General features: G+C 47.0%; 5 protein-coding genes and 1 non-coding gene across 9 annotated transcripts; 4 read left to right on the forward strand and 2 right to left on the reverse strand.

Moving 5' to 3' along the window:
• Nucleotides 1–23,727: 23,727 nt before the first annotated feature.
• MSMB (microseminoprotein beta) lies at nt 23,728–69,856 on the forward strand. Of its 2 annotated transcripts, none has more exons than XM_058671914.1 (4): nt 23,728–23,781; nt 63,568–63,673; nt 65,266–65,371; nt 69,634–69,856. In XM_058671914.1, the coding sequence occupies exons 1-4, from the start codon at nt 23,728–23,730 to the stop codon at nt 69,761–69,763; spliced, it is 396 nt and encodes a 131-aa protein (XP_058527897.1). In that variant the 3' UTR covers nt 69,764–69,856. The 2 variants fall into 2 exon arrangements, with proteins under 2 accessions (XP_058527897.1, XP_058527896.1); XM_058671913.1 differs by lacking the exon at nt 23,728–23,781 and adding an exon at nt 59,391–59,480.
• Nucleotides 69,857–72,171: 2,315 nt separating this feature from the next.
• Nucleotides 72,172–91,545, forward strand: NCOA4 (nuclear receptor coactivator 4). Its single transcript, XM_004583532.3, has 10 exons — nt 72,172–72,311; nt 83,988–84,142; nt 85,842–85,982; nt 86,153–86,241; nt 86,782–86,890; nt 87,450–87,539; nt 88,007–88,150; nt 88,381–89,394; nt 89,744–89,884; nt 90,120–91,545. Exons 2-10 carry the CDS (start codon nt 84,002–84,004, stop codon nt 90,123–90,125), a joined length of 1,875 nt encoding a protein of 624 aa, XP_004583589.2. The 5' UTR covers nt 72,172–72,311; nt 83,988–84,001; the 3' UTR covers nt 90,126–91,545.
• Nucleotides 91,546–91,871: 326 nt separating this feature from the next.
• LOC101530280 (mitochondrial import inner membrane translocase subunit Tim23) lies at nt 91,872–112,825 on the reverse strand. Its single transcript, XM_004583315.3, has 7 exons — nt 112,694–112,825; nt 109,979–110,037; nt 105,285–105,378; nt 105,022–105,106; nt 103,125–103,183; nt 101,055–101,165; nt 91,872–92,493 (listed from the first exon to the last, which is right to left on the reverse strand). Exons 1-7 carry the CDS (start codon nt 112,797–112,799, stop codon nt 92,378–92,380), a joined length of 630 nt encoding a protein of 209 aa, XP_004583372.2. The 5' UTR covers nt 112,800–112,825; the 3' UTR covers nt 91,872–92,377.
• LOC118759486 (small nucleolar RNA SNORA74) lies at nt 103,507–103,706 on the reverse strand. The gene has a single exon (XR_004996215.2). It is a non-coding gene; the product is annotated as a small nucleolar RNA SNORA74 (small nucleolar RNA).
• An 81-nt stretch (nt 112,826–112,906) lies between the features above and the next one.
• On the forward strand, nt 112,907–228,461 carry PARG (poly(ADP-ribose) glycohydrolase). 3 transcript variants are annotated; one of them, XM_058671398.1, is made up of 18 exons: nt 112,907–113,036; nt 121,286–121,352; nt 121,895–122,860; nt 123,680–123,863; nt 126,874–126,996; nt 127,116–127,199; nt 130,967–131,041; nt 163,116–163,208; nt 165,508–165,665; nt 180,697–180,776; nt 185,226–185,286; nt 188,712–188,787; nt 192,431–192,578; nt 203,825–203,903; nt 205,330–205,438; nt 217,960–218,065; nt 227,215–227,343; nt 227,912–228,461. In XM_058671398.1, exons 2-18 carry the CDS (start codon nt 121,315–121,317, stop codon nt 228,064–228,066), a joined length of 2,664 nt encoding a protein of 887 aa, XP_058527381.1. In that variant the 5' UTR covers nt 112,907–113,036; nt 121,286–121,314; the 3' UTR covers nt 228,067–228,461. The 3 variants fall into 3 exon arrangements, 2 of the variants coding, with proteins under 2 accessions (XP_058527381.1, XP_004583590.2); XM_004583533.4 differs by having other exon boundaries at nt 113,005–113,407; nt 227,912–228,460; XR_009246482.1 differs by lacking the exons at nt 192,431–192,578; nt 227,912–228,461 and having other exon boundaries at nt 113,000–113,407; nt 227,215–227,246.
• Nucleotides 228,462–254,224: 25,763 nt separating this feature from the next.
• On the forward strand, nt 254,225–276,204 carry OGDHL (oxoglutarate dehydrogenase L). The gene is made up of 22 exons (XM_004583317.2): nt 254,225–254,486; nt 257,364–257,534; nt 263,002–263,104; nt 263,413–263,528; nt 263,635–263,789; nt 264,422–264,568; nt 265,760–265,850; nt 267,373–267,552; nt 267,675–267,803; nt 268,719–268,898; nt 269,084–269,236; nt 269,568–269,670; nt 270,071–270,199; nt 270,883–271,033; nt 271,922–272,049; nt 272,684–272,862; nt 273,473–273,544; nt 273,693–273,818; nt 273,923–273,995; nt 274,831–274,994; nt 275,179–275,333; nt 276,050–276,204. Exons 1-22 carry the CDS (start codon nt 254,283–254,285, stop codon nt 276,171–276,173), a joined length of 3,033 nt encoding a protein of 1,010 aa, XP_004583374.2. The 5' UTR covers nt 254,225–254,282; the 3' UTR covers nt 276,174–276,204.
• Nucleotides 276,205–285,756: the final 9,552 nt, after the last annotated feature.

A 285,756-nucleotide genomic window follows, 5' to 3' on the forward strand; every position in this document is an offset into this window, starting at 1 on the left:
TTCCAGGAGAATAGGGAGAGACATAAAATGCTACATTTGAATTCTCCTGGATATACAGGAATAACCAATAATGCCAAAGGTTCAGAAGGCAACATATATAAGGACATCAGGGAGTCACAATGTAAATGCAGACTGTGAAAATCATCTGTCAGATATAGTGGCAGCAGGACCAAAATCTAAAGAATGCTTCTGACATCTGACAGATACAGCTGGTCTCATCTTGAGCAGGACACAAGCATAGGGAGGGGAGGAGGGGAAGGCATGGGAACCCTCTCGATAGTGTTTCTGTTGGATAGAGTTGGGCTAGGTTACCCTGGCAGCAGAGGTAGGTGTCCACATTCACACCAGGTGACAGGTGAAGCACGTCTGAAGGAGGACTTTCCAGCTCTCACAGAAGGATGTGCATGCAAATATGCCTGATGTATACACCTGACATACCTGGAGTCACACAGCAGGTGCGGTTTTGCTGTAGTTCAGGTCACTTCACTTCCCCTCCCTGATCTCATCAGACAGTGAGGTTGGGAGACAAGGAACAGGGAGAACCAGCTTGTGATACAGCAAAGGTGACTGAATGGAAATAGATCAGACTGAACCTTTCAGACACATGGCCAAGTGCCCCAGGACCACACCCATTATGTATCTGAAAGGGGAGTGAACATGAGAAACTGGAGGTATTCACTCCAGTTTCCCTGCATCAGATCGGTGCAGCACTGGCCCGTTGCGGCTCACTTGGGGAGTGAAACATCGGATGGAAGATCTTACTCTGTCTCTCCTCCTCTCTGTATATCCGGCTTTCCATAAATAATAAATCTTTTAAAAAAAAAAAAAGAATCAGCTTTGAGATGATCTCAGATGAAGTTTCTTTGGAGATCCTCCAACTGAACTGCTGATCTCAGAACCCCAACCATGAAGAGACTATGTCAGCCAGTGGATTCTGAATACATTTTCTCATGATTGGAACAGCTAGACTGGCAGCAAATCAGAACTGCTGAACTATCAGTACTGCTTGAGCAGGACCCTCGGAGCATGCCTCACATTGGGAATCTGGGATGGGTGGGAGGCTGCATGGGGTTTTTCCCTTTGTTTCTCCCCTGAACCCCAGATACAGAAAAAAGATGAAAATATTAGTGTGGAAACAATGGTATTACCCACTTTCATCCTGTAACACTTGACTGTAGATGAGTAAAAAAAAAAGAAAATGATATTAAAGGAATCCTTACAGGAAATGAGGAATTAAAATTATCCCTATTTGCAGGTGACACAATCATCTACAGAGGAGAACCAAAAGATTCAATCAAGAGACTCATAAGAGACTTTAGCTGGGTAGCAGGATGCAAAATTAATGAACATAAATTGATGGTGCTAGTGTACACAGCAATTCCAAGGCTGAGAAAGAAAGTTAAGTACAGCCCCTTTTGAAATAGTGGTAAGTAATCTTAAATACCTAGGAATTAATCTAGCCAAATGCAGAAGAACCTCTCTGATGAAAATTGTAAAACATCAGAAAAAGAAATAGAAGAAGATAATAAAAATGTTGAAGCTTACATTTCTCTGGATCAGAAGGAACATCATCATCAAAATGACCACATTACCGAAAGTAAAATACACATTCAATACAAGTTCAATTAAAATCCCAAAAGCATTCTTCTCAGAAATAGAAAGATACAAAAGCTCATCTGGAAACACAAGAGACCATGCATAGCCAAAGTTATCCTGAAGAACAAAAATCAAGCTGGAAGAATTTCAATTCCAGAACTCAAGACATACTACAGAGCAGTGGTCATCAAAACAGTCTGGTACTGGTAAAGAAACAGAGAAGAAGATCAATGGAACAGAATAGAAACACCAGAAGGGAGACCACTAACGCAAATAGTCAACTAATCTCAGACAAGACAACTGAAAACAACCCAGAGAAAAGGTTTATTTCTTTAACAAATGCTGTTGGGACAATTGGATAGAGGTCTGCAAAAGTACAAAGCAAGACCCACACCTGTCACCTTATGCAAAAATTAGCTCTAAATGGTTCAAGGACCTAAACCTGCACCCAGAAACTATATCAATCTATCAGAAGAAAACATAGGAACCACTCTCCAAGATAAAGAAATGGAGAAAGACTTCTTGGAGAAAGACAATGAAAGCACAGGCAAAGACAAAATACACAAATGGGACTACATCAAACTAAAAATGTTCTGTACAGCAAAGGAAACTATTAACGAAGTAAAGAAGAAACCAACAGAATGCGAGAAAATCATTGCACACTACAAAAGTGGTAGGAGGTAATATCCAGGATCTACAAAGAACTTCAGAAACCCAGCCACAGTTACACAAACAAGCAAACAAACCAACCAACCTGTGAATAAATGGGCAAACAAAATGAACAGACATTTTGAAAAGAACAAATTCAAATGGCTGACAGACACATGAAAAGATGCTCAGGCTCCCTAGCTGTCAGGGAGACACAAATGAAATCCACATTGAGGTACCACCTAACTCCAGTCACACTGGCCTACATTCAGAATTCTAGTAACATTACCTGCTGGCATGCATGTGGGGAGAAAGGCACCCTCCTTTACTTCTGGTGGGAGTGTAGACTAATACAACCACTATGGAAATCAATATGGAGAGTGACTGGAGAACTCCAAATAAACTTGCCATAGGAACTAGCCATACCGCTTCTAGGAATATATCCAAAGGAAATGAAATCTGCATGAGAGAAGGGGCGCTGTAACCCTCTCTTTCCAGCAGCACAAGCTACAATAGCAAAGACATGGAAACAACCCAGATGCCCATCCAAAGAGGAGTGGGTAAAGAAATGTGGTACATCTAATCCATGGAATACTACCCAGCCATTACAAAGAATGAACTTACGCAATTTGCAGCCAAATGGTCACAACTAGAGACCATCATGCTCAGTGAAACAAGTCAACCCCAAAAGGACAAATACAATATGCTCTCTCCGATATAAGGTAACCTTCATGAATATTGTAAGATCAATAGCCCTTCAATATTGTTTGTACTGCAACCCATGGGTTTTGATATTGTGTTTATTCTCACTTCTTCAAAACAGTTTTTCTCTTATTGAAATCTTCACTGACTCATGGATCACACAGCAGCATCATCTTCTCCAAGAAGCTTTTGTGTGTTCTTTTTCATGTCATCATCGAAGCACTAGTTATTCAGTAATAAGTTAGTTAACTTTATGGTGCTGTAAACCTTTTGTTTTATCTTTATTCCTGTTGTTGGTTTTCTTTCATAGCTTCTCATTTAAGCGAATGTATAATAGAACTGTGTGATAGAGACTACCATGTCCAGTTGTGAAGATATAATGCAGGATGCATCTCTCTTTCCAAATCAAAGATGGACTCCCATTGATGCTGGTGAGTATTGTGACAAAATGAGGCTGGACCTTCTGCCAGTCTGTACTAGCAATGTCAGGATACAATTAAATAACATAATGATGGACTTATGGCTGCTTATGAAGTACTATACTATCGTAACAGTAAGGGGGAGGAAAGAAGATGGGCAACTATGGTAAGCTGAAGTAACCAAGACAAGACTATATTTAGAGGAAAACCAATCAGAATCACTGCTGACTTCTCATAAGAAAATAGAGTAACATTTTTCAAATCCGCAAACAGAACAACTGTCAACCAAGATTAATGCACCCAGCAAAGCTCCCATTTGTATTTGAGAATGAAATTAAACATTTTCATAGTAAAGAGAAACTAGAATACATCAACACTAAGCCAACTCTAGAAATACTCTTCAGAAATGTGCTAAAATCAGAAAGAAAGGCAGTAAATCATAATCAAAGATGGCAAAGGGGAAGACCTCCTCACTAAAGTCCAAAGAGGAGTGGTTAAAGAATTCATGGTACATCTACTCCATGGAATATTATTCAGCCATTAAGAAGAATGAAATTATACAATTTGCAACTAGATGGTCCCAACTAGAGAACACTGAAATAAATCCATTGCAAAAAGACAAATGCCATATGTTCTCTCTAATATAAGGAAACCATCATGCAAATTGGAATGTATACTGATGGAGTAATGGAGACTACCATATCCAGATGTGAAGACACAATGCAACAGACCTCCCAACGTCTAATTAAAAGATGGACTCCCAATGAAAAGTGTTATACATATCTAGACAATGGGATGATAAACTCTCTGATATTGTCTGTATCAGCAATGTTGAGGCACACTTAAATAGCAGACTGATGGATTTTAACTCCTTATAAAGAAATGTACTGTTGTGACAATATGGGCAAAATCAGTCGGGGGTCGAAATTGGGGGAAGGGAATCCCAGACTATACAGAATTGTATGATAAAATTCCAAAATTAAATTAAAATTTAAAAAGAAGTTAAAAAATGCTCCAAAAATAAAGTCTACTTAGCAAGAGAAACAGAGAGGAGGAGAAGGGGATGGTGGTGATGGTGGTGGTAGTAGCAGTAGTAGCAGCATTAGTAGTAGTAAATAATTGTGACAACAAATCCTCATGTCACCAATCCCATTCTAAAATGAATGACCCAAAGAGGAATAAGGCATTAGCCTATCCATGACTATAAGTTACAAATTTTGACAGTTGGCAGAGTATTACGGCATAGTTGGCATATGTGCATGAGCTGGGAATTGGGGTGTGGGCAGAGAACAGGAAGAACAGTTGGGGCCTCTAGGTGACATGGACGGAACACTGGACCTCCAGATGCAGAGTAGGAGAAAGGAAAGAGCACCACGTGGCAAGGAAGGGACTTTCCCTAGCAGGGCCTTTAACCCAGGTCTCAGGCTGACAGGGGGTGGGGTGGCACTGACTGAGTCCATCAAGGACTAAGTTTCTAAGTAGGTGGAGTCTCTCCATCCACAGAACAGCAAGGCCACTTGTTTGATTTGTTAACAGAATTAAAAATGCTACATTTACAGCAATTCCAAGAGTACCTGGCACAGAGCAGATGGTTCATGAACTCCAATCACTCTTATCATCATCGATGGAACCCCTTGAAAGTATAAAGCACTAGTTTCCACGTCAATAGACTATCATTTTAGCTGCATCCAAACTTGATCCTGGTTAACTGCAAGCTTCATGACTCTAAGCCAGTAGATTTGGTTTTACTCATGTGGTGATACCTTCATAATTTCCTCATTATCCAGTTACCAACTGTTATGATTATTAACATCACTAGTAATATAAATAACAATAGCAATAATGATAACAGCAATAATAGCGATGGCTAACACAGTCCTAGGGGCTTTACAAGTCCTATATCATGCAAACCTTGTGACAATTCTAGAAGGCAGATACTATTAGTAATGTCATTTTATTTTATTTTTTTTAAAGATTTATTCATTTTATTACAGCCAGATATACACAGAGGAGGAGAGACAGAGAGGAAGATCTTCCGTCCGATGATTCACTCCCCAAGTGAGCCACAACGGGCCGGTGCGCGCCGATCCGAAGCCGGGAACCTGGAACCTCTTCCGGGTCTCCCACGCGGGTGCAGGGTCCCAATGCATTGGGCCGTCCTCGACTGCTTTCCCAGACCACAAGCAGGGAGCTGGATGGGAAGTGGAGCTGCCGGGATTAGAACCTGCACCCATAAGGGATCCCGGGGCTTTCAAGGCGAGGACTTTAGCCGCTAGGCCATGCCGCCGGGCAATGTCATTTTATTTCTTAAAAATTATTTATTTTGGGGTCTGGCAAGGTGGCTCAATGGAAAAATCCTCACTCTGCAAGAGTCAGGATCCTATATAGGCACCAGATCATGTCCTGGCTACTCCACTTTCCATCCAGCTCCCTGCTTGTGTCCTGGGAAAGCAGTCGAGGATGGTCCAAGTCCTTGGGCCCCTGCACCCATGTGGGAGATCCAAAGCAGCTTTCAGCCCCTTGCTCCAGATCAGCTCAGCTCTAGCCACTGCAGTCATCTGGGGAGTGAACCAATATAATTTTAATTTTTCTATAATTATAATTTTTCTACCTGCAAGATTATTAAAATTACTCTAAATTATTCAAGTAAATGATTTCCATAAGGTTTCTCCTCATGTCTCCTAATAGCATCAATGAAACAAATTTAGAAAAGCATTACTACATGAGCGCATAGACTGTATACTGTATACTGTATACTTATACTTAACAATCACATTCATTTCATGATTCGCTACCTAATGGGGAAATCAGTTCTTAACCTGCTGGGAAATAAGCCCTGCATTATCACAGGGAAAGTGCAGCTTGGCTGGAATCCCCCAATAATCTATGAGTAGCAGCAGTGTTTCCCCTTACAGGACAGACAGCACTGGTGTCAGACTCTAAGAGCCAGTCAGCAACTTGAGAAAAGACAACTTGAAGGTCAAATTGCCTTGAGTCACCTATCATTCAATGTGCAGCTGGAACACAGAACATGATGCACACAACACTAGGAGGATCCACCTGGGATTATCCAGTGGATGCTTGAGAGTCCACAATGCAGCTTGTTTATTCAACAATTTATTCCATCCAGAGCCCTTCTATGAACTCCAAGCTGTGGTGGCAACACTGTGCACCCCAAAAGATCTCACTCCCCTTGATGGAAACACAGAGTCTCCCTGGGAGGATAAATTGTAGTAATCCATTGAATCCAAGTATCTAGCAAGAACCTGGACATAGCCAGCCACAAGACTCAGAAGAGACAGACACGAAGAGGAGAGATTTATGAGCTGGCAGCAGGTGTTAGAGACAGTGCAAGGTGATATACCCTTTACCAGTCTGACATCATGGAAAGTGTGTGTTTTCAGAAACAACTTTTCATTACCATAAGCCAAGCGTTAATAATTACTCTCAAACTTTATGCTGCTACATTTGTAAAAGGGACAGAAAGACAATCTTTTTACTCCCATTTTAAAGATGAGAAACTAAAAGCCAAAAAACTTCAGGACCTTCCCAAGTCCTCAGCTGCAAAGAGGAGAATCAAAGACTGAAAGATGGGTCCACCTGTCTGCAAGGTTATTTCATTTTCTATGTTACCATGCAGTCTGCAATGAAGATAAGCCTCCTCTCTGACCACCTGCAGACCTATTGCATGCCCTGCACCTACCTTCTGGAACACACAAGACCCCAAAGAATTGCTACTACTGGGATGGTCACTTGCAATGACGCTTATACTTCGAAATGGGCCAGGAGCACTACACAGCCCTCAGATTTGTAATCTGAGTGCATCCATGCCACGTTCCAGTCATCTGAACCAACCAACACTCCAAATCAGCCATCATCCAAACAAAAGGCCTTGAATGCATTTGTTAAACTTGCATATGTCATTTCTCTTAACTATGACGTGGCACTCTACGTAAGCAACATTTGTGTAGGTCAAAACTGGAAATTCCACATCACAGGAACTAATACAACAAGACAATGAAGGGCAGGAAAAGCTAGGTTCCTGACCTTAGGTGGGACTGTTTTCTTCATCAAAGTATACACTGTGCCTTAACTTTATACCAACAGTAAGAGGACTCCAGCAATACAGAGCAGCACTGGATCAGTAAGAAGGGGCCCAGAACACTGAGTCCCAGGTGTATCCTGAGCAATAATCAGCCACATGGCTTCAGGTACATTCGATCCTCTCTCACACCCAGCTTCTACCTAGCTGACATAAATGTGACAAACCAGGGTCTTGAAAAGCTCCTTCCATTTAGGACATATTATCACATTAGTACTCTTCTCTTGGTAGCAGGTCTCCAACAAGTGCAAACCACTATGGAGATGGACAGACAGAAAATAAAATAGAACAAAGCCTAGGGAAGGGAAACTAAGGGTAAAGTCAAAGTTGGTAATGTCACACTACAGGAAAGGTCAAGACCTAGGAGGCCACAGAGTTCATGTTTCCACCTTCTCACCTGGTCAACACCCAAAGCCCAAACAAGAACAGGACGGGCAGTCTGAACCACATTTCTCTCATCCTGCTCTTGCAAGAGGATCTGAGCCCTTTAACATATCCAAAAATCACACCTCAGCAGCCAGATGAATCTGGCATCATCCTTCACAGGATGTATGGCTGCTGTCCCAATTCCTTGTGTGACACTAAATATACCACTTATGACAGAAGCATCCCCAAAGCCTCTAAGGTGGCCACACATGCCTGCAAAGGGGCACAATGCCAGTAGATGATGGTACAGAGTTCAGGAATCAGATCTCCAGCATGACAGCATCTGGATGAAAACACCAAAGACATCAAAGGGGCATGGGGAGAACAAGCAATCTTAAATACAACAATAATGTGGGGGATATTGGGAACCCAACCCATCTTGTATACCCACACTGGGTACAAAAGAAACTTCACACATCCAACTCTCCCATAAGCTCATTTACGCAGGGATTCCTGGTGTCCATCCAGCACAAACATAACACACGCTTCAATAAAACCACACTTGGACTGAAGCTCAGCAACCTGCTCATCATGAAGTTAATTTTACTTCACAGGTTCCAAACCATCATAAAGCTGAAGTTGACAACACTGCAAGTAGACAATCAGAGCCCTTCAAAATAACTGATCATTATCTCATGCACCCAACCAACACATGAGGCCACACTCTGGTGGACAGAGGGTTACACCAGGTACAGATATCCTAGAAGAATGCCACCCACAGCCTGTGTGAGTGCCCTACAATGTGGTACAACTGTGGACCACCTCAAAAAGGGGTGGGGAAATGAGACAACCAGAACAACGTGTGATGACATTTCTTTTAAATGCTCTGAACAAAAAAATCAAGGTGTTACTGATCAAAAACCAGTCATTAAGCCTAAAAAGAAACTTCAACAGCAGAGAGCAGAACACATCACATCCAATCCTATTATCTCTGGCTCCCCACAAAACGGTGACTAATCAAAGCAAGTAACAGAACAACTCACATTTTCGATGAGCTGGGTGTGAGCATAAGGAAATCACTGAAGACATTGTGCAGGCGACAGTCTGTGACTCTGGTTTCCCAGATAAGCCCGTTCACCTGCTTCTTGAGTTCATGCGTCCTAGATATGGTCTATTGGAGAATTCCTGGAGAAACTGCAGGAGCTGTTTCAAAGGCAAGAACACACTGCATCAGTCATTAGACTCCTGTCTATTCCCCTCACAACAGGAAAGATGTTGGATGCTACATCTGTTGGATGCTACTCCCAAGGGCGCCAAGATCTAGCGGTACTGGACGATACCAGCATAGGGTCAGTGGATGTTGGCCACGAGTTCCTGAAGGACTCTCACAGTGTTACATGCTGGGCACGCTGCAGAACCCCTGCTACCATTTATAAATGCTCTCCATGGGACAATTTAAGTCACCAAACTCAAATTCCTGGCTCCCACCAGTCCTGTCCCCCAACCTAGCACCTGAAGCTTGCTGCCCATGCCAAATTATCCTTGGCACGCAGGGCATCAAGGTTCCTCTCCTCCCTCCAAACCTCCACAGGCCTCCATCCCATGCCTGTGTCCAGTGGCAATCACCAGAGCCAGATGCTCCTGCAGATCTCTAAAATCAACTAGAGCCACCTCACACAGCATCCGACCCCTGTGCCTGCTCTGCTCTGTGGCATGAAAGACAGAAGCGGAACTGAACCTGGTCACAACAGCAGCCTGAGCCCAGCCTGCTCAGTCCCAGAGAGCTCCCTCTGCCCTGGCACGGCACCTCCAGTCCTATCCCAGCCCTTCCAAACCACCATGGTGTCTCTCCACTTTTATCATCTGTGCCACACAGCTCTCATGCGGTTCTGAGGGGTGGCACCATACATGGGACCCAGGCAGTATAGTGCTCTAACAACTGCATCCCAGTGGCCAAGTTGTTCCTGAGGCATGATGCTGACATGCGACTCCAGCACACAGAAAACCAGGGCATTCCTGCTGCTCCATCATCGTCCTGTGCAGGGAAAGACCATGGCCACGTGGGCCAAGCATATCCAGCCCTAATGCAGTTTCTCCTGCCAGCCACAGCCCCTCCGCCCCAGCATGGCCCACCCACCTGAGCCCAGATGCTCCAGCCCCAGCACGGCCCCTCAATGTTTGCCATCCTGACCACCCAGCTCACCTGGGGTTGGGGGGTCCACGAGATTGTATAGTTAATCCAGGTCCGGGGAGTAAAGTGCTCATGAAATAGGAGTCCCTGCAGCCAAGCTGGTCCATGGACAAGACACTGGCACCCTGGTGACCCTGACACACTTCTGTTTGACAGCTGTCCTGCTCAGAGAAACCTGAGAGCACCTGGGTTCAGCCTGTCCAGCCCCAGTGCAGCCCTTCTGCCCAAGCCCAGATGCTCCACCCCAGCCAGGCCCCCTCCACTTGGATCGTCTGTGCCGGGCTCACCTGGGTTCCGTGTGTCTGCACAGTCCTTTCAGGCCTAAGGCCCTTCGGCCAAGCTCATCCTGGGGCATGTCTCTGATGCCTGGGCCTCAGTACCCAGTACCCCCACTGCATACAGAACACCTGGCATGTTCCTGATGTACAGCAGGACATCCTGTTCAAACAAAGACATGGTCATCTAAGCATTCCATGTCCAGACCCAACGAGCCCCTCCACCCAAGCCCAGGCCCTCTGGCCTAGTCAGACCATTCACCAGCCCAGGACCCTCCAGCGCTGCCTAGTCACACCACACAGGCACAGGCCCTCCACACCAGCCTGGCTTCCTCCACCTTTGCCTCCAGTCCCAAGTCACACCTGGGCTTCTGAGGGGTGTATGGTTTGTGCAGTCCCACAGAACACAGCCAGCAGTACAATGAGTTCCTGCAGCCAAGCTAGTCCACAGATGCAACTCCAGCGCCCACATGACTCCAGTGTGCTCCCATTCAATGGATGTCCTATTGGAGAAGGACCATGGCCAGCCTCAATCTGGTCCCTCCATCCCTACAGCAACTCCTCCTTCCCAGCAGGGATGCTCTGTCCCAGCATAGCCCCCTTCACTTTGACCATCCACACCATGTGCTTCACCCCGGGGTTATACAGGGAGGCATGATCCATCTGGCCCCAGGTACCACAGTATTCTGGGAACCGAGTCCTGGCAGCTAAGCTTGACTCCAGCACTCAAACGACTCCTATGCCCATGTGACCTCACTACACACCTGCCTGGTGGTTCCAATTAGAGGAAAGATCATAGCCACCTGGGGTCAACTGTCCGGTCCTTTGTGGCACCTCCAACTAGACATGAACACCCCACCCCAACCAGGCCCCTCTGCCCCAGCTCTGCCTCTGCAAACCAGCCCAAGCACCCTCCCAGTTTTGCCATCCCAGAAGCGCAGCTTATTGACGGTTCCAGAGAGCTATACAGTCGATTTGGTCCTAAGGACGTCCATGCTCCAGGAACGGAACCTGGACAGCCACGCTCATCCTAGAGCATGACACTGAGCTCAGACCCTGCACCCCAAAACAGCCCCTCAACATTTGCCATTCTGGTCATGCAGCTCCCCTGGGGCTTCCACAGGGCTGTACAGTACTTCATGTACCAAGGACCACAGAGTTCGGAACACCACATGCCAGTACCCAAGCCAGAACTGGGGCTTGACCTCAGCATCCTGATGATCCCAGGACTCTCCTGCTTGAAGGTTGTCCTGCCAGGGAAATAACATGGCCTCCTAGGTCCAGCCTGTCCAACCCCTGTGTGGCTGCTCCACCCCTTCATGCCCCAACATCTCAGCTCTGCCCCGGCTGGGCTCCTCCACTTCTATCTTCCCAACCATGCAGCTCACCTGACTCTGCAGGGTTTCACAGTCCATCAGGATCCAGGAAAAAAGTCCCAGCATCCAAGCTGGTCCTGGCCATGACCCTGCCACCCAGAGACCTCAGGCACTACAGAACCCCATTGTTGGTACTCCATCCTTTTCAGGAGAAGATCAGGGCTGCCCAGGCCTATTATTTCAGCCCCAATGCAGCCCCTTCTGTGAGCTACAGACCCTCAGCCTCAGCATGGGCTCTCTGACTGAACCTGGCTGCTCCAGCCCAAGCCCAGCCATTCCAACTCAAAGCAGCATCCCATGTCAGCCTGGACCCTATGGCTCTGCCCCTGAACTCCTCCACGTTATCCACTCCAGCCACACGGGTAACCTAGGGTTACAAGTCACTGCATGCCCTGTCAGACAGGCCACGGAACACCGCCTTTGTCAAACCACATTCCCAACAAACCCATTTGGAGACATTACCCCAGTACCCATGTGACCTGGCCTGGTCCTCTAACACAGCCCTTAAGCCCCTGACAGACCCCTCCACTTTCCCTAAACTGGCCAAGGGGCTCACCTGCAATTCCTCAGGTCTGCGTTCTGTCCCTGCCAAGGACCTCTGTGTCCCAGGGACCAAGACCCGACAGCCAAGCTGGTCCTGGGGCATGAACCAGGCACCCACATGATGCCAGTCCCTCAGCCCTGTCCCTGCCCCTCCGCTCCAGCCCAGGGCCCCTCCACTTAGGCCTTCTCAAAGGCATGCTGCAGCAAGGGTTCCCCAGGGCTACACAGTCCACACCGTGTTCTGGGAACTGATCACCAACAGTCACACTGGTACTGAGGTGTGACCCTGGTGCCCATGGAACCCCAGCACCCACATGACCCTGTCCAGCCCCACTGCTCCAGCTGGGACCCTCCACCCTAACCCAGCCACGTAGCTCACCTGGCATTCCACAGGGCTGTGCTAGCCATCAGGGCTCAAAGACTACAGCTCTTGGGAAGCAGAATTCTAGAGCCAAACTGGTTCTGAAGCGTGACTTTGGCAGACTCCTGCTGAAAGGTCCTGTTGGGGAAACAACATGGTACGTGGGTTCAGCCTGTCCAACCCCAAACTAGCTCTCCTGCCCAGCGCAACAACACCTGAGCCTCAACCCGGTTCCCCAACTTCTACCATCTAAACCAGGCTCTCACGTCCTTTCCAGGGGACTGCATTGTCTGCCCCATCCCCCAGGACCCCAGTGCTCAGGAACTAAGTTACGACTGTTGCTGGTCCTGCACAAATGTGACCAACAGCCCACATAACCAAATCCTACATATGTCCACAGTGTACACACGACACAGTGTGCCCTGCCATGAGGCCCTCCATTTGGGAAAAACCTGGGAGCAGAGCAGAGCATAGCAAAGCACTGCATACAGAATATAGCATAGCACAGCACAGCATACCATACCAGAGCATACCATACTATAGCATAGCATACCATAGTATATACCATAGCGTAACACAGCATATAATAGCATAGCATAACCATAAGCATAAACATATGGTTTGTAGCCATAACCATATCAGGGCATAAACACAGCATAGCCATAAGCATAGCCTAGCCATAAACATATTATGGCCATAAGTATAGCTATAAGCATAGCAGAACCATAAGCATAGCATAACCATTAGCATAGCATAAAATAGGCATATGCACAACATAGTCTTAAGCATAGCCATAAGCATAAACACAAGCATAATGTAGAACAGCAAAGCATAGCATACTACCACAACAGCAACAACCACCCGAAAAAAACAACAAAAAAGGAGCTGAGGCTGGGGACACGGGTGATCTGGGGTTGCCAGGTCAGCCACGCTGCACCAGCCAGGGCCGTCCTTCCCAGCCTGTCCAAGCCGGGAAGCCTCCACTCTAGGCCGATGACCTCCACCCCATCTATTGGGAGCGGGAGCCCTCTGTCCCATCTGGGAACCCTCTGCCTCAGCCTGGTGACCCTCAGTCCCAGCCAGGTGACCCGTAGTTCCAGCCGCGAGCCTTGAATCCAGCCAGGTGAGCCTTCAACCCAAGCCAGGTGACTGTTCCAGCCCAGTCACCCTCCTCCCCGGCCACAAGCCCTCCGCTCTGGCCTGGTGCCCCTCTGCCCAGGCCAGGAGACCCTCCACCCCGACCCAGTGACCCTCCACTTAGGCCCGGTGCCCCTCCACCCTAGCCCGGGCTCTCAGCACTATCTGCGCCCGGAGCCCCTCCACTTAGGCCCGGTGCCCCCCCACCCTGGCCTGGTGCCCCTCCACCCCGGCCCAGTGCCCCTCCACCCCGGCCCGGTGCCCCTCCGCCCTGGCCGCGAGCCCTCCACCCCGGCAGGGAGCCCCCCCACGCGGGCCGGGAGTCCCTCCAACCCTGCCCGGTGCTCCTCTGTCCTAGCCGTGAGCCTTCCAACCGGGCCGGGAAACCCCCACCCCGGCCCAGTGCCCCTCCACCCCGGCCAGGAGACCCTCCAACCCGGCCCGGTGACCCTCTGTCCTAGCCGCGAGCCCCTCCACCCCGGCCCGGTGCCCCTCTGTCCTAGCCGGGAGCCCTCCAACCGGGCCGGGAGACCCCCACCCCAGTCCAGTGCCCCTCCACCCCGGCCAGGAGACCCTCCACCCCGGCGAGAAGACCCTCCACCGCGGCCTGGTGCCCCTCTGTCCTAGCCGCGAGCCCCTCCACCCCGGCCCGGTGCCTCTCTGTCCTAGCCGGGAGCCCTCCACCCCGCCCGGTGCTCCTCTGTCCTAGCCGGGAACCCTCCACCGCGGCCCGGTGCCCCTCTGTCCTAGCCGCGAGGCCCTCCACCCCGGCCCGGGCCCTCACACTGACTATCCCGTCCGCGCCTTACCTGGGGTTCCACGAGTCCGCTCACCTCGGAGTCCTGGCGTCCACTGAGCCATGAGACTGACCCTGACGCTTGCGTGACCCCAGCGTGTGCGTGACCCCGTCGCCAACGTGGGAACGTCACCTACGTGACCCCAGCGTGCTCAGCAATGGCCGACAGTTCGGCCTGAAGAGATGAACTGAGGAGCCCTAAATGGTAAGTCAAAGGACAGAGGATCTTTTTCTCTGTCTATCTAAATTTCTAAGAAAAATAAAATCTTTTTTTAAAAAAAGCGCAATCGAGATGCATGGAACTGATCGGGGCTGCGCGGAAGGCCCAGCCCCCTGGAAGGGTAGGGGGAGGAGGAGCCTTTCCAGGCCCGGGCAGGTGGGGGACACTCGGGTGGGCGCCCAGGTACTTGGGCTGGTCAGGGGTCGGGGGGCGCCTTCCCTGGTGGTGATCGGGGGCCACTCGGAAGGGTAGGGTGTGGGGGCGCCTTCCCAGGCCCGTTTCAGGGGAGCCCCCAGACTCCTGGAAGGGTGGGGGGTCCGGACGCCCTGCAGATTGGATCGGGAGAGGGTGGGAGTGCGTTCCCTGGTCTGGTCCGTGTTGGCGGCGAGATTGTCTTTCCCTGCTGGGTCGGGGTGCCTTTGCCAGGCCAGGTCGGGAAGGGGGGTCTTAGGGTGGGTCTCCAGACTTCTGGCTTCCCAAGAGGCCCTGGTGGGGTGGGGGTTCTTGCATGGCCCCTGGCTATCTGGAAGGATAGGGGGTGGGGGGCACTAAATCTGATGCTTCCATGCACTGGCCTTCTACATGTGGGCATCAGTTCAAGTCCCAGCTGTTCCATTTCAGACCCAGCTCCCTGCCTGGGGCCTGGGAAAGCAGTAGAGGAAGGCCCAAAGCCTTGGGACCCTGCAGAAGAAACTCCTGCGCTTGGATGGACTCAACTGGGGCCATTCTGGCCATTTGAGGAGTGAACCAGCAAAGGTAAAACCTCTATTTCTGTCTGTCCTTGTCTCTGTAAATCTGCTTTTCCAATAAAAATAGTAAAATTGCTTTTATTGATGAAGATAACTTTTTTTCCCTAAACATGGAGTTGCATAGGGAGGGCGAGACAGAGAGACAGGATAGTGAGGAACAAGGGGAGACAGGTGGGGAAAGGCAAGAAACCCGGGCAAGTAATGAGATATTCACATATATGTGTATGTGAATGTAGGTGTCTATGTGTATATGTTTTAAAGGTATACATATATTTATGTATTTATATGTGTGAATGTAGGCATTGTGAGTTTTTACTTGTGTATTCATGTGTTTAGATATGGGCAAGGGGCATGGTTGTGTGAGGGTGCGTGGGTATAGAGGGGACATGGGGGGACAGAGAGGAGGGAGGAAGAAGGGGAAGAGAGGGAGATGGGGAAGGAGAGACAAGGGGAGACGGGGTGGGGAAAAGCAGGGAACCAGGGCAAGGAATGGGGAATTCATGTATATGTGTGTGTGAATGTAGGTATATATATGTATATATTATAAAGGTATATTTTTATGTAATTGTGTATGAATATAACATGTATGAGGTTATATTTGCATTTGTGTATTCATGTGTTTAGATATGGGGAAGGGGCGAGGGTGTGTGAGGGGGCACAGTTATAAAAGTGACATGGGGGACAGGGAGAGGAGGGAGGGTGAAGAGGGAGAGAGGGAGATGGGGAAGGGGAAGTCAAGGGGAGACAAGGGGAGACAGGGTGTGGAAAGGCAGGGAACCTGGGCAAGAAATGGGGTATTGTATATGTGTGTGTGAATGTAGGTGTGTGTGTGTGTGTATATGTTTGTACATAGTCTAAAGGTATATATATATATATATATATATATATGTATTTGTATGTGTGAAAGTAGGTGTTTATATATAGGTATATATTATAAAGGTATATATGTGTATATATGTAATGATATGTATATATATGTAATTATATGTGTATGAATTAGCCATGTATGAGTTTATCTAGGTATATATTTGTGTATTCATGTGTTTAGATAATGGAGAAGGGGTGTGGGTGTGTGAGGGGGCACGGGAAAAGAGGGAGACTTGGGGGCACAGGGAGAGGAGGGAGGAGGAAGTGGGAGAGAGAGATGGGGAAGAGAGAGTCAAGGGGAAATGGGTGTGGGGAAAGGGAACCAGGGCAAGAAATGGGGGTGTGTGTATGTGTGTGTGCTTCACTGTATATACAGGTGCTTATACAGGTGTATGTGTAATTATATATATATATACATATATGCATGTGTATGTTTATGAGTGTAAGTGTGCATCTTTTTACATAAGTATATTTGTGTATATATGTATGTGTTTAGGTATGTGTAGCCAGAACTGAACCGATCCAAAGCCAGGAGCCAGGAGTTTCTTCCCGGTCTCTCACATGCCTGTTCAGAGTCCCAAGGCTTTGGGCCATCCTTGACTGCTTTCCCAGGCCACTGGCAGGAAGCTGGATGGGAAGTAAAGCAGGCAGGACATGAACCAGTGCCCATATGGGAACGAGATACTTGCAGGGGGAACACTAGCGAGTTGAGCCATGATGCTGAATCCTGCTTTGTTTTATCTTAAACCCCGTTCTGAATGATGCTAGTAAAGCTAATCTGCTTGTCCTTTCATGACTGTTTGCATGGTAGGTATTTTTCCACTTGATTTACTCTCAACCTGTGTTATCTTTGAATCTGAAACATGTGTTTTGTAGTCTGCAGCTTGACACACTGTTTAAGAGAGTCATTCTCTCAATACTTTCTTTGGATTGGAGCATAATTCACAGTTAAGAACAGCTTATGCTACATGTGGTTACTGACAGAATTTGCCTCTTCCATTTTGGTTTTAGTTTTCCACATACCTTATGTCTTTGTGCCTCTGTTTCTCCATTCCTGCCTTGTTTTGCATTAAATAGGTATTTTCTAGTGTAATAGCTTGATTCCTTTTTTTGTTTGTTTGTGTTTTTGCTTTTTTTGTTTGTTTCTTTTTCTGAGTTTTGGTTTGTGCTTCTGATCTCAATGAGTTCGCTCACAGCTAAGCGCTGCACTGTTGTCCCTGCAGTCTTATATTCCTTACCACACCATACGAAATGGCGCCTGATGTCCCTCTACTGGAGTTCTTAATCTGCTTGCCCTCAGATCTCTGGGCTACCGGTACCTATCTTGGGTGGAACCTGTAGGATGCCACACTGTTGCAGTTTGCTGATTTGGAAATGAGTTCACTTCCAGATCACTGCATGCACATTCCTGTCCATAGCCTTTGCCTCCTTCAACAAAATGACACTCAATTGGGCTCTAGGTGGGTGAACTAGGTTGTGAAATACACCCTGTTCCCGCACTGCCCATCTGGGATCTGCTGCTCTGTCTCTGCTCCTGCTCAAATCAAACAGACTGGCAAGAAGGGCATTTGTTTGTCTGGATTCACCTCCTGAGTTCCCGGTGAATGTCCCTTTCCACCTGCTTGCTGGTGGAGTTCTGGCTGCCACCACAATTCAGATCACCATTTGCTTAATGCCACTGGGGTATAGGTCACTGCAATACCACACCATTGTGTTTGCTGCTTTCCTGTGTCTGTCAGTTTCCAGATAACCCTCTGCCTTTGTTCTGTCCTTTCCAATTTCCTGTAATGTGCCCTCTCTGCTTCACACTGGCTAATATTTCTCCAGCTGTTTAAGCATGTCCTTACCCTGTTGCGCTGTCTTGATTCTCCAGTAATCAGTAACTTTTAATTTCTTGAAAAAACTTTGCCTCAACACAAGATTTTCACCGGTGCCTCCTACCATACCGTTATTTTCATACAGATTGCATTTATGCGTTTAAAAGCCTTCAACATGGCTTTTAGAAATACTATTTGTGCAGGTGTCTTTTCACCAGATGGAAGACAGAAAAAGTAGTGTATTTTTACTTTTTATCAGCATTCTTGATTTTTATGTCAATTCAAGTTATTGTCCATTGTCCTTTGACTTCAGCTCAAAGTCCTCCTGTGAATCTCTTCCCTAAGGAAAATTTGTGAAAAACATTTCATTGTTGATCTGAGAATATTTTAGCGTATGCTTTTGTTTGTTTGTTTGTTTGTTGATTGGTTTTGCTAAATGTAGAATTCTTGATTGGCAGCCTTATTTCTTTCTTTTTTTTTTTAAAGATTCATATATTTTATTACAAAGTCAGATATACAGAGAGGAGGAGAGACAGAGAGGAAGATTTTCCGTCCGATGATTCACTCCCCAAGTGAGCTGCAACGGGCCGGAACGCCCCGATCCGAAGCCGGGAACCAGGAACCTCTTCCAGGTCTCCCACGTGGGTGCAGGGTCCCAAAGCATTGGGCCGTCCTCGACTGCTTTCCCAGGCCACAAGCAGGGAGCTGGATGGGAAGTGGAGCTGCCGGGATTAGAACCGGCGCCCATATGGGATCCCGGGGCTTTCAAGGCGAGGACTTTGGCCGCTAGGCCATGCCGCCGGGCCCCCTAACTTCTTTTTCAACCATGGAATTAGTTGTGTACACTAGTGCCATAGATTTGTGTTCATTAATTTTGTATCCTGCTGCCCCGTCAAAGTCTCTTATGAGTTCTAATAGTCTGCTGGGTCTTTTGGTTCTTACAAGTAGAGAATCTTGTCATGTGCAAATAAAGATAATTTTAATTCCTCGTTTCCAATTTGGATTCCCCCCATTACCTTTTCTCGCCTAGTTCTTTGACAAGGTCATCCATTTCTATATATTGAAGAGTAGTGGTGGCAGTGCACATCCCTGTCTAGTTCCAGATTGTATCAGAAAGCTTCCAATCTTTCCCCATTTAGTATGATGCTGACATGTGTTTTTTTTTTTCATAAATTGCTTTGATTGTGTTGTAGAATGTTCCTTCTGTGCCTATCTTGCTTAGGGTTTTCAGCATGAAATGGTGTTGGATTTTATCAAATGCCTTCTCTTCATATATTGAGATGATGATATGGGTTTTTTTTTTCAGTTTGTTGATGTGATGTACCACATTTATTGATACGTGAATGTTGAACCATCCCTGCATGCCTGGGGTGAATCCCACCTGGTCCGGGGCAATGATGTGCCTGATGTGTTGTTGGATCCTGTTGGCTAGTATTTTGTTGAGGATCTTTACATCTATGTTCCTCAAAGATATCGGTTGTAGTTCTCTTTATCGGCTGTGTCTCTGTGTGGCTTTGGTATTAACGTGTTTTTGGCTTCATAGAAAGAGTTGGGAAGGAGTCCCTCCCTTTTAATTGTTTGGAAAAAACTTGTGGAGGATTGGGGTAAGTTCTTCTTGAGACATTTGGTAGAATTCAGCAGTGAAGGCATCTGGAGCAGGACTTTTCTTGGTTGGGAGGGTTTTAATTACCAGTTCAATCTCAGTGCATGTTATAGGTCTATTTAGATTGTTAATTGCTTCTTGATTCAGTTTTGTTGGATTGTGTGTGTTCAAAAATCTATCCATTTCTCCTAGGTCTTCTGGCTTGTTTGCATGTTATTGCTTGTAATAGTTCCTAATAATTCTCTGTATGTCTGAGCTATCTGTTGTTCTCTTTCCCTTCTGGTCTCTGATGCTATTGTTGTGTATTTTCTCTCCTTTTTTTCTGATTAGTTGGACAAGTGGGGAGTCGATTTTGTTGATTTTCTCAAAGAAGGAGCTCTTTAATTCATTGATTTTATATAGAGTTCTTGTGGTCTCTGGTTGATTTTCTCTCTAATTTTGATTATTTCCTTTTTCCTAATAATCTTGTTGGATTTGCTGCACCATAGTTTTTCTCTGCTTCATCTCGTTTAATCTTTTTCATGTCAAAGTGTATATCATCTGATATAAGAATGGTTACACCTGAACAGCACTTCACTATTTGCTTGGAATATCTTTTTCCAAACTTTCACTTTGAATTTCCTCTGAATTATGTCTGCACTAAGTAGCAGCTAGATGGGTTTTGTTTTTTAATACAGCCCTCTAATCTATGGTGTTTGATTGTTGAGTTTAAGCCATTTACATTCAATGTTATTGTAAGTAGGTGGCTGTTTGGTCCTATCATTTTAGCAATGGGTTGTTCTTTGATTCTTCTGTTAGCCATTTAGTGGGATATTCTCCACATTTGCCTTTGGTTATGGTTGCTGTTATTCCTTTTCTATTTCAGGAGAACATCTTTGAGTATCATTTGTAGGACAGGTTTAGAAGAGGTGAATTCTTATAGTTTTTCTTTATTGTGAAAGAATTGTATTTCATTTTCAAAGACAAAGGAGAGCTTTGCAGGATACTTTATTCAGGGCTGAAAATTTTTCCCTTTTAGTCTGAATTATGTCACTCCATTCTCACCTGGCCTATAGTGTTTTCTCTGAGAGGTCAGCTGTGAAGGGTTCCTCTATAGGTCACTTGCTTTTTTCACATGCAGATTTAAGGGTTATTCCCTATGTTCAACTAAAGTGAGCTTGGTGATCATGTGTCATGATGAAATTTGCTTTTGCTTAACTCTTGGGAGTTCTGTGACCCTCCTGTATATTGTTTTCCAAATCTCTCCATATTAGGTAATTTTTTTATTATTTCACTGAATGCACCTTTAATCCCAACTTCTTTTTCTGTACCTTCTGCCACTTCCATAATTCTTACACTGGGTCTTTTAATCATCTTTTAATTTGTGGGTGCTTTGTTTACCTAGCTCTGTTACAAGATTTTTGTTTGTTTCCCTTTGGTGACAGGAAATATCTTGTAATTGTGAAAATCTTGCTTCTGCTTTATTCATTCTATTTGTTTTTACATTTTATTAAAATTATTATCATCTTATGATAGAATTCCATAGTTTTCTGGCATTTCCCTTATCCCCTCCCCAAATCCCTCCCCCCCCACCTAGTTCCTCTATATCATTACTAAAATATAGTTCTTCATACACCTTCATATGTCCCTCATTGCGGGCATGGACAATGGCTGAGAGTCCAGCATCCTATTGTCAAGATATAGTAAACAGTTTCATTGTAAGTCCATCTTTGTCTGGAAGTAGAAAGGCATACTACATTGTATCCTCACATCTGGATGTTAGTCTTCATTTCTCAGCTACTGTACATCCACTCAAATGAAAAGTCATAATACAAAATCAGCAACAGGAATCAAAAATACAAATTTACAGTGCCATGAAGTTAACTGACATGTTACTAGATATGACAGTCTCCATTACACAGCTACTATACATCCCCTTAAATGAAAAATCACAAAACAAAATCAACATCAGGGAGAAAAAAGAAATTAACAACACTATGAAGTTAAATAACATACTACTAAATGACTAACGTGTAGCTGAAGAAATGAAAATCAAGAACCTTCTTGCAGAAAATGATGCTACTGTATGATCTAGGAGTCAGTGAATGATTTAATCAGAAGAAAGTGTTTTGAAGAGATGAAACTAACAGGAAACAACAAAACCCATGCGATACACTTTCTGCTGATTTTTATTGGTGAAATGTGTCTCTTCTAGACAATAAATAGATGGGTTTTGTTTTTTAATCTAGTCTACTAATCTATGATGTTTGATTTAGCTTAAGCCATTTACATTCAGGGTTAATATGTATGGGTGTTATTTTGGTCCTGTCATTTTAGGAATGAGTTGTTCATTGATTTAGCCTTCTGTTGTCATTATACTGGGATGTTCTTCCCATTTGCCTTTGGTTTTATTGGGTGCTATTCCTCTTCTTTGTGAAGAGAAGATCTTGAAGTATCAACTATTCTGGTTATAACCAGAGGACTTCTGTCAGGACCCAGAGGACAGCCTACCAGAAGTGCACAGGATCATTTAGGTGCCAAATCACATTCATGCCAGGGTCATGTGTGTGCAGTGACCATGCCCCACATCAATGCACAATGCATGGGTTCCGAAAAGTTACAAGGTGGGGGTCAGCTGTACCCAGAGTGAATGTGGAGTAGGGACTGAAGCCAAGATTAGTGGCATGAAAACACCTGCATACTGGGCGTGGTCTCTGCTAGGCTGTGCCCTGCAGTAGGTTCTGTGCATTGCGGTTTGGCTGCACCTGCAGTAGGTTCTGTGCATTGCGGTTTGGCTGCACCAGGATGATGCAGCCACCAACTGCCAGGCCTCCTGTAGCCCCTTAGGCCAGACCAGCATGGAAGGACCCCAGCACTCTCTGTGGGTCTCCCTCATGCCCATTGTTAAGTCCTCTGGGGGACCCTGGAACCAGCGGCCTCATCTTACTCCCTGAGCCCTAGAGCCATGACTGTGTGGAGGAGGATCACAAATACCACCTAAGAGTGTGTGTGTCTTTCTGCACTTTCCCCTGCTTAAGGTCCAGAACTCCCACTGTTGACTTCCTTCCCTGGCCCTGTGGAGTTGGTGATTTTTGGAATATTAAGATTTTTGGGATATTAAGAAGGATCATGAAACCATAGCTCTCCTGGCCTGGAGATTTAGGGTATAAACTGAATTCTAGGGACAGAGAATTACCCTCCATCCCCAAGCCCCTGGGTTCCAGCCTGGCCTGTCTGGTAGGGCTGCAGGAGGCTGAACACACTCACAGATAGGCAGTCTGGTGAGGGGCCACTGCCAGAAGCAGGCAAGAGGAGGATCCCATGCAAGAGTGGGCCAGCATTGTGCCTCTTTCCTCAGGAACAAGATGTCCCACAGTGTCCGCTCATCACTCATCAGCAGCTTGGCTCCTTTCTCTGTTTTCTTACTGAGTCTCACGCACTTGACTAGGAGGTTGCAGGAGACTCCTTTATCTGAGTTCTACGCACCAGCTCAGCTCCCTGCATTCCGAAATGTGGGTGGTCACCATTGTTAGGGCTTTGGCTCTGAGGAGATCCCCGTGTTGGGGACCCTGGGTCAGGACTGCAGATATCCCCCCGAGTGTCCCCTGCACCTGCACCTACAGGCAGTGTGCCCAGTAACGCTGCAAGCCCTCAGTGGCTCTCCTAACCCCTTCCCCTCCCCATTCCCTGGCTGCTATCTTCCTTCTGCAGGCTTCCCTCCTCCTTGCTTATCCTGAAGCACCTGCCTGGGTGTACGCCCACAACCCTCACCCTGTGTCTTTGCTCCATTACGTAATAGAAGACTCAGGTCCCTCTGTTCAGAACACAAGTAGCTCTAGAGAGGGCTAAGGGCAAGAGGGTTCACTGATTATCAGAAACCTAATCTGGCAGATAATGTTTCCAGTCTTACATAAAAGGAGGACTTCCCAGCAGATACAACCTTCTGAACTGTGTGTTAGGAACCTGCTTAGGCCCTGTGAATGCATGGTGCAGCCATGACCCACTCTCTTCACCCCCTCAGATTCTGGTGTCTGGTGAGTACTATGGGCTGAAGCACTGTGGGGGTCTCTGCAGCCAACTCCTGCAATAGCTGGCCAGTCTAGATTAGATCAACAAATTGTCCCTTTGTATCAAAGCCAATACAGCCTGAGGGAAAGGAGTATGACTCCTTCTCAGCCTTATTTTATAAACAAGAGTAAGTCCCCAACATCCCTTCCCCTCTCACTCTCTCTGAGCATGCCTTTCCTGCACTCCTCATCCCATCTCCCTCCTCAGCAGCAGTCTCATGGTGGAGGGAGTGTTTGCACTTCTGGAGCCTTCTCCAGGTGATCATGTGCCTAAACATATATAGACACATATGGGATTGCTTATGTGCATAGATATGAGATTGTGTCACATGATTTTATACACATAGTTCTGTATCTTTTATCAAGCAAATTTTAAAACATCAAGTACAATTTGTCTTTACTTATTATCAAAAAGGAATTCCAATCACCACTTGTTATTGTAAAAAGCAAGAGAGATGCCTGACACAAATATAAAGTTGTAAGGAAACATCTTTATTGGCCAAGTTTGGCAACAGCAGCTCTACTACAGTCCAGGAGCCCCTGCACCATAAGTCAGGGGTTTTTAAGCCCTCATCCTCCAATAAGCTTGAGAGCCATGCAGTACAAAGTTTCCAGAGAAGTACAAAACGGTTCAATTAAGTGGCAGGAGGCAGGAAGGGAGTGGCTGGAGCCCAAAGTTTCCATGCAGTTAATTAACTTAAGTAGTGCACTACAGGCAGGATAAATGGAGAGCACGTGAAACTTCCACAGCCATTTCCACACTGCCAACCCAGAGAATCTGCCCACTGCTGTGGGTGCTAGCTATCATTCAGCTGCACCCTATCACAATTAGTTGAGACACAGACATGCAGATATGCTAGAGCCAGAAATGAAACTCAAGTCTTCAGATAGCTACAGGCATCTATTTCATCCACTGGGCTATGTGCTGGCCGCTGTTACTCTTTAACTTCTGCAGAGCATTCTAGAGGATGAGTCCACCAGGTGCATTTAATCACACTCCCACTGAAGAACATTCAGATGTTGGTTGATTATCTCTGCATCACAGGCGATGCTTCCAGAACCAGCTTGACTAAACCTCCTTGTACACAGTGCAGGGGTTGTGTTCTGAGTAGGCAAATTGACCTGTTCATCCGGAGGGATATGAGGGCACTTGTTTGTTCATCTTCTGACAAATGTAATACTATCAAAATCAAAAACATTTATCAATCAGATGGAGAAAAGTGGGATCTCGAGGCAAACACATTTTCCTTTCATTATCAACAGTGAGTCATCATTTTGCTTGCTTCTCAGCCATCTGTGCTAAACTGTGACCATGTCTGAAGGTAGAAATGTAAAATGACAGTCATCTTCCTGCAGCTTGTGGAACACATTGTCCCCAGAACTGCTGATGAAACTTGCAACAACAGGTGATCCTTTCATCTTGGCATTTGATAAAGACTTGCTTTCTTCCCTCTGGGAAATGGTTAGCACTGGTAAATGCTGACTTCTCCCGTTCTTTCTGTCTCGCCCTCTGGAATGCCTGCTGGTGAAAGCTGGAATGACATCATGCAGTCTTCACACTTATCAACATGTTCATCACCATTTAATGCTTCACTCTACAGACCCCCTCAGGTTAGGACCCTGCTGGATAATGCACAGTTCGGGGCTGTTTTCCAACCTTTCTGTGGAGTTTTTACTTTCAGTGATGTGTCTTCATGTGCTTTAACTTTTGAGACCTCTGTTTGGCATAGTTCTTTGTAGTTTTTGAGATTTTTCATAAGTGTTTGTTTGTTTGTTTATTGGAATAGGTAGAGACAGAGAGAGTACTTCCATCCACTGGCTCACTCCCTACATGGCTGCAGCAGCCTGTGGACTGTCCCAGGTTGAAACCAAGTGCCCAGGCTTTCGTCCCGATCTCTCATTTGCATGGCAAGGTCTGAAACACTTGGGCTATCTTCCAGTCCTTTTTCAAGCCATTAACAGGAAGCAGGATCTAAAATGAAGTCAGGACATGACCCAGCACCCATGTGGGATACCAGCCTTGTAGAAACCAGCTTTACCTACTATGCCACAACACCAGGCCCTATCTTTTTAAAATTTATTTTATTTATTTGAAAGAATAAGTGATAGAAAGTGGGAAGGTTAGAGAGAGAGAAAGAAATCTTGCATCCACAGTCTCATTCCATGAATGACTACAATAGCCAAGTCTGGGCCAGGCCAAACCCAGGAGCCAGGAACTCCATCAAGTTCTCCCATATGAGTGGCCAGGCCATCCTTCTCTGCTTTCTCAGGCACATAGCAGGCAGATGGATACGGTGTCAAGCAGCTGGGAATCAAGCCAGCATTTCCAAATGGGAGGCCATCCTTACGTGCAGTAGCTTAACCTGCAGCACCACAATGCCAGTCCAAATTCTTCAGCTTCATGTGGCTTTATACCACTGAAGCTATTACATGTTACTTGTGCTACTGGGTATATGTTTTATGTATGATCATCCATGTGTTTAATTGGTTGTTTCTCTTTACAGCAGCCACCTTGCTCAGACATCTGGCACGTCTCCACTGTACCCAATTTTTCCAAGATATAATTCTGCCCTCTTGCATCTAAGGTGCAGACTTAGGCTGTCAGGGGCCCTGATGTCTTCAGCTGTTCCCTATCAGCTGTGACGTTTAGGGCCACCACACAGCTTACATGCTCTCCAACACTCTTCTTCATGCCATCAAGTCAGATGTTAGAGTCCATAATTGAATGCCTGCGTCTGTTCTATCATTTATAAGGGTACATTACAGAGGACATCACCATCTTAAATCTCCACATCATACTTTTGAAAAAAACATCTCAGCACAGCTTTGGTTCTTTGCTTAGGAGAGCAGCGATGAGCAGACCGGGAGCGAGTACAAGCAGGTGCACTCACACGCGTGTTTCTGCATGTGTGTGCACATGACACTTAACTGTCCTGTAACAGGCCCCAGTAACTGCTTTCATTTCAGGGAACAGTTCAGTCTGGTTTATGGCAAGTCATTCCCGCATCTGACATCAAGTTCAACCTGGGTGTTCATTTAGAAAAAATGGAGGGACATGTAGTAAAATGGGGAAAAACTGTCTGAGGGTGGGAGTTTGGGGAGGGGGGGAATCCAGCCTATATGAAACCACCTAATTCAAAATTCAAAAAGAGAAGAATTTTAGAAAGTAGAGGGGCAGCCAGTCGACTCAGCAGTGACTACCTTGTGTGGCATGTCCTTATCTCATGTCAGAGTGACTGGGTTAAAATCTTAGCTCTGCTCTTGCTCCCAGCTTCTTGCCAGCACAGACCCTGGGGATGGGGGTGGGGGAAGTGGTGATGGCTCAAGTAGTTGGGTCCTTGCTGACCTCGTGGGACTCCTAGGTGGAGTCCCCAGCTCCTGGGCTTCTGTGTCATCCAGCCCTGCTGTTGCAAGCATTGAAGGAGTAAGCCAGCGGGTAGGAGATTTCTCTTCACAGTTCTCTTTTTTTCTTTTTGTCTCCCTGTCTTCAAAGAAATAAGAAAAATGAGCCTTTTAAATTTTAAAAAAGAATGTCAGTATCTCTAAGGAAGAAGCCAGTGTAGCAGTTTAGCATTGCAGCTTAACACTGCCTACAACGAGAGCACCCTTTACAGAGGCTGGCTCATGTCCCAGTCTATACTTTCAATCCAGCTCCCTGATAGTAAGCCTGGGAAAACAGCAAAACTTGGTTCAATTGTGTGACCTCTCACACCCAAGTAGGAGGTGTGAATAAAGCTCCTGTCTAGGCCTGGCTCAGTCCTGGCCATCTGGAGAGTGAACCAACAGATAGAAGATCTCCCTCTCTCTGTGTCTCTGTCTCGAGATATCTCTCTATATATGTATCTTTCTCCCCTCTTTCTCTCTCCCTTCTTTACTTCTCCCCTCCCTCCCTTCCTCTCCCATTAGGAATGGCTGAACCAGCCTTGTGGTAATAGTGATGTGAATGCTGCTCAGTCTAGCCTCAGATGAAAATCAAGTCCATTCCTGCATCTCCTGGGAACTCTCCTTACGTGGTGCATGTCAGGAATGGGGACCCTCACAACTAAGCCTAAGTTTAACCTTCAGACTCTGGGAGAGACACCGACAGGAGCCACATCCCTAGCCTTGGCTGCTGATCTTAAGAGCCCTGTGTCCAATACTCTAAAAGGCCACAAGATGGAAACCAGATGCTACCGAGAAGGGAACTTCCCTGCGTCTACTAGGGCTGACCCATAAGTTTCCTTAACAGATGTTCTTTATGGAACCTGAGAAATGGAATTCAGAGTCTCCTGGCTTAGTACAGAAGACAGATCATTTCACAAACACTGTGCTTCTGAGCTCTGGCGAGGGGTTGGGTAATCCTGCCTGCTGGTGTTACCACACCTCCATGTGCGGTCTCTCCTGGCGCCCCAGCTTGCTTAGCTCTCTGCCTGATTCTGCGCCTACTGTGCCACCTTCATCTCTCCATTCTCAGCATTGTCTCTGCCACCAGGGCCCAACTTTTCACCTCTTTGGAGTTTGTCTTTTTTGGGCATTTTTCTGGCCAGATATAAATCAGAAAATCTTATTTTAAAAAATGACTTGCTGAATTCTAACTCTAACCCTAACCCTAACCCTAATGCTTATCCTTGTTTTTATTGTGAATTCTAATGAAGATGAACTTTTGCCAGGGTTGGCATTCTGGTGCAACCTGACATACTGACATATAAGCACTGGTTCGTGGGAATCCCGGCTTCTCCGCTTCCCATCTGGCTATCTGGTCATGCACCTGAGAAGACAGCAGCAGATGGCCCAAGGGATCAGGTCTCTGCCAGTCACATGGGAGACCCAGATGGAGTTTCTGTCTCCTGCTGCTGGCCTGGCCCACCCAGGCCTGACCATCACAGCTGTGTGTGGAGTGAACCAGCAGATCCTACACTGTAAAATCACAGAAACAACACCCAACAGAAACTCCACCCAAGCTAACAGAAATATGTTGCTGAAGTCATTTATCTGTTTGTTTATTTGAGAGGTAGTGTGACAGAGAAGGAGGGAGAGGGACAGACTTTTCATTTCCTGGCACAGCCTCTCAATATCGACAGCAGCCGAGGCTGGGCCAGACCAAAGCCAGGAGCCTGGAGCTCCATCCCTGTCACCCATGGGAGTGGCAGAGACTCACATACCTGAACCATCACCCGCTGCCTTCCACTAGCATCAGCAGAACAGGAAACAAAGGAAGCAGGACTCAATCCCAGGTGCTCACTGCAATACAGGAAATGGGTCTCCCACTAGCCAACTTAATGCACTGCCCATAGTGCCTACGCCCAACAGAATTCTCTTTCTCTCTCTTCTAATTATTTGGAAGGCATATTTACAGAGAGAACAAAATTCTTAAAGACTTTTCATTGGCTTATGCCAACACAAGCATACACCTGCTACAACTATACAGCTTGAAAAACTTTTGTGGCTGGAATACGACTTACACCCAGTACTCAGACCAAGAATCAGGTCATTGCCAGCATCCCAGGAGGTCCCCTCACTCAAGGAGCACACATTTATTTTATTTCTGTGCCTCAGACAGTATAGAAGAAATTGTTCTAGTTTTGTCTCCCCTGGGAGCAGACCTGAGACAAGGGTTTTCAACCAGTGAGTTGGCCTTGGAGGCACAGGAAACAGTGTAAGGGGCATGAGAAAGTCAGTTGGGCAAAGAAGGCAGCAGCCAACACAGGGTGCCAGGAGCTCACACACAGGGCACACTTGTACCTCCTGCCAAGAACACTTGCTGGGGCAGCAGGGAGCTGAGCTGTTTGTAGACCAAGTCATGAATTGTCCCTTTAAAATATATGTATGTGTTTGTTTTTAAATATTTGTTTACTTTTACGTGAAAAGAAGATTTACAGGGAGAGAAGGAGAGGCAGAGAAAGAGGTCTTCTAGCCACTGGTTCATTTCCTAAATGGCCACAAAGACTGGAGCTGCGTAGTTTCAAAATCAGGAACCAGGAGCCTCATGGGGCACGCCCATGTGACTGTGAGGGCATGAGTACTTGCACCACCCTGTACTGATTTCCCAGGCCATTAACAGGGAGCTGGATCAGGGTGGAGGAAGACAGGAGCACATATGGAATGTTGACTTAATCTATTACTACACTTTACTAGTCCCTTGAGTCATTCCTTAATGTCCTTTTTCCTGCTGGTGCAGCCCACAAGATCCCTCAATGCGCTTGGCTACCAAGTCTCCAGAGCCCTTTTCATCCAGGATGATTCTTCAGTCTTAACTGTGTATTCTTTGTGTTTGTTTGTTTAACTTTTACCAATTTCATTTGAGAGGCAAAGAGAGAGTGAATAGAAAAGCCCCACTGCTGATTCATTTCCCTCAATTCTCTGTAGTAGCCAGGCCTCAGTCAGACCTAAGCCAGGAACTGGGAGCCAGGAACACTCTCACCTGTTCTTCCACATAAGTGACAGACACTTGACTCCCTAGCCCATCCTCTGTGGCTTCCTCTGTGCTTTAGCAGGAAGCAGGATTGGAAGCAGAGCAGCTAGGACTTGGTCCAGGCACTTGACTAGATGAGGATGTCCCAGGCAGCCACTCAACCTGTTGTGCCACAACACTGGTCCCTAACCCACCTTCTTTACCCCCAAAGAGCTGAAGGAACCAGGGAAACTCCAAATTTATCCCATCAAACTGTTACCCATGGCAACCATCAGTCTCTGTGAACAACAGATCCATGAGAGAAATCTCAGAAATGTTGGATTTATTTTTTAACTTTAATTTTTTTTCTAATGACTTATTTATTTTTATTGCAAAGGCAGGTTTACAGAGACAAGTAAAGACAGAGAGAAAGAACTTCTAAAAATTCTATCCAGTGAGTCACTTCCCAAGTGGTCGCAATGGCCAGAGCTGAGTTGATCCAAAGCCAGAAGCCAGGAGCTTCCTCTGGGTATCCCACATGGATAAAGGGCCCCAAGGCATTGGACAATACAACTCTGCTTTCCCAGGCCACAAACTGGGAACTGGGTGGGAAGTGGAGCAGCCGGGACACAAACCAGTGCCATATAGGATCCTGGTGTGTGCAAGGCAAGGACTCATCCACTGAGCCATCATGCCAGGGACTTTCCTCTTTTGATTTTAGTTTCTTTTTTGAAAGATTTTCATTGGAAGGGCAGATTTGTAAAAAGGAGAGGCAGAAAGATCTTCCATCTTCTGATTCACCCCTCAAGTGGCCACAATGGCTGCAGTTGAGTTCATCTGAAGTCAGAGGCCAGGAGCTTCTTTTGGGTCTGCCACAGGAGTACAGAGTCCCAAGGCTTTGGGCCATCCTCTGCTGCTTTCCCCAGGTCACAAGCAGGAAGCAAGATGGGAAGTACAGCAGCTGGGACACAAACTGGTGCCCATAAGGAATCCCGGCACTTGCAAGTTGTGGATTGAGCCATTGTACCCAGCCCTAGCTTCATTTTTAAAAAAGATTTATCTATTTTTATTGAAAAGCCTACAGAGAAAAGGAGATGCAGAAAGATCCTCCACTCTCTGGTTCACTTTCCAAGTGGCTGCAATAGCCAGAGCTGAGCCAATCCGAAGCCAGGAGAACACAAGGAAGGACAATTTGCACCCCCTGAAAGCTTGGCCGGCTCACAGGCTCTTGTTTCTCCTACACCAGGTCCTTGGCTCAGTCACATTCTGAGCTAGAAGGTGCTACTGGTCTCCACTGATGTCAGGTAGAGACTCAGCTGTCAGCTCAGATTGGCACCCTTGGTCGTAGACCAGGCCTCTCAGTGCACCAGCCACTCAAACAAAGAGATTAGAAGCTAACCCTCCTAGAAATCCCCCAAGTCTAGGCTGAAGGTGTGTGACAATGCATTTGAAGACCTGTCACTGCAGAAGACCCTCTCATAGAAACCTGGTGCTTGCTGTCCAAGCAGGGCCTCTCTCAAGAGCTGGGCTCCTCTCCAGTGGCTGACAGGAGCCAAGCTTCAACCTGAGGATAGGCCTGATATTGTCTGGGAGGCACACAGCATGGTCCTGCTCCTTGGGGCTTCACTGTATAAAATAGGAGTGAGCTGCCAGAATGTTCAAGCAGGTGGTGCCTTTTACTCTTCTATCCATATGCCCAGTGTAGTCTATGTATGTCCCTGGACGAATCTGCCTGACCATGTTGATCTCATTGCTTGCTTGTGGACAGTAGAACTCAGTGACCGTCTGTCCCTCACCCACAACAGAGCCTTCAACCAGTTATTTAATCTCATTGAGAGTTTGTGGGAGCCAGAACAGTGGCACTGCAGCCCAAGCCTCTACCTGTGGCACCAGCATCCCATATGGGTGCCAGTTTGAATCTCAGCAGTTTCCACGTCCAAGTCAACTCCCTCCTATGGCCTTGGAAAGCAGAGGAGGATGACCCAAGTGCTGGGGGCCGCTGCCCCCAAGTGGGATACCCAGAAGAAACTCCTAACTCCTGCCTGCAACCTGGCCAAGCCCCAGCCATAGCAGCCATTTGTGAGTGAACCAGCAGATAGAACACCTCTCTGTTTCTCTGTCTCTGACTTTTCCATAAAAATTAAGAGACAGAGAATTTGTGTCTCCATCCCTAGCAAGGGAAATAGGATGCTTGACCTACAGGCCCATGCCAAGGATGCTATGATAACGTAGTTGGATGCCTGGAGTAGATGCTCACACATACAACACTCCCCACCAAGAATGGCCCTGATGACACTGGTCCTTCCTGCTCACAGGACACCTGCTTGGCAACCACTGCCTTAGAGTCTGGGTGGCAAAGAAGGAACAGTAAGTTCTCACAGTCTTGGGGAACGCCCCTGGCCTCCTGATGCCCACGGCTTCCTGGTAATGCAGGGTTGAATGCTCAGAAAGGTTCTCAGGAGAATGTGTCCTCCCTCATCTTCATATCATGCCCACAATTCCCTTGGCCAAGCTCCTTACAACTTCACCACCCAGTTAAGCAGCTAAGACTAATACAAAGAGAGTATAAGTAAGTAGATTATGTGGTATTTTCTTCCTGACACTTCTCTCCATTTGTGGGTACTTGCTATTTCCTGCTCTCTGGCACTTTCCTGTTAGCTCTAAATCATTTGCTCAGGGGCTCTGAATGTTGGAACCTTTAAGTAAACACTTTATTTGCCATGTCACTTATGGGGCTAGTACTGTGGCACAAAGGATGAAGCTGCAGTTTGCAGTGCCAGCATCCTAAACGGGCACTAGTTTGAATCCCAGCTGCTCCATTTGTGATCCAGCTTCCTGCTAAGACACTGGGGCATACCGTAGAGGATGACCCAAGTGCTTGAGCTGCTGCAACCACATGGGAGACCAGGATTAGGCTCCTGGCTTTGGTCTAGCCCAGCTGTCACAGCAAATAGTCAATCAGCAAATAGAAGATTCTCTCTCTCTCTTTCTCTTTCTTTTTCTCTCTCTTTCTTTCAAATAGATAAATACACAAAAATGTCATTTAAATCCACATGCCTTTTCTTAGATGATGACTACAAGCAAAACAGGTATCCTGAATGAACAAGGTAGGAAGCCACAGCTGTGGTTATTTAACTGAGCTCTGAACCAAAGAGCATGCTCTGAGGTCCCAGCACACAAGGCAGTGTGGAAAAGGTACGAGAATGCAGTGAAGGAGCTTTGTGGGTTTAAACTCTAGGGAGGACCAAGTGCCAAGAATCAACAAACAGGTGGTTTATTGACGTTTCCCACCATAAACATGATATGCCCGCTGAAAACTAAAGCTCAGACAAATACAGGACAGTGAATGCCTGCAGCTTGTATCAGCTCCACTTCAGCATTGACAGTTGTGTTTTTTTTTTAAAGATTTATTCTTAAGTTTTTATTTGGAAAGCAGCTCGAGAGCAATAGAGAGAAGAAATTTTCCATCCATTGGTTCACCCCCCCAAATGGTCACAATGGCTGGAGCTGGGCTGATCAAAGCCAGGAGCCAGGAGCTTCCACAGGGTCCCCTACATGGGAGAAGAGGACCCAAGGACGTGGGTCATCCTCTGCTGCTTTCCCAGGTGTGTTAGTAGGAAGCAGCATCAGAAGTGGAGCAACCTGAACTCAAACCGGCATCCACATGGGATGCTGGTGCCAAAGTTGGAGGCTTACTTAACCTGCCGTGCATCAGCATCTATGTTTTAAAACATGCTCTCCAGTGATCGGGGACCTAACTCTTCCTGTCTGGGTTTTTGCTAAATGTCCTCCCTCTGGCAAACTAGTAGGAAATCCAACTGACCAAATGGATACCAGTACTTGTTTTGCCTCCCAAGTTTTGTTTTTAATTTTGAAAGTATAAAATATATAAGGATACGTCAAGCGGTTCACATAAAATGCATGCATGTATTTTCAAAAAGTTTGGCAGTAGACGTATTTGTGAAAAAAGGAGTGTTATAAAGTGTGTTTTGTAGCATCTTTGAACAATACGTTGTACATGCTCCTTATCCTCTGGTACTCCTTGATGAAAGAATCTTGTTGCTGCTGCCGCTACTCTGTAGTCACAGCTGCCTCCCAAGGTCCACATTAGCTGGGAGAAGCCAGAGTCAAAAGCTGGAGCTGGGTCTCTGTATGTCTCCCTCCCTCTCTGTAACTGCCTTTCAACTAAATAAACCTTTTATTTAAAAGAACTGAGATCAAGTATTAACCCAGGCACCCTGACAAAGGACATGGTGTCTTTTAAAAAAAAAATTCATTTTTCTTAAAGGTTCATTTTATTTTTATTGAAAAGTCAGATATACAGAGAGGAGGAGAGACAGAAAGGAAGATCTTCATCTGATGATTCATTCCCCAAGTGGCTGCTGTGGCTGGAGCTGCGCTGATCTGAACCCAGGAGCCGGGAGCCTCTTCCAGGTCTCCTATGCAGGTGCAGGGTCCCAAGGCTTTGGGCTCTCCTCGACTGCTTTTCCAGGCCACAAGCAAGGAGCTGGATGGGAAACGGGGCTGCCAGGGTTAAAAGTGGTGCCCCTATGGGATCCTGGCACTTGCAAGGTGAGGAATTTAGCTGTTAGGCTACCATGCTGGGCCCCAGATCTCATTGTTTATTTGAAACAGACTAAGAGAGAGAAACAGAGAGAGATCCTCTATCAGCTGTTTCATTCCCCAAATGGTCACAACAGCTGGAGCTGGGCTGGTCTGAGGCCAGGAGCTTCTTCTAGGTCTCCCACATGGGTATAGGGGCTCAAACACTTGGAACATTCTCTGCTGCTTTCCCAGGCAGTTTAGCAGGTGGCTGGGTTGGAAGTGGAGTTGCTAGGACTCTAACCAGTGCTGAGTACGGGATGCAGGCGTGGCTTTACTGGTTACACCACAATACTGGCCCCAGACACAGGAGTCTTAACCAGTATCTTAACCACTAACGCTAACACTAGCTCCTGGTAGCATAATTTTGATTGTTTTGTTTTGTTTTGTTCTCTTCCTTGCTAAATAATATTCCACTGTGTGGATTTGTCACATCTTGGTTAGCCATGAAATAATTGATGAATGTTGGGGTTGTTTCTGCTTTTTGGCTGTTATGAACAATGGTACTACAAACACTCCTTCTCTTTTTTTAAAGAATATTTGTTTTACTGGAAAAACAGATTTATAGAAAGAAGGAGAGAAAGATCTCCCATCCATTAGTTCACTCCTGTAATGGCTGCAGTGACCAACACTGACCTGATCTGAAGTCAGGAGTCTGGAGCTTCTTCCAGGTCTCCCACATGGGTACAGGGTATCAAGGTTTGGGCCATCCTTGACTGCTTTCTCAGGCCACAGGCAGGGATTTGGATGCAGAGTAGAGCAGCTGGGACATAACCAGTGCCCAAGAAATGGTGGCACTTGCAGAGAGAGGATTAGCCAATTGAGCCATTGTGCCAATTCCAGGAATATTTTTTTTAAGGTTTATTTATTCTTATTGGAAAATCAGATCTACAGAGAGAGGGAGAAATAGAAAGATCCTCTGTCCACTGGTTCATTCTCTAAGTGGTCACAACAGCCAGAGGAGAGACAATCTGAAGCCAAGAGCCAGAAGGTTCTTCCAGGTCTCCCACGCTGGTGCAGGGTGCCAAGGCCTTGGGCCTTCCTCTATTGCTTTCCCAGACCACAGGCAGGGAGCTAGATGGGAAGTTGAGACTGCCAGGACATGAACCAGTGCCCACATGGAATCCCGATGCATGCAAGTTGAGGATTTAGGTACTAGGTTATCACACTAGGCCCACCAGGAACAATCTTAAAAAGACCTCAGTCCTTATTTCCAGCTTATCGGGTTGTACAATGACTCTCAATTATTTATTTTTTGAGAAGCTGCCAAACTGCTATCCAAAGGTACTCACCTTTGCATGTGGCCTGCAAGCAAAGTGTATGAGGACTGCAATCACATTGTGTCCCTGCCAACTACCCCAACTGTCCCATCATGCTTTAGGCTTGTGTTTCCCTAGTGATTCATGATGTGGCAGCAGCAGCAGAAATGGAGGGAGGCAAGGGAGGGTGTTGGGCGGTTGCTGCTCTGTGTGTTCAACCTGTTGCAGTGCCCCTGCTGGCCTGGAGCGCAGGTGAAGACAGGAGTTGGCAGTTGGGAGCCCAGCTGGGAGGCTTCTGGTCTCATTTCCAGGGCACACTGCTCATCTGTTGCTTCCACCCACCAGTGGCACCACTGGAAAGGGAGGCCCAGGCTCCCCTTTGCTCTGAAAGCCCCAGATTTCTCCCCCATCTGCTGCAGGCTCTCAGTCCTCCTCCTTTTGAGTTGTTCTTTGTCTTCCCTTGAGCGATCTTCTCCCTTCTCTCTTTTGACGTTTTCAGGAAAACCTTCCACTTCTCCTTGGGAATGGTGAAGCCTGGCAGGCTGACTCCACTTCCTGCCCCATGGGGAGCCGCCTCTGGGGATGAAGCACCTCGCCCGGGTTAACTGGCAGGAAGGGAAAAATATCCCTTCCTCTCTGGACATGTAGCCTGGCCACCCATCTCTTCCCAGCCGGCCTCCACGTGCTGAAGTCTGAAGGCTAAGAATCTGACCACTCTTCCCCCAAAATCTGCAGCTCTGCCGTCTCCGCCGTTCCTTCTCTCACATCATGAATGGTCAGGTTTCAATTCCCACTACTCACTGACTGAACCCACCACACATCAGAACCCTCCTCTGAGCTTGGATTTTGACATCAGAGGGGTTAGCATGGTTCTTTCTCCTTCCTGACTTGTAGAGTAAGACCGTACAGTCCATGCCACTAGTGCCATGCCTGGGATAAGGGTGGTACAGCAAGGAATGGTTGCTTCTCGCTTGAACTGTCAGCTCCTTATTGTCCCTGACCTGGCTGGGAGGAGAGTCTCCAGGAGAAGGAAATTGACAAGAACTTTCCAAAACAATTCTGCTCCCAACTACCTCCATTAGCCTGTGGGGCTTTGGAGGGAGAACGGGGAGGTGGGGAACCCTGCTTGGCCTCTGCCTCCCATTGGAACAGCTGGGTCCCTCACACAGATGCTGTGAGGTTGAAGAGGAGCTGTTGTGTGAGGCCCTCAGAGGGCAGCAGCCGTCACTCCTGTCATGGTCATCGAGGCTGCTAGTCCCCAGCTCAGCGCTGCTCTTGTCTCAGCTCTTTGCTCCTCCAGAGGTCTGTGTGTCCACCTCTCCTGAGAGGGACTCCCCCGACCTCCTAACCCATGCTCCCTCCATCACAAGAGCAAAGACTCGATAATCCCACCTGCTTGATTTTGAATCCAGCATCACACTCAGCAGCTACCATTTGTTGTAATGACTGGAAATATGTTGGAGAACAAAAGAGTGCTTTTTGAGGAAATGCTTTAAAAAAAGATTCATTTATGTTTATTTGAAAGGAAGAGCTACAGAGAAGGAGAGGAGAGAGAGAGAGAGGTCTTCCACCTGCTGTTTCACTCCCCTGAATAGCTACCATGGCCAGAGCACTACCAGCCAAAGCCAAGAGCCAGGAGCTTCAGTAAGGCTTCCCACATGGGTGCAGGGGCTCAAGGACTTGGGCCATTCTCTACTTCTTTCCCAGGAAGATTAGCAGAGACCTGAATCAGAAGTGAAGCAGCCAGGACTCGAACCAGTGCCCATATGGGATGCCAGAACCATAGATGAAGGCTTAGCCTGCTATACCAGGACACTGACCCTGAGTAACTGCTTTGTGAAGATAGAATTCACACACCAGACAGTTCGCTGACCTAAAGTGTGCAATTCATTGACTTTATATATACCCACAGTTGTCCCATCTCTACTGTGACACATTTTAGGATGCTCTCATCAGCTCCATCCATGACTAATGATCCAGTAGTTGGCTTCACTTCCAAGCCCTAGGACCCACTGTCTTTCTTCCTGGCTTTAAACCCTTTGCTGTTCTGGACATTGCCTTCTGATGGAATCACAATGTGTTGTCCTCACAGTGTGTTCAGGTCATAGCGTGCCTCAATACGTGTTATCGTGACTGGTTGGCATAGCATATGTACGTGCTACATTTTCCCAGTCCATTCACAGACACCTGGCTGGCTTCTACCTTTGGCTTATTATGAACAGTGTCACTATATTGGTACTATGGTGGTTGATAGGTATGTGTCTGAGACCTGGTTTCGGTTCCCTGAGGTATACATTTAGGAGTGGAACTGCTGCTATAGATGGTAACATCATGCTTGACCATTTTAAGAAATGGCTACTCAAGTCCAGTTTTTCCACAGCCACATCGATAGGTGCTGTCTGAGTTTGCAGGGTGGCCTTCCTGCAGGTATGAACAGGTCTTTCCTATGATTTGTATTTCCCAAAGCCTCACGCATTGGTCCTCTCTTCACGTGGCTGTGGCTAGTAAGAGGTCTCCTTAAGATCTTCAGATTTTAATTTGATGTTGCACTTAAAACTTCTGGAACATCTCCTGTATTTCTGTCATGCAGCACTCACCAGACATGTGCCCTGTATGAGTTGTGTGCCCATTCATATTCTCTTCCTCCACTGTCATTCGGTCTTGGTCGCTGTCTACACACACACAACATCTTTTTTTTTTAAAAGATTTATTCATTTTATTACAGCCAGATACACACAGAGGAGGAGAGACAGAGAGGAAGATCTTCCATCCGATGATTCACTCCCCAAGTGAGTCGCAATGGGCCGATGCGTGCCGATCAGATGCCAGGAACCTGGAACCTCTTCCGGGTCTCCCACGCGGGTGCAGTGTCCCAATGCATTGGGCCGTCCTCAACTGCTTTCCCAGGCCACTAGCAGGGAGCTGGATGGGAAGTGGAGCTGCCGGGATTAGAACCGGCGCCCATATGGGATCCCGGGGCTTTCAAGGCAAGGACTTTAGCCGCTAGGCCACGCCGCCAGGCCCCACAACATCTTTTAATTAATGATCTGACTCATCATGTTCCTTTGTCCGTGAATACTTTGGCATAGAGTTCCTGAGAACAAGGATTCACTTCGTGTAACTTCAGTCCATTTCTCAAAATCAGAAAACTCAACCTTGATAGCTGGAGTCTCGTGTCTTCATTCAGCTTTTCCCCATCGTCCTGAGATGCTAGGCTCGAGTTCAGAATCAGACTGCATTTCTTCAGAAGCTTTCCTTAACTGTTACTATTATTATTTAAACTTTTATTTATTTTTATTTGAGAGGCAGGTGCAGAGAGAGAAGGAGTGGTGGAGAAAGAGATTTTTTCATCCATTGGTTTACTCCCCAAGTGGCCACAATGGGCAGTCCAAAGACAAGAGCCAAAAGCTGCTTCTGGGTTCCCAGTTGGGCACACTGTCACAAGGACTTGGGTCAGACTCTGCTGCTTTCATGCATCATTTTTTTATTAATTACATTGTATTATGTGACACCGTTTTATAGGCACTGGGATTCTCCCCCACCCCTCCCCAAACCCCCCCCCACATGGTGGATTCCTCCACCTTGTTGCATTACCACAGTTCAAGTTCAGTTGAGATTCTTTCATTGCAAGCATATGCCAGGCATAGAGTCCAGCATCTTATTGTCCAGATAAGTTCAACGGCTTCTTGGGGAGACCATTTCTGGTCTGAAGGTAGAGCCGGCAGAGTATCATCCTGATCAATTAAAAACCCCAACATAACATCAGCAACAATTTATGTTATGGAATTAATTGACATAGTATTGAGTAACCAAAATGTTAAAAAAATGCAGGTTCTTAACCACATCCTGTGACTTCTTCATTGACATTTCAATTTTAGTTTATATACAACCAGGTTCTATACACCTTAAAATGGCTGTGGATTACTATTCAGCTGTCTCGTGTCTATTTTCATTATAGTATTTAGCATTTTATAGCATTGAAGCATAATTTTGCTGAACCTGGCTGGTTTTTGGGTAGTCTAGACTGGCTTATAACTCTAACAAGACATATGTCAACAGTTTAGGTGCAGAAAAGTTTTAGGAGGGGTGTGCAGAGAAATCTTCAGTACCCTAGTGAGGAGTAACTAATCTTTGTGTCCCACCTAGTAAGGTATAAGTGAATCCATGCTGACCGTTTCCTGTCTGATTCTAAACTTTCCTTGTTGTTCTCTATCTATTCTAGATTTTATTTGTTTGTTTGTTTGTTTGTTTTGAGGGGTTTCTGGAGCGATCCTGATGATCATTGCCAGAGAGGGTGGGGACCCAAAGTTGAAACCAAGCGAGGACCATAGAGAACTCCCCTCCCTATTCCCAAAGGAAGTTTACTGTTCTGTTTCTGCGGGCCGCTCAGGGCTCTTGGCTGTTGTTCTGATGCCCTTGGATCCTGCGAGGAAGGATTTGGACTTCTTCCATTCCATGTGGTAGATCCAAGCGGGAGTGGATGACCTCAGAGTTCTTGGTCTCCGAAGGCACTCCAGTTCCCCATGGTCTCCTTGGTAGTTGGGATGTAGTCTTTGGTGCTCGTACTGGTAGTCCTTGGTGAGGATCTGGGAGTCTCCAGGGTTGGGATACAAGCCTCCTCCTGTCCCCCTGCTCCACTCTGGGGTCCCCCCTTGCTCTGTGCATATGACCTCCTGTTAAGAGGTTGTCAGGATCACTATTGATTCCCCCTATATGTCTTTGTAGTTTAACTGTTGTCTAATGCTGATTCGAGTCTATTGTCTATGAGTTACCAGTTATGATCCTGGTAGGTTGTATTTCACATCTTCCTCACACATTCTAGGGAGATGGAAGATTTCTCTGCTCTCCCACTCCATTATGGAATAACATAGGGTCTTCAAAGTATATTAGGTTTTACAGTTCTTTGATGTAGATCATAAGCAGTCTGACTCACATTGATTGTTGGTTCATTGGTTACTTCACAATATATTATTGCATTTCATGCATCATTAAAAAGGGAGCTGGATCAGAAGCGAGGCAGCCTGGACTCAAACCAGCACCCATACAGATTGCTGGTGCCATAAGCGGAGGCCCAACTGGCTGTGCCACAGTGTCAGCCCCATCTTTATTATTTTTAAAAAACATATATTTATTTGAGAGATCAAAAGGCAGAAAATGGGGCAGAGATGGGGCTCTTAACCATAGGTTGATTCCTCCAATGCCCCAGCTGAAGCCAGCAGCTGGGAGCAAACTTCAGGTCCCCATGCAGGTGGCAGGCGCCCACTTTGAGCCATCATTGCTGCCTCTCAGTCAATGCAGAAATCCACGGTCAGAGGCAGAGGCCAGGGACCTTTGATGTGGAACAGCTCCTCAGCAGCTCTGTTTTCATCACTTGGTCACTGACTTTCATCTGCTTAAAAGGCCAAGTGACACAGAGAAAGAGACACACAAAAGTGTGATCCTCTATTCAGTGGTTTACTTCCCACATGCCCACAGTAGCTGGGGCTGGGTCAAGCCATAAGTCAGGATATCAGAACTCCTTCTGGGCCTCCCATGTAGGGGCAGGGAGTCAAGTCCTTGGGTCAGCTTCTCCTTCTTCCCCACATTGATTACTAAGGAGCTGGATTGGAAGTGCAGGAGACAGTACTCATGCTGGCTGTCTGATGTGGGTTGCAGCTGGCCCAGGTAGCAGCTTGCCTTGCTGTGTCGCACCCTGGCCCTAGTCTCAGCAGCTCCAGATCTTCCATGGCCTCTGGATAGTTTTGAGGAGGTGGGAGAAGAGCTTGGTCATCAAATCCCTGTCTCTGTTGGTCTCTAAATTAAGTAAATATTTGTTTAAATAATAAAGACGGGACCAGTGCTATGCATATCAAGCTAACCCTCTGCCAATGGTGTCATTATCTCCCATGGGCAACAGTTCAAGTGCCAGCTGCTCCAATTCCAATGCAGCTCCCTGCTTATGGACTGGGAAATCAGTGGAGGATAGCCCAAGTCCAGGATGGCCCCTGCACCCACATGGGAGACAGAAAAACCTCTTGGTTCCTGCTGTTTCCCTGTGAATTTATTAAAGTAGGCACTTTGAAACATCAAGAGCAACACAAAAGAAAAGTGCCCTTCCTGGGCATTGTGATTGGGGACCTGTTTCTGCTGCCATCATTGGTGAAGGATAAGGTATAACCATGACCACCACCTATGGGTTGAGGAACTAGGCATTCATTGCAAAATGGCTTGTTCTTCTGTATTAAGACATTTGGAGGACAGTGTTGTAGTGGGGGCGGGATGGGAGGGAAGCTGCAGTATGGGATACCACTCCAGCTATTCTGCTTCTGATCCAGCTCCTGCTAATGTGAGTGGGAAGAAGCAGATGAGTCTCTGCCATCCATATGGGAGACCAGATGAGGTTTTGGGCTCCTAAAATTCACCCATTTTAAATACCCATTTCATGAGTTTGGGCACATAACCTTCACTGACAAAATCTGAGAACATGTCTATCGCCTCCCAAAGATGGAAAAGTTTTAAATCATAAAACGGGACTTGGAATCCTGCTGTCTGAGCCAGGTCTGATTCTCACTTTGCCCGGACCTGCAGGAAAGCCTAAATGGGCAGCCATCAGCCCTTGTGCAGGTGGCTTCCCTTATCCCTGACCCCCGGGTAGATGGCAGGATGGCCACTCAATCTCAGAGGGTGTGAACATATCTACTTTCCTGTGAGCACCCTTCTCACACTGTGCTGTCCTCACTGCAAAACTCCTAGGACAAAGCCATCTTGGACAGATGGGGCACCATTGGATGTCTTCAGACACCCCTGGGAGCTCAGCTGTCAGTGCTGGCACCCCACCCCACCCCCGCTGCTGTCACCATACGCTGAGGTGTGGGAATTTCTGCCACCCCCTTGCTCTTCTGGGCACGGCAGGAAGTGAGCACCATTTCCCTACCCCTGCTCAAAGAGCCCTCTACTTCTCTAAGGGTTCTGTTGCCTGTCTCCTTTTCTGGAGGGCCCACCCTTTTAATGGGCAGGGCACACGCCCCCTCTCGGAGACCCACATCAGAACTTCCTCAGTGGTTCTCCCTTGTCCTTGCTGTGGGATGGATGGCTAGTCTGGGTGGGTGATGGCTGTTCTATTTGTCATCTTCTCTTGCCATTCCTGCCACAAGCAAGGAAAGCCTGGTTGGAAATAAAAGACTAAATATGGAGTCCCCTCCTGCTGAGGGCTGCAGAATGTACCCACCACTAAGTCCAGGATGCAGACAAGCCCAGGGTTCCCCACCTCCCTGGCTAACATGTGCCAATGCCTTTGAATTGTGGGACAGGCAATTTAGCAGGAGAAAAACCTAGAACTTGAGGTTGACTGACTTTAAATGTCATCATTATTTATCTATCTTAATCACTTTTCCAAGAAACACAAGACAGATTAAGTATGCACTGAGCCAAGGTTGGGCTATCAGGCAAGCTAAATATTTATCTTCATCCTTCTTCCTTTTGAATTTAAGTCAGACACGATAAGAGAAAATCCTTCATGATCTTTTTTGCGGAGGTTGAGGGTAGGATAGTTATTGCAGTGCAGGGGGCAAGGAGGGACAAAGCTGAGATGATTTGAGAAGACATAGAGGATAGATCGTGTGCTGGGATGTGCCTGTGGGTTTCATGCACAGGAAGGGAGGCTCCAGGTAGCATGGAAGATGGTAGAGGTGTTAACTGAGTGGTGTGATGTTAATGGGGTGGGGAAAAAAGCCAGCTCGTTAACTTTCCCCCCAGCCAAAGCTCACATATGAGGCAAGAGAGCTGGTCTCTGAATGGAGAAAGTTGCCAATGGCATTGTCACTTCTGCCAGAGCACCCAGGACAATTACTCAGTTCCCATCCTCAGTGGACAGAGTCCTTCCTAGTGACTGTGATGTCATCGCTTAGCACAGCAAAGCTGGAGACATGCCTCCAGGCAGGACGAGGGAAATGGACCCTGGGTCCTTGGATGTAATACATGTGACGAGGAACAGAATGCCGGTCGCGAGGCAGGATGTCTGCTGTTGGAGACAGCAGAACTGGATGGGGAATTCCTCTCTGGTTAGACACATTCCAAGGACCTTCAGCACGACCATCAGCAAAACAGGTTCTCATTGCCTATGGAGTTGGAACAGCGAGATGGTGTAAAGGAAATGCTGGAGGCTTCTGTGCATGTAACTCCTCACTGGTGGCCAAGTGCAGCTGAGTGTGTCTCCCCAGCTCTCTTTCTGAACTTGAGGTTTTGCCTCAGGCTGCTAGTGCTTGTGAAGGAGCATGTGATCTCGCCCGCACTGTCACCACCTCCTTGTGCACACTCCCTGCCTCGTGGTGCACCTGCTTGCTTTATGGGTGCACCTGCTGTTTGCTTTCACATCCTTCACCCTTGTTAAAGGCAATGGGTGTTGAAAGTTTCTCCAAACTGTCCACACACACAAGCTGTTGTTGGGTGAGTCAAGTTGGACACATCCAGCAGAGACACCCTTGGAGTCAAAGGGAAAGATATGTGACTTTTTAAAACTATTTCTTTACTTTAATGGGAAAGACATATTTACAAAGAGAAGGAGAGACAGAGAGAAGGATCTTCCACCCACTAGATGACTCCCCGAGTGACCGCAATGGTCAGAGCTGAGCTGGTCCAGAGCCTGGAGCCTCTTCCAGGTGTTCCTTGTGGGTTTTCATTTTAAAGGACTTATTTGCTTGAAAAGCACAGCAGTGGAGACAGAGGGAGAGGGAGAGGAACATAGATACAGAGAGATAAAGAGTGATGTTCTAACTATTATCTCACTCCCCAAATGTCTCTAACAGGCTGGGCTAACCAGGCAGAAGCCAAGAGCCAGTAGCCCCATCTAGACCTCCCAGATGAGCACTGCTAAGACCTAAGCACTTGAGCCATCTTCTGCTGCCAGGAGACTTGGCCTGAGTTCCAGGCTTCTGGCTCCAGCCTGGCCCAGCCCTGACTGTTGATAGCATTCACCAGCAGGGAAAAAATCTCTTTTGGTCATTTGTTTCCTCTCTGTCTTTCCAATTAAACAAAAATAAATAACTCTACAAAATTGGTTCAACAAGAAACCATATGCTTAGTGAAACAAGAGTCTCAAAAAGAAAAAAAAACAGCAAATATTGCATTTTTTTCTGATATATGGCAGCTAACAGAATACAAAAAAAAAGTATAGGAGCTATAATGCAATGTGCATCTCCACTTCCAAATCAAAGATGGACTCCCAGTGAAACTGTTAAATATATCTTGACGATATGATGCTGGACTTTCTGTCATTGTGTGTACCCACAACATCAGGATGCACCTAAATAGCAGAATGATGGACTTGTAACTGCTTATGAAGAATTCTGCTATTGTAATAACATAGGGGAAATCAGTTGGGGAGAGAGACTTTGGGGAAAAGGTAAGGGAAATCCCACAGCCTACGGAATTGTGTCATAAAATTAAAAATAAAATGGAAAAAAAACCATAGGAACAAAATGGTCACTTGGGGGTAGGCTTATCAGTGTTAAGCCATGTTTATATTCCAGTGAATCAGTGGTCTTCCTACATTTCACCTGTTGAATATCATGGTTAGTGTCAACTAAGCCAGCAAATACAGAGCAGGTAAGAATCATGTTTATGCAAAACTAATGAAGAGTGGGGAGCAAGGGAGAGGATTGATGGGGTGAGCAGGAGAGTGGGGGAAGTGAGGCTGTTCTCTTGGAGCTGTACCTGTACTTTTTACAGAAGTAAAAGGTCGAAACTAAATAATTGTGTAGAAACAAAACAAGTTCCTATGGAAGAATACACTAGGCAGTAAATCACTGGGGCCTGCAAGTATTTGCCCAAGGTCCCACATGAGGACTCTTTTTTTTCCAAGGGCTACAGGAAAGTGGGTAAGACTATTATTTCCACATTTTTTTTTTTTTTTGCTGTATCTGGGGTAAAGGGGGAGATAAAGGGAGAAGCCCCACCCAGCCGCCCACCCATCCCAGTTCCCTGATGTGGGACAAGCTCTGAGGGTCTTGCTCAAGTGGTTTTGATAGTTCAACAGTTGTGAACTGCTGCCAGTCTCGCCATTCCAAGCACAATGAAATCTCTCCAGGATCCACTGGCTTGACATAGTCCACCTTAGAGTCTCCGTTTGCCTAGTTGAGGACTCTCCTTTTTACATAAGCCCCCCCAGAAGCTGAGGGCTTCCTTCCTCACCCACCACCCCAGACAAGGAGCAAGTAAGCCTGACCAGGGTGATCTGTCTGAATCAGCAGCCTGCCCTCAGTCCTGTTCCTGCCCCCTGGGCGCAGTCAGGGCTGCTGTGAAACTGGCAGCCATGCCATGGCCAGTCCTAAAGTAGCCCAGCCAGGACAGTCCACAGCTGCCTGAGAAGCAGACAGAAGTACAGCAAGATCTTAGACACGGGGATGCCTCCAAGGTGTTTCCTCCCACCATGATGTTGGGGTGCTGAGGTCATCAGGGCCCAGAGCCCCGCAAGGTGGCTCTGGAAGCTGAGTCAGAACAAGGGGCTCCTCAGGTGGGTAGGGAGATTCCTCCTTGGGCTTATTTTTTTACTTACATGACTTGTAAGTGGCCACCATCTCCCTTTGTGCTTACAGAGCCTCATCCAAACGAGAGAGAGGGAGAGGGAGAGGAAGAGAGAAAGCACCCAAAGATGAGAGAGAGTCTAGTGTTTGTTGTTCTTCAATTTCAAGCAAAAGAGAGAGACAGAGGCCTCCCATCTGCTGGTGCACTTCCCGGACGCCCACAATAACCAGGGCTGGGCCTCACTGAAGCCAGGAGCCAGGAAGTTCACCCAGGATCCCAAGCATTTACAGCCATCACAGAGGGTGTGATGGCTCCTCCTTTTGCTAATATTTTTAAGGTTTATTGACTTACTTGAAAGGCAGAGGGAGAGACAGAAATCTTCCATGTGCTGATTCACACTCCAAGTGGTTGTTACCACCAGAGCTAGACTGATCTGAAGCCAGGAATTCTTCCAGGGTTCCAAGCACTTGAGCCATCCTCCACTGCTTTCCCGGGTGCATTGGAACAGGTGGGATTCAGTCAGTGCCCATATGGATTCCAGCAGTACAGGCAGTGGCATTTCCCCCTACATCACAACCCTGGGCACCAATGGCTCCTCTTTTTAGGACATTGATTCCCAGGTGGGGAACCAGATTGTGCCCAGGGCAGGGGAAAGAGGGGAGCAGATGTAAATACCATGGGTGGTTAAGAGAATGTTCCAGAAAAATGTCAAGAACTATGCAGGAAGGCAAGTGCCCCAACAAGGACCTGCTCACTGAGTGGGGACCATTAAGCCAGCCACCTGGAAAGGAACCCCTGCAAAGGCACCAGGATCTCACTCCTCTGCTTGGCATGCTGCTCACTGGCCTGCTGATACAGGACACCGTGGAGAGTCACTGCATAGAGAGCATCCAGCATGTGCCAGGAGATCCACCTAGAGCCGGACCTGCAAGTAAAGATCATCTCCAACGCAGGGAACAATTTGCCATGGGGAAGAGGCTGGGTGGGAAGCACAGCTTCAACTTTCACAGACTAGAGGCCCTGACTGAGGGCAGTAGCATCCTTGGGGCCAAGCCGACCAGATCAGGGGCCAGCAAGACAGCTCACCTGATAATCCTCTGTCTGCAAATGCTGACATCCCATATGGACACCAACTTGTGTCCCAGTTGCTCCCCTTCCCATCCAGCTCCGTGATTATAGTCTGGGAAATCAGTGGAGGATGGTTCAAAGCCTTGGGCCCTGTACCCATGTGGGAGACACAGAAGAGGCTCCTGGCTGTTGGCTCCTGGCTTCAGATCAGCTGAGCTCTGGTGATTGTGACCATTTGGGGAATGAACCAGCAGGTGTAAGATTGTTCTGTTTCTCCTCTCTGTAAAATCTGCCTTTCCTATCAAAATAAATCTTTTTTTTTTTTTAATAAGACCAGGCTAACCAGGAGCCCTGGGTTGGGCAGGAGGTGGGGAGGGAACAGGGCATCCCTAGTTGCTGCTTCAGGCAAGTAGACATTAAGGGAGGGTACGCTTAAGATCAGCCTCTCTATGGTTGACCTCTCTTTGTCCCTCTCCCTGCCTGTCTGTTGTTCTTACTCAGTGAGACATAGATACATTGTATGTTCTGAACTGCCCTAGCTCCACAGCCAGCCACACATGCAGCACCACCTCCAACACAGAAGGTTACCCTGGAGTCCAGGAAAGTTACAAGGAACCCCTTCCCCCAGCCCCCCTGTGCTTCCTTCCTCAGCATTCACAAATCACTGTATGCTGAGCTCCTGCTGCAGGTGTCAACCATGAAGTCTTTGAGAAAGGAAAAGGTACATAGCCTTCTCAAAAGCTGATCGTGTGATGGGGAGCCTGGCTTCCCCCCCTAAAATGAGTGTACGCTTCATTAGCAGCTGCAAGGCTCACCTGAAGTCCCTCAGTGTGGCCACCAGTTTCCTCCCACAAGTGAGAGCGCTGTGGAGAAGCCAGCAGTTAAATTGCAGGCCCTTGATTCCAATGTTCAAAGGATTGCTCATTGACATGATTATAAGAATGGAAACCTATTTAAAAAATGATTTAGCCCCATCCTGCTTCCCAGTAGCCCACAGGAGTATTACTGAAAGGGCTAGGTACGTGAGATGAGCGTCTGAGGGGCAGAGAAAGTGGGGAACGAACACAGGCCTCCCCACTCTGTGCTCTGGCTCTTCATCTCCAAAGGTAGCTCATGTCCATTCATGCACTTAAAAGCATTCTGGAGCAGGTCTAACAGAATAGCCTAGTGATTAAAATCCTCGTCTTTCATCCACTGGTGTCCCATATGGGGGCTGGTTCGTGTGTTGGCTGCTCCACCTCCCATCCAGCTCCCTGCACGTGGCCTGGGAAAGCAGTAGAGGATGGCCCAAGGCTTCAGTTCCCTACACCGTTGTGGGAGATCTGAAAGGAGTTCCAGGTGCCTGACTTCGGATCAGCTCTGCTCTGGCCATAAAAAAATAAAATAAATCTTTAAAAAGAAAAACTATTAAAGCGTTCTGGAGCATCTGCTCTGTGCTGGGAGCCCGTTAAGGGCTGGGGGAGTGGTGAGCAAGCCAGGCCAAGGCTGTTGGTGGTGCTCCCAAAGCAGTGCACAAGGCCAAGGGTAAACGCAGCTGACTCCCCCCAGCCTGCTCCAGTTTGGCTTTCCTTGGCTCCAGTTACCCTTGGTCAACTGAGACCTGAAACTATTGAGGTAAATTCTAGAAATGTACAGTTCAAAGTCCCAACTTGCATGCTCTTTTTCGTAGCATGGTGAAATCTCACGCTTTCCCTCCCCATGCACCTGGGACCTTCCGGAATGTGTCAGCTACCCACCCATTTGAATGTCAGATTGACTGTCTCAATATCATAGTACCTCTTCAATTAAAACAAAAAGAAAAAGATGTTCAGCTTGTTCATTCGTGAGGCAGGATGATGGAGACCATCCATCCGCTCCACTAGTGCACTCGCCCAGTGGCTGCAGCCGGCGGGCCAGGCTAAAGTCAGGACCTGGGCCTCTGGCTGGCTCTCACAGATGACTGGCAGGGTCACCAGTCTTTGTTCCCAGGCAGGCGCCTTGCAGCCCAGATGGGACCAGGCTCCCAATGCCTTGCCTCCATTTCTGTGGTCATCAAGCTCAAGACATTTGCTGTTGCCACCGGGAGCTTTATCCACTAAGCCCACTGAGAAAAAGCCAGGCCTGGGCAGTTTGCTCACAGAGAGCTTGACTTCCTCAGGGATTGTCTCACAAGGTCAGTAGATGCAGCGCAGGAGTTACATGCAGTGTGGGGTGGATTTGGGCCCGTAGGATGGAAGAGTTGGCAAGAGGCTGGCACTGTTCATATACCTCTGCCCCTCCCCTATGCCTGCCTTCTCAACACTGCACACAAGTGTTTCATAGACACTCACTCAGTAGAGGCATTTCATGGGAGATGCCAGCCTCACAGGTGGCAGAGCTGTAGCTGACTCAACATGCACTGCCCTGCCCAGCCTTCCTCCCTTTTTACCACCCCTCACTCTGGTTTCCCTGGGAATGGACCCTCAGGATAATGTGAGCATGACTTTCTGTTCTTGGATTTGTAAAGAACCAGGCGGACAGGGCCTTAGAGACTGCGAAAGAGCAAGCTCACAAAGTCACAATCCCTCAGGCAAGATTTAACCTACAAATGTATCTTACTTAACTCAGAAGCTATGAGGTTGGTAATGTGGTGTGACGGATCAAGCCGCAACCTGCAATGTGTGCAAGTTGGGCTGCTCCACTTCTGATCCAGCTCCCCTGCTTACGTACCTGCGCAGGTAGCAGGGGGTCACCCAAGTTCCGTGCTCCTGGCTTCACTGTGGCCCAGACCTGTCCACTGCAGCCATTGAGGGAGTAACCCAGTAAGTGGAGGATGTGTGTGTGTGTGTGTGTGTGTGTGTGTGTCCCTCTCAGTTTAAATAAGTAAAGCAAATCTTATTTTTTAAAAGACATTTTTGACAACTGTTACCTGACAAGGGGAAGAGTCCCAAAGAATCCAGATCTACTTTTTAGTAAGACAGCAGCCTGGAGATGATTGGCTGGAGTGCGGCTGTCCGCCAGGCCCTGCATCTTCCACACCTGGGTTCAGGGTCAGCTGCCATTTGCTTCTGCACTCAACCAGCTCTCTCCTAAAGAGGAAAGAGTTCTCAGACACACTTCTCCATCAGCACAGGGACAGAGGGAAACAGACTGGGAGTCACATGTATGTCAAGGGAATTGGGAGAAAGCTTATTTCCCGGCCCGGTGGCGTGGCCTAGCGGCTAAAGTCCTTGCCTTGAAAGCCCCGGGATCCCATATGGGCACCGGTTCTAATCCCGGCAGCTCCACTTCCCATCCAGCTCCCTGCTAGTGGCCTGGGAAAGCAGTTGAGGACGGCCCAATGCTTTGGGATGCTGCATCCGCGTGGGAGACCTGGAAGAGGTTCCTGGTTCCCGGAATCGGATTGGCGCGTACCGGCCCGTTGCGGCTCACTTGGGGAGTGAATCATCGGACGGAAGATCTTCCTCTCTGTCTCTCCTCCTCTGTGTGTATCTGGCTGTAATAAAATGAATAAATCTTTAAAAAAAAAAAAAAAAGAAAGCTTATTTCCAGGTCACATTCCCATAGGCCCTTGTCTGTTCAGGTGACAGATTCTGTGTTAAGTCCCTCGATGCGCAATGAAAGAACTGCTCGTCAAGTGCATGGCTGCGGTCCTCTGGGCTGGGTAACAGAGTTGGGATCTGACCTCTTAGGGCAGATTCCATGTGGTGGGATCACCTGGCCCTGAAGTGAGAGCAGAGCTGGGTCAGCTTGAATGGTATAAGGAGGGTCAGGTCAGGCGCTATTGCCCCAGGTTCTGCAGGCCTTCTGAGGGAGCTGACTCCATCTGGGGGGCTCACAGCAGGAATCTCCTCACCTCCCAGGCTTGCGTAAGTCGATCAGTTTCTGTCTCTGTCACTACACACACACACACACACACACACACACACACATACACACACACTTCTGTTGATGGCAGTGGTCCTGAGGGAGAGACAGAGCAAGGAGTTGGGTGGGAGCTTCCTCCACTTTGGAGGCCCTGTTTAAATGGTAGCAGCCTCCCTGTGTTTGGTTTCTTTCTCAAGTTCAGACCTCCGCAGCAGGTGTGTGGGAGGGAAGAACTGTCAACCCTAAGAAAGACACAGAGCCAACAACCCTAGGGACAAATTCTGCCTCCATCTTGTCCCCTGGAAGCCCCTAGTAAGTTCTTCCACCTTCAATAACACTATGCTTTAAGTCTGCTCTCTGCAGCTGCACCTGAAGGACCTGGATTGGGTGATTTACCCATCAACCCTCTGCTGCAGTGAGGCCCCTGGTGCACAGAAGCCCAAGGCCATGGCTGTTGGCCCCAGGGCCACAAAAGCCCAGGTCTCAACATTGCAGCCTGGGGCACCAGGTGTGCAACCCATTGCAGTGATCAGAGGACTCATTTCACCCATAGCACACCACTAGTGAAATGCAGGTACGAATACTTGCTTTGCAGTGTGGTTGGGGCATGGGGGGGTGGAGGAATCCAGGGAGGGAACAGGTGCAAGTAGTTAGGAGAGGGCTTATGTGGACCCTGCTCCCCTCCCACCCCTCCACCCTCATTCCTAAGGTGGTTCCAGAGGCCCTGCTGTTTATGAGACCATGAATGTTGCCACCTGGTCTTCTCTTGAATCTGGGTGGCCATGTATAGTTTGTAGGGCACCAGGAGGAGCAAAAAGCATGGTGGTGACATCTCTGTGTGTTGGCTCAGATGTGCAGGTGGACCTGTGACTGCTGATGCTGGTCCCCCAGGGGTCACCTGAGTGCCCAGTTTGCTCACCCCTCCAGATCTCAGCTACAGCTGGAGGGACAACACCTGGTCCAGCAGCCTCCCCCATGCGAACTGCCAGCAGCTGCCCTATTGGCTATGGTGGTTGAGCAGTTGGCATATCACTGCAAATAAGAAAAGCCTGATTGTCCTGGCATTACATTAGAAAGACAGCAGGTGTTGGCTGCACAACCGATGCATTCTGAGGCTGGCATGGGTGGTGTAGAGTGTTCAGTTGCCACTTGTGACACTGGCACCCTAGACCAGAGCCCCAGTTCCAGTTTCGGATGCTCCATTTCCAACCCAACTTCTTGCCAATGCTCCTGTGGAGGCAGTGAAGAATGGCCTCTGTCACCTGTGTGGGACCCTTAAATCGAGCTCCTGGTTTCTATCTGACCCAACACTGCTGCAATCATTTAGGGGGTGAACCAGTGTGGGGGAGATATCTCTATATACCTGTCTATCTATCCCTACCTGCCTCTCTGTTGTCTGCCAAATACATAACTGGTTTTTGTAAAGGGTGAAATCTGGGGCCACTCTCACTAAGTCAGGAGCAGGTATTTCTGGTTTTTTGTGCAGCTGCTCTAAGCTGCGAGACACATCATCCTTGACCAAATAGCCTTTAATCCACTTGACAAAAGGAACCCTCTGGGCCTCCAGGTGACTCCCTGGCTCACCTTATTCTCAGGGACAAAGGCTGGCTTTGTGGGCTTCTCTGTACTTCATCCAAGATGTATTTGCTCAGCTCTTCTGCTCCCCCCACCCACTTCTCTCTTTCTCTTTTTGGGTTGGAGTTTCTGAAAGGAGAAACATTTATCTTGGTTCATGGTTCTGGGAGTTCAGTTGGAGGGGTTGTTTGAGCAGTTGGCCTTCTTTCTGGAGCCAGCAGCTCCATCCTGGTCCCCAGTGTGGGTGGCAGGGGCACAAGGACTCTGTATAGTAGCAGGAAAATAACATTTATACCAACAAGTATGGGATTTTGATGCCAAGGAAGTTTGTATGGGTAAACATGATGAAATTATAGTTACCCTCTACCCACCTCTACGTTTAACCAACTCCCCTAGCCCCAGGCCATGTACCACCTCTAGTTTCCACAGTGGTTACTCGTGCTCCATGTCCGCATAGAGGTGTCAGCTGCAGTGGCTGCTTTATAGCTTTCCTTTCCCTGTGAGGGCTCCTGTGCCTCCCAAACCTGACGTTAACCACATTTTTCATTCCATCCTCTGCTGCTTTCCCAGGTGCGTGTGCAAGAAGCTGGAAAGGAAGTGGGGCAGCTGGGACCTGAATCAGTTCCCACGTTGGATGATGGGGTGCTGTGTTGAGCCCAACCACACCAGTACCCTGATGCTTTGGCCTGGATACACTTTACCTACTCCCCGTCTCCCCAGTTTTACATGTTGGTCCCTAACCTAACACTGTGCCGGGGTGGTGGGTCTTTAAAAGGCAGGGCCTAGTGGAAGGTGATTGGGTCACCTGGAAAGATCCTTTGGGAGGGAGATGTGCCAGGTATGGGGCGAGGTGGAGAGCACAGGGCTTCCTTAGGCACATATAATGCTGTGCTGGTCACATAGAGCACCTGCCTGAGAATGTTTTCTGTGCCTCCTCTCTTTGGAGCTGTGGCCTCTGTGTGTGTGTCAGAGGAAAAGCTGTGAGGGCTGCCAATCCCAGCTGCTATGATTAGAAGGTGGGATTCCCCTGTATCCATGTTGCAAATGGGGACAAGTGAAATCTTCCACAAGGTGGCAGGCTAGCAGCTCTGTGGAAACTCATAAACGGTCCAGACAATGAACAAGACAAGAAACCTGGCGAATAAAGTGCAGGAGCCCACACTTTTGGACTAACCACCACATAGTTTACTTCACATCTCACTGCAGGCCTCCTGGTGTGTTGGGGTATCAGTGGGAGAGGTGGGGGTGACATTCATTGCTTTCTTCACCAGCGACTCAGCTGTGGCTCCACTCCTGGACCCCGTGTTGGGCGTCGGGCTGTACAAAGCACTTGTTGGCGCTCATTCACACATGCGTTCCACAAGGACAGCCACGGGATTACATGCCTAGAGATGCATTGGTAGTCCATCTCATCTGCATGTGAACGAGCCCAGATGATGGGGGTCAGTCCCTGCACAGGAGCTCCTGGGGCCATCAGAGACGCAGAGGACCTGGCACGTGCAAGGGTGCTGGCAGCACTGCACAGAGCATTGGCTTATAGCTAACTTTCTTCTATAAGTGGAAGGAGTATACTGTAGACTAATGATGTCAGTGTAGCAGAGTAAGTGCCTAAAGCCAGGAACCCTGATATTTATTTATTTCTAAAGATTTATTTGATTTTTTTTTATTAGAAAGTCAGATATACAGAGAGGAGGAGAGACAGAGAAGAAAGATCTTCCATCTGCTGATTCACTGCCCAAAGTGGCCGCAGTGGCCAGGGTTGAGCCAATCTGAAGCCAGGAGCCAGGATCTTCTTCCAGGTCTCCCTCACAGGTGCAGGGACCCAAGGTCTTGGGCCGTCCTCTACTGCTTTCCCAGGCCACAAGCAGGGAGCTGGATGGGAAGTGGGGCTGCCGGGATTAGAACCAGCACCCATGTGGGATCCCAGCGTGTTCAAGGCAAGAACTCCAGCTGCTAGACTAACCATACTGGGCCCCCGGGTGTTTATTTTTATTATCAACTATTATGTAATGTGCATAATTGTATGTTGCGTACTCTTATGCAGCCAACAGTGCAGTAGTTGTATTTACAACAGTATCACCACACACATGTACAGAACTTGTTGTGGGATTGAATCAATCCAGAGCCCTGAGCCAGGGGCTTCTTCTGGCTCTCCATGTGGATGCAGGGGCCCAAGGACTTGGACCATCTTCTGCTTTTCCAGACCAGCTGGATCAGAAGTGAAGCAGCCGGGCTCGGCAGCGTGGCCTAGTGGCTAAGGTCCTCGCCTTGATCCCATATGGCCGCTGGTTCTAATCCCGGCAGCTCCACTTCCTCTCTGTCTCTCCTCCTCTCAGTATATCTGACTTTGTAATAAAAATAAAATAAATCTTAAAAAAAAAAAAAAAAAAAAGAAGTGAAGCAGCCAATACATAAACTGGTGCCCACCTGGGATGCTGGCACTGCAGGTGGAGGATTCACTTGCTATGCCACTGCACAAGCCCTAAAAATCAGGCGATGAATAAATAAGCAGGAAACTATACCTTTAGGGTAACAAGGCTTAATGTCTTGACACAAACCGAAGCAGGAGGGATGAGAAGCAGGGAACTGAGGGCAGATGCACAGATGAGAGGGTGCACAGGTAGGTCGTTCAGGGAAGGTCCACTGAGAAGATGGCACTGAAGTGATAACTTAGGGGAGCAAGGCAGCGAGGCTGGCACGTGCTCGGGGGAGGTCTGGTCATGCAGTGCAGATGACCTGAGTGTGACGGGCTTCCTGGGGACATCAAGGAGGCCTAGGAGAGCTGGGATGGAACACAGAGAGACAATAGCAAGTGCAGAATCGCGGGCCACTAGTTAGGGAGTGCCTTCCCAAGAGCACAAGCATTTGCATGTAGAAGAGGATCCCCAGTAGGGTTTGTAGAAGAGCTGGCACTTCACCAGTGGAGCTGACACCCATGTGGCACATCTGAGCATCCGGCTGCTGCCCCACTTCTGGCTAACACAGAACCTGAGAGTTAGAGGTGCTGGCTCCAGGGCCTGGGACCCTGCCACCCGTGTGTGAGACCCCAGTGGAGTTCCCACTTCCTGGCTAACACCTGGCCCAGTCTCCATGTTATCAACCTTTTGGGGAAGAAACCGGGATACAGAAGCTCTCTGTCTTTTTCTGTACCTCTCTACCTGTTTTCCCCATGTGAAATACTTTATTTTTTTCTAAATTTATGGGAAATGGATTTAAAATACAAGTTAGTTTGGTACAAAAAAAATCTGAAATTTATGTACAATTTTTTTTCCAAAAAGTGCATTTTCCACTAACTTCTCAGGTGCTGCATTGCATGTATAGATATCCATAGGAAGATAGACACTGGAGTGATTAGTAACTGCAGGGGTCGAGAAAGGTGATCTAAGACATTGAAAAGCAGGAAGAAAGGAGTCTCTCTCTTTAACTTTTATCATGTGTTTGCATTGCTTACTTAATAATAAAATGTCTTAAAATATGACACTCAACAGGCTAGTTAATCCCATCTGAACAAAGCCAGGAACCATGTGATAAGTACCAATGGCTTGAAATCTACCTGTCAAAAGCACATCACTGTAAAAGTGGAAACACTAGTGGGGAAAATTTCTTACTTCTTCAATACCCAAGCCAGAGACCAGTGTTATGGTACAGTGGGTTAAGCTGCCTCTTGCAACCTCAGCAACCTTTGTCAGAGCACTTGCTCACCCTCACCTGCTCCACATCGGACCGTGTTCCCTTAATGCACCTGGAAAAGCAGCAAAGGATGCTTGTGTTCTTGGGTCCCTACCCACGTGGGAGACCTGAATGGAGTTTCTGGCCCCTGGCCTCAGCCTGGCTCAGTCCCTACCTACTACAGCCATTTGGGGAGCTCTGTTTCTCTCCTTGTTTCTCTGTTTCTTTTCTGTCTCTCTCTCACACACACACACACACACACACACACACACACTCTTTGTCTTTCAAATAAATAAATATAAGAAGCTTAAAATTAACCCAAAATTCTGAAGTCAGTGTGCTGGCTATGAAAAAAATGATGAAAGCATTTTAACCTGTGTGACAGTTAAGAGCTAGTATCTTTAGGACGAATCTTGACTAATCAAGGAGAAAAAAATGTAGACAGTTCGAAACAGAAAAAAAAAAAAAAGGAACCGCCTAAACCTTGCCAATGATGAAAGGAAAGTCACTAGAACAAAAAATATTTTCCAGCTATCAGAATCATAGATGACAAATTATGTTTTCTTTTACCCAGAAATTTTCCCTCTATCGATTTGCCTTAAGGCAATGAGTGTTAAGTATGGGGAAATTTTTACCTAAAGGATATGAATTTCCATATTTCCTAACCTGGGCCAAAAATCAGCAACCCAAGTGTTCAACATGGTCTCATAGAATCATGCCATTTAAAGAAACTAAGATTTATTTCACTGACTTGAATCAGTAGATGAAAATTTTTTCTGTTTGATAATAAAATTTAAAAAATTTTAAAAACCTGGTGATCAGATTCAAATTTATTGATACTCAAGGGTAGATATATAACACTAAAGATTTATTTATTTTTATTTGAAAGGCAGATTTTACTAAGAGATAAGGAGAGGCAGAGAGAAGTCTTTCATCCGCTGATTTACTCCCCAAATGGAGACAGCTAAGAGCTTGGCTAGAGCTGAGCTTATTAAATCCAGAAGCCAGGAGCTTCCTCCACATCTCCACTTGAGTGCAGGAGCCCAGGGATTTGATCCATCCTCCACTGCTTTCCCAGGTCGTAAGCAGGGAGCTGGATCAGAAGTGGAGCAGTTGGGAGATGAACAGCACCCATATACGATTCCATTGCTGAAGGTGGAAGATTAGTAACGCCAACATGCCATCCCCAAAAGTTTAGATTTTCAGTGGATAAAGAGAGAGCAGGAGAGAAAGAGAAGGAGAGAGAGAGACCCTTGATTCTCTCCCCAGATGTGTACAACAGCCAGGGCTGGTTAGGATCCAAGATCTCAATCCAAGTCTCCCACATGAGTGGTGGAAATCTAGGCACTTGAGCCATCACTGCTGCCTCCCAGGATCTGCACTGGCAGGAAGCTGGGGTCAGGAGCAGGAGCTGGACTGGAGTTCCGACTCTCCGAAGTGGAGTGTGGTCTTCTTAACCTTCCTCTCAGCTGTGAGGTCAACGGTGCATCCCCAGGAGGCATTTCTGAGTGAGGAGAGCAGACAGCACAGCAGTGCAGGTGAGATGCCATGTGTGAAGAAGGTGCACATGAGCTTGGCCTCTCCTCCATGCAAATACACCCAGGAAACTCTTGAGAGAAATTCTGCAACATAGTAACAGCAGCTCTCTTGGACTGTCCAATCACAGTGTTGTTTTGTTTTGTTTTACCTCTTTCCGTGTTTTTTTCCTACGGTGAACCTGGATTGGTTGGGGTGGTTGCAACCAAATACATGTATGCATCACACATACATGCACATGGAAAAATTAGGCTAGTTCTGTTTATAAAGTGAACATTGAGATGCAATAAAAGTTGAGCATCGACCTTTCCTTTCTTTCCTCATCTGTCTAGCCATTCACCCATCTCCTCTCATCTGTCAATGTACCATGCACGGGGAGGCAGCTGGCTCTGCCTACATCCCTTATGGGCACCAGTTTGAGTTCCAGCTTCCCCCCTGTGACCCCACTCCTTGCTAATGCACCTGGGAAAGTGCTTGGGCCTTGCCACACAGGTGGGAGACTCCGATGGAGTTTTAAGCTCCTGGCTTCACTTGGACCCAGACCCATCAGGTAACTGTATGGGGAGTGAACCAGCAGCTGGACACTCTCTCTCTCTCTCTCTCTCTCTCTCTCTCTCTCTGCTTTTCAATAATGAATCTTAGAAGAAGAGGAAGGAGAAAGAGAAGTCAGCTAACGATTCAGCAAGAGCTTTAGAAAATTCCAGTGGGTGGAGTCGTGCCTTGCCCAGAGAAACCTGTGCAGTCAGCAGAGAGCAGAGGTCTCCCACACCGTGGCGGATGACTTAGTACACTTCTGCTGTCACAACAGACTCTCCGGGCAGTGCCAGTGGAGCCACAGCTGCAGGCCTGGTGTGCCTGCTGGGTTGGTCCCTGGGGCTCCTTCACAACTCCCAGCTTCATGGTCTGGCATCCCTGAACCTCCATCTCTATGTTGTAACACCGAGTCGGAACGTGTCATGTGCTTAGCTGTCTACCAGGCAGAGGGAAGGCTCCATGCAGAGGAGCTCTCCTCTGCTCTGACCTGCTCTCTCAGGTCAAGGGGAAATGTGATTGGGGTAGAGAAAAGGGTAAACACTTGGGGTGGAGGCTTGATTTATGAATCAGTCATAAACCGTCTGAGAACATTGGTAGCCCTCTGTAAACACTTGAGGTGTGTTGCTTTTCCGAATCATGTTGCACAGAGGATTATCCTGTCCCATATAAAAGCTGGATCTGACTTTTGCTGGGTGTACCTGTCTGTACAGACACTGCACACCACAATGGTAGGTGACTGCGTCCATTCAGAGAGGCCGGGAAGGGGGGAAATGTTCTATTTATTTGCACTTGCACCAGCAACCACTAAATGCATTTACTGATGACCGGACCTGGTTATGACCCTTGCTGCATGACTTGACATTGAAGATGTGGGTTGTGAAAAGGGTCTCAGAACTCTGGGAAATCTTGGTGAATTCATGCTTTCTGTTGCCTAAGATGTGAGTTGCTTTTCTTCGTAGTAACTCAGGTTCAACAAGGTTTCACATGCCTCTCTGGTTCTTAGGGTCTGTGAGAATGGCTGATGCTATTCAGACCTGCCATTGCACTGTTTTTTAGAGAAGCTGAGCCAGAGTAGGGGTGGGGGAGAGGCTACAAGCTGCTTGGGATACCAGGCGTGGCTCTCTGTCTAGTAGAGGCTCCGCACCAAGCTCTAAGCAGGATCCCCATGGGGGCAAGTTTATAAACCACACTCTGATGTAATTGGTCTGCAGTGAGAACAGGAGTGTGTGTGCTGTGTGTATGGTTTATGTACCTATTTAAAAGGCAGAGTTGGAGAGAGAGAGAATCTTCTATCCATTGCTCCACTCCCAAAGCTCCTGGGCCAGTCTGAAGCTAGAAGCCTGGAATTCCATCCAACTCTCCCTCATGGGGAACAAGGGCCCAACCAGTTGAGCCATCTTTGTGCTTTCTCGGGCATATTAGCAAACAGCTGGATGGAAAGTGGAGCAACTGGTACTCGAACTGGTGCCCTCGTGTGATGCTGGTATTTCAAGTGGAGGCTTGACCCTCTGCACTACAACATCAACTCCTATTTCTTTGAAAAGACAGAGTGACAGAGAAAAGGGGAGAGACAGAAAGATATCTTCCATCCACTGCTTTGCTCCCCCTAGATATCCGCAACAGTCATGCCTGGGCCAGGCAGCAGCCAGAAGCCTAAAACTTCTATCTGGGCTTCCCATGTGGGTGTGAGGAACCCTGGAGAGTTTAGCAGGGTTTTAGGTCAGAAGCAGAGTGGCTGGGCCTTGAACCAGCACCCTGATAAGGGATGCCAGTGTGTCAATAGTGAGCAGCTTAACCCACTGCACCTCGATGGCAGCCTCTAGACCCACCCTTAAGATAACCTAGTAGTCTGTGAACTCATGAATGCTTATGCCAACTGGACCTCGTTGTCCATCAGAGGTCCCACCTGCTAATACCTTTCCATGGGGAATGAATCGTAGCGGGAGTTTCAATGGGTGTCACTCAAGTCATCCTGGCACCCACACAGGACAACCTCCAGGCCACCTTTTAAATGGAATGGGGGAGCAGAGCTTTTTCTGAGACATTGTCACCTGGATCATATGAACTCCCATCAGACACAGTGTTTGCTGCCCCTGCATCCCCCGCTCCCCAGGGGAGTCACACCCCTCAAACTGTTTGCAGCCACCACCGACTTCCTCTCGCTCCTCCCCAGCTTGCCAGGTGCTTTTCTCAGGCCTGCGTTCTTAACCATTTGTTTCCTTTTCCCACTGCTGCATGAAGGAGCTTGTTAAGATGAAATCTTGAAAACGCAAAATGAAGGCTGCTGGTGTCCTGAAGGCTTTGAAGGCTGTTGGTGCAGGCTTTCAAGTTGCATCTCACCCTTAACTTTTGTTCCAACACGACTCTTGTAGCCGTCACTTCCAACACGTGCCTGTTTCCCTCTGAGTGTTCTAAATTATTGCACTATTCTCGTCATTCCATTATGATTCTTTATTATATGCATCTGACATTTGTTTTGTTCTCAGTCAGCTGAACTTTTTCATGTGTTTGTTCATTGCTTCCGTGGGCACAGGTGTGAAATGACACATCTATACTGAGATGCATTGCTTTTTCCATGGGAATATATATATATGACAGACTTGAAATGATCCTGTTCTCCATATATATTTTTTTTAATTTTTATTGATGCTTTGGCAACTTTTCCATGCTCAAACCTGCTTTTCCTCTTTTTTTATGCTGAGAGTAAGATAAATATCTGCCTATATTTTCTGTGAAGACTTTATAATCTTATGATAAACATTTGAACTTCGGGCCATCATCTTCTGCTTTCCCAAGGCCATTTGCAAGGAGCTGGATCAGAAGTGGAGCAGCTGGGATTCGAACCACTGCCCATATGGGATTCCAGCTGTCAAGGGCAGTGGCATTTCCCGCTACACTGTAGCACTGACTTCCTGATTCTTTTCGATCACTGTCGTGTATAGCTTATCTTTCAAAAGAAAGTCTAACACACTGTAAGGGCCACAGGTTTTAAGGCTTCTTTAGAGGCAAAAACCAAAAAAATTCTGTGGCTTAGAACCCACACAAGTTTGTGGTATCTTGGTAAGCGTATCTTTTATTGCCTGGCATAAACTAAGTTATTGCTACATAAATGTCTAACATATCCCATCTGTACTTTTTGCATGTGTGAAGATGTTGGTTTGGGGTTCCGGTGGGCAGGTTAAACACATTTTTATAAATCTTCTTTTGCATGTCAATACCTTCTTTTTGAATTCCTTACATTTTTAACTGGAGAAAAGCACTTAAATTTTGTGTGTGCGTGATAATTACATATAAAACTGTTAAAGTACGTAATTCCAGTGCAAGGAGAAAAAATATGGGACAGGATTAAGCTGTGGATTACTATGCCAGCACCCAATATGGAGTGATGGTTTGAGTCCTGGTTGATTTGTTTCTTACCCAGCTCCCTGGTAATGCTTTAAGAAGGCAATAGGAGATGGCTCAAGTACTTGGGCTTCTGTCACCTACATGGGAGACCTGGATGGAGTCCCAGCCCCAGATGTTGTGGCCACTGGAGGAGTGACCCAACAGATGGAGGATCTTTGTTTCTCCTTCTGTCTCTCCCTGTCATTCTGCATTTCAGATAAATATTAAAATACTTTCAGAGTCTGGCGCAGTAGTCTAGTAGCTAAATCCTTGTCTTGCATATGCCATAATCCTATATGGACACTGGTTCATGTCCCAGTTGCTCCACTTCCCATCCAGAGCCCTGTTTGTGGCCTGGGAAGGCAGTCGAGGACGACTCAAAGCTTTGGGACCCTGCACCCACATGTGAGACCTGGAAGAAGCTCCTGGTTCCTGGGTACGGCTCAGCACCAGCCATTGTGACCTATTGGGAAGTGAACCAGCAGATGGAAGATCTTTCTGTTTCTCTGTAAATCTGACTTTCTAATAAAAATAATAACTAAATAAATCTTTCAAAAAATTATTTTCATTGGAAAGTCAGATTTACAGAGAGAGAAAGATCTTCCATCCACTAGTTCACTCCATAATTGACTGCAACAGTCAGAGCTGAGCCAATCAGAAGCCAGGAGCCAGGAGTTTCTTCTGAATCTCCCACATGGGTGCAGGGTCCCAAGGCTTTGGGCTGTCCTTGACAGTTTTCCCAGGGCACAAGCAGGGAGCTGGATGGGAAGTGGAGCAGCTGGGACACGAATGAGTGCCTGTGTGGGGTAGGATCCCAGTACTTGCAGATAGAGGATTAGTCAGTTGAGCCACCGTGACAACTCCCAAATTTAAAAAAAAAACAAAAAAACTTAAGTACTCCCACTCCATCTTCCTTTTTATGAGATTGCTGGAAATTACCACTTTAATATTCATTTGTTTGTGTGGCTCATCTCAAAAGGATGACAAGAATAGCTTGATCCTTGTCCTAGATCGATTTGTGCATAATCACCAAAGATACCTTTGCCTGCTAGAAAACAAAAACAAAATAAAACGCAACAAGCAAAAACTGCATCTGATTTCTTGCTCACAGCCTGGGCTGCATCTGTCCTTGCTGTGGTCTCCCAGCTGACCCAATGGGTCCTAGAAAGCCAGAAATTCCATTTCTCCATCATTCTTGCAAAGCTCAAAGAAAAAGGAAAAGGCCCTTTTCATAAAAGCTTCCCCAGTTCTGTGATAAATAGCCACCGGGCGTTATTACTTCAGGTGCCATTGACCTCCTGTGTCACTTTCCATAGCTTACACTCCTGACTTGTGCTGGTCTCATTTGCGTGCGAGGTAAGCTGAGTTAAGCTTCTCCCCTGTGCCTCTGGGTTCACCCACTCTCCATCCTCACCCCTCTTTCTGTTCCAGGACACTCTGCTGCGCAGCCTCGTGGTCTTCGCCAGCCTCATGACACTGTGCAATGCACAGTGCTATTTATTCTCCTATGACAGGAGAGTGGAGGATTCCCCCGATGGTGAGTCCCAGTTCTCCAGTGTGAACTAGGTCAGCTGCAGCCTGGGACATGCAACCTGTGGGCAGGGCTTGGACAGCTTTGAATCTACAGAAGAAGGAGGGTTGGGGTGAAGACAAATGGAGCCAAAGGAAGGATTCTAACTCACCATTGTCCTTAAACCCAGTTAGGTGAGAGTTGTCTTCCTTTTCCTTTGGAAACTTGCCAGTGCTCAGATTTCATCCCATCCAAGATCAGCTAAATTAGAATCACTGGGGTCTGGGCTCCTTTTTGGGGGGTGAGTTATCTTGTGGCTTGGGACCCCTGCAATCCCATATCGAAGTGCCTGGGTTTGAGTCCCAGCTCTGCTCCCAGTTCCGGCTTGCTGCAGATACACAGCCTGTGAGCAGCAGATGAGGCTCAATTAGTTGGTTCCCTGCCACCCATGTGGGGGAACTGGATTGAATTCTTGGCCTCCAACTTTGGCACTGGACCAGATGAGGGCTGTTGTGAGCAGGTGGGCAGCAGATGGGAGCTCTGACTGTCTCAAGATCAAATCAAAACTCCTTGATTGAACATTGAGCGCAGAGTAGGGCTGACTCAGTGGGTCTGGAGGCAGGTGTGGGAGTAGGCACATCTTCTGCCATCCCAGTTGATGCTGCTGGTGGTCCTTCGGTACCCTGCAGCACTTGGTACAAAGCAGTGGTTCACCTACTTGGTCAAACACTGGAATTCTCAGGAAGCTTCTCAACCATGGAATGACCTGGGCTCCAGACCCACAGTCTCGGATTTCCTTGTTCTGAGGTGGGTCCCAGGTGTAAGTAGTTTTGTTTTATTTTGAGTTTTTATTTATTTAACCACTAGGCCAATTGCCTACCTGCAGTTGTTAGAGGCTTTTCTTTTTGTTTTAAGATTTATCTTCTTTATTTGAAAAGCAGAGTTAGAGAGAGAGAGAGAAAATATCTTCCATCTGCTAGTTTGTTTTTCAAATGGCTGTAAAGTCCATGACTGGGACAAGCTGGAGCCAAGAACCCAGAATTCTGAGTTCCCCTTTTTGGGTATGATGGGCCTAAGTATTTGGATCATTTTCACAGCTTCTCCAGGCACATGAACAGAGGGTGGATGAGAAGTTGAGCAACTAGGACTCAAAGCAGTGCCTATATGGATGCCAAGTAGGTGAGGTAGTTTAGCTGGCTTTGCCACAGCCTGTGCCTGAGGATGGTTTTGAAGTACCCAGTATATTTCACCTGGTTCACCTAGCAACCACTCATGCAAAACAAAGGGGGGTTGTGATGCTGTGACCTTTTTATCTAGAGAGAAGCCAGTAGGAGAAAATCTGGGCCCACCATGGCCCCATGCTTGTGGTAGAAATCTGATTAAAAGAGGAGGGCCTTATCTCTCACACTATCTGTTCTGAAACAAAATCAGAACAGGTTTAAGCTCTGTAACAAAACAGAATCAGTGGCCGCTACTGCACAGTGGCCATGGGAAGGACAGAAGTACCTCTTCTGTACATCATTGTCAAATTGCAGGGGGCTGGCCTCCCTCTCCTTGTGTGCCCTGCTCCTGCCAGTGATTTGGGGACTCCCCTGAGGATGCTGTGTGTGATGTTTTAGAATGCAGGGATAGCGATGGAGCCACACACCAGCTGAACGTGGAGTGGAAGACAGAAAACTGTGACAGGTGCATCTGTGACGAAAGCAAAGTTCAGTGCTGCAGCACGTGAGTCTCACATGGGTGGTGGAGAGGGATGTGACAGCTCCTTCTTTGAAAGCCCCATCACTGGGAGGGGAGTGTTTTTGTTTGCTTTAAATAGGTTTTATGTTTAAAGCTGTCTTAGATTCCGGAAGAACTAAGCCAAGGCATAGAGATTTCCCATACACCTCTGCCCCCACACAGGCACAGTCTCCCCATTATCAATGTCTTCCAACAGCAGTGCAGTTGTTACAACCAATGACCTCACATTGTCATATAATTATCATCCAATGGCCACAATGCACATTCGAATTTACTCTTGATGTGGGGGGAGTGAGAGGAGAGGGAAGGATGGAAATTAGTTTTCAGTCCTATGTATTCTTCTCTTGATGTATTTACAAACTTCAGAGAGAGAGATTGAGAATCTTCCATCCTTGGTTCACTCCTAAAATGACTGCAACAGCCAGGGTTGGGTAAGGGCAAAGCCAGGAGCCTGGTTCTCCATCTGGGTTTCCCACAATGGCTGCAGAAGCCCAACTGCTCGGACCAGCTTTCACTGCTTTCCCAGGTACAATGGAAATAAAGTAGCCAGGACTTCAACCAGCACTCCCATAGGATGTAAGTTTTGCAACTAATAGCTTGATTTGCTATACCAACACTAGCCCTAGTATCTTTTTCCTTAAATCTCTGTATCCCTCTGGGTTCCTGGAGACAGGAAAGCACATCCAATGGTCTAGAAGTTGACCCAGTCATCAGCTCAGCCTTGGCCACTTGGAGAAGGAAGAGTGGCTCTAAGCAGAAGCAGGGAAGATAGATATGAGATGCAAGGGTTAATGGTGCAGTGTCTGTCATGTGCTATCAACCCTAAGTTGGTTTGCTGTGAGTTCACATCAAACTCCAAGGTCTTGCAAATGCTTCCTGCTGTGGTAGTGGAGGGGAGCACAAAATCCCTACAGCCATCTTGACTCCTAACCCTCCCAGCCCCACCTGATGCCCACCTCACTCTCCACAAGAATGTGAGTGGCATTGACAGAAGCACTTGTGTACAGCAGCGTGTCTCACACCTGCAGATCACAGACTCATCTGAGAGGCTGGGTAGAGTGCAGATTCCTGGGCCCCACCCCAGAGCCTCTGATCAGAATCTGTGAGGGAAGGGACCGAGAAATCTGTATTGTAACCAGGGACTCTGAGAGTCTGAAAGCAACTCCGGTGAGTGGAGGAATGAGTTTTTAACCTCAACCTGACCATCTGAGTCTCCCTAAGGTTTATACAACTGCAAAGTTTGGCACATTTATCAAGTAGGTGCTGGTGCTAAGTATAGAACAGAACAAGAGGAATGCTGGCAGGTTTCCTGCCTGCCCACAGCAGCTGGATCACTGTGTATCATGGCTGAATCTGGATTTTTGTGGCTCCATATCTGGGTCAAGCTTGGAGAAAGCCTGTGCCTGGCTACAGGTAGTACTGGTAAACCATCCCTGGCAGATAATTGGAGATCCCCTGAGAACCAGCATCCCTGCTCTCTGGCCACAGTGAGAATGAGCTGTGTGGGCTAATATCCAAGGTCAGCCAGCCTGCAGTGCTGGGAAGGAGCACCCCTTATGGTCCTGATCTCCCTTCTCATTTGCTCTGAGCTATTTCATCTAGGTCTGCTTTAAAGCAAAAAATAAATCCAGGAATACGCCCTCTGCCATGCACCTTGTCCCTGCTCAGACAGCACAACCACACAATCTCATTTCCTCCTAAACACTTACTTTAAAAAAAATTAGCCTCTAGGGGCTAGTGTTGTGGTTCAGCAGGTGACAGACACTGTCGCTGTGACCCTCAGATTTCCCATGGGAGGGAGTGCCAGCTGCTCCGCCTCCAGTGCTCTTGGGAGGCAGCCAATAACAGACCTGGAACTTGGGTTCCTGTGGGAGACACCCAGATGGAATGGTGGGCCCCTGGCCTTGGCCTGGCCCAGATCTGGCTGTGTGGGCATCTGGGGAGTAAATAGGCAGATGGAACATCTCTGTCTTTCTCTCTGTGCCACTTTGCCTTTCAAGTAGATGAGGAGAAATAAACTTTTGAAAATGATAAAAATCAGCATCTCCTGGACAACAAATCATTATTTTTTAAACGTTTAAAGAAATGTTAGTGGCAAAGATACATTTCAAAATACTGGCTATTTTTACCATTTTAAGTGTGTATAATGCAGGACTATGAAATTCACTCATAGATCTATGTAACCGTAGTCACCATGTCCGAAACCTTTCAGTGACTCCTTCTGCTTGTACTACTTCCATTGGGCAGTATCACACCTTCTTCCTCCCCTGGCCCGTGACAACTGCCAATCTGCTATCTGTAACTTTGCCTCTTGTAGATTTTTCACAGAAATGGAATTATACAATCTGCATCTTTCTGAGAGTGGCTTAGTGTTCCCTGCGTGTTTTGTGGGGGTCATCCAGGCTGCAGCCTGCATCAGGAGTTGCTTCCTTTTGATACTTGGAAACCAACCTGGATGATCGGAGTAGCTAGCATACATTTCTCACGCTCCTGTGCTGATCAGCTGAGGGATGCTGCAGCTCTTGGCTGTGGTGGGCGATGCTGCTCTACCAGTCCGGCTGAGTGCCTGCTTTCAGTCCTCTGGGGTGCATGCCTGTGGGTAGAAATGCTGGGACATGTCGTATGATGTTTTTTGTTTTTTAACTTTTGCAGAAATTGTCCATCTGTTTTCCGTGGCAACCACAACGTTTATATTCCATCCATTAAACAACCTTTTTTTTTTTTTTTTACTTAAAAAAATTTTATCTGATTCAATTTTGGTTATCAGTAAACATTCTTTGAAAAAAATGACTGATTTGTTTATTTGGAAGGTAGCATTACACAGAGAGAGAAGATGAGAGAGAGAGAGAGTCCTTCATCTGCTTGTCCATCCTTCAAATGGCTGCAAAAGCCTGGCCAGGCCAGAGCCAAAGCCAAGAGCCTGGAGCTTCTTGTTTGGCTCTCACACAGGTGCAGGAACCCATGCCCTTGGGCCATCCTCTGCTGCTTTCCCGGGCACATTAGCAGGGAGCTGGATCAGAAGCAGAGCAGTGGGTATTTCAATGGACACCCACCTGGGATGCTGGCATTGCAGATGGCAGCTTATGCCTGTATGCCACAACATGGGCCCCCAAATGACCACTTTTAATATTAAAAATTTTCGTGATAATTTCCGAAGTTTTCAATTTAAAACGTGTTAATTACGAACTGTAGGAATCAGAGGAATAAAATTAGAATCTTATTGCCTGAAGGCAATAATGATGACCATCTTATCATCATTTCCTTCCTCTTTTCTACCCATTATTTTTTTCTTTTAGAATTTTGCTGTCTGGGCTTTTCACTCTACATGTTAGCAGGAGTACTCTCCAGCTCCTCAGACTCTTCCAAGGAGTCATGTAGATGCCAACTCTGGAAGATGGAACCAGAACCTCAGTGCTGGTGCTTGCTTCCCCTCTCAGGACAAGCCTGCAGGACCTCGGGTGCTGAACGCCCCAACCTCACCGGTTCTGAGCCCCACGTTTAGGTGGCTTGGAGAGCAGGCAGTTGGGATAGAAGAGTGACAATAACCCTTTAACACAGGAGTCAGGGGTCACTTCTTGGGAGGCAGCATTGTCATAAAGGAACCGGGCATAGCTGTTTCCGTGCACACTCCAGGCAGAGGCAGGTGAAATGCAGGGTTGAGGCATGGGCTTCAGGGGGCAAATGAGGCATAGCTATTTACCACCCAGAATGCGTGGGTGAATTTTCCTAGCGAGGTGGTCCCCAGTTTTCCTAAGCTTTTGCCTGGGTCCCAGGACCCTGGCCCAGAGTGGCTCTTTGCTCCTGTGGCTTCAGATGGTTCATTTCCTAACTTCCTGCTGCCAGGCCTGGGATGGCGCTACCCCCTCCCCCACTGCTGACCACTTCCTGAATGGGGACTTTAGGGGAGCTGGGTTGGAGCCACCTGCCTGGCCCTGGCTGGGTCTCTCAGGGCTCCTGGCTGTCCTGTGCCTGTAGGACACAACATGTATGACTAGCAGCAGGGATGGTCTGAGTGACTCCATGGAACAAGCAGATGCAGGTGCTCTGGGGCCACACCTGGGGTGGTGGAGGGGAAGGAAGAAGCAGTTACAGCGGGCCTGCTTCCTTCGCAGAGTTGGTCCTGGTCCAAGTGCAGTGGTGGTGGTGGTGGTGATGTTTGTGTGTATATGTGAGTGTGGGTGTGTTTGGTGGTGGTGGGGGGGTGGATCTTTTAGCTTCTAACTGGCTTTGGTTTGTCTCCATGACAGCGTTGCAGTCCCTACGGGCTTTGACACCACAAAGTGCAAGAAGATCTTCCACAAGGAGAACTGCAGCTACTCTGTGGTGGAGGTAGAGAACCCAGAAAATGAGTGTCCTGTCACCTCCTGGATCATGTGACGCGCTTCTGGAGGGGGTGGGGGTCCAGCGAGGCGCATGCGGACTGCCTTGTTGTGTAGCTCTAGTTAGCAGTAAAGGACTATTTGGAAGCATCATTTGGCTCTGTGTATGAACTGTGGGTGTGCCTTGATGCAACGCACAAGTGCAAAGGGAGAGGGAAAAATGGGTGTGAATCCAAGTTACATGTGTTCTCCTGCCTCCTGTGGGTTGTCCTGTGTCCCTGGCTCCCAGGGCCAGCGCCACTGCCGTGGCTGTGCCCAGCAACCTGCTATTCAACGAGCAATGACCAACACATGCACCTTTGTGGTGAAAGGTGATCCTCTTTTATCATTTTTTTTTGAGGTGTTCATGTTTATCCTCCCTTCCTCTTCATGGAGGGGTGTCCTCTGTTGTGCCTCCCCACCCCCAACCCCTGTCCAGCTGTGTCCACATGTGTCCTCCAGAAGATAGGACAGATCAGAGCAGGACAGCCTGAAGCAGTGTCCCTGGTGCAGCCCAGGAGGGAAGGAGAAGGCCAGGACTTGCAGGGGAGCCCCCACAATCAGTGATCTATAGCGGTTGGCAGACCACTTGATGACATGACCAGTGTCAACATACACACTCTTTGGGGATTCTGTGTTGGGGAACTTTTGCTCACCCAATGGGTCTGGGATGGTGCCCAGGCCTGGTAGTTAAAGCTTCTTTCTCTCTTTCTCTTACCAGAGTCACTGCCTGGAGGGATGTGACAGGTCATCAGGTCATCTGTCCAGCAGCTGATAAAGAGCTTTCTATCCCACTGTCCCCACCCCCAGGGCCTGGCCTTATCTTGTTTAAGCATGCTGTAGGGACCTGTTGAGCCATCCAGCTGAGCCCCTCAGTGTCTTTGATCATTCACAGATAATCAAAGGCTCTCTGGTCACCTTGGGTTACGCACAAGTCCCCTTCCACATCCTACCCTGGAGGCAAGGGGCATCAGGCCAGAGCGCAGGCTGTGGACACACTGGTCCAGGGATGGTGGACTTCCTTGAAGGAATTTTGAGTGCTGCTCAGACACCTCCCCACTGCTCCCCAATCCCCACTGCACCCACATTTGCCAGTCCACCCTCAGATTTCTCGGCTCCCTCATCCCTGTATCCCCACTTCTGCCTCCTGCCGCTTTCTACTAAGACTGCCTGACCCGTTTGTAGGAGTCACTCTTGGGTGGGACCCATAAGACACCTTTGTAGTAGTCGGCATTTTGGTGTGCTGCTACACTTCTGACCCAGCTCCTTGTTAATGTGCCTGGGAAAGCAGAGGAGGAAGATGGCTTAAGTGCTTGGACCTGTGAACCCATGTGGGAGAGCCAAATGGCATTCCTGGCCCAGGTTCTGGGGAGTGAACCAGTGGGTGGAAGATCTCTTTTGTCTTTCTGTCTCTCTCTGTAATCCTGCCTTTCCAATGAATAAATACACCTGTTTCTCCTTTTTAAAGACCCTATTATGATTTTTTCCTGAGCTGGGAAAGGGGCAAGCAGTCAGCAGTGAGCATGACCACGTCTGTCTCACTGAGACAAAAGGAGCCCCTCTTAACATCTGGGTGCACACACACCACAACATTTCAACATGGGGGTCTGTGCTGTGGCACAGAGGGCAAAGCCACACCTTGTGGCACCACTATCCTACATGGGTGCCAGTTCAAGACCAGCTGCACCATTTCGAACCAGCTGCCTTAGTGCAGTGAGGATGGCTCAGATCCTTAAGCCCCTACACCCACATGGGAGACCCGGACAAAATTCCTGGCTGCTGGGTTTGGACAGACCTATCTCCTGGCCATTGCAGCCATTTGGGGAGGAAACAAGCAGATGGAAAATTTCTCTCTCCCTGTCTCTCTCAGCAATTCTGCCTTTCCAATATATAAATATCTTTGAAGACAGTTTAAAAGTTTTTGGAAAAAAATAAAAAACTCCCATCGTGGTGCAGTCACACTGTAAGCTGGAGAGAGGGGGCAGGGTGTGGGTAACACCTGTTAGGGAGCGAGAATCCTAGAGGCTGCTTCCCGCGGGGTGGAATCTGCATTTGTTACTCACTTTCCACCTCTTGCACAACTACTTATGCACAACTTTCTCCGGGCAACGGCAAACTCCACCCTATCCTCTGGCTGTAGGAATTCAACACAGGCAAGTGAATTACACAATAACCGCCCTCCTCCCGTGTCTTCCCACATTGATTTTGTATCCGGACACGAAAGCCTGTGAGGACATTCCAGGACCACTTGAGATCGTGGCTTAGAGCAGCATCTGTTTTCAGAAGCAAACCCCAAAACTTCCTGATGTTTATATTCACGGAGGATTCGTAGGACGTTCAGGACAGACGAAGAGCGTGCGCTTGCGCCCCGGACCCTCTAGGGGGCGGTCGAGGGCGTTTGGCGGAGAGCTCTCGCGAGAGTGTCAGAAAAGTGGCGAGCGGCGAGGGAGGAAGGTGGTGTTCTCGCGAGAAGCGTATCTGCGGCCTGGGCTTGTGTGTGTGAAGCCGCCCGGTCTCCGTCAAGCCGAGTTCCTGGGTCGGATCTGCGGGAGAGGCCGTCGGACCAGGTAGGACCCGGAGTGGCCGGCGCGGGAGGCGCGGGGGCCGCGGGCAGGCCGGCCGGGGCTGACCCCGGCCCTCAGCCCACTTCCCCGCCGGCCCAGGCCTGTCCTGCCTCCCCGGCCCCGCTCGCCCCGTATCCGGGCCGCCCTCCCTCTCCCAGGCCCTCCGTCCACCCCGATCCGGGGCTGTCCTCCGTCCCCTGCCGGCCGGGGCAGCCCTCCGTCCCCGGCCCGGGGCTATCCTGCCTCCCCGGCCCGGGCATCCCTCTGTCTCCGGCTCCGCTCGCCCCTGCCCGGCCCTGTCCTCCGTCCTCGGCCCTGGCATCCTTCCGTCCCCGGCTCGTCCTCTGTCCCCTGCCCAGCCCTGTCCTGCCTCCCCGGCCCTGTCCTGCCTCCCCGGCCCTCAGCCCACCTCCCCGCCGGCCCGGGCCTTCGGGGTCTCTGGGGCCCGGCCTCCTTGCAAACCACCTGGCCCTGGGGCCCGGCCTTTCCCGGCTGTGCACGCGCAAGCTTGTGTGTTCACGCCCAAGCTTGTGAGGTGGCGGAAAGCAGGGCGAGCGAGCTCACTCCCTGAATGCTTTCTCCAGGGCCCGAGGGCGCTGAGGGCGCCGAGGAGGTAGCGCGCCTTGCCGCCCCCGAGGCAGCAGCCAGCCGAGTTACATAAACAGCTCTGGGTCCCGGGAGTGTGGCGCGGGGGCCCGGAGCGGCTCCAAGGACAGGGCTGGGGTGCCCCTGGTCACGGCCTGCTGCGCGGGGCTCCCGGCGGGGCCTGTCCACCTGCCGGGCTCGAACGGAACTTCCCTTTTCTGCCTTAGGGCGCCAGGCAGGCTGCTGGCATTGCTCTTTTCAAGACTGCTAGCTTGCACATTTGTTGGAAGTCAGAGAGAACCAGAGTCTAGCACAGTGGCTGTTCTGACCCTGACCGTCTCCTGCTCCTTCCCCCATCACTCCTCTTTGTCCTTGGGTCGCTGGGGAGGAAAAAAAAATGTCAGCACTCAACATTTTATGACCATGTATGGCTAAATCTGCAGTGCATCCCCTTGGGGCAGACAGGTGGCTCTCCTGTGGAATGACACAGGAGTTGTGTGCGACTCCTGGCCCCTTCCCCCTGTGTGGGTGCCTCTTAGCATTTCCCAGTGCCTTCCTTCACGGGGTGCCTGTTAACACTTTGTGGGGGGGTCTTTGAGCCACGTGGGAGGGTGATGGGTAACTCTCAGTCGCTTCCTCCATGTCATCGGTTACTGTCCACTCTGTCCTTGGTGAGTCATTGAGATCGTAGCCCCTCTGGCTGCCAAGGTCGCCATTGAGTGGTCAGGGACTGTCAGTGTGCTGAGCTTAGACACCCCGCAACTTGCTGGATGAGGACATGAAGCCTTGAACCGCGAGTAAGTCTTGACACACATTGTGTGGCCCCGAGCTTCTGACTCTGAGTGTGATTAAGTCTTGACTTTTCAGCTTGGAAACATGTGACTAGTTAATCTATTTCATCTCTTCAAGCCTGAGCTGGATTTTTTTTTTTTTCTTAAACTGTTGTTGACAATACCTTTAACATTTACGAAGACTAAAAAAAGAACCTCACGTCTTAGGCACTTAGTCAGCTGGCGGTAGAGTTTATCGAGTGGTGTGTTTTCTGGAAGGAGCCATCAGTGGTTTCTACGCATCACACTGTCATAAGTACCACAGAGTACTAAACCCTCCAAATGACCAAGAACTGTGGAGCTCTCACTGCATGCTACAGCTATTCCAAGTGTTTTGTGGGCATGAGTCACCAACAACTGAGCAGTGCCACTCAGCTTTTTGCTACTTGAACCTAAATACTTCTAGAAGCCACTCAGAAGGGCAGAAGATCTCTATCAGCTTACAGTTTGGGGGTTCACAGTCCAGGATTCCATTAGAGGGGTGCCTGAGGAAAGCTGGCCCTGGGGGAACGACCAAGGCCAGCCAGGAAGCTGAGAGATGAGGAAGCGCCCTCTTGATGCACCCGGGTGCGGTCGGCCCCTAATGGTACCATCCTGACTTGAGGGTGGGGCTACAGCCCAGCAACTTTCATCCAGTCCCCTCCCTACCCAGAGGCCTTCAGTTCCACCTTTAACCTACTGACATTTCATCCAGATACCCATGACATGAAACTTGGGTTCTTAAATGGGCTTCGGAGTTTGGGCAGCCAAATCCTGTGAAGACCCTAACAGGCATACCCCCACCTGGGGACGCATGGGGAGCATGTTGGCCAAACTTGCTGAAGCACCGCTGAGCCCTGGGAATTGAATGCCTCCGTTCACTCCTCACAGCTGCGAGAGGCAAGCCTCCAGAGAGTGCTCGAGAGCCCACTGGCCGAATGCACTGGGCTCAGTGAGTGAACTGTAGGTGTCCGAGGCATTTTTATTGCTCTTCCTGTCGCTTCTTAGACTGTTTAACATGGTTGGCCAAGGCTTTGATTTTGCATGGTTTTCAGTGTGTGTCTAACTTTGTTGCTTCAACATAGAGTATGGACACAAGTAGGACATCCTGCATGCTTAGCCGTTTTTAGGCTAACTTGTCCTCCTGGAGTTGGCTTGCCTTGCCTTGCCTTGCCTTGCCTTGATTCTGCAACAGGCTGAAACTGCTGCTCATTAGGGCAAGGCGTATGCACAGGAAGAGCCCCTGCAGGCCTAGGGCTGAGTCGGGAGTGCTCTAGGAACACGATGCTCAATTGTGCCGTTCCATGGGGGAACGCACAGCTGACAGAAGTAAAGGTTTCTGTCTTTGGGAACCTGCACCCGCCTGAGACCATGAAGAAGCTCTTGACTCCTGGCTTCGGATCGGCTCAGAGCTGGCTGTTGCAGCTATTTGGGGGAGTGAACCAGCTGATGGAAGGTCTTTCTCTTTGTCTCTCCTTCTCTGTAAATCTGTCCAATAAAAAATAAATTTTATAAAAACTAAAATGTATGGAAAGAGATGGGGTCGGCATTGCAGGCAGAGAACACTGGGAGTCAGACTGGACAAGCTGGATCTGATTGGACTGTGCACAGAGCAGCCCGCCCCCAGGTCCGGGAGGGGCGCTCTGGGAGATGGCAGCTGAGGCAGGCTGCAGTCAGGAAATGGAAACTCTTAGTAAGAGCTGGACTCTGTCCTGTGGGCGAGCAGGGTGCGCTGGAGGGCCCTTTAGGTGAGCATGTGTCTTGTTTTGAGAGAGCATAGCAACTCTTGAAACAGAAGAGAGCAACAGTGCTTTATACATTTTTCCCCTTTAACCTATTTTATAATGACACAAGGAGAAATAATGAAGCTTAAGGGCGTAAAAGACGCGTGACCACTGGCCTTGTGCACAGATTTTTTTGTTTGTTTGTTTTTTTGGAAAGGCAGATGTACAGAGAGGAGGAGAGACAGAGAGGAAGATCTTCTGTCCAATGAAGCACTCCCCAAGTGGCCGGTTCTGCACTGATCCGAAGCCAGGAGCCAGGAACTTCTTCCAGGTCTCCCACACGGGTGCAGGGTCCCAAGGCTTTGGACCATCCTCTCCTGCTTTCCCAGGCCACAAGCAGGGAGCTGGATGGGAAGTGGAGCTGCGGGGACTAGAACCAGCACCCACATGGGATCCCGGCGCGTTCAAGGTGAGGACCTTAACCATTACGCTATCGCGCTGGGCCCATGCATAGATTTTTGTGAAGGTTTTTCCTCGAATCTTTTCATGTTTGATTAGTTACATCGTTAAGATAAGTAATGCTGGCATAAGTCACTTGAGAACAAACACAGGCGACTCAGAAACTGACTCAGTGGCGCTGAAGTGGAAACGTAACTGGGGCCTTTGGTGTGCTGGGGCATAGGGCAGCACCCCAGAGAGAGGGTAGAGACCATGGGCCAAGGAAATGCTGGCCAGCAAGTTTCTGTTGTATTTACATTGTGGCCCTTTGAAAGGATGTAGAGATTAGATGAAAGCTCTATGTCAGTTATACAACAGACTGAGAATTCTCTCCTTCTAGCGATTGATAAAGTACAAAGGACCATGACATTTTTGTTTTCATCACTCATGCTGTGTGGGCTATTTTTTACACTTGATCTTAGCCAAAAGGCCAAGAAGCAATGTGTGTGGGCTATTTTTTTTAATTCATTTATCTGAAAGGGTTTTAGAAAGAAGGAATGAGAAAGAATCTTCCGTCTGCGAGTTTACTCTCTAAATGACTGCAGTGGTCAGGAATGAAGCCAGGAGCCTGGGACTCCATCTTTATCTCCCACGTGGATGACAGACGCCCGGGTCCCGGAGCCATCCTCCACTGCTTTTGTTTGTGCTTTAGAATGAGCTGGTTCAGAGGTGGAACAGCTGGCACTTAACAGACAGCTGTTTAGCCCACTGTGCCACAATGCTGGTGCGCTGTTGGATTCAGTTGGTCATTTCTATCTTCACACGAGTAATCCAAGGAGGGATTTGGCATCAGGGAACCTGTGCTCTCGTTATTTGGATAGTGAATGCCTGAATTGGGATCCCAGGAAACTGTTCCCCCCAAATCTAAGGGGTGCTCAACTGAGAGTGATAGCTCATTGTATTCCCTTCTGCTGCTTCTCTTGCGGCTTTTCTTTACTCTTGCTGTTTGCAAAAAGCAAGACAGGTTTTTTTTTTTAACCTTTAAAATTGAGGGGTGGGTGTTGTGGTACAGTGTGTTAAACTGCTGCTTGGGGCACTCCCATGTCCTACCTCCATTTCTCATCCATCTTCTGGTACTGTAGTGCTGATGGCTCTGGTATTTAGGTCCTTGCCACCCATGCGGGAGACTCATGTTGAGTTCCCAGCTCCTGGTTTCAGCCTGGCGCAGGCCTGAGTATTGGTTGGCCGTTGTGGGAGTCAGCCAGCACACGGAAGAGGTCTTTTGCTGTCTCTCCCTCCTTTCCCCGTCCCAACTCCTGCCGTGTAACCTTCACCATCAAGCCTGAAAAGATACGTAGGCAATGAGGACTGTCGCGGAAAACCAGAAGAGCCATGAGGGCAGTGGGCAACAGAGGGTGTCCTGTATGCTAATCAGTTTGTATCATTGTTACTGAGTTGGGTTCTTTATCACCTGCTTTCTACAGGTAGGAAACTAAGGCACGTATTGGTGAAGGTCTCTTTCTGTGGTTACACAACTCTCGGCCCATCCTCCTGGTACATGTTGCATGTTACATCCTCCTGTGAAGCTTAGGCGTAATGTCCGCAGATGTATTCCCAGGGCCTAGAATTGTGTGGCCTCTGGGGGGGCTCAGTCCTCGTGTGTTGCATGAAAAGCATCCCCAGGGTGTGGGACAGAGGACCCCCCCCCATGGTTGTGTGTGAGATTGACACACTGTTGTTGGGTGCAGGGAGAGCTGTGTCACAAAGGAGAGGGGACGTCAGAACTTCTAGAAGAAGCCCAGGGCTAAGCCCCAGTCTCTGACAGCGGTACTCTAGAGCTAGGCACATTCAGTAACAACACAGGCCTTGTGACTGCTTCTTCTCCTTGCTCTTCAGTGACTAGCAGGGGAATCCTAAAGCGAGGATCAAAGTGCCTGTTGGGAGCGCAGCAAGTGGGCGTGCCCAGTGGCCCTGGGGGCGGAGCCTCGTGCGTGCTCCCGTGGCCTTCCATCAGCCTCAGCTTAAAGCCGCCTGCGGATGCCTGGGCGCCAGTACTGGGTGCCGAGGTGCCGGGTGCGGACGTGAGTGCTGTTGCTGTGCTGTGCTGGGCGGCGCAGGGAGGGACCGCCGGGGAAGCTGGGCCGCTGCGCTGGGTGTGCTTAGAACTGGGAAGGCTTGGCCGCGTTTGTCCCTAAGAGGTAGGATTCTGCGGTAGGTTGTCAGTCACCAGGGAAAGGCGTTGCTCGCAACTCCGGGGGCCCCATCGGATGTTGTGACATTACGTTTATTTTTGGCTTTTAAAGCGTTACAGAAGTAGATTCTGAATCTGGTAAACTGCTTGTCTTGAAAACGAATTTCAAGTTGCCGGGGTCAGGGGAAGACCTATTAATCCTTGAGTTAATGAATTAGAATTTCAGAAACAGACTTGCTTTTTTTTTTCAAAGTGTCAAAAAAAAAAAAAAAAAAACCCACCATTTGAAATAAAAGGATTACGGTAAAATTGCAGCTTACTATAATTTATGACCTCTTTTATAACAGTTTGTATAAACATCTAATGGGGGTTAGCTCATCAAAGAAAACCAAACTGCCAGTTACTATTTTGAATTTAGTGTGTAGAGCTTTTATATATCCTGTGGACCAATTGTACCAGCCCTGGTCTTTGACCAGTAATTTGGATACCATGTAAATAAGTACAAATTGGAGGTCTGTGGGGTAGGAGGGTCAGGAAGCAGAGACTGGGAGACTAGAAGGTGAGGTTACAAGTGATGAGACAGCGCCAGGCTTCTTTCTGTAACACCAATGCTAGACCCGTGCTCCGGGTCTCTACTCTGCCCTGACTGCTTGGCATTGCTAAGGGGCAGTATTGTGTTACTGGGAACCTAGCCTAAGACCCAGTGTTTGTTTTTCTTGGAGTTAGCCTAGGCCAAGGCTCTGATACATTGTAGCTGTAAGTACCAACATGGAGTGCAGCAGCTGAGGGAAGTTGTTCTATTAGAACCTTCATTTTAAACTCTAGTGTTGACAGTTAACAGTTTATTACTACACAAAAGGAAGATCAAGCTTGTCTTGGGTGGAGAACCTAGGACTGGACCCTGGGAGACTTATTCTTGACCCCAGCACCCTTTACAGCCCTGGCCCTTCAGAAGCTTCGGTTAGACTGTGGGGACCTTTGTGGTTTCATTTATGCACTTGAGACATGTCTGGGGTTGTTTCCAACCTCAAATTACAGTTTGTGTGGGTCACAGAGGGTCACAGCTCTTTGGAAATTTTTTGGTTAAACCCTATGATAATGACTTAGCTTCATTTGGGGTTAATTGCTCAGTTCTTGTTACATGATCTTGGACCTTGGGAACTGGATCTGCAAGCTGTAGTGTGTAATTGTCTACAGTGGCTATTGTTTATGGAACTCTTCTTCAAGGAGCCTGGGATGCCTGTCTCAGGGTTGTGTGTTTCTCTCCCTTCTTTAAACCCCCACCCCCACCCAGATCAGGGATCTTAGAGGCAGCCAAACTTCATAAAGCACTTTTTAAAAAAGATGTATTTATTTATTTTTATATTTTTATTTTTATTTATTTTATTTATATTTTTATTTATATTTTTTATTTTTATTTATATTTTTATTTATTTTATTGGAAAGGCAGATCTACAGAGAGAAGAGGAGACAGTAAGATTTCCCATTTCCTCTGGTTCACTTCCCCAAGTGGCTGCCATGACTGGAGCTGAGGTGATCTAAAGCCAGGAGCCAGAAGCTTTTTTGGTCTCCCAGGCAGGTACAGGGTCCCAATACCTTGCACCATCCTCAACTGCTTTCCCAGGTTACAAGCAGGGAGCTGGATGGGAAGTGGAACAGCCGGGACACAAATCAGTACCCATATGGGATTCTGGTGCATGCAAGGAGAGGACTTTAGCCACCAGGCTACCACACATTGTTAACTTTGCTTCTAAAAGCAAACATTTAGCGCAACCCTTTATGGGAAGGTGGTAAGCAGTAGTTTGGATTACACATGTGAAGTCAAAAGGACACTTTAGGTTTTTTTTTTTTTAATTATTGATTAGAAATTTTTAGTTAGGTTCTCTCTGATATAAGGCAACCTTCCTGAAAACACAAGGTCAGTAGATACAGAGATAAACATGCATGTTCATGTGCTCATCTAGAGGAGCTGTATAGTAGAGACGGTCATTCCGAGATACTTCATCGTCTGCGTCTCTGCTTCCAAATCAAATATCTCTGCTCCCAGTGAGACTGTTAAAGAGATCTGAACTCTCTCACTGTCTATACCTGCAATGTCAGAATACACTCATAGCAGGGTGATGACCTTGTGACTGTTGTTGAGGGACTATACTGTTGTAATAATATGGGTGGAATCAGTGGGTCAAGGGGAAATAGGAGGAGAGGAGGGAAAACCCCTAAGCCTATGGAACTGTATCATAAAAAACTAAAAGTGAAAAAAAAATCCATTACAGAAAAAATTTAAAAGTATTTTTCAGTTAGAACCTGATTCAGCCTTCTTACAGATAGGAAAACTGGCAAAAGTGTGTGTTCCAGGTTTATGTAAATGTTTAGGCTCTTGAGTTTTTGCCATTAAAGATGGTTTGATTTTGGTTATGTTTTATAGTGAGAGACTAGAGAAATGTTTATCAAAGCACCACCTCTTAGTCCTAACTCCGTGAACTGGTGTTAATATCCTCAGGTGTGAATTGGAAAGACTCTCAGTCCAGGCCTTTTCGGCTCAAAACCCCCTTTCCCTAGCTTTTGTGCTGTTTTTCTTACCCCCTAGTAGTTACTAGAGGTCATTGTTTTAGACCAGTGTCCCGCACCAGGCCACAACAGACCAGGCCACATCAAATTGGAGCCACCCTTGCGTATTAAGGTGAAAAGACGTCATTTGACCGGCCAAGAAATCAGAATTAGGAGCATCCAAATAGACTGGTTTCTTTAGCTCCCTGATTTATTTATTTATTTATTATTTCTTCATTCGGAAGAGTGTTACACAGAGGAAGAGAAAGATCTTCCATCTGCTGACTGGTTCACACCACAAATGGGTACAGCAGCCAAGGGCTGGGCCACAGTGAAGTCAGGAACCAGGAGCTTCTTCCAGATGATTGAGCTGGGTGCAGGAACCCAAGCACTTGATCCATCTGCTACTGTTTTCCCAGACACATTAGCAGAGAGCTAGGTTAGAAGTGGAGCAGTTGGGGCTTGAAGCAGCACCCACATGGGTTGCTGGCGCTGCTCAAACCATTATGCCACAGAGCTGGCCTCTGTCCCCTCTGTTTTAATCCTTATCCAAAGGATATAACGGTGTTAGCTTATAATTGTTTTCTTGCTGCTGTAGCTCCCTTTTCCTATCTTACAAGGAAAGTAACTTTGGCATGACCAATCTTCTTTTTGTTTCTTTGGTTGTTTTTTGTTTTGTTTTGTTTTGCTTTCTTCAGCCTTTCCCAGCTCACAAAATCAATATCAGAATATTTAAATTTTAGTGAAGTGGTGCCTGAGTCCAACATTAAGGTCTGTAAATTGTGATGCTTTTCTCCCTTGGCCCCACAGTTATCTGTATTCTTCAGAGGAAGTCGAAGTCTAGAGGGGTTCATTTACCAGCTCAGGGGTCTCCAGCTCGCAGAAGCCAGATTTTTTAGACTCCATCAGGCCTGCCCTGCTGACTGTGAACCTGACGCAAACAGTGGTTGAACCAGTTACTTGATACACAGCGCTTGGCTTCGTAGGGCAGCTTGGGTATCAGCCCATTGTGATTTGAGTTGACTCCATGGCGGGGGCGGGAGGGCTGTTGACTTGGACAGAGAGGGCCTGGACACACAGCCCCAGGCTCAGGAGCTGGGCTGTGGAAGCTGATGCCCCCGTGCCCCACAAAGGAGGAGTAGACAGCAAAAGGCCCAAGTGGTGGGACTGGCCACAACAAAACAACAGTAGATTTCAGGGACCCTTATTCTCACAATACCAGTGTTTTGCAGATAGTACTCATCCCAACTGAAGAAGTTTGCGAACTCTGGAAAAATCAGTTTGGTAGCTTTAATCTTGTCCTGCCTTCTGGGCACAGCTGATGAAGGGGCAGTCCCCTGTGGGTGCCATGTTCTTCCCTAAACAGTGTGGAGTTGTTGGGATTGGATGGTGAAGGCTGCTTTGGGGATCTGGAAATGCTTGTGAGTTTGTCTCTCACACGCTCTGGGTTTCTTGATGTTTTGAAGCAGCATTTCCATTTTGTCGATTAAATTTTGAACTGCAGGCATTGTTGCATTGCACACAGATGCTGACAGCCTGAGAATGATTTTCTTAGGATTCGCGGCAGCTCCGGCTGCAGTTCAAAAGTCCTTCCTTCTGATAGTCCTTCTGAGGGCACAGAGCTAACCAGGGGAAATTGCAGTTTCCTGAGTCTGCCACTGTCTTGTAGCAGCTTGTCGGTTCCTGAATTTGGCTCTTTTGCTGAGATGGTGAAAAGAAAGCCTGTTGAGTTGCTTCCTGTTTTGTTTCTGCTGTAGAACGCACCCTGTGCCGGTCCAGCTTTCACCTGGGCACATGCTGCTCCTCCTGAAGTTGTGACCAGGGTCAGAGTCCGCTCTGTCCCCAGAGGCCTTCAGCCCTATTCAGCCAACAGCTGGCTCTTCTGTGGTCATTGTCTTCAGGGCTATTAAGACATTTTTCTGCATTGCCTAAGACGCTTACTGCAAATCCTTTTCTGAGCAAATCTGAATTCTGTTTGACAGCTGGCTGGGTATTTGAGAAGAGTAATCTTGTTCACCTGAAAGTGTCTCTTATCTCAACTCAGCAGACTTTCATCCTGGGGAGGATTAGCGTGGTTTTGAGGCCTTTTTCCCCCTTCTGAGTCCCCTCTTACCCAGCCTGCAACTCAGAAATAAGTTTGAAAAGTAATAAACAGATTGGGCCCTTGGCCAAGGAGACCCTCTGGTTAGAGCACTCAAATTAGCAGGTGCATTGTTTTGCCCTCAGGCCTCACACGCTGCTAGCTCCCTACTCTTGAATTAAGGATTTCCATCCTTTAAAAACATTTCATTCTCTTATGTAAAACATTTACATTTTATAAACATTGACAGCTTATGTAGAAATTGTTTTGTGATCCCTTTCTGTCACTGTGCCATGTTACCTCCAAATTTAATGTTTGACTTCTATGTTTTCCTTCGTGGAAAATGAGTAGTTGGGAAGAACTGGACACACCTCTACAAACTTTACCATGTAAGAAATATTTTTACTCAATTGCGTTGTGTTTCGATTTTCCCTTTGTCCACAAAGATAACATGCTGTCTTGCCCTCTTACTGTCCAGAGATACTGTGTGTATTACTGTCCAGAAGGAAGTCACTTTGGCATAAGGGCGTGGTGACTCTGTGCAGGGCTGCAATGGTCACTGCTTCTTCAAAGTAAACATGAAACTCCGCATCCAGCTGCTCTTGTCAAGCTTTCCTTCATTGCTTTGCCGACATCTTCCTGGAACACATACTGCCTTTCCTACTTTCTCACCTCGGATATACTTGAGAGAATGCTCTGCATTTGCCCAGACCAGTTCTCTAAGTGCCCCCTTTGTATCAGAATCGTGTGAGCGTTCTCTAGCTGTGAAAGTCATACCTGTGTTCTTCCAACTTATACAAAAACAAAAATTCCTAAAAGAGAAAATCAGAAGTTTCATCTTTCCTATGAACTGAGGCAATGGCAGTTATCAGTGGTGTTGTAAACTCTGTGTATTCTGTTAGTTCACAGCCTGTTTTCAAAGTAACTGGTCTCTTAGCTGTTGGTCTCCATCTCTCAACCTTCCAGGGAACACATGCCTCATAGGCCTGGGTGGTTTTAGAAACTTAGGTTCCACAGTCTTCACTTTTCAGAGTCTGTGTCCCTGTTAAGGTGCCTAATGTACTCTTTCAGAAATACTTGTTTACATGTAAAGTGTCATTGGCAGCAACACTGAATGGGGAGAGAAGGGAGGGAACAGTATTACTGAGTGCCCTGTATGTCGGGCCTTGTGTTGGGTATAGCCTTTGCAGTTGGTAATGTTCACTGCTTGGGATGATTACTTAGGAGCGTTTGCAAGGTGATTTTAGATAATAAGAATTCCAAGTAGTACAATAGTTATAATTATCCATTTTCTTTCTTTTAAAGGAACTGTGAGCAGAATGAATACTGCACAGGACCAGAGTGGCTGCTCGAGTAATCGAGAACCTCTTGTGAGGTGTAGTGATGCGCGGAGGGACTTGGAGCTTGCCATTGGAGAAGTTCTCCGGGCTGAACAGCAGATCAAAGAGAACCTGCGTGAGGTGTGACACGGGCTTGTCTCTTCTTTTGTCTGGGCTCCTAGTGCAAGGCTGGTGAGAGCATTGTCAAGGACTCAGCTGCCACATGCCAACCAAGAAGTTGCACCCCATGTCTTGCATGGTCTACTCAGTCCTGGTCAACTACCTGGCACCTAGGGGCCTTTGATCCCAAGGGATAATAAGGAAGACCTAGAAGAGTTGAAAACCCTACTCTATAGAATTCTTTTCAACGTGCACTTTTAAAAATCATTTATTTTAGAGTTAAGAGAGGCAGATACATAGAGCTCAGCTCTGATGCTTAAACTCCTCACATGCTTCCAACAGCTGAGGCTGAACCAAACCAAAACTGGAATCAGGGAACTCGGACCAGGTGTCCCTAGCAGTGGCAGGAACCCAATTTTTTGAACCATTTTATGGTCTGTGTTAGCAGGAGGTTTGAGCCAGGAACTGGAGCTAGATATCAGACTTGGCTTTCTGCTGTGGCTGTGTGGATGTTGTAACCACTGGGTTTTTGATGGCTCTCCCATGTGGCCCCTGTGCCAGGCATGGTCATCAGCACAGAATGATGGAGGGAGTGAGCAGTGCGCATGCACCTCCTCCTGACGGCTGCCCTCATCATCTTCTAACTCGCTGGTGGCATTGCTGTCCTATATGGCTGTTGCAACAGGCCACAGTGAAACCTGGTAATCCCATTAGTATTCTTCAGTAAGTATGCAAACCAAATATAACTTGACTTTGAAACAGAACTGTATTTATTACACAGAACAAAATCTTTTTAAAGAGTTTTCAGGGCACAGTTAGGATGCTGGGTAAGAGCATAGCTGTGCTTCATGTCAGAGTGCTGGGTTCAGTGTTCGTTGTCCGTTTCTGATCCAGCTTCCCTGCTAACGCACAGCCTGGGAGGCAGCAGGATGACTCAAGGTCTTGGGTTCCAGCCTTGAGTTTCTGGTTCTCAGCTTTGGCCCTGGCCACACCGTGGGCATCTGGGGAGTGAGGCCACAGGTAGTTTGGAGCTTTCTGTCTTAACTCTGTGTCTATGTGTCTGTTTGCCTTTGAAATAAATAGAAATTTAAAAATATGTAGTTTCATATTCTCATGAAATAATTTACAGCAGTTTTGATTTTTCTCCTTGGCATTTTTTAAATTTAGCTCCCATTTGAATCATTGTTTATGCTTCCAGAAACATGCGGTTTATAATTGTATTTAAATTGTCCATTCTGTAGTCACCTCAGTTTGCTCATTCAGGTCACTCTAAATGGACTGCTCTTTGTGTGGGTTAGGAGCAGATAAGGCTGGCTATCCTTTCCCAATAAACCTGTAAAGCTTGAGGTTGTAAAATTACATGGAAAGCTGAGGGGGCTCAGTATCTCCTGGAAGACACAACCTTCTATTTTCTCTTGAAAATAAGGTGCTCAAAATTAACATTCTCTGAAGAGGAAAGGATTCTGAGGAAGGGTTTTAGGGCCTGGGATTCTTTAAAATTGAGGTCCAGTAAGACTTTGGAGGATCCTTGAATCATCTTTGGCATGTCAGATCTTGATCTCACACACACAGTTTTGAGTGTACGCATTTTTTCCCCTGGGAAGATATACTGTAGCTGCCACCAATCAAAGGCTGTGTGGTCCCAGAAGTGGAAGACCCTCACAGCTGGTTGTTAGGCTTCAGGACAGCGGAGGAGCTCACGTGCATGTCTTCCTCCTAGGTTAAGGCGCAGATCCACAGCAGTATCAGCCGCCACCTGGAATGTCTTCGCAGCCGAGAGGTGTGGCTGTGTGAGCAGGTGGACCTCATCTATCAGCTGAAGGAGGAGACGCTCCAGCAGCAGGCCCAGCAGCTCTACTGGGTAAGGGCCGCGGGACTGGGACAGGTTCGAGCCTGGTTTTAGATTTCCAGAGAATGTCTTTCTTGCCATGCAATTAGGTAACTAAGTGTAATTGCACAGTTTGCTTAGCTGGGACCTACCTGCTGGTTTTATTATCTCTGGGACTAGATAACATCCTTTTTTTCTTGCAGTTACTGGGCCAGTTCAACTGTCTCATTCATCAGCTGGAGTGCACCCAAAGCAAAGATCTAGCCAATCAAGTGTCCGTGTGTCTCGAGAGGTAAAGACCTTTTTTTCCTTTTTTTTTTTGGAAAGCTTGGTTTCAGACTCCTTAATCTTGGTATGTCAAAAGATAGCTTTGTGGCTTACTGCATGCGTTACCCTTCTCTATTCTCTGTTTGAAATCTTCAGGCTTTATGTATATTTGGTGTTGCCCAATTCCAGTCATCAGTGTCTGGATTTCTTAGAGAAATGAAGTCATTTAAAATCGTAATTGGGCTTTTGTTGTGATGTCAAACAAATGTTCCTTAAAACTTGTGTTTACTCCAGGCCAGCATGATGGCTTAGCATGCTATTCTCCTGTGGTGCCAGCATCCCATATGAGCACCAGTTCGAGTTCCTGCTAATGGCCTAGCAGGGCAGCAGAGGAGGGTCCAGGTCCTCGGGCCCCTGTGTCTACAAGGCCAGCCCAGCTGTGGCTGCGGTGGGCCTTCCGGATGATAGTCAGCAGATGGGCAATCTCCCTTTGTCTCTCCCTCTACAGTAATTCTGACTTTCAAGAACATGAATCAGTCTTTTTAAAAACACTATTTTTCCCCAGACTGGGCAGTTTGACCCTTAAGCCTGAAGACTCGACTGTCCTGCTTTTTGAGGCCGACACCAGTTCCCTGCGCCAGACCATCACCACCTTCGGGTCCCTCAAGACCATGGTGAGTGATGCTCTTCTAAGATGCATCAGGGTGCCTGTGGTCTGTGGTCTCCCACAGGCGGCCTGATTTAAAAAGATATGCATTTGGTAGCTCTCAGAAATTTCATTCCTGATCAAGTTGATAGTGTACTAGACTGCTCCCTTTGGGATGTGGGAATTGACTCATTGATGGTCTTTGTAACTCATCCTGTTTCTCTGTAAATGCTCTTGACATTTTTCTTACAAAATTATGGCTTGAGTGACCTTTAATAAAGAATCAGACATGGCCTCATTTGGGGCACATGAAAAGTAGTAATATCACCATTGCTGGCGTTATTTCTTATATAATGCATGCATGCATACATACATACATAGCTACATCTATATGTATGTAAAATATAGTAAACAGAGGACTCAGATTTCATAACTGCTTTGTAGGTCACATAGTGTAAACAGTATTGTAGTGAAGTGACAACTCTTGTAATATTGAAAATAGTACATAATATTGAAAAATAATACATGGAATTTGTGAGTGTGTGTGAAAGCATGAATAACATGACCAGATTGCCTTGCTTTGATAGCAAATTCCTGAGCACCTGATGGCTCATGCTAGTTCATCAAACACTGGACCCTCGCTGGAAAAGAGAGGCTGGATTCTATCACCAGAGCAGGTAAAGGTGATTGTTTCTGCTTGGCTTATGGTTCCTTTGGGTTTTGAGTAAATCTTTTTTGTTTTTATACGGTTTATTTGCCAAAAAAAAAAAAAAAAAAAAAAAAAAAAACTAGTGGCAATGAATTAGTGTAATTGAATACTTTCCTGAGATTGTAGAAATGTCAAGTAGAAATTAAACTATTTTATAGGTAGACGTAATCATTAATAACCAGTCAGGAAATTAAGGTCATGACTTACTAGTATTGCTCTCTCTTTGGGAGTCTCTTTGCAATCCAGTTTCTTTCCAAAGGCGATGTGACTGGAGAATCCTAGACGAGTCCTGGAGCTCTGCTCTGCTCCTTATTTTACACTAGGGAAGGCAGGTACCTGCCCGCCCCCCGGCAAGCCGAGTCTGCCGTCTCTCTGGGAGACTATACATGGCATGTGACATTTCCTTGTTAAGGCAACCTTTTCTGTGATTAGCAGAAGGCCGCATCCTGCACCCCAGCTGTTCCTCTCAGTGACTGGCTCCTTGGAAGCAAACCTGCCAATGGCCGTCAAGTTCCTTACGCACCCAGCACCAACCTGCAGGACTGGCTCAGTCAAAAGCCGACCCTGGAGAACAGTCAGGTTCGTTGCCGCTTTTTTTATGGCTGTGTTGCAGATACTTCAGTTATAGCTTGTCTCTTCCGTTTTTGTTTTCCACAAGCTACAGAGAAGTTTGTTTGTTTGTTTGTTTTTAATATAGCATATTTCTTTAGTATTTAAACAGAACACCATTGCCTCTTGGCTTTACACCTAGAAACACTGGGCACAGTAAATGCAGACCTGATTGACTGACGCTGTGTTCTTCTGTGCAGATGCCTGCCAGAGCCTGCCATTTCCTCAATAACATCTGGGGTAATCTGAAAGGCTTAGAAAACTGGCTGCTCAGGAGTCAGCAAGAAATTCCGGAAAAGCCAAGTTCCCCAAAGTGTAACAACCATCCTGCCACCAGTGCGTTCTCTGCTGAACTTGGAAAGGTGGATGACAGAGAGCTGTTTGCTGCAGATGAGATGGACCTGTCTGATTGGCTGGTGACTCCCCAGGAACCACAGACGCCACTGAAGCCTGAGAACGGCAGCTGTGAGGCCAGTGAGAAGCTGAAGCTCCTGTTCCAGGCCTTCCAGGAGCCCTACAGCGTGAGTGATTGGCTCGCCAAGCCTGACTCCTGCACCAACTGTGGGGGCAACCAGCCCAAAGGCGTGGAGATTGAAAACCTGGGCAGTCTCAAATGCCTGAATGACCACTTGGAAGCCAAGAAGCCACCATCTACTCCTAGCCTAGTTCCTGAGGATTGGCTGGTCCAGACCCGTCAGGACCCCTATAAGGTAGAAGAGGTGTGCAGAGCTAACGAGCCCTGTGCCAGCTTTGCGCAGTGTGTGTGTGAGGAGAACTGTGAGAAGGAAGCTCTGTGTAAGTGGCTTCTAAAGAAGGAAGGAAAAGACAAAAACGGAGTGCCTGTGAAACCCAAGTCTGCACCTGAGCAGCATAAAGATTCCTTGAATATGTGGCTCTGTCCTTCCAGAAAAGGAGAAACAGAACAAACTAATGCACCAAAAGCCTTGGCCCCTTCCAGAATTGCTGGTTCCTTCCAGGCCATCAGGAGCAGTCCCTTGTCAGAGTGGCTCAAGAGTCCTGTGTATAAAGAAGGAATTCCCAGGGAAGTGCCTCCTACAGAAGACAGACCTGGCAAACAAAATCTAAAAAGCCCCACAGCCACTTCTTGGTATCCCTTCAACACTGCTGACTGGGTGTTGCCCGGAAAGAAGATAGCGAAGCTCAGCCAGCCAGCCTCCGAAGAGGACAAGTGGCTACTTCGGAAGAAGGTTAAGGTGAGCCAACAGCAAAATAAGTCTGGGTTTTAGAAATAGGCCATATCCTTAAATAGGTTAAATGCTAAATTTGGCTGGGGCACTTATTTTGATGTCATGTTGGCAACTGAAAGGAAAACTTGTAAGAGTATTCAGAGCAAATGATTAGTGCACTTGCCAGGCCCCAAATCCTGCAGGAAAAGAGAAGTGCAACTTGTTTTTACTAAGAAAATGATTTGGGGAAATTCTGCTGCCTTTGGTGTCAGCTGACATTGACGATATTTCCAGACAGTAGTTGGAAGATGGGTGGAGCCGGCCTTGGGGCCTCCCAGCCGTCATGCGGCAGCACACCTGTCCTGTCTTCTTGCAGGAAGTCTTACTCACTTCACCTCTGCAGGAGGAGCGCCCCTTCACTCCTGAGTGCTATGGCCTTCCGGCAGTGTGTGACCTCTTTGCCTGTATGCAGCTTAAGGCTGATAAGGAGAAGTGGTTGTATCGAACTCCTCTACAGGTAGGTTTATGCCAAGAATGTATTAGTGTTACAGCTGGTCACAGTGGAATTGTCTTACATGTGAAATGCTTTATCCACTGCAAATATGGGGGCGCGGGAATGGCGGGCTGCTCATAAGGCTTCAGAATGACCTTTTAAGATGTCAGAATTTTCAGATCTCTTGTGGCAGTTTCAAGATGAGAACATGCTTTGCTTCCACGGAAGTGATTTGTTATTTGTGCGTTTCTTTCCTTAGATGTGAGTGGACTACCAGTCAAGAGCTCTTTCTCAGATGATCACGCATCCATGAGCTGAGTGTGGCTTGCCAAATCATTGTTTCTGGGTCTGAACTGTGAGCTTAAGTTCTTTTCCTGTCTGATTTTGAACTAGTGAAGAAAAACAAGTCCTAAAATTTCAAGTTCCCATGTAAAACAAAAAGGCTACTGGTTGATGCTGAGATGACCAAGTCCCTTCTTTCAGAAGTGTTGTTAATTGACCCCTGCGTGAGAAACGCAGCACGTTGGTGAACAGTCTTCAGAAGCCTCCTTGGCTACTTAGCCTGGGTTATCACTAGAAGTACACTAAAACGCTGTCATTGAAAAGTGAGATGTTTCTGTAATCTGTTGATGCCCCTACCCTACAGCTGGTGACTTGCCTGCCCTGTGGGTTGCCCCAAGATGTTTCTCCCGCTGTGGGATTTCTTCTGTTCATGGCCTGAGCAATGACTCTTCTCAGTACAGTGAGCCCTGCCAATACAGTAGTGTTTGCTTTACCAGAATATGTACTAATAGTCTTGCCCAAACATTTTAATCTAGATTATCAGCTCTACATGATCCTTCCTCACTTGAGAAAGTCAGCTTCTGCAGACTGGTCCTTTATTCATTTCTCCACTCGTTCTTGAAGTACCCAAGGAGCGCTTTCAGAAAGGCTCTTTGTTCAGAACCAGTTTCAGGGTAGTCTTCACTCTTTGAAAATACTCTACAGGCCTACAGGCTTAAAACCTTCCAGCACTAAGAGCAGAAAAGCAAAATATGCCGTAAATGCAGCCCTTGAACCATTCACTATCCTGCAGCTAACTGGTGCAGCCTGTGTCAGTGGAAGCTGAGTTAGGTACCTGGTGCTTTTAAACAGAGATAAAGTCAATGCCCTCTGCCCACAAGCACAGCGTTCCTGTACCTCCAAAACCACACTGCAGTGACATGGTAGTGAACAGGCCACTTCAACACTTGTGCCTTGGGGTGTTTACTGAAGCTTTATGGAAACTATTTGATATTTTCTTAACATTAAAATCATGTACATGCTTTAATGTTTCTCTGGGGCAAACATGGGATTTACAAGATTGTAAAATTCTCTGAGATAGCTTAGCCCCCTAACTTGCCTGTTATTGGAAATACTTCTAGGGGAAATTTCATGGTCCCAACAGTGTCATTGCTGTGCAGTTTCACCACACACAACTAAAAAAACTCTTGTTAATTTCCCCCAGATATTTTACAATATAGGTAGTATTGAAACAACTTGAGCCTTTGCAATACCTTAGGTTGCAGAAAAATGTGTAGTCTCTTCTTTGAAATCCAACACATTGTACTGTACCCAAATGTAATAACTTTAATCACTAAGCTAATGAGTATATAAGACATTCTTTGGCATTGATACATTTTTCTCCATTAAAAGCATAACCAACACTGTTGTCCTCACTGTGTGAATCTGTAAAACTCTTACATGTACGTGTGGGATATTCTGGTTAGGAATATGGCTAAGAAACAGCTGCAGCTCAAACAATTTTTATTTGAATCTTTTAGAAAGTTGTCCTTACTTCCCAGGCCTCTCTGAAAGGTGTCTAACTTACTCCCAACAATGAGTGAACGCACAAAGGACAAAGGCTTCAGCATGATTGTTGGACAGACTATTCTGGTCCACTACTTTAATGGTTGTCCTGAAACACCGTGCGGTTTAGTGTCAGCCCCTTTGGAGGAACATCTTACTCCACCTGTGATTATCACCAGTAGCCCTTCATTTCACCACAAGAAAGAAAGAAAAATGTTTTAGTCTGCAGAGGGAGTAAAGCCAAGAGTAACTTTCACATTACAGTCAGATACATGGTTTAAAATGGAAACACCCACTGGTGAAGCTGCTACCTTTGGTCCTGTTTTCACCCTCTATTTGGGGTCTAGGGCATTATGAAGTTTCGGCTCCCTCAAGTGAACAAACTTAGTACAGCATTACAAGCAATCAGGACCTGAATTCTGGGAGTAAGTGGTTTTCCAGGTGAAGGGGAAGAGAGGCTAGGTGCAACGTCTTCTCCAAAGGAGGAAAACACCCAACATCACTTGGCCACACCCACCGCGGGGTTTTGGCTTCAACTAAGGGCAAGGAGGCGTGTCAGTCTTGGTGAGCCATCCATGATCTTGATTGCAGCAAATCAAAATCTCCAATTTTTAAAAAATAATTGTAGGCAGAAGTCAAAACAGCTCGAGATTGATGACTGAGGTGTCCTCCTCGGAGTTGGCCGTGTCTTCAGAGCGACTGCTGGAGCAAGGAGCCTTTCATGTGCTCCCAGTTGTTATACAGTGCATAGAGACTGGTAAGGGTGAGTCCTGCCAGACCACCTCGTGCTACCCCTCGGAGACCACCTGGGAAAGAAGGGGAAACACACCATCAAACAGCGCCCTTCCTTTGGAGGAGCACAGGAAGAGTTTGGTAAAATGGACAGAAGACACGACAGAGGGACACCTTTTCACCCAAACAGGAGAGATCATGTGTAATACATCTTATATTAAAACATTTATAACCTTTTTCACTTTTAGTTTTACAATTTTATGCCTAAGGTGACTAGCATTAATCATTTTCTTAATTACTCTCAATTGAGCTTGTCTCCACAACAGTTTTCGACAAATCTGATAATTATTTTTTTTAAGATTTATTTATTTTCGTTGCAAAGTCAGATATACAGAGAGGAGGAGAGACAGAGAGGAAGATCTTCCATCCGATGATTCACTCCCCAAGTGAGCCACAACGGCTGGTGCTGCACTGATCCGAAGCCAGGAGCCAGGAACTTCCTCCAGGTCTCCCACATGGGTGCAGGGTCCCAAGGCTTTGGACCATCCTAGACTGCTTTCCCAGGCCACAAGCAGGGAGCTGGATGGGAAGTGCAGCTGCGGGGACTAGAACCAGCGCCCATATGGGATGGCGACTCTTTCAAGGTGAGAACTTTGGAAGCTAGGCCACCACGCCGGGCCTGATAATTATTATTAAAGTTCCAACTGGATGAGTAACTTCCTGCTAGTTATATAGTTTAGAACCACATTAGTGCAGTGCCATTAATAGAGTCAAGGCTGCAGACAAGGTGACATCCTGTTTGGAAGCAGTATTAACAGCCTTGAACTCCAGACAGGCCCTCTACATATCTGAAAATTCAAGAAGCATAGTTACGGGCCCGGCGCCGTGGCCTAGTGGCTTAAGTCCTCGCCTTGAACGCCCCGGGATCCCATATGGGTGCCGGTTCTAATCCCGGCAGCTCCACTTCCCATCCAGCTCCGTGCTTGTGGCCTGGGAAAGCAGCTGAGGACGGCCCAATGCATTGGGACACAAGTGAGCATTCAAAATGAACAAAAATATTTCTGCTTTCAAGCAGTTATCAAATCTAAGAAGAGGAAGCTACAAATTTCTCAGAATTAGAAAAGGCTAACTGCTTATAGCTGTAAAATGTCAGTCTTGTATGTTTTACATGGTAAAGAGGAACCACGTGAAGACATTCCACACAGGAGTGGGGATTTCCAAAGTGGCTTGGTAAAGAGATTCTCTGTTAGTCTCCCGGACAAGGCAGATGCCACAGGCAGCCTGTACTGCACTTACAGAGGCAGACAAAGCTGGAGTGCCCCATGATGGTACCAGTTACCTACAGAGACCAATTCTGAAACGGAGTGATGCTGCCAAGTTACAGCACTTCAGAACTGTCCATTTCTGCACTAGCATTCCAGCACATGGCTTCAGCTGATAGAGGAATCTTTCCAGTCTGAAGACTTCTGATAGCTGACCCGCCCCGGTTCCTATGCTTCTACTGTCAGTTCTGTCCTTATCTCTTTAGAACAGACCCAAACTACAGACATCATCTCTGAACAGTTTTCTGCTGTGTGGCACACGGACACTCAGCATAGTGCGTGAAAGTCCACATTCAGTCTCTGACAAGCAAGCCAATAAACAGGCTGTGGAAGATCAGCTGTAAACCAAGCACTGGAAGGGAAAACCACCCCAAGGCACAGTGACAGCAAATGCTAAGGATTGTGTGCAACAGCAATGCTGCGGCTCCATAAACTTGATAAAATTTACGAGGCAATGAACTGACACTTGATACTCAACTCCACCTAACCAACATAAACACGAGGTGCCTCACCACTGTGGCCGAGGGCAGGCAGCAGGAGCACAGGCCAGCCTTCCTAGGGCTCCCAAGCCTGCCTGCTGGGTTGGAAACACAGGACCAACAAGCCGGGCCTCTCCTGTCAGGGTCCAAGAACACGGCTCCCACCCGGCCCACTGAACAGGTCCTTCAGAAGGTCACAGAAAAATGCAATTAAACAATTCCTGTTAATCCAACAACAAAATTAAAACCAGGCCCTGTGTCTTCATAACTTAGCATTTTCTATAATCTCTCTGAAGAGTCCTCAGACACGTGGATCTCAAACAATAAATTTTGGTTTTTTGCTCCCAAATAAACCTACCAATAAATTCCATTTTCCAAGCCACTTCTTGGCTATGAAATAAGCTCTGGGAATCTTTTCTCAGCATCATCACAATGTACCCTATAAGACTTTGAGTTTTAGGAAACCAATAATATAATATGTGTTCCTCATGAATTATTAATCCCCAAAAAAGCTTTCTATTTAAGCAGATAAAAACTTAGTCTAGGGCCCAGTATGACAGCCTAGCAGCTAAAGTCCTTGCCGTATACACGCTGGGATCCCATATGGGTGCTGGTTCCCATCCAGCTCCTTGATTGTGCCCTGGAAAGTAGTTGAGCATGGCACAAAGCCTTAGGACCCTACACCTGCATGGGGGACCTGGAAGAGGTTCCTGGCTCCTGGCTTCAGACTGGCTCAGCACCTACAGCAACTTAGGGACTGAATCAATGGATGGAAGATCTTCCTCTCTGTCACTCCTCCTCTTTGTATATCTAACTTTCCAATAAAAATAAAATAAGTCTTAAAAAAAAAACGAAAAAACTTAATTTGAACCAATGAAATTACCTTTCTGAAGGCTAGAGAACAGTCATCGCTAGGACAACCCCAAACACAGGGGGTATGCATTTACCACATTACTCACTAATTCTGACTCGGGGCAGCCTTTTTCCATAAACCAGCCAGATTTTAACCTTTCTCATTAATTCCAGGGTTTCCTAATTTGTCCACCGAGTAAAAGACTTAAGGACCTTGGTTTGAGGCTTTCTGTAATCAAGCAACTTCTGCCCAACTAAGCACAGGAAGTTAATCAGCAAATATACTTGCTCTGAACACAGAGTAACCAAATAAGGCCAATGGTCACCCTTGATAAGCCAAACAAGCATGGGGCTTGTGTTTCCAGTGGACCTCCTCCCTCCTGGGTCCTTACACAACTCTTCAAAAAGGTAAGCCGGGGAATTAAGGCCTAGAATATTCAAGTCCCAGGTTTGTGGGATGCACAGCTAAGGTATTCAACTCATTCAAATGACAATGACGTTAGAGCAGAGAGCAGTAAATCTTTCTCCAAAGGCCTAGTCTGAGTATGTCAGGCTTAAAGGGTCAAAGATTTATGTAAGTGCTTATGTAATCATGTTAAAAATAACCATTTAAAAATGTCACACACTCTTAGCCCTTGGACAGCTGCCAGCAGGAGGTGGCATGTTCTCGCTCACCTACAAAACATCATTCTTGAAGGGACTATTGTTTTTAAAACAGTTTTTGTGTATGACGCATGTAACGTAAAGCTGCTCCTCACAGCCATTTCCACGTGCCTGGTTCAGAGGCAGTAAGCACACCTGCACGGCTGCGCGACAGACACCAGTGCCAGCACACACACGTCTCTCCATCCTGCACCTGGGACCCGTGGCCGCCACTCTACATTTCCCATTATTTTGACTAAGTACCTCCTAAAAGAGGAATCACAGTTCGCCCTTGTGTGCCTGGCTCCTTTCACTTCACACAAGGTCCTCGGGTCTGTCTGTGCAAAGCACGGGAAGGATTCCCTTCCTTTTGGGGGGAGCAATACGCTGCAGTTATGCATACCCACACTGTGCGCGTCCATCCGCCCAGTACACCCAGCTGCTAACAACTTGGGTGTACTGGACCAGTTAATTTTAAAGATTTGGAACAAAATAGCAGGGTAAGGATCAAGGTTTTTTTAAATTAATATTTTGAATTTCATAGTACAATTCCATAGGGTCTGGGATTTCCCTACCACCTCCCCAAATTCCAACCCCGCACTGACTGATTTTCCCCATATTACCACAGTATAGTCCTTCATAAGCAGTCATAAGTCCGTCAGTCCGTTATTCAAGTGTGTCCTGACATTGCTGGTACAAACAATGCCAGACAGTCCAGCATCCTATTGTCTAGATATGTCCAATAGTTTCATTGGGAGTCCATCTTTGATTTGAAAGTAGAGATACATACTGCACTGTATCTTCCACATCTGGATATGACAGTCTCTATTACGCTGTCACTATACATTCCCTTAAATGTAAGACCATGAAACAAAGCCAACAACAGGAATAAAGTTAAAACAAAAAATTTACAGCACCATGGAGGTAAACAACATGCTACTGAATAACTAATGTATTGATGAAGAAATGAAAAAGAAAACACAAAAGCTTCTTGGGTGAAATGATGCTATTGTGTGAAGAGCCAGTTCTAACAAAATAAATTACTATTCATTGAATTGCAACTACAAGAGTAAGCACTTACAAACACAACTATGCCAACTAATACATAAAGTCCAATTTTACCAACTTTTTTTCCCCAAAAGGTCATATAGCTGGTGACACGTGTTCCCTTTAAATGGCTAATCAACCACATACATTCTGTACTCATGTTGATAGAAGGTATCTTTATTCTGGCTGCATTCCTTAGCTAACATGATTAAGAGTAACTTTTTCAGAATGGAATTTGTCACAAATATCAAGTTAACATTTTTGTGCTACAGACATAGGAGGATGTCTCAAAGGATTATATCACCCAATCTTCCGAGTTATCTGTGAACAAGAGGCTTCTTCTACGCTGAAAACGGGCCGGATTTGTACCTTTAAGAGTTCTAAATCCTTGCAGGGCAAATCTGTGCCTCAGCTCACACAAACAGCTGCCAGGGAGCCCAACTACAGCCAATACCAATTTTGTTAGAAATCTAACAATGAAAGTATTTAGGGTTAGACAAATTTTAAACTTTGAAAGTACAAGGATGGCACTCAGTGAGTTTTGTTGGACAAAACTATGTTTTAAAAAGTGAATTAATCCTTAAAAATGAGACTGTACACAAAAATCGTGGATTCCCACTTGCACATAAATGGAGGGTGCCAAGCCTGCCTCACACGTGCACGGCAGCTCACACTGGAGCAGAGGGAGCACACGATGGAAGGGCATGAAGCTCCTGCTCCACCTGGCTCCACGGCCCATGCCCATGCGCTACAGCATCCCCCGAATAAAGGAAAATCTGGAACGTAACAATGTATGGAATAAGCATCTGATTTTGGACATATGCTACTTTTTCTTTGTTTAGAATTAGGAGTCCAACTTTCTGTGTCAAAGATTTGCCTATGGTCAAGACAGCCCAGGACAGCCCCAACATGAATAATGAAAGGGATAGCTCCTGGCTGAGGAGGAAAAAGTGAAACCATCCAGTGACCCACCACTGAAGGACACTTGGACTTCAGTTGCACTGCCAGAGACGGTAAACAATTCGCAGCACAGAACTGCAGCCTAGGACAGTTGCCAGCAGTCCCTGAGTCAAGGTGTTTACTGTAAGCCCATTCATGGAGGAGCACAGAAATGGGTTTTGAGTGGCAGGAATGTAAATGTCAACTTCCAGATTCAAGGAAAAGAAAAGATTTGAGAAGAACCCCCAGGCCGCTGCCAAGGGGCAGCTGCTAGCTAGGACTTCTGCAACTCCTCCTGGAGCGCCTTGGTTCAGGCCTGTTTCCAGCTTCGTGCTAAGGTAGATCCTGAGAGGCAGAGGATGGTTCTGACAGCACGCATGCATCCCTCACACAGCAGACCTGCACTGCCTCCCTGCTGCAAGCCCAGACCACGAAGCCTTCCCGACAGCTCCACCCACACCTCCCCTCCATGCCTCTATGCCTTTGAGAAACACACACTCACACACAACTAAAATACTTCCTCTTAAACAAAAGAAATAATTTTAAAAAAATATTCCTTAAAGGAAAAGGAAAAGGAAAGAGTTCAGACCCTGTAACCAGGAGATATGGAGCTTTTTAAAAAGTAGAAACAAAACTCATGAGTAAAAATATACTAGGAAGAAAGCTGTCGGAGTACAGCGAGGTGAGCTTACAGGAGGAACTCTGATGATGTGATTTTAGTTCTGATCTCATGCTTCTTTAACAAATTATGTTACTTTTTTTGTTTGTTTTTTATTTATTGGGGCCTGGCACAATGGCTCAGTGGCTCAGTGGCTGAATTCTCACCATGTAACCACCACGTGGGTGCTGGTTCATTTCCCCGCTACTCCTCTTCCTATCCAGCTCCTTGCTTGTGGCCTGGGAAAGCAGACGAGGATGGCCCAAAGCCTTGGGACCCTGCATCGGTGAGGGAGACCTGGAGGAAGCTCCTGGCTTAGGACTGGCTCAGCTCCAGCCACTGAGCCACTTGGGGAGTGAACCAGTGGACAGAGGATCTTTGTCTCTCCTTCTCTTTGTGGATATGCCTTTCCAAATTTATTTCCTTTCCAATTCATTTATTATTATTAGAAAGTCAGGAGCCAGGACTTCTTCCAGGTCTCCCACATGGGTGCAGGGTCCCAAGGCTTTAGGCTACCGTTTACTGCTTTCCCAGGCCATAAGCAGGGACTGGATGGATAGTGGAGCTGCTGGGAAATGAACTGATGCTCATACGGGATTCCAGCACTGAGTCATCGTGCCACGTACCACTATGTCACAATTTTAGGGGGTATACGAAATTTTAACTTAAATAAATTCCCTCTGGCACATGAGAACTCATTTTGCAATGGCCAACAAAACAAGAACAGCTGCAGTTTTGCCAACATCAGCCAGCTCATCAGCCTAAGAGTGGCCTGATCATGTATTTCTAGGAAGGAAGTCTCACAAATCAAGACAGAGGCTATCGCCAGAATCCCCCAAACTCCTGGCTTATACCACTAATACAGAGTTTACAAAAGCAGTCAGTAAAGAGACACAGTCAGCTCTTCAAATTGAGCCAGTTTTCATTAGGGCTACCATTAAAAGGCCCTGCCTGCCAGCATCTAAACCCAATGTCATGTCTTCAGAAGTAAACTTTCACATGCCCAAACAACCTCTTGATGACTTAACTTCCACTGCGAGCATCCGCACTTTTCCAGTAATTAAAAATCCATGTGACATACAATAGGTAAAGGGCTGATGCTCTAACAAGCCATTTTCTCCCAAAAGCATATCTGGTATAATTCTTACAGGACCACACACAGTTTTCCTGTAAAAGCCCAGCACAGAAAAGACTGACAAACACGAAGAGTTACTTCGACACGTGGCTGACGCAGCAGAGTGGGCTCGAGCCCGGCCCTGGCAGCCAGTAACTGGGTTCCCTCCACCCTGCGGGGGCCTGGACCAAGTTCCCAGCTCACGGCCAGTGCGGTGTTTGGGAGCAGATGGCAGCAGCGCTTTGTCTCTCACATAAAGAAAAACGTTCAAAAGTTCGCTTTAAAAAATAATCCGGGAAGCTGCCACCGGAAATAGGGATTCAGAGTTGAGGAGAGTCGAGCAGATCTTTTTGCATTATGAAATTCTTCTAGATTTAGGGGCCAGCATTGTGGTGTAGCAAGCTGGGTCTCCACCCACCACCACACTGGCAATGAACACAGGTTCCAGTCCCAGCTGTTCCACTTCTAATTCAGATCCCTGCCTACATGCCTGGGACCCGGAACCCAGTGTGGGAGAGCCGAATGGAATTCCAGGCTCCTGGATTTGTAGTGAACCAGCACATGGAAGATCTTTCTTTCCCTCCTCCTTTCCACCTGCCCCCCCACCACTGCCTTTCAAAAAATAAATCTTAAAATCTTTTAGACTTTAAAAAGATAGTTCATCAAACTATGTATATATAACATTAAGAAGAGTGAGCAAAGATGTATTAACATTACCAAATACATAAATTAGGCATTTTCTGGACAGGTTTACTTCTAAACTAGCAAAACTTACCCACAGAAGAGAACTGTCTAAGCCTGAGCACCAATGTGCTGGCCTCCCAAGAGTAGATATCTCACAGGAGGGGCATGCTCTAATGTGACGGGGGCAGGTGTTGGCACGTGTGTGTGTGTGTGTGTGTGTGTGTGTGTGTGTGCGCGCGTGTGTGTTGTGATAAATTATCTATGCTGATCTCACCAGTTAGATTGCTTAAGACAAAACCAGTTATTCTGTTGCTTAATCTATGCAAGATAAAGAAAGTTAACAAAAAGCATATCAAAGACACTCTCATTTTTCCAATGTACAAAACCAACTATGAGCCATAAGATCTAACAATCCTACTAGGTACGCATCCAAAAGTGGAAACAGTGTTTTCAGCAGATATTTATGTTCTCACGTTCATAGCAGCATTATTCACAAGAGTCCAATAGTGGCGGCAGCTCAAGCAGCCCTCCACAAAGCACCGACAGGCACACTATGGTGCTCACACATGGTGGACTACTCAGTCTCCGGAAGGAAATTCTGTGCCAAGCTACGACACAGAGGAACCTTGAAGACATCATGCTGAATGCAGCAGCCCGTCTCAGAAGGACAAGCACTGCACGACTGCATCTGTGCGAGATCTCCAAACAAATCAGACACTACAGCACGGCTCAGAGCTGCGAGGCAGGGCTAGTGGGGAGTTGCTGTTTCATGGGGATGAAGTGTCTTTTCCGCAAGATGAGACTTCTGAGAACTGGCTGCAAGACCATGTCAATGGATTCCACACTTGTGAACCCAGACAAAAAGCACATTTCAAGGAGGTATCTCAGCAGCCCCTACCTGTGCATTTGTACAACATGCCCGTCATGGTTCCGGCCGCTACCGTGTTGAGGTCGTCTTCTGCCCCTCGTGTTTTCTCAATGACGACACCAAACGCGCTGTAGAGCAAAGCTAAAGTGGAAACGAAGAGCTCAGTGATGAAAATATAATTTAAACTCAGTATGGCAACTATACTTACACGCATTTTATACATACAGAATGAGCACTGTAACTCTGTCTCTCTAACAGTAAGAACATGACAAATGAATGTCCATAAGCAGCACGTATGCCAGTCCCGAGCCAGTGAGGGGCTTTCCATGCCATGGAAGATGAGAAGATTATTTCAGTCAAAAGCCAGGAAGAGCTGGACTCACTGTTGCACACTCAAACTCACGTGCACCTGAGCAAGGCTCTGAGGGGCAAAGATGTCTGCAAGGATTTGGAAGTAGCAGCCATTTCTGGACAAAGTACCACTGGGGAGTTCCAGAAGTACTTTAAATTTTCACCTATTTGTCACTCATAACACGTCTACTTTGGATTTCATGCACACTCTCACATTTCTTTAAACAAAAGCAGTTTTTTAAACTGCGAGGTTTAATTTTCATACACATGAAAACTGTAGTCACTGAGCCTTCGGAGCCTTTACAGATTCTCATCAGACCTGAATACGTTGAGCCTTCTTACCCTTTCTCAAGATCAGAGCTACCCTTGGCCCTCCCGCAGCACTTCCTCAAGCTCAGCCTCGCAGCTCCTCTGCTGTGGGATTTTTATTCACCTACAGAAGCCCGTCTTTAGTTCAAGCATAACTGAGTGCCTGTGAGCAGGACATTATGACCGGTCACATCCCATGGGAACATTCATGGCGGCGAGCCATCTCTGGCTACCTCGGATGGCAGGCCCGCTGACTACTCAAGCATAGAAGCAAATAAAAGCACAAAGGAGAACGGGACTACGGGAGGGATGGGAAATCCAAGAAAACACAGGGGAGACGCTGAAGAGCAAAAAGCAAACCTGACACACCCCATGATAGGTGAGGATCCTACCTCTATCACATGGAGGGTCTCTTCTCTTTAAATTATCTGCACTTTGCCCTAGCTAATCTACCACAATGAAAAGACTTTTTGGACTTTCGACCACGTGAACAAATTATGACATCCTTAAATGTCAGGGCGTAAGTGCCCCTAGAGGTCTATTGTAAGTCATCGGTAATTAGAACAGCCAGTCATTTGCACATGATACAGAATCAAAGGCATCTGCATCTGACCAAGCACACTAAGTCACCCCTTGCCTAGAAGTACCAATGTTTTCATTATCTACAAAGAACCAATCAAAACTCAGGCAACTGGGACCTCAGAATCTACTCAAGCGAGCATTCTGCTGACAAGCTACTAGGAAAACACAGTAGAAAGGCTGGATCAACATGTCACGCCTCATGACAGAGGACCTTGAACCTTTCCTAACATACAAACCCTTGTCCTGTACCTAAATATCTGGATTCCACTCAATGAAAACACAGTTTTATTTGGTTTCCTTTCTGGGCAATAAAGCATGCAGGTTTCAGAGATGATATTAGAAAGGTCTTAGCACTTATGGATTTTGTGGTTGTCATCTAGGTCATGTATACTCCCTAAGGGGGCCTGCACTATCCATCAGGGTAGATTTGAACATAATTGTTTTGGGGCCGGCAGAGTGGCTCCACTTGGAGCGCTGGCATCCCACATGGATGCTGATGCTAGTCCTGGCTGCTCCACCTCCAATCCAGCTCCCTGCTTGTGGACTGGGAAAGCAACAGAGGCTGGCCCAAGTCCTTGTTCCCTGTACCCATGGGGAAGACCTGGTTCCTGAGCAGCCCAGCTCTGGCTATGGCAGCCATTTGGGGGGTGAAGCAGCAGATGAAGACATCTCTCTCTCTGCCTCTGCCTCTCTCTCTAAAACTGCCTATCAAATAAAAGTAAATCTTAAAAAACAAAGCAAAACCCACAATTGTTTCAAATACTGAGACTAGAGTTTTTTGGCTGATCAAACTGTTTATGACAGCTTGTGTAATCTCTTTGCAATAACAACTTGTTGTTAAAGGAGCTCTCTACTCACCCAGCGATCCCAGAGTATTAGCCCAAAGTGCTCCTTGCCTTGTCACCATATTCAGGATCCTACCATGGCAGAAGAAAGACACAGAATCGATACTTAGAATCATTATGTCTCTAATAATCTGATCTATAAATACAAAACAGTAGCTATTTAAAAGGGTTTTCTTTGGTTTTATTTTTAATACCTCCTCAGATTTCAATAAAGATGGCCATTACTTCAGTGAAGCTAGGTTGAATCTTTCAACATTGTGGGGGATGACTGAGGAAAATTCTCTTACTATTTAAAATAGGTACTGAATATGCAAAGCTTCATGTAACAGCCTGGACTTGACTTTAGAAAGTTTAGAAGACTTAAGAGAGAGGTAAGTAGAACACATGGAGAAGGTACCGTCTGCTCCCAGGCTAGAACTAAGCAGCCCAAAGGCAAATGCCAAGCTCACTCTCAAGGAAGCAGAGCTCTGCCTGGCACCAGTGCCCCCCACTCCAGAACGGTGAGGCGGCAACTGGGTGAAGAGGACAGGCCCTTCTCCCAGCAGTCTAACACCGTCGCAGGAACGTTCTGCCCAGACAGCTGCTGACTGCTGGAAATGACAGACGTGGAAGAAGTCATTCAGATGATGCTCTACAGGAACACACAAGGTGCTAGCTCTAAAACATTGTTGATTTGTGATGTTATCTAGTCACTGATAAATACTCCCTCAAGTTCCACGCATTGTTTTATAATTAGCTTTAAGCTATTTTCATTGTTGTACTGCTGGTGGTGCACAATTCTTTTGGATGTGGTTTAGTAACACACCTACATGCTTACATTTGTGAAGCCCGTACCTATTTCTCACTATGCCATCCCTCAGTTCTGAACGGTAAGGCACAGAGTACAGAAAGTTTAGCCCAAATCATGAAACGGTAAGTAATGCAACTAGGACACCAAAGCTACCTGAATGTGGCTGGCTCTAAATTCTATCTTCTTTCCATCACTCAATGTTATGTGCCCATGCAGGGAGTTAGAATAGTTAGAATAATTATCTATTACCGCCGTAAGAAATGCAGGTTATCTTTCTCAGCACATCTTCTGCTGCCAAATTCACCATGAAATGCTTAAGTATGTTTCCAAGAATTAGAAGGAGTTAGAATCTAACTGGTTATGGCTGGTGGCTGTTAACAACTGGCCATGATTCACAGGTGTTCATTATATCATCTTTTTGTCAACACTTTCAAAATGTCCCATAACACACAAAAAAATTCTTAGAGTAGGGGACACATATAAGAATAGAAACACTAGTGCTAGGCATGTACGTATAGCAATCTACAGACGCACAGAAATAAGAGCTTGACAGGTCTTCCAGAGGTTTCCCAGGTCTAATTATGAGACAACTGCTGCCATCTGGTGGTTGAACAGTATGTTTAGAATTCCAGCAACAAAATTACGAGTCATCAAATACGTGCTATGCACTCCATTTTTGGATTGATCATGTTAACTTCTCATTACAGACACTTTCCAATCCTTTTAATGTTCTTATCCCTTTCCTACAATCTATTACATTCCCAACATAAAACAGTCTTACCGTTTTGGAACTACCCCCTAAATTCTAGGAATTTTATTTCCTTTCTGTGGCACGTTTCAGAAAGAATGAGGTTAGTAAGGTGAAAGAGAGCAGACCCAGCCGCCATTCCCACATGCTTCTCATTTTTTCTGCATGCCCCATAACAACACAAAATGTTTATTAGCCTTAAGAAATTTGAAAAGCATGCTAAACAGGCTGGGGGAGGACCAGCTGCTGGGGACACTGCCTGAAGATGCGTTAATCTGATCTGATCTTTTTCTTCTCTTTTCAAACATTATCAAACCAACGAAGCAGAGACTGCTGCTACAGCATGGCTACATCAGAGACCGAGAGACTTACTGTACGTTTCTGGGCTTGGACCAGGCCATGTTCTGGGTTTCCTTCAATCCTAGCCGAAGACCGTTCAAGGCCCCAAATGCAGCCCCTGGTAAATCAAACAGTTCACCCAAGTTATACAGCTTGACATTCAGAAACAACGGCACTTCGGATTCTTTTAATAGAAATGATAAAAAAAAAAAAATCTAAAAACTCTCTGATCCACTATCTAAGGTCCATCAACTGCTTTAACTGAGGATACCAAACAAAAGAATTATCACATGTACCTGTCATGCAACATCCTCCAATGGTGAAAAAGGCCAGCTCGAATCTGCCCCGCGTCTTATTAGCTCCAGTTGGTAAAATAAACTCGTCTGTATCCTACAAGGGCAATTACAAGAACAGACCTCAGCGCTCAAGTCACCTGTTTAACCTTTTTGCAGAAAGCAAAAACTCAACTATACTTATTGAAACAAACAAAACTTCCTGCAAGAAAAGCAATGCCTACCCCAAAGGGAGATGAAATAGCACAACACATGCCCAGTTCTTACAAAATCCTCATTTACATGTTGTTTCCAGGCGGGGGGTTTGGCTCAGCTGCGAAGGGGCCTCTGGGGACGCACACACTTCCTGGCAGAACACCTGGGTTGAGCCTCCATCCCATTTCTGTGGATGTGCAAGCGCGGGGTAGCAGGTGACAGCTCCAGGGCTGGCAGGGTCCTTGCCACTCATGCGGGGCCAACACTGAGTTCTGGGCTCCTACCCTGGTGTGGTTTAGGACCAGCTGCTGCTGACATTTACAAGGTAAACCAATGAATGGGAGAATTCTCGTGTTCAAACTTCTTATGAAGAAAACATTTGACTCCTTCCCTAGCGTAAATTTGATTGGAAGAAATCTGCTTTACAAAATGGTAACGGTAAAGCAATAATATCAAAGAGAGTTTAAAAAGGACGGCTGTAAAAGCCGGTGACTGGAAACTATTAGAGGACTCAGTGAGATGGCTCAGTGGCTAAATTCTCGCCTTGCAAGTGCCAGGATCCCATATGGGCACCGTTTTCTGTCCTGGCTGATTCAGTCCCCTTTCTGCTGCCCACCTGCGGCCTGGGAAAGCAGCACAGGATGGTCCCAAGCATTGGGACCCTGCACCTGAGTGGCAGACCCGCAAGGAGCTCCTGGTGATTGGCTCAGCTCCGGCCATTGAGGGCCACTTGGGAGTGAACCAGTGGATGGACGACCACTCTTTCTCCTCTCTGCACATCTGCCTTTCCAATAAAAATATATGAATCTTTTTTTAAAAAAATTCAAAACGCCTCCCAAATTGATAAAGAAATGTATAATACATCATGGCAAGGAGTCTATTCAGAGTTTGCTTATTAATACCCGAAGATCACTTTTGTGTAATGAAGTTAGATGTGCTTATTGATGGTGCAGTGTTGGCTGAGCCTGTGGACACCCGATGGACACGAGTGTCAGGGCTGTGTCCACCAAGGCTCAAGACCTGCAGGTGTTTCTTCTCAGTGGTCTCTATACGTTAAATACAGCTTTTTAATTTTTTTTCTCCCCAAAAAATGTGCTGTCCTTTAGAATTTCTTACACTTTTGCACAGAAATCTTGACAAAGAATTGACTGTGATCTTTCTAAGGGTTTTCCTCAAGATCAATCATTTTATTGCACTCAGTCTAGGATTTTAGATGGGCTTCCAGGGTTTACGATCATATTTCTGCATGCATTTATGAAATGTATTAAAGACTCTACTGTATTATTAAAGACTCTGCTGCTTGCTAAGATTATCAAAGAAGTATTATTGAGGGCGTAGTTCTACTTTCATGGTACAAATGGTACTTCCTCCAGGTCTCCCACGCAGGTGCAGGGTCCCAAGGCTTTGGGCCGTCCTCGACTGCTTTCCCAGGCCTCAAACAGGGAGCTGGATGGGAAGTGCAGCACGGGACACAAACCGGTGCCTGTATGCAAGGCGAGGATTTAGCCAGCAGGTTATCGAACCTGCCCAGGTTTTTTGACTTTTACACGAATGATTTCATTTTAATTGGCAAAGCAGACATACAGAGAGAAAAAGGTCTTCTGTCTGCAGGTTTGCTTTCCCAGTGCCCACAGCAACCAGTGCTGGACCAGGCCATGGCTGGGTGCCCAAAACGCAATCTGAGTCTCCCACAGCGTCAAGGACCCAAGTACTTGAGCCATTTCCTGTTACCTTTCAGAGTGTACATCAGCAGGAAGCTGGACTCAACAGCAGGAGACTCAGCCCGAGGCAGTCTGATACAGAATGCAGTCACTGCAGTATTATCCTAACTGTCATAGCAAATGTCCTCGCTGGAGACTTATGTTTAATCAAATAAGGTAAATAATTATCCTTCAATCCAGAAATGGATCACAAAGTAAAAATAAAGAAGTATTTTAGATGACTATAATGAACGTTATCAAGCAAGGACAGGTACATGTCTGTAGCACATTATTGTTTAGTTGGAACCAAGCATAATGAAGTCACAGGAACTGGAAGCAGGGCCTGGCGTGGTAGCCTAGTGGCTAAACCCTCACCTTGCATGTGCTGGGATCCCACAGGGGCAATGGATCTCCCGCCTGCTCCATTTCCCATCCGGATCCCTGCCTGTGGCCTGGGAAAGCAGTTGAGGATGGCCCAAAGTCTTGGGACCCTGCACCTGCATGGTGGACCTGGAACAGGCTCCTGCATCCTGCCTTCAGATTGGCTCAGCTCTGGCCATTGCACCCACTTGGGGAATGAACCAGCAGATGGAAGATCTTTCTGTCTCTCCTCCTCTGTGTAAATCAGATTTTCCAATAAAAATAAATAAAATTTTAAAGAAGAAAAAGAAGTGGAATCAAATGTACATTACATAACACACAGATGAGGCCGACGCCTAAGGACTGCATCTAGGGAAGCCAGGTTGGTAGGTTCTCATGAAGTCAGCACTGCTGACCGCCTGGAGACCAGGGCCACCAGAATGCCCTACACGCAGTGCTGGCTAATGCCAAGGACAATGCACCCAGGCCTGCGCATCTGCAGACACGGGCCAAGAGAAGGCTGAGAGGCCATGTGCTCATGTGCTTGGTGTAGTCTGAAGTGGACAGCACAGTAAATGTTGGAAATGTCTCTATATCAAATAATCAGGAGGAAAACTACTTTACGTTCTTCTTTTTTAAAGATCTATTTCTTTTCATTGCAAAGTCAAATATACAGAGAGGAAGAAGATAGAGAGGAAGATCTTCCGTCCGATGATTCACTCCCCAAGTGACCACAACGGCCCGTGCTGCACCAATCCAAAGCCAGGAGCCAGGAACTTCCTCCAGCTCTCCCACAGGGGTGCAGGGTGCCCAGGGTTTGGGCCGTCCTCGACTGTTTTCCCAGGCCACAAGCAGGAAGCTGGACGGGAAGTGCAGCTGCGGGACTAGAACCAGCGCCCATATGGGATCCCAGTGCTGTTGCGGTCTATGCGGTGCATGTGGGGGATACAAAGGTGTGAAGAGTATTGTTCCATTGCAAGGAGTAAACCTGGTAGGGAAACTGTGGACACTCCCCTGAGAGGCCACAGCTCCCAGGGGTGGGCACAAGAGCCAAGGCTGAGGGTGGGCAGAGCTAAGCCGCAGCACCCACAGGTGTGCATGAGAGCTGAGAGGGATACGGTACAGGCTGAGCTAGGCTGCAGCACAAGCCAGTACATGCGAAAACTGGGGTTGGGCCTGGTGCGGACTATCGGGGTTTGCCCTGACTACCCTGCAACACCCATCAGTTTACGTACGAGATGATGCTGGGGGCAGAACTGACCAGGCAGTGCATCCACCAGTATGTGTTGCCGGCTAGTACAGGTGAAAAAGCAAATCTGACCCTGCTCTTACTGGTGTACACAAGAGTCCAGACTGAGGTCACCCAAGGTGAGATTTCTTGGGGACTTCTCGTCTAGATGGCCGGACTTGAACCCTGGCCACAGAGAAAAACACAAGATATGTGGTCTGACCACAGTTGGACTGGCCTCCTCAGCTGCTGATCGTCTGAGAATGTTACCATCAATCTGAAGCCCCCGTTCTGTTTTCAAGCTCCATTCGGAATTCTGTTATTCAACATCTCTGCTGCTCACTTCTGCTCAGTTGCCCGTGTAGTAGACAGCATGCCCAGATACGTACAAGGGACAGCAGCTCATCTAGGCCAGCAGAGCACACTGAGCGTTCCATCACGGGATGGGAAGCAGAACAGGCTGGACCATTCTCCAGGCCAACCTTGTAGCACACACCTGGGTGTGTGGGTGCACTGAGGTGGAACCTGATCAGCCAACAGACCTTGGAAAGATTTTTCTCAACCCTGGGGCAACAAAACGTTTCAGAATTATCAAAACCCCCCAACCACCCTTGGAATACTCTTTTCCACAATGGGGTCTCTAAGGCACCATCAAGGGAGCACTCCCCATCCTGGGGTGAAGTTGCAGTCTGACAGCAAGGAGGGGCCCCCTCCCCTTCTCCCCTGCAGGCAGAGCAAGAAAAAAATGGAAACATTTGTCTCACCCTCCTTCCCCACATGCTAAGCAGAGGTCCACATTGTTGTGTATCCTCCTCAACTATGTAAACAATAGTTAAAAATTAAGAGAAAAGCGTGTAATTTATGCCCTGTATTCTTTCCTTTATTGCTTTACAATATATTGATATGACATGGTACCTTACTTGACCTTCAAATGTTATTCACTCTTGCTTTCCTGAGGCATCCAACCAGCTGAAGCTTTGATGTAAAAAAAAAAAAACTTTATCTACTCCAACACTTTCATTTGAGTGTTTTTAATTAATTTACTGTAAAACATTTGAAGTTAACTCGTCTCAAATCGGCAAGCTAAGGTCAAAGGGTTTACAAGAGAGGAAAAAAGGCAAAACCAAAATCTGGCGCTTGAAGATCAGAGAGTTAGTGCCTCTGGACATATAAAGCACCGTTCAGGTAGCGAACTAGGAAAACGTCAACCTTACCTGTACAAGATACCGTGGATCCACGTTTAAATAAGGAGACAGAGGGTTCATACCAGTTACTAGAAAGAAAACAAAATGTCACAACAAAATAATGTTATTTTGAGTTAACTCCACTCAAGATTGTAACAGATGTCTGGCAATTGTACCAAGCTCATTGTAGGGGGAATATGTTCCTGTTTTATCTAGTCCTATCACTTTGGGTTCCCAGGGCTTGTTCTCATGGCTCAAGATCCCATACAGCAATAAAACAGATCAATCAACAAGTTAGTGGGAGACATAGCCCAGACCAATTAGAAAGATACTATTTCTCTCACTTAACTACAAGAAAGCCTTGACAAGTATACGAACTGCAAAATAAAATAAAATAAAATGAGCACTCAAATCCACGTGAAAACCAGTGGCTGCATGTGGGTTCTGACTACAAAGCTGTATATAAATATTTCAAGTCCTCTCACTCACGGCTTAAAGCTGACAGCTGACTTAATGTGGCAAGGCAGAACATTCCCAGACTATCACCACAGGAATGAGTTCAAATGCAGATGCAAACTTTCAGCGGGCCAGACTTAAATTCCACTGACTTGCAAACCAAAACCTTTCAAAGAAGATCAACTTCACCAAATTTTAAATTTAAGCTCTGGATCTTCTGCACCTCAAGTGGCTGCTCAACACCCACCATCTCTTATCAATCTGAAGCCCCCATTCTGTTTTCAAGCTCCATTCAGAATTTCGTTCTTCAAAATCTCTGCTGCTCACACCTGGCCCAACCACCCCATCTTAAAGAAGCAACCTTCTGATCCCTTCCTCACGCCCCTTCAACTCACCTTCTACGTGGCACTTTGCATGATTTCCCTAGAAGGAGATCAGCCTTAGAGGGATTTATTTTTTGCCAAGTACCACCTTGGCAGGGCCCACCAAGGCCACTTCAGCTGCCTGTGTTCTCATGCCTTGAGACTCGGCAGGCCACTGGCCAACAGCTGCTGCACAAACACCGCAGTCTGATGTGCTTCAGGTCACATCCCTGCCGGCCGCTGGTCAGGGGTTCCAGTCGGCACACTGCCCTCTCGGGCAGTCCAAGCTGTCATTACCACCTACTTCACAGCCCAACTTTCCACTCACTACTACCTGCAGGTTATTTTGTTTTGTTTTGTTTTACTGTTTATCTCACCTTCTGACTGTGCAGGCTTCAGATGAGCAAAGACAAAACAAAACAAAACAAAACAAAACAATATCCTGTTCTCCTTCTGGAGTCCTGCTTCCAGAATGCGGGTGCTGCACCATCTGGGTTCAAAGAACACTGTGCATCCTCGGGCGGCTCCGTTCACTTTCTCTATTTTGAAAGATTTATTTTCCTTTTATTTGAAAGGCACAGAGAGAAGACACAGAGGAGGATTTTGCATTTGCTGGGTCACTCCCTAAATGGTCCAAACAGCTGGAGCTGGGTTAGTCCCAACCCAGGAGCTTCCTCTGGGTCTTCCACACGCCTGGCAGAGGCCCAAGGTTTTGGACCATCTTTTGTTGCTCTTGCAGGCCGTTAGCAGGAAGCTGGATGGGAAGTGGAGCAGCCAGGACCATTGGGCTGCCAGCAGCACGGGGAGAGGCCTACCCTAGTATGTCATGGCGCCAGTCCCGCCTCCATTCACTTCCAAACCTTACACGTAAGAAGACTCTGTTATGGGAGAGACCAACATTTCTGAATAAACTCTTCTAGATAGCTTCAGGCGGACCCTAGGGCACAGCACAAGGTCGTTTTTGTTGTCCCTGATCGTAAGGGACCTATGAAAGCAGCAGCAGGACTCTGAGGAAGAAGACTGCTTTTTCTGAAAAGGCTTTTCCTTCAAGTTTCACCCAACCAGTTGTTGCAAGTAGTTCGTCTTGGCTTTCAGGCTGTTCTCTACCTCCTGGACCTGACCTTGTCCCCTGTCCTATAATCCTCTCCTGGCTTATTAAAAACCGCTGTTGGGGCTGGTGCAGTAGCCCAGTGGCTAAAGTCCTCACCCTGTACATGCTGGGATCCTATATGGGCGCCGGTTCTAACCCCGGCAGCCCCGCTTCCCATCCAGCTCCCTGCTTCTGCCCTGGGAAAGCAGTCGAGGACGGCCCAAAGCCTTGGGACCCTGCACCCGCGTGGGAGACCTGGAAGAGGCTCCTGGCTTTGGATCAGCAGAGCTCCAGCCGCTGCGGTCACGTGGGGAGTAAATCAACCGATGGAAGACCTTCCTCTCTGTATTCCTGACTTTCCGTTAAAATAAAATAAATCTTAAGAGAAAAAAATCACCGTTGCAAGTCTCGGTTTCCTCTGCAGCGCCTCCAGATAGTTTCCTGCCTCCCCCCGATTTCTTATTAACATGAATTACATATGCATTTGTTTCTGACTACTTTTTTGGGGTGCGACCTATGCGTGGCTGGCTTGGAGGCGGCAGGGGAAGAGAGGGTAAAGAAGCAGGTTAACCGCAGACCTTTTAATCCTGCATACGCGGACTCGCAGAGCCGACAGATTCCTCTGCAAACCCACGGATCGGAGCAGGAACGGGGTCTGCTAGGCGTGAAGAGTCCTCGTCAGGGTCCGGGTTCGGGTCCCTTGGCGGACAGCCCGACCGGGAAGTGGACGCTTCCCCATCCCACGGCACACGCACCCGCTCAAATCCCCCCACTCCACCCCCCAAAAAAAAAAACCCCGGGCTGGACACGACGCGCCGCTCAGGCCCCACAACTCACGCGGGACGCCGGCCAAGTCCGCGTGCGAGTACCCCGCGCCGCCCGCTCCGAAAAAGCCGGCCAGGCCCCCCGTGGTCTTGTTGCCGCTTCCTCCGCCGCCCTCCATGGCGTCCGCTCCCCGCCGAGGTCCCGGGCCGGCAGCCCCTCGTGTTCGTGAACACAGAGGACGGCGCCGCGACCCCACGGCCTCCTTCCCACGCTGACCTTCCGGGCGCCGGCTCCTGCCAAGCGCCACACTTCCGTTTTGCGGCAGTGTGGCGCTCCGGAAGTCGGCGGCGCCCGACGGCGGCTTTCCGGTGGTGGGAAAGTGAGCGGAGGCCGAGTGAGCGAGCGGCGCGTCCAGGTGGGGTGTTCGAGGACGAGCAGGGCCGGCAGGCGGGCCAGGCGGGCGGACAGGGCATGATGCGGGCAGGCGCCGGCCGCCCCTCTCCCGGTTCCTGAATGAGGCTCCCGAGCCTGGGCCGGCCCTGGGACCGTGCGCTGCGGGTCCCAGCATGAGTGCGGGCCCCGGCTGTGAGCCCTGCACCAAGCGACCCCGCTGGGACACGGCTGCAAGTTCTCCGCCGGCTGCCTCGGACGCCCGGAGCTTCCCCGGCAGGCAGAGGCGCGTCCTGGACCCCAAGGACGCTCCCGTGCGGGTCGGGGGGCCACCGTCCTCGGCCGCCTGCGTCCCGGGGCGGGCGGGACCGCGCAGAGGCGGCGCCACCTCCCTCGGTACGTGGAAGGGGGGACGTGCACAACAGCGTGTGTGTTCTCTTCTCCTGTGTGTGGGACCCCGGGGCTGCAGACCCTCCCATGCAATCCCGCGTCCCAGAACAGGACGGCCCACCTGTTTGCTTTCTTCCCTTTGAGCAATTACTTTATAATAGTTTAGGGGTTCCAGTTGGGTGTGCGCCTGAGTGTCTAGCTGAGAAAGAAGGCGGCTGTTAACAACTTTACTCATTCCGGTTCTGGACCCACCCCGCAGAGCTGTTGGTCCCTTGTCCCTGACACAGTGTTGATGGAACCAGGGAGTGAGTGTGTGGGGTGGGGTGGGGGGGGGGCGGCCTCTTTTGCCTTCCTGCCCTTAAAAAGCTGCCAGGACAGAAGGGTCCAGGTCAGTACAGTAGAAGGGTGATGGATGTTCTGACTGACAGCTGATGCTGCTTAACGTGGTGGAGAGGATTTTAAAATAATGATAATGTTCTGAGGTCCGAGGAGTGAATTGTAGCGAGCCAGGTGAAGGGAGGGAGTGAGGAAGGCAACCGAGGCTGGGTGAGTAGTGAGACACTGGATGACCTAGGGGTCATAAGAAATGATCCTGAAGCTTTTTGAGCTTGAAGGGCAGTGAGCAGCAGCTGCGAGTGGAGAATCTTACCCAGAATGCTTGGAACTGGGCAAGTTGTGGTTATGTGTTTTTGCTCATACATAAGCAAATATCTTGGGGATGGAGACCGAGTTTCCATGCAAAGTCCATTAATGTTTCATACACCCTCATGCACAGCCTGAATGTAATTTTGTGCATTTTTTTTTTTTTTACCACACCTAGCCTTTTTGACCGCAAGGCATCACTTGGGGTCAGATATGGAATTTCCCGCCTGCGGCTTCATGCTGAGTGTTCAGAGAGCTTTGGACTTTGCTGCATTTTTGAGTCTGAGTGTTTTGCCTGGGGATGCCCAGCCTGTTGGGAGTTTTCAGTAGAGAAGTGATACGATCAGAAGTTCAAAGTACCTGTTTGGGACGGCGTGGAAAACGGAGGGTGGGTTGAGAGGGAACACAACCAGAGACGCGGGACTTGGTAAGGAGTGAGTTCAGTTAGGAGATAACCAGGAGCTTAGCCTCAGACGCAGGCAGAAGGAAGGGGAGATGTGCGTGAGTTCAGAGTGCAGTGGGATCCTTGGGTTGGCACGCAAGGGTTTATGTCTGTGTGGGAGAAGCAGAGCAGGGAGTTCATGACACACACACACCGTGATACCCTCCACGGGCAGAGTTTGGATCAGGTAAGTGTGAAAAGACGGCCAAGGTGATGACAGGAACCTGAAGGAATGCCAACATCGCAGGGCGGCTTGGCTCGTGTCCTTCAGAGCAGGGGACATTCAGAGAGGAAACATTGCTCGGCGGTGACCAAAGTGTAGACATGTCAGATCAGCTTGTCGGCCAACCAGAGGGCTTGCTGGAGGGAGTCTGAGCTTTGTTCTATGATTAATGGAAGAGCTGCTTTAAAAAACAAACAACAAACTTCTTAGTGGGGGAATTCTTTCAGGAAGGATGTCTTAAGCAGTGACTTTTGGACCTCTGTCTATAATATGCATTTTAAGTTCTGTCTGGCACACCAGCTAAGTACAGGGGACTTTTGATAGCATATATGAGAGTATAATTAGCAAATATTCCCTTTTTTTTTTAAAGATTTAATTATTATTGGAAATCCGGATATACAGAGAGGAGGAGAGACAGAGAGGAAGATCTTCCATCCGATGTTTCACTCCCCAAGTGAGCCACAACAGGCCGGTACGCGCCAATCCGATGCCGGGAACCAGGAACCTCTTCCAGGTCTCCCACGTGGGTGCAGGGTCCCAAAGCTTTGGGCCGTCCTCAACTGCTTTCCGAGGCCACAAGCAGGGAGCTGGATGGGAAGTGGAGCTGCCGGGATTAGAACCGGCGCCCATATGGGATCCTGGGGCTTTCAAGGCAAGGACTTTAGCCGCTAGGCCATGCCGCCGGGCCCAAATATGCCATTTTTTTAAAAAAATTTTTTATTGTTATTTTAGGTGATGTTTACATGGTTGATCACAGTGGGAAGGATCGAGCGTCAGGGAAAAGTGGGTGTGATCATTGTTTCCAGATGTTCTATTTCTTCATGTATCTGGGGGAAGGAGGGCCATCAGGGAAGAAGCCACACCCAGCCTCCCAACCACCCCAGTACCCAGTGAGGAGGAACGGCCACCCGGTATCAGCCCAAGGTCCTTGATGTGGCACATGCTCCAAGGGTTCTGCCCAAGTGGTTTTGCTAGTTTTGAAATGCTATCGATCCTGCAGATCCAAGGGTGAGGAACCCCTTCAAATGTCCATTGGTTGACATAGTCATGCTTAGACTCTCCATTCACCCAGATATTTGCTGTTGTCGTTTGACTGGGGTAGTTGTCCAGTTTGTTCTGCCTTCTTTCCTCTGCTATGGTGCAAGATGTCCTCTGCAGGCCTCAGTGGGCTGCCATCGCTTCTGGGCCAGCCGTCCACTTCTCTGTCCTTTCCACTGAGGAGGCCCAGCTCTGACACATGACCATCAATCCTGGATGGGAGACCTCAGGCTCCTGCATGCAGCCACCTGTGCCAGACCCCTGAAAGCCCACTCATCAAATCTCCACAAGCATGTCCCTGGGTAGCCAGTGAGTCTCCCCCGGTGCCGTGCCCCAAGCTGAACCACTCAAATAGGGCCGCCACAGGACCCCTGTCCCCGGAGACTCACAGGCCATGCACCCGCTGAGCAGGTGGGCACAACTACCTGGGCCTTGTGACTCTGGCCTCACCAGACCCCTTGCCCCTGGGGCTCATGGACCCAGCACCCACCACGCAGGGGGGCACAAGGACCCCCTGCAAAATGCCATGTTTATAACTGAAACATGCTTCATGAAATAATACCTTGCCTTGCTATACATGACGATTTCTTATGTTGAATTATCTTATTAAAAAAATGATTATTTGTAGTTTATAAAAAATGGTGTTCATAAAGTGAAGGCTGTGACTGCATATCAGGTGCAGGAAACAGTTCAATAGATAATGTGTTTAAGGGATGGATTTAGGGTGTGGATTTCACACAAGGAGGCAGAGCAGAAAGGGCTCTTAGGTTCTGTATCAGACTTCTGTGATTTGGTAATTTGTGATCCTGTTAACTTTATTTTTTTTTTAAAGATTTTTATTATTATTGGAAAGCTGGATATACAGAGAAGAGGAGTGACAGAGAGGAAGATCTTCCATCCGATGTTTCACTCCCCAAGTGAGCCGCAACGGGCCGGTGCGCGCTGGTCCGAATCCGGGAACCAGGAACCTTTTCCAGGTCTCCCACGCGGGTGCAGGGTCCCAAAGCTTTGGGCCGTCCTCAACTGCTTTCCGAGGCCACAAGCAGGGAGCTGGATGGGAAGTGGAGCTGCCAGGATTAGAACCGGCGCCCATATGGGATCCTGGGGCTTTCAAGGCGAGGACTTTATCCGCTAGGCCATGCCGCCAGGCCCGATCCTGTTAACTTTATAATGGAACAGGAGTTAGTTGCAGGTTGGGATTCGCAATGTCTATTGCTTGGATATTGTGTTTTCTGCAGAAAAGCCAAATTCCTATTGGAATTTTCCTATTCCTTTCCTGCTGCAATGTCTGCCATGTACCAGGTTTCATCCAGTGTTTGAAATCTAAATTTGTATTAAAAGCCATTCCAAATTTTACAGTGTTTTTTTTAGGAACTTGCTAATTAAAATTTTAAATGCAGCATATCCTTATCTTGGGAGAAGTAAGAGAGGTAGGAAAATTGTTATTTAATAAGTATATTTTTTTAAGATTTATTTATTTATTTATTTTATTGGAAAGGCAGGTATACAGAGAGAAGAGACAGAGAGGAAGATCTTCTGTCTGATGGCTCACTCCCCAAGTGACCGCTACGGCTGGAGCTGAGTCAATCTGAAGCCAGGCGCCTCCTCTGGGTCTCCCACGCAGGTGCACGGTCCCAAAGTCTTGGGCTGTCCTCGACTGCATTCTCAGGCCACAGGCAGGAAGCTGGATGGGAAGCGGGGCCGCCGAGATTAGAACCGGCGCCCATATGGGATCCTGGTGCGTTCAAGGCAAGGACTTTAACCACTACACTATCGCACCGGGCCCAATAAGTATGTTTTTAGAAATTATTTTGGAATCACTGGGAGAAGGAGAGCTGGGGCAATGGATATTAAATACCTTTTTTGTTTGAGGCAGAGAGAAGCAGGGAGACAGAATTCTCACCTGTTGGTTGACTTCCCAAATGCCTGAAGAAGCCAGGAACCTAGAGTGCAGTCCAGGTCTTCGTGTGTGTCACAGCTACTGCTTCTCTGTTAGCAGCAAGCTAACATCCTCAGAGGTGGGACGCAGGCCGGGGACTGTCTGCGTTGCCTGGTCAGATGCCCACCCCATTCAGTATTTAATCATTTGGCATTGTCTTTTCTTCCTGTGCCCATTTCTTATGTTGATTAATGCATGCTCCTGTGCCTGTAGGCAGACCGCAGCATGCTGCTTGTATTCCGGCGGGGAGTGCTTGGTCCAGGGTGTTACTCTAGGAGGCCATTGGAGGAGGTCGGATCCTCTGCAGTGCGGGAGAATTTCACTACATTCTGTGTCTGTGCCTGCTACCTGAGTGACCTCATTGAAATGCTCAGGTTACTGATGGTAGCAGGTGTAAATAACTGAAAGTCACAGCAGAACTGCAGAACTGCTGATGTCCGGGAAGAAAGTGGATCACAGAGTGGGGAGAGTATTGTTTCTTGAGGATCTGCTTTGTGAGGCTGGGTAATACTTTTTCTCATGCACAGAGCTCCTGGAGGTACCTGTTAACTCTCCCTGTTTTCTTGATGAGACTGTAGACTCAAAGAAATTGAACACCTAGTAAGTGGCTGAGTCACGGATCTCTGTCCATGTTATTTGACTGCAGAGCTTGTATCTTTTTCATTGTTTATCACTGCCTATTTGCAGTGATTTCTTCCAGTTAAAGAAATTCCCAGGCAACTTGAGAGGTGACATTTTATGCTTACTGCAGAGTGTAGGGGATGAGAGCTCCCAGGCCGCCCTCTAGGTGTGCTGGGAAAAAGGCCTCTGGAAGGGCCCAGCATGGTAGCCTAGTGCCTTGCCTTGCATGTACTGGGATCCCAGATAGACACTGGTTCTAATCCTGGCAGTCCCACTTCCCATCCAGCTCCCTGCTTGTGGCCTGGGACAGCAGTTGAGGACAACCCAAAGCCTTGGGACCCTGCACCCACATGGGAGACCCAGAAGAAGCTCCTGGCTCCTGGCTTCGGATCGACTCAGCTCCGGCCGTTGTGACAGCTTGGGGAGTGAATCAGCAGATGGAGGAGCTTCGTCTCTGTCTCTCCTCCTCTTTGTATCTGACTTTCCAGTAAAAATAAATCTTAAAAAAAAAAAAAAAAAAAAACCTGTGGAAGCCAAAATTGCTGGTATCAGACAGACAAAAAGTGCTACCTTGGGGGACCCTCCAGAGGACCAAAGAACGTGTAATTAAGGGGAATTTGGATTCTTTCTCTCTCCCATTTCTTTCTTCATCTCTTAGGCTTCAGGAATCGGCATCTGAAGTCCGATGCTAGGGAGAAGGACATTTGCAGTGTCTGGCGGCCCCGGGAGAGGACACTCTTCCCCTCAGCTTCACTGGGACGCGGCTCACGGAGGCTGTGGTGAAGTGACCTGCGGTGGCCGCAGGTGCCGTGGGTCTACAGCAGAGTGCTGTGTTTTGTGGACCATTGCACTCAGACACAGAAGGAATGCTGGTTCAGGAAGGGGCGTTTTAGTTGCTAGGCTGTGAGTAGGGGAGCTTTCTGAACTGTCAGAACTTTCTGAGCTGTCAGACAATGGTATCCGTTATCTGAAATATTAGAAACCAGATGCTCTCCGCACTTTGGGGTTGGAAGATTTGGGAATATATTTGCATTGCCTTCGCTGATGGAGCATTCCTAATCCAAAAGTGTGCACTTTGAAATGCTTTGGAATCCGAAACTTTTTGAACACCACCATGATGTTAAACATTCTGAATCTTGGAGGATTTCAGACGAGGTCGGGCACGTTCAGGGTGGTGTGACCGCAGACTGATTTCAGATGGAACTGCAGGGAAAAGTCTCAGAACTGCGTGGCTCATCCTGCTGCTCGCTCTGACTGAGCTGTTATTTTCTTTGAAGCCTGGCTGATTTGCTGCAGAAGTAATACAGTCACTAATGTTTAAAAAAAGAAATTTGAACTATATATGACTACTTCCTAGTGATTAAAAACGACTTTAAAAACACTATTTATTATATTGCACCTGAATATTTAGATATAAAATTTCAAATTTGGAATTTTTAATTCTTATATTATATCATCAATAAACTGTTGCTTTTCATAATTTAAGCCTGCACCTGTTTTGCTCATGTGGAGCTTCAGGAGATGTGAGGTGTATGAAGTCTTTTCACAATTTACTGCAATTTACAGAGCAGTTGAGGCTGTTTAAAATTTTATTTTCTATCTACTGAAGTATTAGATGGATTTCATCCATAACCAGTAACTAGATTTAGATAGCACACTCTGCTCGGGCGCGGATTCTGATTCCGTAGGTTCGGCAGCTGGCTCTGGGGTCATCTCTTGCTGGGGGATTGGGCACTGGCAGCTTTGTTACCAGTTTCTGCCGAAAGGCTGTTATTACTCTGTCTTCCGGGTACTTTGTCATTCCTGCTTTGAGCCTCCTAGACTTGAGGTCTGGAGTCCCGTTCCGTGAACGTGCACAGCTTTTGTTGGATTGTTTAATCAGCACTCCCATCCACTGGCTCCCTCGCTAACTACTAGGGCTGGCCTGGGACCGAGGCTGAGTGCCAAGCACTCTCTAGGCGCCCATGTGGCTGGCAGCAGCCCAGCTGATTGTGCCATCACTGCTGCTCCCGGGGTCTGCACTGGCAGGAAGCTGGAAACCCAACCCGGGCACTCTGCTATTTACAGCATGGGTATCCTTGGGCTAAATGCCTGCTGAACACTTACAAAGACTTAATTCATTTAAGATGGAAAGGCAGATTTACAGAGAGAAGTAGAGAGAGAAAGATCTTCCATCTGCTGCTGGTTCACTCCCCAAATGGCCACAGTGACTGAATCTGAGTCAATCCCAAGCCAGGAGCTTCTTCCGGGTCTCCCATGTGGGTTCAGGGTCCCAAGGCTTTGGGCCATCCCCCCCTGAGTTGTAGGCAGGGAACTGGATCAGAAGTGGAGCAGCCGGAACACAAAGTGATGCCCGTGTACAATATTAAAGTGTGCTCGGCCACCTGAGATGCCCTTGGGAGAACGGGGATGTGGATCCAGGTGCTGTTGTGGCACAGCCTGGGCCCTTAGCCACTACAGGTGCCATTAGTACTAGCATTTGTGTTCTCATCTCAATTCTTTTTTTTTAAGATTCATTTATTTTTATTGGAAAGTCAGATATAGAGAGAGGAGGAGAGACAGAGTGTAAAATCTTCCATCTGCTGATTTACTCCCCAACTGGTCCCAATGGCCAGAGCTGAACCAATCCAAAGCCAGGAGCTTGGAGTCTCTTTTGGGTCTCCCGCATGGTTGCAGGGTCCCAAGGCTTTGGGCTGTCCTCAACTGCCTTCCCAGGCCACAAGCAGGGAGCTGGATGGGAAGTGGGATGCTGTGATTAGAACCAGCGCCCACGTGGGATCCTGGCACATGCAAGGTGAGGACTTTAACCGCTAGGTTGCTGTGCTGGCCCCACCCATCTTAATTCTTACTGCTAAGGTAGAAGGAGTGGTTTTTGTTTAGTCACAGAACAAAGCTCTGTGTGTGTGTGTGTGTGTGTGTGTGTGTTTCTTTGAAGGAATGGATTCATGCACATTGATTAAGAAAACAATTTTTTCACAGTTTTAAAACAGAAGCCTATTACCAGTTGGATGGACACCAAAGGAATCAAGGCTGCTGAACCAGAGAGGTATGCCGGCAGGCTTATGTGGGAAATTGTTAACAGAATACACAGGGTGTTTTATCTTACCTCCTAGTATTTTCGCGCTCTCTCGCTTCGCTCTCCTGTCATTCTGTATGTAAATTCAGTCATTCTTTCAGTTTATCAGTGATGTTTTTAGCAGTTCCTGCGTACCAGGGTGTCGGGGACCCTTCTGTATCCTCAAGGTGCAGCGATGGAGGAGCAACATGCCCTTGTTTATGTGCCGGATAGTGGGGTGCTGAGGCAGACACTGAACGTGCAGCTGCTGCCGAGTGGGAGCAGTGCAGCAGGAAAGGTCTGAGCAGGGGAGAGTGGTGGTCGCTGGGACAATCAGCGTGGGTCACGACCGGGAGGGGCCCAGCTGGGGGGAAGGGCAGCACAGAGACTTGTGCATAGACACAGAGTGGTGGGACGGTGTGCTGCTGTGTGCTCCAGCAACCACAGGGAGGCTAATTATTGCTGTGACTTGCGGGGGTGTGGTCACACGAACGGCTTCTCCCACACCACGGATCGTTTCCTTTCTCTTACAGTTTGCATAGGAAAGAAAACAACAATACACGTATAGAATCCATGATGAGCTCTGTCGAAAAAGATAACCTTTACCGACATAACTCAGAAAAATTAGGAAATGCTCCTCAGCTCAGTCGTGAGCAATCAGTCATTGGAAAAAGCACGCAGTACCTGAACCAGCAACAGACTGAGACCCTGTGTAAGTGGCGGCTTGAGGGGAGGCACGGGGAGCCGCCTCCGGAAGGCGAGCCCCCCACAGGCACCGAGGGGTCGGAGCAGTTCAGTGACGCCAACACTGACCAGTCACCCCAGACTGATGGGCCCAGTGACACGGACGAAGAAGATCATCAGCAGGTTTTGACCCCTGTGAAGCTTGCAAACGCCCGCGGGACTACACATGAGCAGGCCAGGGAAGCCGGAAGCCAGCCAAAGTGCAACACGTCTTGCCATTGTGCCGAAGGCTGTGCTCGCTGTCCACGGGAGGAAGGCAGCGTGCTGCCCGAGAGTCCGCTGTCGGACACGGGCCCCGAAGATGTTGGTACCACACTGAAGAATGACAGCAAACGAAGTGCGCGAGAGGGTGGCCTGGAAAATTCTCCTTCGTGTGAGAAGGAAACTGAGCCAGAGTCACCAATGGATGTGGACAACTCCAAAAATAGCTGTCAGAATTCGGACGCGGATGAAGAGACCAGTCCGGGTTTTGATGAGTCAGAAGATGCTAACTCCTCCCAAACAGCCAATAAACTCTCCAGGTGCCACGCTGACACGGAGTCTAGGAAGCGGGGCTCTGCTAAGGCAGGGGAAGTTCAATTACATTTCCAGTTTGAAGGAGGAGAGAGCCGCACAGGAATGAACGACCTCAGTGCCAAGCAGCCTGGAAACACTTCAAGCCTGAATGTGGAATGCAGAAATTCCAAGCCTCATGGGAAAAGGGATTCTAAGATTACAGATCACTTCATGAGAATGTCCAAAATGGAGGACCGAAGGTAATGGTTTCCCTAGAACTAGCTCTCCTGTTGTGTAGCAGCTTTCAAAACAAACATTGAGTTTAGAGCGAAGCAAAGAAATAGTCATGTTTTTTCCTACCTATTTATACTAAATGTAAACCTGTCCATCAAAGTTCAAATGCTAGACAGATCAGAAAGAGGTAAAATAAAAACCGCAAATAAGATTTGTAGTTTCATGAGCTTGTTTCTGGCATTTTGGGGAATTATTAGGACATGAAAATCATTTGATAGTGGCTGCTGTTTGCTGAAACCATTTTTCTAACCAGTCGTGTATTTCACTTTCCGTCGTGCACCAACAGGTTGGCAGGTGGTTTTATACTCTCATCACATATGAGAGAACTGATTTGGGTTACAATTACAGATCAATCAAATGTGGATGGTAAAACCGGGGGCTTGAATGCATCTCTGTCACATTTCATACCTCCTGTATTTTTTGCTATTTTCTCCTATGGAATCTTAAAGCCTACTCAGTAATCTTCGTGATGGTAAGTGCTTCGCTGAACATTGCTGTGGGGAGACAGAAGTGGCAGATTCTGCGAACCAGAACTCAGTTCTGTTTTGAGAAGACCATTGATATATATATATATATTTAGAAATTCTTTCCACAGACTATTGAAAATAATTTGTTGGTTTTAACATAAGCTTTTTTTTTTTTAATGTTTGATTATAAGCATGAAACCAATTGAAGTGAGAGGATTGGTGCACTTTAAGCAATAATGTTCTGGATAAGTTTTGTGCTTGTGTATGCCCGGGAAACAGTGAGTAACTTGTGGCTGAATACATTTGTCTTGACCTTAGAAAAGAACAATGTGAAATCAAACACCAAAGAACAGAGAGGAAGATCCCTAAATACATTCCACCTCACCTTTCTCCAGATAAGAAGTGGCTTGGAACACCAATAGAAGAAATGAGAAGGATGCCTTGGTGTGGGCTCCGGCTCCCTGCCTTGAGACCATCTGCCAATCACACAGTAACTGTTCGGGTGGGTATCAGCGCTTCCTTGTGAAGAGAGAGGCCTGGAAGTCCTGGTTCATTGTGTTTACTAAAGGGAGAAGAGGATGGAGACATAGAAGTCCACCTCTTTGCTGCATACATAAAATAAATAACAGCTTGCTCTTAACTAACAAATCAGTAAGATAAATCACTTTTTGCTAGTGATGAAATGAGGAATTTTAAGTTTGAAGACACCGCATATTTTTTGAGCTCCCAGTAGAAGTTGGGCATATTTCAGTCCCTAAAACTCAAGGTTGTGTGTGTGGTATCCTTAAGTAATTCTCTTTGGCCAACTTTCAGAGTCTTCGATTCGCCTGTTTGCTGTTGTCACTGCCTCATTGGCATCTCTGTGTGTCTGATACCAGTCTCATCTCTTTTTTTCCCTCCTTTGCTAGGGCAGTGAGAGACAGAGAATTTCTAAAGTTCACCTGGTGGCCAGTGCTGGGACAGGGACCGGAGGCAGAGGGCAGTGTGGGTTGCTCCTGTGGGGCGCAGGAGCCCGGTGACTTAAGCCATCACTGCTGCCTCCCAGGGTCTCATTAGCAAAAATCCAGAACCAGCTTGATTCCAGAACCAGAGCTAGGAATCAAGCTCAATCATTGTTTTCCATTTACAAAATAATAATAATAATAATAATAATTGTTTTCATCTATTTGAAATCGCAATAGAGAGAGAGATGTTTCCCACCTGTCATTTATTCCCCTGGTGCCTGAAGATAGATGGGGCTGAGTCAGGCTACAGCCATGACCTAGGGACTCCATCTGAATTTCCCACATGTGTGGCGGGGGGCCAGGTACTTGAGCCATCACCTGCTGCCTCCCAGAATGCTTGGTTGGAAGCTGGATCACAAGTACAGGAGCCAGGACTCCCATCTGCAGCGTGATGGGGATCACAGGTGTTCCACACAGGGGCTTAACCTGCTGTGGCATAGCACCACCTACCCAGGCACCCCTGTGGGGCAGGTGGGTATCTTAACCACAGTGCTAAATGACCACTCTGTGTGGGGGCGGGGGATGAAATTTTCCAGCGTGCATTTCAGCAACATTCAGTTCATTCAGGAGGTTGTGTATTTATTCAACAGTAATGTCTTGTTCCCATCTCTTGTGCTTTTTAAAAAAATACTCTTTCTGATATTCATAATGTTAACTCATTTTATATACCCAAGTCAGTGTACTTAATTTACTGAATTATGTAACCATTACCATAATCCAATTTTGGAAGGTTGATCATTCATTAAGTAGTTTTAATTGAAATATTACTTTAATAACAACTAATATTTCAGTTTTTAAAAAACTCAAAGACCTTTGGGTCTAAAAAAATGGTTTCCCAGATGACGTGGAGTATCTTTTGCGGCACAACATGGAGATAGAAGATCACAACATAAACATAACTTCCATCATAATGACTGACCATTAGACATCAGAACTTTCCTTCCTGACATGTTTTTCAGCCTTCAGCTTCCATAATACCATATAATCTTAGTTTTTTGTTCTCCTTTCATGTCTTACTACATTCCTTTGAGGGTCTTCTGCCGTGGGTGGCCAGTAAACTTTGTTGGAGTTCCTGGAGACTTTTTCTGAGAGCCTGCCTTTGCTGTTGCTCTGGGGGGCCTCATTCCCCCTTGGGGTTTTACTGGTCACTTGCACAGGATTGTAAAAAATAGTTCCTGTACGTGTTCGTAAAGCTCACTGACATTCTCCCTGTCCATAAACTATCCCCCTTTCCCCCTTTACCTAGTTAACTTTTTATTCTTCAGTGTTTGCTTCCTGCAGGAAGTCTTCCTGGAACCTACCAGGTGAATTAAATTTGTATAGAATAGGTTCTTGGTAACACTAAGAACCTCTCACCCATAACATAGAACAATTAAAATCTTAAACTGATTTGATTATGCATTTGTGATTCATGACAGTGAGGTGCCAATATACACCACATGGTTGAACTTTGAAAACATTGGGTGGAAGAGGTCAGGCCTAGCAAGGCACATTAGGATTCCTTGTATATGAGCAGGGAACACAGAACGTTTACAGTTTAAATTGCCTGCTTCCTTAGACGTTTATATACTGTATATTGTGGTAGTTATATGCATGGTTATGTATACGCCTATGGCAGGTTCTGTCTTAAATATCCCAACTGCAGTTATTGGATTATTTTAAAAAATTTTTTTTCAAGTTTTTCTGTTCCGAAGCCGGGACCCTGGAACTCCTGCTGGGTCTTCCACTCAGGTACTTTGCTGAGCAGGAAGTGGGACCTGAAGTGGAGAGGCTGAGCGCTGTGGTGTGGACTGCAGGTGTCCGCAGTGGCAGCCTAGCCGCTTAGCAGCTGTGCCACACACATGCCCCGTTCCTGTTCTCAAGAGATATAGCGTCAAGGGAGGGAATAGAAAGCATACGTGCTCTAGTGTGATAACGATAAAGAAAGGTTAAAGTTTTCGTACAAGTGAAGGTGAGAGTAGGGGATTAACCTAATAAAGAGTGTGGGGAGGTGGTAATTGGTAGGACTGGTATTTTAAAAGGGGGGGTGGGTGGGTGATTTATATATAAGCCTGAAAGTGAATTTTCTGTGTTTAAGGACAAAGTCTTATCTGAAACAAATAGTATTTGGATGTAAAAAGCTGAATGATATTTGGAATCAGAGTGAACGCGTTACAGGATTAGAAGACGGGGACAGCTTAGGTAATGTTATTCCAAAGCAGAGGTTGAGGTTTTTATTGGGGGGCAGGGGTGTGCAGTGAATGTGTTTGGAAGCAGTTAGAGTTAGTGAAAGGAGTAGGAAGCTGTTGAGAAGGTCAGCGAGGAATGATGGGGCTAGAAGGGCCTGAGGCAGGATAGGCATTTAGGATGTGCTGACCTGGACACTGAAGGGAACTTCCGAGCTTCCCAGCCTGCGTGCTGGTGTTTGTTCTGTAGCCTTGGCTTTGGCGCCTGCCTTTGTGGGGGTTCACGGTGGGTTCACTTAGTTTTTATGTACTTAAGAGTTTCCCTGTTTCTCCTCTATTTCAGGTAGATCTTTTGCGAGCGGGAGAAGTTCCTAAGCCGTTTCCCACACATTATAAAGATTTATGGGATAACAAGCATGTTAAAATGCCTTGTTCTGAACAAAATCTGTACCCTGTAGAGGACGAGGTGAGAACGAAACTGATGTCCTTCTAATCTGAAAGATGGTGTCGTACCCGCCTGATGGACGTGCAGTTTTGTTATGCAGACAAATTAATTACTTCACCTATTTTTCATTTTCCCAACAGAACGGTGAGCGAACAGCCGGGAGCCGATGGGAGCTCATTCAGACTGCACTTCTCAACAAGTTCTCACGACCTCAGAACCTAAAGGTGGGTTCTTGTACCATTCCTATCTCTCACATGCAGATGCCAGAGGAGACGCGGGGAACAACATTTCTTAGCTGGATTCCCAACCCCAAGAAGTGAACGTTCTTGGTTTCCAGTGTAAAAATCGAGAGCTGCAAATGAGTTGCCTGCAGCCACCTGCAATCATTTGGACAGCCAGAAATAAGACCTCTGTTTCCTCGGCTCCCCATCCAATTTCTGTCAGTTCAAGCTTCTCTTTTATTTTGTATTTAAATGAGCATGTTTCTGAAATGCCTTTAAAAAGAGTAGGTCAGGAAAGATTTACGCCTTCAGCAATTTTTGCCGAAAGGAATCTGAGTTTCCTAATGATTAAAGTATACATTACAGATTTTATTCTTTAATGCTGATAATTTATTACTGATAACATTTTGAGAGTAATTTGTTGACTTTTAAATATTTCATGTAAAACTAATGGCAAACATGGTTTTCTTATATCTAGATTATCAGTGAATATAATGTATTTATATATTTGGGAGGGGAGAGTGCTGTAGCCAAGGAAGCTTTTCATTTTTCTATAAATGTATGTAATGACAGAATATTCTATTCTATGAAAATAGGTCTCATTCTTGCTTAGATAATTTGTTTACAGCGTCGTTTTTCCTCTGATTTCTGCACATTTCATTACATTCTTGGTTTTTTCTTTATATGAAAACATTGATTTGTTATCCGTAGTGTAGTTTGAAAATATTATTCTTTAGGGATAATATTTATCAATCTTATAATGAATTATTTCAAGCAGACTCCTTTTCAACAGGAAATTTTAAGGTCTAACAGGATTTACTTATTTTAATATTAATTAAATATGTATATATATACATAAATAGCTGTCTCAGCGGATTTGGTTTTCAGTTTTAAGCATGTTGAACATTCATTTAACTTGTTACCAGTTTCCCCTTTCTTGCACAGAAATATTTGTGTTGTCACTTGGCCTTTGTTAGCAAAAACTGAGATCTAAACTCAAAACACAGAGGCAGGCTACCCCGGAGTGCTGCCCGGAGAAACACTGCGTTATGCTGCGTTATGTTCTAGGACTATTTTGATGAATTTTCCTATTTCCTCTTCATAACATCAACAGAATTGATAGTGTTTCGAATTACCTCGTCTGCTCACCTCTGTAACAGCCCTTAGTGCCCCGGGATTGCTAGGAAAGCGATCAGTTCTTTCATCTGAATTTCCCTCCTCTGTTTGTCTTAGGGTAAATTGTGCAGGGCAGAGTAATCCGTCGAGATTTTCTCTGCTGATGGCAATTGTTTCCTTTGCCAAAAGAATGCTGAGAGAGTAGAAGGGGGAAACATCAAATCCCTCTGAATAAAATGGCCTCTTTTTACTCTTTATACACCATGAAGGATTAGAGACATCAAAGCAAAAAGAAACAGTGTCCTCAAAAATTGATTTGTACAGTAATATTTCTATAAACAATGTGTGTGATAATTTTCCCAGAGGACATTTTTGTGCTTATTGTGACTCATGAACTTAAAGGAAGTCACTAAGGCTGAAAGAAGCATAACGTTTTTCTTTTAACTTGAAAGTCTTACCTATAGAGAGGGAGACACAGAAAGCCTTTCATCCACTTGTTCACTTCCCCGATGGCTGCAATGGCCAGAACTCGGCAGGTCTGAAGCCAGGAGCCAGGAGCTTCTTCTGGATCTCCCACGTGGGTGCACTTGAGCCATCCTGCACTGCTTTCCCAGTCCGTAAGCAGGGAGCTGGATCAGAAGTGGAGCAGCTGGGACTCAAACTGGTGCCCATATGGGATGCCAGTATTACAGGCGGCAGCTTAACTCACTATGCCAGAAGCTGGCCTCAGAATTTTTAAACTATTGGGAAATTTTATGGTTTGTGAGAGAATAAAAAAGCTTTTCTTTCTTTTTTTAAACTATGCTCTTATTTTATTTTAAAGATGTATTTATTTATTTAAAAGGCAAAATCCCAGTAATGATTAGGAGCAGTTCAGGGCAAAGTGAGGAGCCAGGAACTCCCACAGGAATGGCAGGGGACCTAACACGTCGGCCGTTTTCCACTGCCCTGCTGGGGGGCATTCTTAGCGGGAAGAGGGACTGACTGGAGTAGCCAAGACTTGAACCTGCACTCGTGTATGGGGTGCCGGTGTTGCACGGGTTGCACTTCTGTTATTGATTTGTTTTTTAACTTTTTGAAAGAACTTGGATATCCACTAATTTCAGATAAATATACTTGTGGATTTATTTTAAACCTGGATGTTTTGGTATTGGTATGGAGTGCAGTATTTTTCAGGAAGCTCTTTGTTAAAATATTTGTTTGTTTGTTTATTGAAAGATGGATAGAGAAGGAGAGATATAGAGAGAAGCTCTTCATCTGCTGGTTCACTCCCCAAATGGCCACAACGGCCAGAGCTGAGCCGATCCACAGACAGGAGCTTCTTTCGGGTCTCCCATGCGGGCACAGAGTCCCAAAGGCCTGAGCCATCCTCCACTGCTTTCCCAGGAAACAGAGAGCTGGATCAGTTGTACAGCAATTAGGATAAGAATGTGTAATGTTGGCACTGCAAGGTGGAGGGTTAGCCTGCTGCACCACTGTGCTGGCTCCAAAATATTGAATTTGTTAAGTCTTCCTCAGGATGTTGGGGGAGTTGTTGCAGTGCTCTAGCAGAATGGTTTTTTGGATCTGTACATGCCTTCGGTTTAAAAATTTGGATAGGTATCAATCAGTTGGTTATTAATTCCATGTATTTTATGAATTTATTATGCATGTTATAAAGCATAAAAATAGGTATTAAGGATGGGATAAAATGTAGTTATCAGTAGTTGTGGGGATATTTTTTTTGTACAACTAACGGGTTGTCTGGTGTTTACCCAACCCTGGAAACCAGAGTTATACCAAGGGCCAGCCTTGTGGTTAATAGGTAAAGCCATGCCTGCCATGCATTCACTAAGGATGCCAGTTCAGTCGAATCAATTTTCTGCTAATGGCCTGGGAAAGGCAAGCTGGAGCTGGCCCATGTGTTTGGGCTCTGCACCCATGTGGGAGGCCCAGGTGAACTTCTGGCTTTGGCCTGACCTGGTCCTAACCATTGCAGCCTTTTGGGGAATAAACCAGAAGAGAAATCTCTTAATTCTCACTCTTACTTTCGCTCACTCTCAATAACTCTGAAATAAGTCAGTCTTTAAGTACACCGATAGATGGCGCAATGCCTTTACTTTTCATTTCAGATAATTATGCGATTTATGTGAACTGCTAAAAGAAGATAAATGTATATGTAGCTTGTAAAACTAGGTAAGAGTGGAATACTTAAGGACAGCATTTCTCAATTTTATTTTTCATTATTACCTCTCACCCTTTGATTGATTTTAGACTCCTTTCCCCCCCACATCATACCCTCTGGTATTATTAACAGTGTGAATATATTGTATATCTGGTTGTGACCCTTGAAGGAATTGCAAACTGGTGTGGTATCTGAGTTTATTTTTTTACCCCCAACATCCCATTTTTGCCCGTTGGAGTATGTCACTTGTGTTTGGCATATATGCCTGAGGGTAATTGTGTTTTTCCCTATTACTTGACTTTTCTAATCTCATGTTTCTTAAATGGATGATAAATTTATGCTCAGCTACTGATAAGGAGTGTCTAATGGTAGGAGGGAGCTTGTCCTGTGTAAAGAAATGTACTGGAAGTAGTTCACGCAGTTGGGGCTGTTCACAGATAATTCATTGAGCTGTATCGTGAGGTTGGTGGTGTTTCTGCTTTTTCCATAGGATGCTATTCTGAAATACAATGTGGCATATTCTAAGAAATGGGACTTTACAGCTTTGGTTGATTTCTGGGATAAGGTAAAGTTATACTTATTTCTTTAATTATGTAATAATATAATACATGAGAAGGTTTGAGAAATACACCGAAATTCTGCTGTATTAATTTAATGTCTTAATTGTCCATTATTTTGTATGCATGTTTGAGGTATGTATGAGTTAATACTGAATTTTGCTTTAGTCTCCTCTTTGTGTTCTGGTGTTGTCGTACCGTTTTCAGCATTACATACACCTAGATGGTGTATTTAGTGACTTATAATCGGTCTCACCTTGTATTTAGTTACGGTGTGATGACGTCTCTGTGTGTGTTCTGTACTTGATAGTGTCACTTTATTTGCAGAAACTTGGTGGCTAGGTCCAGAGACACGAGACGTCGATGGTTCTGCATCTGTGTACTATCAATCGTTTTCCACAGGGAATTATAGTGATTTATTGTCCCTCTGCAAAGAAAAGAGCACAGTTCACACAGGCCCCATAGCAGAGTGGGCATCATTCGTTTTGAAAACTAGTAGCGTGTTTTTTTTTAACATTGTAGTTTGAGGTGCTTATAAGAGATTGCAAAGAAATGTGCGGGTGGGTCCAATTCACCCATCTTTAGATTTCACTAGTTATATTTGGAATCGTTTGTGTTTGAATACAATTAATTATTCCCTGCATTGGTGAGACTTCGTATAACTACCACCACTCCAACACCAAGATCAAGCTACAGAACTCTTTTTTTTTTTTTTAACTTAATTCTATTTTATCTTTAATAGTGTTTACATAGTTGAGAAGGATGCACACCTATGTGGGTCTCCAACTGAGGGCGGGAGGGTCTCAGTATGGAGGAAGGTGGGTGGGATGAACGTTTCCTTTTTTTCCCCTCCCGTGACCTGCTGTAGAACTACATCAGCATTGGGGATAGGGGACACAGTCCTTTGATAATGCCTTATAGACCCCAGTGTGGGGAAGACTGTTCTAACAGTGTTGCATGAGTGGTTTTGATAGTTCTGAGAGGTCATTGGTGTCATTGTGCCAGGATTGAGAAAATCTAAGGCCTGCTGACTGAACGAGTCTACCTTAGTGCATCCACAGACCCAGACACTTGCTGCAAAACTTGGCCAGGAGAGTTGTCCAACCTGTGCTGCTTGCCATCCACTGACGGGATACTCCATATTCTCTGCTGACCCAGATGAGCTGCCTGTAATGTCCCCTCTAGGCCTCTGGACATGCTGTCTAATGCACAGGCATCAGCAGCTGAGGAGGCCTAATCCTGATACGTACATTCCAAGGTCAGACCACATAGTTGGTGATTTTTCCTTGTGGCTGGGATTCCAGCGATCCAGCTGGGGAGTTCCCCAAAAAGTCTGGGTGACCTCAGACTTGACTCTCGTGTGCATCAGCTAGAGCAGGGTCATGTTCTGCTGTCACCTGCACCAGCCAGTGCACGTACAAGTGGATGCAGCTGCCTGGCTGATTCTGCCTCCAGCCTAGTCCAACATAACCCATCACAAACCTAGCCTTTAGGCACAACAGCAGGAACTGCAACCCAATTGCAACAAGCCCCAGTAGCCTTATAAGGCCCCCTGTAGTTCAGGTTCCTGTTGTCTGCTGGCATGTGCAGTGATCTAGTCCTGCTCAGTCTGACCCTCCCCCTCCACACACACACACCTTGGCTCTCAAGCTCACAAGGGGGAGCTACAGCCCAGCAGAAAAGTATCCACAGGTCCCCTACTAGGCTCACTGCCAGCCCAGGTTCTTGGGCTTGCCTAAGGGTGCTGAGGTCCAGCCTGACATGACTTGTACCTGGTCCCAACACTTGCCAGAAGATGCTGCAGGGAAACCTAGGTGACTCCTTTTGGCTCTTGTATGTGTCAGTGGAAGTAATACCGTAGCCTAGCCCCGCTCTCCTCCAGAACCAGCTCACATGTTGGCTGATAGATGTTGCAGCCCTACCCAGCCTGGTCTGCCCCAGTCCCAGTTTTGTTGTTTTTTTTTTTTTTTTTTTTTTTAAGATTTATTTTTTTATTGGAAAATTGGATATACAGAGAGGAAGGTCTTCCATCCTTTGATTCACTCCCCAAGTGACCCCAACAGTCAGAGCTGAGCTGATCCAATCCAAAGTCAGGAGCCAGGAGCTCCCATGCAGATGCAGGGTCCCAAGGCTTTGGCCTGTTCTTGACTGCTTTCCCAGGCCACAAGCAGGGAGCTGGATGGGAAGCAGGGTGAGCAGGATTATAACTGGCACCCATATGGGAACTCAGCGTGTGCAAGACGAGGACTTTAGCCTCCCCACCCCCCAGTCCCAATTCTCATGCTCACCAGTGGGAGCAGTGGTCTAGCAGGGAGTCCCTAAAATTCCCCTACCAACAGCCATGGGTCTTGTGCATGCTGGTGGGTGCTCAGCCCCGCCTGACATGCCCACCTCTAGCCCTGGCATTCACCAGAGGGTGCTGCAGCCTTGCCTGACCGGCCTACACTCATTCCAGCTCTCACTCGTGAATGCTAAAGCCCGGCCCGGCTTAGCCCTCCCCCCAGACCTGGCTCTTATATGGTCCAGTGGTATAATAATTATCTAAAACTTGGTTCTTTGTGCTTGTAATGTTATTTGGAGTCATCCAAATTACCCTTGCTTCATTTACTTGTAATAGTAGCAGTGTAATTTTTGAAATGGAGAATGAGGATAGTATTCAGAAAAATGCCAGTTTTTATTAATTTAACCTGTTACTTCTAGAAAATTATCTTCTGACCTTGATAACCCCAAAAAAACAGTATGTTGAAATCAAGTCCATAAACACTGACAGAGCACTTGCTGTGTGTAAGTAAGGCATGGTACCAGAGGCTCTGTGGTTGGGACATAGTTTGCTCCACGAAGGAGACGTGTCCATTCCAACTGGGAAAGCTAGGCAGACCAGCGTACTTCTCAGAAGTGTGGCATGCCGTCATTGTCTGATTTCTTTCTGCACACCTTCCCTTCACCCTGATACCCACTGTTTCCATAACAACAGACAAATATAACTCGCTTCCTTTACTGTTGAAATTTACTATTTACGGGCCGGGCACGGTGGCTTACTGGCTAAAGTCCTCACCTTGAACGCGCCGGGATTCCATTTGGATGCCCTTTCTAATCCCGGCAACCCCGCTTCCTATCCAGCTCCCTGCTTGTGGCCTGGGAAAGCAACGAGGATGGCCCAATGTCTTGGGACCCTGCACCCACGTGGGAGACCTGGAAGAGACTCCTGGCTTCAGATCGGCTCAGCTCGGGCCATTGCGGTCACTTGGGGAGTGAATCATCAGACGAAAGATGATCTTCTCTGTCTCTTCTCCTCTCTGTATATCTGCCTTTCCAATGAAAATAATGATAAAATAAATCTTTTTTAAAAATTACAAAAAAAAGAAATTTACCTTTTACCTTCATGAAAATAAAGTATCACCTTACTTCACTTTTCCATGGTCATGGTAAATTAATTTTGTAGCAACTATCCTGCTACCAGCTAAGATGGAAGAATTCTCTTTATTTAAATGACATTATTTCTCAGAATCTGCATAATTTTGAGTAATAATGCAGAGTTCATCATAATATAAATTGTACATTTAAGTTGCCTTGGAGTTTGGGGTCATCTCTCCCCTGGGTATGTCCTCTCTGTAATACTACATTTTTCACAAACCTAAAATAAAATTGTTCCAGTCATGTCTAAGGAAAATAAGAACAAGGGAAATTATATTTATTGGGAACATACATATGTATAGTACATCTGCATTTCAAAAGGAATGTTTTACTACATTTAAACCTCAATTGTGTAAAGTATAAGTAACATTTAATTTAGAAAAGAAAATACGATTAGGTTTTGAGTGGTTAAACAATGTTTTCAACATTGTATATACATTAAGTTTAGATATTAAATCTAAAGTTGAGCTCAGTTCACTTTCTGCACCAAAACAAGTAACCAATGATGATTAGCAGGTACAAAAAGGAGTAGTAGACTCCAAACTCTGTCTCCTTTTCGTTGTGTCCCTATCCAGTATGTAAGACTGTGCCACACAAAGTCCAGGATTGGTTGAAAGACTCATCCTAAGAAAGCAGGGGACACTGCCCAGGTCCACAACAGACTAATGGAGTAGATGTGCTTTAGCACAGCCAGCTGGGGCATTAGAAAAACAGATGCATATTATTTTGATCATTGAACAAATGTTCTACAGGATGTAGAACTTAGGTGGTTAGGAGTATAAAGGAGAAATAGTTAAGGGAAATTAGTTCTTTAAATAGCAATGACTGAAATTCATCATGTGGAAGGTAGAGTGACAGAAAGAGGAAGAGACAGCTTTTTGTACCACTGATTCAGTCCCCCAGATTCTTGCAGTCACCAGGGGTAGGCCGTGCTGAAATCGGGAACCAGGCACTCCATCCGGGTCTCACAGGTGCGTGACAGGAACCCAAGAACTTGAGCCACTGTCTGCTGCTTCCCATGCACATCAGCAGGAACCTGGATTGGCAGCACGGAGAGCCGAAATAGAAACTAGGGGCCTCCCCATGCAGGATGCAGGCAATCCAGGTGGTGGCTTTATCCACTGCAGCATAAAACACACCCCTAAATGACCTGTCACATGTACTTATTTATCTGAGTTAGTATAATACATGCAAGGTTTGTGTATACTGAACTATGGATCAATTCACCTTTTTAATGCTGAGTCATGATTCTCCAGTCACATGAGTGTATCCCCTCCATATTCAGTTGGTGGACTCCTGGGTGCCCTGCTGTGTGGCTGTTAGGAATGCTGCTGTGGACATTTGTAGACAGCTTTTCCTGTGAACATTGGTGTCACTATTTCTGAAATGTATACCTAGAGGTGAAATTGCTGAATTCTATAAATTCTGATAGGAGCAGTATGAAATATATATAACTACGCCTATTTTTAGTATTTTCTCCTGTTTGCCAGTTGTCTTTTCATTTCCTTATGTCCTTTTAAACAGAAAAGGTTTTCATGGATAAAATCTTAATTTCGTTTTTCCTTTGTTTTTTTCTCATTTGGCTGCCATATGTAGGAAGTTATTCCAGTTTATTTTTATATTCTAAAAGTTTTAAGAGGTTTAACTCTCAGACTCATGCATTTAACTCTTAGACTCATTTTGCATTAATTTTTGTAAATAGATTGAATGAGGAATCCAGTTTTAATCTATATGAATGTCCATTTTTAAAAGTTTAAAAAATGTTTATCTGAAAGGCTAGGAGCTCCTCCATCTGCTGCTTCATTCCTCGGATGGCTGCAACAACCAAAGCAGGGCCAAGCTGAAACCAGGAGCCAGGAACTCCCTCCTTGTCTTCCATATGGGTGGCAGGAATCCAGGTCCTTGGGCCCTGATCCTCTGGCTCCCAGGTGCATTAGCAGGAAGCTGGATAGGAAGCAGAGTCAGGACTGAAAATGGAACTCTGATATGAGATGTTGGTGTCCCAAGTGACATCTTGGCCCACCGTACCATGCCGTCTGTCTTTGAATATCGGTTTTGTGTCAACTTTGTAGTGTGGAGTAGTGATTCAGTTAATTATTTCACATGTGGCTCGCCAGTTATCCCAGTACCATTTGTTGAAAAGAATATGCTGTCTTTATTGAATTGTCTTGACACCTTTTCAAAAACTAAATTATGATAAATGTGAAGTTTATTTCTGGCCTCTGAATTCTGCTTCTTGGTCTATTTTTTTTTTCCTATGCCCTTACCAGCTAGTTTTTATTATTGTAGTTTAGTAAGTTCAAATTCAAGAAATGTGAGGCCTCCAAGAGCCTGTTCTTTCAGTAGTTTGCTTTGGCTACTTAGGAACGTTTGCATTTTGGTGTGAATTTTAGGAATCAGTAATGTCTGCAGAGATAACTGAATATGAAGGGTAACTTTTTTAAGATTTATTATTTTTTTTAATGAAAGGCAGATATACAGAGAGAATGAGATAGAAAGAGAATGATCTTCTGTCCACTGGTTTACTCCCCAAATGGCCTCAATGGCCAGAGCTCAGCCAATCTGAAGCCAGGAAGCTGCTTCTGGGTCCTCTACACATGTGCAGGGTCCCAAGGCTTTGGGCTGTCCTCCACTGCTTTCCCAGGTCACAAGCAGGGAGCTGGATGGGAAGTGGAACAGTTGGAATACGAAGTGGTGCCCAAGTGTGATTCTGGTAGATGCAAGGTGAGGATTTGGCCATTAGAGTATCACGCCAGGCCCATGAAAGGTAACTTTTACAGTTATCCTAGTACAGTTATGCATGTCAAGGTAGTATCAGTAATTTCAGGCTGATCTTTTTTAGTTTTTGACTCTCACAAGTTGAAAAAACAGCCGTGAACTACGTAATGGAAGCCTTATCTCCATGAAGGATTTGGGGTATCAGAACATCCCTGAGTCTAAATGGTCCCCATTCTTTCAGAGATGTAGTTTCTGATGCAATGAAAACTTGATGAAACTGCTTGAATCTTTTTTTACGTATGACACTTGATTTTTAAATATCCATTGGTTATGATACCTCTGTTACTGTGTATGAAGTAAAGTAGTTTTCCATGTCTTGTTACTATAAATACCCGAGCAGGGCCTTGCTTGCCTGTGCCTGGTGTGCTTGCTCAGAAGCGTGCCTGGAAGGGTAAATAGAGGGCAAGTTTGCACATGGCTAATGTAGATCATGGGCATAAAGGCGAGCTTCAAGGTGCCGATGGTGCAAAGCATCAAAGGTGTCCTGACAGCTGTAGCCAAATATTAATTTCTTGTTTTCTTCTTCAGGTCTTTGGCTATAATTCTTAGTTATAACTTGACATAATCTATAGTCTATTTTAAATGTTTTTTGCTGTATTATACAGTCTTTGTTATAGTTTTTAGCCTGAATGGTTGTATGCTGTCCCCATCTAACTGGCAAATCTTATTTGCTTAGCCCTTCTAGTGTTTTTGAGATCTGAGGAAACAATTTGTGTTAAGTATATCCAAAGATTGAAAGATGTTTTTCCCTGCGACTGTCTGCCATTCTGTTATTGTCAGTGTAGTTAACAAAAGACTGTGATGCTCAATACAGTTGCATGTTTTGTTTTTTTTAATCAGTCACATCTGCAAAAACTTTAATATGTATTGTCAAGTCATGGCCCCTATGGCCCTCATTGCTCAGGCTTGTGGTGGTTTCTGGAGCGAGTGTCACACAGGTATGGGTGGGATTGATGAAGGAAGATAACGTTTTCCATGCCAGAGAGACAGTTTGGCTAGTCTTTAAATTATAAGTGAACTCCTCCTGAGTGACCTGCTTTGCAACAGAAATACACAGTTCAAGTGGAACATCATTGTCAACATACATTTATAGTTCGCTTTTTCTTTTTTTTTTTTTTAAGATTTATTCATTTTATTACAGCCAGATATACACAGAGGAAGAGAGACAGAGAGGAAGATCTTCCGTCCGATGATTCACTCCCCAAGTGAGCCGCAACGGGCCAGTGCGCGCCGGTCCAATGCCGGGAACCTGGAACCTCTTCCAGGTCTCCCACATGGGTGCAGTGTCCCAATGCATTGGGCCGTCCTCAACTGCTTTCCCAGGCCACAAGCAGGGAGCTGGATGGGAAGTGGAGCTGCCGGGATTAGAACCAGTGCCCATATGGGATCCCGGGGCTTTCAAGGCGAGGACTTTAGCCGCTAGGCCACGCCGCCGGGCCCAAGTTTGCTTTTTCTTTAAGCAGTTGTTATTTATTTGGTCTTTGATTAATTTTTTGCATAATAGATTTTGTAACCCAGACTACCTTAGAATAATAGGATAAGTTAATATCAAGATGCAGCGTGATTCCCTGTTGTCATTCACTGAACTACTGGTACCTAGTAAAAAAGCAAGGAAGCCAGGATTCTTCGAAATCTGCTCTCTGTGTGTCCTCTGTTGGAGCAGAAGAGGGGAATGTTGCTGCCTTTGTTATTTGGTCAAAACCGTGCAGAGATCACAAGGTCAATCTGTTCATTTATAATTTATAGTCAGATACTCAGATGTTACTGAGTTGAACTAGCCATTTAATGTTTTTCTGCATCTTGAGCGCTAATATTGGTCTTACTTACTGGCAGCTGTGAGAACTGCTAGGCACAAACAATCTGTGTTTTATGGCCCTCCTGTGTAGTGTTCCACAAAATTAAATTGAAGCCCTTCAATAATTTATGTTTTAGATAAATCCATGTAGTTACTTCTGGCATTTAACTCAAGGTCCTGTGTGAGTGTTGGTAAAGGTTCTCTACTAATGCATCTTAAAGGAATTTGAAATACGTTGATTTCCTGATGCCTGTGACACTATTTTGGTTCATTTTTGGTGACTGAGGCTGCGTAGCGCCCATGGGGTGTTATGCCCAGTGCCTGAGGGAGGGCACGGAAGCGGTGTGTGGAGGGGTTCCTGCTGTCGGGGTGCTGCTGGCTTCTGCTGCTGGGCCTGGACGGTAACCGGGGGTTCCACTCCAACATCACATGTTGTCACACATGCATGTTTTACATATTTTTTAATGTAAGTTTCACACTGCAAGTAAAGTGTTAATTATTTTGACCACTAAATTATGAAACACATTTGTATAGCAAACTCTTTGGTTGTGAAAAGGAAATCTAAGGATTATAGTAATCATCATGTTGTCTGTGTTTACTTTTGTTTGTAGAATGGAAAAGATAAAATTGAATAAAAGGCTCTCATTTCTTCCTTATTTTGCTTTATCCAAGGCTGCCATTAATTATACGGTGATGGGGGTTTTGGTTTGTTTCTGGGTTTTCCATCGGTGTTTGCTAAAAGTGAGAGTAAGAATTGGGAGCATAGAAATTAGAGGATATTTAAAAACAAAAATGAAAAAAAAAGTGATCTGTAAAAAGGTTTGTTGCTGTGATGAGGCTTGGAAAATATGGTTTGGATACCACTAATATCTTAAAAAGTACAGAATGCAGTCTGTGCATCAAATCATACACGCAAAGGATTCGTCATTATTACTTGGAAATTGTGCTCCTTCTTCTGCGTTAAAATATTGTGTCCCGGTGTCCTGGCAGTTCCGAGAAAGCAGCTGTGTGGGATCTCCTTCTATAATGACTAGTGTGTACATCTGTTACTGAATTTGCATTTTTCTTTATGTGCTACTTAAAAGGTAAGTGGCAGTCATACTGACTATTGAAGGATGCATGTTATATAAAGAAAATTATTATATCCAGGCCCTCTTTTTCTTCAGAATTTTAAATTTAGAAATCAATCCAACCATAATTAATTGTCTCCAGAATTGAGACATATACTATATTACACCTGGGTTCACCTAACAACATTTTTGACTTGATGTGACATGAAAATCTTTTAAAAAATTAAGATGTAGTGACAGCACATCAGTTGAAACTCAACAACAACTTCTATTAAATTACTGAAGAAGTTATTTCACAGAGAGTAAAGGCTAGTAGAAATTTTGATTCACGTCCATATTATGTTAGAAAAAGTTAAAATGTAATAAGTTGGGAACACTAGACAAAAATCAAGGTATTAGATCAGCCATTTGTAAATAGCATACAACACAAAAACAAAAAAATTTTTTCTCTTTCTCCATGCCTCACAGCCCCCTTTCGGCCCCCTGGAATTTTAAAAACCTTTTTATGAATGTCAGTGTTCTTTAGGACAATTTGGGGAAAACTGAGCTGAAGTAGTATTAGTGTGCTGAGACTACTGTTTCGAAGTGGGATGGATTCTTTATTTAGTCACGTAAGGATTGGGACCTTCATGCCTTTTGGATTTTGCTAACGTAGAACTAAGTTCCACAATTTATGGAAGCATATTACTCCTCAGCATCTGCTTCAGAATTCTTCATAGATAATCCATTTTCTGGATCTTTCTTCCAAGCCTGAAAAATTCAAGAGTGTCCTTGTTAGACTTGACATAAAGAGCCTGTAGCAAATCCCTAATCAAATGAAAGCAGCTTCGAATGATTCACAGGATTGCGTCTAATGTCTTTATCTCTCTAGCCTTCGAACCTCTGATCGTGAGTCCAGTGGAAATTTAACCTTTCTGGACTCCTTCCCTTGGTGACTCATAGTCCCTGGAATCAGTAAAGGTCTGCCTTCCTTTACAGCTCAGCCTGGTTCATGAGTACGGTGGGAGCCAAAGGGAGCTAATGAGAGTCACTAAAATATTAAAGCCGTTGAATTGTTACTTGTAGATTTGTATGAAATATGTGAACTTCCCCCATGATTTGATTAATATGTTCTTTTGCATGTTAAGGATTCCTTTTAAATAGCGCCTTTCTGGTAGGACTGAGGGCTGCCGTGGGGAGGCTCTTTGCATAGTAAACTTGCTAAGTTAAGCCTCACTGCAGTTGAACCCTCCATGCTGGAGGTCACTGGTGAGGTAAGTTGTTTGTGTTTGTGAAACACTGCCTGGATATTTATTTATGAGAGGTCAAAGTTGTTAGAAGTCATTGAATCTGAAAAGTAGAAATCTCAGCAGAGTTCATTCATCCTATGTTCTAATAATGAAATAAAACCAGTACATTAAGTCCTGTAGTTATACCCTTCTGTTTATTCATTTGTTTCAAATATCGAGAGAAACTAGATCTTTAAAATGGTTGATTTCATTATGCAGGCATCTCTATTTGAGCAGTGGTAGTAACTCCATATTTTAATTTCCCTGCATTTACTAGCCTCAGGGTGGCTTTGAGGGCAGGGTGGATTGGGAGCAGGTATGAGGGGATGCATTTCATTTTTACATTGTGGTATGGTGCCATGGTCCAACTCCCTCTTCTGTAGGAAGAACCATGGCTGTCCAAGGACTTGGCCAGTCAGTGGAGCTTTCTCTTAGGATTGGTACTGGCAGGACACAGTACTTAACCCTGAGTTACTGCCACATTGCTCTCTGCTGACAAGTGGTGATGAAACAACTTAAGGCTGTCAGGCTGCAAGCTGGCTACATCATCATGCTTTATAGTGTGTTGTATAGAGTTTTGTCAGCTTAATGGCATTACACCTTGTTGCCATAGATGTTGTTTAGTTACATGAAAAACACCATAAAAATATACCTTCTGGATATGAACATGTCCAACAGAGAAATAAAGATTATTTTCAGGTGAACTCCATAGTGATGTGTGTGAATTGAGGTAATGCTTGCTTGGGTCTCATCTGCCTCAGCCCTGAGAAGCCCAGCTCCAGGCTAAGCAAGTGGGATCCTGTTCTGGAGGGCGGGGCCTGAAAGTGCTGACTGCCGCAGCCCATTGGGGGAAGCAGCTGTGCGCAGCCTCCCTCCTGGGGTAGGCTCCATCCTTTCCTCCACGTCTGCCGCTTAGGTGCCTAGCCACCACAGCTCTTCTGCGCGATGCTCCTTGTGGATATCTGCTCTGTTCGCTGGAACATCCTGTTTGGTTATCTGCGGCGCTGCTTATTATTGTGAGTTTTATTATGTACCGTGTACAGTGTAAGAAGCATACTTTCATTTAATTCTCAGAACCATTCCAATAGGTAGATGCTATTAATATTTCCCTGATAAAAAGGAAAAACCAAAAATCGAGGCTCACAGAGTTTAGGTAACTAAATGGCATGTCATTTTTTAATTTGTGGGTTGAGATGTGAGTTGGCACAGTTGGTCCTTGACATAGTACCCAGTGAAGAGGCTAGATCAGTTTAGATGTACTGCCCAGGCATTAGGTCGGAGGGAAATGGGTAGGAAAAGTTGAAAGCTTGCAGAGGTCTGCCAAGTTCAAAGCTTTGAATTTTAAAAGAGGAAAGAAAACGCTCTTAGGAAAATCCTCTGGGGGCTATGCACTTGGTGCCTGAGAACTGAAGCCACTAAGGCCACATTTTTTTATAGTCATTTTTTTTTTTCTTTTTATTTTCTTCTTTTTTTTTTAATAAATCTTGATTTTTTTAATATTTATTTTTATTTTTTGGAAACAGACGAAATGGAGGTCTTCTGTTCCCTGGTTCACTTTACAAATGCCTGCATCAACCACGGCTGAGGCATGTGAAGCCAGGTACTAGGAACTCAGGCTAGGTCTCCTTGGTGGTGGCAGGGACTCAGGTCTTCATGCCATCGCCAGGAGCTCCAGTCAGACCTTGCAGTAGGCAGTGGGGATACAAACAACATGGGCCATGCTCCACTGCTCTCCCAGGTGCCTTGGGAAGCTAGATTGGGAGCAGAACAACCAAGGTTATTTAAAATATAAATTCTTTAATTTCCTTCATGTGAAAAATTCCAGTGTTCTTCATTCTTGTTAACTCACGGGAAGAGATATCCTTATTTCATTCCTCAACTGTTTAAAACAAAATTGTACACTAGGATACATGTCTGTCTGTGGCCTTTCTGGCCTCAGCCCTTTGCTCTCTGAGCCTGGTTAACACCTGGTTGGCATGCAGTGTTCACCAAGCCAGTCACTTTCATAATAAGTGACTTATTTTTTGGAAGATACTATTCTTTAGAAGAGTTTTTGGTTCACAGCAAAAATAACCGAAGTTACAAACGTTTCTGCTGTGCCCTCTGTGCCCCACACACCCATAGCCACCTTCAGTATCAGTACCCCCTACCAGAATGGTATATTTGTTAAAACTGATTAACCCACATTGACACGTCATTATCCCTTGACATCCCGTAATGGACTTTTTCCATCATCCTCCATATTTCTGCCTGTATAGGTGGTGATTTTCTTTGTTATACACCGTATTACCCAAGAACTTTAAATTCCACTTACTGGTGGCGATCCTTAGGTCTTTGTCTTTAGCTGTTTCTGTCAGCTTATAAAAGCTTGATGGACTTACTGGATAGCCAGTAAATCCTTTACACTAGTGCTATGTCCATTCTTTTTAAAGGTCTTTTTGAAATTTATTTGAAAAGCGGAATTATGGAGAGAAGAGGAGAAGCCGTGAGCAGGCTTCCATCTTCCCAAATGAACACATCAATTCAGGGCTAGGCCAGGCTGAAGCCAGGTGCTTCATCTGCCTCTCCTACCGGGGCGTATGGGGCCATCATGTTGCTTGCCCAGGAGCATTGGCAGGGAGCTGGATGAGAAACGGAGCAGCCAGATCTTGAGCCAATGAGCATTCAGTATACAGCGGTTGGAGGTCTGACCCCCATGCTACAGCTGCCAGCCCCATGGGATCATTCTCACTGCGAGCTCTGTGAGTGAGTCTCATCCATTCACTCCCTCAGGCTTACCTGCCTTATTCTGCGTTAGCCTCCACTTCCTGCTAGTTGGCCCTTTGTTCCCCTTGCAGTAGAGTACTCTAAAGTTACCTCCTGACCACGTCTGACTCATGTCCCTGTTTCTGGTGCCACGGTCTCACCCATACCATCGTTATGACTCAGGCTCGTCCAGTTGACCCCTGCTGCACAGTGCTGCTCCCTTCCAGCCCATCCTTCGTAAGCTGCTCACACACGCTGCACCCTCTGGAACAGCTTAGAACCTTCTGTGACACCTCATCTGTTCTGAGATCCAGTGGGGAATATTTACGGCATTCCATGACCTTCCCCCTGCCCATCACTCCAGCATCATTTGATGCCGTGTTTATCCTCCAAACCTGGTAGTCTGATGACTCTGAATTGCTTGTGATTCTCCGTCATGTCGTTTGCTTGCTCTTAGTCCGTCCCCCTCAGCGCAGGCTTGTTTTTCCTGGGTACTCTTCTGCCTTCTCAGCCTCTGCCAGAAGCTCCTCTGTGTGCTCTCAGGGGTACCTGGGTTCATCCTTGCCCTTTCTGCACAGATGTGCTCTATCTCCTGAGTATTGTGTCTGTCAGCCTGCAGGACTTCACCCAGGCATCTCAGTGTCCCAGATATGGCTATGGTCAGTATTTCTTGAACTTGGCTAAATATAGGCAGAGATGAGTCCAGTACACAGTGTGGATCTTGAGGAATTCCTTGTACAAGCTGGCAGTTGACCACCTGTAATTGCCAACTGAAAGAAAAGGTGAGGCATGTAATCCTTTGGTTGGTATGTAGCATCCTTTTCCATAAGAAAGTGTAACTTTCTGGAAAGCAGATTCTTTGCATCATTCACCCTGGAGTTTATTCCTCACAGCTGAATCCGGTGTCCCAGACAGAATGAGTGTTCAATACTCGTGTGTTTGCACTAAGCAGCAACATAGGAGTTAAGTAGAAGAGACCTATTGAACTGTTCACCCTTGGATTCCCAAGCTTAGCAACTCCTGGCTGCAGGGGACCCACTTACCTCTTTAATTCTCAGAAAGAATGAATGTCCCAGATGATAAATTGAGCCTGAGCTTTTCATCTGTTTTATTTAGTATAGTTAAACGCCATTCCAGTCCTCACATGCCTTCAGTCCTACATGGTCTCTGAAACCAAAATTATTTCAAAAGGAAGTCTTTAAAAATGTATTTTAATATGTTGGCATTTAATACTAGTGCATTTGTATTTTTATTTTTTCCTCCACAGAACCTACTGCCAGGGATTTCCCTCGAACCCTTTGGGAAATTAGGTTTGTTTCAGCATATAAGGATGAAGCTTTCAGTTATTGTACTTATTATTAATTCATCACGGATAATTTAAGGAAAGCATTAAGAATTAAATGCTGTCATATGCGGTATGCACATTACTTGATTTGTGTGACAAATTCTTTTTACTGTTTATGTGAGCATGATAAGCTATCATTGAGCCTCTCTTTAAAATCAAAAGAACAAAATCTCAAAGTCCTTGTCATAGCTCAACAAGCCTTATTCTTTCTTTTTTTTTTTTTAAGATTTATTTTATTTTTATTACAAAGTCAGATATACTGAGAGGAGGAGAGAGAGAGGAAGTGGAGCTGCCGGGATTAGAACCAGCGGCCATATGGGATCAAGGCGAGGACCTTAGCCACTAGGCCACGCTGCCGAGCCCAAGCCTTATTATTTCAAAGTATAAACTAAGGTAAACAGTTGCAGTCCGTGCTCACCTTTGTTTCTTGGACAAATAGATCCATTTTGCTTCCAGAACTAGAAAACATATACATTACCATTAGCTGTTTCTCTGAAGTCTTGTCGTGTTGTGCTTGATGGCCTGTCTCCAAGAGATGGATACGGGTGTGACTACACGGTATTGAAAATATCTGTTGGCTTGTGTGTAATAGCACTGTGGTTTGGTGGCACTTGCAAGAGTGATTGATGGATATGGCCCTGTCGCGTTACAGTAATAGAAGTGAGAGATGGGAAAGACCCATCAGAGCATCTTGTGCCGACGTCGGATTGTTTCTTTAGGAATAATTATTTGCTTTAATGGTATTGAGACGCAAATTCTCAGACAGAGGGTAATGAAGCTGTGCTTTTATGTTTTATCCCTTCTGATGTAATAGTGTTCTGTGCGTTTTATTATTAGCATGAAAAAGATAGTGATTGTAAATACTGATGAAAGTTTCCTTGTTTCACAAACTTAGGCTGTTCTGTTCTGCATATTTAATTTAATGACATTTATGTGTGAAATAGTGTGACTGTTTTTGATTAGAAACATAGTTTGCTTCACAACTAGATGATGACATCCTCCCTAAATTGTTTTGTGTTCCCAAACGAGTTGTTAATTATTTAGAATTAGGAGTAGATGGTGGTGAAGGTTTCACCACGAGCAGCAAAGCCTGTGGCTCTCAGGCCCAGCAGCTTACCTCCTGGAGTGAGAGCTCATCTGTGGTGTCCTCCTCCACCCTTGGGATCAGCCACCGGTGGGGCGGGAACAACAGTGCTTATGGAAGACTGAGTTACTGCGCATTAAATGCCCGACTAGTACAGGACAGCTGCACATTATGTCCAGGCTAAGTTAGAGGACACGTACCTTAAAGACTGTCAGATATCTTCCTTTAGAACAGATCATTTGAAATGCTTATATGAAGTGTGAGTTTTTTAGGCATTTCCTCCATTTGAGTCATAGTACTTTGAAACTTCATGGGAAAAAGCTCTTCATAGCTGTTTGAAGAAGAACCAAAAGCAAACGGCAGAAGTGGAAAGGGACAGGGTGGCTTTGAGCCGGTCCTCTGCCCGGGTCACCGCTGCGGGCCCTGGAGCATTTGCTGCTGCACGGCTCCCTCCCCTTTGTCACCACATGCATGTCGTGCTGCCTTTGATGCCATGAAATAAAAATTTGAAACAGGCTTATTTAAGTCCACGAATTACTTTCCTGTTAATATGTGAAATATGCCTTCTTAAATACAAAAAAAAAATCCGATTGGTTATTTCCTGAAAGCCAGCTGGATGTTATTAAAATTTGAAGAACATTTCTATTGAAGTCATGATTGTCATGGGTGATACACATGAGAGATCACCCTGTGGCTGGCCTGTCAGGCTTTCATGAGCCTTCAGAAATTAAGGGGAATGAGTGAGTCTGTTTTCTTGTAAGCTGTCATATTCTGCTCTTCAGAGTGTCAACCTGACTCATGCACAGAGAAATGTTATAAACATTCATTTTCTCTAGTTGATTTTTATTCTTATGTAATTTATTGCTCGTTTTTCAACTTTTCTTTTTTTTTTCCCTCTAATTCTTTCGTACTCTAAAACATGCTTGAACAATAGGTGAAGCTGAAAGACCTTCTTAATATTATTTCTTTTGACTTTTAAAACTGAACCTATGTCTCCGACTTAGAAAACCTTAGAGGAAGCTCCAGTAAGCTTACGGTATAGCATAAAAAGCTGAGTCTACATATAGTTTAATTAACCTTTTTTAAAAATGGTGATCTTTGCTAAGCTATAGAAATTCTGGAAGACAGTGGAAAGAAGATAGGCTTTGTAAAATCAGTTACCTCTGTTAGAAAGTGCCATTCGATTTCACAAGTGTCTATGTTATACAGTTACATATGAACGTCAATATCCTAGACACGGTGTCTCAATCACAAATCTTCTAGTAAGGGCTAGAAAGCCCATCGTAATAACTACAGTGTAAAGCAGTAAGTCTTGTTTTGTGGGGAGGGGAATTGCTGATAATTTACAAGAGGAAGAGTTAACTTCCAGCTTAAGAGGACGTTTGAGTAGAAGTTAAGCCAAACTGTTCTTTGAGCAGAGTGTCGAAAGGGTAGGCTAGTGTTAGGGTTGTGGAGGGAAGATTTGTCCATTGGATAGGTTACAGTGTGGAAGCACAGGTAGGTGTCGTAGAAGAGAGGACTGTTGAGTTGGCTATCATATGACGTGCATGGAAGGTATTCTGTTAGCTTTAGCTAAGTACCCAGTGCAAGATAGCTTGCCTTTGAGTTCAAGGAGTTGGTACTGTATTGAAATGGAGCAAAAAGCCATTGAAAGCTTTCAGGTGGAGGAGGGACCCACCACCCTTGTACTTAAGCAGAAATTGGAGGTGAACTAGCAGCAGGGTGGCAGTTAGGTTATTGTAGCAATCTAGTGAGACTGGTTGGGGAGCTGAGGAAAAGTAGTTGGGTAGTGATTAAGAGGTAAGTGTGTAAGGGCCTGCTGGATCAATCCGGAGCACTTGGCAGTTAATTACCGTGGGGTGACAAAGGGGAGGCAGTGAATTACTGGCCCATTAGCTCCTAGTACTGTGCTTTTGTATATGGAGTTTTAGAATTCATAAAACACTGTTATCTGAGCTTTTGTGCCTGTAAGTTAAACAGGGTTATAGTGAATTATCCTTGTTGTGGATGAGGAAATAAAGAACATAGGGGTTTTCAGTGTGAATACAGAAAATAAGTACAAACCTGGACCTAAAACTGCAGCCTTCCAGTTTCTTCGCTGTGTCTCCTTTCAAAAATACTCTTCCTTGGGTTGACCTTTTATTAACTGTCAGGATGTCCACCTAGTTTGGATGCTTCCCTGCTTCTCCTGACCCCAGTTTCCTGCTAATGTGGACCGTGGGAGGTAACAGGGACAGCTTCGTTGAGCTCTGCCATGTAGGTGGGAAACCTAGGTGGGGGTTCCTAGCTCTCAGCCGTGGTCCCTAGGCTAAATTATTACAGATATTTGGGAACTGGGCCCATAGGTGGGTCCCTTTGTCTCATCAGTCTCACTCTCAACGTCTCTTCGAGAAGTCAATAATTTTCTTAAACAAATAGGTAAGATGACTATCCTTCAGAACCTGGCATCCAGTCCTGGTTGTCAGCCACTAAACTGATGAACGTGGGAAAGTTGCTTTCCATTCTTCAAGCTGCAATTTCTCAAGATGCCGCTACCTGTTCTACTTTGCAGCCATGTTTTCAGAATAAAATGTAATTTAAAATGTTCACCATCTCTTTACTGATCAAATAATAATGAATACAGCACTGTGCTTGGTACTAGGCACAGAAAATGTTTAAAACTCAATTCTTGCATGAACAGTGTTTCACAAATGATAGAAGAGAAACCTGTGTAATAGTGATCTTAAGGCTGTTGAAGAAGAGAGAGCTAGAGACTGTGGGAGGTGCTCCAATAAGGCCTATTCACCTGGCCGTAGAAAGGAAGGAACAATTAGTAGCGTTAAGGAAAGCTTCAAGCGAGATGTGAGCCTAGACTTGAAGCATAATTAGTGGATTAATGATAATAAAATAGAAGGCAGAGGGTGAAGATCATGCTGCAGCAGCATAGTAACAACTATTCTTTATTAAAACAGTTCTAATTTTGACCACATCAAGACAGATATTTTCATTTTATGGGTGAGAAAATAGGTTCAAAGAGGTTGTGATTTGGTCATCAGAACTCGTGAAATGAGCCTTGAAGCCAGGCTGCATTCCGCCTGAGCAGCAGACAGAGCTCCTCTGTTCACTAGCCTAAGTGGTCCTAAGAAGTGGTGTATAGGACCGAGCTGCAGGTAGTTAGACTGGCACATAAGTGACAGGTGGATAAAGCCACAACTGGGAAAGAATCCTTGTTTTGGAGATTTATCCAAGATAGTAAAAACAAGGCCTATGGACACATAAGCAGTTCAGTTGGAGGGATCTCTAAAGAAACTTCATCTGAGGTGTTCCCAGACCTGATTCTTGTGTGAGTTTGCTAGTACAGGGTCCAACACCGTCAGTTGCACCAATCAGCTTATGCACATGCTGGTCGTTGCAATTGCTGGGTCAGTTCTGTTTCCAGCCCTGTCTTCCTCGTGAACCAACAGGTGTTGTAGTCCAGCTCAATCCTACCCACTTCATACTCGGTCCTCACACATATCAGTGGGAGCTACAGCCTAGTTGGGGCAACTCCCCATAATCCCCACCAGACCTGCCCCTTACCGTGGTTCCCATGCATGCCAGTATGTACCTCAGGCTTGTTCAGTCTGTCCCACATCCCATTTAGCTCACACATGGTAAAGTAAGGGCTGAGACCTAGCCTAGTCTGTCACACATCTACCCTGGTCCACCAGAGCACAAGATGGTGCTGGAGTCTAGGCCGGTTTGGTGCTTCCAGTCCCAGTCCACACTTGTGCCAGGAGAGACTACAACCGTATCCTGATTAGAATGCAGCCCCAATTCCAGCCCATGCACTCCTTGGTGGGAAACTCAACCCAGCTAAGGTGTCCCCTTAGCTGCCCAACCGGGCCTGTTTCCAGCCTTAGATCACGTGCAGGCCAGTGGTTGCTCTGACTCAGCTTGGCAGAGCCCCTCACTTGTCCTGGTCCCTGCCTTAGATGCTGTGGCTTAGCGTCCCTGACTCACACAGATCAGTAGGTGCAAGGGCCTACTTGGCGTGACCTGTGCTCCAACCTGATTTCTGTTGTTTCTTGTGAGTTAAGGTTTGTTCGGCCCTGCCCATTCTGCCCCCTTTCAGGTGCTGCTGCCTTGACCTGCCCAGACTGTTGTGGGCTCCTTTACCCGCAATGGCAGGTGGCATGGTCACACCTAGCTTAGTCCATCGCAACCCCAGCTTTCTAGCTAACCCCGGGGACTTGTATTACCACAGGGTTGGGCCCACACAACCCCACAGAGTCTACCCCTAGACCAAGTTCTCTCGCATGCTGACTAGTGTCTTGACCCTGCCAAATGTGACTACTCCACCACCCAGTCGGACAAAGGTACCTAACCCTGCCAAACAGGCCCCCATTCATAGCTTTGGTGTGTGGCCGTCAGTGATGTTCTATTCTTCTAGCCCATCTCTGGATTCCTAATTGGGCTGGTGACTCAGTCTAACCCAAATTATCTTATGGATACTTCCCTCCAAACCATCTGGTCTCAGTCCCCTCGCATGCCTGAAACTCATGACCCTGTCACTGCGAATCATCCAAAATTCACCTCTCACCTACACTAAAACTGGCGTTAGTCATGGGTGTCCCCAGGCAGCAACTACATATCTTAAAAACTCCAGAGTTCCCTGTTGGGCAGCCAGCAGGCAAAGCCTGACACCACTTGGTGCACTTGCCACTCTAGGCCGAGGACTCGTTTACTGCCTTCCGGCAGTGTCTTTGGCTTGAGTCCCCAGCATTGGGTTCCATCCGGCAGGGGCACCCCCACAGCCACCACACTGCAGGGAGCAGCAGTTGTCCCCAACCCCAAGGCCCGAACCCCTCCCAAATTCGCCCAGCCACAAGATTTTAGCGGCAGGGCAGAGCTAGGATTTTAATCTGGTTCCCAAGTTCCCTCATGGCGTGCTTACCTGAGGGAAGAGCTCTCTTGTGTCCTGGGGAAAGCCTAGGACTCGTTCACTGCCTTCCGGCAGTGTCTTTGACTTGAGTCCGCAGCATTGGGTCCGACCCAGCAGGGGCACCCCCCACAGCTGCCACACTGCAGGGAGCAGCAGTTGCCCCCAACCCCAAGGCCCAAACCTCAAATGTTTTTTTAAAAGGTATAATACTAGTTTTACGGAAACTCTAAGATGTCATGCCATGTATGGGTATGATACCCAAGACATTTATAAAGTCATCCTGCTTGTGTTGCTGCTGTGTGATAGGCTGTTACACAACATCAGACAATGGAGCCCAGCAATATGTAGAATGGTTAATACAACATCATCAAGTAAGACTTAGCCCAGAAAGGCAAGATTGGTTTCATATTTGAAAAGTCACATGATTGCTTCAATAGGTGCAAAATAGAAGTTGCTGGAACTTGGCACCTGTTCACAATCAAGAATTGTTACCAAGCTAGCACTAGAAGGGAATTTCTCAACCTTCCAGAGGGTAGCTGTAATAAATCCCTGGCTGAAATTGTACAGGAACATAAAATATCATGTGTATCCCACAAGGACTGGAGGAGAATAAAGGCACCTGCCCTCTGCACTGCTTGTAGCAGTGTACTCAAAAGTTAAATATGAAATCTGAAAGGAAGAAGTAAACTGTGCCTGTCTGTGGTTGACATACCTGTTTATGTAGAAAAAAATTGGATGATTCCAGAAACAATTGCTAAAACGAATAAGGATATTTAGCTAGCTCAAGCTCCAGCTGCTTTGCTTCCTGCTGATGTACACAGGAGATGGCCAAGTGTTTGGGCCCTTCCCACCCATGGGAGAAACCCTCTTTGGCTGCTCTGAATCCTGACTGATGCAGGCATTTGGGGAGTAATACAGCAGATGGAAAATATTGCTCTGTTTCATTATCTCTCTGCCTTTCAAGTGAAATGAAACTAATTTTCAAAAAAGGTTTATTTTTACTTGAAAGACAGTTACAGAGACGCCTTCCATCTGATTCACTCCCCAGATGGCTGCAATGGTCACAGTTGAGGTGGTTGAAGTCAGGAGCCTGGAGCTTCTTCCAGGCCTCCCACATGGATGCAGCAGCCCAAGGACTTTGGCCATCCAACACTGCTTTCCCAGGCACTCGGGTGAGGAGCTGAATTAGAAGTGGAGCAATCACGACTCTTAACTGGCACCCATATGGGTTACAGGTGGAAACCTGACACTATGCTGCTAAAAATAAATTTTTTAAAAATGTTTTTCTGGGGGGGCCCGACACAATGGCCTAGAGGCTAAAGTCCTTGCCTTGAACACACCAGGATCCCGTATGGGCACTGGTTCTAATCCCGGCAGCTCCACTTTCCATCCAGCTCCCTGCTTGTGGCCTGGGAAAGCAGTCGAGGATGGCCCAAAGCTTTGGGACCCTGCACCCACGTGGGAGACCTTAGGAGGTTCCTGAATTCCGGCTTCAGATTGGCTCAGCTCCAGCCATTGCAGCCGCTTAAGGAGTGAACAATCGGACAGATCTTCCTCTCTGTCTCTCCTCCTCTCTGTCTATCTGCCTTTCCAGCAAAATAAATGAATATTTTTAAAGAAAAAAAAATTTTTAGACAGAATGGATGTCTTAGTATACAGAACATATAGTAACTCTATAGAAAAAAGCATAAGTACTTACATCACTACAAAAATGAATAGGCAAAATGGAAAAGGAAAATATTTGCCAAATGTTATGTGACAAAGTGGTTATGTTTGAGTACATAAAAAATACACATACAGTCATGCTGAAACTCAACGAATGATTTTAGAAATGTTCCACATAGGAAAGTTTGCAAATGGCCAGTAAGCACATTAAGGGTGATTATTATTTGTCATTAGAGAAATACCAATTAAAACTAGACTAAGATACTTTTTTAGTACAAGGCATTGAAAGGATAAAATTAAAAAGTCCACGTATAGGTAGAAAGAGCCATGGAAATTTACATACTTTTTTGAGATTTTTAAAGTGATGCTCCTGTATTGGAAAGCAATCTGGGGGCTTTTTGGATAACTAAAAATATGCTTTTTGTAATACTCATTAGTTCTGTTCCATTCTGTACCTGCCTAAAAGAAATGAAAATACGAGGCCAGTGCTCTAGTGCATCAGATTCAGGCTGTGCCCGGATCACTGGCATTCCCACTCCAGGCCAGCTCCCTGCTGATGCACCTGGAGGAGCAGCGAAGATGGCTCAAGTGCTTGTGCGTGTCAGATGGCAGAATCACTGCTACCTGTGTTGTAGAGTAAGATAGCACTTGCAGTCTACTTATATTCCATGAAAGAACTGTTAAGGAAAAACCAGCTAAATATGTGCATATGTAAAAAAAAACCCTAGTTTGGGAAGGAGACATACATTTGTTTACGTCTCAGAAGCAGTTTGAAATTAGGAGTTTATGATGAAGGAAAGTTTTAATTGTGTCTGAATTTCTGGTATTCAAGGCAAAAATGCATTCACACATTAAAAATTAATGAAAGTCAAGAAGCGTCTTAAAGAGGGACTTGTATACATGAGGATTAAAAGTTTCACAGTGTTAGTAACCAAAATAAAGAGAAATGATAAATGTCATTTTAGCCCATCAGATTGCAAAAATAACGAGATAAGGAAACATGCAGTGTGAGAGAGCTGGAGTCACAGACTTTCCTACACGGCCCCAGTAAGAATGTAAATGGACGGGGCCTTTCTGAAAGGCACTTTTACAGCCTATGTATATCAAAGCCTTATGAAAGATCCTAATTTGACAAAGAGACGAAAGAGACAGAACTCCCATCTGGCCCACAGGAGCTGGACGAGGGCCGAGACCAGAGGCAGGAATGAGAGTGAGATCTCCATCTCATGTCCATGGTAAGAAGCCAAACACGTGAATCATCACCTCCTTTCCTCCCAGCTCCCGCCTCAGTGAGACCCAGAGGAGTCCAAGCCAGGGATCTGGTCAAGCTACTCCGACGTGGAACGGGATACTCTTAACTGCTAGGGTCAGTGCCTGCCGCAAGGCATATGTACAGGGAAATGAATTGCAGAGGTAATTATAGTGGTGGAAAATTGACCATACGCTCATCATTTTAGAATTAAATAAGCTATGGCATTCTGATAAGTAGAATAATATTTATTAAAAATGGTGATAAATGGGATAGGTATTTGGCCTAGCAGTCCAAAACACCAGTTGAGGTGGCCACATCCAGTATCAGGAGTGCCTGCATTCAAATCTTAATGCTGCACCCGGTCACAGCTTACTGCTTAGGCAATACTAAGAGACAGCAGTGTGGGTTCCAGTAATGAGATTCCTGCCACTCGGTGGGAGAGCAGAGCTGAGTTCTCAGCTGTCGGCTTCATTCTGGCAGCACTGGGCACTCCTGGCATTTAGTGAGGGAACCAGGGGCTGGGAGCCTACTCTCTGTCTCTCTGCCTCTTCAATTAGCAAATAAACAGAATAGAAATGTGTTTTTAAAATAACTAAAGTGGACATTAAGTATAACACTTAAGGTTGGGACTCCCACATCTCATATCCAAGTACCTGGATTGATTCCTGGTTACTCCACGTATGTTACAGCTTCCTTTTTCTTCTTATTTTTCTCCTTCTTTTTTTTTTTTTAAGTTTATTCATTTGAAAGGCAGAAATACAGAGAGGGCAATAACGATTCACTGATGAGCTCTCCAAATGGCCATAGCCCGCTGGGGCTCAGGCAGAATGAAGCCCCATAACAGGGACCCAAGCACCGGGCTGTCTTCTGCGGTTCCCCCAAGTATTTTTTTTTTTTTAAGATTTCTTTATTTTATTGGAAAAGCAGATGTACAGAAAGGAAGAGAGACAGGGAGGAAGATCTTCCGTCCGATGATTCATTCCCCAAGTGAGCGCAATGGCCGGTGCTGTGCCTATCCGAAGCCAGGAGCCAGCAACTTCTTTCCAGGTCTCCCATGTGGGTGCAGGGTTCCAAGGCTTTGGGCTGTCCTTGACTGCTTTCCCAGGCCACAAGCAGGGAGCTGGATGGGAAGTGGAGCTGCCGGGATTAGAACCAGCGTCCATATGAGATCCGAGCACGTTCAAGGCGAGGACCTTAACCATTACACTATCGTGCCGGGCTTCCGCCCACCCCCCCAGCATATTAACAAGGAGCTGGTTTGGAAGTGGAGCAGCCAGAACCCTAAAACGACACTGATTGGGATGCCAGCATTGCAGGCAGCAGTTTATCCAGTTAGTACCTGCCCTATGGCTTCCGTCTGATTTATAGCAGATGATGGTGGCTCAAGCAGCTGGTTCCCTTCCCACCACTTGGGAGTTTGAGTTCTGGACTCCTAGCTTCAGCCTGCCCCAAGCCTGGTTGTTGGGAGGCTTTGGAGTGTGATGGGGATCAAGCTCTATCTTCAAATGAAATGAAAGTTAAACTTTTTATGTAAATAGATAGTTGGTAATACAGAGTTTACATTTGTTTTTGTGAGAATATTTGTTTATTTGGGAAAGTGTCCACTGTGCTAAGTTGAATCAAGATGGCAAGTTTATAATTGGATCGTCACCTAAAAGGATATATCCCAAAATGTTAGCAGTGAATGCTTGAGTGCATGGACTAGGGGAAGGGCTGTTGGCACTGAAAGGGAGAGAGCTCCCATCTGCTGCATTGCCCCTTACGTGCTTGCCGGGAGCTGGGATTTTAGTACAGGGCTTCCATGTGGGTGACAGCAACCCGATTTACATGAGCCGTCATGACTGCCCGCTGCGGCCCTCATTAACTAGAAAATGGACCACTCGGTAACAGTCGGGTGTCTTGCCTGCTAGGCCAAAGGTCCGGCCCTGTGGGTGTCTTTGCAGTGAGTTTACAGGTGAGTCTTACTTTCTTTTTGATTATGTTAATTTTCTGCAATGCAAGTGGATTACTTTAAATAAGAAATGATACTTGAAAGGACTAACAGCAACATAGAAACTTTGTTGTCATCGTATGTTAAAAAAATGCTCAACTGTTTGAATGACAATTTGAATTATAAACGCACCCCTGTAAGTAGAAACCAAAGCTTGGATACAAAGAGTGATTGTGTTAACATTAGCATTATAGGATGGTGAGTGTTTTTCCCTTCTCTTTAGAATGGTGTGCTTTTTATGTATTACTTCATAAAATTTGATATCCTATTAAATTTTATTTAATATTTTTCACTAAAGGAATGAGTAATTTTTCAGAATTTTTCAAGGTTTAGTCCAGTGGAGACAGTGACGTGACCTGTGGTGTTTCTTATTGTCATGACTGCGTGACTGCTGACTTGTTAATAGCTGGTTGTTATGAACTGTTTTGACGAACTGGGGGGATTTCTCTTGTTGAAATGACAATGGAGTTTTCTGATTTTACTAGCAAAAAATTTCACTTATCCATTAAAAGTTAAGTCGTCTATTCCGTTTTTGTGTTTCTTTGATATACCTTGAATCAGTATTGGAGCACAGTTACCAGATGTGACTGAGATAAAATAGTTTAAATCTCCTTTCTAGTCATGCTTGTGTAGATACTTAAATCAAGACTTGGCAGATTTGATTCCCGTGTTTCAGTAGCTTATGTTTCTGGCTACTGAAGGAGTAAGGCTTGCTTCGGTTGCTGTGGTGAGGTTGCACTTATTACTGTCCTTTAAGCTTAGAGCTGACTTACTAGGGTTGGAAAGGCAGCCTAGTATTTTTGGTTGAGCTTCATGAAGCCACTGGCTTCATGTTATCGTTATCTTCATGTTATCGTTTCCTATTCTGTCATCTTTTAGCACATGTTGAATGTAGTAGGCATCCAAATATTTGTCACCATCTAGCTGAATCAACTGCAGGCCTGTAATCTTTATTTTTTCCAAATGCAGTTTCCTGAGAATCATGCTGACTTACTTTGATCCCCTTGGCTGGGATGGTGTCAGGAACCTGCACATTTTTTTGAAGATTTGTTTGTTTGTTATGTTAAAAGTAATATCAGGAAGAAAGGGAGAGATTATCCTATGCAGCGGTTGGCTTCCCAAATGACCTCAATGGCCAGAGCTGGGCCCGATCAAAGCCAGGAGCCACGAGCTGCTTCTGGGTCTCTCGTGCAGTACAGCAACTCATACACCTCAGAGCTCTCCACTGCATTCCAAAGCACATGGGCAGGGAGCTGAATTGAAAGTAGATCAGCCAGGATTTGAACTCTTGTCCATATGGAATGCTGGCATTGCAGGCATCTGCTTGATCCACTTTGCCAAAATACCAGGTCTGACCTATAATCTTAAAAGAGTAAATAGGAACAATAACCTCATTGTGTCAATGCTGCATTAAACATATACATAAACAGTGGTGTTAGAAACGAAAGTTGATGTCCTGAGTGCGTACGCAGGCACACAGGGAGAAAAGCACTTGATGCGTGTAATTGTCTACACTATCCAGAAGGGGTCAGGCCTTTACTGGTAGGCTTCCTTTTTGCCCTGTTAATGTTTATCTTACAATCATGGTAAGCAGTCATTGTTTGTTTTTTTTTTTAATAATTGCTACAGGAATTTTTAAAGAGCACTTGCTTTTTTAAAGTGCCTAAAAGATTTACATTTTAAAATTTTCTCCCTTGCATTCCAGTTTGAACTCCACAGATTAATAAGTTGTACAGATAAACAAGTATTTATATAAAATCCAAGTACAGGTGCTTTTGTGATGGTGCTAAGATATGAGAAGGTATTAATTAGGTCATGTCATCTTTTTGGATTATGCGTCCTAACTCGTTGTAGTTGAGTTGCTTGTTTTCCAAGTGACGTTGTTGTTGTTGTTGTTGTTGTGTTGTTTTTGTTTGTTTCCAGAGCAGCATTAGACTTAGGTCTGGAGTGTTGCTAGTTGCAAGGCCATAATGCTTTATCAGAGACATAAGTGATGCTGTAAAGCTTGTCAGCAGAGGCAACAGCTGCTCATCTGTCAGGACAGCGGCCCAGAGGAGAACAAGCTGTCAGTCTGTGGAACACACTGCACGGGAAATGTCTTTTGACTTAAAGTGTCCAGATAGGGACTTTTCTCTCGCCCGAAAAGTCGCTTGGCAGTGTGGACAATACAGACACAAGACTCCTAGGGATGCTTAGCCATGTGTGAGCTGTACATGGGTATGGACGAGCCATGGCTGGGCTGAAACATCCAACAACAAGAACCAGAATAGGGTAAAAGCCAGCCATGAAAAGCCACTGTTCCTGCTAGGACAGAAGGTGAACTGAGAAGGGCTGGCTCATGGACCCCCTGGTATGCGCAAAATAAGCGCAAGAAGTATGATAGGAAACAGCCCAGAATAGGCCATGGAAAGTTTCCCACTGGCATACATTTGGCATGGATCAGGGGTGGACCAGGCTGAATCAGTTCATGTCATCCACTGGCAAACCCGGGCACCGGAGGAGAGTGTGGGTCGGGCCAGGTTCGGTCGCGACTAAAACTAGTGCATGATATGAAATTCCAGGGTGAGATTACCTGTACTGGATTAGAATGCAGCACCCAACCAACACGCGTGAGATCCAGGAAGGGAGAGGGCAGAGCAGCGGGGGGATGGAGGGGCTGGTCCCCTCGCCGGACAGCTACTCTCACTGGATAGCGTGGGCTGGGATGGGGACAGACCAGACCGGGCAGGGCTGCAACACCTGAGCGCCGCATGTGGACTAGATCAGGGAAAAGCCAGGTTGGGCTGATTATTCCTGCCGGTTCTAGCATAAATTGGAGCGGGTGAAGGTTGTTTGGGCTTAGCCGCAGACAGCTGGCGGAAGCTGGCACTGGGGGCTAATTCTGTCAAGTCAAACCACAGAACCACCCAAAGAGTGCATAAACCGAGACTGAGAGAGACCCTGGAGGGAAGTGGTGGGGTTCCCTACTCTTGGGTCACTACTCCCGCAGGAGGGCATGAAAACTAGGACAGGGGCTGGGGTGGCCAGAAGGAGAGGCACTCAGCAACATCGGTGAGGGCTGGATCGTTGAGTTGGCTGGAGGGAACTAAGCTTCAATGCCCATTGACAGGTACGGGAGCCAAATGGGAAGCGGGACAGACTGGACTACTCTGCTATGCAGGCCAGGGTGGGGGGCGGGTCTGGTGGGGGTTATTGTGGGTCACCCCGACAGGGCTGCAGCCCCCACTGGTTGATGAAAGAGTCGAGTGCGTGCTGGGCAGAACCAGGCTGGACTGCAACACCCTTGGTTCCAGTGCAAGTCGGGACTGAGAACGGAGCCAGCCCAGCAATTGCAACCACCAGCTGATCGTGGCGATGGACTGTGCCGGACCCGGTGCTTGCTGGAACATGCGGGAATCTGATCTGGGAATACCTCAGAGTTTCTTTGGTGGTTTCCCCAATCGAACTGCTGGACTCAGAGCCCTGGCCAGGAGAGGACGGAGGACGGAACAGGTCAATCAACCACCTCAGCTAAATGTTGGGCAACAAAATACTGGGCAAATGAAGACTCTATGATGGACTGTGGCAATCAGGGGATTCTTCAATGACCTAATCGAGCTGGGAGTGGTGAGACTGGCAGTGATCCATAACTGGAGGACTATTAAGACCACTTGAGCAAGTATCTCAGAGCATGCCCCACATCAGGGACTTTGGGTGGGTGGGAGACTGGGTGGGGATTCTCCCTCAATATCCCCCTTCACCTCAGATACATAAATAGTATAATAAAAATATATATTAAAAAAAGAATAAGCATTTAAAAAAAAAAAAAAAGACTCCTAGGGATGAAGCGGAGAGGAGTGATCGGCTAGGGGTTGTGGGACCCTGGGAAGGGAATGACACCAGGGGAGCATCAGCAGAGGCCTGCTGGAGGAGCTGCTCTGATTACCCCCTTCTCCACCAGGCCAGTAAAGGCTGCCTGGGCCCCCGCACTTTGACTCCTGACCGATGGTAACCATGCCCTTGCCCTGAGACCACTGTGTCCACCCCAGAGAAGGTTCAGATGCCATCTGAAATCTCAGTATGCACAAAGTAGAGAAAGTCTCTACTGAGATGAGAGGACAGGAACTCTGGGATAGCGTGCATATTAGCATTAGGTGACATTTCCAAGTAGCCACCACAAAAAGGCTTCTGTGGACAATTACAAACATGATCGAAATAAAGAAAAAGTATTAGCAAAGAAGTAGAGACTATAGATAGTGAAGAATGCTTTAGAACTAGACCTGCATGGGAGATCTGGAAGAAGCTCCTGGTTCCTGGCTTCGGATCAGCTCAGCTCTGATGCAGCCACTTGGGGAGTGAACCGTTAGACGCCTTTCTCTCCTCCACCCTGTATATCTGCCTTTCCAATAAAAATAAATAAATATTTTTGAAAAGGATGGCATAGAAAGGTGTGCTTTGTATCACTACCTATTCCCGATAGCATTCTACAGTTATATAGACTGTATTGAGAGAAATTGAGTGGAAAGGCATACTGTACCTCTTTGATTTTTGCAGTGTCCTATGAGCCTGTAATTATTTCAAAAATACGTTTTTGAAAACAAAATGATGCATTGTAAGAAAGCTTTGGATATCTTAAATATTACGTATTTTGTAAATTTTGAATTTTATGAAAGTGTCTTCAGTGTGAATCTACAAAATAGAATGCTTTATATGAATGTGATTTTTTTTAAAAAGATTTATTTATTTTTACTGGAAAGGCAGAGGCACAGAGTGAAGGAGAGACAGAAAAATCTTCCATCTGCTGGTTCACTCCCCAAGTGGCCGCAACGGCCAGAGCTAAGCTGATCTGAAGCCAGGAGCCTGGAGCCAGGAGCCTCCTCAAGGTCTCCCACACAGGTGCAGAGTTCCAAAGCTCTATTTTCCCAGGCCACAGACAGAGAGCTGGAAGGGAAGTGGAGCAGCTGGGACATGAACTGGCCCCCGTAAGTGATCCCGGGCATGCAAGGTGAGGAGTTTAGCCCCTAACACCGGACCATGATCTTTTTTTATGGAGACTCTTTATAAAGAAGAAGCTGATATTGAACCACTTATTGAATGAATTGACTTCCCACTGAGGAGATTAGAATTTAGCTCATCCCTCATCACGCTTGCGTTCCCCCCCTCACATAAACACCCCTTGATTCTGTCTTCCCAATTCCCCACCATCGTCGTCATATTTCAGTTTTGTCAGTATTGTGTTTTCGTTAGGGATATAAGCATCATATCTGGGCTGTGAGTGCTTTTCCTCCCATACAACTTTCTATTTTCCCCAGAATTAATACTCTTGCATCCTCTTTATTTTCTACATTCTTTACGTTTAGAGAAATCCCGGACTTTCTGACTGCGGGTATCTTTCTGAGTATCACTTTTCCCATTGTCTTAATTTTTATTTTTTTTTAAAGATTTATTTATTTTATTACAAAGTCAGATATACACAGAGGAGGAGAGACAGAGGGGAAGATCTTCCATCCGATGATTCACTCCCCAAGTGAGCTGCAACGGGCCGGTATACGCCGATCTGAAGCCGGGACCAGGAACCTCTTCCGGGTGCAGGGTCCCAATGCATTGGGCCGTCCTCGACTGCTTTCCCAGGCCACAAGCAGGGAGCTGGATGGGAAGTGGAGCAGCCGGGATTAGAACCAGTGCCCATATGGGAGGCGAGGACTTTGGCCACTAGGCCACGCCGCCGGGCCCTGTCTTAATTTTTAAAAGGAGGTGAGCGTAAGTTAGATTTCATACCTTGGATTTAAAGAAAACTTCACGTTCAAGTTTACCTTCAAACTGAAGCAAAAATGAGTTACCTTTGTTGCTTTCTCTGTTTACAAACATACCTGTGGAGCTACAAATAAAGGATTGATAACAGACAAAATCTGTAGCTGTTTGGTTCATTCATCACTTCCGAGCAAGGGGGTGCAGAGGGAAGTGGGGAGGCCTGGGGAGTGGCGACCAACACTTAGTGGCTAGTCGGCCTTCTTATCCCGGTGATCTGGGAATGTCCTGGCCTCCCTTTACTTTTCTCTGTGGTACTAGCAAGGTTGTACCGGGTTGTAGCTGAGACCTCTTCTGGTTACAATGTGACGAGATAACTAAATTATTCACCTGCCCCGGCCTCCTGCTGTTTTATGTTATATCTAAATCACAAGTGTTCCTAAAGATGTTTAGAGAGGAGTTGGATTCAAAGGCCGGGGTGACATGTTAAAGCCTCATCATTACGGGAAATAATAAAAGAAAAGCAGTGGACCATGAATGTCCCCTTTGTTGTGCTTCAGATTTTCAGAGTTGTGAATTTTAACTTCCCAAGGGAGCCTGGAAGGGGAAAATTGTAGCGTCCTAAAACGCGATTTCCTGTCTTATCAGGTCTGATTTGACACAGTAGACTCAGAAGCAGGTGCTCTGAAGGTGACTTTCTTAACTGCTAGGCTGTTGTTACTGGACAGGTCCTTAAAGTTTCCAAGAGGAGTAACAGAATGTATGGTACTCCCTTCCAGCAGTTTGATTTAATTGTGTTAATGTAAAAGAACCTTGCTATTTGGGTTGCCTAATTTGCTTTTAAAGAGCACTGAGGTGAATTTTAATACCTTTGGGCATGAAGTTCAAAATGTATAGATGCATCTAGTTAATGTACTTTAGACCTTGGGTAGTGCTGCCAACGAACCTGATTGTGGGGATCCAGAATAAGCAGATACATAATTGAGTTGCAAACCAAGAGTTGTTTGTTTGTCGTTATGCACATGACGTGTTTTCTCGGTTTTCAGGTACTGGAAGAAGCTGAAGCTCAGCATCTGTGTCAGTCCATTCTGCCAGACATGGTCAAAATGGCCCTGTGTCTGCCAGATATCTGCACCCAGGTCAGTGTGTGTAAGCTTCCTCTGCAGCTCACTGCAGACTCACAGTTGAATTTTCTTCCAACTCTTGTGGCCAGGGTCAGAGAGGGAGTGAGAGCAAATTTTGCCAAGTATGGTAATTTAGCTATATAATGGAAAAGGTTAGAGGCTAAAGGAAATGCTGCCAAAGAACATTAAAAATGCAACATTCAATTTCTGAGCTTCAGTTTACACTGTTGATATTTGAATGCTTAGACTTTTTTTTCCTTTTTGTGTAAACATTCTGATTCAAAAGTAATCGTTTTTTCAAAACATATTAATGGAGTTAGAATATTTTATTTTCAAAATGGCTTAGTTACCACTCACTGCTTCCTTATCTTTTGCAAAGTAATACATCTCAAATGAGTTCAACATACATTCTTTACCTTTAAGAATAAAGGCATCTAGTATTTCATTTCATGTGGAATGACTTGACTGTGTCCATATATCTAACAAATTACCTTAAAATGTGATTACTTTTTAAAGCACAAAATTGTTTTAAGATTTATTCATTTATGTGCAAGCAGAGTTAAAGAAGCAAGAGGGAGATTTTTCTTTGAATGGTTCACTCCCCAAATGGCTCCCAGAGCTTGAGTTAGACCAGGCTGGAGTTGGAAACCCATCTCCCCATGCGTAGCAGGAACCCAGACATTTGGGCCATCTTCCACTGCCTTCCCAGGCACACTACCATGAAACTGGATCAGAAGCGGAGTCTGTGGCTGGATATTGTGTGTTGCAGGCAGCTGCTGGAACTCACTCACTTTTACGATGCCCCCACAGTTTCGTAGGTCAGGAGTTTGCGAGTTGCTTGGTAATAGGTCGCATACATTGGATCACAGTTACCACTGTAATTTTCTCTAGCTCAGCGCTCTGCAGTATAGTGTACACCCTCCCTTTTCCTCAATTTTCAATTTTTTAAAAATTACTCCTTAGCGAAAGAGCAGAAAGCATTTACACTATTTAAAATTACACTGTTTATGCGGGGGACAAGAAATGTTTGCGTGTTAAAAATGAGAGTTAAGAGCTCATTCCTCACCAAAATCAAGTAATAGTTTGCTTTAAGCCATTGGCACCCTGTCATGGCTGGGTCATAAATAAATGTTTAAGATGAAAATTGGAGATCAATATGCACTATTTCCTCTTTCTTGGAATGGGTGATTGCTAAGGCCTGAAGGTGGGTGGAGGAGGGAAACTATTGGAAAAAGAAACTCTTTGCCTTTTATGTTTTTGCTTATCTTTCTTCCTGGTGAATTTTTCCTTTAGAAGTGATGTATGTTTCTTGTTACTCTGAACAAATTCATTGTTGCAGCACTGGGGCTGGACTTGTCTTTCCCAGCCTTCCCCTTGGCCATTCGGATGTTTATCCTGGCCTGAGAGCGCAGGTCTCTCTAGGCAGCCTTTCTGACATCAGTGTAGACACACAGTGCTCTTAGGTCCGGATTTTAGGGAGCGGAAAAGCATCTTCAGCATGGTATGGAGCATTTTGTAGCTTAATCCACTAATGGGTAAACTATTGGTTGATCTTTAGGTGTACCAGAAGGTCAGTAAACATATTTTAACCATTTAGAATGGAATAAAACTCACTAAAAACAATGCTTGGCTCAGTGGATTTGGGTTTAGAACATCCAGAAGACATTTGAGACATAAAAGATATGCAGGAGAAATGTCTTGTATTTCTTCCTTGATTTGTAATGTTTGATTATGTAGGAATCACCATTCTTTTAACAGCTTGTTATGGTTTTCACATATTCCATTCATTGCTATAACAAAATAAGATTTGGGTCTCATGAAGAAGTTGTGTGATTCAGAATAGAAAAGGAAAAGACTTACAGAATTATATTCTTTAGATCATTTTATTAGGGGCTAAGATAGAAAAATCGTGCTTTCCAACAATTTTTAATATAAGGAAGGATGAAATTTAGTACAAATAATAATAGCTAAACCCAGTATTGTCTTGTTTCATCTTTCGTTAGAATTTTTCATTTCATGGGTAATGTGTTTTTATTTACTTGCTAAAGCAATCTTGTCTTTCACTAATAAGTAATGTTTTATGCTCTCTTCACTATCATTGATTAGAAATCTGCAGTTTGTCAAACAAGTACATTTTTTCAATCATCCCTGATAAACAGCCCTTGACTCTAACAGCATTGCTGATTTAAGGATTCAAGAGTGGCCTGAAATTATTCCTGCCTTAATTTAGCAAATGCAATTTGGTGCCTCTGCTTTGGAAATTGCTAAACTAATTATTGCTCTTCTCGTCTGTATTTGTTGTTTCCTCTCTCAGCCAATACCACTCCTGAAGCAGAAGATGAATCATTCCATCACAATGTCACAGGAGCAGATTGCCAGTCTTTTAGCTAATGCTTTCTTCTGCACTTTTCCACGACGAAATGCTAAGATGAAATCAGAATATTCTAGCTATCCAGACATTAACTTCAATCGGTATGTCTTTAAGAGAACGCGTTTTGAACAGTGCAAGTGCAGAAGAGTAGAAAGGAGCTAGTTTTTGTTTGTTTGCTTGTTTTCTTGAGTGACTTGCCACAAACCAAGCATTTTATGTAGTTAAAATTAATATCTTTGCAGTTTGGTGAGTTAAGTGTTGTCTGTACTACTTTGCAGGTAACATAGGTAGAGTTCATATGGGTCAAAGAACTTGCTAGGGACCTAGGAGCCAGGAATTCAAGAGTGGAGACTTTCTCTCAGGTCGGCCCCACTCCGGTACCCCTGTCCTGTCCGTCCTCCCAGTCAGTGCTCTCCTCCCCTGAGGGCACCGGATTCCATCGGCCTCTTTTGCTTTATTTACAGAAATATCTGGTATGCCCCACATTCCTTATAACCTGAAATCATACTTGTAAGTGAGGTTGTCCTATGAGACTTGAAAAATGTACTGAAGATGAAAAGTGATAACTGACTTTGACTCTTTGAAGACATGACTAATTTATCAGTGTAGTATTGTTTTTGAAAGGAAGATAAAGGGACACTCGGATTGTTTGATGAGATTAACACACGTTGTGAAGGTGTTGGAGTTTCATATTTCAGCCCTTTTCCCAAATGAATACTCTCTGTGTCATCTACACACACAGCTGTAGTGTCAATGAACCTCCTTGGCCAATGTCATTTTCTCCCCTCCCTCCCACTCCCACTCTCTCCCCCCCCCCCCCCCCCGTTTACTTTTTTCTTCACTTTAGAGTGATCTTTATGGAATCCTTGAGTAGAATGTGAACTTTTTTTTTTTTGTTAGGCCAAATGTTAGGAAATGCTTAGAGTGTGTGTTCCGCTCTTCTAGTGTATTCTGTGTAATCCCCTGCTCCACTTCTTCCCCTCAGCCATCTCCGGCATCTGCAGGTGGATCAGTGAGAACCAGTTCTCAGAGTACAAGTTGGAGTCATGGAGCAACCAACCAAACAAAAGGCATTGTGTTTGACAGTGTTTTTGGCTTCACAGATTGGTGTAGCAAAATCAGTTACTTGATGGTTTGTTTTTTTTTTTTTTTAAGTAACCAATTATTTGAGAGAAATTATTCATTCAGTGATTCACTCTCCAGATTCCTGCAACAGCCAGAGCTGGGCGAAGCCAAAGCCAAGATGCAGAATTCAGCCCAAGTCTCCCATGTGGGTAGCAGGTATCCGAGTGCTTGAAGCAGTTCTTGCTTTCTCCAAGCTGGGTTTAGGAGTAAACCCAGTGCCTTGGACCCAGACAGCTCAGTGTGGGATACAACCTACCCAGCCAGTGTCTTAAGCACTGTACCAAACTCCTGCCTTCTATTTGACTTGCTACTGTTGTTTCTTTAAAACCAAAAGAAAACCTTTCTTTTTGTAGTTGTTGTTTTTTTGCTTTTCTTGCATGACTTGAGCTCTTTTGAAGATTACTTAGTTATTTTATAGAATGTTCTCAATTTGGGTTTACCAGATACACTTTTACTATTGAAATAAGTCCTACATTTTTGGCAGAGATGGCACAGACACGAGCTGTGCCTCTCAAGTGTGTCCTACCAGTGGGCTGACTGCTGGTTGGTGTATTGTCTACTGGGACTTCTGACCAACATCTTGCCATCTTTCTTGTTAAAACACTATGTAGAGATCGCCATTGGCAAGTGTTTAAGATGCTGACATTCTGGGTCCAGCACAGTAACCTAATGGCTAAAGTCCTCACCTTGGACGTGCCAGGATCTCGTATGGGCACTGGTGCTAATCCTGGCTGCTCCACTTCCCATCCAGCTCCCTGCTTGTGGCCTGGGAAAGCAGTTGAGGATGGCCAAAGCCTTGGGACCCTGCACCCGCATGGGAGACCTGGAGAAGCTCCTGGCTCCTCGCTTCGGATCGGCTCAGGTCTGGCTGTAGTGGCCACTTGAGGAGTGAACCAGCAGATGGAAGATCTTTGTCTCTGTATCTGCTCTCTCTGTGTGTCTGCCTTTCCAATAAAAATAACTAAATCTTTAGCACACACACACAGAAAAAATGCCGACATGCCCAGTGCTTGGGTTTGAACTGCAGCCCTACTTCTTCCAGCTTCCTGCTAATGCACACCTGAGAGGTGGCAGGTGATGCCTGGTGCTCCCCTCGGTGCTCCCCAAATGGGAGTCTCAGACTGAGTTCCAGTCTCCTGGCTTTGGTCCACCACAGCCCACCCAGCCTTGGGAATTGATTCTTCTCTTTCCTCCTTCTCAGTTTATTAGTTAGAACTGTCAGGAAGGACTGTCCCTCTGCTCTGATTTTCCTATTATTAAATTGAAGTCATGGATATACTTTATTATACAAGTTAAAATGTAAGATTCTGATGATTTTGCTACTACTTTGTTATAGCTTTGACCACTGGGCTCCTTTAGTCTGGCTCCCTTGTGTCTTTGGAAGCCCCACTATTTTGGAGGGACTTTTTTTCTGTGAAATCACAAAACATTCCCAACTTTTTCCTTAAGATTTACTAATTTTTATGGATACGCAGATTTACAGAGAGAAAGAGAGAAAAATATTTACGTCCACTGATTCACTCCCCAATTGGATGTAACAGCCAGAGCTGATCCAGAGCCAGGACCCAGAAGCTTTGTCCTGGGTCTCCCACCTGGATGTAGGGTCCCAAGGCTTTGGGCCATTTTCCACTGCTTTTGCAGGTCGCAGCCAGAGAGCTAGAAGGGAAGTGGAGCAACTGGGACACAAACCAATGCCTATGTGAGATCCCAGAACATGCAAGGCGAGGATTTAGTCACTGAACCGTTACGCTTGGCCCCAGGACATACTTTAATAAAGGAATTTTTCTTGACAAAATCATGTTTGAACTAAGTATGAAAGACTGTAACAGTTTCTGCCAAGGAGGAAAGGAGAAGTGATTGTGTTCTAGGCAGGACTGACACCTGCAAAGACATTGTGGTGGGTGTGAAGGACATGGCATGTCAGGGACTCAGCACCACTGTGGCCGCAGGAGGGGAGGCTGCAGACGTAGGTTAGGATCAGACTGTGCTGTACCTGTTAGGCCACCCAAAAGCACTGAAAGGGGAACTGGCCAGTGGCACACGGGATCTGATTTGACTGTAGTGTGGCTGTTGCCAGGAGAATCAGTGCTTTCGTAGTGTAGTGGTGGGGAAGGGCCAGTCGGTGCTGATTGGAGTACTTGATGCCCCGTGGGCCTTTGTTTCCTGTTTTCTTCCTGTTGCTCCACCAACCTGCTTTGTTGCAGTTGCCTATTTATTTAGGGAATCTTCTCTGTCATGTCTTTTGCTGTTTTCATGGAGTCTCTTGTGTTGTAGAACTTAAGTAAATCCTTAACGGAGGGACATAAATTTTACAAAAGTAGTGGAGTGATAAGACTATAACTTAAACTCTGTTCTGAGTCTGCTGTCTTACTTGCCAAAATACATTTTTATTCATCTTATTCTTTGGAATAAAGAGATGCTTTTTCAAAAATATGTATTTTTATTTTGATAATCTTACATAGTTGATTAGGGCACAAAGGGTCAAGGATTACAGGAAAGTGGGTAATATTTTTTTTCTGTATCTGGGATAAGGGGAGAAACAAAGGGAGAAGTCTCTCCAGCCTCCCACCCATCCCAGGTCCCCAATGTGGGGCATGCTCTGAGGGTCCTGCTTAAGTAGTTTTGATAGTTCAACAGTTCTAAATTGCTGACATAGTCTCTTCATGGTTGGGGTACTGAGTCCAGAGGTTCAGTTGGAAGAATCCCCAAAGAAACTTCATCTGATCCCAGACCTGATTCTTGTGTGTGCTTACCAGTACAGGGTCCGGCACAGTCCATCGACCCGATCAGCTTATGCACATGCTGGTAGTTGCAATTGTTGGGTCAGTTCTGTTTCCAGCCAGTCTTCCGCACGAACCAATGGTTGTTGCAGTCCAGCCTGATCCTGCCCACTTCATACTCGGCCCTCTTGCAGACCAGTGGGAGCTGCAGCCTGTTTGGAGTGACTCCCCAAAACCCCCACCAGGGCTGCCCCCTACCCTGGTTCCAATGCATGCCAGTATGTACTGCAGGCTTGTTCAGTCTGTCCCACATCCCATTCAGCTTTCATACATGTCAATGAGCATTGAAGCCTAGTTCAACCCAATGAGCCCTACTGTCCAGCCCACACACTTACTGGCAGGTGCTTTTCTGTCTAGCCATGCCTGCCCCTGTCCTGGTTTTCATGCTCTCCAGTGGGAGTGGTAACCCAAGAGGGAGGTGCCCAATATCTCTCTACTAGGCCACTCCCTTTCCACTCCCATGCACTCTCCAGGTGGTTCTGGAGTTTAACTTGATAGATTTAGCCCCCAGTGCCAGCCTCTACCAGCTGATGCTGCGGCAAACCAACCCTCACCCACTCTAATTCATGCTTACGCCAGTCAAAACAGTCAGCCGAGCCTGGCTTTTTCCTGATCATGTGAGGCCTACAGGTGTTGTAGCCCTGCCTGGTCTGATCTACCCCCATCCCAACTGACGCCCTCCAGTGGGAGTGGTTGTCCAGCAGGGGAGCCCACACCCCCCCTGCCGGCTCCGCCTCCTCCCTCTCTGGTTCTCACGTGTGCTGGTTAGGTGATGCAGCCACATATGGAATGGGTCATCTCACCTTGGCATTCTGTGCACTGGTATGTGTTGCGACCGAACCTGGCCTGATCCCTACTCTGTTCTGGTGCTTGGATTCGCCAGGGATGATGTGAACTGGTTCTGCCCCCGACCTATGCCAAATGCACGTGGGGGAAAGAGGGCATCTTTCTTTTGCTTGGTCTGGGTTTCTCCCTATCATGGTTCTTGCGCTCACCTGCAGGGACTGTGTCCTGCCAGAAGAGTTGCCCAGGCTGCTCCGTCAAAACCTCTCCCTTTGCCAGATCTTGCGCATACCGGTGGGTCCATGAGCCAGCACTACTTAGTCCACCTCCTGTCCTGGCAGTAACAGTAGCCTTTCCGTGCTGGCCTTCAATCCATTCCGGTTCTTACTATTGGATGTTTCAGCCCAGCCAAGGCTCGTCCGTACCCCAACACTGCTCATACATGGCTCAGTAGGGGCAGAGACCTAGCCTAATCCGTCCTACATATACCCAGTTTCTCCAGAGCCCCAGATGGTGCTGAAGTGTACCCCAGTTAGGTGTGCCCAGCCCTAGGGAGATTGCAGCCATATCCAGACCAGAACACAGTCCCCACTCCAGCCCCTTCACTCACCAGGGGGAACCCCAACCCAGCTAGGGTGTAATTTCACTGCTCCCCAACCGGGCCTATTCCAGCCCTAGATTACGTGCATGCCAGTGGTTGCTCTGACCCAGTTGTTGCTTAGCCTCTCCCCTGTCTCAGCCTTTGCCTTCGATGCTCTGGCCTAGTATTCCTGGCTCATGCGGACCAGTTGGTGTAAGAGCCTAGCTCTACATGACATATGCTCCATCCTGATTTCTGTTCTTGCTTGTGAGTTAAGGTTTGCTCGGCCCTGCCCAGTCCACCCCCTTCCAGTTGCAGCTTGGCCTACCCCACATCCTGTTCCAGGATGCACATTTGGGTGCTGCTGCCTTGACCTGCCCAGACTGTTGTGGGTTCCTTTACCCGTGAGTGATGGCAGGTTCCATGGTCACACCTATCCCATCACCACCCCAAATTTTGAGCTAACCAGCAGTACTTGTATTTCCACAGGGTTGGATCCACACTTCCCCCACAGAATCTACCCTCGGACCTGGTTCTTTCATGTGCTGGTTAATGCCTTGACCCTACCCAATGTGACCCGTCCCTGTTCTATCAATCAGTGTGGTACTGATACCTATCCCTGCCAGACAGGCCCCCAGCTGTAGCTTTCGTATGGACTGTTATATGGCAGTCAGTGATGCTCTACACTAACAGCCCATCTCAGGATTCCCATGTGGACTGGTGAATCAGTCTGGCCCAAATAGATCTTTTTTAGATTTATTCATTTTATTACAGCCAGATATACACAGAGGAGGAGAGACAGAGAGGAAGATCTTCCGTCCGATGATTCACTCCCCAAGTGAGCCGCAACGGGCCGGTGCTGTGCCGATCCGATGCCGGGAACCTGGAACCTCTTCCAGGTCTCCCACGCGGGTGCAGTGTCCCAATGCATTGGGCCGTCCTCAACTGCTTTCCCAGGCCACAAGCAGGGAGCTGGATGGGAAGTGGAGCTGCCGGGATTAGAACCAGTGCCCATATGGGATCCCGGGGCTTTCAAGGCGAGGACTTTAGCCGCTAGGCCACGCCGCCGGGCCCCCAAATAGATCTTATGGACTCTCCCCTCCAAACCACCAGGTCTCAGTCCACAAGCTTGCCAGAAAGTTCCGTGACTCCGTCGCTGGAAATCACCCCGGATTCATCACTCACCTACATTCACACTGGCCAGATTCATGGCTGTGCATAGGCAACAATTACATACCCTAAAGACCCCAGAGCTCGCCACTGGGTGGCCAACAGGCAGAGCCTGGTGCCAAATAGGCACACTGGGGTCCCACTTAGCAGCAGAAGGCTGCCTTCACTCCAGCCCCACAGCCAAACACCAAGATGCTTTGTTTTGAAGGGTTAACAGTTTTCATCTTTGACTTACCTAGTTCTTCGGGATTGAATTACCATTGGGTAGAGAGCATCCTTATGAAATAATTTTTTGGCTTAGTAGAAAACATTTTCTACTGTAAATAGATTCACCAGTACCCACTAGTTGAAGACTACAAAACGTGTGCACATTTAGATTTTTAATACAGAAAGAAAATGGTGAAATTTTGTATTTTTGTAGAAAAGTTAAAACTTAATTTTCTAAAAATACAATCATCAGGGATGACCTAATAGCTAGATTCTCACCTTGCAAGTGCCCGGATTCCATGTGGACACTGGTTCATGTCTCAGCTGCTCCACTTCCCATCCAGATCCCTGCTTGTGTCCTGAGAAATTAGTGCAGCATAGCCCAAAACCTTGGGACCCTTTGCCTGTGTGAGAGATCCAGAGGAAGTTCCTGGCTCCTAGCTTCAGATGGTTCAGCTCCAGCCATTGAGACTGCTTGGGGGATGAACTGGCGGATGGAGAATCTTTCTTTCTCTCCTATCTGTAAATCTACTTACCAATGAAAGTCAATTTAAATTATATATATATATATATATATATATATATATATATAATTGCCTATTTACATGAAGCTGTGTGGGCAGTGGGATTCTCCAAACAATAATTAGTCTTTCTGTATATTTGGAATAAAATTTTGATCATTCTAGAAGCTGTCAGAATGGTATGGTTTATAACACTCCTAAAACCAAAAATCTGAAGACAGTCCCAGTAGGTGGCTGATCTTGGTAAGCAGCAGCTCTAATTGATGCTTCAGAGTTCAGTGTCTCAAGGACCACGTACAGGTTTGTTTCTTTGGCATAAGTGATTGGCTAGTGCCTCTATCATGATGATCCTTAAAATAGACCTCTGATGTAATGCCTACCAGTTTCCTCGGAAAACTGGCTTTGTGGCATTAAGTGAAGAATTTGACAGATAGGGTTTTTTTCCATTAACAGCAGTGTATCATCTTTGTTAAGATTATATCAGTTTTCTAAAAATTATTTTTCTTACAACATGTTTTAATACATACAAATCAGCAGTGTGGTGACCATTGTTTTAATCCTCAACTTTAGTCCTTGCCAACGTTTTATTGTTACTGTATTGTTTTGCCTGCATAACTAACCACCCTGCCTGTTTTAGGAGTAGCTGCAATTTTTAAAAAATTTTTTATTTATTTGAAAGACAAAATAACAGGGAGAGGCAGAATTTAAATCTGCTGGTTTATTCCCCAAATGGCCACAATGGCCAGGGCTGGGCCAGGCCAAAGCCAGAAGTCCAGCTGCATCTCCCTCTCCCAGGGGGATAGCAGAAGCCCCCAAGTATCTGGGCCGTCTTTCACTGCCTTCCCAGATGTGGGTGCAAGGAACTGGACTAATAGCAGTTGGAACTTGATCAAGCACTCCAGCATGCAATTCTGGTGTCACAAGCAGCACCTCAATGTTGTGCCCGGCTAGAATATTTGAAAGCAAATGCCAGACATATGCTCTTACCCATGAAGAGTTCATTATTGGGGGCCGGTGTTGTGACATAGAGGCTAAAACCACTGTCCGCAATGTTGGCATCCTTTATGTACACTAGTTCGAGTTCCAGCTGCTCTACTTCCAGTCTGTCTCCCTGCTAGTGTGCCTGAAAAGCAGCAGCAGATGATCCAAGTGGCTGGGCTCCTGTCACCCACATGGGAGACTGTGATAAAGCTCTGGGCTCTTGGCTTCAGTCTCGCCCAGCCCTGGCCATTGGGACCATTTAGGGAATGAGCCAGTGAAAGGAGGGTCTCTCTGTGGCTCCACCTTTCAAACACATGAATAAATCTTAAAAAAAAAAAAAAGGAGGGGGGGGTCAGCGGGAGAAATCTTCCTTCCATTCCCTGACTCACTCCCCAGGTACAGGGAGCAGCTGGGTCTGAGCACAGGTGAAGCCAGGGACCCAGAACTTTATGGATCTCCCCAGTAGGGGCAGGCACCCAAACACTTGGACCACCATCTGCTGCCTTGTACCTTTGTTAGCTGGAAACTGGATCAGAAGCACAGAGTTGGTATAACAAATGGCAGCTTAACAACATTAGCCCCTGAATTCAGGCCCTGAAATTGTTTTCACATAAGAGCATATCTCCTAAACAGTGGCCAGTAATTATTAAGCACTTGCCATTTGCAAGTCACTACTAAATTTTTCATATTTTTTCATTTGTTTATTTTTATTTGAAAGCAAAAATAGACATTGACAGACAGGGATCTCCAACTCACTGCTTAATTCCCCAAAGACCCACAACAGCCAGGATGGGCCAGGTTGAAACTAGGATCTTGGCACTCAGTCTGGCCCTAACTCTTTCAAATGAATACTTTGTTTTTTAAATAAAGGGAATAAAGAAAAGTATAATTCTTGATTTACTTAAGTGAACCAAAGTTGTATGTAAGTCCAGAGAAACCAATGAAGGATTTAAACTTGCCATTCTCACCAGATAAATAGTTGGTGTTGATCCGCTGGATTTGAAAGTGGCCTCTGGGTTGGTGGATATTCTTTTTGAAAAGGAGCACATTAAAATGAAGTAAAGCAGGTAAGCCTTTGATAGCCTCCATTTTTGATAGGGAGTCCTCACAGGATGCCTGCAGTTGTCTCTCTCATGATGTGATTATGGGTTTATGAGGAAATTTCACAAAGGTTAGGAAAACTGGGATTAAAAATAAGTTCATGGGCCCAGCACAGTAGTCTAACAGCTAAGGTCATCGCCTTGCACACGCTGGGATCCCATATGGGCACCGGTTCTAACCCGGCATCCCTACTTCCCATCCAGCTCCCTGTTTGTGGCCTGGGAAAGCAGTTAAGGACGGCCCCAAAAGCCTCGGGATCCTGCACCTGCGTGGGAGACCTGGAAGAAGCTCCAGGCTCCTGACTCCTGGCTCCTGGCTTCGGCTGAGCTCCAGCCATTGCAGCCACTTGGAGAGTGAATCATTGGATAGAAGCTCTTCCTCTCTGTCTCTCCTCCTCTCTGTATATCTGACTTTCCAATAACATAATAAAATAAATCTTAAAAAAAAAAAAAAGGATAATTCATCTGTCCCAGCATGATAGCCTAGTGGCTAAAATCCTCACCTTGCATCTGCCGGGATCCGATATGGGCACCAATTCATGTCCCAGCTGCTTCACTTCCCATCCAGCTCCCTACTTGCGGCCTGGGAAGACAGTCAAGGATGGCCCAAAGTCTTGCAATCCTGCACCTGCATGGGAGACCCAAAAGAAGCTCAGCTTCAGCCGTAGCGGCCACATGGAGAGGGAACCAGCAGATGGAAGATTTTTCTCTCTATATCTGACTTTCCAAGAAAAATAAATAATTTAATTGTTTAAAAAAATAAAAAAGATAAAGTTCATTTGCACTGCTTTTCCCAAGCCTTTAGCAGGGAGCTGAATCAGAAGTGGAGCAGCTGGGATGTGAACCAGTGCTTATATGAGATGCTGGCGTTGCAGATGGAGGTTTTATGAGCTACACCACAATGCCAGCTCATGGTGATAAAAATTTTGAAATCTTTTTTTAATTTGTATTGGTTTTTTGTTATGCACATTTTCCATGAGCTCTATAATGCATTTGTCCATTTTTAAAGTGCCTGAGACACACAAGCAGTACTGAGGACAGCACTGACTGGGTGATGTCCACTCGCTGTGATTGTCCCCGGATGCTTCTAAATAGAGACCCTTGTGTGCCAAAGAGGGTTAGGAGGGTCCCTGACTCTCACCCCACTGGGACTTGAGCAGTGCCTTTTGCTCAAACCCAGAAAGAAATGGAGAACAGCTCAGAGTCCTCTTCCTTGTGGCTCCTCAGAGCTCAGGTACCTAATGGAATGAGCCCTTTGATAAGCCGACTTTGTAGCATTTGTTGTGTTTCCTTTTTTGCATAGCTTTGTTTATGATTATAATATCTGGCAGTTGGGAGCTGTGTATGTGAGTGTACTTAATTTCAAATGAGATATGGCGAGCTAGTTGATTGAATAAAAAAATGCTGAGAGTATGTGGTGGGAGGCTGACGTCAATAAATTGAATAAGTCTTCCTTTTTTATTTATTATTCTGTTCTTCCAGACCTGTTTAGTTATGTTAAATACCCCTGACCTTTTCCCCTGCTTGCCTTTCTTGGCCTAAGCATCCATATAAAGGCTCCAATGTGATTAGCATTGATGCTTCTGAGATTGCATGGAAACTAGATGGTCAGAGATAAATTGTGGGTCTCAGCAGTGGTCAGCCCAGGAGGCTTTTACATCTGCCTCTTCCCTAGATTGAAAATGCTGCTGAGGCCATATGGCTGAGTGCCTTGCAGAAGAGCCAGCAACAACTTTTGGCTGGGTTCTGCATTATTTCTTGCTTCTGTTTAGAGGTTGTAGCGTTTGGGGCCTGCTTCACTATATACTAATGGGATGAATACTTAACTTGAAATTGCATGAGAGAGAAAGGGAGGGAGGGAATGTATCTGTATGTGTGTAGAATCCAGTTCCAGGAATGTTATCAGTATTCCATTCACAGAAAGATTTTATTAAACTAGGCTTCTCTTTATAACTATGGGAAGAAAAGCATCAGTTAATAGATATCTGACCCTTGATTGACTTTTTCCTTTGAAGATGCAAACTGTTTTGTTTAGATCAAAGTAAAGTTGCCTGACTGGCATTTTCTGTTTGACTTCTTTAGTATCTATAGGTGTATTCATGTAAATCCAAATTATCTTCCTTACCTGTAAAGGGGTTGTAGTTAATTTATGCACAAATTCACATGCTAACTGAAAATAGGTTTTCAAATATACCTACTCAGAACCTGAAAAATCTAAATTTGACAAGTGTTAAAAATGAAAAGTTTAAAAAATGCTTGGCTATTGTAAAGTGTCACTGTTAAGTCTCTATCCCCATATGTTTGTCTTATTCCCTCCCTCTGTCTTGAACCCTGTTCCTTTTTTTTTTTAATTGTCATTTATTTTTGTCACTTATTTGAAAGGCAAACAGAATACCCGTTCGGTGTTTACTAACCAGAAGAGCCCACACATGCAACAACTGGAGCCCAGGGCGGGACCAAGGCTGTGGCAGAGAGTGCAGGCCGGGTGTCCTACAGCCCTCGGTACTCCCCCAGGCTGTGTATTAGCCAGAAGCTGGAATCCAGGCAGAGCTGAAATTCAGCCTGTCATGCAGCAGCTTGACCACTGAGCCAAAGCCTTGCCCCACCCCACCTACCCCTTCTTTATTAGCACTCAGAGGAGCTTTGAGGCCGTGGAGCCTGGCCCTTAGCCCTGGGACTTTGAGAGTCCAAGGATAGCGAAGGTGGTGGCCTCCTCTCGCGCCTGGGGTCCTGTCCTCTGCCAGCCTCTCTTCCTCTGCCTCCTGTCCATTCCGCAGTCCCTTGATCTTCCTTCTGCGCCCCAAAACTCTGTCCTACAGGTTGTCTCTCTTCTGATGATTAGTCCTTGCTATGCATCTGTGTTTCTGCTGTTTTCATTCTTCTATACCGAGAGAATTCATTCTATTTAGATGGCTATTCATATCATTTAAAACTTCACAACAGCCAGGTCTAACCAATGTCATAAGGTTTGTTTTGGTTTTGGTTTTGGTTTTGGTTTGTTTGTTTGTTTGTTCGTTTTAATTTGCTTCGTCTGCCTAGACTGTGTCCCTCCTCCTGTCTGCATACAGGAAGAGGAAGTATATTTAGTTACACAGTGGTGTGAGGTTAGGCTTGGAGCATTGACATGCTGCTTCATTTCGTCCTTTGATTTGGGGCCTAAAAAATAAAGCCTGGTTGGTGCTCATTTGTAGTGAGCGATCCTGACTCTTCCCAGGAACGTCTGTAGGAGTGCCAGGGTAATAAATCTGCAGGCGCATGAGGTTCCCAGAGTAAACACCTGTCATCAGGGCTATGAAATAGGTGAGCTTTTATGCAACCGTATAAGCCGCTGACCACATCCAGAAGCTGGTGATGCTGTTTCTGTACTGTTTTTTTGCTGTGGGGATTTAGTCTGTAAGAACGGCAGCCGTTTCATCCTCACTGCGCACTAGTACAGTTGAAGTGCGTAGTGTATCAGTTTATCTCCAGAAGAAAGTGATGCTGGCTTGTACATGCCGCTGCTTCCCTTGACTGAGTAGTACACCTGAAAGGGAGTTTTGTAACAGAGCCTGTGGTATTCATTTAGTAAATCATGTTTATTGGTTTTGACCTCAACTACCATTGGATTTAAATAGATCATTCTGGTTGGTATATTGCAGAAGAAACTAAGCCAAGTTGTGCACCTTCATGGAGCCCTGGATTTTAACAATGTATATGTTAAATATATTTTTATTAGTACTAAGTATCTGTTAGATATTTCAGAAGGGCCGGCATCCAGGGCATCCAGACATAACAGGTAAAGCTGCCACCTGTGATGACAGCATCCCATGTGGGCACTGTTTTGTGCCCCAGCTTGCTGCTCTTTCGGTCCAGCTACCTGTTAATGTACGAGGGAAAGCAACAGAGCATCACCCAAATGCCTGGGCTCCTGTCACCCACATGGGAAACCTTAATGAAGCTCCTGGCTCCTTGCTTCAACCTGGCCTAGCTGAGGCTGTTTGCTGCCATTCAGGGAGTGAGCCATCCCTGGGGGATCTCTTTGTCTCTCCCTTTCTCTCTCTCGCTCTGTTACTCTGTCTTTGAAATAAATAAAATAAATCTTTGGGGGAAAAAACCTAAATATTTTTAGAAGCATACTATGTAATTGAATAAAAATTTTACGCATCTATTTTTCAACTGTTTTTTAAAGATAGATTAGATTAGGTTAAAATAATATCCAGCATTATTGGTCTTTTTAGAAAATAAATATTCATATAAATTGTTTTTTTCCAAAGTTGACTCTGAGTACAGATTTCAGATCATTGAAAACAGAGTCATTTGAAAATCCGCATTTCCTCTCTTTTTTCTAATTCATTTCCGTGACTCAATAGGCTCTTCGCATGGAATTAGCTTTCCTACATAGTTTCAAAGGCCTGTTCTTCTAATAGTGAAAAATGTTACCCAATTTGGTACTTATTAAAGTAGACCGTTACTTGGAGGGTTTCTGGTTTTAAAGTCAACGAACATGACTAGAGGCAGATGAACGAATACTCTTCCATTTGTAGCCCCTGAGTCTTTGTATGACTGCTAAAGAAAGCATGCTTTTGTGTTAGAAATCTTTCAGTGTGTTACTCGGGTCACAGGTTTCCAAAGCCCTGCTTTTTCTTCCCTTAGGATAAATTGAATTATTTGTTCCCAATAACAATACACCATCATTTCAAAGTAAGTAGTGCAAGTCTACATTGCTGGAAACTAGATGACATGAGCTATACTGTTTAGTTTACCACCCAAAGGATCTGTGTTAGTGTGGGTGGCTTAAACAACAGAAATGTGTTTTCACATAGCTCTACATGCTGGAGGTCACAGTCATGATGCTGGCCCATTTGGTTCCAGCTGAGCGTCCTCTTCCTGTCTTAGTAGTGTATCCTGTCAAAGCACAGAGGGACCTCTGGTGTGTCTTCCTCTTCCTGGTTGGTCTACTTCTAATCCAGTTTTCTGCTCATATGCCTGAAAAAGTACTGAAAGACGTACCAAATGCCTGGACTCCTGGCAGCTGTGTGGGGAGACTGGGTGCAGCTTCCTAGCCTAGTCTGGTCATTGTGGCCATTCAAGGAAGGAAGCCGTGAGTGGAAACTCTCATTCCCATTCTTTCTGTGAAACGCCCCTTAAAATGAATAAATCTTAAAAACAAACAGGCTAACTAATCTTGTACCGTTAGGGCCCCACCTTATCCAAGACCTCTTTTTCTTCTAGGTCCTCTTCCTAATTCAGAAAAGTGGAGGATTCAGCATAGGAATTTTGAGAAGGCAAATGGATTTGCCCAATTTGCAAGGATTGCTTGGTCCCACTGTCTTGTCAAAGCTTTGCCTGGGGCATGTCCCCACCCGCACTCTACCACAGACACACAGTGTGGATTTTTTTTTTTCTGAGAGTCCAGTTTTGTTGGTTACGTAACTGCCTAGTAATGTTATAAATTATGAATAGTATCTGCCACTGCGAACGTGGCTGTGCATTAACTGACTGACCCTACTTGACTTGGGGGTACTAATGTTACCTTCTTCCTGGAGGGTGAGGAGTGCTGAAGCACAGTGAATGGGTGGGTGGGCGAGTGTGTGTAGAGAGGGTCCCCTCTGACTGAGTGTCTACCTTCCCCCTGGAGGGAGATGGGTGCCGAAGCACAATGCATGAGTGGGTATGGAGAGGGTGCCCCCTGACTGATCGGCTCCAGGAAACCTGGTGGAGTTGGTTTTAGTCCTTGCCCAGAGGCCAGTTGAATCCAATACAGTTTCCCAGTTCTCTGTACAGAATTTAACTCTGGAAAAATTACTCCTTTATGTTACTTGATAGCAGTCTAGATTTAGTGTTTTGTAAGTCATTTAAGCCATTTGAATTGTCCCCCACCCTCTTGTGGTTTTGGTCTCTTTCAGGTTGTTTGAAGGACGCTCACCAAGGAAGCCAGAGAAGCTTAAAACACTCTTCTGCTACTTTAGAAGAGTCACAGAGAAAAGTAAATTCCTTTCTTTCTTGCTATAATTTTTATGCTGATATGGCTATTTCAAATCAAGGGAAAGGCTTTTTGTGTTTGAAGTACAACTTCTGGCAAGTCGACGTTGAATGAAATAGTGCTGATGTGTTGTGAATGCATATAGAGGTTTATTAGATTCTCATCCTTTGCAATCTTCTTTTGTTTTTAGGATTTATTATTATTTTTTAATTGGAAAGTCAGATATACATGGAAGAGGAGAGACAGAGAGGAAGATCCTCCATCTGATGGCCCCAAGCGGCCGCAACGGCTGGAGCTGAGCCAATCCAAAGCCAGGAGCTTCCTCTGGGTCTCCCACGTGGGTGCAGGGTTCCAAAACCTTGGGCCGTCCTCGACTGCTTTCCCAGGCCATAAGCAGGGAGCTGGATGGACAGCAGAGCTGCCGGCATTAGAACACCAGTGCCCATATGGGATCCTGGTGTGTTCAAGGCGAGGACTTTAACCACTAGGCTGTCACGCTGGGCCCAAAATCTGTAGTGTATATATTCAAACATTTCCATGAGTAAAACCAATACTTAAAAAAAAATATGTGAACCAGGAAATACATTGTAGGTGCTCTTTATTTGAAGAACTAGTTGAAGTGTTTTTGCTTAGGTAAACTAATTCGTGATTTTTCTATTTATTCCTCCTTCCCAAAGCCCTCTGTAGAGTTCTTAGAGAGCTATACAGTGCTACTGTTGACACTACTTTGGGATAATCTGTTATGCTTCTCCATAATGTAGCCTCCCTTGCCCTGAGTCGGCACTAATGATTACCTGACATGCTGGTGATGACCTGAAAATGGATGGCTGTAACTGTTGCTGTCTTAGGAGCTGGATGGCCATGGTCAAGCTGCTGCTTATTCTTTTTTTTTTTTTTTTTTTAATATTTATTTATTTTTAATTGTAAAGGCAGATTGACAAAGAGAAAGATCCTCCATCTGCTGGCTCCCTCCCCAACTGGCTGTGATAGCTGGAGCTGAGCCGATCTAAATCTTGGGGTTTCTTTCAGGTCTCCCACACAGGTGCAGGGTCCACTGCTTTCCCAGGCCATAACAGGGAGCTGGGTGGGAGGTGGAGCAGCTGCAACATGAACCAGTGCCCGTATGGGATCCTGGCACGTGCAAGGCAAGGGTTTAGCCACTGGGCCATCAGACCAGTGCACACAGTCAAGCCTCTCTTAATACCTACCTATAAGCTTCAGTTTTCTCACCTGCTAGATAAAGTGATAATGACAGTTACCTCACAGGGCATTTATAGATAAGAAACAGGCATACACCGAGTAATGTCAGCTGGTACCATTGGTTCGTCTTATCCAGAATTGAGTGTAAAGAAACGTGAGCACTTCAGTTGTTTCCTTCCACTATGATTAGGTCAGGTCCAAGAAGTGGGTTCTTTCCAGTCGATTTCATCCCGCTTTTGGGATTGTACTTAAAACATGCCTCCGTATCATTTTAAGGTCATTTTTCAGATTTCCTTCTTTCAATCTTGCATTACATTGTCCTTCGTATTTTGTATTGTTGGACATTGTTGAAAATTGTGGAATGAAATCATTTGTCAGTATTTTAGTATTTGTGGGAAAGGGCATATACTTCTTTGATAGAGGATTATTTATCTCTCAGCCTTTTCAGTTTCAGTTTTGTGACACTGTATACTGAATGAGATATAAAGGAGAATGATACAGCACCACTCAGGATAGCAAAATGAGTAGTTTATCTACACCTGAAGAGAATTTAGTTATAACGAAATAATTCAGAGTTTATTCTTTTAATCCTGGGAATCAAGTTATGTATGTCTTCTCTGAAAGCTAACTTGATGTTCACTAAGTTTTAGGATTTCAAATACTCTGAGGAAAAAATACTAAAAGTTTTCTTTCAACTAGAAATATAAAAGCTGTCCTAAGCATTTTAAAAAGATTAAAGAAATGATAGTTAAATGCTTGACTTCCTGGCTTGTTTTGCTGTGCATGGTAACTTTGTTCTTTGTAGATGCACGGTGAAACATTGCTCTACCTTTTCAGGATGTACAGCTAATGACTTAAGGAGGAAATAGAAAGGTGGAATAAAAAGATTTATAGTAATCTATTTAAATCTCTTCCATCAATTCTGAGACATCAGAGGTAGTTAGAAGTGCCAGCACACGGCACACCTCCAAGAAAGATAAAACACACAAAAGGACCCAGAAATCAGTACTGAGAGGCTAAGCATAAAGAAAAATTTAACCTGGCTTTGCAAGACAAGGACAATAAAGAGCCTTGTCAGCCTCCACCTTGACACTGAGTGGGGCGAGGACGTGGGTGGGCACTGAGAATTCGAGGCACCAGCCCAAGTGTGAAGTCTGGAGCCAGACCATGCGGCCTCCAGAGGCCTGCAGCAGGGCTGGTAACTCAGACCGTGGAGGGCAGAAGCAGGTGCACGTCTTCTCTGGGAAAACTGGACTTGACACTAGATCGGACAGGACAACTCCATTACATGTATAGAAGATGTTGTGCAGTTTCAGAAGCTTAATATGTGACAGACCTGCTGTGTGGAACTGGTAGGATGTAATTCCATCAGGACATCTGCATTTCATGCTTGTGGCTGTAATGAGCTTGCTGAGACTGCCAGGCTTTGAAGAACCCTCTGAATTAAATCAGATAAAGCCTCTTAGATTAGATGTTTAAACATTGACCCACTCTTCAAACAGGGAAAAAAAAAATGATTGGCTCTGTGGGGTATATATTATGCCTTTGTAAAGGGAAGTATTTGGTTGCCAAAATAGTCTGACGTGAAAGTTGCCTTTTTCTAGAAGAAGCTAACAGGCAGGCTCTTGAAGCATCGCCAATAATTCTGTCTAAAAAACTGTGTTCCTCAGTGTTTTCCTTGACTGCGCACCATGGGTATGAATTTCTCTCGCCATCTTTTTAATATATGAGTGATATGTGATGTTCTTACTTGTCTGCTAAGTTGTGAAATGATGACAGACAACAGACACTGACTTCCTGTTAAGAGTTGCACCTCTGGTGTTTGAAATGTTTGAGTTCTTTCTTGTGAAATTTGAATGTGATTTCCATTTATCTTAAAGGTGGATATCTAACAATATTTTCAACTCATACTGGCAAAATATTCCATTCCTAAAGCAACAACTCATGATCCTTGAGTTGCCACTGACTTATGACTGAGCGCAAATGAGATGCAGAGTTGTCTGTAGGGGTGAGGTGATTGCTGAGCTGACACTGGGCTGTAGAACACCATCACTAACAGTCCCTGACAGCTCTTTCTGTGCCTAAGAGCCTTTCTTTGTCACCACTGAAGAAAACAGAAATGGTGTGGCCCTTTCAGTTTGTGCTTTGACTTGAATCGGGCAGATTACTTCTGGCCAGCTGACTTGTTTGTTGCTTTTGCCACTGACGTTAAACAAAGAGAGAGAAAGAAAAATGAAAACTAAGTCTAACCAAAGAACATGTCCTACCCTGTAACATTATTTTATTAATAATACTTCATCTTAATCCTTTAAATTCTGTTACTTCTTTAAAAGGATGTCTTTCTAAACTCTTAAGAATCCCTGTTTCTTCCTTCACCTAAGATGCTATTTATAAATAGAACAATTGCTTATTGTCTGAGCCAGAGATTTAGCTGTTCTAACTCCAGAAGACATGCTTTCGATTCCCTTTTTAAATCTTAGGCATTTTGCTTTTCCTTAAGGTGTGTTATTTATGTCCGTTTCCCAGTCTTTAAATGTGGAAAGCTTTTCTTTGAAAAGGAGTTTACAAGTTGGAATTCCATTTTGTCTTTATTGCTTTATTGCGTTTAAATTATATCAATTATACATCTAATTAATGCTTTTTTTAAATAAAGTATATTCAGTTTAAAAAACTGTATCAAAAAGTACCAGCACTCAAATCCTACTATTATTTATATAGTTTATTTACTGTGGGCAAAAGAGCTTTTAATGTAATGCTAGTATTAGTTAAAACCAGTGTCTGTCAAATATTCAGCCCTCTGCGTTCATGGGTTAATGCATATGTGGACTGAACCAATTTTAGATCAAAAAATATTGGGGGAAAAAATTCTCTAAGGAATACAGTACTACAAGTACGTAGATAGCATTTACATTGTATCAAGTATAAGTTATCTAGAGCTGACTTAACCTATGCAGGAATACTGAGAGTATCTTACATGCAAACACTGTATCATTTTATGTGACAAATGTGAGCATTTCAGATTTTGATACTGGTAGAGGGGCCACCTGTAGATATTGAAGGACAAATCTGTTTCAACATGGTACATGGACTTTACAGTTTTACAGCAAGTTGGACTCCCTCTTTTACTCTGTGTGTGTGTGTGTGTGTCTGTGTGTGTATGTGTGTGTGTGTGTGTGTGTATGTGTCCCTACATGGATACATAATCCCTTCCAAATTGAAACTTGGGTGTGATTTTCTTCTTTTGCTTTGTAGAACCTACTGGGTTGGTAACCTTCACAAGACAGAGTCTTGAAGATTTTCCAGACTGGGAAAGGTAATGATATGAGAAGACTTTCTAGACCCTTGGACTTAGGGCTCTATCTGGGAATGAGGGTTTCCAAGGTCTCATTGCCTCCGTGCCAACAGGTTTCTTCTCAGGAAAGATGCAGTTATAAAATTAAATCTGCCCTCAGCCCTGACTTTTACCATTTTGCTTAAGATTTTTTGTCTAAGCAAAGTCCTATTTAGAATTATTTTATTTATTCAGACACTAGTATTAAATAAACCCTAAAATTTGAATGTGCTTCCTTATTCCCATTAATATTTGTATTTTATGGCTTTTCTTTCTAGAAGAAAAGAGAGAAAGGAGTTTTTTCGTTTGGTTTTGTTTGTTTTGTATTTAACTGAAATACCAGGAGATGTTGTCTAAAAAGGAAGAGAACATGTATAATGTTTTGAAATCATGACGCATTAGAGATGACAGGGACCCAGGAAGTCATATATCCATCACTGTTATAGTACCTGTGACAGAGGGAGACTGGGAAGCTTCAGTGATGAAAGACTCACTTTCATTTGCTTAAATATGTTGTCTTCTAAAGAATCCCTTCTCCTTCTCATTCCTGGTTCGTCCTTCCAGTTTCCAATCTTTCACATTCAACCTTCCTTCCTATATCTTAAAAAGGCTTGTTTGACCTGTCCGTTCCAACACTGCACAAGTCCTTATGAGAGTTAACCGTTTCCCAGCGTGTAAACCTGCTCTTGACACACTTCCATTTGTTAGTCTCTCTTCACATAGAATGCCCAGCCCTAAGGGTTGTCTGGCCAGCTCTGCCCTCTTCTGTAATTGTATAGATTCTTTAGAGGAGTTGAGTTCAACTCAGCCTCTGGATTTCTACTCCACATCTGATGCTAGTTTGGCTCCTGTGTAAAAGGCGGCTGTCTGTGTACCACCACATGGAGGAAAGAGTCAGGCTTATTTGCACAGACCAGCAAAGCTGCTGTGTCAGTAACTACCCCCAGGAAATGCTAACTTTGTCCTCTTAACTTTGATAAGTAGCATTTAACTTGATGTCTTCTCTAGCGTATTTCATTGTTCTCTTTTTTTGTTTCGGCTGCTTTCTGAGTTTGAATCCATTAAAATATGCTCTCCCAGACTCTACAGAACCACCAACATGCCTGTATTTAACGGCCGGTGCAGAAATGAATAGTGTTGGTGTGAAAGACTGCATGGGCACGAGGGTGTTAGAGGCTTTCCTCAACTCCCAAGTTTCTGACATCTTGCCATTAGTCCTGTGAGTACCAGCAAATCCATTACCCTGGCCAGCAAATACCCAGGCAGGGATTTGCTGGGAGCAGAAGGGAAGACCTACTAAGAAGTTGCATGTGTAAAACACACCAAAAAAAAAAAAAAAAAAAAAAAAAACAGTTTCTAACAATTTGATAATGATACCAGTTTCAGTCATGGAGAATAGTTGACAAAAGATGAAATTTCTGGTTTGATTTCTTGACTATAATTAGCCCAAAGAATCATAATTCTTTAATCTTTTCATTGTGTTCTCTGAATAAAATGATTAGGAAAGGAGGATTTCAAGAAATGGACCCTCTTTCTATAGGAAAATAATTATTAGAAAATAACTTTTCTAATAATTGTAGCATCCTGGTTGAGAATTTAGGATGTTGAATTAGTGCATTTGAGCTCAAATCTTGATTGCTTTGTCTTCTGATCTTGGTTAGGTTACTTGAATGTTTCTGTGCTCTTCTTCCTATAAAAGGAGATAACAGTAAGGCTATTCTGAGGGTTAAATGAACTAATGTAAATAAAGCTCTCAGAACAAAATGTATTATTATTTTCTAAGTTCCTGAGCTTTCGGACTGCAATTTTTCTGGAAATGTGTATGGACTCCGTGAAACAAGGAAGTAAACAACCAGTGCTTTCCCAGCTTACTCTTATCATTTTTAAAAAAAAAAAATGTATTTATTTATTTGAAAAGCAAAGTTACTTAGAGAGAGGTCTTCCATCTGCTGGTTCACTCCCCAAGTGGCCCCAGTAGCCGGGGCTGGGCTAGACCAAAACCAGGAGCTAGTCTTCCAAGTCTCCCACATACTACAGAGAGGCTCAGATACTTGACTATCTCCCGCTACTTCCTCAGGCACATTGGTGAGGAGCAGGATTGGAAATAGCGTAGCTGAAATTTGATCGAGTGCCTGTGTGGAGTGCTGGCATCAAAGGCAGTGGCTTGACAGGCTATGCCTTGGACCTCATTGCCAGCCCCTTAAATTACTTTTAAAAAATAATCTTTCCCGCTCAAATTGTTAGCATTCTTTAACAGTTGCAAGTTTAGATTGCTTATATTTTACTATAATTTGATTTTCTTGCTGTGCATGATGAAGGCACTATAGTAAGGAAAAAGTGTCATCATTAAGTCTCACTATTAATAAATGAAATTGATTTTTAATGTAACATGTAGGCCAAGTAAATACCTCAATGAGCTTTTTTTTTTTTTTGAAAGATTTATTTTATTTTTATCGGAAAGTCAGATATACAGAGAAGAGGAAAGACAGAGAGGAAGATCTTCCATCCAATAATTCACTCCCCAAGTGAGCGCAATGGCCGGTACTGCGCCAATCTGAAGCCAGGATCCAGGAACTTCTTCCAGGTCTCCCACACGGGTGCAGAGTCCCAAGGCTTTGGGCTGTCCTCCACTGCTTTCCCAGGCCACAAGCAGGGAGCTGGATGGGCAGCAAGGCTGCTAGGATTAGAGCTGCTGCCCATGTGGGATCCCGGCAGGTTCAAGGCGAGGACTTAGCTGCTAGGCCGCGCCGCCGGGCCCCTTGATGAGCATTGTTTAGGAAAGGTAAAAATTGTGTGTTTTGATTGACTTACAGGTACTAGGTTCATCACTATTAATGTAAATAGTGCATGGAGCAGGTGATCACACACACACACTTACCAAACCAGTGGAAATAAAAGTCCATCTATAAGGCCAGCCTTTAGCATAGCGGCTAAAAAAACCTACAAGGCTAGCATCACACACGGGCACCAGTTTGTCTCCCAGCTGCTCCACTTCCAGTCTAGCCTCCTGCTAATGGCCTGGAGAAGCAGCAGCAGATGGCCCAAGTGCTAGGGTCCCTGCGATCCACCTGGGAGGCCCAGATGAAGCTCCTGGCTCCCAGCTTCAACCTGACCTACCTGTGGCTGTTGCAGCCTCCTGGGGAGTGAACCAGTGGGTGGAAGATCGATCTCCCTCTCTTTAATTCTAACTTTCAAGCAAAGAGCCCATCTGAGAATCAGGATTTCTTGCTGTCTATATGTATTTTGTTGGGTTACCAACTCTGGCACAATAATAAAACTAGCAGATCTTAATTTTTATTATTTTAGGGTGACTTCAGTTTTGTTTTACTTACTGATCTATATTTTCAGATTTATCCAAAGTGAATTGTCCATCATTTAAAAAGTGTGTCCATGTGTTTACATCATAGATGCGAGAAACCCCTGACACGACTGCATGTCACTCACGAGGGCACCATCGAAGGGAACGGTCAGGGCATGCTACAGGTAGGCGGGCCGCTGCACGTGACTTGCTAGTCTGGCTCCTGACAGCAAAGGGAAGTTGAGAAGCTGTTTGTTTGTCTCCTGAAACTGATTGAATGCAAAGAAGCATGGTAGCAGAATGGAGAGAAACACCAAACAGGTCACTTTGACAGCCTGGGTAATGTCATTATTTGGCAGCCTCCTCTCTGTTTCTTCTGTGCGCCTCTTTAAAAAGCCTTTGACAGGAAATCATCACATCCGGGCCCCCTCGGTCCTCTCAGTTCAGACACTGATCGCACGTTGACAGGGGAAGAGGTTACCAGGGTATGGTCTTGACAGGCTGTCACCAGACAGTTTCATTCCTGTCTGTCGAGGTTCTTGCTCAGCCCAAGCAAGGACCAGCTTGAGACGTCCCTTTGCCACCAGCAGCCTTGTTTGGATTTAGGAAGCAGATGTCTCAGATGTATTGACCCTAACAGCCTCTTTGCCATTTGTGGCAGTTGTGGGCACAGAAACTAGCAGTGGTTGCTAATGTCGGTCTCTTGAAAAGCAGGTGAGCCTGTCCATCATGGGTCTTTCTTATTACTCTGTTAACTAGCTTCATGCTTAGAAAAGGGCTCTGGAAAGTGAGTTAAAGATACCCTTTACACCTCATATGAGCCCATGTTTTCCTTTTGCTCTGTAGTGACTTTAACAATTTACTAATCAAAGACAAAATGATGCTATTTTGTGTTTTTATCCCATTTATGAGAGCATTTTAAATTTAATTTTCTTTGAAAGAAACTGCACATCATATCTGTGTATACTTGGAATAGCAGATCTCTCCCCTTAGATCTTTAACACTTATATTATGGCAGAAGCTAAAGGAAGCAGGTGCCTAAACATGGACCAATTTGTGTGAATAACAGTGTTTACTATTATGTCACTGGATTGGTTTGTGTGTGCCTAATTATTGCATATGTATGTCCTGAATAATAAAACATATTTTTTTAGAATGACATTATTTTGAACATATTTGTAATTAAAATTTTCAGGGACAAGCTGTTTTATCTTTTTTTTTCTTTTTTTTCTTTTTTTTCTTATTTATTATTTTTAATTAATTAATTACATTGTATTATGTGACACAGTTTCATAGGTACTTGGGTTCTCCCCACCCCTCCCCAAACCCTCCCACCATGGTGGATTCCTCCACCTTGTTGCATAACCACAACTCAAGTTCAGTTGAGATTCCCCCATTGAAGCTGTTTTATCTTAAATCATTTTCCAATTACTGCTAGAGTTTATAAACACAAATACTTAGAATAAGTGAATTAACACTTGTCCTGTTTACTTTGTATGTAATTATATGCTTTTTCTTCTATTTAAGCAAAGTAAGTGTGCTTAAAACTGTTTCAAATCAATGTCACATTCCCTCCCCACACACACATCCACATTTCCTTTTCAGTGAAGTTTCTTGCCTACATTAAAGTCTTGGATAAACTGAAGGCATCTTAATACACATGAACTAAACAGAGCTGGTTAGCACAGCAGGCAGGCTGACCTTTCATTTCAGTGTGCCTCAACAGAGAATTATTTAACTATGGTCAAGGTCGAGATTCTCCCTACTTGCCTAGAATATATTATGATGAAATGTGAGACTTTGGTAGATTAAAAGAGTCCTAGAAAGGCTTCTAGCACTATTAATTGTTCTCCCTGCCCGTGCCATGTCTCCCCAGGAGATGGGGGAATATTGTGTTGCAGTGCTACAGAGCTCCTTGTGTAGTATGTAAATTGTATTATGCCAAATGGCAACAACAATAAAATCTCTCTGAGGAGTGTTAACATCTCTCTCTTTACATCAGGATAAAATTCAGACTCTGAGTAATCCGAACAAGTACCTTTAAAGAATGAGACTCAGAAAATGAGAGGCTAAAAATAAAGAATCACTCATCCTTTTTTCCATGGGCGGAAACAGATTTCTCTCCTTTTTGGACAGTCTTTATAAGAACTTTTTTTATGTAGTAGAAATTTTGATTTTTCTAAAAGACCTCTTGCTTTTAGAGACCCTGTGTTTAGTGTGTAGCACACCTTTCAGGTATAAATGTTTTTGATCTGTTAGACAAAGGGTAAGCAATGGTATGAACATTTAATGTACTGACTGTGGGGTTACGCAGTGCGTTGTCTCTAAACTCCGCATGCTCCTTCTGTGGTCCAGTTCTGCTTCATTGTACTCTGTAGGAAATACAAATACATGCTGAATCAATTCTTGTGCTTATGCGTCTATCATTACAAATGCTATGGGGCCAGGAATCACCCAAGTCTTGTTTGTTCATCCTGGTATTGTATGTGTCCCCAGCAAACCACTCAGTCAATATTTGTTCAGTTGAGCAGTGCCTAATGACCTCCGACATAGTAGGGAAATATCTACAAACTTGTGTCACCACAGTTATTTTTCTACACAGTGGCTCTGGTTTGACCATTAATTTTAGTTCTTCAAGACTACAAAACGAAACACGCGAGTGTCTGAAGAAACTTGTCGGTTGTGTGTTTCAGTATTTTCTGAACTCTGCTATCTGTGAGAAGACTGCTTTGCCTTCTGTTTAATTTCTATCTTTTCACACATATTTTTACACATCAAAACTTACATTCTGTTCTTTTTTTTGCAAAATAGGCTCCACATTATTTAATGTAAGTTGCTCTAGAAGACACAAACAAGTTTTAAGAAATCTTACTTTCTACAGAAATTTGAAAATATCTCAGCCTCTTTTATAATGCTTGATAGGTTCTGTTTTACGTGTGTGTGTGTGTGTGTGTGTAATGTAATATCTCAGAGTCATCTAAGGATAGGCTCTGTTTCTCACATAGTAACCCATAGAGCTTAGCACAGTTGACATTAGCACGGTTGGCCTGCTTAGTAAGGATAGAGAGACTGAAGTAATGCTGCCAGATGGGGTCTGCTTTCTCTTGAGGATCATGTAGCTCAGTAGAAGCTGGGAGATTCCATTGTAGTACTCTACATAAAACTTAAATAGCATTTCAAACTGAATTAGAAATATTAGTTTAGTTGTATCGTTGTACTGGAGCTTCTTTCTCCCCCCCCCTTTTTTTGGCTTATATATATATGTATTTTCGAAGTTTGCAATGTTCGTGTGGTTTGGAGTATGGGATTTGAGTATAATTTAGGACAAAAATTTCCATCCCTTAAGTCATCCACAAAAGAAAGATTATTCAAGAGTAGTCAGTTACTAATCTTTTTGGTGTTCAGTGTTTGCTATATTGTGAAAGAAAGGTATAACTATAGTGAAGTCATGTAAATATGTAAAGAAAAATTGATCAGTGTGAGAAAATGACTTTGAAGACTTGACAGCAAAGCTCTATCTTGGATTTGTGGCCCTTGGGGCACCAAGTTTACACACATGTGAGTCTAAATAATCCAGATGTGGCCCAACAGCTCCATTCTGTGAATTCCTTCTGTGGCTAGTATCCTGAGAAATATACGGAGATGTTGCGTGGACTGCGATGGCCTGATTACAAGCAGCAGTCATCTGCTCCCCTTGGGAAGATGGCTAATTTGGGGCTTGATTTTCATAGTAAGAAAAAGAAGATCAGAGTTCAGTGGGCATGTGCTTCTTTGTATTTATGCAGGTATTTTAGACCATCACTTAACATGCCACATTTTCCCACATAGGTGGATTTTGCAAATCGTTTTGTTGGAGGTGGTGTAACCAGTGCAGGACTTGTGCAAGAAGAAATCCGCTTTTTAATCAATCCTGAGTTGATTGTTTCACGGCTCTTCACTGAGGTGCTGGATCACAATGAATGTCTTATTATCACAGGTTAGTTTGGGGAAGTCTGGTCAGTGGGGCTGCTTTCCCCATGTTGAATACTGTCATGCAGACTAGAGACCACTGGATCAACATCTAGCTTTGCCCCTTCCTTGGGATGAGTCCCCTGATTTTTATTCATTAACTTATGTTTGCTTTTTTAGAATTTCACGGTCTTCACTTTCCTGATCCTGACAAGATGTTTTAGGTGCACCTTTTCCTTTTTGTGTGTGGTTAAGCCACCGATGGGACACCCACATCCCATGTCTCAGGGTGCCTGGCTTCGAGTTCTGATTGCAGCTTCTTCCTGACATGCACCCTGCCGGAGGCTGTAGGTGACTGATCCAGTGGAAGCCCTGGGCTGAGTCCCCAGCTCCTACTGTGGCTGCAGCCATTGCAGGCCATTGCGGAATGAGTCGCATTGCGTGCGCGCGCTCTCTCGTTCTCTCTCTCTGGCTTCCTCCCCCTCCATACCTTTCCCTCCTTCTTTCTCTCCCTCCCCCTTACTCTCTTCTCCCTCAGTTGCTCCCTGTCTCTCCACCTCTCAAGTTAAAATTTTTTAAACTAATTTTTTAGAAGTGATTTGTTTTAGTTGTGTGTGAAGACATTATGTACACATAGAAAGCATCGGTACAGCTTTAGGCCCAGCAATCCAACAGTGCCCTTTACTGGGGGAGGAATAAAGGAGTGACCTTATGTTTACCCTAACTTCTAATTCTCAAATAAGTGTAATTTTATTAGTGCCTCACCTAGACTATTTTTGCATTAACAATGGAAAAATATCTGTGAAAGAAATATTGCTTTAAAGAAACTAAAATGAGTTTCTTTAGTCCAAAACATCATGTCATGGAGGCTTTTGTTTGTTTTTTTTACTTTTTGGTGGTGGTGGTTATGAATGAACTACAAAAGAATTCACTTTGTAGGTCTTAAGAGACTCTTAATCAGCCACTACATGTAAGATGAGCACCTTATTTGAGTACCTAAAAACCATTCCCATGTAATGTGTCATTAGCTGCTGCTACTTCTGCTTTTATTCTGCAAAGATGGATTTCTTTTTTAAATATTTTACTGATTTGAAAGGCAGAATTACAGAGGGAGTTGGCGGGGTAGGGAAGTGCGGGGGGTGGGTGGTGTAGAAAGAGAGACTGATAGAGAGAGGTGTTGTATCTTCTAGTTCCTTCCCAAGTGGCCCCAATGGCCAGGGCTGGACCAAGCCAAGTCCAGGAGCCAGATTTCTTTCAGGTCTCCCACATGTATGTAGGAGCCCCAACACTCATGCCATCCTCTACTGCTGTCCCAGCTATGTTAGGAGGGAGTTGGAAGTGGGGCAGCCAGGACCCATATATAGTGCCAACCTGCAGGCATTGACTTAACCTGCTCTGCCACGGCAAACATGGATCTCTTATTTCAACTTGAAACCTATTGCTGCCTTGAACACTGAAGATAAACCACTTACCTGAGGTAAAGAAATTAGCTTATCATTATTCCCCGAAATTATGAGTTACATAAAATAAGTGTTTAGTTAAGTTACATTCAGAGATGTATATGACAGAAGACTCCAAAATCTGATCTTGAAGCCACAGCCTTTAGCTCAGTTACATTTGTAGGCAACAGAGAAAATCTGAGTTTTGGTCTTTATGTTAGCTTCTCACTGTGTCTTTCCGCAGAGTGATTATGATATATCCAGATGTGAATGCCTTTGGTTTTATCTTATTTGGAATTCATTGAGCTTCTGGGATTTTTAGACTAATGGGTGTCATGCAGTTTGGTTGGAGCCATTATTTCTTGAGTTTTTCTTTCCTCCCCCGTCTTTGCTCTCCTTGTTCTACTTGATGGTGCGCCCCCATCTCCGAAGCTATTGATGTCTCAGTTGACCTAGCTCCAAGGACACTGGTTCTTTATTCTCATCTCCTTTGAATCCCTCCAGTGAATTTTATATTTCAGTTACTGTATTCTTCACCTCCAGAGTGTCTGTCTGGTTCTCTCTCTGTTGAGACTCTATTTGAAAGGTGTCTTTCTCATGCTTTTAGACATATTTAGAGTAGCTGATACAAAGTCGTTGTTTAAGGAACCCAATATCTGGGCTTCACAGGGACAGTTACCATTGAGTGGGTTTTTTCTGAGTCTGAGCCGTAATTTCTCATTCTTTCCCTATCATATTTTTTTTGTTGTTGAAAACTGGGTCTTTTTAATAATACTCTGTGGCAACTCCAGAAGTTAGGTTTTCCTGGTGTCAGAAGTTGCTGCTGTTTGTTGTTTAATGACATTGCTAAAGTAATTGTTTAAAGTCTACATTCTTTCTCGTATGGTCATGATGGTCTCCGCTCAGGTCCTAGACATATAATGATTGTACAGATGTCCTTAAGGGTCTGAAACCAGTAAGTCGTCAGTCTTTGCTGAAGAGCTCTCTGTGCCAGTTGGAGTTCACCTTGAACTACCTTGGCTGTTAATTCCTACCTCACAGAGCTTCCAGGTCAGACAGCTAAGGCAGTTGAGGATGTTTTTCGTGTACATTTTGCACATCTGGGCATTTATGTGGCCTGCTAGATTCCCGGGAATAGTTAGAATTTTGCAAAACTCCTTAGGCACACCTCATCCCTCAGCTTTTCCTTTGATGCTTTTTAATTGGCCTGGCTGTTCTCCCCAGCCTCTTGTCAACCACCTTGGGTACCCTCAGTGTTAAAAATTGCCTGTTGGGTCCACACTGTAGTGTAGTAGATAAAGCAGCTGCCAGTGATGCCAGCATCACTTATAGGCACCAGTTGATATCCTAACTGTTCCAGTTCCAATCCAGATCCCTGGTAATGTCCTGGAAAAGCAGCAGAAGATGGCCCAGGTGTTTGGTTCCTGTCACTCATGTGAGTGACCTGAAAACAAATCCTGGCTTCTTGGTTTGCCCTGATGTAGCCCTGGCCGTTACAGCCACCTGGGAAATGAACCAAAAGATGAAATATTCTCTCTCTCTAATTAGTTGATTAATTGTTGCTATCGAGCACCCTTGGGGATTAGGTTTTTCACACACTGGACATGCTACAAGTCTGACCAGAAAAAGACAGCTCTCTGTGAGGTCTTCCCTGGGACTACCAGACGACAGAGAGCGAGTATTCTCGGAGAGCAGAGTCTGGTGCCCTGTGGTACGCAGCAGGCCGGCTGCTGGCTCTCACCAGGGAACAGACAGCTGGAGGTTTTTTTATGCTACCACAGAGCTTGGGAAAGTGGGGTAGAATTAGGGCAGATTAAAACACCACAGTAAATAAATCTTGGTATTTATTACCAAGCTTCAACTGCTTTTCCTTAAATAAACACTCCCTAGATAACTGCAGACAAGTCACTCCTCCAGGAAGGGAGTTTCCAGGGCTTTTTTTACTCCACTCATGTTGCAGGTATCCTCATTTTTTGTAAGCACCACTGATAAAAGTACTCTCAGTGAACCCGTCTCATCCTTTACACATGCTGTAATAATCCTTCTCCCTCCAATACTGCTGTTTCTGTGGAGTCAGGCAAAAACTAAAACCTGGTGGTGTGAAGGCGTTTCTCAGCAGTTGGGCCCCCGCCACATGCTTGAAACCCATGACTTGAAATATTTCATCTGGAATTCTAAGATTGTGATTAAAATGGGAAAATAAACCTCCTCTTCACACTGCCTCAGCTCACATGCTGGCCATCTGTCTATGTTTGTTGTCACGTATGCACAAGGAAGGAGTCACTTGGGAGGTACTGGGGAAAGTGAACATGCAAGGAATTCCAGTAACTAAATACTTTGGACATTGGTCTCATCCTGTTTTATGTTGGTGTGATGGTCTGGGATGTGATTAAACCCATACCCAAGTAGATATAGCAAATCATATTTTAAAAGACCTTTAATTTTGAGCACTTCTGCTGTGTTGGACCTAGAGACTTATGACAAATTTCTCATCAGTTTTTAACAGGAATTTATAAGTGCGAAAATTTTAAAAAAATAAAAGCTTGTTAAAACAAGAGTCATTGAAACACAAAGATAGTTTGTCTTATTTTTCTTATGCTAGGAAAGAAGTAAGTCTCATGTCAACTGCCATTCATGTTACTATAAGTAAAAGATGTTACTTCCACTGGTGATAGTAAAAGAAAACCAATACCTTTTGGCAATAGTTTATCCCCATTTTGAACAAGGCTCACTGCAGCATTGCGCCTGTTGTCTGACGCACCTGTGGCTGCAGCTGTGGCTGTTGTGAAGCAACAGATCTGGAATCACCTCAGGCTGAGGACATTTGGGGTGACTTTTAACTCAGCATTTTCTCCCACATCCACTTAGCTTTATTATGGTGCCTCCTAATTAATATCTGTGATGTGAAGCTCCCTTAATGGAAATGGCCATTTCATCATCTATTTGAAGCCTGGATTTCTGCCATCCCCTTCTTAGGAGCCTCTTAACCATGCCCTGCAATCTATCTGCTTGATCAATTCCATTGCTTCAGTGATGCAGCCTGGCTCCGTGAGCTAATGACTGGGACTGTGCTGCCTGAATCTGTAGAAGAGTTTGAGAAATTGGAAGTAAATTAAATTTATCATCATTGTGGGACATCTGGTCGGTATCAGACTTTTAAATGAATATGGAACAGGTCATGCAAACAGGCAAATACTTTGATGATACTAACAGTGTTATCCCTGTGCTTACTGTGATCCTCCCTGGGGCAGCCGTGAGTTAAGACCTCCCAGCAAGTGTGGAAGGGAAAAGGATTCTCTCTCTCGCTCTCTCTCCATCTCTCCATCTCATGTGTTTCTTTACAACATTAGCGAATAACTTCCACACCCACTGTGACCAGGTGGTTTTGAGAATTATTCTGTCTTTTTGTGGTGAACTCATTAAGTAGATGCTTTGCCACAAACCTTACAGAGCAAAGTGGCCTACTGGCTAAATCCTCACCTTGCATCCACCGGGCTCCCATATGCATACCAGTTCGTGTCCCTGCTGCTCCACTTTGCTTATAACTCCCTACTTGTGGCCTGGGAAAGCAATGGAGGAAGGCCCAAAGCCTTGGGACCCTGCATTCACGTGGGAGACCTGGAAGAAACTCCTGGATTGCCTCAGCTCTGGCCATTGTGGCCACTTGAAGAATGAATCAGCAGAAGGAAAGTCTTTGTATCTCCTTCTAATATTTTTTTTGAATAAATGAAAAAATAGATAAATAAGTGATGCTAACCAAAGTACCATGCGTGACCTGTACAGATTTGCAAGGACACAATCCATTAGTAAATAGAATATATATTTTTTTAATTTTTTCTTTAAAATCTCCTAATTTTTTACAAATATTAATTCCCGTAACAGAAGAGTATTAATAACTACTAAATGTAAAAAAAGTAAGGCTGTCATGAACTCCTGGTAAGATTTTAATTGAATCCTTGTTTTTGGCTTAAATGAAAGTCTATGTTTGGAAAGCTTTACAGACCATCCCTAGAGACAGCTATCACAAAGGTCCTTCAGTCTCCATCTCATTTGAGCTATTACTGTTCACTTTTGCATTTCATCATCGTTCTTTCATAAATTTGAACTTAAACACGTTAAAAGCATCTGTTTTTCAAAGCAGTCGGTCAAGTTTTGAAAGGTGACTTCTTAGAAAAAGAGAGGTAGGATTCAATTTGTTAAAAGCAAGAGCATTTGTATATGTCTATTAGGTTTCTTATATTCTTAAGGAAATAAATCTGACCTTGTTCTCAGGAAAAAGAAATGAAGCCATCCTAAGTTAGTGTACAAACAGGATCTTATTGCACATTTTTCAACTACTGTTTTTTCCAAAGACACAACAGGTATTTGTCATCGTCGTCGTCTTTTTATTATTATTATTATTATTATTATTTTATTATCCAGTTCCATAGGCCCTGGGACTTCCCTTTCCCCCTCCCCAACTTCCCTTCACCCCCACAATTGAGTTCCCCTATATTATAACTGTAGTATAGTTCTTCATAAACAGCCGTTAAGTCCATCATTGTGGGCATGGACAATGGCAAAGAGTCCAGCATTCTGTTGTCAAGATACAGTTAACAGTTTCATTGAGAGTCCATCTTTGATCTGCAAGTAGAAATGCATACTGCATTGTATCCTCACATCTGGATATGACAGTCTCCATTACACAGTTACTATACATCCCCTAAAATGAAAAGCCACAAAACAAAATCAACAACAGGAAGGAAAAAAAGAAATTTACAAAATTATTAAATAACATGCTACTGAATGACTAATGTGTCACTGAAGAAATGAAAATCAAGAACCTTCTTGAAGAAAATGATGCTACTGTATGATCTATGAGTCAGTGAAGAATTTAATAAAAAGAGTTTTGAAGAGATGAAACTAAATTTTAAAAAAACATCAAAATCCATGAGATAGTTTCCGCTGATCTTTGTTGGTGAAATGTGTCTCCTGTAGGTAACAAAAAGATGTTTTGGTTTTTTTTAATTCATTCCACTGATCTATGATGTTTGATTGTTGAGTTTATTTTTTTTTTTTATTCATTGATTACATTGTATTATGTGATACAGTTTCGTTGGAACTGGGAATCACCCCACCCCCCCCCCCGCCCTGATTGTTGAGTTTAAACCATTTATGTTCAGGGTTAATATGAATGTGTGGTAATTTGGTCCTTTCATTTTAGCAATGAGTTGTTCATTGATTTAGTCTTCTGTTGTTATTTTACTGGGATGTTCTTCACATTTGCCATTGGTTTTGGTGGGTACTATTCCTCTTCTCTGTCAAGAGAACATCTTTAAGTATCCTTTGTAGGGCAGGTTTGGAAGAGACATATTCTTTTTTACTGTGGAAATATTTTATTTCATTGTCAAATATATAATAAAGCTTAGCTGGGTACGTTATCCTGGGCTGACAATTTTTTTGCTTTTAGAATCTGGACTATGTCACTCTATTCTCTGCTGGCCTGTAGAGTTTCCTGTGAGAGATCTCCTGTGAGTCTGATTGCCATTCCTCTATAAGTCCATTGATTTTTTTTTTTTTTTCACGTGAACATTTTAGGATCTTTTCCTTATGTTTAATCGAAGAGAGCTTGATGATCATGTGTCTTGGTGAAGATCGCTTTTGGTCAAGCCTGTTGGGAGTTCTGTCCCCCTCTTGGATGTTGTTTCCCAATTCTTTCTCTAGATTAGGGAAAATTTCCCTTATTATTTCGTTGAATACACCTTTAATCCCAGCTTCTTTTAATCTGCTCCTTCTGGGACTTCTATGACTCTTATATTTGGCCTTTTCATTGTGTCTCGATGTGTTCCTCAGTTAACTCTGAGGTTGGCAAAGGTTTTGCTCCTTTGCAGGGGAGTCTAATTAACCTCTAATTCTGGTCCTTAAGCAATTTACAGTCTAGAGAGGGAGTCAGATTACATTTGCTTTAAAAAAATCAGCTTTAAAAGATTGGTTAGATTCTTTTTCTCATTACTATTTTATAATTTTCATGGCATGCTTCTTCGCATTTTTGTCATGTGTACTCCTAAGCATTTGTAGTTTTTAGTTATTATAACATTAAAAAAATTACCTGTGTTTGGTTATTGTTGCTTGAGGATATACAGTTAAGTTTCAGAATCTGTAGACTGGGGAGAGCTGTATTGATGCTGTGTGTAAAACACCCTGGGAGCGCAGGGCAGTGACCAAGCAGCTCCACTGAGTGTCCAGGAGGGTTTCTCACGAGAAACAGTGGCATCTGGAACTAACTTTTCTTGATAATGGCGTGAGTGTCTTCCCAAAATTCTACATTGTTACGGGAATTAAAGATAGATTATTTTGAAGGATGAGCATGCAAAATAATAAAATGAAAACACTGAATTTTAATTACTGTTTTTGTGGATGCTTTAATCATATATAAAATTGAGGAGTTTTTACAGCTTTATATTTTATGTGAGGAGTCTTTAGAATGTTCCTGACATGCATGCTAAATCTGCGTGAATTTAAAAAAAAAAAAAATGTACCAAAACAGATCTTTGAATTCCATTTTGTTTGAACTCTTTAAAGTATCCTTGTATGTATTGGGATATGTACCACGTTTGTGTGTGTCTGTGTGTGTGTGTAATAAATTGTAGATTTAGAGAAAAATTGCAAGACTAGCATGGGCTTCCCATATCGCCTTTGCCCATTCACCAGTTTACCTTTTGGGCTCATTGGCTTCCTCAGTCTTTCCATTTTCTTTTCCTAAACTGTTGGGAGAGTGTGTTGGAGGTCCCATGGCCTTCTGTCCCAAAATATTTCACTGCATTTTGCTGAGAACAAAGATATTCTCTCTTATCAGCACTACACAGTTATTACCAAAATCAGAACATTTGTCGTGGATATACTGTTGTCACCTCACCCTAGTCTGCATTCTAATTCCGTCGGTCACACAGTATGTTCCTCTCCAGCTTGGTTTCGGCAGTCTTCAGCCATCCAGGCTCTTACCTTGCAATCAGTTGTCCTTTAGGCCACAACCATTTTCAGCCTTACTTTATAGTCTTTCATCATGTCTGTTACTTACGAAGTATGCAACCCAGTTACCTGTGGCTTGTCCTCATCTGGGTTCCCCAGTGTTTCCTCCTAATTAAATTCAGGTTATGCTTTTTGGTAGGAATCCTACTGAGTGCTCTAAATAGTACTTGTAATAGGTGAGGTCCTTCAGGTTTCTCCATTAACAGACTTTTTATGTAGTGTGGATTCGTCTGTGATTTGCTGTTTTTGCCCAGCCTAATGGGAGATTCGCCTGTGTTTTGGGTGTATCAGTAACACCATCCTTTGGTATTACCCAATTCCTTTGGATGATCGTGTACGTGTTTTGCTAATTTCCTATTGATGACTATTGTGATTGTTTCTGTGTTTTTTAGGCTGGTGATGAGCTTTTCTATGTGTCAGCTTGGCTAGCTTGAGTAGCGTCCAATTCCTCGGTGACACACACTGGGTGCCACTGTTTCAAGTCCTCACATTAGATAGCAGAGACTCTGAGCATCAGTCTGCGAGGTCCTGCTGTAATCTGTTGCAAGACCTTGGGAGCAGAGCTAAGGTATCCATGAAGAAATAGAAGTTTATCCTGTGGGCAGGAGCTTCAGCCCATCTGAGAGGTCCAGCCTGGCCAGCTCCCAAGGAGTTCATGAAAATGTATTACGAAAACTCCATCCATGCATTCTTTTGGCTCTTTAATGATATTCTGGCTTTAATTTGTGTTTCTCTGATGTCATGATTGTTAGCCAGTTGCAAAGCTTCCTGTGTGAAATTTATGCTCAGGTCATACCCACTTTTCTAAATTGTTTTTATTGTGAGAGTTCTTCAAATACTTTAAATGCAGTTCTTTTATGAGGTAATTGTTTATCTCCCAGTGTTATTCTTTCCAGTGTTATAGTGTCCAGTGTTATTTTTCTTCCAGTCTTGCCTAAGTGTTTGCCTAAAGATGGTTCACACTGACCTAAAATGTTGTGATTTTGACCTACTCTTGTTTTTGTTTAGGATTTATTGTTATAATTTTGTGGTTGTCCCTTTCTTTATCCAGTCTACAGCATTTTCCCTGCTCCCAATGTGATAAAGCTATTTTGTCTTTTGTTCTGAAGTCTTACAGTTGCTTATGTCCGCAATCCATCTCAAAATAATTGTTACTCATAATGTTACTCATACGGTGACTCACAGTAGAGATTTATAGGTTTTTTTTTCCTGTGGATACCTGCTTATTCCAGCAATAATATTGTTTCTCCCATGGATTCTTAATAGTTCTTTTCTGGAAAACCAATTGATTATGGAGGCGTGGATTTACTAAGGGACTCCATTTAATTCCATTCATCTGTTGCCAAAATCAAGTATGCGTTGAGGTTAGGTAGTTGAGTCCTCCAATTTGCCCTATTTCAAAATGTGTTTTATGTTTTATAGGTTGTCTTTCCATATAAATTTTAAATTCACCATCTTGATTACAAATTTTTGTAAGATTTATTTCTTTTTACTGGAAAGGTGGATCAGGTTTACAGAAAGGAGAGACAGAAAAAGATCTTACATCCACTGATGTACTCCCCAAATGGCTGCAATAACCAGAGCCGAGCCGATCTGAAGTCAGGAATTTCTTCCGGGTCTCCCACATGGGTTTAGGGGCCCAAGGCCTTGGACAATCCTCTATGAGCAGGGACCTGGATTGGACACAAACCGGCACCCTGATAGGATTCTGGTGCTTATAAGGAAGGTGAGGATTTAGCCATTCAGCCATCCCACCAGGCCCTCAGTTAACAATTTTTCAAATTATCTGCTATGATTATCGTTAGGAGTAAAATCTAAAAATCAGAAATTCACAGTATAACAATATTGAGTCTTCTGTTATTACAAAAGCATAGTATGTATCTCCATTATTTAAGTCTTTACAAGTTTTTCTCAGTAATATCGACTGTTCTTGGCTACATTTCCTCATAGGTATTTCACATTTTTGACATGATTAATGGATTCTTGAAAAGTTTCGATTTTTTTCCCATTGTTTGCAGCTAGTATACTAATACACTTTTTAAAATATATATATATAGGGCTCGGCAGCATGGCCTAGTGGCTAAGGTCCTCGCCTTGATCCCATATGGCCGCTGGTTCTAATCCCGGCAGCTCCACTTCCTCTCTATTGCTCCTCCTCTCAGTATATCTGACTTTGTAATAAAAATAAAATAAATAAAATAAATCTTTAAAAAATAAAATAAAATATATATATATTATTTTACTTGAAAGTCAGAATTGCAGATAGAGATGGGGAAAAGCAGAGAGAGCTCTCTGTCCCCTTTTTCACTCCCCAGAAGGCTGTCATGGCCAGAGCTGGAGCAGTCTAAAGCCAGGAACCAAGAGTTATCTTGCAGGGATCCAAGGACTTGGGCAATCCTTCAGTGCTTTCCCAAACCACAGGCAGGTTGCTGCATTGGAAGTGGAGCAGCTGAGACACAAACCAGCACCCGTTTGTGATGCCAGCACTGCAGGCAGAGATTAACCTATTATGCCACCATGCCAGCTCCAATCTACTTTTTATCTTACTAAGTTGATTTGTGATTTTTTTTATTCATTCTGTCATTTTTTTATGACTTGCTGTGTACACGGTTATGATATCTGATAGTAGGAAATTTTAATGGTTCTTACATTCTATGCCTGCTATTTCTTTTCTTGTCTATTGCATTGGCCAGGAGGACTTTGAGGACAGTGCTGAGCACACGTAATAAGAGAGGCAGTCTTTGCCTTGCGCTGGTCTTAAGTAGGACTTTTCGCTGCCGAGGCTGAAGTTAGTAATGACCCTTTTTTTTTTTTTTTTTTTTTGCAGGTACTGAACAGTACAGTGAATACACAGGCTACGCTGAAACATACCGTTGGGCCCGGAGCCATGAGGATGGGAGTGAACGGTGAGTGTTTCAGACTTCAGTATCCCGAAGCTAAAACTCAACAAACGTGGGCTTCACTCTCATCCATTGATGCTCTCCCCCACCACTCTCATATCTGCAATTTGAAATTTATTTTTAAACTTAGCATCACAAGGTCATTGGTGGTTAGAACATTAGTACGATTTCTCTATACCAAATGGAAGAACAGAGAAGATAAAAAGCCAAAAGCAAGGATGGCAGAATTCTGTGCCGTTGTCTGTCTCCAAAGTGTCAATTGGAAGCAGTGCTGGTCGGTTTCCAAGTCCTGCAGATTTTGCATATGTGTTAAGTAGAGCTTATAGCCTGTGACCAGCTTATTTCATTACCCTGAACTGCTCTGAGAGTAGACACAGGGAAAGCTCTGTTGGGACAGTCAGTCTGGTGCCACAGAGCACTGGCACAGCAGAACCAGCACCGTGCCTTGCTGCTGTCTCCTTCCTTCAGGAAATGGGTTTTCATATTTTGACATCCTTGCTTCCTCACTAAGTTGGTATCAATTTCCCAGATGGATGTATTTGTGCCTCTTGAAGCTTGTGGGCAAATTTCAGTTTTTATAATAAGAAAGCCATGGAGTTGGACAGCGGATACTTTTGTAGCCAGATCAGTGCCATGAACTTTATCTTCTCTCAAGGGCACCCTGAGGTTTCTTTCCCTTTGTTTTATTTAAAATGTATGGGTGCAGCAAGCATTTTCCAGTATTGGATGTCTATTCCTGATTAATGATTGCTGGACTAACCTGAAGGTTTCTGTTCTTATTCTTCAGTGCGAAAAGTTGTTTAGCATGTCAGTATGTCAAATTTATAAAGAGATGAAATATTTGGGATTTTACATGTTTCTAAAATTATGTCAGCTAGCCCTTCTTAACCTCCACAAGCAATGTTCTGATGTCTTTGTCTTTTTTACAAAGTTTTCTCAGGGTCAGCAATTGAATTATTGCACATTTCTTCTAACACTTCTTAGGATTATTTCCTGGCCAATATCTGGTGATGTTATAAAACCAGTGATTTAGAGCAGCTCCCTCAAAGCACAGGAATGAGCTTGTGTTGACATAGAAAGGCACCACATCTTAATGTGAGAGGAAAACAAAGAACTAAATTCCCTTTGTTTGCCCCCCAAATCCGTTATCCTCTGAGATTCATTGTAAATGATGTGCCTGTTTACAATATGTCATGCTGTGTTGTCTCTTGATAATTTATCATTTCACTGTTTATTGCCTGACAGTGCACACAGTGTCTGTGCCTTGAACCTAACAATGAAATGATTTTCCACCCTGCTGTAGCTGTAGACCCGGTTGATGGGTTTGTTCCTAGCACGTCAGCGCTGTCACAGTCTCAGCAGCTGACCCTGCTAGGTTTCGTTTGAGTGACTACTTGCTATTCCTGTTTCTCCGTGCTCTGTCCCATCCCAGGGACGACTGGCAGCGGCACTACACCGAGATCGTCGCCATCGACGCACTTCACTTCAGACGCTACCTCGATCAGTTTGTGCCTGAGAAAATGAGACGTGAGCTTAACAAGGCCAGTAACCTTATTTCTTAGTTCATCTGGCAGCTGTCATCTATTTACTGCCATTTTATTAATGCTGAAATTAATGCTTTCTGGTAATTCTTGCAGTGTCAGGATGTCCCTGCCCACAGCTCTCCTGACCTAATGGCTGTGTTAGCTAGCACAAGCTGTACTTTCCAGGCTGTAATTGTATGATTACTGGCCGAGGTTGCCAGATAGGCTATTGTCTGATGCTAAATCCTACACGTGCATTTAGCTCGTCAAGTACTCTTAGCTGCTTTGGAACATTATCCTGAAACCGTAGAGAAACAAATGAGTCCTGACTTTATTTTTTTTTTTAAAGATTTATTTATTTTATTACAAAGTCGGATATACAGAGAGGAGGAGAGAGAGAGAGAGGAAGATCTTCCGTCCGATGATTCACTCCCCCTGACTTTATTTTTTTTGCAGACCTGCCTGGTGACGTTCTATCTACAAGGTGCCCTAACAAAGTTAAAACAGATAAAGCATAAGTGTCATGTGAATTTTTGTTTCATTATAGCTAAGATTCACATTAGGTGTGTAATGCTTAGTACTGCTTTAATCCTTTTCTTTTATATTCCATCACAGAGCTATAAGGAGCCATACCAGTTGTTCAGATTTTCACTCCTGTTTATTAGTGATAGTAAATAACTGTCATCATACATTCGTTTCTGCTCTGCACACTGGGGGCCTTACCAAAAAAGCTGAAGTGTTGTGTAGCTCCTTAGGTTACCCTCAGAGCCAAGCTGCCCGATCCAGTTCTGAAAAGCAACACCTGACTTTTATAAGTAGGATTGGTTATGAGATTAAGATAATGAGCTTTGAGGTTTTGCGCAGCAATGTTGCCAGTCCCTCCATAAAGACTCTTGGTAATGATAGCAGGCAGCGTATAAACAACCAAATAATCCAGGAAGGCTCTTACTAACAAACCAGCAGATAATTTGAGTATAATCAGATAAATAAACTTACATCCTGTTCCATTTGAGAATCTAATTTGTTATTGAACATGTTTTCTATATATAATCTATTCGTTTATTTCAATGTTTAGAGTTCTTGAATGGATATGGCAAAAAAATTTTTTTGAAGAATAATGCACTACTTCCCAAAGTTGAACTTGTAACAGACTTTTTTTTTTTCTCTTAAGTAATTCCTGGGGTAAACATTGTAATGGGGTTACATCTGCTATTACAGTATCTGGGATTGAGTTCCACGTCCACTTCCAAAACAGCTTCCTGCTGTTGTGCGCCCTGGAAAGTGAAAGAGGATCGATAGCTCAAGAGTTTGGGTTCCTGTCACCCACCCATATGGGGTAGACTTCCTGGCTCTGGGATTCACCCTTGCCCAGCCCTGGTTTTTATGAGCGTTTGAAGAGTGAAAAGAAAAGTGACTCTTCAAAAAGGTCCTCCGGAAAAAAAGCTAGTCTTTGGAACATCAGTAGTTCTAAATTTCTCTCCTGCCCAAGTCGGAGCAGATCACGTGTGCAGGTGCGTGTAGTGAGAGCCTGCTGTCCCTGCTCCGCACGCTCTCAAGCCGCTTCCCGAGCCCATGCTCTGTTCATGCTTGGCATGGCAAGTAAAGCAAGGTTTATTCTAGATTTTTATCAGGTGTTCCTTAGACATGTGTATGTGAATTTGTCACATGATCACTGAAAGTAGAAGACATTTATGTAAGCAGTAGATGATTTATGTGTCTGACCACAGTTTCACAGTGTATTAACACAGATGGAAAGGTGGATAAACTGTATTCCCACATGCATCTTGTTCTTGTGGCAACCTTGGGACAAGGGAACGTCTTAAAAATTCTCAATAGCCCGTTGACGCTTCTGCATTACTTATATGCCACTGACCTCCAGTTTACCTGTCTTCAAATATTTTAAAGATACAGATAGGTCAAGTTAGTTGTAAGTACAGCCAACATTGAACATTCACTTCTAAGATCTAGCTTATGAGATGAGCTTTATACAAAAAGAATATATCTGTAAACAACTCGGCAACAGGAAGTGTTTTATTTCTTTTAGGTCAGTGAATGCCGGGCACACTGCCAGCCTAATGAGTGTCTCAAAAATAATTTGTTAAATGACTCGGCATCCCATATGGTCACCAGTTTGTGTCCTGGCCACTCTGCTTCCAATCAAGCACCTGAGAAAAGCAGTGGAAGATGGCCCAGCTGTGTGCTCCCCATTGGGGGTGACCTGGATGAAGCTCCTGGCCCTGGCCATTGCAGTTACCTGGGTAGTTAAAAAAAAAAAAAAAAAAAAAAAAAAAACAGCAGGTGGAAACTATCTGTAACTCTTTCATATAAATGAGTAAATTTTTTCAAAAAAGAATAAATAAGCTGTATCTTGAGAGTTTGTTGTATGCCAGGCACTTTAAATGTACTTTCTGATTTAATTCTAACCGTCCAAGGAAAATAACGCTTATCTTCGCCACATCTGTGATGGCCAGAGCCTCGGGAAGTTCAGGGGCTCCTTGGTTCACACAGCTGTGCAGTGAACACGCGCGGCTTGACCCCAGATTGCCCTGGCTTACACCACACAGGGCGCGTATGTGGAGAGAGTGCTGAATCTGCTGTTTGATACTCTGTTATGTGAGGTCTGGAGCAGAGACTGTATCAGATCACCTGAGAGAGGCACGGACTAGTTCAGGTATTTTCTGCTTTGTTTTTACCTGCCAATAAGACAGTAGGGAGGAACAGAAAAAGTAACATTTCCTCAATGAAGCAACAGTTAGTTTTTGCCTTAGGAATCTAGTGCGTACCTGCTACCTGCAGTGGTTACTCACCATATCTTTTTTTTTTCAAGATTTATTTACTTTTTATTACAAAGTCAGATATACAGAGAGGAGAGACAGAGAGGAAGATCTTCCATCCGATGATTCACTCCCCAAGTGACCACAATGGCCAGAGTTGAGCCAATCTGAAGCCAGGAGCCAGGATCTTCTTCCAGGTCTCCCTCACAGGTGCAGGGACCCAAGGTCTTGGGCCGTCTTCTACTGCTTTCCCAGGCCACAAGCAGGGAGCTGGATGGGAAGCAGGGCCTCCGGGACCAGAACCGGCGCCCATATGGGATCCTGGTGTGTGCAAGGCGAGGATCCTATCCACTATGCTATCACACCGGGCCCTACTCACTGTATCTTAATAAAAAAGCAATCCGTCAGAGTGCTCTGTTACCTCTGGATGAGGCTGCTCCAGCCAGGCTCTGTCGCTCTTACTGGATCCTCATGGTGTCCTGAGCACAGGGTGTTTTAAAAGAAGGGATCTGGGCCCAGCACAGTAGCCTAGTGCTAAATCTTCGCCTTGCATATGCCAGGATCCTATATGGGTGCCAGTTCATGTCCTGACTGCTTTACTTCCCATCCAGCTCCCTGCTTGTGGCCTGGGAAAGCAGTCGAGGACGGCTCAGACCTTGGGACCCTGCACCTACGTGGGAGACCCTGAGGAAGCGCCTGGATCCTGGCTTCAGATCGGCTCACCTGCGGCCTTTGTGTCCACTTGGGGAGTAAATCAATGGATAGAAGATCTTTCTGTCTGTGTCTCCTTCTCTGTGTAAATCCTTCCTTTCCAATAAATGTAAATAAATCCTTAAAAAAAAAAAAAAGGGAAGGAATCAGTCTCACTTGAGCTGACACTGTGGGGCCAGTGTTTTATCCTGTGCGAGATCAGCTGGGAAACATGCTAGAGGAGAATTACCTTTTGGGGGAAGATTTATCACTCTGACTTGTAAAAGTGGCAAATAGCCCTCTGAAAGGGGAGGAAGAGGTCACCTGTAGGAAGCTTTGTTTCACCATGTTCGCCTTGTTTAGGCTAAGCTAAGTAATGGATGTAGTTTGTGGGGCTTTCTGGAACAGATATTAGACAAAGTGAATTGTTATGTCTGACTTTTTTCTCTTATCAAATCATGTGTTGATATTTTCATTATTGTCCACCACCAGATTTGGACTAGAGCTAACCACTCAATGCTTGCCAATCACGCTTTTTTTAAGTTCAGTTCCCATTCATTTATGATCTTCTGGAAGTACGCATCACTTCTCACGAATATGAAGTCAGAACCTAACATTGCTAGGGCAGATGTTTGGAGCAGTGTAGGATAAAGTGGGGACCCCTTCATCCTATCCTGGAGTGTACTGGTTTGAGTGTGCTTTTCATCCCAGCCTCCTGCCATCGCACGCTCTAGAAGGTGGTGAGTGATGACTCAGCTCCCTGGGCTCTCACAACTCGAGTGGGAGACCCAGATTGTGCCCTGGACTCCTGGCCTTGGCTCAGCCTACCCCTCACTGTTTTAGGGTTAGGGAGTGAGCCAGCAAATGAAAGACATCTCTTCTCCCCCCACCATACCCTCACCTCTCCTCTCCCTACCCCTCTTTTTTTTCTCTCACTCTCTCTCTCTCTCTACTTTCCAAATAAGTGAATTTTAAAAAGGGTTAAAACATTTTTTGAAATGTAGTTTCTAGTGAGTTTTCTCTTAAAATTTCTTAATATATAAAATTAGAAATAATCATATGAGGCCTGATTCAGTCTTGGGTTTTCAATCTGAGAAAACTAAAGTCTGCAGATTCTTTTTCTGTTGCATTTTATAATCTTTGAATTTTATTAGTTTTCACTTTATTTGAGAAACACACACACAGAGTAACAGAGATCTTCCATCTACCAGTTCACTCCCCAAAAGCACTCAATGGCCAGATCCAGGACCCTGGGACTCAGTTGGGCCTTTCAGGTGGGTGGCAGGGACACATGTCCTCACAGTGTCGGCCATGCCCCGAGGTACACCTTAGCAGGAACCTGTATAAAAAGTACAAACCTGAATCAAGTACAGTACCCAGGCCAGCGTTGTAGCACAACACATTAAGTCATCATCTGCAAATAGACACTGATTGAATCCCAACTATTCCATTTCTGATCCAGCTCCCTGCTACTGTGCCTGGGAAAAGAACCCAAGTCCTTGCACCCCTGTTCCCACACGGGAGACCCATGGGAGTTCCACGGCTCCTCGCTTCAGCCTGACAGCCCTGGTTGTTGTGGCCATTTAGGGAGTAAGCTTTCTCTCTGTATCTGTCTCTGTAACTCTGCCTTTCAAATAATTTTTTTAATGGAATAACATGACTCGAACCCGGCTATCTAACATGGTCTACAGGCACATGGAGCGATGATTTAACCTCTGTGCGACACACATGCCCCTTCTATTGCATTTGGAAGTAGCAAGAGCAGTATACTAATATTAGCTATATTAAAGATAAGATATATTATGCGAAATCCTACCTTTTAAACAGTTGTTTTCATGTTTGTAGGTCTTTCCACATAAAATTCAGTTTTATTTAACTTTTAAAGAAATTTATAATAATCTCATTTGACTATACATTATAAATATTTTTATACTTATAGTCTTCATAAAGAAATATTTTATATTGTTTATATTAATAGACTACCTTCTATGATCCTTTCTTAAAAAAAGTTTTAATATTATTTACATAGTTGAGAGGGATGCACGCCCATGTAGGCTCTAGTTAATGTAGGGGAGGATTGAGGGGTAGAGGAAGGTTGGTGAGACAGATGTTTCAATTCTTTTTTTCCTATGCCCACATAGAGGGAAGGGGAGGGGGCTACTGCTTGCTATCAAACTGCATCAGCACCCGAGGATGGGGGCCAATCATTTGATGAAGCCTTAGGTACCCCGATGTGGGGAAGCATGTTACGTGAGTGGTCTTGATGGTTCTGAGAGGTCATCGGCCTCATTGCTTCAGGGTTGAGAAAATCTTTCCAAACTGCATCAGCTGTTGGATGATAAGTCCACCTTAATTCATTCATAGGCCAGGAACTTGCCGCAAAGCTTGGCCAGGAGAGTAGTCCAACATGTTCTGCTCTCTGTCCTGATGAGGTGCTCAACATCTGCTGTCCTAATTGAGCTGTCACATCCACCATTTGCATCTGGGCATGCTGTCCACAGGCATCAGCAACTAAGGAGGGTCACTCCTGATACGTACATACAATACACTCTTAAGGTTGAACCGTATATATTGTGATTTTTCCCTGTGGCCAGGGTTTGAGTCTACCCATCTAGATGGGGAGTTCCCCACGAAACCTTACCTGGGGGGACCTCTGACTTGACTTGTGTGCATCAGCCAGTGCAGGATCAGGTTTGGTTTATCATGTGCTCCAGCTAGTGCACACACCAGTGGATGGAGCCACCTTAAATGCAGCCGTTATTACTAAGGCTCAGTCTTCACACACACACATACAAAACAGTGGGTACCACATCCTAGTTGAGTCAACATTTAAGAACCTACCAGGCCAACTCCCAACCCTGGTTTTGCATGTGCCGGCATGTGCTGTAACCTAGCCTGGACCAACCCACATCCCATCCTGCTCTCATGCACACCACTGATGCTGCAGCTTAGCTCAGCTCAACCCCACCCCACATGTATGTCAATGGGTGCTGCTGCCTTGACCAGCCTGGGCCTTCCCTATCCTGGCTCACCAGCAGAAGCTTCAGGTCAGCAGGGGAGTACCCATAGTTCCCCTTGCAGGCCAGCTCTCAACCCCAGATCTTTCACCTGCCAGGGGGTATTGCAGTCCAGCCCTACGTGGTTCACACCCATCTCAGCACTTGCCAGTATGTGTAGGAGCTTAGCTAAGCCTGGCCTGCCCTCAGTCCTAGCTCTCTCACTCACCAGTAGAAGCAATAGGCCAGCAAGAGAGCCTCCAAAGTTCCCCTACCAGTCTTGCTCCCAAACCCAAGTCTTGTGTGTGGCAGCAGATGCTGTGGCCTAGTCTGAAATGGCCTGCCCCCAGTCTTGGTGTTCACCAGCAGGTTCTAGTCTGTCCCACATCCTGTTCAGCTCTCATACATGTCAATAGGTGCTGAAGCCCAGTTCAGACCAGCCAGTCCCACTATCCAGCCCGCACATGTGCCAGCAGGTGCTGCTCTCTGTCTAACCATGCCTGCCCCACTCCTGGTTCTCATGCTCACAAATCAGAGTGGCGACCCAAGAGGGAAGTGCCCATTGTTTCCCTAATGGGCCCACTCCCACTCCTGGACCTTGCACTCTCCAGGTGGTTCTGCAGTTTAACTTGGCCGAATTTTCCCCCCTGCCCCTTCCCCCGTGGCAGCCTCTGCCAGCTAATGCTGAAACAAAGCCCAACCCTCCCACACCCACTCTGGCTTGTGTATGCACCAGTAGGAACAATCAGTCCAGCCTGGCTTTCCCCTGATCCAACTCACATACAGGCCAATAGGTGTTGTAGCTTCCCCCAACGACCGGGTTCGCCTACGCTCCCCTGAGTCTCAACGTGTGCGGGCTGGGTGTTTCAGCCTAGTCTGGTATGGTCCGCCTCACCTCGGCATTTGTCAGTGGCCTAGCTGGACCCGGCGCACCCCCATTTCCAGCTCATGCTGGTGAGGGCTACAGCCTAGCCCAGCCTAGCCGGCCAAGTTCTTGCACCCATAGGCCAGCCCTACTTAGTCCTCCTCCTGTCCTAGCAGGAACAATGACATTTTCTGACTGACCTTTATCCATTCCGGTTTTTACTATTAGGTGTTACAGCTCAGCCAAGCCTGGTCCACACCCAGAGACCGTTCACACATGGCTTAGCAGGGGCAGAGCCCTAGCCCAGCTAGCCCGTTGCACACCTAGCCTGGTTCTCACGAGCACCAGTGAGTGCTGGAGGTTAGCCCAGTCTGGCGCATCCCAAATCCAGTCCACACTTGTGCCAAGGGACACTGAAGCCATGCCCTGACCAGATAGCAGCCCCGATTCCAGCCCTCTCACTCGCCAGTGGGAACCACAACCCAGCCAGGGCATCCCCTTTGCTCCCCAACCAGGCCTATTCCCAGCCATAGGTCTTACGTGTGCCAGTGATTGCTGTGATCCAGCTTGGCATAGTCCCTCCCCTGTCTTGGCCTTTGCCTTTGGATGCTGTAGCTTGGCCTGATCCTGCCTGCCCCCAATCCCAGTTCTGGCTGGCAGGTGCTGGAACCTGGCCCTGTTCAGTCTGCTCTCATCCCTGACTCAGGCAAACCAGTAGGTGTGATAGCCTAGCTTGGCATGACCTGCACTCCAGCCTGGTTTCTGTACTTGCTGGTGAGCTAAGGTTTGCTCAGCCCTGCCAGGTCCACCTCCTTCCAAAACCAACCCACACGTTTGCCAACAGTTGGAGCAACCTTGCCCAGGTAGCTTCAGGCCTAGACCACGTACTCACCAGCAGTAGCTATGACCCACTAGGGGAGTTTCCCAAGTTCCCTCACTCAGCCCACTCCCAGACTCGGATCTCACGCATGCCAGTGGGTGCTAACCCTTTCCCAGCATAGTCTTCCCCAGCCCAAGGCAAGCTGGCTGCTGCTGCCTTTAAACAACCAGGCTGGGCTGCGTCCCTTCCACCACCTGCCAAAAGGGTCCCATTTACGCACCCAGCCCCAAGATTAAGGATCTTTATGTTTTACATCATGCTAGGGGGAAAAACTCAGGAAATCAGTATCAAATCAACTGTTAACTTTAGTTAATATGGGATAGATTGACCTCATGAACAATAGTCTCTAAAATTACGCATCCAGCAAGCAGGCTAATTAACGTATTCACAACATAGTGAAGGGCACTAACTGTCTGCTTTGGGCGTGCTAAATGGATGCTGAAGCCAGAATTTCTCCTCAAGTGAACATGTGCCAGACCTTGTCCTAATTATCATCTCTGTCCTGGCTGCAGTTTGGAGCCTCTAGACTGTTAAACCCGTCGCCTTTGGTCTCTTTTTCTGCTTTGTTTCTATTCCACATCTGTATTTTCACCACTTTCTGGCTGATCTCTTAGTTTTGTTTTTGTTTTTGTTTGATTTTGTTTTAAGATTATTTTATTTGAAAAGCAGAGTTACAAAGAGAGAAAAGTCTTCCATCCATTGGTTCGCTTCCCAGGTGGCTGCCCTGACCAGAGCTGGGCCTATCCAGGAGATTCTCCCAGGTCTCCCATGTGGGTTGCAGGAATGCAAACACTTGGGCCATCCTCAGCTGCCTTCCCAGGCGCATTAGCGAGGAGCTGAGTCACAGTGAAGCAGCATCCAAATGGGAGTCAGCAGTGCAGATGGCAGATTCATCTACTATACCACGGCACATACCCCAATTTCTAGTTTTTAACTCTAGATTCTAGTATTTTCCTCTTGCTTCTTTAGCACTTGACTCCAAAGTTACTTTTATCTTCCCTTTTCATCAGGTTCTGACATGAATTGGGGAGGTCATTGGTATTTTCTCCTTATTATCCTGAGGCATGAATACTTCCTTTTAAGTTATTGGTAAAAGCCAATGCTTTGTCATGACTGAAACCCAGGTCAGGATGGGCCAGAGTTCAAGCTGGTTTCTTCCACTGTTGTCACCCTGTTCCATCTCCTCGGGTACTCTGGCTCTTGCCTGGGCCAAAAGAATGGCATTTGCCAGCAGGAAGCTCTTGGGAACTCCAGCACCACTGCTTGTGGAGTGAGGCCTTGGCAACTCTTTGGTGCTAGTGCACCTGGAAAGGCAATGGAAGAGAGACAGGAACTCACCCCGCTTCGGGAGACCCAGATGGCTTTCCAGGCTCCCAGCGTCAGCCTGCCCCAACCCTGGCTGTTGTGGCCATTCAAGGAGCGAACCAGTGGATGGAAGATTTTTCTATATCCACGTCTCTTTTCCTGTCAATTGCTTTGCCTTTCTAATAGTTTTTTTAATCTTTCAAAAAGAAAAAGTAAACAAATTGCTTGGTTTTAGCAGAATGACATTGTATTTTGTCATTATAACCAGTTATTTCTTATTCTTAATCATTATCTAAGTTTGTGTCATTTAATTCCTACCTTTAAATTTTTTATAAAGATTTATTTATTTATTTTGGAAGAGTTTTTTAAAAATTGGGAGAGAACTGTCATCCACTGGTTCACTCTGCAGCTGACCACAAACGCCAGTTTGGGCCAGGCTGAAGCCAGGAGCCAGGAGCCAGGAGCTTCTTCTGGATCCCCAACATGGTTGGCTGGGTGCCCAGGCTCTTGGGCCATCATCTGCCACTTTCCCAGGGCATTAACGGGGAGGTAGGGTGGACTTGGAGCAGCTAAGACACGAAACAGCACCCTTGTGTGATGCTGCTATCACAGACACTGTCACCATAATATCTGTCCCTGTTTTATTTATCTATTTGTTTATGCTACGATTTACTTAAAAATCAAGACAATAGAGAGGGAGAGACAAAGAGAGAGAGATATTCTATCCACTGCTCCACTTTCCAGATGGCCACAACAGCCAGGCTGGGCCCAGGTAGAAGCCAGGAGCCCAGAACTCTCTCCTGTCTCCCACTTGGATGGCAACAACCCAAGGACTTGGAGATTTCTCTGCTTCCTTCCCAGGTGCAGCAGCGATAAGCTGACTCAAAAGCAGGAGTATCCAGGGCTCAAGCAGGCATGCCAGTACAGGAAGCTGACAGCTCAGCTGGTGAGCCAGGCCGCAGCACCAGAAACATTACCCAGCTCCTTCCCCACTAAACTTTTCCTTTGCTATTACCTGTTCGAATCACCAAGTGCAGATTAGTATCATAGTTTATTTCTCTTTGTTACAACCAGTATTTAAGAAAATGGATTCATAATTATGTCTTAGATTTTTGCCTCAGTTTAGATGTTGAATTCTCCATTGTTGGGCCCTAATTTCGGTAGACCATGTTTGCTGCTTCAGGTCCACCCAGCCCTGTTATTTAGAGGTAGCTGTGAGGAAGCTGTGACCACAGCAGCACCCTTCTGACAGCATCAAACGGGCGCTGCTGTGGTCCAGGCATGCTGGCAAGCATTGAGGACAAACCAAGAGGCAAAGTAGGTTTCTTCAGACAGGCTTTGTTCTCCCCTTGCTCAGATAATGACACAGTTGCTTCATCTTTTAAGACCCAAATTCTTTAAAAAAGAAAGAAAGAAAAAGGAGCTCCCTGGCACTCTGATACTCTTGGCCTGAGATTTTCTGAAGCTCCATGCGTCTGATTATGCAGGTGATTTGGGGAGTTCTGTGTCAGTCGGTACCATGGTGTTGAATAATGGTCCGGCAGCAGCTTGTAATTAATATCTGTCAGATTTACAGCCTAGGAGGGGGTGGAAGGAACAGCCTTGTTAATCCATCCAGACAGTGTGTAAAATAAATTTTTATGCCTTTGTGGAAGCTTCAGAGAGCAATTTACTATATTTCTATGTGTGGGTTTCATAGAAGCATCTTTCTTCATCCTTGGCTTTTCTCTGGGAATATTTGTCACAGATCATTCTTTTAATTGTATTTACTGTTGTACATAGGCTGTATTTTAGCCTTTGCTTGGTATTTGAGAGAACCTAGGGGAGAATTGCTTTGCTTTTTTATTAAACCTCTTAATATAGTCTGATAGACTCAGAAAACTAAAAAGCTTTAGGAGACAGAAAGACCCACTAGGCTGACAACAAAAGAAATGGAAATCAGAAACTCTGGAACCTAAACCTAAACCTAGCCTTCTTGTATATAAAGTGAATCTTTTGCTTAATTAAAAATTAACCAACATCCTCAGGGTAGATTGTATTTTCCTCAGGTTTCCAAAACATTTTTGTTCTTATATGTATTTAAGTTTAAAATAACAAAGCTATGAAGCAGGAATTCCAGGACTAAAAGGAATCCAAAAGGCCATTATGGGATCTTCAAATACAAGAATCCCAGGGTCTGTTGTGGCACAGTTGTATAGCCATCACCTATGGTGCCAGCATCTCATACAGACCCCAGTTTGTGTCTTGGCTGCTCTGCCTCCTGTCCGGCTCCCTGCTGATACCCTGAGAAAGCCATGAGGAATCACACAAGTGCTGGGGCCCCAGCCACCCTTGTGGGAGACCCAAATGAAGCTCTTGGCCTCTGGCTAATGCAGCACTGGCCATTGGAGCCATCTGAGGAGTGAGCCAGCAGATGGGACATCTCTCTCTTTCTCCCTCCCTCCCTCCTTCCTTCTCATTGTAACTCTTTCAAAATAAGAAGTAAATCTTTTATTTGTTTTAAAAAAAAGTGTAGGAATCCCTTTTATGGACAGTAGCTTTCTCTGCTAAGCACATAAATGACGAGAAGTTTATAAGTTAATCACTGTTTCTGATATAGACCTCTTACCTCAGAGAATGCTGGGAAGTGTGATAGTAACATGTTAGCCAAGTCCCTACAAAGCAAATAGCATTCTACCTAGTGTCTTCTCTGGTAGTTTCAGTCCCTGATACTTTACCATTAGGACTCCATCAATTCTTGAAATACCTCCGGTGTTTTTATTTCTGTTTGCTTGAATCCAGTAAGGAAACCAAGACTTGCATTGGTTTAAGGGATTTGACTAGCCCAGTGTCAAAACAATAAATATTAGAATCTAACCGTGTCTGTCCCCCTCATGGAATCCCAGGCTTTTCCCCTGCTTCGTTTTTCCCTGTGCTTTGGTGCCGGGATGAAAGGAGAGTGACAGTGGAAGCTGATCCCAGGCCCTCAGGCAGGAGCCCTCACAGGCATCCCCTCATTCACGTGCTCTGTTGCTGCTTCCCTCCTGCAGGCCTACTGTGGATTTCTGCGTCCTGGCGTCGCTTCCGAGAATCTTGCTGCAGTGGCCACAGGAAACTGGGGCTGTGGTGCCTTTGGGGGTGATGCTCGATTGAAAGGTGCGTAAACTCTTGACAGGCAGGATGAGAGCATTCGGACCAGGGGAAAATCAGTGCGTCCTTCAGACCAGATTTCCAGTGTTCTGTCTTGGTACGAGACCGCAGCAGTCCAAGCAAAGGGAAGGAAAAAAAAAAAACAAACCACCATTTGCCACGCCTCTTTTTTTCAAACTGAGATGAAAGGAGTACTTAGTTTCATTGACTGTCTCCCTCTAAGGTTGCTTGGCTTTGGGCTACCAGACACACTGTTTGGTTAATATAAAGAGATCTGCAGAGGGAAGTATCCAAGTTGACTGAAGTTTCAAACTAAAAACATCCACTCACACACCTTTCACTGCTGCAGTGATTTTTGCACACAGCTCGATTTGTCTCATGCAGTCACCTGCCCAACAATGAACAATGTTCTAAACAGTGTTTTAAGTTCTGAGAATGCAAACATTAAAAAAGATGTACCCCCTGCTTTGGAATTCATGGAACAGCCTATGGATAGGCGTTGCAGTTGTGGTATGGTGCCGTGGTAGCAAGTGCTGCCACAGGGGTACCTGGCACCATGGGACTTGAGCTTGGGAGGGCCGTGTCAGTGGCCCAGATTTGGGTCCCCAGGAAGGATAAATATTTCTTGCATTTTATTGCTTGTGGTAAAAAAATTACAAAACCCAGTCAGCGAGCTATTGGCTTTTATCAGACTGTAACTTTTGTGGTTTTTGTTTTGCTTTGTTACTTTCAGAAGCATATATTACTGAAAGTAATATTGTACTGTTGTCATCCAGATGATTTCTGCTGCATTTCCTGACAGCGGGCCCCACACCACACAGTATGCTCGGTCACTAGCTGTCTGGAGGTGGCTCAGAGCCCTCTCAGTAGGGACAGTTGCCGTCCCCACTTCTGACCAGCTGGCTACCATCCAGGAAATTGCCAGAACTCCCCTAAGGCTTGATAATACCCTAGAGTGACCCAGAGCACTCAAAAGTAGCTCCTTCCCCTTGTCATTTTATTACACACGATACTGTCTGGGTGAGACCTGCAGAGACATGCAAAGCTTTAGTCCCCTCCCCAGTCAGGGCACCTCACTCACCTGACACGTCCTTGTGTCCACCAGGAAGCCGTGCTGATCTTTGGGGTTCAGAGTTTTTTTCGGGGCCTCATTAGGTCATTGGCCGTGGAATTGGACTAGGTTTGCTCCTCCTCCTCCCTGGAGGCTGGAGGCCTGGCCCTCTGAATGATCTTGTAGGATAGCAAAGGGCTTCTGAAGGTCTGGCTAGAGACCCAGGACAGAGGCTACACAGATTCTGTTAGTTGTATCCCAGTTATCAAGGTAACAGTAAAAGCCAACATAAAGCAGTCAGCTGACCCTGCTAGGCCAAACTAGATCTAAACTCCGTCTCTTTGGGAATAGAACAATCAAGACTGTCATCATTGTAACCACTCTGCCAATAATAACATGCTTGTTGTTATTTTTATTAAAATGACATTTTTTAAGTTCAGAAAAATGCCATAAATTATGGTATTAGCAGAATTAATTCACCATGAGCCTTTTGGGAGCTGTCCTTTCGCACAGCTCTGTGTAACAAAATGTTTGATATTCAAGAGCTCATATGCATTCTCCAACTTCTTTTTAAAAAGCCTGTAATCTCATGGATACTTTCCAACACCAGGAAATCTACTATTAGCATAGTAAGTAATATATCTTCTAATAGAGAAAGAGAGCAAGTCCCCGTCTGGCCGACTCACTCCCCAAATGCACACAGTGACTGAGTCTAGGCCAGAGCAGGAACCAGGAACTCAGCCTTGCTCTTCCGTGTGGGTGGCGAGGCCCCAACACTTGAGCCATCACCTGCTGCTTGCCAGGAGGAGGGACTCAAACCCAGGTACTCTAACAAGGGATGCAGGCAAGTGCCAACACCTTCCCCAAAGGTAGACCTGAGGTTCAACAGTCTTCACCTGCTTATTTGAGGTTTTTGGTTTACTTTGTGAATTTCTTTTCCATGCCCTCGACCCATTTATCTCTTTGGGATTTATGTTTGTCTTAGTTATTATTATAACTGTATATTAAGAAACATTAATAACTGTCATGTATTATAGCCATTTTTCTCAATTCTTTTCATTTATTTCAACCTATTGGGCTTTTGATATTCTGAGTTGATGTGTTCAAATATTTGGTCTGTACACAGAAAAATCATCTCTGTTCTCCCATTCTAGACACCTTCACCCACATTTTTTTTCCCATGTTTTTAAAGCTTACGAAGACAGAATTTCCGTTTTTACTTTGTGAAATTCTTCCTCATTCTGAATTTGCTTGAGGAAAGCTGGTTTTCCTTCTGGGCTTATTGATCTTATGACAGACATTTTGTTGCTGTTGTTTTTCTCTGAAGTAAAATGAATGCCCAGACTCATGTCATCAATCGAGAGCCCAGGTCTGCCATGAACCGCGGCCATTGTGCTGGACAGTCCAGGGGGCTTTGGAAACGTGTTTGTTTTTTTGCCTTTCTTTGTAACTTAAAAGCCTTTCTCTCAGACTGTGGCTGGTTGTGCTGCAGTGGCCAGCAAGTGCATTATCCAGAGATTTCCATTGTGCGGTTCATTTTCTGTTACTGAGATTTCAACTGTGGAATAACTGTGTTAATTCCTCCTTCATTTACTTGAATAATCATTAGGAAATTAGAAGGAATCACAGTGTCTTTCTGGGTGATTGGTTACTGAAACCAGTGTTTGAAAAGAATTACAGTTCATCTGCCCATTGAAATATTATGCAGCCATGAAAGAGCGATGATGGCAATTTATGTGCTGACAAGGAAAGACATTTTTGGTGTATTGTCAAATCAGAGGAAAATATGGATATGCCATGTGAGTTGTAAGAGTTAAATTACAGGGCTGGTATTATGGCACCAGCAAGTTGCTGCCTGCAACACTGGCATCCCATGTCAGAGTGCTGATTTGAGTCCTGGATGCTGCAATTTGAAGCCAGCTACCTGTTAAGGTCCCTGGGAAAGCAGTGGATTATCGCTCACATATGTGAGCCCTTGACACCCACGTGGGGGACAAGGATAGAATTCCTGGATTCTGATTGCAGCCAATGACCAAGGGTTCAGAATCAGGGAAAAAGGACTGTGGGAAGCCAGAGGGGCTTTTGGCCAAGTCCCTTTTTTCTGAGCTCCCCAGTAGAATCTCACGGAAAAAGGCTTCCCCAAAAATTGTTTTTTTAAAGGCATAGTTACAGAGATGTATTCTATCCACTGGTTAACTCCTCTAATGGCAGCACCAGCCAATGCTGGGCCAAGCCAAAGGCAGGAACAGGGAACTCCATCCAATCTCCCTCGTGGGTGGCAGGGACCCAGAAGTGGACCATCTTCCACTGCCCTCCCAGAAACACTACTCTTAGTAGGGAGCTGGATCAGAAATGGATCGGGCAGGACTTGAACTGGCGCTCGTATGAGATGCCACAAATGCAGATAGCAGCTTAACGTGCTGCTCCACAGTACTGGCCCTTGGACAGCACCGTGAATGAATGGGAACTCTCCTTATTTCTTATCAAGCTGTCCCTGCCTTGAAGCGGTTCAGATTATTATTTTTCAATTTTACCATGGTGTTAAATGGTAGGTATTCAGTGAAACTAGGCCTGGAGTTTAGGATTTGAATCCTTTGCTGGGCTATTGAGATGCAAACAGCCCTCCTGGGAGGCTGGGAGAGCACCGTGTTAGCAGTGATTACCAATATTTCATGCTGGGGGGCCTCCGACCACCCTGTGGGATGAATATCTCATCTGACCTACATTCTGTTGGGTTCATTTGTTGCAACAGGACCATGAATTTTTTTTTTTATGTCCATACCTATTTGCTTCATAGCTTAACATTGATGCCAAAAAGAAAATTAAAATCAAGCTCCCTGCAGGTCAATTTAAGTGATTGCTTTGGCATCTAGTCGTGCTTGAAGTTAGCATTTGATGCTTTTATATCATACTTGGAAGCAGTCCACACATCCTATTAGACTTGTGATTTATTCTCTGACTTTTGGTGCAGCGTGAGACAGAATCCTCCGGCTTTGCAGTTCTTGAGCGTGTCCTCGGCAGGAGCTCTAAGAGCAGTGCTGTCAGAGGGCCTTTGCCGGTGATTACTGGCTTACACAAGCTCAACAGCAGTTTGTCCCTCTGACTGTCTTGTGTGTTTGTTGATAGTCTCACATCTGATCCTAGGAGATGGTAACAGTGATTTGGGGGTTCTAAAGTTTGAAAAGATCCTTATGCGTTCAGCGCCTTCATTGTACAGCTGAGGAAAAAACGGGACCAAGAGAATTCCTGACTGGCGCAATTCATAGAGCTCCACGTGGTAGCAGCGTGAGGACTGCAGGCGGACCTTCTGTCGGCTGGCCCTGACCAGTCTGGACTTGAACAGAAAGGGATACGGCCAGGAGCGCCCTCCAAACCGGCTTTCTGTTCTCTTATCTAATGTCGTCGGGAGTGGTTCTGCCAAGTTAGCTCTAATTGCCTGTCCACAGTGATAAAATGGCCTGTGGAACATTTGAAAAACAAATGAATCCTGTAAGGAAGTCAATTCTGTGTGTTTTTATTAAAATTTATTTTCCCAGAGACCAATAACCTAGTGGCAGATAGAATTTAAAAGCCGCTTTCTTTGGATCTCTCTTTGTTTCAGCAGGTAGCACTTTTTTAAAAGTGAAATTTCCACCTTCGCTGAAAGGGAAGAAGTGATGCCTCTGAGTAAAGGAAGATGACAATTCATTAGTTTCCATTTTTATACATTGTTTCGGTTAATGAGGAACCTTTTAAAATTGCGGGTACTGAAGCTTTAATGTGAGCATAAATTGGTTGAGCAATTTTAATTAAAATTTATCTCTATTTTAACATTAATTACTTTCAACAATCTTGAAATTAATGAGACCTAGTCATAGCACCTCCCGTGTTGTAGATACCTAATAAATATTAGTTTAGAAATTAGGACATACTTTGATATATTTTAGAATCGCACATGTAATGTCATAAATTCTTTTTCAAATTAGAGAAACACTCAACTTGTCAAATTTTATTAGTTTAGTTCAAATTATTTTTCTTTCCTATGTTACTTTTAAAATCTTAAGAATTACAAAAAAGATAAATAAGAAATTTTATTTATGTAGATGTATTTTTGTGTATACACGGACAGTTATTTTTTCTTAACCATTTGAGCATCAGTTACAAACATTTGCCCTTCTTCCTAAGTACTTCAGTGTGTGTTTCCTAGGGGAGAAGAAAATTCTTTCCTGTAAACACATTACAGTTAATAAATTCATAAGCGTCATCTGTATTTGTATCAGCTCTCTTTCCCACCGTGTCGGATGACCTGGTGAAGCCCTTTCTTGGCCTTTGTCCCGTAGGGCTCAGGATCCAGAGCCAGGTGCTATGCTGACGGGTCCTGTCCTTCAGCCCCTGTTGCAGGCAGGGCATTTGCACAGCCTTTCACGTAAGACATTGACGCACTGGGAGAGTGTGTGTTCTTTGAGCAGTCAGGGCTGTGCGTTCTCAGTCAGAACACTACGCTCATGGTCCTGTCCTGAAGCACCTGAAGGCCATCTGACACCAGTGCCGGCCTGCTTTGCCATCATGTGATGTTATCTCATTTCTCCGCTGTGGAGTTGCTGTCAACTGATAAACCATCTGCTGGAAGGCACTTGTAGGACAGCATTCCGCCTAGACTGACCCTCTCTTAGTGATTCTTTTTTTTTTTTTAAAGATTTATTCATTTTATTACAGCCAGATATACAGAGGGGAGGAGAGACAGAGAGGAAGATCTTCCGTCCGATGATTCACTCCCCAAGTGAGCCGCAACGGCCGGTGCTGCGCCAATCCGAAGCTGGGAACCTGGAACCTCTTCCAGGTCTCCCACGCGGGTGCAGGGTCCCAGTGCTTTGGGCCGTCCTCAACTGCTTTCCCAGGCCACAAGCAGGGAGCTGGATGGGAAGTGGAGCTGCCGGGATTAGAACCGGCGCCCATATGGGATCCCGGGGCTTTCAAGGCGAGGACTTTAGCCGCTAGGCCACACTGCCGGGCCCTCTTAGTGATTCTTACCTGACCCAGTCTTGACCATGGGAGTTGCAAAGAGAAAGTTGATATTTCTAAAGCTTCCTGCAGCCTGACCTCCTCTCCTCTGTTTGTCTATGTATGATCAAATGGCTTCAGAGGTTCCTGTTTACACTGGTTTGGTGTGGGAGAAAGGGAGCTTCTTCAGCCTTGCTCCCACCAGTTTTGCCTGCATCTCGTTTGTAAACACTTTACTTCTTGGATGGCCCAAGTCTTTGGAACCCTGCACCTCCTGGAGACCAAGAAGAAACTCCTGGTTCTGGCTCTTGATGATGGGCTCACAGCTGTGGCCGCTGTGGCCATTCAGGGACTGAACCAGAAGATTGAAGATCTTTCTGTCTTTCCTTCATTCTGTAAATCTGCCTTCCCAATAAAATAAAATGGAATAATTTGACACCCATTTTCCCTTTTAGAAAGTAAGACATACACAGCTGGCCAAAGAACATCTGTTGTGACTGTTCTGTTTTGTTCCATAAGCTATGTATTGAGAGTAAGATTATAAAGGACCTTGAGTTTTGGAAAACAGCTTCAGGCCTGGCAAGTTGTGACCTCTGATTCCTGGAGATGGTGAGTCTGTTGTATCAGCTCAGCCCAGCAGTTCCTGCAGAGACACTGGCTGCTGCTGCAGAGAGCACAGGAGGGGCACACACACTCTGATCCCACTTTGAGATTGATGTGGGGCTTAGGAGATTATGAGGACCTCCCAGGAAAGCCTGGCACGTGAAAGACCACCAGTCACGTAAGAAAATAGTTCAAGCAAGCAAGCAAACACAAAATGTCAGTTGCAGATGAATAGCAGCGTATGGCAATACCGCATCAGTGCATTGGCTTGAGCCTCAAATGCACCCTTGTCTGTTCACGGGGATTCTGTTATGGAACAGTATTCCCAGCAGCAGTGTGTAAGTCCCATGACTAGATAACTTAACATCCATCTTGGAAACACCATTTCTTTTTTCTTTTTTTTTTTTTTTTTCTTGTTGCTTTCCACTGCATTTGAGAAGTAGTTGGGAAAAGAAAAAAGTCTGGTACACTCCCACATTCTAGGTCCCTGGCCCTTTCCAAGCTCCAAAAACACACTGGACTAGAAAGAAGAATCTTGGGGTAATGTTTGATGCTGTTGTTAAGATGCTACTTGGGTCCCCCATGTCCTCTGCCTGGGTTTGGATTCCAGTAGTCTAAAGCACACCCTTGGAGGCAACAGGTGATGGCTCAGGTAACTGGGTCCCTAGCACCCCAGCGGAAGAACCAGTTTGACTCACGGACTCCTGGCTTCTGGCTCAGCTCTGGCTGTTATGGGCATTTAGGAAGGAAATCAGCCAAGAAGAGATCTCTATCTTTCAAGGAAGTCATTTTTATTTATTATGTAACTTTTTATTTTCCTTTTAATATTGTTCATATAATTGAAAGGTATGCACACCCATATGGGCTTTTGATTCAGGTATAGAGAAAGGTGGATGGGATAATTTTTTTTTTCCTTGTCTACAGGCGAGGGGAGGGGAGCCACTCCTTACTGTCAAGCTACATTAGCTTCCAGGATGGGGGATGGTCAATCGATGATGCCTTAGAGACCCAGATGTGAGGAAAAGTGTTTCAAGGGTGTTACTGAGAAGTAGTTGGTTTCTTAGCTCTAGGCTTAAGAAGATATTTTCAAGGTCTGTTGGTTGACAAAGTCCATGTTAATACATCCACAGATTCAGGAACATACTGCAAAGCTGGACCAGGACAGTGGTCCAACCTGTTCTGCTTTCTATCCTCTGATGAGACAGTAAAAATCAGTGTCAACTCCCCTGCTGGCATAGTTGAGCTGGCCAACACAACTCCTGTGTGAGTCTGGGCACGCTGTCCACTACACAGGCATCAGCAACTGAGGAGGACCAGTCCCAATACATACACTGCAAAGTTGGACCACACATATTGTGGCTGGGATCTGAGTCCAGCATTCCAACTGGGGAATCCCTCAAGAAGTCTGGGGTGACCTCAGACTTGCATATTGTATGTGCCAGCCAGTGTAGAGTCAGGTTCAATCTGTCACCTGCACCGCTCAGTGCACATGTCAGTAGATACAGCTGCCTGATCAGTTCCACCCCTAGTCTCGTACCTCATGTGAACCGACAGGTGCTGCAACCTAGCCCTGCCAGCCCACCACAGACAACCCTAATATATACTAGCGGGTGCCACAGCCTTGTCAGGGCAACCCCCAATAACCCCCACCAGCTCCTCCCACAGCCCCAGTTTTTGCACATGCCAGCCTCTGCTGCAGCCTAGCCTGTCCCACCCCTAGACCCCGCCCTCATGTGTGCTGACAGGTGCTGACATGTTCTCCAGCCTGGCCCACCCTGGGCCCTGGTTCCCATGCTCACCGGCAATAGGTACAGTCTAGCAAGGGAATGCCCACAGTTCCTCTACCAGGCCTGCTCCCAGCCCCTGATCTTGTACCTGCCAGGGGACACTGCAGTCAAGGACTCTTCCAGTCCTGCTGACACTTGGCTCAGTGCTGTGGCCTAGCCTGGCTGGCCCAAACCCACTTTGGCTCTCATGTATGCCAGAGGGTGAGGCAGCCTAGCCCAGCCCAGCCTACCCCTAGCCCCAGCTCTCACACTCAGCCGTGGAAGCAGCAGCCTAGCAGGGGAAACTAATTTTTTAAGGGGGTGGGGGATGGTTCAGATGCACCTGGTCCCTTACTCCAGGGGAGATAATCCTGGTCCCTATCTGATGTGGTGTCTTAGGTGTCAGAAAAAGATGACCTGGAGACAGCACATTTCCCCTCCCAATGACCTGGATTCCAGGACCACTATGGCCGTGGTGGGACCTGGCATTCCCGTGCAGCTCTGAAGCATGCCAGCCCCATAGTGAGGCCTGAGTGGTGTGCAGTGGTACCTTTGCTGTTAGCTGAGGCTGTCTCAAGGGACACATACATGTCACCTGGGGCAATGTGCTTGTAGCCACCATGTGTATATGCATTAGACTTTATAGTGTCTGTAATGAAAGCTCTGCACACCTGTGACTTGGCTGGTCGAAGCAGCCAAAGGTATGGGGATGGGAGGTGTGCTGAAAGTGCCTGGTTTTTTCCTCTTTACCACAGCCTTAATACAGATCCTGGCAGCTGCTGCCGCCGAGCGAGACGTGGTTTATTTCACCTTTGGGGACTCGGAATTGATGAGAGACATTTACAGCATGCACACTTTCCTCACCGAGAGGAAGCTGACTGTTGGTAAGTAGCAGCTGGGCTTGACACTTGCTATGAAGATCGATAGTCCAGCATCCAACAGGAGCACTTGCTGAACCCAGATGGATAGCTCAGGGGCCAGCGACTTGGAGGGGGGAGGACAAACCTTCCCAGCACAGCATTTGCAACCGCTGCCTCTGGCAGCTCCATCTGAGATCTTGAGTATGTCATCTTTCTAAAGTCAGGCCCCAGAAGCTGGAGTTAGTGTCTGTTTTAAGCAAAAAGAGGGGGAACACAGAGAGGCCTCCCTGTGGAGTCAGCAGATGGGCGTGCTTATCCAGTGCTGGCCACTCAGGATGCTTCAGAAGTGTCAAGTTAGGTGGCCATGAACTCCCCAAGTCAGTACCTGGCAGTAGTCATGAGCCAATCAGTAGTGCCTTAAACGTATTTTTTAAAGCCTTTAGGGCTTGTGTTAGGAAACCCTCCAGGCATAATCTGAAATCCAGGCTGTATTTTCAAAAGCCAAATCTAATCATATGCTAGGTAGATTCAGAGTGAAGCTTTTTCCCACCTGCAAACAGTAATGTGGCCTCGCCCTGGCCTCATTCTCCAGGAGAAGTGTACCAGCTGCTGCTCCGCTATTACAATGAAGAGTGCAGGAACTGCTCGACGCCTGGGCCACACGTCAAGCTGTACCCCTTCATATACCACGCAGCCGAGTCCTGCACAGAGACCCCCGACCGGGCCGGGCCAAGGCCAGCGACCTGACCAGCCAGTAAACAGGACCTCCCGCCTCTGTCCAGAGGCTCTCTGTTGGACTCGTCAGGTGCGGTGGAAGAACTGACTGAAAACAATAGAAATGTGTACATAATCTGCATTTGTAGTTAAGGACACGATTTCCCCTCCACGGGTATGCGGTGGTCAGCTTGTCTAAGCGACCTCCCTCCTGCCTAATCTGGGCCTAGCTATGTTTTCTTTCCAATTTTCTCATATCTCAATCTTCATTCTCTGAATCTCCTTTTTTTAGAACCAATCACATTTCTGGTGAAGTAGCACCAAGGGTTGTTCGCAGCCTGTCAGGTCTCCATCTTCCTGCCTCTGTGAGCTCAGATTTCACACATCACTTCTGCAAGCAGCAGATGCCACATGTGCCAGGAAAGAAGTCAAGAGTCTGGGCATATTCACCTGGCTTTGCGGGAGAGCCCCCCACAAGCCTTTCACCCTCAGCTCCTGTTATACTTGGCATTTTTTGAATTTTGAAAATTAAGAATGGGGTTGGGATTTTTTGTTTTTCGGACATGTTGCATAATAATACAGAATTAGGTTGAAATAGTTCCTTATTTATGACAAAATAATATCAACAAGTGGTTCTTTGGAGACTTTTTTCTGTAATGATTTGTCAGTCCTTTTTCTCCTGATCAGTTGTATTGATGCTAGTTCTGGAGACCGAACAAGATAAAAGGAAATGCGAAATAAAAGGACTTTTCCTTAGTGTAAAGAAATCAGATGCAAGAGAATTTCTGTGTTTCTTGAGATTCTGTTTGTTTTTAAGTTAGGATCATTGCTCATTCTGTGGTGTCGAAGGCATATCCTTAGAACCAAAGTTTGCGAACTGGAGACTTGAGGCTGATTGATACTTCCTGAAGCTTCTCTGGCGTTCAAAGGCTACATAGCTGATACGTTTCATTAACTCATTTGTGGCAACCTCCCAGAGCAGCCAGGTTATATATACGCTCATAAGCGTGGCTGCCGTTAGAGCGTGCCTGCGTGTGAGCAGATAAACTCTGGGTGCAGTAGTGGCCGGTGACTAGGTCGAGGCTTTATGAGCGGCTCTGCTTAACTTCCTGTGTCTGCAGTCATGGCCCTTGGAAACCTGCAGCAGCATCAGATGAAAACGCTTCTTCACTTTTTGAAGTGGGAAGCCAAGGGCGCTCCTGCCTTCAAAGTAGGATTTACTTCCCAAAGCAATCCTACACCACACCGAAGTCCTGGTCTGCAGCCAGCCTTCTCGGAACCCCGGCTGGAGATGAGACCCTGCGGATGAGCCAACAGGTGGTCTGCGTTCCCAGGGCCCTTCCCTCTTGTTTGTGGGAAGACCTGGCCCTGAAGGCAGCCACCTGTCACCAGGCAAAGATTTCTGCTCATCTTCCGAAGTCAGAGGAGCCCAGCGTTGTTACTGCCAACAGCAAGATCACGCACCTCCCAGCCCATTCCATGCTGTGGTTAAGCATTCACAGTTGTATTTCATTTCCACTTTTTTCCCACCCATTTTGCTTGTTTTTTGCTATCCTCATGCTCTCCCTCTCTTAATCTAAGGGAACAGATCATTAAAATGTTTCATGAACAAAGTAGGTTGACTTGGGCGATGGAGAAATCACAACATCCAGGTTCATAAGCCTGCTGCCCCTGTTACTGCAGAACACGGAAGCCGAACCTCAGCTCCCAGGACTGCACAGGGGGAGGGCAGACACAGCGCCTCCTGGGCTCCTCGCTGGGTTTCCCACAGAAGCCCAACTTATTCCTTATCCCAGTGCGTTCTGGGACATGGAGAAAGCTTGAAGAGGAGGAATGTGCAGAGAACTCAATACATTATCCCTAAATGCCTTCTGTAAAAATAAATAAATAAAACCAAACATCTAATTAACCCTTGTGTCTCCATTCTGAGGTATGTAATAGAGCCTTTTACTCTCTTTCATCTGGGTTTATTGTTTTATTTCATGTTGGGCACTCCTTTCTTTAATATACAGAAATATGGTTCAACATTTTTGTCCCACACACTCCTGGCTACCTTTCTTTTTAACATATAAAGATTATTTGTTTCAACAGCAGAGTTGGGGAAGGAGGGGAGGAGAGATTATCTTCCACCTACTGTTTGAATCCCAAAATAGTTGGCCAGGCCAAAACCAGGAGCCTAGAATTCCATTGGATCTTCCAGGTTTGTGTCAGAGGCCCAGCACTTGGGCCATCTTCCACTGCTTTCCCAGGAATACTAGCAGGGAGCTGGATCAGAAGTGGAGCAGTCTTTTGATTCAAACCAGTGCTTCTGTGGAATGCCAGCATCTTGAGTAGCAACTTTACCCACTGGACCAGAACACCAGCACCCACCCTCTATTTTATTGTCTAAGTAAAACTGAATGCCTGAGCCTTGGTTAACTCAACTAGAAAGTGGGCTAACAGAGAACAGTATGTGGTACAGTGAGCTAAGCTGCCAGCTAGCTGCTCTGCTTCTGAAGTAGCTCCCTGCTCATGTGCCTGGGAAAACAGTGAAACATGACCCAAATGCTTGGACCGCTCCAGTCCCTCTGCTTCAGCATGACCCAGCTGTGGTCGTCTGGGGAGTGAACCAGCAGATGGAAGGTCTCTCTCTGCCACCATGCCAAATACAATAAATGTTTTGTTGTTGTTGCTTTTAAATGAGCCCGTAACACCTACTGGAAAATTAAACATAAAAAGCACCAGATATGGGTTCTGGCACAGAATTGGTACTCAGCAAATGGTAATTGGTAGGTTGACTGGGACGTATTCACGGAGTATCCCTGTATATTAGATGCTGTGCTGGCTACTTTATGGAGGCCAGGGCTCGGGTAGTAGAATGCCAACTAGACCCACGGGTGCGTTCTGAAAAGAAATCTACTCCATCCTCGCAAAGGGCCTGGCAACCTTGTTCACCACATTCCTGACACAGGTTGAGTGTCCCGAAACATGCAACCAAGAGTGGTTCCAACGTGGGCCTTTTTTCACATTTGGAGTGCTTCCACATACATAATAATGAGACATCTCGGGGAAGGGCATTCATGTACACCTTGTACACATGGCCGGCAGCAGGGCACCTGTGATTGGACTAATTGTAGAATTTCCCGCTGAAAGATTCGGGCTTGGGAGTGTTTTGGATTTAAGATTTGGGAATTAGGCAAACTGAACTTGTAATGATTTATTCTTCATCAGGAGTGACTAATTAATCAATGAGCTGCCTTCAGTCATCCCTGAGAGAATGGTCTTGTCAAGTGAAGGTGACATTGGGGTGGGTCTCCACAAACGAGTCCCTGAAAGGGAGATGGAACCACAGTCCAGGATTGGCACGCCAGGCACTGCCCTCTGCGCGCTGCTCTGGAGGCCACAGTGAAGCCTCGCCACTCCGAGCATACACTGGAACTGAGCCCGAGAGTCGCTTGGATTGATTTCAACAAAACTTCACCGGGCAGTAATTACAGAGTCTCACCTGTTTTCTTCCCTCTTATCGGATCCCTGAGGCTACAAGTTCATGACTTTTATTTTCGTTTTGCTACAATGGAGATCTGAGTCTAGTCTATCCGTTTTAAAGTGGTAAAAGTCTAGAGAGCCTGTACTTGATCCTCCCAAGCCTGTGGACAGCACCCGGACTCTGGTATTGAGGGAGGGCAAGTGCAGCCATTGTTGGGAGATGTATCACTCTTTAAAGGAAAAGGAGTCCCTTCCAATGTCAGGTTTACCAGAAGAAATTGCTGTTGCTCCCGGACCCGCTGCCATCATCTGCCCCAGGGTCACCCTACCCTCAGCCACCCCTCACCTGGCTGCACGTGGAACTCCTGAGCCTTCAAGAGGGGTGCTCCTTAATAAGCCGCAAAATTGGATCTGCGTTGGATAACTGGTTCTGTTTCTACTATTTATTTCACATACAGGGTTAATGTGTCAAGATGATTTTGAATATGGGGATCAAGAGGTTTATCATGTTTGTTTGTTTAGAATTCTATTTAGCTTTATTTTTATTAGATTTACAGAGAGAAGGAGAGGTGGAGAGAAAAGATCTCCCATCCACTGGTTCATTCCCCCAAAATGACCACAACAGCTGGAGTTGAGCTAAACTAAAGCCAGGAGCCAGGGATTTCTCTGGAGTCTCCCACGCGGGTGCAGAGTCCCAAGGACATGGGCCATCCTCTACTACTTTCCCAGGCTGCAAGCATCGAGCTGAATGGAAAGTAGAGCAGCCAGGACTCAAACCAGTGCCCATATGGAATGCCAGCATTTGCAGGCAGTTGATGAACCAGTTGAGCCAATGTCCCAACCCCAAGTAAAAAAATGTTTTTGTTTGAAAGCCAGTTGCGGGGGAGATCATCTTCATCTACTGGTTCACTCCCCAAATGACCACAAGAAGCAGGGTTGCACTAAACAGGAGCTATAACCAGATCTTCCATGTGGGTGCAGGGTCCCAAGCACTTGGGTCATCCTTCGCTGCTTTCCCAGGCGTATTGGCAGAGAGCTGGATCAGAAGTAGAGTGTCTGGGACTTGAACAGGTGTTCCTATGTGATGCCATCATTGCAGGCAGAGGCTTTACCCACTATACCACAATGCTGGCTTCATACATAATTTTTTTTTAAAGATTTATTATTATTGGAAAGCCGGATATACAGAGGGGAGGAGAGACAGAGAGGAAGATCTTCCGTCCGATGTTTCACTCCCCAAGTGGCCGCAATAGCTAGTGCTGTGCTGATCCGAAGCCAGGAATCAGGAACCTCTTCCGGGTCTCCCACATGGGTACAGGGTCCCAGAGCTTTGGGCCGTCCTCGACTGCTTTCCCAGGCCACAAGCAGGGAGCTGGATGGGAAGTGGAACTGCCAGGATTAGAACCGGTGCCCATATGGGATCCCAGGGCGTTCAAGGCGAGGACTTTAGCCGCTAGGCCACGCCGCCGGGCCCTTCATACATGATTTTTATGAGAATATAAATTTGACCTGTCACCTTTTTTTTCCCACAAAAAAATGAAGCCACCTTTTTTTAAAAAGATTGTTTTTTGCTTGAAAGGTAGATTTACAGAGGCGAGAGAGATGTTCTAACTCTTTTGTCGCTCCCCAAATGGCCACAACAGCTAAAGCTGGCCTGATCAAAAGTCACAAGCCAGGAGTTTTTTCCAGGTCTCCCAACATGGGTATAAGGGCCCAAAGACTTGAGCCATCTTCCACTGCTTCCCCAGGATCACAAGTGGAGCAGCCAGGAGACAAACCAGCTCCTGCTTAGATACCAGGGCCACAAGCAGAGGATTATGTTACTGCCTCTGCGCTGGCCCCACCACAATTTTTTTTAATATTTATTTAATTGGCATGCGGAGGTATTCCATCTGCTGGTTGACTTCCCAGCAATGGCTAGAACTAGGTCATTGCGGATGCCAAGAGCCTGGAGTTCCATGTGAGTCTCCCATATGTGTGGCAGGGCCCCAAGTGTTTGGATCGTCTTCCTCTGGGTCTGAAGTTGGAGCATTTGAAACTCAAACCAGAATCCTGGCAAGTTCAACAAAGAATGGCCCAGCCTGTTGTGCCACAGAGCCCCTGCCCCCTTAATGCTACTTATTTGAGACTTGTCATGCTTGCTCATATAAAACATTTACAATGTGTCTTAGGGACTTGGGGGAAGTTTTTGCAAGTGGATTTGCCGATCCATATCAGATGTGAGGCAGGTAGCTATAGCCCCATGCCCTGAAGAGCCTCTAAAGAGAATTCATGCTGTATTATTTCTCTTCCTTACCAGCTTCCTGAGGTCTCGCTTCCGGTTGTTTGTTTCCTCTTGCTAATTCAGTCTTGCCTGCAGAGAGCTCCAATCCGCAGTAGAAGCAGAGGCCCTGAAGGTTCCCAGGGCCGTGACCGTGCTCGTCCACCTACTCATGGACACTGTGAGCACCTCCTCCAGCCATGTCACAGAACTCTGCTCAGGGGAGACACTCCCCGCCCTCAACTCCGCGTGTTGGCACTGCGGGTGAGGTTACACTGTCGAAAGCCCACTGGTAACATTCTCTTCTTACCACTCTGTTCTTAGCCCACAGAAATTCATTGCATGTTTGAGCTATTAGTTTGGAAGCTTGCACAAAACCTCAACACCGGGGTAAGTCCACCAGTGCTGAACTTCCTGCCCCCGACTTGCTCTGGAGAAGGTTGTAGAAACAAATGGCTTAACAAGATGGACTGACTGTCCTTGCCTGACTTGATGCATTCTCTGGGAGGCAGCAGGTGGTGACTGAGGGACCTGGGTCTCTGCCACCCACATGGAAGGAAGGAGCTGCAGGCTCCTGCTGTGAGCCTGCCCAGCACCAACTGCTGGGAGCACCTGGGCAAGTGAGCCACAAGATAGAAGAGTCATTCTCTCTCTCTCTCTCTCTCTTTCTCTCTCTCCCTCCCTCCCTCCCTCTCTCCATGTGTTATTCTGCCTTTGGAATAAAATGTATAAAACTAAAAAACATGTGATTGGGGTCCTAGAAGGAGATTGAAAATTGCTTAAGGAAATCATTTTTTTTTTTTTTAATTTGGCAGAGGATGTAAACCTACAGATTAAAGAAGCTGAGTGAATTTCAAACAGAATGAAACCTAAAAATTATTATTACATAGTCAAAATTCTGGAAACTGCGGGAAAAAAAAAGAAGTCTTGGGAAGGGTGAGGAAAAAAATGACAGATTAAAGCACACACGCAATTCAAACAGCAACAGACACCATCAGACTTCATGAAGGGCAGAAGGAAGCAGCACAACACTTTTCAAGTGCAGGAAGAAAACTGTCAACTCTGACTGCTGCACCCTGCAAAAATACACTTCAGAGAGAATGGAGAATCAATACTCTCAGAGAAAGAAAAACCAAGAGAATTTATTGCCAGCCAGACCCGCCCTAGAAGTTCTTGAAACAAAGGAAATGATGAAAGAAGGAATATCAGCAAAGAAAAACAAAGGAAAAGTAGAGATAAATGCAGTAAGCTCTATTGCCCTTCAAGTTACTGAACTCTGTTTATTGACACAAAGGTATGACTTGGTTTTCCCTATGTAGAGGAGATTTAAAATGTGGGAGAGTAAAGGGTTTAAAAAGTTATTCACACAACGTGGTAAATGGAGGCACTGCAGACTGCTGTGTGTGTGTGTGTGTGTGTGTGTGTGTGTGTGTGTGTCTAAGATTCGTTTACTTTTATTTGAAAGGCAGATTTTGGGGTCAGCGTAATGGCTCAATTGATTTAATCCTCCACCTTCAAATGCTAGCATTTCATAAGGGCACTAGTTCGTGTCCCAGCTGCTCCGCTTTGCATCCAGCCGAAAGCAGGAAGGATGGCCCTGCACCCACGCGGGACAGTATGTTACTGGAGCAACCACTGGAAAGGCTATACAAAGAAGAAACCCAAAAACAATAACAGTTTGTCAAAATGGAGACCCGGATAAATCTCTTGGCTCCTGGCTTTGGCCTCAACCAGCCCGTGTCATTGTGACCTATAGTGTGTTCTGATAAATTATTCCTGGTTTTTTAGATAGATGATCATATCTTTCTTTATATAGATTTATTCTTATTGGAAAGGCAGATATACAGAGAGGAGGAGAGAAAGAGAGGAAGATCTTCCATCCATTGATTCATTCCCAAGTGGCTACAATGGCCGGAGCTGAACCCATCTGAAGGCAGGAGCCAGGAGCCTCTTCTGGGTCTCCCACGTGGGTGCAGGTTCCCAAGGCTTTGGCCTGCCCTCTGCTGCTTTCCCAGGCCACAAAGCAGGGAGCTGGATGAGAAGGATTAGAACTGCCAGGATTAGAACTGGTGCCTATATAGGATCCTGGCATGTGCAAGGCAAGGACTTTAGCTATTAGACTACAGTGCTGGGCCCAATGATCAGATGTTTTATGAGCAATTTGTGTAATGAACTTCTAATATGTTCATGAGGCATGGTGAAAGGACATAGCCTGCCCTGTTCAGAGTTTCCTACCATGCAGTATGATGTCCACTATAGGATTCTTCTGTAAATGTGCTTTGTCAAGGTGAGCAAGTTCTATTCCTAGTTTACTGAGTTTTCCTTTTAAAAACTCAAGTGGCAGTTGGATATTGTCAAATGCTATTGCTGTGATCATGTTAGTTTGTTTCACTAACCTGTTGATTTTTCAATGTGGAAACAGCCATGAGTACTTCATTTGGTCAGCGCATAATACATCTTTAGACTGTTTAAAATTTTATTTTAAATTTGAGTTGAGGGTAGGGGAGAGAGAGATTCCATCCACTGCTTCCTTTCCCAAGTGCTCTCAATTCAAGGCTAGTTCCAGGAGCTGGGAACTTTTTTTTTAAAGATTTTTAAAATCTTTATTTGAAAGACAGATTTAAATATATAAGATTATATGTAGTTTTATATGGCACTATATAAATTATGAATATATATGCATTTTATGTACTACATATATATGGAGAGATCATCTGTATACTGATTCAATTCCCCAAATGACCACAAGGACCCAGGCTAGGCCAGCCCAAAGCCAGGAATTTCATTCAGGTCTCTCACATGGGTGCAAGCCTGTGGCCCATCTTCACTGCTTTCCCAAGCACATTGGCAGGGAGCTGGGTTGGAAGCTGAATGACGAATTCATCACTAAAAGTTAAGCAGGTACAGTTTAACTCATTATGCTAAAATGCTGGCCTCTACACAAAGAACACTAAAACTGAAGGGGGAAAAAAAACAAACGACCTGACTTAAAAATGGGCAAGGGACCTAAATATACATCTTACGAAAAGTCACGTACAAGAAGTGATAGGCAAGTCTATGTAAGGAGAACAGGGCAGGCAGCAGGGTGGTGTAGATGCTGCTGCTGCCTGAAAGGCTGCCATCTCATGCAGAAACACCAACTAGACACCCGGCACCCGGCTGCTCCACTTCCAGTCTGGCTCCCTGCTAATGTACCTAGGAAGGCAGAAGTTGGTCCAGGTGATTGCATGTCTGCTACCCACACAGTTGACCCAGTTGGAGTTCCAGGTTCCTGGATTCAGCCTAGCCCAACCCTGGCAGTTGTGGAAAGTGAACCAGCAGATGCAAGATTTTTTTTTCTCTCTCTGTTATTCTGTGTTTCCAATAAATATTTAGGGGGGAAGGGAAAGAAAAGCTACTTGGGAATGCCTAGCTTCAAGTTCTCAATGCACTGCTGACCCAGCTTCCTGCTAATGCACAGCCAAAGAAGCCAAGTAGTTGATTTCTTGTCACCCACCATGGCAGATCAGGACTGAGGTCCTAGCTCTCAGCTGCCGCCTGGCCCAGCCCCAGTCCTAGCTATTGTGGGCATTTAGGGAGTGAACCAGAAGATGGACTCTCACTCTCTGTAACTCTGACTTTCAAATAAATAATTGTATCTTAAAAAGAGAGCAAGAGAGAATGACCCATATCCAGAACACAAAAAACACCAATATTGGGCCCAGCGCGGTGGCCTAGAAGTTAAATTCATCAGCTTACACATGCCAGGATCCCATATGGGCACCGGTTCTAATTCTGGTAGCCCCATTTCCTATCCAGCTCCCTGCTTTGTGGCCTGGGAAAGCAGTAGAGGACAGGCCAAAGCCTTGGGACCCTGCGCCTGCGTGGAAGACCCAGAGGAAGCTCCTGGCTCCCGGCTTCGGATCGGCACAGCACTGGCTGTTGCGGTCACTTGGGGAATTAATCATTGGATGGAAGATTTTCTCTTTGTCTCTCCTCCTCTCTGTATGTCTGACTTTGCAATAAAAATAAATCTTTTAAAAACCACCAAATATTGAAAGCATATCATTCATTACTAGCTGTTAATGCAAAGTGGAACAGACACTTTGGAAAGCAGTTTGACATGTTCACACAAATCTAAACCTCTTACCATATGATCCAGCATTCACTCTCTTTAGTATTTATGCAAATAAATTTAAAATATGTCCACACAGAAGCCTGCACGCAGATACTTGTAGCAGCTTTGTTTACCTTTGCCACAATCTGGAAGCAAGCAAAATGCTGGCCAGGAGATGAATGGATACATAAACAGATACATCCCTTGCTGTATTATTCAGTGCTATGACAGAAAGGAGTTCTGCAGCCATGGGAACTGGCAGTGCAATGCATATTGCTAAGCGCAAGAAACCAATCTGAAAAGTCTAACATGTGCTTAAACGATAGAAATAGGTGAAGCAATAGAGGAAAAGCATCAGTGGTTGCTGGGGGTCTACGGTGGGGAGGTGGTAGAACTGGGCCATGGCCTCTTGAGGAGGGAAGCGCATGCCTGTGGATTTAGTTAGTAAGAATGTTTCCAAGCTAGCTCATCAGTTATCAATCTGTGAGGAAGAGGGGGTAGGGAAATTCCATACAACATGCTCAACTGTTGGGTAAATTACCCACAATTGCTCTAATAATTAAAAAATCTTTCAATAAGGCTGTTCCCCAAAGCCTCTTGCCAACATGCGTGGTGTTTGTAGTCAGTCACAGCACCTCCTTAAAGAGAAGAGGCTTTGGGGAACCAGAAGTGAACAGTCGACTGGCCTGAGTATTGGCAACTTAGATGCTGGCTCAACATTTGTGTTTCAACTGCTCTCCTGAGCCCGAATTGTACCAAAGAATGAGCTTAAAAAGAGAAAGGAAGGGAAAGAAAGGAAGGATGTCTAGTTAACATGCCAGGAAATGCACCTGGTGTAGGTGTGGGTCTAAGAAATTTGCACTATCTTCACAGAGATGCGCAGCCATCAAATCTGATTTTATTATACTTCCATTACCCAAAAAGATAACTCAGGGCTGGCACTGTGGCACAGCACATTAATCCTTTGCCTGTGGGGCCAGTTCAAGTTCTGGCCACTCCACTTCTCACCAGGGAAAGTAGTAGAGGACAGCCCAAGTCCTGGAGTCCCTGTAGTCACTTGAAAGACCTGGAAGAAGCTCCTGGCTCCCACCTTTGGATCAGCCCACTTTGGCCATTGAGGCTATTTCGGAAGTGAACCAGCAGAGGGAAGATCTATGTCTTTCTCTGCCTCTTTCTCCAACTCTTGAAAGTAAAATAAATAAAATTCTAAAAAGAAGACAGCTTATCTCACTCACTTTCCATTCTCCCCCACCTCTTCGCAGCCAGCCATCACTTTTAACAAAAATGATCTTGGGAATCCAGCTTTTTGCACTGGACACACTTTTGAATGTTATCCAGGTTGTGGTGTGAAGGAGTCAGCTTTTCTGGCTCAAGGCATTCCACCACACAGACATGAACCATTCCGTGTTCATCTCTATTTTGGCTATGCCCAAATCTTTTAGTGAACACATCTCTTTTTTTTTTTTTTTTAAGATTTATTTTATTTTTATTGAAAACACATTTACAGACAGAAGGAGAAACAGAAATGTCTTCCATCCACTGGTTCACTCCCCTTATTGCAGCCATCCCGCGGGGAGTGAAGTGATACCTCCCTGTGGCTTTGACAGCAATTCTCTGATGACTAACAAGATGAAGATTTCATGTGCTTACTGGACTTTTTTGTTTTGTTGCCTTGATAAATATCTGTCCAGATCTTTTGCTCATTATTATTGATTTTATTAATTTTGTTATTATTAATGCAGTTTTCAGAGTTTTCGTTTTGTTTTTGTTTCACTTTTTAAAAGATTTTTTTTTTAATTTATTGGAAAGGCAAAGTTATAGGGAGAAGAGGAGAGACAGGACTTGAACCAGCAACCACATGGGATGCTGGTGTTTGAGGGAGGAGGGCTTGATGCTGCAGGCAGATGGGGATGTGGTGTTGGGGGCTAAGTGTTCCCTGTTTTGGCTTTTATGAGGTTGTTTGAAAGAGGAAACAGTTGCTACTTTGTTAATGAAATTGATTCCCTCACCATCATCACCTCCAGAGGAGACACATCCTCAGGGTGTTATTTGCGGGTTTGGCCCCTTGGGTCTGTTCACCAGCTCCCCTGCTGTGTGTGAGCAGCACTCAAAGGCACCAACCTTTATGCAGCAGAAAAGTATCCATCCTCAGGAAACAGACCAAAGGAGCCCTCCTGAAAATGCCAAAAAGGTGTCTTCAAACCTCGGCTGCCAGCCCAGATTTCCAGTCCTGCTCGTCTGCCTTTGGTGGGCCACCTGTTCCTCCCCCCCCCACCGGCCCCCCCATCTCCTTCCTCCCTCACCTCTGAAGAGCCATCCAGTTGTGACTTCCTTGGGGAAGGCCTCCCTGCAGCCCTCCTAGGAAGCCGTGGTCTGACTCAGACAGGATCCTTAGGTTTCATATTCCTGTGGTCTTCCATAAAAGGCATGTGACACTTAAGAGAAAAATAGTTGCCTCCTGGGAAGCGGGGGTGGGGGGGAGGAAAAAACGAGTTCCGAAGATTAGGATTCTACTTTTTTTTAAAGATTTATCTTATTTTTATTGGGAAGGCAGATTTATAGAACAAAGGAGAAACAAAGATCTTCTGTCTGCTGTTTCAATCCCCAAGTAGCTTCAATGGCCAGAGCTGAGCCAATCCGAAGCCAGGAAATTCCTCCAGGTCTCCCACACAGGTGCCGGGTCCAAGGCCTTGGGCCATCCTCCACTGCTTTCCCTTGCCATCAGCAGGGAGCTGTATGGAAAGTGGAGCACCTGCGACATCAGCCGGAACCCAGATGGGATGCTGGCGCCTGCAAGGTGAGGATTTAGCCACTGAGCCATCACACCAGGCCTCTTGCTGGAATTTTTATAAGGAAAAAGGAGTGGGGTGTAAGTGGTACTAAGTTAAACCTCCTCCTGTGGCACCAGAATCCCATATGCACATCAGTTCAAGTCCCAGCTGCTCTACTTCTGATCTACACTCCTGCTAACGGCCTTGAAAAGTAGCAGAGGATGGCCCAACCGAATGGATCCCTGCACCCACATAGGAGACCTGGAAAAAACTCCTGGCTCTCAGCATTGGACTAACCTAAGCTTTTGTGGCCACTTGGGGAGTGAACCAGTGGATGGAAGATCTGTCTCTCTGTAACTTTGATTTTCAAATGAATAAATAAGTCTTTAAAAAATGTGTCAGTTGGGATGCCCAAGTCCTGCTCTGGGGTTCCTGGACTTCATTGCTCGCTCCAGCTTCCTGCTACTACAGATCTTGGAAGGAAGGGTGATGATGGGTGGTTTCCAGGCCCCCATGTGGGAGAAGACCTGGATTGTGCCCCTGGTTCCCCATTTCAGCCTAGGCCTGCCCTGGAGGTGGGAAGCGAGGGAGTGAGCCATGGGATGGAAGCTCTGTCTGACTGTGGATATGATTTTCATACATAAGACAATAATAAGGAGAAGGAAAGGGAAAGAGAAGAAGCAGAGGAGGAAGAAGGAGGAAGAAGCAGTATTTCCTCTCTGTATTTGGGTAGCTCCTTTCCTCCCCGTGGAACACATCTGAACTCCATCCACAGAGGCACTGGCTTGCCCAAGGCCCCGCAACCTAGCCCACAGGCTCCACACTACACAGGAGCCAAGAGCTGACCTCAGCCCTCACATCCGCCTGGCTTCCTGGGAGGGGAAGTATAAGGTCAGGGTTTAGCTCCTAGCTGCCTAAAGCTTGCTCAGAGAAGAGTTAAAGAAGGAGCAATCAAGAAGCCAGTTTGTTTCCAAACTACCTTTAAGATGCAGAAACCAAGTGGTGCATTCGCAATTTGCAGCTTCACGTCTTTGTTCTGGCTCTGGTCAGTTGGATACAATGTTAGGCAGGCTGCTTTCCTGGAACGTCCTGTGCTCGCCCAGCCCACCTCCTTTCCTGTTCTCTTTCTGGCTGATCGATAGGGCTCTCCACTGACCTCGCTCTTAAAGCCGCGCCCACTCCGCCTCAGGCAATTTCTCCAGACCGCGTTTTCGCCTTTTCTTGTGCTAGAGTAGCCAAGCTTTCCCAGGAACGACACCAGCTTGAGGCTGGCTGTGCAGTGCCGCCTCACGCAGACTGACTCCTCTGTGTCCACTACAGCCTGGCCTGTCCCCAAGGCCCGTGCCCACTACTTGGCTGGCCTCCTCCATATCCCCGACTCCAGCTGCTCTCTACTCCCACCTGGTACATAGACCTGTTGCCAGTGTTCCCAGGATGCCAGGAGTCCGGGTCAGGCTACCTGGCCTTGCCTGGGAGTGGGTAGGAAACGGCCTGCTTTGCTTTCACCGAAACCTCCCAACCCCACCGCTTAACAGAGCCGCCTGGGACCCTGGCCGGTTGCACCCCCGGAGGAGGGAGGGCAGCGCGCCCAGCCTCCCAGGCACCCTCCTGGCCACCACCTCCTCCCTGCCAGGCGCGCGTTGGAGACTCCCCGGAGGCGCGCTCAGCTGGGCCAGGCAGCGGGGAAGGGTTTCAGGGGGTCTCAGGGGTAATGTCGTGTCCCCGGGTCGTCCGGGGATGCAGGAGGCGCGCGAAGCCTGCTGGCCAGAGAGATCCTTAGGATTCCAGGAGCTTGAGGTTGATACTGCCGCTGTGTCCCCGCCCCGCAGATCCGCGCACCTGCTAGGCCAACCCGTTCCTTCCACTGGACCCACTCTCCAGGAAGCGACTCGCGCACTGCACCACCAGACGGCCACTGCTTCTGCCCGCGCTTGGCCTCCGCACACTTCGGAGTCTCTCCTAGGCTCAGAGGCCCAGCCCCATGGAATTCCCTGGAATGCCTGCCTGCTGGGATTCGGCCCTCTGCTAGGGTCAAGGCCTGCGGATACATCAGCCCGAGGTTCCTCTCAGGCCCTGAACTCCCTGGGGGCTTTGAGGCTCCACCTATCCTGGCAGGATTTGCAACGTGAAGGGCGTGCCATGTGAGGCTGCGGCTGTCAGCAGGGGTTCATCGCCCAAGCCCAGTGTTGCCAGTGGTAGGGCATCCTTGGCCCACTGCTTCTGGGCCATAAAGTGCTTCCCACTACCCCATAGCCAGACTTTAGGGGTGTAACGGACCACCTCCCTGAACCCCCACCCATTACAGAGCATCACTGGACTATAAACTACCTAAGCTCTTACACACTTGAGCAAGAGCTGGGAGAGGCATAAGCCTGGATAACTGGCCCAGCTTATGGGCTTGGTTCCTGCAGAGGCCTCTCCTGGGCTGGCAGGAGTCAACTCCTACCTGTTTGTGTCTGTGTGCCACTCTGCCCTTCCTATCAGGAGACATCTGCCTCTTATTTTAGGCCACCCTGAAGATCTCATTTATACTTAATTTCTTCCTTAAAGACCTTATTTTGGGCTGACGCCATGGTGTAGCAAGTTAAGCCTCTGCCTGAGGTTCCTGGCATCCAATATAGCCACCAGTTTGTGTCCTGACAGCTCCATTTTTGATCCATCTCCCTGCTAATGTCCTGGGAAAGCAGTAGAGGATGGCCAAAAGCCTTGGAGCTTCTGTACTCATGTGAAAACCCAGAAAAACCCCTTGGCTCATGGTTTCAGATCGGCTCAGCTGTGGGCGTTGCAGCCATTTGGGGAGTGAACCAGTGGAGGGAACATCTCCCTGTCCCTCCTTTTCTCTGTAAATCTGCCTTCCAAATGAAAATAAATAAGTCTTACAAGAAGACCTTGTGTTATTACTGTTACCTGCCCGCTCTCCTGCTATGTAACAGTGGTCTGCTGCCATCTGAGAGTGGAAGCCCAGTCCTGTGAGCTGGGCTAAATGCCCACCCCAAAGTATTATCATCCAGGACATAAAAAGAATTTCTCTGAACAGGTAAGAAAAATGTGAACGGGCCCAGCGTGATAGCATACCAGCTACAGTCCTCGCCATGAATGCGCTGGGATCCCATATGGTCTCTGGTTCTAATCCCGGTGGCCCCACTTCCCATCCAGCTCCCTGCTTGTGACCTGGGAATGCAGTTGAGGATGGCCCAAAGCGTTGGGACCCTGCACCTGAGTGGGAGACCCAGAAGAGGCTCCTGACTCCTGGCTTCAGATTGGCTCAGCTCCGGCTATTACAGCCACTTGGGGAGTGATCCATTGGATAGAAGGTCTTCCTCTCTGTCTCTTTTCCTGTCTGTATATCTACCTCTCCAATAAAAATAAATAAATCTTAAAAAAAAAAAAAGAAAAATGTGAACAACTCAACAGAAAAATAAACAAAGACCATAAGAAGAACTTTTCAAAAACATTCCACCAAATACTCACCATGTGGGACTGGTAACTTCAATTATCTACTTTTTTCAAATGGACACATAAAATGCTGGACAGGCATCCAGACTAGCATTGAGGACACGAGCTGGGGCACCTGCAGTCCAGCTTGAGATGCCTGGGTTCAGTTCTGGCTTTCAGGGAAGACAACTGTGATGCTTCCAGTATCTTGATCTTTGTTACCCACACGGGAGACCCGGATGCAATTCCCAGCCCCAGTTTTGACTGTGGTGTGCATTTGGAGTTTGAGCCAGATGGGAGACCTCTCTTAGTCTTTCCCTCTGCTTTTAAATAAAAATAAACAATAGCAAGCAGCTCATTAGACGAATCATGCACATGGGTTGCCATCTAATTATCAGTCTTGTGCAAATGAAAACAGGGAGATTTGTTTTTCCCTATCAGTACAAATGGGGACTGACACTGTTCCAAGGAAGTGGGAACCCACAGCACTACAGGGCAGCAGAAACTGTAACACTGTCCACGTGAAATCCTAAAACACGGGTATATTTTGATTCAGTATTCATCTTATTATAGCAATCAGTGTCATTAGAACAACTGTACCCAGGCTAAAGGCTGTATACTTAGGGGGAATTTCTCGGAATAAATATATTTTTTAAAAAAATCACCCAAGGGGAAGAAAGAGGAACTGTAATTGGTATACATCCCTTCCATGAATACAGCATGCCCTGAAAAAGACACAATCTTACACATACTGAGATTATCATGCGGATCATCCAAAGGGAAAAGGGGAAGCCAGGGAATGTGTCCATGTGTGTATCATGCTTTTTAAGAGTGCATTTGCATCAGCACGCAGGAGCAAGTTCATCAGCAGTCTTGTGAAGCTCTTCATCACAGAGGCAGGCTCAATGGCTCAACTGGCTAATCCTCCACCTTGCAGCACTGGTATCCCATGTGGACGCTGGTTCATGTCCTAGCTGCTGCACTTAGCAGTGAAGGATGGCCCAAAACCTTGGGACCCTGTATTCATGTGGGAGACCCAGAGGAAGCTCCTAGATCCTGGTTTTGAATCAGCTCAACTCCAGCCATTGCAGCCATTCGGGGAGTGAACCAGCAGATGGGAGATCTTTTTGTCTCTTCTTCTCTCCTCTGTAAATATGCCTTTCCAATAAAAATAAATAAGTATTTTTTGGTGAGCCAGCTGTGACATAAGAGAGACAGTGAGGTTGGGGAAGGTGGGGGGAGGCGGGGTGAATTTTCACATTTTGCTCCATAAGTTCATTTTGGGCAACGATACCTTGAAGTTCATAAACAATTTCCATCACCTGCATTTCCAGGAGCACTTGTATCACTTAAATTGTTTACAGGCAGAATCGATCAGTAAGAACGTGTGCTTCCCGTCCCACACCCAGAAGCTTGGAAGACAGGAAGGCTGTCTTCCAGCATCTTTGCGCAGCCCACATCCACTGCTTCGGGTCTTCTCCAGAGCTTGGAGAAGCAGGCACCCTCCAGGAGCCTTGATTGCCCCAAATGTTTAATCAGTGTAATTAGCAGAGCACCAATTCAGCTGGCAGTCCCAGCAGCCAGCAGACTCCGTGGCCTCAGCCTGGCGCAGCCCTCCAGAGGGTGACTCAGCTTCCCTCCCGTGGGGTTCCCTGCCAGCTCTGGTGACTTTGCAGCCCCTGACTTGTCAGAGCTTGCTCCTGCCTGCTGCTCCGTGTCTCTTTCTTCTTTTTTAAAAGATTTGCTTATTTTTGTTCAAAAGGCAGATTTGAGGAGAGAAGAAGAGACAGAAAAGAAGATCTTTCATCTGCTGGTTCACTCCCCAAGTGGCCATAACAGCTGGAACTTCGTCTGGGTTTCCCACATGTATGCAGGGTCCCAAAGCTTTGGGCTGTCCTCTGCTGCTTTCCCAAGCCTTAAGCTGAGAGCTGAATGGGAAGTAGAGCAGCTGGGACAGGAACCAGTACCCATATGGGATGTCAACGTGTATAGGCAGAGGATTAGCCAGTTGAGTTCTTACCCCAGCCCCTTCTCTCTTTTTCAAGTGGTATATCTGTGTCTGCTGTTTCTCCCGGCCTGCATCCCCCATTGAGTTCACTGGGATGTTCCGCAGGGTGTTATCACTGTGCCCATCATGCATAAATGCTCTGCCAGGAAACCCTGGAAGCCAACTCAGGTGTGCCTCACACCTGTGCCCCAACTCCATCCCTGATTCCCTCCCCTGGGGAGCTTCTTCTTCTCCACTTTTACCTCTACAGTTTCCCTCTACTTGCCAGAGAAAGTGTTCTTTCCTTATTTTTTTTTTTAAGATTTCTTCATTAACTTGGAAAGGCTGAATATAGCATCCACTGTTTTACTCCTCAGATGGCCATTTATAATGGCCATGGCTGGGCAGGCTGAAACCAGGAGCCAGCAGCTGCATCAGGGTCTCCCATGTGAGGGGCAGCGACCCACACACTTGGGCCATGTTCTGCCAGTTTTCCCAGGTCATTAGCAAGGAGCTGACTTGGAAGCTGAGCAGTTGGGACTTGAACCAGCACTCGAAATGGGATACCAGCATCTCAGGTAGTGGCCTTACCTGATGTACCACAATGCCAGCCCCCTGAGAAAGATTTCCATCTGACCATGTCATTCACAGCTGATACATATGCTGATACTTCCTGGCCTGGAGAATAGGGGAGAGAAAAAGAGTAGGTGTTTTTCAGCTCATGGTAAAAGCCCTGGCTAACACTGCTGTGACAGAAAACCAATGAACAAGCAAAAAACCCAGCAAGTCCCTTTGATCCTGGTGTCACATGACTCAGAGGAGAAGCCAGAGGGACTGCCCATTTGTGTGCTGATGTCCAGGAAGCACGGGCAGGTGCACAGGTGTCTATGCCCCCGGCCGAGTGCAAAAATGAGGGCAAGGACGTCTGCTCTTCCCACCAGCCGTGACCCCACTCCTCGCTCCAAGGCTGGCGCAGCGTCCCTCTGAAATGACTGTTTGAATTTCTTTATGGCTGACTTCCAGAGAGGAAGGCAGCGGGGTGAGGGAGTGAAGGGTGGGCGTTTTAGTTCTGTGGGTGGTTTTGAACAAAAGCCAGTGTGCTAGGACTTGGGGAAGAGGAATTCTAGTTTCGCTCAGCACTGGCTTAGGGGAGAAGGCAGGGTGAGACACTGCAGGACAGTTTAGCGAGAAACTTTGTGCCAGAGATCTTAAATTTTTTTGTCAAAGATTTATTTTTACTTGATTTTTTAAAAAAGGATTTTATTTATGTTTATTAGAAAGTCAGATATACAGAAAGGAGGAGGAGCTGCATAGGAAACAGGGCCACCGGGATTAGAATCAGCGCCCATTTGGGATCCTGGTGCGTGCAAGGTGAGGACTTTAGCCACTAGGCTACCTCACCGGGCCCTTTTATTCGAGATTTTTTTTTTTTAAGATTTATTTCATTATTATTGGAAAGGCAGATGTACAGAAAGAAGGATTTTTCCATTCACTTGTTTTTTACTAACCAAATGACTGCAATGGCTGGAGTTGAGCCAATCCCAAGCCAGGAGTTAGGAGCTTCTTCTGGGTCTCTCCAACACAGCTTCATGGTCCCAAGGCTTTGGGCCGTCCTCGACTACTTTCCCAGGCCACAAGCAGGGAGCTGGATGGGAAGTGGAGCAGCCAGGACACAAACTGGTGCCCATGTGGGATGCTGGTTCTTGCAGCAGCTTTCATTTGATTCATTTCCTGTGTGACATATTCCTTAAATTGTTTTAACTCCAGTATTACCTGCTTCTTGTTGTTGATAAGCAGCTTTATAACAAGTGTTTTAAATTCTGTATCCCCCATTTTCTTGATGTTTTCTTCAGTGAACTCTGAGGTTGGCAAAGACTTTTGCTCCTTCGCAGGGGAATCTTCAGTAATATTCACTGTGCCTTTGTCTCTTCTTTTGCTCCTTGATCATTGTACTTCTGGTTAGCAGAGTCTTTTCCTTGGGGCAGGTTTCTAAGCTGTGTTACCTACAGGTCTACAATTCGATTTTACTTATTGTGGTTGCTACATAGCTCTTTATTTGCAGTCACTTGTGCCACTCCCTCCAGTGAGTTCCAGGTCTGGGTTCTTATGTTAGATTTCCACCATGGTCTCCACAGCCCCAGCTCCTGGCTCACCACTCTCCACCTCTTGTGATACTGTGCTGAGGCTGTACCATTGTCTGTACAACCATTCTCCCCCTTCTGGTTCGAGCGGTTCCCAGGATTAGGGAGACACCAGGTGTCCTATAGGATTAAGTTGTTGGTGCTGATCTTGCCAGAACCTGTTGGCCATTAGATCTGAGGGCCACACAGACCTATTTTGGCCTGTATGATGCCAAAATTGGTATTATTTTCTCTGTGGGACCAGTACAATGTACTGAGCTCAGTGAGTTTGGTCCCAGCTTAGCGCATGCACAGCTTGATCACTGTTGTTCCTGCAGTCCACACTGTACAAAATGCCACCTGGTGTGCCACAGCTAGAGATCTTGATCTGGCTGTCAGGTCTGAGGGCTACTCAGACCTATTTTGGATGGAACTTATAGGATGCCATGTTGTTGCAGTTCACTGAGCCAGAAATGAGTTCACTCCCAGCTCAGTGCATGCTGAGTCCTGTCCCATAGCCTTTGTCTCCCTACACAAAATGGTGCCCGATCAGGCTCTAGGGGACGGACTGGGCTATGAAATCTACCCTGTTCCTGCACTGCCTATCTGGGGCCTGTTTCAGCTCCTGGCCAAATCAAACAGACCAGCAGGACAGGCAGTTCTTTGTCTGGGTTCACCTCCTGAGCTCCCGGTGAATGCTTCCCACCTTATTGCTGGTATAGTTCCAGCTGCCAGAGCAGTTCAGATCGCCGTGTGCTGAATGCCGCTGGGGTATCAGTCACTGCAACGCCACACCGCTTTGTCTGCTGCTTTCCTGTGTCTGTCAGTCTCCAGGTGCCCCCCTGTTGTCATTCTGTCCTCTCCTATTTGCTGGCATGTGCCCTCTCTGCTTCACACTGGCTAATGTTTCTCCGTCTGTTTAAACGTGTCTTTATCCTATGCTGCCGTCTTGATTCTTCACTTTGATTTTTGCTTTCTGAATTCCAACAAGTCCAAATCCCTTAACATGAGGCATGAAGCCTGTGGCCACAAGCCGGTGGGGGCGGGGGAGAACTTAGGGCATCCTGGCGGTGGCGGCCATTCTAGGAGTCTTCTGTGGGCTTGTTTGACTTTTCCTCCCAGACTCACAGCATTTCCGCAGTATCAGCAGCACCCTGTGAGCCACCTGCCTTGCCTTTTCAATCCCCGTGTGGCCGGTGGGGGGGGCTGATTCGGGATTCCTGTACCCCACTTCAAGCTGAGTTGATCATTGGCTCCTCTCTTCCTGGAGCTCGGATGCTGAACACCAGAAAGCCAAGAGGGGCTGTTTCTCTCTGAGATGCACCTCTTGGCTTTCAGGCAACTCTCTGCTTGTGGTTTTCACCTTCACCTGAGTTTTTGCTTAAGCAGGATGGCAACCAACGAATTCCCAATCAGCCCTGTTCTCCACACCCAACAAACAGACTCCCCCCAAGTCAAGAATCCATCTAGATTCACTCAATCGCTTAACCAATATTTATTGGGAAAAAAAAATGCTAGGAGCTGCACCTTGTGGTACATGCTGAGCAAACACAGTATTACCTAAAACAGGAAGCTTCCAGATAAACGTTTTGGGGACCTCAGGTAGAGGCAGTGGAGTTAGTTCCATTCTTGTGCCCCTGGAACCCTCCCAGCTTTGGTCCGGATAACTGATTACCTCGGAGCCCCAACCCTCAACCACTTCCTCCCACAGGCAACCATATTAATGTGGTTGGTATTTACTGGAATCTGGGAAATGTACACTGTAGTTTGGTGGGCATGTGTTTTTCATGACCACAAATAGTATGACACTGTTTCTTTTGGTTGTCTGTTTATCTTCATTACGTAAGCCCGGAAACCTCAAGTATTGGAGAGACATCTGGCTGCTGTGTTGAGACCAGAACTCAGGGATGCCAGAGTGAAAGCAGCAAAGGCAGAGAAGGGCTGGTGCCATAACCCGGGGTGAGGGGTGGGAGGGTTGATGGTGATTTGAGCTCTCAGCAGGTATGACTGAAAAACTGAGAACAAACCCGACAGAGAAATTGCAGACAACAGCAGGCAGCCTAGAGGCTCACAGAGAATGTAGGGTTGAAATCTTCCACCACCAGAAAAGTGCAGATTAGATGGGGCACAGTGTTTGGGTATCATGGTTCTGGTCCCAGGGGATCCCACTCCTGAGCCTAGCTTTCTGGTAACGTCCACCTTAGGAGGCAGCAGACGATGGCTAAAGCAGTTGGATCCCTGCCGCCTTCCATTGGAGAGCTGGACTGAGTTCCTAGCTCCAAGCTTTGGGTTGAGTCAGGTCTGGCCTTGGTGCCCTTGTGGGGGAGTGAACCTAGTGGGAGGCAGACACCTTCTGTGTTTGCCTCTCAAATCAATAGGCACACATAAATAAAAATAACAGGGCATCACATCTGTTACGCTGGCGAGAAGTGGAAGGCAGACACTGCCAAGTGCTGGGTGAGACAGAAGGACTTAAACATCCTCTTGCACCTTTGCTAGAATATAGAATGTGCCACACAATCTGACTGCTTAAGTCAAGCTGCTCCTACAGCAATCCTACACGGTCCCAGCAGTTCGGTTCCATGGTATATTTATGGCCCAGAAAAGTTTTCAAGTGGGTTGGACTGTGGGAACCGGACTTGAGGGCAGGGCAAGCGACCTCCACAGGAAGAATGCATGGCTGCAACGTGTATCAGATTCTGCAATGCAAGATCTCAAACTCCCCCGAGAAAGTGCAACCTGTAATCCTAACAGCATCCCGATTTTACAGACCAGGATCCCGACACACAACCTGCTCCCTAGCCAGTACAATCGCCCCAGCTGGAGGGCCATGACCCGGGTCCAGGGGGTCTCCGCTCCGTCTGGGCAGTCAGCACCGCGGCCAGCGCTGGCCAGGGGAGGGGCATCGGCAGCGCCGACGTCACGGCGCTCCTGGGCCTTGCCGGGCGCGCGCTCGAGGGGTGCGCGCTCTCGGGGCGGCGCGCACGTGACCGGGGATCGGCGCGGTGCGCGGCTCCCGGCCCCCCGACCTGCAGCCTCCGGACCGCGGCGACCCCCGCCCGGTGAGCGCGGCGGCCTGCCCCTGCCCGGGCCCTGCGCCCAACGGCCCGCGTGTCTGCTTGGCAGGGTCCCTAGGCGCCGCTCTCCCCTGTCCGGAGCGGGGGGCCCTCGCCAAGGGCTGGAGGCGATGGGTGCGGGGAGGCAGGGGGGAAGGAGCGTGACCCTGGCTCCGCCCTTGGCGGGCTGCGGGCTCCCCGGAGACCCCGGATCCCTACCCTTCACCCCCGCTGGAGGGGCGCGCCCGAGCCGGCGAATGCCGGGTCTTGGGGTCAGAGGAGGGACTTGGCGCGGCGTCTCGGCCTGTGGAGGTTGGAGCCGGGCACTGCGGGAGGCGCACAGGTGTGGGGCCGCAGGCAAGGTCCGCGTCTCAGGGCTCCGTCGGCGCGGGGCCCTCACTGATGGCTCACTGCCGTGGGAACTGAGGGCTGAGTTGTCATGGCAGGAGGGGGCACCCCCCCCATGTGTCCCTCTAGCCCCCCGAACCCCTCTTACTAGGGCCCTGTCGTCCCCTGAGCTCCACCCCTCCCCCGCCTTCCCCGCTTGTCCAGCGGACCTTGGAACTTTGGTCCTTCCTGTGTGCTTGCTTTGGCTGGGCCCTGTGTCCCTGCGGAAGGGACGGGCACACCCCTGCCTGCCCTCTGGGGCGATCTGGTCCTTCCTCAGACAACAGCAGTGAGGGTCCAGGCTCTGCCTTGTCCCTGGTCTTGGGCTCTGGGGGAGGCGCCTTCCTCTCTCTCCGCCTCTGTTGAGTGCCCTCTGGAGAGCTGTGGTGGGTGCAGACGTTCATCCCGGCCCTGCGCCCCTTGCTGCAGACAGAGCTGTGTGTCTTGCAGGAGCTTGGTGTCCAGGGTGTCTGCTCTGGGTTGGCATTGCTGCGTGACTTTGTCCCTAGAAGGAGTGCCTAGAACTCCCAACTCCTTCCAAGTTGCCTTTGTAGGAACAGGGCCTCCTTAGGCTGCCTGAGGGCTCAGGTGCTAGGAACTGAGTCCTCCAGCGTAGGCAGACCCGGGTGGAATTGGGGAATTGGAGGGAGCGGGGAGGCCGAGAGGGTTGGCAGCCCTTCCTGCCAGGCCACCTGAAGGCCACTACAGTGGCTGCTGTAGACTGCAGTGTTGGGGGGAACACTGTTTGCGATCTGGCCAGGCTGAATGGGTCCTAACGTCCTCCTGGCTGGGCCTTCCCTGGCAGGTTACCGCTTGTTCCTCAGCTTCCCTGGGGGTAGGATGGGGCATGGAATGGAGCAGTGTCTGTCCCGGGACCCCTTGGCAATGTGCATTGTTTTTATTCTCACCATGGGTGGGCTCAAGTCCTTAGCCAGAACATATATCAAACTTCCTTCATCATTGCTTGGGGGCTTCCGATGCCCTCCAGGAACCCTGTTCACACCAGACTTGGTTAACCACACTTCTGTAATTTAGCCCTGATTCTGCTCAGGTCTCCCGTGTGGTCAGAGGAGGTGGGGGTGGGGTTTGACCAGAACTCAGGCCTGCTGCTGTCAGCAGCCAGCCCAGGTGGCCTTCGTTGCAAGGGCCTGGCCCTGTCGGCTGATGGAGCCCACAGGCTGCAGCTGTAGCAGGTGGGAAGGTTTGAGACAGTTGAGGCTCATTGTTCCATTAGGCCCAGTGCAACGTGCATTTGCATTTTTAACTCCACCATGTGCAGACTCTGGCTGCTGAGTGCCCTGCAGGGCTAGGCCTCTCTCCATTGAGGAGCTCACCCCCATCCCTTGCCTCAGGTGAGTGTGCAGGGGGTGGGGAGGGAGGCAGGGAGATGGCAGGTTGCCCATGCTGTGGTGCTTTGCTTCATTTTGGGCTCCTCTCCCACCCCCACCCCTGTGGAAGGTCTCTCCAGACTGTCCTGGTGGCAGGGTGGGGTGGAGGGCTGGGGGAAGTAGCCCATTGGCTGGACAGACTTTGCCAGGGCTGCTGGCACACGACCAGGCCTAGGGAGTGACAAAAATGGGTGGTTGTTTTTCTCATGGATTACTGAGCCATGCCAGGGAACAGCAGGTTCCTCAGGACGTGGTGCTGGGCTGCACCCTGTTCCCTGGATAGGTCATTGCTCAGGGGAAGGTGCTCTGTGTCCTGGCAGGGGCTGGGCTGTGGCAAAGCGGGGCTTCGTGTGTGTGTGTCAAGAGGAGCTGAGGGAGCTCTAGGTGGGGCAGGCCCTCGGGGTCTGTCTCCCTTGACTTCAAGTAGTTGGGAAGTAGCAGGGGCCTCCGTGTACCGTTCATAGTCCCCAGGCTCCCTGCACAATGAGCCCTGGGTTCTCCAGGCCTGGAGAGTCAGCGGAGGAAGCCCCAGCGTTGCAAATCTGCTGCATAGGGAGTTTTCTCCATATGAGTTCTGGGGCTGGGAGGAGGAGGAGATGGCTAGCCTGTGTGTAGCCCCACGCTGCTAGGAGCCCCGAGTGGCATTCGTCCTGGGGGTGATGCTGAGCAGGCATCTGGGACCAGAGTAGCCACCACTATGCCACCCTCCCTCTGTGCCCTCACTCTGTGGACATTGGCTTCTTGTTTGCACCTAGGAGTGGGCCAGGACTGCAGTCAGAGGGGGTCCCTGGGTGCTTGAGGTCACTGTGACCTCTTATCCTGCCTTTACCTGACCGTGCAAGGCTCATTCAGCCCCTGTCAGTCTCCCTGTCTGAGCACCAGCGTGCTGGGCTGCGAGCCTAGCCCTTCTTGGGGTTGCTGCCTGTAACCTGTGATCTTTTGGGATAGGTGAGCCCCATCTACCCCAAAAGTCAGTCTGAGCTGACTGCTGCTTGGGCAGGGCCTGGGTGGTACATGGGTCTCCACCAGGCCTTGGAAAACTAGCAGAGGGAGTGTGGGCTGGGGCTAAGAGGTGCTTGGGCTTTGTGGCTGGCATTTATTGAGGGGGTTGTGCCACTGGCTGTGACCCCAGGAAAGCCTGGTGCTCCACTCCCTCTGTCTCATTAGTACCTTGCCCAGGGCTACCCATCCAGCAGGACCAACAGGTGTCAGATGAATGAATGAATGAGTCTCCTTCTGTCCTGGTCCATGGCTTAATCATCTCCCTCATTGCTTGCGTCCAGAATGAGTCAACTGAGGCTGCTGTCGACCCAGCTGGGGACCCAGGCCGCCAGGCTCCTGGCTGCACCTCCTGTCCGGGTGCTGAGCTGCCGTGGCAGGTCCTCGGGACCCCCAGCCCCCTTCCCAGGCAGCAGAAGTGGAGGTGGCTCCAGTTACATGGAGGAGATGTACTTTGCCTGGTTGGAAAACCCCGAGAGTGTCCACAAGGTTGGTACCCATACCTGGCCGACTGGGGCCTCGGGGGAGGGGGCGGGAGGTGGTGGGGAGCCTGCCTGTCTGCCATGCTGGCTGGGCACGTAGTCCTTGGAAAGGGCCTGTCCCCCTGGTGGATGGGGCAGCCCATTGGGTTCCTGTTGTTGAGCCAGCGGTGCCAGGGGGTCGTGCTTGAGAACTTTATACCGCCCTGTATCCCTCCTTGCCCCTGCCCCACATCCTTGCCCCTGCTCAGTATTCCTGCCCCTCTGTTAGACTCTGCTGTCTCTTAAGTGGCCCCTGTACAAGTGTGTCATTAGGGACATAAATGTTTCTGAAAGTACCCATATGATAAAATAAATACCTGCTGCTGATCAATGACATCTGGTGGCAAGGAGGAAGGCAGAATGGGTAGCTGCCTCCTGTCCCCTTCCTCCATGCTCTGCAGAGGAAAGTAGTACGGTCACGTGATCCAGGACCAAAGGTGGCTGTGGTGTGTGGCCACGAGGCTGCCTCCCAACCCATCTTGCGTCTGCTGATTTATTCTTGGTTTCTCCTGCATTGCTGCTGAGGCCTTTAGGGGAAGCTTCACACACGTGGGATCCTGGATTGGCCCTCCTTTCCAGGGGAGCAGCAGGGTGTTTGGGCTCCTTTGCTTTGTGCAGAAAGAGCTCTGAGGTCTTTCCGTGGGAATCCATTACGGAGCCCTGTTCTTTTTCCATGGCGGGAGCATGCTTTCTTGTCCTCGGTAACTGACACCTGCATCACTTCAGGCCCTGCTTGGGGCTAAGAATCTGTTTTTAAGGTTAATTCATTTTTATTTCATAATCAAATTTACAGAGAGGAGGAGAGACAGAAATATCTTCTGTCCACTGGTTTACTCACCAAGTGACCACAACAGCTGAAACCAAGGCAATCCAAAACCAGGAGCCAGAAGCTTCCTCTGGGTCTCCCACATGGGTGCAGGGTCCCAAGGCCTTGAGTCATTCTCTGTTTCTGCTTTCCCAGGTGGCAAGCAGGGAGCAAGATGGGAAGTGGGGCAGCTGGCACATGAACCAGTGCCCATATGGGATTCTGGAACATGTAAGGCAAGGATTTAGCCATTAGGCTGTTGTGCTGGGCCCAAGAATCTGGTTTTTTATGTATTTTTCATTTGAGAGAGCTTTACCCGTACACCTACACCAAATGGCTGCAATAGCTGGCTGGGCAGGGCTGAAACCAGGAGTCAGTAACAGCCCTGGTCGCCAGGTGAATGGCGTGAGCTCATGTGTTAGAGCTATCATTGCAGCCTCCTGGGATATGTGTTAGCAGGAAGCTGGGATTGCAAGTGGAGCCGGGACCCGGACCTGGACACTCTGATGTGGATGCAGGATGTGGTGTCTGAACTCGGTGGGCTAGACACCACGTGTGTGTGTGTGTGTGTGTGCGCGTGCACGCGTGCTGTTGTCACATTGATGTCTGTAGGGCTGTACCAACTGACTGGCCTCAAGGATGGGAATGTGTGAAGGAAAGCACACAGAAATGCCTGTGCCTCTGCTTTTTATTTTTATTAAAGGTTTGTTCGGAAAGTAGAGTTACAGACAGTACGCTCTTCCATCCTTCGCGAGTAATTGCCATAGCCAAGGCCGAGGCAGGCCAAAGCCAGGAGCCCAGAACTCCACTCTGGTCTGCCATGTGGCTGCACAGGCCCAAGTACACCGGCCCTCGTCCATTGCTTGTCCACGCGCATTAACGGGGCTGGATGGGAAGTGGAGCAGCCAGGGCTTGAACCGGCTCTCATAGGGGATGCAGTGTCTGCCTGCTGTGGCACAGGCCGGCTGCTTCTGCTGTTTGTATCTGCACAGAGAGCATCAGGTCATGTGTCTTCTGTGTTCTTAGTAGGTCTGGATAATTGATAACCACAGTAACGAAGACACAGTTTTAGGTCTTTAAGGCTGTGTAAGTTAAACATTGCCTTGTTTCATCAGCTTCTTACTAATGTCAGTTTGATTACTTTTGTGCTGTCATTTTTATAGCACAAAAATCTTCAAAAAGTTCAGGGAAAATGGAATTTAAAAATTTAGTGTAAAAATTTTGGAATCCACACATTGTGTTTTTGTATTATGTACTTTCCATGAGCTTTTTGAACAGTCGTTCAGTGCAGATTTCAAATTTTGGGGGCACCAAAATAAACTCCTGACTCCATTTTTCCATGACGTTTTGAAATACCCCCCTGTAAGCAGAAGCAGGCTCATCTGTATCTGTACATCTGTAGAATGAATGACTCCCAGTGGAGTTGCTGACTCAAAAGATACTTGCAATGAAAATGCTGGTATTTGGGGCTGATGCTATCTATGGTGGAGCAATTAAAGCTGTTGCCTGTAGGGCAGGCATCCCAAATAGACGCTGGTTCTGGTCCTACTGCTCCATTTCTGATCCAGCTCCCTGCTAATGCTCCAGGGAAAAGCAGTACGGGATGACTGAAGCATTGGGGTCCCTGCGTCCATGTGGCAGACCTGGAAGAAGCTCCAGACCTCTGGCTTTGGCCTGGCCCAGCCGTGGCCATGGGGCCAGCTGGGGAGTGAACCAGTGGGTGCAAGATCTCTCTCTCTCTGTGTCTCTCCTTCTCTCTGACTCTGCCTTTCAAATGAATGATGAGTCTCTTTGAAAAGATGCTGAGGCTGCCTTGCACAGAGACCTTCTGCCACCCCGGGGTGTGAGGGTGTCACATCTGCAGACCCTTGAGCCCCATCACACCTCCCTTCCTTCCGCCATGTAGGCAGAGTCCCAGGGAGAGCTGGGCTCTGCATGGGTGCCAGCCCGGCTCCCTTTTCTCCGGGGTACCCGACCCCAGCCACTGTGGCTCCTCCCAGGCCCCTTACCCAGTTGCCCTCTTGATTCTGTCTTGCTCAGTCTTGGGACAGCTTTTTCCGGAGAGCCAGTGAGGAAGCCTCTTCTGGCCCTGTGCAGGCCTGGGCCTCTTCCGTCACCTCTAAGAGCAAACCTTTCGTCTCGGGCCGGACCAAGACCAGCAAGCTGGTGGAGGACCACCTGGCTGTGCAGTCCCTCATCCGGGCCTACCAGGTGAGTGCAGCTGGGGCGTGACAGAGACTGGTCTGGGAAGGATGTCCCTTAGGATGTCCCGCTGTCCCCAGGGAGCCCTTCTGGAAGCCCTTGGTCCTGCCTTCATTGTGCTGCCATTCGGAGTACAGCCCCCTGCCGGTAGTTGGTGTGTGTGCTGCCTGCCTGTGGGCCGTCTCTTGGAGTGTTTTCCTTCATACACACACCAATCCCTAGGTTTCTACGGCGAGGACACAGCTTCAGTTGATGCTGGATGAGACTTGAGTTGACCGACCTTTGGGAATGTTTCTTTTCTCCTGAATTCAGCCTGAGCATTCCAAGAGCACAAGGGTTGGCATACAGTGGGTGCTTAGTTGGTGCTTATGGAATGAAAGGGCAGTTGCTGTGCCTGGAGGCGGAGGCACTCCCACTGTTGGTGTACGCTCCAGGCCTGGGCTGTCAGGGAGTCCTGTCCTGGGCCTTGAGTGAACAGGAGCAGCTGGAGGGCTGCTCTGAGCCCTCTTGCCTTAGCAAGTGTAATCGTTGTGGGGATCTCTCTGGGAACTGGTGGCAGAAAACATTTCGTCAGGGAAACTTGACCTGTGGGCAGAATGCTGGGGATGTGGGAGGCCTCTGTGGGGACCCTGTGGGAGGGAGCAGCAAGTCACTGCAGGGTTGGAGAGCGAGATACAGGAGCAAATGGAAATGAGGCCCTGACACTGTGGAAGAGACCAGGTGAGGGGGCAGGGGGAGGCCCTCTCTGTGGCCTGGGGACCTGCCGCCATGAGCAGATAGTACTGAGCTGCACCCCCAACCCAGAAATGGGAATTGTCTGTGACAATTAATGAAGTCAGCTCTGGAGTTGGAAAGTCTTTGAGCACAGAACTGATGCCTCAAGTCAGTCCCCACGCCTGATTCCCCAGGACATGTCAGACACGCTGGAGGAAGTTACATACCTTCGAGAACAGATGTCTAGAGTGTTACAGTGTCTAGATAGGTGGATTAAAATGACCATGCACTGACCACGAGCCTTTCGGAGGTCCCTTACTTAGGAGACAAAGGAATCGCTCCTTATATAAGAAACTAAGGAATATTGTGTTTAGGGTCTTGTCCCCAAGATAAGCACGTTAAGTGAGTGCAAATATTTCAAAATCTGGAAAAAACAGTTCCTCCAAGGCTTCTGAGTCTGCGCATTTGGAGAAGGGATACTGCACACTGACTATTTTTCTTGGCTGGCTGCAAGAGGCAGAGGGTGATCTAACCAGAGCCTTTGAAAATGAACAAGAAACATCCTCGTCAAACTGTGTGTTCACTCTAAGGTGCCAGGCAGCCTGCTGCCCCAGGGCCTTGACCATGCACAGCTGTTGGCTCTGCAGTGCTTTCTGGACTTACCCAGCAGAGTGATTTCAGGGTTCAAGCGAGTTGCTCTGGCGTATTGCAAATCTACCCAGGGTGGAGGACCTTCGTGTGGCTGGCAGCTCAGGTTCCTGGGCCTGGCCTGGGGGCTCCCAGGGAGGACTGGGGGCCCTTCCAGGCCGGTAGGGAGCATGACGATCTGTGCGTATTGTGCAGAAAACCCAATGAATTAGGGACATTTTGTAAACATGAAGAAGGTGCCAGAAGGGTGTAGTGAGCTCCCACACCCGTCAGCACGTGGCCCATCTTCACTTCCTCTGTCTCCTCTTCCCCCTGAACTGCCCACAGCCAGATTGCTTGAAGCCAATCCCAGCGTCCCCATCTTTTCATTCACCAACCATTTCCCTATGTATTTCTAGCGATGAGAAAAATGTGCCGCAGTAGCATCCGGTGCCATCCAGAAACAACGGCTGCGAGCCTTGGTTATCATCATACTCTGTGTTTGTCTTTTAGGCAGGATTTCTTTCCAGAGCTTGTTTGAAGCAAGCTCCGAATAAACGTACAGAGTGCAGTGAGCTGATATGGCTCTTAAGTTTTATTCCCTGTGGAATATGGCCCTAGGTTGCATTCTTTGTCAGTTTCTGTGCAAGGCACAACGTGGTTTATCCCGTAACATTTCTCTAAGTCTGGATTTTGCTGATGACACCCCAGTGATTGTTGGACCTGTCCCGGTGTTCCCAGTAATTTCTGCAGTTTGGTAGCTAGATTTTGTGTGTGAACCACGTTTGGTTTTTCATGTTTTCCCAGCTAGCTTCCCAGTGGGTGGTGATGGTGAGGGCCACTCTGACCTTATTGCCCTGGGTAATTGCCCCCTAGATCTGTTCATTTATTAGGAAGATGCAAGCCTGATGAGGCAGGTTGTGTGTCTGATCCAAAATTCCTGTGACCACAGGTGTTTAGGATTTGGGATTTTTCCGTTTGGGAGCTATCTGTATGTATAGAATGAGATACTCGGGGGATATGTCCCAAGTGTAACATGGAATGCATTTATGTCTCACATGCATTATACACACGTAGCCTGGAGATGATTTTATGCGATACTTTGTGCCCGTCTTTTCACTGCTACTGTCAGCCGAGGTCACCAGTGGAATTTTCTGTTCTCAGCGTCCTCTTGACACTTCAGTGTATCAGTTGATGGGACATTTTGAATTTTTGAATCATCCTAGTAGGGCTCTCCAGCTTGTATTCCCATTCTGTGAGGAGACTTTACAAGTTCAGAGAGAATAGAATTTGAGATTTTTAGTGGGAGAGGGCAGTTTTTTTTTTTTTTTTAAATCAATGCACACAAGGAATCTGCAGAAAGCTCATGAAAAATGCATACCATGAACAGGAGCGTGCATGGGTCTCAGAAGCTTTCTGCACTACGGTAAATGTGTTTTAATTTCAGCCCCATGAGCTTCCTGCAGGATCTTCCCATCTTTGCTTCTTGGATTGTTACTCATAATGCTTCTGACGGGTTGAACTTTGTCAGCTGCTGATCGAAGGCACACATTGCACAGGCAGTGGGTGGGGGCTTGGGTTTTCCTTGTATTGATTGCTCTTCAAAATCATGAGATTCCCCAGCATCCTTCAAAGATGATCAGTGAAAGCCTGTCTTCCCTGCTTTCCATCCTTCCTTTCTCCCTTCCCCCTCCCTCCTCTTCCTCCTCCCTTCCCTCCCTCCTCTTCCTCCCTCCTCTTCCTCCTCCCTCCCTCCCTCCTCTCTACTTCCCAGCCTCCCCTCTCCCTCCCTCCCCTCTTCCTCCCTCCCTCATGGCCTCCTTTATTTCCTGTGGATGCCTGAACTTAAACCTCAAAGCTTCAGTCTGTTGCAGATGTTACAAGTATTATTGGCTCAAGCTGTCCTCCTTGCCACCACCCCCGCCGGGGCTACTCCCAAGTACTCCAAGCTCATTTTGAATTTTTCTGTTATCACCTCAGACACCGCGCCCCCCTCCCCCCAAGTCTCCAGGGAGCAGTGGGCACAATGACCACTGTCGGGTCAGTGGTCAGGGAGATCCCCTCCAGTGTGTGTGTGTGTTCTCATGTGTCTGCTACATTCGGGTCTGTCCTTGGCCCCGTCCTCTTGGCACCATTTCTGCTAAAGGTGCCAGAAGCAGAGTTCTCAGAACTGCTGCACAACAGCATGTTTCTACCATCTTGGAGTTCATGGGGTTCAAGGGCTCCCACTACTTAGTGGTCAGGGACCAGAGTTTGAATGTTTCTTGCACTTCTGTTTATCTTTAGGGAATTTTCTATTAATTAATCGGAATAGCTCCTCTCTATATGTTAGGTCACCAAATGGACGTGCTTTCTTGTTTGTTTCATTCCACTTTCAGTTTTTAAAGTCCAGTCTTGTCTTCAGCTATGTAAAATATTGACAAGGTTCTGAAATCAAATCTTGTAAGTAAGATACATTCTTCTTTTTTTTTATTGGTTGGTAGATTTATTTATTGATTAGAAAGGCAGAGTTGGAGAGAGATTCTGATCTTCCATCTACTGGTTTACTCATCTAGTAGCTGTAGGGGCCCAAGAACTTGGGACATCTTCCTCTGCTGTTCCAGGTACATTAGCAAGGAGCTGGATCCGAAGTGGAGCAGCCAGGACATGAGCCAGCTCCCATGTGGGATGCCAGCTTTATAGGTGGTGGCTTTCCCTGCTGTGCCAGTGTCAGCCCCTAAGTCAGATAAAGTCTTCCAAGTCTGGGCTCCTGCATTAGTCTCTTTCTCATAGGGTAGTTTTTCTTATCTTATTGTTTTCTTATGATCATTTCTTCTAATGAGCAACTTCTGTATTTATTTGTATAAGAGGACTTGAAGAAGTTTGTCTAAAAGGATTTAAAAGAAGTTTATTTTGGTGCCCAAAACTTTGAAATCTGTGCCTCTGTGAACAAACCTCTTCCAGATTTTTTTTTAAAGACATATGTATTTAAAAGGATGGCAGAGGGAGAGACAGAGAGGAGAGGAGGGAGGGAGAGAGACACACAGAGGAAGAACTCATTTATCCCCTGCTCATTCCCCAAATGGCCTCTGAGGCCAGCTCTGGGCCAGGCTGAAGCCAGGAGCCAGGGACTCCGTCTGAGTCTCCCATATGGGTGCAGGGACCCAAGCACTCAGACCATCAGGAGCTGCCTTCCCAGACACGTCATCAGGAAGCTGGGTCAGAAGTGGAACATCCAGGACTCTGACTAGAACCCTGATACGGAATGCTGGCAGATCAGGCCGTGCCACAATGTGGGCCCTGATGATGAATTTTAAACATTTTTATCTGTTTTCATCTACTTCAAAGGTGATGGGCTGGTGATGTCTTCTATTTATCCATTCACTCCCCAGACACCTGCAACTGCAGCCTAGTTGGACTAACCCCCAATAACCCCCACCAAGCCTGCTTCCAGCCCTGGTGCCTGTGCTTGCCAGTATGTGCAGCAGACTGATCCATTCTGTCCGATATCTCATTCAGCTCTTATATGCATCAGTAGGCTTTAGAGCCTAGCTCAACCCAACCAGCCCACACTCAATGCCGGCAGGTGCCACTGCCTATCTAGCAAGGTCCACCCCAGCGCTGGTTCTCATGCTCACCAGTAGGAGCTGCAACCCATCAGAAAGGTGCCTGCAGTTTCCCTACTGGACCCACGCCCAGTCCCAGATCTTGCACTCTCTAGGTGGTTCTGCAGTCTAGCTTGACAGGATTTGCTCCCAGTCTCAGCACCTGCCAGCTGATGCTACAGCAAAGCCCAGCCAGCCTGCGGTTACTCTGACTCATGCATGCACCAGTGAGTGCAGTCAGTTAGCCCAAGCTGGCTCTCCCTCCAACCCTGTTCACCTGCAGGCCAACAGGTCTCATGTGTGCTTATGGGTGCTGTGGCCCAGTCTGGTGTGGCCTGCCTCACTTGGGCATTTGTCGGTGGGTGCTATAACCTGTCCCAGCCCGATCTTCCCTCAATTTCAGCTCATGCTGATGGGTGCTGCAGCCTAGCCCAGCCAGTGAGCCCAGTCCCAGCTTACTGAACTGGTTAATGTTGTGGCCCCATCCCAGCCCTGGTTCCTGTGTGCTGAATTGGATCCCAGCTCTGCCCTGACTTTCTCCCTGCTCCTAGATTCGGGGCCATCATGTGGCTCAGCTGGACCCCCTGGGTATTCTGGACGCAGACCTGGACTCCTTTGTGCCTTCAGACTTGATCACAACCATCGATAAGTTGGGTGAGAGGTGGACTTATTCTCTTGCTGTGATTATCACACCTGTGTGGGGTACCTGGGCCCTGGTGACAGTCGAGCCCTGGGCGCCATTGGATACATGTAGCTCCATCCCATCTTTACCCACCTACTGACTCGCTTGGTGGGTGTACCCTGCTGCATCCCATTTCCTCCATCAAGTGGTGATGACTTCCTGTTTTCCAAGACATGGGGTCCTGGAGCTTCCAGGCTGAACCTGCAGGGAGGGAGCATTCAGGGCTCGCAGAAGGGCAGTGGTGATTGCTGGGCCTCCCCCTTGCCCTTCCCTTCCCTAGCCTTCTACGACCTGCGGGAGGCTGACCTCGATAAGGAGTTCCAGCTACCCACCACCACCTTCATTGGTGGTTCTGAGAGCACCCTGTCCCTGCGGGAGATCATTCGGCGCCTGGAGGTGAGTCCGGGCAGGCATGTAGGTGTCAGGGCCACACCTGACAGGGCTCTGTGGAGGAGGCAGGACCCTTGTGGAGTGTCCCCCTGTGACTCATTGTTCACCCCAGAGCACCTACTGTCAGCACATTGGCCTGGAGTTCATGTTCATCAATGACGTGGAGCAGTGCCAGTGGATCCGGCAGAAGTTCGAGACGCCCGGGGTGATGCAATTCTCCAACGAGGAGAAGCGAACCCTGCTGGCCCGGCTCGTGCGCTCCATGAGGTCAGGCCTTGGCAAGGACTGGCTGGGCCTTATCCCTGGCCGTGGGGAGGCCCTTGAGGGGAGCACTGGGACCAGGTACAAAGGCAATTTGGCCAGGAGCCAGCCCAGGACATAGCTAGGCAATTGGGCAGGAAAGTGTGACAGTGGGGGGACAGTAGGATAGGTTGTGGCTGTGGAAATGCTTGGACACAAAAGCTGGCCCTGGCTGTACTCATGGGGTATCCCTGACACTGAACCTGCCCAGGATGGCAGGGGTTCCTGCCAAGCCCTCTGGGTGCCAGGTGGCCTCCCCAGCAGCATGGCGTGGGCTGGAGTTTGAGTTGAGCTGGGAAGAGGTCTGTGGAGTGTGGTGAGGTGGGCAGTGGGCCTAGAGGAAGAGGACGTGTTGGAGAGATGTGGCTCTGAGGAGGAGGGTGTGGTTTTTGGTGGGTGGGCAGAATCCTTTAGTTGAGCTGGGAAGATCCCCGCCTCATCCTGTGCTCCCTGCAGGGTGCCGAGTGGCTCATGCATGGTGTCGGGGACGGTCTTGGGCTGTGCAGGCCATGTGTGCTCTGTTGCTTTCTGTGTCCCAGAGCATGCGGCTCGAAGCCCTGAGCCCCAGCCCCATCCCTCTCCATCCCTTCCTTCCTCAGATTTGAAGACTTCTTGGCTCGGAAATGGTCCTCGGAGAAGCGCTTTGGCCTGGAGGGCTGTGAGGTCATGATCCCAGCACTCAAGACCATCATTGACAAATCTAGCGAGATGGGCATCGAGAATGTCATCCTGGGGATGCCACACAGGTGTACCCCTCAGCCTCCTCCAACCCTGTTCAGGCCCAGGGGACTGAGGTAGAAGGGGTGAGATGGACAGGGGAGTGCAAGGTGTTGGCAAGACCTGGGGGTTAGAGGCAAGCGGTCCAGGAAGTTTGAGGAGTTCCTGGGCCTGGCCTGGCTGTCCCAGAAAGAGCCATGTTCTTGGGCCAGAGCCACAGGGGGTCAGCACTAAGCAGATGCCCTAGGGATCCCGTTCTGAACTCGTTGCTGCTATCTCCAGGATTTCATTAATGGGATGCAGGATGCTTCTCAAGGTTCCCATGGACCAGGGGATATGGAGTGACCTGTCACAGGGAAGATAGAGCTCGGCAGGTGGTTCTAGATGGCCTCCTCCTGGACGTAGCCCTCTGGAAGTGAGCCCAGGGTCTCTGTCCAGGCTGCAAACTGATGGCCTATTTCCTTTGACCTTGATGAAGACCCAGAAGGTGGTCCCAGCAGTGGGGGCTTGTCTCTGCACGTGGGTCTCTGTGCTCTGGGGAATCCAGCCTGGCAGATGAACCTCCTGGTGGCCCAGGGCTGCCTCTTGAGACTTCTCAGAGCAGCCTGTGGGACAAGACCCCAGGATTTGCCTGAGACCAGGGAGCTCTGTGCAGATAGACCAGCCTAGGGCCATGTCAACCCGAGGACATCCTTACCCTGTGGTTGGCCTGCCAGGAGCACAGGGTTTGTCTGTTACTGGCTCTGTGCTGGAAGGACCTGGCACCTGGCCCGAGGGTGAGGCTGAACTGGTCCCATGGCCCATGGCAGCTTCAGGCATTGGCTGCTAGCAAGTGTTGGCGGGCAGGGGTGGTATGCGTGAGTGGGTCAGCTTTGAGACTTTGCTGGGCAGGTGCTCGGCCAGAGAAGGGTTCTGGGAACAGAACCGCTGTGCTCCTGTCTTTGGGGAGGGCACCCTGGGACTGGAGACTTTGTCCACAAGGGTGGGGCACGGGGAGGCCCCCTTGGCAGAGTAGGTGGGACTGTGCTTCCATTGGGGGGTTGGAGGTTGGGCCAGGAGTCTGTGGGCCTAGGGCTGCTGGGCAGTGGCTGGAGGGGTTCACAACCATCCACCCACCCACCTACTATGCAGGTTCTAATGGGTTCAGGTGTGCAGGGTCCTGGGGAGTTGGGGGCAAGCGGCCTCAGGGTCAGGTGCGAGTGAAGGCCCTCTGGCTCCAGGGGTAGGCTGAACGTGTTGGCCAATGTGATCCGCAAGGACCTGGAGCAGATCTTCTGCCAGTTTGACCCCAAGCTGGAGGCGGCCGATGAGGTGGGTGGTGCACACTGGACCTGGCCGCCCCTGGAGGCCACTCGATCTGGTTGGGGGGTAGCCTGGGGAGGAGCAGGGCGCTGACTATGGTGTCTAAGTGGGCCTGTCACACGTCGGGTCATGGTATTTGGTGTGGCTTCATCACACATGTGATGACATGGTATTTGGGTGTTGTGGCCCTGCCACACATGTCTGGCCGTGGTGTCTGGGTGGCTGGGGCATGTGTGTCAGGCCAGGGGCATGTGTGTCCGGCTGTGGTGTCTGGGTTGCTCCGTCACATGTTGGGCCATGGTGTCTGAGTGGTTGAATCATATGTGTTACCATGATATCTTTTTTTAAATTTGTTTTTAATTTTTATCGGAAAGGCAGATTTATAGAGAGGAAGTGACAGAGAGGAAGATCCACCGTCCACTGGCCTGCTCCCCAAGCAGCTGCAACAGTTGAGTCAGTCCGAAGCCAGAAGCCAGGAACTTTGGGCAGATGCAGGGGAGAGAGGGAGAGGAGCTGGGATGTTTTCGTGAAGCTCTTGGGAGCAAGTCCTGCTGTCTGCACTGGCCAGGAGGACCCTAGGATCATCTGGGTCAGCCTTCCTATTTCCACCTGGGGAAACTGAGGCCCGAGATGTGTAGGGCAGCAGTTCCTTGGTTTAGCCTCCGTGGACATGCCTAGGTGTCAGAAGTTGCCAACCTGCAAAGGTCCCTTTGTTCATGTGCCCAGGACGGCCTTGGGAGGTCGGGAGGGCTCCCGTGCTCATCTGATTGATAGCTGCCAGTCAGTTGAGGAACTCCTGCCAGCCCTGCCCAGAGCACAGGCACAATCACTGTGCTACCTCCCTGGGCCAGGCCCTCAGCCCACTCTGCTGTCCCCTCGGACCCTCTATCTTGGTCAGGGTTCTGCCTAGCACCCCTTTGGGTGGCTCTCCCAGCCCTTTGGCAGCAGGCCTGTTCCTGCCTCCCTCCCTGCTGTCTTATGCCAGCCTCCTCCAGCCTGGCATCAGGGTGAGGACATGGACCTTGTGCCTACAGCCTCAGCCCCCAGAACGGTGGCTCAACTGGTTGAAATGAGAGCTATTACATGGCTGCCCAAGCTCTGCGTGGCATGTTCGGCTCCTAGCCCAGAATCTCCTCACTTGGCACCTTCTCGGGACCTCTGTTTGCTGTTCTGTAAAATGGGTGTAAAAGCTTATATCTTAGGATAACTGAGGAATCAGAGGTGATGTGTGTGCAAACTGGAGAACCTGACCAGAAGGTTAGTTTTTTTTTTTAAATCTCTTTTCTTTTCATTGAAGGAGAATTATGAGTAGCAGCAGCTGGTCTGAGCTGAGGCCCATAGGAAAGCCGCCTCTTCCTCTGCCTGGGGGTCAGGGAGGAGGAGGGCCAGGCATGACAGCACAGCTCTCCCAGCAAACAGGAGCCAGGCAGCTTGCAGGCGGTGGGCTTGGGTGTCCATCCCTGCATCCACCTGTGTGAGCCAGTGTGGGCTGGGTGCACTCCTTATTACCTAGCTTGACCCTGACCCTCAGGGCTCCGGAGATGTCAAATACCACCTGGGCATGTACCACGAGAGGATCAACCGCGTCACCAACAGGAACATTGCTCTGTCCCTTGTGGCCAACCCCTCCCACTTGGAAGCTGTGGACCCCGTGGTGCAGGGCAAGACCAAGGCCGAGCAGTTTTACCGTGGGGATGCCCAGGGCAGAAAGGTGAGCTCCCATGGACCATGAGGGGCAGGTGGGCGCTGGGGGTTGGGCTTCCTGAATGAAGACTGGCCAGGGCCATGGGCTGGGTTGCAGGTGCCGCTCCTGGCTCCCACTGAATCTTACAGGTCATGTCCATCCTGGTCCATGGAGATGCTGCCTTTGCTGGCCAAGGTGTGGTCTATGAGACCTTCCACCTGAGCGACCTGCCCTCATATACCACCAATGGCACCGTGCACATGGTGGTCAACAACCAGGTAAGGGCTTGGGGGCCACACATGCCAGGCTGGCAGAGGGAGGCTGCCCTGGTTCCTGCCTGTCGCTCTGCCACATGCTCACCGGTGTGCGACCTCAGTCGGGGTATCTGTCTGCCCCATCCCATCTCTTGGTGGGGAGCCATGATGGTTATTGTCACCCTCCTCCCCGCCCTAGCCACTGGGTTTGCACCTCTGACTTCTGCACCTGCAGAGTCAGCCAGCCACAGGTGCGTAAGCTAACATGCCTGCTCTTCCCCCAACCCCTGCACACACACTCCCAACAAGGACAGTGTCAGGGCCACACAGTGGCACTTCTGCAATCATTGGGAGATGATTGAAGGTGGACAGGAGGCTGTGGAGGGGCCCTCTAAATCCTACCCTGTTCACGTGGAGGACGTAGGCTTTAGCAAGTTCTCATGTCTTCATGCCTGTCACAGCCCCAGCCATGGACACTCGAGGATGACCGTGTGTGGGGCTGTGCAGGATTTGTAGTGTCAAAGGGATACGTGAGACTCCAGTGCCTAGCGGGAGGCAGGCTGCTCCCTGAGCACCTCTCAGCCAAATAGGTCTGGACCACAGGTCACGCCCAGGCTGCCACTTCGAGGCTGCTAGTGTTGCTTGGAAACAGCCCTGGGGAGTGGAAGGTAATAGCCGGGATGCTGAGGCTTTGGGTGTTGAAGGTCCCACTTGTGGTCGCTTGCAGGACTGTGTCCATTGTCACCATTCTGCAAAGGGAACTGGGGACCAGGGTCTGTAGGACAGCCCCGCGAGAGTTGCGGCTATGTCTCACCGTGTGCCTCCCGAGGCCCTAATGGCCTCTGCACCCCTACCGCCTCTCTGGACCTGCCCACCTGGGAGGCCAGCAGTGCGTGGGGGACCCTGAGTCACGGCCAGCTGTGATCACCCCCCCCACAGATTGGTTTCACCACCGACCCCCGGATGGCCCGCTCCTCCCCGTACCCCACTGACGTGGCCCGTGTGGTCAATGCACCCATCTTCCACGTGAACGCCGACGACCCGGAGGCCGTGATCTACGTGTGCGGTGTGGCAGCCGAGTGGAGGAACACCTTCAACAAAGACGTCGTCGTGGACCTGGTGGGCGTGAGGGTTGCCGCGGCCAGCTTTGTGGCTTCCGGGGCTGAAGGGTGGCAGGTCCAGCATCCCCAAGAGCCTGCACGTGGGATATGTGCTCCGTGGTCGTGGGTAGTGGGATCCAGGGGGTGTCCCAGCTTGCTGATGACCCTGTCTCCCGCCCCAGTAAGCTCTCGGCTGCCCTGCAGGTGTGCTACCGCCGGCGTGGCCACAACGAGATGGACGAGCCCATGTTCACTCAGCCGCTCATGTACAAGCAGATTCACAAGCAGGTGCCTGTGCTGAAGAAGTATGCCGACAAGCTCATTGCTGAGGGCACCGTCACCCTGCAGGAGTTTGAGGTGGGTGCTGAGGGAGTGGGCCGCTGAGTGCTGAGCACTGGGGGTCGAGGGGTTTAAAGAAGTTGGCCAGTAGAATCCTTATCTCCAAGAACCCTATCTGTTAAAGTGAACATAAACCCAAAGCCGATGTCAGGCATGCTAAGAACTTAGGGGAAGCCCAGCTTCAGCCGGAAGCCCAGGAGGGCCTCCTGGAGGAGGCAGCCCTGAGTTGGTTTTCTTCCAAAGGTTTATATGAGGAGGAGGGATAAGGTGCCCAAGTCAGGTGGCTCGAGCCTCCGACTGCCCAGGGCATTGCTACCACCTCTGTCCCATCCCTGCATCCTGCCCTCAGGAAGAAATCGCCAAGTATGACCGCATCTGTGAGGAGGCCTACGGCAGGTCCAAGGATAAGAAAATCCTGCACATCAAACACTGGCTGGACTCCCCCTGGCCCGGTGAGCGCACTGAAGTGGTCCCGGTGACTGCAGTGGCAGCCTGAGACCCAGGTGCTGCCCCACGGCCCGAGGCTGTACTCCGGAATCCCTGCCCACAGTGGCGGGCTGGCAGCCACACCCACCCTTAGTCAGCTGCTCCCTGCAGAGGTGGGGCCCAGGAGAGCACTCAGGGCAGATGATGGGAGTGGGGGGCAGGTAGAACAGGGGGCGTGGCTGGCCAGTTGGGACCCAGGGCTGTGGGAAGGTATTGGCAAATGTGGGAGCTACAGTTGGTGGGCGTGGTGGCAAACAGGGCACGTTCAGGAAGGGCTTGGGGTTCAGCTGGGAGTTGGCGGCTGTGGACTAAGGAGGCTCCAGGCTCTTGGTGCTGGCCGGCACAGCCCCTGCTGTTCCCACTCAGGATTCTTCAACGTGGATGGCGAGCCCAAGAGCATGACGTGCCCAGCCACAGGTGTGCCCGAGAACGTGCTCACACACATCGGCAGTGTGGCCAGCTCCGTGCCCCTGGAGGACTTCACCATCCACACGGGTGAGGCTATCCGCCTGGCCCCTCTGACCCTGCTCCATGCCACAGCCTGGGCTCACCTGGGTGCCCGGAGCACTGTGTGTACACCTGGAGGGGTGTCTGTGCTAAGAGCTTCTCTCCAGGTGAGCATTGGAGATGCCACACACTCTCCCCAGGGGTGCCAGGAATCCAACTTCCGGAATAGCCTCACCACTCCTGGACAAGCCTGGGTGGCTATGAGGGGGTTGCACATGGCACCTCCAGCTGTGGGCTGCAGCGTGGGAAGTCCAGGAGCTGATGCAGTGGCCGGGGGGCCTTGGGGCACTTGCTGAGGGTGTCTGGGTATGTGTGTGTGCTCCAGGAGATTGGTGCAGCGGCCTGCTTGTGGGGAGCTGGCAGGAGCCTAGCACAGACCTGGGTGCCTAGGTTCAGGTGCAGGCCCTTGAGTAAATGACTTCCTTTTGGGAGGAAATGACTTCCTTTTGGGAGCCTCAGTCTTTTCTCCTGGAAAGTGGGCAGGGGAGGGTGTGTGTGTTTGAAGGGGTGATTCCAGGGGGGATTCTGACCCCCTCATGACCCCCTGAGGCTGGCTGGAGGCAAATGCTCTCCGGGGAGTGCTGGCCTCCTCTGCGCTGGACCTACTCAGCTGGGGGTCAGTGGTCCCCAGCCGTTTACCAGCCATTCCCTCTTTGCCCACCTCCTCATAGGCCTCTCTCGCATCCTGCGTGGCCGGGCAGACATGGTCAGGAAGCGCATGGCCGACTGGGCACTGGCAGAGTACATGGCCTTTGGCTCCCTGCTCAAGGAGGGCATCCATGTGCGGCTCAGTGGGCAGGACGTGGAGCGGGGCACATTCAGGTGAGGCATGCGAGGCTCCCAGAGTGAGCACAGCCGACGCCAAGTGGGTACTCCAGGAGGGCTAGAGACCAAGGCACTCGGGAGCCCTGGGCCAAGACCTTATGGTCACAGGACTTTGGTGGGGTTGGTGCACAGGGCTGAGCCTGTGCCCCAGGCAGCAGCTGATTCAACCACCTATGGTCCCTGGGGGACCCTGGTGAACAGGCTTGGGCCAGCCTGCCCAGGATGGTATTTACAGGGAGGTTTTGGGTCCTGCTGGGTACCAACGTGGGTCCAAATCACATTTTTCTGGCTTGGGGGCCTGCATGTTATAGACCTTGTTAGCAAGCCATGGTGACATGGCCCCTGGGATTGGCTGTGTGTTTTCCTTGAGTCCCTGTATCTCATGTCTGTTGGCCTGGTTCTTGGTATAGGCCCAATCTAAACTGGACATCCATCCTTGCTAGAGCTTGGGGTCCAGCCCGGGGTTTCCCTTACCATGCCAGCATCTGCCTCCTTAGAGTTTAGGAGGGCAGATGCGGGTGTCAGGGCAGAGGGTTCAGCAGCTCAGGGTGTGTCCTGTAGCATTTCCCACTGCCCAGCACTGGAGGGCAGCTCTAAGGCTTTCACCTCTGTAGGCAAGAAGCTGGCAGGCAGATAAGATGCCACAATTTGCCAGCGTTAGTCCAAGGGCCCCCAGCAGTCTGGCTGTGGGCAGCCATAGCCAGCTTGCAGGAAGGGTGGGTAGACCAGATGGCTCAGGCTGGCCAGGGCTTTCTTGGTGTTGCCAACCCTGGGAGATCTCGTAGACTTTGCAGGGCTGTGACAGAGGCTGGCCGGCCTCCCGCTGCAGTGGATGGACACTGGCCTGCCTGGCCACTCTCCTTTCACCCTCTCTGTCTCCCCAAGCCATCGGCATCACGTGCTCCATGACCAGGAAGTGGACCGCAGGACATGTGTCCCCATGAACCACCTTTGGCCTGACCAGGCCCCCTACACCGTGTGCAACAGCTCGCTCTCGGAATACGGAGTTCTGGGTAGGACAGCGCTGTGCCCATGGGCCAGCCCTGATGTGGGCTGTCTGCGTCAGGGCCTTGGCAGGGGGAGGGGGCTACCTGAGGGTGTGGGGACATCCCCATGGGCAGGAGTTGGGCTGTCCCTCTCTGCGGCCACGCAGGAGATGCTTCCCATCCTCGTCTGTGGCCGTCACAGCCTTTTCTATTCCCCATTCCCACCTTGTCTTCTGGGTGCTGAGGCCCCCTCCCTGGGCTCTGGACACCTGACTATGCCCCCTGGGGTATCCAGCACACTCCACCCGCCCTGGGGAGCAACCAGAGCCTCATGCGCCATGCCTGTGGAGCTGCATGGGCCTGGGGCTGGAGCTTGCCCTCCTGGCAGGTGGTCCCCACTACCACCCCGGGTATCTTCAGCCTGGGCTCCTGGTGTTCATAAGGATGAACTTGACCACATGTAACCTCAGGATCCAAGGTGTGGCATCTCTGGGCTTGTCATCAGCTCCAGGAAGGGATGTCCCAGCCTTTGAGTCCCAAGAGACTCCCTAGGGACTTTTTCTGACCTATTGGACACGCTGGTGGGGGACAGTATGGGACTGGAGTCGCTGCCACTTGGTGACAGTGTGCAGCAAGCTCTGGCCTGGTGTCTTCTGTTCAGGCTTTGAACTGGGCTATGCCATGGCCAGCCCCAATGCCCTGGTGCTCTGGGAGGCTCAGTTTGGCGACTTCCACAATACAGCACAGTGCATCATCGACCAGTTCATCAGCACTGGACAGGCCAAGTGGGTGCGGCACAACGGCATCGTGCTGCTGCTGCCTCACGGCATGGAAGGCATGGTGAGGGGCCTGGCGCGGGGCACCCAGGGTGCACGGTGGTTGTCCTGCCAGCAGCCCACAGAGCTGGCATGGTGAGCGCTGCAGGGCGCTAGGGGGGTGGGAGTGGACCCTGGGTACATGGCAGTGGTGGTATGGTGGAGCGGGGCTGTTCCTGGTCTGGGCGCAGCCTGGAGGCCCTATTCCTACCTTCAGGATGAGAAGCCTGAGACACTGAGAGGGGGTGTGGCTTGTCCTATGTCACCCAACCAGCAGCTGACCTTGGAGGGTGGGCTCTACTATCCCTGGGCCCCCCCTCTGGCATGAGCAGCCTGCGCAGTCACTCATGGGGCAGAGAAAAGGTCTGCAGGCTGGGGGCTTCCCCAGGAGGGCAGGCAGGCAGGCAGGCAGCAGAGGTGTCACCCAGGGGCCGCCTCTCGCTGGGCAGTGGAGAGGATGGGCAGAGCTGGCTGGGCCAGCCACGGGGCCACCACGGATAAGGGGGTGTAGGTCAGGCTCCTCCAAGAAGCTGTCCATTCAAATGTCGAACTGGGGCTGAGCCCTGGGGTCCCTGTCCCAGCCGTGGTGGGCGCCCTGTGCGGGGCCACCTGGGGCATGCACCGTTGGCTTTCAGGGCCCAGAGCACTCGTCCGCAAGACCTGAGAGGTTTCTGCAGATGAGCAATGATGACTCAGATGCCTATCCGGTGAGTGCCGCTCCCAGGCCACTCCCTCCCAGCCCCACAGGTCTGTCCTGCCTCATGAGTGCCACCCCTGGATGGCTCCCTGACCTCATAGGGTCCGTCCAGGGTGTGGGATGCACCTGCCCATACCCCCTGCCCTGCCCCTCTGCAGGTGTTCAGCGAGGACTTTGAGGTGAGCCAGCTGTATGACTGCAACTGGATCGTGGCCAACTGCTCCACGCCGGCCAGCTACTTCCACGTACTACGCCGGCAGATCCTGCTGCCCTTCCGCAAGCCCGTGAGCTGCCAGTCCCAGTCCCCGGCCACCCCTGCACTGCTGTGCGGGAGCCCTGGCCAGGCAGGGACAGCCAACCACTGACCCGTGTTTCCTTTCCCTTCCAGCTCATCATCTTCACGCCCAAGTCTCTGCTGAGACACCCTGAGGCCAAATCCAGTTTTGACCAGATGGTGTCAGGTACATTTCAGGCCCCGACCATAGTGAGAGCCCAATACCAGGAAGTGACCTGTGTGTTGCCCGGTGGTCCTCTTTTCATCACCCCTAACCATAGTTGGTGCACACACCAGCTCAGGTCACTTGAGCTGACTCCACGGCTTCCCAGGGGCCATGTCAGCCCCCTCCCTCCTGAGGCTTACTCGCACAGGGCAGGCCTGGCTCGACCCAGGGAGTTCAGAGGAGGGAGACTGGCAGAGGACTGCCTGCTTCAGGTGGTATTGGGTATCGATTATCTCTGTGTCCCTACATGTGTGGCTCCAGGGACCTGGTGTGCCTGGGCTGTGGTCCTCCCGGGGGCCTGGCAGCCTGCTGCCCTTGGTGCCCAAGTCATTGCCTGAGAGTACAGGATGCTGCAGCAGCTTCTTGGTGGGCTTTGCGACTGGCTCAGCCTGGTACCCTGGAGCTGGTGTGAGCTCAAGGATGGAAAACGCAGCAGGGCGCAGAGACGTGGGCTTAAGGCCACGGGGCTGACGGGAGGGTGTGCCACAGCCTCTTGACACAGCTGCTTGGGGACACAGCTGACAGGGCAGATTCTCAGCCAACGGTGGTGTCTTCACATGGTCCCTCTGCCAGCCTGTGCCCCCCCTCCTTCCCTCCCTCCCTGTGACGTCTCAGCCTCAAGAGGTGCCAGGCTACAGCCATGGCCTGCACCTGGCATTAGATGGGGACCTGGTGGCCAGGAGGAACCTTGGGATACTTGTTGTGGGGACCTAGTGGGCAGATGGTCTCAGCCCCTCTGGGTACCAGTGCCCCCTCTGTGTCATGTCACACCATCCCTGCCCGCCCCACCTCCCAGGGACCTGCTTCCAGCGAGTGATTCCTGAAGATGGGGCTGCAGCGCGGGCTCCTGGGCAGGTGCGACGGCTCATCTTCTGCACAGGAAAGGTGTACTACGACCTGGTCAAGGAGCGCAGCAGCCGGGGTCTGGAGGAGCAGGTGGCCCTCACACGCCTGGAGCAGGTGCACTGCTGGGGCTCTCACGTTCAGGGTGACGTGAAGTCCAAGGGACATTGTCTCCAGCCCTGACTGATCCTGGGCAGCATGTTGGGGGGCCAGGCCAGTGGGGGACCAGCAAGAGTACAGGCAGGGGTGCTAGAAATGCTGAACCCCCCTGCTCCAATTTATTCCTGCTTTGCCCCCGCAGATCTCCCCGTTCCCCTTTGATCTGATCAAGCAGGAGGCCGAGAGGTACCCAGGCGCGGAGCTGGTGTGGTGCCAGGAGGAGCACAAGAACATGGGCTACTATGACTACATCAGCCCGCGCTTCATGACCCTGCTTGGCCGTGACCGGCCCATATGGTACGCACCGCCTCCCCTTGCCTCTGCCAGGCCTGCTTGTGGCTCCCAGGACGCATCCTGGCTCCTGCTGGCTGTGGTTGCCCTGCTGTGAGAGACCAAGCCTTACTGTCGCCATTTTCTACTGTCTGTGCCATCACATTCCCCACTGGTTGTTAGTCACGGAGTCCGAGCTTGGACTTGTCCATGTCTAGACGGTCCTACCCGGTGGAAGTGACCATCATGTTTACAGGCCCAGCAGGACTGGGGCAACAGGGCTGGCCAGGGCAGTAAGCAGGGAGTTAACCATGGAGGCCAGCACACCTACATACCCTGGTGCAAGCTCCCCCTTCTACATCAGGCCTCAGGTTCCTCATTCCTGGGACACAGGACAATGAGAGAGCTGCTGCTAGTCACGGCTCTGTGAGGTGCCTGGCGTGTAGTGGGTGCCCAGCACATAGCAGGTGCTTGGCATCCACAGTCGCTGTCCTTGGGGAGGTAGGGGAGGGGCAGGAGGGACTCTGAGCAGCCAGAGCTGCCTTGCTGCCCCTGACCTTTGGTTCTAGCCCCACTTGCTGTCCTCCTGGGCAAGTCCACTGTCAACGGAGGGTGGGGGGAACTTTCTCCCAGTCCTGTGGCCTGGTGAACCCAGGCAGGCAGGCAGGCAGGTCCTACGGCTGCATCAGCTTGTCCAAGGCACAAGGGTAGGCGGTGAGGCCAGTCGGCTGTTTGTCCTGCAGGTACGTCGGCCGCGGCCCAGCCGCTGCCCCAGCTACTGGAAACAGAAACGCACACCTGGTGTCGCTGTGGAAGTTTTTGGACACTGCCTTCAATCTCCAGGCCTTTGAGGGCAAGACGTTTTAGGGCTGGCTGAGGCCTGGTTCAGCATCAGGGTGGGGGGAGCTCCAGCCCAGGAAGAGGCCACTGCTGAGCAACCCGGGGTGGGCCACACTCACACAGCGTTCCAGGCCACAGCGTAGCTGCTGCCGGCTGCAGTGTCAGGCCCGCCTGGCCGCTGTGGCCATTTCAGACTCCCAGGGCTGGGAAAGCCGAGGGAGCGGATAGACTCTCTGGGTTGGGGAACATCAGCCTGTGGGCCATGTGAGCGAGGTCGCTGGATCTGGCCCAGCTGAGGCCACAGCGGGTGGTGCTTGGAGCTCAGGACATCCATGGCTGGCTCATTTGTTAAGATGGTCATTTGACATGGTCCATGGATGGTGTTAGAAAATCCAGATGGCACTTGGCAGCCAAGAAGTTCCCCACTCCTGATGGCACATAGGTCCAGAATGTTCTCCCAGCTGCCCAGATTATTCTAGAATGTTTTTTGTGTGGTTTCTCTCTGTATTGTTTGTCTCAAGATGGCCTTTAGGAACCCCCCCACCTCCATCCCACCGCTCGGAAGGTGTGGTGGCCGCCACCCCCATCCTTGCTTCTCTGTAGATGCCAGAGAGCTGTCTGCTATGCTCATAGAAATTGCTAAGACTGCAGGAAGGCACAGGTGGACACAAAGCTGGGCAGGTCCCACGTGTGGCCTGTGAGCTGTCCACGTTTGTCTGAGCCACACCCACAGCTCACACGTACCAAAGTAGACAACCAAACAAATAAAAAGGAGTGCCTGTGAGAGACTTGCCGTCTTGATTTTCATGGGATTGGGGGAGGGGCAGGGGTTCCAAGAGAGCACAGAAGTGGGGAGGGTGAGGGTCAGCTTGCCGCTACCACAGGGTTCAGGTTGCATGCTGTGAGTCTGCTGACTTTTTTTTTTTTTAAGATTTACTCATTTTTATTGGAAAGTTGGATATACAGAGAGGAATAAAGAGAGAAAGATCTTCCATCTACTGATTTACTCCCCAAGTGGCCACAGCGGCTGGAGCTGAGCCAGTCAGGAGCCAGGAGCCTCTTCTGGGTCTCCCACACTTGTGTAGGGTCCCAAGGCTTTTGGACCATCATCGACTGCTCTCCCACGCCACAAGCAAAGAGCTGGATCTGAAGTGGGGCCGCCGGGATTATAACTGGCACCTATATGGGATCCTGGCACGTGCAAGGTGAGGATTTTAGCTCCAAGGCTCCCATGCCGCGCCTGCCAGCTGACTTTATTCTTCGGCCTGTTGTTGACGCCTCCCCCATGATGCTGCAGTCGGGGAGGCATTGCCTGCTTCAAATCATTGTTCATTTGCTCCTTCCCCAAGCCCTTCCTCTGTGTGCCATGCTCATGTCCCCAAGACAGTGGAACAGAGATCACTGAGCTTAATTCTTTATGGAGGGGCTCGTGCTGTGGTGTAGTAAGCTAAGCCTCTGTCTGAGGCACTGGCATCCCATATGGGCACTGGTTGGGAAAATAGCAAAAGATGGCCCAAGTGCATGGGTCCTTGCACCCACGTCGGAGTCCCGCAAGAAGCCTCTGGTTCCTGGCTTTGATTGGGCCCAGCCTTGGTCTTATTGTGACCATTTTGGGGAGAGAACCAGCAGATGAACTATCTCTGTCTCTTTTTGTCTTCTCTTTCTCTCTGTCACTCTGCCTTTCAAAGAAATAAATCATTTAAAAATAGCAGTCTGTTCATATGCAAATGAGTCCAGCAGAAGCACACACCCCAGCCCCTCCCCTCATCACCCTGGCACTGCCCAGGACCCTGCCCACCGGGTAGTTCTGAGCCTGCCCATCCTCCCACGAAAGCCAGGAGAGGCTCTTCTTCCCCAGCGCCCCCTCACTGACTCCTGACCCACCCAGAGCTTTCCTGCAGGGCGGGATCCAGCGTACCATGCCTATTGACTTCCAGGGAGCTATGGCTACGAAGCACGTTAAATCTCATTAAGACAAATCGGTAGCGCTGCACCAGGCCTTTGCTTTGGTGAGAATCTGCAGGTGGTAAACTCCTAGTCATAAGTGTGAGAGACTCTTACACTCCTACACGCCTCTGTACTAAAGTACCTTGTGACAGTGCTTTCTCCTCCGCTCCGAAGATCTCGTCTTGCTGTCTTTGGTTCTCATTTCTGCTCAGCCCAAGTCTTCCGTCCTGTCACCCTGCCGCCTGTGTGTTCTTCTGTCATTCCAAGTTTGATTTATTGGTGAGGCAGAGAGAGACAGATTTCTAGATCCCTTCACTCATGCCTATGACAGGGCTGATGCTGGGATTGGAACCCAACCTGAGCCCTCAGCACTGCCTCCCGGGGTATCAGCAGGCAGTGGGAGTCCAGCCCAGCTGGGGCTTGAGCCCAGGTACTCCCATGTAAAATGCAGGTCTTTTTTTTTAATCCAAAAATTTCTCTATTGATCAGTACTGTACATAATTCAAACGGCCCAGAAAAGTGGCAGGCAAGTGGTAGGCAGAGTGGAGCAGATGGTGAAGACAGCAAGGCCAGAGCCCGGCATGGTGGCTGGGAGACCTGCTCTTGGTCTGCCCCGGGACCAAACCTCTACCCCTGGAACCCTGACCTGCAGCCGAGAGAGGAAGGCCTCCTACCTCAGCTCGGGGGACACCCTGTGGTGGGCTGCGCGCTGGGACAGACTCCCGTTCTTCCCCACCTAACCTCGCCCACAGGCCTGAATATGTGGGTGGTGGTGGACAGGTTGGGGAAAGGGTTCTTGGGGGACAGCAGACGAGCTCCTCTCCATGCCATGCCTGCCCCTTCCCTCCACATTCTGTCTGGCAGCCTTGCCCCATGCCACACAACTGCTCTGGTGGAGGGGGAAGGCCCAGAGTCCTGGAGGCCGGGGGAGGCTCAGGTGAGAACAGCAGGGCACTGTCCCAAGGCACAACTACCAAGGCCTGCTGCTTTCTTGGGTGCATTAGCGGGGAGCTGGATCAGAAATGGAGCAGCAGGGATTCAAACCAGGCACTCTGATACGTGGTGCCAGTGTCACACATGGTGGTTTAATGTGCTAAGCCACCGTGTCAGCACCATGACAAAATTTTCTGTGGTTGCTTCCATGAAGCCACTTCCGATCCCTTCTAGGACCAAATGTTCTGTGGAGATGCTAAAGGAATGCGAGGCTTAGACAAGCAACTGCCATGCTGGTAGACCTTCTGATCTCGGTAACAACACCAACTGAAAGAGTTCCCAGGACAAGTGGTTCTTTCGAGCTCCCAATGCCAGGCTGAGAAGGCCCACAGATAGCAGACTCATGGCGAGGCGTGGTTGCTGGGGGTGGGGGCAGGTACATATATAAAATACATATATTAAACTTTTTATCTGATGATTTTTACATAGTTGATTGGGGTGAAAAGGGTCCATGGTTCAGGAAGGTCGGTGAGATCACCATTTCCACATTCTCTTTTTTTCCTTCCTGTATTTGGGGAAAGGGAGGAGACAAGGAAAGAAGGAGAGAAGCCACATTGGGTTGGGTATATTTGTTCCTGTCTTTCTCCCTCTGCTTCCAAAGCACCAGGGTTCCCCCAAGCCCCACGCCCCCCACGTCCCCTGCCCACCTCCTTGACCTCAGTTCTCGTGAATACACTTGAGGGCCACTTGCTGAGGTGCAGAGGATCGGTGTGATGCGGCCACTGAGCAGGCTGCCTCCACACAGGGGCTTCACGGCACGGGGGCTGCAAGTGACTGTTTGGGGTCCCTGTTGCAGCCAGCTGGAGACTCCAGCAGAGCTGGAGTGAACATAGCAAGGCACTAACATTCCCCAGAAGGGGCAGACGAGCCAGACAAGCAGGAGCTGTAACACCACACCTCAGGGTATGCCCAGGACTGCAGCCGCTTCTTAGAGCGAGTGCTTCAGGTGCTCGCTCCCCCCTCAGGCCGGGCAGTCCGAGGCTGCCCCCTGCTGCGGGAACTACAGTCCAAGCAGCACATACTCGCAGCTACAGAGCTTCCTCAGGGTCAGCTTCCTGTACATCCCGAGGGTCTCCCGGAAGCGGGACTTGCGTGTCTGCTGGCAGGGGCTGGGACTCCAGCAAATGTCCTGGGGCAGCAGAGCTCTGTCCATGGTGCTGGCTGATGCCCGGCCAAGTGGGTCACCATGGGTCACGGTGGGGTTCATTAGGTTTTCTGCAGAAAAGGAGGAGCAGGTGGCCTCTGAATATGCAGGGAAATTCAGCATAGTGGATGGCAGTGCTCCTCCTGTGGAGGCTGGAGTAGACAATGTGATGGATTATCCTCTCCCACAGGCTGTTTGTCACCTCTCTTCCCGGCTGCTATGCAAAATCCGCCCCCCTCCATGCACACCCCGAGGTCTTTTCCACCTCATCTCCCTCTGTGTTCCTCCCTCCTTGTCCACAGAAAAGTCCCAGGAGGAATGGGTGCCTTATATGCCATGCACACTTGTCTTTTGTCTCCAATGTCCCCTTCCGTCCAATGTCGCGCCTGCTCCCCTGTGAGCACCCCCTCAAGCTCTTTCCTCCATGTGCGCATGTCGGCCAAGCCAGGCTGGCTCCAGCCTGCAGCTCTTCACCAGCACGACAGCAGCAAACAACAGAACAGAAGCCCTTGCAGCAGACCCTGGGCGAGCAGCACCAGGCTTAGGCTTCCACCACAAGATCTGAGCTGGAAAGATCTCCCCGGAAATGTTTGCATCAATCTCTTCCCACCACCTGCAGGGAACTTCCCCTTTCCCTGCTTAGATGGAAACTGTATTTCTGCTCCCGCCCTGGTTTCAGAAATTGCTGTCAATGCCAGGACATGAAGTGGGACTCGCCGTCTCGCCTGTTTCCCTGCAACATCTGGAAAACAGCAGCCATTCCCCCTGACAAGGAGAAGAACCTTCTGGAACACAGGCCTCTATTGTCCCAAACACATCATCAGCACCATGGCTCTTCTCACAGCCACTCCTCAGCTAGAAGTCCTGACTTGTCCCGACACCTTCTCCCCACCGCCCTGCCTCCTGAGAAAGCACCCTTTCCCTGGTACAGAGGCTCAGGCTGGCCAGAGCTACTGAGCTGCCTCAGCCTGCCTCCCGAAGCCCCGGGCTTGACCTCAGACCCTGACAGGGCCCGCTCCTTGAACTCCCTGAACTCCCAGCCCAAGGTGGTCGCTCATGGCACGGAGCAGGTATGGGCTCCAGAGCACTGGACAGCCTTGCCCATGGGACTAGGGGAGGAGTCTGCCCCTCTGGGGGAGAAGTGAGCCCACCCAGCTTGCTTCTCCTGGGGAACGGGGAGGAGGAGGAAGAGGAGGAGGGACTGCTGGATCTCACAGAGAAAAGGCACAGGGGGTCCAAATCGGTATCTTTCCTCATGAGAAAAAAGTTTTGCTTTTAATTGGTACCTAACAATTGTACATATTCTTAAAAACTCATTTTATGTATTTGTAAGGTAGAGTGATGGAGAAGAGAGGGACAGAGAAAAAAATAGATCTTCTAGTCACTGCTTTCACTCCTCAAATTGTTACCATGGCTACAGCTGGACCAGGCTGAAGCCAGGATCAGGGACACCATCTAGGTCCTCCAAGTGTATGACAGGGGTTCAACAACCTGGACCATTCTCAGCCACCTCCCAGGCACATCGACAGGAAGCCGGATGAGAAGTTGCAATTCTGGAGTTTGAGTCACGGCTCTGACTTAGAATCTGCTGTGCAGGTAGCTGCTTAACATGCTGCTCTATAATGCTGGCCCCTCAGAATATTGGTATGCATTTTAAGATTTCTGTGTTTGTTATTTATGGATAGTAGAGTATCAGAGAAGAAGGGAGGGAAGGAAGAAGAAAAGAGAGCTCTTCAGTTTGTTGGTTCACTCCTGAAATGCTTGTAACAGCCATATCTAGGCTAGGCTGAAGCCTGGAGCCAAGAACTCCATCCGAGTCTCCATGTGGGAGGCAGAGCCCCAAACCCCTGTCCCCTCCCCTGCTGCCTCCCAGTCACCTTAGCAGAGAGCTGGATCAGAAGCAGAACAGATGGGGCTGGAATCAGCACTCCCATAAGGGATGGAGGCATCGCATATGGCTTTGCCCACTGTGCCACAACGCTGGCCTCTGATGGTAAACATTTGTGGGCAGTGCAGTGCTCTGTACTTGTCGTGCTGGGTGAATTTCAAACAGCTCATGGAATGTGGGTATCAAGGCAAAAACCGTGTGTGGAGCTCAACACAGCCTCGTGCCAGAATGAGTCTCGTCTTTTGATTTCATCTTCCATGAGCTTGTGGGTGCTCCTGTGTATCCACTGTGCAATGATCCCATCAGGGCAGCTAAACTCTGCAGCCCCTGCAACAATTGTCATGTCTTTGTGGTGAGAAGAAGCCAAACTTTCTTTTGTAGCTATGTTTGTTGACTCCGCTCATACAGCAGGCTGGCCAACAAGTGCACAACTACAGTGGGATCTGAGGAGTGGGGGCTGGTGTTCTAGGGGGAGGGAAACACCCCTCAAAACCCTTGCATTGAGGAGTGGGATGGAAGCTCCCCACCTTGCCCCCACCTCTGCCCTCAGAGGTGGACCCCTAGGTTGTACCGTCTCTGGGGCAGGAGGTGCTGGGACATGCCAAGGGCAGGGGCATGTCCGTTGCTGCCACGGCCTCTCTGAATCTCTCAGGGGACAGACTTATAAGAGACCCTAGGAGGGAGCCTGCCGTTCTCTCGGGAAACCAATGATGAAGAAAGATGATGCCTGGATGCCGTAGCAGGTGAAGCGGGCAGAACAGGCTTGCCTGTCACTTGGGGCAGAGAGCCAGAATCTGGTTGATGAGCTCAGACTCCATCCTGAAGCCATTCAGAAATGTGCCCATCAAAGCTGATGGCTGTGGGAGACGGAGCTCAAAAGGAGTCACCTGCAGGGAAACCGGGGTGCTCAGAGCTTGAGAAGCAGGCAGGACAAAAGGGTCACAGAGAGGTTCTATAGCCCAAGTCACAGCACTAAGCCAGGCCTGGGACAAGTCCCCGGTCACAGCTGCCAAGGCTTGACATGGCGCCTTGTTCTCGCAACCTGGCTGGTGCGTGATGACCCAGACCGCCCTTCCTCGCCACCCGCCCCCCGCACCAGGAGCTGGATATAGTGCTGGGACTGCAGCCACTCTCACCATCTGCATGCCACCAGCATGAAATCCAGGGCAGGTCCAGACAACAGACCAAGTGTGAACCACCGGCTCACAACAAGACTGGTTCCATCAAGACCCATCAGGTGGGCTTTGTGCCATGGCTCAGTGGCTAAATCCTCACCTTGCACATGCCAGCATCCCATATGGGCTCCGGTTCTAATCCCAGCTGCTCCACTTCTCATCCAGCTCCCTGCTTGTGGTCTGGGAAAGCAGTCGAGGACGACCCAAAGCCTGGGGACGCTGCACCTGCGTGGGAGACCTGGAAGAGGCTCCTAGCTCCTGGCTTCAAGTCAGTTCAGCTATGGGTGTTGTGGCCACTTGGAGAGTGAACCAGTGGATGGAAGATCTTTCTATAAATCTGCATTTCCAGTAAAAATAAATAATTTGGAAAAAAAACATTGTGTGTGTATGTCCAGGCCAAATATGATGATGGGATCCTAGATGTTATATGCAGGGACAAGGGGGACAAATAAGGGGGATGAAGAGACAGGGTAGAGATGGAGGAAATCCATGTTGTGGAGACACTGTACTGTACCGTGGAGGAGACTGCAGGGTGGCAGTACTTCAGTCGGCATGTGAGTAGGTGGAAGGCCGGCATGGTGGCATAGTGGATAGAACCTCTGCCTGTGGTGCTGGTGATCCCTATGGGTGCTGGTTTGAGTCCCGGCTGCTCCACTTCTGATTCAACTTCCTGCTCATGAGCCTGGGAAAGCAGAGGAAGATGGGATGAAGTCCTTAGGCCTTTGCTACCCACATGGGAGACCCAGAAAAAGCTTCTAGCTCTTGACTTCGAACCAGCCAGCTCTGGCCTTTGTGGTCATTTTGGCAGTGAACCAGCAGAGAGAAGATCAATCTTTTTTTCCTCTATATATAACTCAGCCTTTCAAATAAATACATAAATCTTTAACAAATAAAAAGGAGTAGATGGTGGTGTAATCTTGGCTGCCCCCAAGCTTCCAAACTGATTGAGGCGGCCACGGACTGTAACTTGAATTGCCATGGGGGATGCCATTGGAGAAACAGAACCAGGAAGAAACCGTGGGGACTGGGCACAGGGTAGGGACTGGGCACAGGGTAGGGACTGAGCACAGGTTGCCCGTGCGACATCCTTCTGGGTGTGCTTGGCAGAAGGGAGACCACCGTAGTTTCTGACTATCCAGTACCTGTGTCTCTCATTCTAGGAAAAGCTCTACCATTTTCTTCTTGAGATGCTGCCCCGTTCTCACTTTTGGCCACGGAAGCACAGCTTCCTCAAATGTGGGCGATTGTGATCCATTCCTGGGCAGCCCAGCTTGCAGAACAGGTGACCAGGTGGGGCTCGGGACTTGATTCTTTTTTGTTTTATTAGAAAAGCAGATGTACAGAGAGGAGGAGAGACAGAGAGGAATATCTTCCATCCGATGATTCACTCCCCAAGTGACCACAACAGCCAGTGCTGTGCTGATCCTAAGCCAGGAGCCAGGAACTTCCTCCAGGTCTCCCATGCAGGTGAAAAAGCCCTTTCCCAGGCCACAAGCAGGGAACTGGATGGGAAGTGGAGCTGCCAGGATTAGAACCGGTGCCCATATGGGATCCTGGCGCGTTCAAGGTGAGGACTTTAGCCACTAGGCTACCAAGCCGGGCCTCACAGTAGAGTCTTGACAAGGATCCCACCCATACATCTCATCTGGTTTTTATAGGGCTGTGGTTGTATAACTTTAAATTTCAAGAATAGATGACAACTTCCACAAACAGACGCAGGTAGGATTTATGATTAGTGATCTTTATCGCCTGCGGCCGCCTGTTAACCAAGGACCTTCCGGGTCACTTCTAATTGATCGGCTCTGTCTAGGGTGGGTGACAACCCACTTTGGGGAAGTGGTCACACAACTAGGCCGTCCCACAACCTGTTGTGGCTTTACCTTAGTTCTCTCTGCAGCAAACTGAGCACTTCTTACAGAAGCCAAAGTCAGCAATTTATTAATAAACTACTTGAAATGGGTTAACAATATTCTAGCCCCACATGAGCATTTCATATGGATGGTCCTTCCTAACTGGTTTCCTTTGTTGGCATGATATTCTTGTCATGGCATGGACTGGCACTTCACTGCTTGTCGCAACGGAGCACCCTGCAGTGTGGCTAGGCCACGTTCCGCTCACCCGTTCAGCAGCAGGTGCACATGGACATTCTTTGCAGCCCAAGGCTGTTAGGAATAAACGTTATTTTATAAACATTTGGGTACAAATTTCTGTGTCAACATACATTTTGGTTCTTCCAGACATATACGCTCAGGATGTATGAGTGTGGATCAGCTGGGTTGCTTCCCGAAGCACCTGCCCATTTTGTATTTCTGTCAGCCATGTATGAAGGTCCTGAGCTTGTCTCATCCTCACCAACACTGCTTGCTAACCTTTTTTCATTTTTCAATAAAAGATTTGTTTGAAACACTGCTTTTCCATAAACAACACTTGGAAAATTTCAGCGCAAATTTGGAAAGTAAGATG

Source organism: Ochotona princeps, chromosome 13 (assembly GCF_030435755.1).
Source record: "Ochotona princeps isolate mOchPri1 chromosome 13, mOchPri1.hap1, whole genome shotgun sequence".
In the NCBI taxonomy this organism is placed as follows: domain Eukaryota; kingdom Metazoa; phylum Chordata; class Mammalia; order Lagomorpha; family Ochotonidae; genus Ochotona; species Ochotona princeps.

What these genes read in the sequence shown, in the direction of transcription:
- OGDHL (XM_004583317.2), top strand. Translation starts at nt 254,283, where the DNA reads ATGAGTCAACTGAGGCTGCTGTCGACCCAGCTGGGGACCCAGGCCGCC. An exon ending in CGGCTCGTGCGCTCCATGAG is followed by an intron (nt 263,790 to 264,421) that starts GTCAGGCCTTGG and finishes TTCCTTCCTCAG; the next exon opens with ATTTGAAGACTTCTTGGCTC. An exon ending in CCCTCACACGCCTGGAGCAG is followed by an intron (nt 274,995 to 275,178) that starts GTGCACTGCTGG and finishes TTGCCCCCGCAG; the next exon opens with ATCTCCCCGTTCCCCTTTGA.
- MSMB (XM_058671914.1), top strand. Translation starts at nt 23,728, where the DNA reads ATGCATGGTGCAGCCATGACCCACTCTCTTCACCCCCTCAGATTCTGG. An exon ending in AGTGGAGGATTCCCCCGATG is followed by an intron (nt 63,674 to 65,265) that starts GTGAGTCCCAGT and finishes GTGATGTTTTAG; the next exon opens with AATGCAGGGATAGCGATGGA. An exon ending in AAAGTTCAGTGCTGCAGCAC is followed by an intron (nt 65,372 to 69,633) that starts GTGAGTCTCACA and finishes TCTCCATGACAG; the next exon opens with CGTTGCAGTCCCTACGGGCT.
- NCOA4 (XM_004583532.3), top strand. Translation starts at nt 84,002, where the DNA reads ATGAATACTGCACAGGACCAGAGTGGCTGCTCGAGTAATCGAGAACCT. An exon ending in GGATTCTATCACCAGAGCAG is followed by an intron (nt 87,540 to 88,006) that starts GTAAAGGTGATT and finishes TGTGATTAGCAG; the next exon opens with AAGGCCGCATCCTGCACCCC. An exon ending in CGACCCTGGAGAACAGTCAG is followed by an intron (nt 88,151 to 88,380) that starts GTTCGTTGCCGC and finishes TCTTCTGTGCAG; the next exon opens with ATGCCTGCCAGAGCCTGCCA.
- LOC101530280 (XM_004583315.3), bottom strand. Translation starts at nt 112,799, where the DNA reads ATGGAGGGCGGCGGAGGAAGCGGCAACAAGACCACGGGGGGCCTGGCC. An exon ending in TGGAGGATGTTGCATGACAG is followed by an intron (nt 105,107 to 105,284) that starts GTACATGTGATA and finishes TTGATTTACCAG; the next exon opens with GGGCTGCATTTGGGGCCTTG. An exon ending in TAATACTCTGGGATCGCTGG is followed by an intron (nt 101,166 to 103,124) that starts GTGAGTAGAGAG and finishes TTTCCACTTTAG; the next exon opens with CTTTGCTCTACAGCGCGTTT.
- PARG (XM_004583533.4), top strand. Translation starts at nt 113,188, where the DNA reads ATGAGTGCGGGCCCCGGCTGTGAGCCCTGCACCAAGCGACCCCGCTGG. An exon ending in TGGTTGATTTCTGGGATAAG is followed by an intron (nt 131,042 to 163,115) that starts GTAAAGTTATAC and finishes CTCGGTTTTCAG; the next exon opens with GTACTGGAAGAAGCTGAAGC. An exon ending in CCAGACATTAACTTCAATCG is followed by an intron (nt 165,666 to 180,696) that starts GTATGTCTTTAA and finishes GGTCTCTTTCAG; the next exon opens with GTTGTTTGAAGGACGCTCAC.